General features: G+C 49.2%; 16 protein-coding genes and 4 long non-coding RNA genes across 25 annotated transcripts; 10 read left to right on the top strand and 10 right to left on the bottom strand.

Annotated features, from left to right (window-relative positions):
• Positions 1-25,435: 25,435 nt before the first annotated feature.
• On the bottom strand, positions 25,436-49,896 carry TMEM132E (transmembrane protein 132E; the record flags this gene model as incomplete). The annotated part of the gene is made up of 9 exons (XM_084273264.1): positions 25,436-26,464; positions 26,972-27,163; positions 27,245-27,524; positions 28,105-28,310; positions 32,151-32,294; positions 32,529-32,721; positions 34,890-35,030; positions 36,149-37,046; positions 49,824-49,896. 9 exons carry the CDS (start codon positions 49,894-49,896, stop codon positions 25,436-25,438), a joined length of 3,156 nt encoding a protein of 1,051 aa, XP_084129390.1.
• A 21,642-nt stretch (positions 49,897-71,538) lies between these two features.
• Positions 71,539-72,661, top strand: LOC311199206 (C-C motif chemokine 3-like). The gene is made up of 3 exons (XM_084273273.1): positions 71,539-71,646; positions 71,810-71,924; positions 72,134-72,661. Exons 1-3 carry the CDS (start codon positions 71,574-71,576, stop codon positions 72,237-72,239), a joined length of 294 nt encoding a protein of 97 aa, XP_084129399.1. The 5' UTR covers positions 71,539-71,573; the 3' UTR covers positions 72,240-72,661.
• A 2,636-nt stretch (positions 72,662-75,297) lies between these two features.
• Positions 75,298-76,293, bottom strand: LOC311199135 (C-C motif chemokine 3-like). Its single transcript, XM_084273180.1, has 3 exons — positions 76,210-76,293; positions 75,799-75,907; positions 75,298-75,625 (listed from the first exon to the last, which is right to left on the bottom strand). The coding sequence occupies exons 1-3, from the start codon at positions 76,280-76,282 to the stop codon at positions 75,532-75,534; spliced, it is 276 nt and encodes a 91-aa protein (XP_084129306.1). The 5' UTR covers positions 76,283-76,293; the 3' UTR covers positions 75,298-75,531.
• An 11,776-nt stretch (positions 76,294-88,069) lies between these two features.
• Positions 88,070-105,291, bottom strand: LOC311199167 (merlin-like; the record flags this gene model as incomplete). The annotated part of the gene is made up of 17 exons (XM_084273219.1): positions 88,070-88,105; positions 89,095-89,304; positions 89,980-90,130; positions 90,709-90,836; positions 91,517-91,619; positions 92,480-92,697; positions 93,585-93,707; positions 94,136-94,249; positions 94,993-95,067; positions 96,791-96,928; positions 97,369-97,444; positions 98,661-98,743; positions 98,957-99,025; positions 99,766-99,849; positions 102,902-103,024; positions 103,377-103,502; positions 105,202-105,291. The coding sequence occupies 17 exons, from the start codon at positions 105,289-105,291 to the stop codon at positions 88,070-88,072; spliced, it is 1,947 nt and encodes a 648-aa protein (XP_084129345.1).
• Positions 105,292-111,570: 6,279 nt separating this feature from the next.
• On the top strand, positions 111,571-115,604 carry MRPS17 (mitochondrial ribosomal protein S17). The gene is made up of 3 exons (XM_084272890.1): positions 111,571-111,617; positions 112,911-113,057; positions 114,278-115,604. The coding sequence occupies exons 2-3, from the start codon at positions 112,935-112,937 to the stop codon at positions 114,566-114,568; spliced, it is 414 nt and encodes a 137-aa protein (XP_084129016.1). The 5' UTR covers positions 111,571-111,617; positions 112,911-112,934; the 3' UTR covers positions 114,569-115,604.
• A 1,411-nt stretch (positions 115,605-117,015) lies between these two features.
• NIPSNAP2 (nipsnap homolog 2) lies at positions 117,016-131,625 on the top strand. The gene is made up of 10 exons (XM_084272889.1): positions 117,016-117,133; positions 121,157-121,296; positions 121,375-121,420; positions 124,257-124,351; positions 126,308-126,378; positions 126,772-126,912; positions 127,329-127,360; positions 128,608-128,702; positions 129,545-129,628; positions 130,404-131,625. Exons 1-10 carry the CDS (start codon positions 117,048-117,050, stop codon positions 130,466-130,468), a joined length of 855 nt encoding a protein of 284 aa, XP_084129015.1. The 5' UTR covers positions 117,016-117,047; the 3' UTR covers positions 130,469-131,625.
• A 3,912-nt stretch (positions 131,626-135,537) lies between these two features.
• On the bottom strand, positions 135,538-140,582 carry PSPH (phosphoserine phosphatase). Its single transcript, XM_084273033.1, has 5 exons — positions 140,315-140,582; positions 139,557-139,691; positions 137,889-138,034; positions 137,009-137,157; positions 135,538-135,718 (listed from the first exon to the last, which is right to left on the bottom strand). The coding sequence occupies exons 1-5, from the start codon at positions 140,533-140,535 to the stop codon at positions 135,608-135,610; spliced, it is 762 nt and encodes a 253-aa protein (XP_084129159.1). The 5' UTR covers positions 140,536-140,582; the 3' UTR covers positions 135,538-135,607.
• A 9,703-nt stretch (positions 140,583-150,285) lies between these two features.
• On the top strand, positions 150,286-157,799 carry LOC311198886 (T-complex protein 1 subunit zeta). Its single transcript, XM_084272909.1, has 14 exons — positions 150,286-150,433; positions 150,721-150,784; positions 152,243-152,377; positions 152,964-153,137; positions 153,295-153,398; positions 154,092-154,202; positions 154,744-154,903; positions 155,131-155,213; positions 155,620-155,716; positions 156,120-156,267; positions 156,553-156,686; positions 156,794-156,896; positions 157,196-157,268; positions 157,445-157,799. The coding sequence occupies exons 1-14, from the start codon at positions 150,300-150,302 to the stop codon at positions 157,515-157,517; spliced, it is 1,593 nt and encodes a 530-aa protein (XP_084129035.1). The 5' UTR covers positions 150,286-150,299; the 3' UTR covers positions 157,518-157,799.
• Positions 151,366-158,378, bottom strand: LOC311198889. Its single transcript, XR_014617723.1, has 3 exons — positions 158,334-158,378; positions 155,896-155,956; positions 151,366-151,410 (listed from the first exon to the last, which is right to left on the bottom strand). It is a non-coding gene; the product is annotated as an uncharacterized lncRNA (long non-coding RNA).
• A 137-nt stretch (positions 158,379-158,515) lies between these two features.
• Positions 158,516-163,960, top strand: SUMF2 (sulfatase modifying factor 2). Its single transcript, XM_084272911.1, has 9 exons — positions 158,516-158,562; positions 158,922-159,078; positions 159,982-160,096; positions 160,667-160,711; positions 160,879-161,029; positions 161,939-161,994; positions 162,436-162,520; positions 163,233-163,398; positions 163,746-163,960. The coding sequence occupies exons 2-9, from the start codon at positions 158,942-158,944 to the stop codon at positions 163,849-163,851; spliced, it is 861 nt and encodes a 286-aa protein (XP_084129037.1). The 5' UTR covers positions 158,516-158,562; positions 158,922-158,941; the 3' UTR covers positions 163,852-163,960.
• Positions 163,961-164,676: 716 nt separating this feature from the next.
• Positions 164,677-171,928, bottom strand: PHKG1 (phosphorylase kinase catalytic subunit gamma 1). Of its 3 annotated transcripts, none has more exons than XM_084272967.1 (10): positions 171,689-171,928; positions 169,262-169,395; positions 168,827-169,002; positions 168,465-168,519; positions 167,888-167,953; positions 167,503-167,756; positions 166,846-166,936; positions 165,786-165,939; positions 165,575-165,700; positions 164,677-164,988 (listed from the first exon to the last, which is right to left on the bottom strand). In XM_084272967.1, exons 2-10 carry the CDS (start codon positions 169,342-169,344, stop codon positions 164,737-164,739), a joined length of 1,257 nt encoding a protein of 418 aa, XP_084129093.1. In that variant the 5' UTR covers positions 169,345-169,395; positions 171,689-171,928; the 3' UTR covers positions 164,677-164,736. The 3 variants fall into 3 exon arrangements, with proteins under 3 accessions (XP_084129093.1, XP_084129095.1, XP_084129094.1); XM_084272969.1 differs by having other exon boundaries at positions 167,503-167,666; positions 171,689-171,918; XM_084272968.1 differs by lacking the exon at positions 171,689-171,928 and adding an exon at positions 171,560-171,634.
• A 1,146-nt stretch (positions 171,929-173,074) lies between these two features.
• CHCHD2 (coiled-coil-helix-coiled-coil-helix domain containing 2) lies at positions 173,075-175,486 on the bottom strand. Its single transcript, XM_084272924.1, has 4 exons — positions 175,332-175,486; positions 174,567-174,813; positions 173,862-174,021; positions 173,075-173,395 (listed from the first exon to the last, which is right to left on the bottom strand). Exons 1-4 carry the CDS (start codon positions 175,379-175,381, stop codon positions 173,385-173,387), a joined length of 468 nt encoding a protein of 155 aa, XP_084129050.1. The 5' UTR covers positions 175,382-175,486; the 3' UTR covers positions 173,075-173,384.
• A 3,178-nt stretch (positions 175,487-178,664) lies between these two features.
• VKORC1L1 (vitamin K epoxide reductase complex subunit 1 like 1) lies at positions 178,665-195,230 on the top strand (the record flags this gene model as incomplete). Of its 2 annotated transcripts, XR_014617733.1 has the most annotated exons (4): positions 178,665-178,858; positions 190,262-190,371; positions 191,076-192,397; positions 194,372-195,230. XR_014617733.1 is itself a non-coding variant. In XM_084273216.1 (3 exons), the coding sequence occupies 3 exons, from the start codon at positions 178,665-178,667 to the stop codon at positions 191,300-191,302; spliced, it is 531 nt and encodes a 176-aa protein (XP_084129342.1). In that variant the 3' UTR covers positions 191,303-195,230. The 2 variants fall into 2 exon arrangements, 1 of the variants encoding a protein (XP_084129342.1); XM_084273216.1 differs by having other exon boundaries at positions 191,076-195,230.
• Positions 195,231-197,106: 1,876 nt separating this feature from the next.
• GUSB (glucuronidase beta) lies at positions 197,107-209,807 on the bottom strand (the record flags this gene model as incomplete). 2 transcript variants are annotated; one of them, XM_084273212.1, is made up of 12 exons in its annotated part: positions 197,107-197,486; positions 198,728-198,863; positions 199,483-199,659; positions 201,246-201,330; positions 202,255-202,401; positions 202,794-202,972; positions 204,590-204,742; positions 205,653-205,840; positions 206,352-206,494; positions 207,015-207,196; positions 207,672-207,860; positions 209,571-209,807. In XM_084273212.1, the coding sequence occupies 12 exons, from the start codon at positions 209,805-209,807 to the stop codon at positions 197,329-197,331; spliced, it is 1,974 nt and encodes a 657-aa protein (XP_084129338.1). In that variant the 3' UTR covers positions 197,107-197,328. The 2 variants fall into 2 exon arrangements, 1 of the variants encoding a protein (XP_084129338.1); XR_014617732.1 differs by having other exon boundaries at positions 197,266-197,486; positions 198,728-198,888; positions 209,571-209,775.
• Positions 202,336-219,618, top strand: LOC311199164. Its single transcript, XR_014617734.1, has 6 exons — positions 202,336-202,433; positions 210,008-210,143; positions 215,411-215,504; positions 216,028-216,166; positions 216,805-216,941; positions 219,550-219,618. It is a non-coding gene; the product is annotated as an uncharacterized lncRNA (long non-coding RNA).
• Positions 211,693-220,591, bottom strand: LOC311199161 (argininosuccinate lyase). Of its 2 annotated transcripts, XM_084273213.1 has the most exons (17): positions 220,489-220,591; positions 220,305-220,367; positions 218,084-218,278; positions 217,164-217,247; positions 216,782-216,838; positions 216,126-216,223; positions 215,693-215,770; positions 215,367-215,444; positions 215,172-215,224; positions 214,709-214,771; positions 214,376-214,490; positions 213,648-213,732; positions 213,417-213,476; positions 213,105-213,188; positions 212,759-212,839; positions 212,431-212,537; positions 211,693-211,926 (listed from the first exon to the last, which is right to left on the bottom strand). In XM_084273213.1, the coding sequence occupies exons 2-17, from the start codon at positions 220,314-220,316 to the stop codon at positions 211,782-211,784; spliced, it is 1,395 nt and encodes a 464-aa protein (XP_084129339.1). In that variant the 5' UTR covers positions 220,317-220,367; positions 220,489-220,591; the 3' UTR covers positions 211,693-211,781. The 2 variants fall into 2 exon arrangements, with proteins under 2 accessions (XP_084129339.1, XP_084129340.1); XM_084273214.1 differs by lacking the exon at positions 217,164-217,247.
• Positions 220,592-225,503: 4,912 nt separating this feature from the next.
• LOC311199005 (argininosuccinate lyase-like) lies at positions 225,504-233,870 on the bottom strand (the record flags this gene model as incomplete). Its single annotated transcript, XM_084273049.1, has 17 exons — positions 225,504-225,737; positions 226,242-226,348; positions 226,570-226,650; positions 226,916-226,999; positions 227,237-227,296; positions 227,468-227,552; positions 228,196-228,310; positions 228,529-228,591; positions 228,992-229,044; positions 229,187-229,264; positions 229,513-229,590; positions 229,946-230,043; positions 230,602-230,658; positions 230,984-231,067; positions 231,904-232,098; positions 232,425-232,479; positions 233,482-233,870. 17 exons carry the CDS (start codon positions 233,868-233,870, stop codon positions 225,593-225,595), a joined length of 1,827 nt encoding a protein of 608 aa, XP_084129175.1. The 3' UTR covers positions 225,504-225,592.
• Positions 233,871-238,607: 4,737 nt separating this feature from the next.
• CRCP (CGRP receptor component) lies at positions 238,608-257,194 on the top strand. Its single transcript, XM_084272886.1, has 6 exons — positions 238,608-238,740; positions 241,919-241,955; positions 243,415-243,513; positions 246,412-246,506; positions 252,129-252,186; positions 256,894-257,194. The coding sequence occupies exons 1-6, from the start codon at positions 238,733-238,735 to the stop codon at positions 257,047-257,049; spliced, it is 453 nt and encodes a 150-aa protein (XP_084129012.1). The 5' UTR covers positions 238,608-238,732; the 3' UTR covers positions 257,050-257,194.
• A 4,032-nt stretch (positions 257,195-261,226) lies between these two features.
• Positions 261,227-264,513, top strand: LOC311198866. The gene is made up of 4 exons (XR_014617722.1): positions 261,227-261,372; positions 261,478-261,554; positions 263,407-263,644; positions 264,416-264,513. It is a non-coding gene; the product is annotated as an uncharacterized lncRNA (long non-coding RNA).
• Positions 264,514-269,172: 4,659 nt separating this feature from the next.
• On the top strand, positions 269,173-273,714 carry LOC311198932. Its single transcript, XR_014617725.1, has 5 exons — positions 269,173-269,440; positions 269,546-269,622; positions 271,473-271,710; positions 272,479-272,575; positions 273,426-273,714. It is a non-coding gene; the product is annotated as an uncharacterized lncRNA (long non-coding RNA).
• The last annotated feature ends 3,563 nt before the right edge of the window (positions 273,715-277,277 follow it).

Below are 277,277 nucleotides of genomic sequence, written 5' to 3'. Positions count from 1 at the left end.
ATTCAATTCTAACTTCCTCTTTCTTAATTTAATTCCATCATTCCTCCATTTCACCCCCTGGGAGGCGGTATCACATCCTGATATCCAGAGAGAATTTGCTTTGCCGTCTTTAATTTGGCTCTGCTATTAAAAGAAAGGCAACACTCCAGCCTGTCTGGTGGGATCTTGGTTACCCTGTCTCATTTCACCCCTCTTCCCTGCTTCCCACAGCCCTGAGTCCATGCTGGCAGCAGATGTAGGAGCTCCTGGTGCCGAGCTGGGGCAGGATGCAGCCCTGTACCCTGGTCCCCAGCACAGGGTCAGCCCCTCCATCAGTTAATCCCTTAATGCTCCTGCCAGCTCCCGTTTCCCGAGTGTTTCTCTTCTCCCTGGAGCTATTTTTATGAGGCCTTTGTTACTTCCTAATTGTCCAAACCACTTTTCCACATTTCTCTTGATAAAGGCAGATTTCTAAAAGCAGTTCAGCATCTCAGCCATTTTAGTCATCATTTGCCTCATCCCTTTTATTGTTTAGCAAATGGCCTACTTTTGCCTGAACATTTTTATTTCCCCCCCTCAAGAGAGGGTTGATTTTTTCCCCCTTTTTTTAACAGCTTTCTTCTGCCTCTTAAATAATTCCTCTTACATTGACTCTTCCTGCCTTTATTTTATGATTTTATTCCCACCCATTCCTCTGCTGGGCCAGCCTCTGCAGGCTCTGCCTCTCTCCCAGTGCTGGGATTTGGGTTTATTTGATTTCCTTTTCCCTGCAAACCTCTCGAGTTTGGGGGTTCGCTGTGTTTATTGAAGGAAGGGAAGTGCTGGGGCTGCATTTCATCCACCCACGGGGCTGTGCCGGGGGGCACTGTGGGGTGTTTGGCATTACACTGGCCATACTGAGTGGGGCTTTCTCACATTTCCAAGCCTTTTTTAGCCAAAAACTGTCATGTGTATCCACTGTTCACACACAGCTTCAGCTCTTCTCAGGTGTTTCCTCAAGGAGTCAGGTGCTGGAGGAAAATCCTGATTGTCCCTTGGTCCTTTACCCCAGTAAAGGGGCTGTTTGGAGCCCAAACATCCTTTGAAGCTGCCAGAGGATTGCCGTCAGCTTTGGGAAATCATTTTCTATCAGAAGGACGAGAACAGAGACAAAAGATGTTGCTGCAAACCAGGTTTGTTTCCAGCTATTGCACTAAGGGGCAGGAAAGGAAAGGGAACTTTTAATTGTGGAGGCAAACAAACCCTTTCTGATGCAGGTGAGGTTGCAGGAGGGAATGCTTTTTACCTCCTCACCAGCCCCCTGTGCCCCTGGACAGCCTCCTCCAGTTTGTAAGGATAGAGAGCACCAAAAATCCCCCGTGGGAGGTGATGCTGAATCCCACCCTGGTCCATCCGAGCCCTGGATGGGTGATGGGGGGGGGAGGAACCTGCTTTGCTGTAACCTTGACAGAAACAGCAACTTTTGCATGTGCTGTTGAAGACAATTTGTTTCTGTAAGGAAGGGCAGGGGGAAGTCAGGCAGATGAAGGCTGAGCCGTCCTGTTAAACCTCCTGGGGATTCACATCGGTGTTCCCGTCCCGAGGCTGGAGCGGAGCCCTCGGCCCCGGCCGGATTCCAGGCGCAACAAGTGGTACCTTAAGATTAAAGATGTGTACAGTGCATCCCTGTGCCTGCACAGGGCTAAGTGGAGATGGCAGGACAAGCACGTCAGTCCTCCAAGCACATGTAGATGGGCTCAGTGCTGGGGAAATGTAGGGCAGCACGTACTGCGATGCCTGGGCAGGGTGAGGATGGAGGGAAGGACCCAGCTGGTGAGGACCATGTGTGCCCCTGGGCTCCTCATGTCTGGCTCAAGCTTCTCCTGCCTCCCAGTGTCCCAGCCATGAGCATGGGACAGGAGGTGGGTGGATGGGTGAGAAGGCACAACCATGTAGTAGACACCAGAGAATCCCCACAGGACAGCAGCAGCAGCAGCATGTCCCAAACAGAGGAAAGCGTTCTCTGCCAGACTTGCTCCAGCACATCCTAGAGTACCTGCTGCCAGCTGCAGTTTCCTTACTGGTGGCTTCTCTGCTGGCTGATGCGAGGGCTGACCGAGGCTTTCTCCCTGGGCACTGCTCTGAACTGCCTGTGGATTCCCTGATGTCTAGGAAGGGGAACACTCACAGCATGGTCTTTTCCTCTCTGGGCCTATTAATTATACCTTTCACTTCTCTGCCAGGCTGCAGATCCTCACTGAGCCTGTCAGCACATAATTCTTTTCAGATTCCTATTATTACTGTCAAACCTGGTTCAAATCTCCTGGTAAGGTGTGAAATGATGAGGGAAGATGCGCTGGCTGTCTCAGGCACAGGGAATACGATTGCATAAACCTCTCTTCCTCGGGAAACAAGGCTTACAGTAACCAAACTACCCCTTTTTGTTGTTGTTCTTTGTTTCTCTGGAGCTCATCCTGGCATCGCTGGGGGATGGCAGTGACGCAGCTGCCGTGGCAGCTCTCTGGCAGGCAGCAGCATCCAGGGACTGCTCCCTCCCGGGATGCTCGCCCATGGTCTTGGAGCGCTGCTGAAAACCCCTCCCAGCAGAAGCCTGTGATGAATGACCTGTCCTTGAGGCACAGGAAAAGCTCCTGGCCAAGCCCAGCCCTCATGAGCATCATGGTGGGAGATGCCTTCTGCCTTGGGATTTCACACTGGGGGAGTTAAATGGGATTTTTAGTTACAGGATAAATTCCTTTTTCCCCCACAAATAACCTCTGTGGGGTGCAGAGCTTGGTGCAGAAGCACCTTTATTTTGAGAGTTCACGAACTAGTTAATGGGAAGTCTCCATCCCTTCCCTGGGGCGCACAGATGTCCCCACTCGTGCAGTTTGGCACTTGCCATCTGCAGGTGGGGGACATAATGGACCCCAGAAGAAAACTTGTTCTGTGAGGTTAAGGCCAGGGGAAAAGCACCCATCCTTTGTCACCTTCCTGTCTCTGTAAGCAAGTGCTGGGGAGGGCAGGAGTGGCTGTCCAGGGCTGGAGGAGGGATCCTCATCATCTCAACTCTGCAACAAACTAGAATAAAAGATTAAATGTTTTCTCTCCCTTTTTAGCGTGCCTTATGCCTTATTTATGACTCTCATTGAAGGCAGGGAACGAGCACAGGGACGTGGACAGAATAATGTGCTGGCTGAAGTGGGGGGAGAGGAATTACAGGTGAGAATAACTTTGTGCAGCAAAGCCAGTGCTGTGCTGGGGAAGCAGAGTGGGGACAGGGACCTGTGCTGGCTGGGCAGCATCAGGCTTGGTGTGAAGTGTGGCTTGGGAGTTAGAAATGTTTGAAAACAGGGATCTGGTGAGGGCGGAGAGCTGGGTGCAGCCAGGGAGGCAGGGCAGGACCCCAGGGGGGAGCTGAGCTGACATGTCTTGATCAGGCTGTGCCTGGGGACGCCAGCACGAGCTGCAGTGACCTGTGTGGTACCAGGGCACCCAGTGGGACGGTGAAGGGTGAGGACCAATGTGTGCTTACCTGTCCAGGAGGACACCTTCTACAAGGCTGGTCAGACCCTGCAGAGGGGCGTGGAGGCTCTGCTGTTCTCAGCCCACCCTTGCTGCCTGGGTTGGAAGGCTGTGGCTGAGCAAAAGAAGGGAGATGGTTGGGCTGAAGGTGCTGAGCTCCCCTCTGTTGCTGGAGGACCCAGCCTTGAACCCAGTGTGCAGTTCATCTAAACTCCAGAAGGCATTTCAGGGGAAAAAAATGAGGAGTATCTCTGCCTTGTGGAGCAGTTCACAGCTTGCAGAGTTGTGCTGCTTCCCCTTCCCCCGACACGGAAAGGCAGGCATGCAAACATGAGTCCTCACTTCCTCCGGTGAAACCTCCCTCTCCCTGGGAAGGAAAGCAAAGAAATTAAATCAACATCCTCCACAAAACACCAGAATGCCCAAACCAGCCAAGATCCAGCTCAAAAATAGATCGTCAGGGTGTTAGGTGGTCTGGTGTTGGTGTGTGTGCTGTGCATGGGGGAAGGCATGGCGAGCTCGCTTTGTGTGCCCAGGTACTTGGATGTGCCCTTGGTAACTGTGGGTCAGCGTTGGGCTTACCAGAAACTCGTGGTAAGGAGCCACTCTGCTTTAATGTGGCAAGAGACTGGGAATCCAGAGAGGCTGGAAATCGGGCGACCAAGGTGCAGTTTGTGCAGCTGCTCTGTGCCAAAGCCTTGCAGATGGAGCACGGTGCCTCTGAGCAGATGTTGTTCATCTTGCTACTCCAGTGCTCACCTGCTTTGCAGATGTCCCTGCTTAATGAGGAGCTATTTTGTTCTTTTTCTGTTGGTGCTGTGGGTCATCCCAGGTCTGGATATAGCCCCGTGGCACCAGGAGGCGCTGGTCTGGGGAACCTTATAAAGTCCCTGTTAAACCTGGGATGAAGCTGCATGGTATATCCTTCACTTTTCCTCCAGCAAACTCCACTTAAAGGCTGTGTGAGCTGGGGCTGTTCAGCCTTGAGAAAAGAAGCCTGAGAGGGGATCTAATAGATGGTTATCAATATCTGAAGGGTGGGACACAGGGGGCCATGGGCAGCCTCTTCTCAGTGTCTGTGGGGAAAGGACAAGGGGCAATAGGCTCAAGTTGGAGCACAGGTTGTTCCCCCCCAATGTGGGGAAGAACTTCTTGCCGGTGAGGGTGAGGGAGCCCTGGGACAGGCTGCCCAGGGGGTGTGGAGTCTCCTTCTTTGGAGAGATTCCAGCCCTGTCTGGACACCGCCCTGTGTGCCCTGTCCTGGGGACCCTGCTTTGGCAGATATCTATTGAGGACCCTGAGGAACTATTGAGGTCCCTTCCAACTCCTATGGTTCTGTGAGTCTCTGATCTCGGGCCTTTGGTTGCTGCATCCACAAGATTCACCCACCACAGTGGAGGATCCATGCAGGAGGTGGTCTGAGAGCCCCCAAGCTCTTTGCACACAGGATGCCTGGGTGCCAAACACTGGCCTCTTTCAGATGAGGGGCTTTGGAAGGGAATGAGCATCCTGCCTCTGACATCTCCACTGAGCCGTATTATTAGTTCTGGCGACTCAATAGGAGCCCGTTTCAGGTGACAATGCTGTAAAATAAGTAGGTACCAGAGCCGGCGTCGTGAAAATAAGGCAGGAGAACAGAGCTCGGGCAGCACACATAATCCGTGGGGAAATAAGTGTGTGAATAATGAATGTGCACTGGAAAAATAAAATACATTCTTGTGGTAAAGGTAAGTCTATTAAAGTCTTGCTGCAGAGCCTGCCCTGGGATGCCAGAGAGATTAGAGTTCTCCACCTCGGGGGGCAGAGCTCTGCCCAGCCTCCCTGAGCATCCACCTGTCCCCAGACACCCCTGTCTCGCCTGGCATGGACACCTGGGACCTTCCTGGCTGCTTTTCCCGCTCCTCATAAGTGCCCTGCAGCAGCTGTTAGCTGAGTTCACAGGAATCACCCACCAAGGTGGGAGTTGGGTGCAGCCAGGAGTGCTGGACCCCAGGTGCCCCCCCCGCCCCAGCGCTGCAGAACTCGGTCGCTGAGCATGGGTGCAGGCTGCAGGCTCTACACCCACCCATGCTCAGCCCCCTGGCATGGGGACAGGTTTGCACCAGCTTTGCTTTTGAAGGAAAAGCTTTCTGCTTGCCAAATTCAGCTCCCATGCTCAGCTGTGGGAGGCGATGGCCCTGCCAAGACTTGGCCATCACCACACCATCTCTGTGAGCTGACACCCTCTCTTTTTTTTCCCTCCTTGCATCATTCATTCCATCTTCATCCAGGGCTGAGATGCCCTGAGCCCTGCAAGCAGAGGTGATGAGGACTTGGGAGTCCCAGGGGCTTCATCCCTTTGTCACCCTCCTCCACATCAGGGTAAGGAGACCCCAGGGAAGACACTTGTGTCCCATGGGATGCCCAGAACTGGTTCATGTGCTGCACCATGTCAATCCCTTCTTGCAGAGACACCCTGGTATTTCCACACCACATCAGCCCTGTGTCTGCTGGCAAGGGGGAAGACGTGTCTGTCTGTCCTGCCTGGACATGGGTTGTGCTGTCACTGCGGCTCTGGCAGATAACTGTAACACCCTGCTCGCTCTGCTGGGCTCGCCTCAAGCTTCAGAGGTACCCAAGCTGAGCAGGTGGGGTGACCTGGGTAGTAAATGCCGTTTCTCTGCTCTGTCACCCCCCAAATCAGCATCAGCCAAGGCCTCAGCAGGCCTGGACCTCGTGGATGGCACGTGTGGGCAGGGCTGGGTGTGACACCTCGGGGTGGACAAGCAGCCAGCGCAGCCACAGGCCCATGCTCAGCCTGCAGCATGCTGAGCCTGGCTCTGCAGCCCAGCCAGGCTGCCCTAATTAAAACCACCCAAATGAATTGCTGTGGTGCTTTTCCATCACGGCCTCTGTGTTGTTCTGCAGTGACCTGAAACGGCTGGCGGTCAGCTCGGCTGTGGCAGGGCAGAGTGTCTGCTCCCATTACAGCTTTCCCTGCTGAGCTGAGCCTGGTCTCCTGTTGGTTTCCCAAAGAAAAGGGGTTTTGTTTGTCCTTCTCCTTCAGCAGGAAGAAATTTCCAAAGGAGCAGTCACTTTGAATCAAACTCTTTCCCCTCTGAACCGGCCGGTGTGGTCTGGGGAGATCTCACCCATTCCTCTCCTTAACTTCTCCAGGATTTGGGTGGGATGGGGAGGGGGCCCTCCCCTGAGTGCCCTCCCACTGTGGCAGCTGGGACCCCTGGGGGAGGGCTTTGGGGAAAATATGTTCCTCTGTTTGATGTTCAAAGTGCAAGAATTGCTTTTTTTCCTGTCTTTTAACCCAAACACCTTCTCTAGGCAGTGAAAACCTGAGGATTCATCACCTCACCTTGCCCAAGCTCAAGGAGGACACCAGTGCTGAAGCCAATCCAAGGGAGACCTGGACCTGAAGCTCCGTGGTCACTTCAGTCTTGGAAAACTACTTCAAATCTTGGTTCATGATGGAGAGCTCAGCCCCCACGTTAGTCCCACAACTCCATCACCCACCGAGAGAGGGGTGGTGAAGGCTCCAGGAGGAAGAGGGGGCTGCACTCACCACCAAAGCTCCCCAAGCTGTTTTATGGCTGTGTGCATGAGCTGGCAACGAGCCTGTGCTGGCAAGAGAAGCTCTGCTTTTGTAGGCATTGCCAGTGTATGAGGGGGGGTGGAAAAACCCAGGATGGTGGGGGAATAAGTATGAATTATACACAGAACTTCACAGGAAAGACAAAGTATAAGGATTTACTGGAGGGAGTGGAAAGATGCCCTTGATGCCTTAAGCTTTGAAGGTGGGATTGGAGACTTGAAGGTTTGTTAGATGGGTTAATTTTGCTTTGTCTTGTTTTTTCATATTGATGGGGGTTTTTTTTCTTCTTTTGGCAGGATATTTTTAACCTTCATCCTCTCTCTCTAAGCAGGAGGTAGCTGAGAACTTTCTTTTTTGGTCTTTAAAGCATTTTTGAGGAAAAGGACAGGAAGGCAGTGCCTGGGGCTGCTCTGACACTGAGGATGCCAGCTTGGATGGGTGGGTGTGTCTGAACTTCCTGAAGAGCCTGCTGGTGAAATCTAGGTAGCTGGGCTCCTGAAAGCCAGATGCAGGAAGGTGGGTAGAGATTTCCAAGCAGAAAAACCCATCCCTCTGCCTCTTCCTGTAGAGTTATGAATTTCCTCTCTCATTTCCTCCTCCTGTTGTCATTCTGTGTGGCTGGGTTCTGGTGGAGAAGGGGGGGCTGCAGGGGTGGCTGCTGCAAGAAGCAGCCAGAAGCTCTCTGCAGGCCCCAGAGGGTGAACTTGGGCAACTCAAGGCCAGAGTCGCTGCTGACCAAGGCTGAGCCCATCAGTGATGGTCACGGTGCCTCTGGGAATCACAGTGAGGAGAAAAAAACCCCACAAGCAGCTGCTTTTTTCACCAGAGAAGGGAGTGAGAAGATGTGAGGAGCTGTGCAGGCACCAAGGCCAGGGAAGGAGGAGAGAGGGGGGAATGAGGTGCTCCAGTTGCTGGAGAGAGATTCCCCTGCAGCCCCTGGAGGATGAGACACCACACCTCCCCAGCCTCTACATTAAGCAAATGCCCATAAAACCCTTGACATTTTGGAAAAAAGTCCCAGACCTGGTTGCCTCTGCCACCAGAGCCCACCAGCTCACTGCTGCTGGCATCCCCATCCCACCCGGGCGGCACATCGCTCCGCAGCATCCTGCCCAGGTAGCATCACCCACGGTGAGCCCAGCTGGGGGTTGGGGTTGTCCCTTTGCATTTGTCCCCTCCAGCCCTTCTCCCCAGCACTGAACTTGCTCCCTAGAAGAAATGCAGATGGTTTTCCCAGTGCTGCTGCTTCCTGCCAGGAATAGGTGTGAGGACTCCTGGCCTGACCCCTCTTGAGCTTTGCTCTGTGGGACAGCAGGGGCAGATGGGAGGGGCAAACTGCTGCATGAGGATGATGCCCCATTGATGTGACACATCAAGGGAAGCAGCTTTGGGATCTTTTTCCCCACACTTCAGTCTGGAGTTGGGACAGCTCAGGCTCTGGCTGAGCATTTATCACAGCAAACAAGACAGCAGGAGTCAGGAGGCTCTTTATGAGGCTCGGTGCTGGGCTTTGATGGGGAGACTGGGAGGACCACAGCACCAAAGCTTCAGCAAGGCGCTGCAACACTGCAGCTAAACTGGGCTACTGCAATCAATAAATGCATGGAAATGTGTGCTGAGAAGGAGCTGTGAGCAGCTCAGGGAAATCCTGCCCCATCTCAGCCACATGCCTGCTGGGGTGGCTGCACAGGAGGGCTGTCAGCTGGGAGATGCAGAGCACACGTCTGCTTTGATGGTGAAAGGAGTGGGAAAACATGTTCGAGAGGGAAATCTTTCAGGTTGGGATGTGCAGCTAGCTGCCCACCTCTAGAAAAGCACCATGTACCTATCCCCATATGTGCTTCCTGGCCTCCTCCAGACAAACAACCATCCCTCTGTCCATCCAGCCACTCTCACAGGGAATGGGGCTGGTCAATAGGGCACAAACCAACACTGTGCAGAGGTGGGATCTCAGCCTGATCCTGGGACTGTCACTGTCCCTGCGGTGTTTCTTGTGGGAAACTGCACCCATGCTCAGCTCTGCACCAGAGGTGTTCAGGGATGTTGCTTCAAGGCAGTCGGGGGTACAGCAGCTGAGCCAGCACCCGGTGCTGTGCAGGGGCCAGCCCGGCTTTGCACCATTCCCCAGGTGATGCTCATGGCCTCAGTGGCAGAGACATCCTTGAGCTGCCGCCCTCCAGGGAAGGCGCTGGGAAGGTTTCTCAGCAGAGAGGAAGCACCAGCCCCTGTTTGGTGATTGAGGAGTTGTGTGATGTGGGGAACTGCGGCGGGGGGGCTGGTGGAGGAAATGGCAGCTAGGAGTATTGGGGGTAAAACAACATCAATAATGAGAAGAGAGCAAGAAGGAAATCAGCCAGGGCTGCCCTCAGCTCGCTGATTTAAGATTCACTTTGAAAACCTATTCCCCTTCAGGGGAAACACGTGCCAGCCCCGTCGACAGCCGACCGCGGCACGCGGCGCTGCGAGGCAGCATCCCGCTCCCTGGAGGAGGCATTTGGGCAGGGAAGTGATTTCAGGAGCTGCTGGTGTGTTCACAGCAAAGCGGAGTTTTGCAGCCCAGAATTGTTCAGGGGAGGAGCTGGGCTGGCAACTCCCGTGCCGGCAGCCCCACTGCACCCTGAGCAAACGGCGTGTGGGGCCGCAGGGCGCTCGGGGCGTTGTGCTCGGAGCCAGGAGCACGGCCAAGGCCTCGGTTCGGGGTGGTCACAGGGAGTCCTGGGGTGAGGACCAGCTTCTGTGTGGGAATCCAGGTGCAGCTCCCTGGGAAGCGCTTCAAAGGCTCTCCCTCCTTAAATACCTCTCCTCCTTACAGTCTCTGCTTTGCATTTTCATTTTTCAAACACCTCGTAATCACACTAATTAATACATTCTGGGATCGTTCTTCCTGGCTTCCATCAAATTTAAATCAGCATCTATTAGCATACTGCCATGTCTGTGGTGCTTGTTAAAGTCCAGCGGCCGCTCGTGCTTCATCACGCAGCCAGGAACTCTCAGAAACGAGCTGCAGGAGCAGGGAGCTGCCATCAGGACACCTGCATTTAGTTCCTTCCCAGATTATTACAGCCTTTCTAGGTACCACGGGAGCATCTTGCTAGCACCATGTCCACAGTGAAACTCAACAGCAGCCAGCCATATCACAGCCTGTATTTGTGTGTGTGTCCCCAGGCATCCAGGCAAAGCTGAATCACGATGCTGGGGCCAGTGCAGTCTCCTGCATCTGGGGGACCCCTCCAGCTCTCCCTGGGGCTGCTTTGCACTGTCTCCCAGTGTGAGTGGGTCACAGTGTTCTCCCACCCTTGTGCCAAGCCCAGGCTCCCCTTCACTAGCCACTTCCTTCATCCTGGAATGCAACACCATCAGATGAGCAGAAATTGGCTGATGCTGGTTTAAGTCCTTCCTTGCTGCCAAGAGAGGTGGTTTTGCCCTTAGCCTGCCTGCCTCTGCTCTCTTCTTGCCCTCCCTTCCTTCCCCTCATGCCAGCAGGAGTGATGGGGCAGGCTGGGGATGGAATGGGACAGGCCCTTGGGCAGTTTTTATTCCCCAAGCCCATCTATCAGAGCCAAGCACAAAGCAGCTCAAACCCTGGGGATGAGGAGGGTCTCGGGGAGTCGGGCTGTAGCAGACCCTGCCCTGGGGAAGGGGTTTGGCATGTGAGTCCCTCTAGCGAGGGATGTGAGGCTGCATCCCGGCCACCCCCCCGCCTGCCGTGTCTGGCAGGGGGAAAGTAGATGTTTAGTCCCTTTGACAGCCAGATTTCTGTGGCCAGGGGGACAGGAGGGTTTGGAGGCTTTACCGACACAAATCACTCAAGATTTTGGCCTTTAGGCTTCGGGGTCAAAAGTCACCCCCTGCCCCATCCCCTCCCTCCCACCCTTTGGCGAGCCCAGAGAAGGTGCAAAGGGGGTAATTGGAGAGGCTTTTCGGCACACTTACTCACGTTCCCCAGGGAGGTTCCCAGTGCAGAGCACAGCCAGCCCTGCCTCCCCTCCCCTCCCCGAGCTCTCCCTTTGCCGCTCCCGGCGGTCGCAACCGTGTGATCGATTCCTGGTGTCAGCGCCGGCCCCGCTCGCCGGGGCAGGTCAGGCGGCCGCGCCCCCAGCGCCGGCCGGGGTGCGGAGCAGAGTCCGCCAGATAACCGTCACAGCCATCAATCGTAATCAGAGGTGCCAGGGCGGGTCAGAGCAAGTACACCCGTCTCCTCTCGGCTGTTGGAGGGAGGTCCCGCAGGGCTGAGCCCCTCCCTGCCCCAGGTCGGGCGGCTCTCTGCAGGCTGGGGCTGGGGGAACGTGATGGAGCCCCCTGGGAAGGGGCAGAGAGGAGGCAGGGAGGCTGGAAATTAATGGGGAGGAGGAGGTGTGCAGCAGTCTGTCATTATTTTTTCAAATAACACGTATATTCCAGTCATGCCCTTGGTGGGACAGTCACTGTCTCCCTCTCCCTTTCTGTCCCAACAGCATCAGCTCCAGAACCACCATCACCTTTCACAAACTGATGCAGAAGCCCCTGAATAGGCCAGAAAATAAATCACAGGTTGTATATCACACATCACACCGAGTTTAATGCTGTCCCTGTTATTCCCCAAGCAGTGGTTGTTTGCATGGAAGATCTCGGAGACTTTTGCCTCTGGCTAATGCATCCCCCCCATTGCTGCACTCTCCTCCTGAAAATATTCCCCAAATATTCGTGGGGCCATTTTCCATCTGTCTGGCTGGTTAGAAGGGCAAAAAAAATGATCAAAATCCACCGGCTGCTCGGTGCAAGAGCACTCTGCTGCTGCTTTAGCTGTATCAGCTTGGAAAACGGATCCTTCAATCAGTTTAAGCCCCTAGGCTTGATGTAATTTTACCTCTGCCTTCTCTCTCTAAGGTACTTTTATGACTGCTATCTCTAAGTATTTACAGGTGGGGAGAGCAGCAAAGTGAGAAGAGATTTGGCTCAGTTTCCCCCCTGACATGGGCAGCAGCTCAAGAGTTGGCTGACGGGGCTTTTCCCCTTGTGATTCGGAGGCATCCAGGGATGAGCAGGGACCCTCTCCTGCTCACTGGCACAGGCAAGGAGCCCTGTTTCAAAACCAGCAACGCCTCCAGCTTTGGCAGGAACCACAGCGTCTGCTGGGCCTGGGATCTTCCTTTGAGGTGGGAACTGAAATTGCTGTAGGTGCAGCACCTCGCAAGGGTGGAGATCGGGCAGAGCTCCACCGCCCCTTCAGTGCTTCCAGACCCCTCACTAAGGTCCAGCATCAGGTTCTTGGGGGGGGGGGGGGGGGGGGGGAGGGGGGAGAAACACCCCAGAGACACCCAGAACTGCACACCAGGTTGTGGTGCTGTGTGAGGAGGCATATGTGTGCCATCGCTGAGCTCTCCACTTGCTGCTGTCCCATGAAAACAGCAGAGCTGGCAGCGTTCTAGGATCAGTCTGTGACTGAGGTAGATTTTGCCTCCATCTCTGTTAATAAAAGTTATTCCTGGACAGGTCACAGAATCACAGAACTGTCTCCCACATATTGACAACCACTGATCAGATCCCCTCTCAGTCTCTTCTCTCCAGGCTGAACAGCCCCAGCTCACTCAGCCTTTCCTCATCCCCTCTGTACCCTCTGCTGGACTCTCTCCAGGAGATCCCTGTCTTTTCTTATCCCAGGGAGCCCAGCACTGGACACAACACTCCAGGTGGGGCGTGACCAGGGCAAAGCAGAGGAGGAGGATCATCTCCTCTGACCTCTGGCCACACTCCTTTTAATGCCCCCCAGGATCCCATTGGCCTTCTCAGCCCCAGGGCACGCTGCTGGCTCATGGCCAGCCTGTCGCCCCCCAGGTCCTTCTCTGCCGAGCTCCCCTCCAACAGCTCACCGCCCAGCCTGTACCGATACATATGGTTATTCCTTCCCAGTGCAAGACTCTACACTCCCTTCTATTAAAGCTCATCTGGTTTCTCCCTGCCCAGCTCTCCAGCCTGTCCAGGTCTCCTGTCAGCCACTCCTCCCAGCTCTGTATCATCGGGTACTTGATGAGGGTGGATGCTATTCCCTCATCAAGGTCATCAATGAAGATGTTAAACTTCAGGTCTCTCAGTTTAAGCTGCCAGCAGTGCTATGTTGGGTTTTGAAATAAACCTGTCAACGACTCAAGTGCAGAACAAGCAGCAGTCAGGTGTATGTTCATCGGGAGTCAGTGAGACCAAAGGAGCTGCTTAAAGTCAAGCATGCGCCTAGCTGCTCTTTGAGGCAGGCCAGGTTTGCTGGATCCAGCCCTGCAGAGAGCATTTAAATGGAGCTAATTGCACATTGTGTGTAATGGGCAAGTTCTCCCCTCCAACATAACCAACAATTAATGATTAGCAAGGTTCTTTAGCAGCCACACAATGGACACCGAGAGGCCCTGTGGCGCTGCCTGTTCCGGCTGCATTTGCAGGGCCGGTGGCATTTTGCTCACTACAGGTCACACGTGCTCTGGTAAGGGGTGGGGGGGGAGTGGGGGGTGTTTTACACACCCTGTTTGCAGTGGGGCTGAGCCATCTCTCACTGGGGTCTGTCACAGTGGGACCCACACAGAAGCTGGAAACCCAAAGCAGACAGGAGCAGGAGGGAAGAAGTGATGGGACCCTCACCAGGAGCTGCAGCCTGCAGCTCTCCCTGCTTTCCTGCACCCTACAGACAAGGTGGTTTCTGCGCCCTTTCTGCTTCCCTGCTGCTGCTCCCTAGGTGCAGCTCATGCATGGGGGGATGAGCCCTGCTCTGTGTGCACCCCAGCAGAAGCGTTGCAGCCCTCTCCTCCATCACTTCTCAGCGCTCCTGGGCACGTGGGTTGGTAACTCCAGCACTGTCCCGTGTCTGAGGACAGTGTTATAGCTGTGTTTGGGGATGCTCAGGCAGGAGGGCTGTAGCAGACTCAAAGTGTCCCATGTGAGGGCCACAATGACAGTCTCAGCCTTGACTCCTGGGGACATTCATCCCCACGTGTTTGTAACCTGAACCCCATGAAACAGCTCATCCCAGAGCCAAGGGGCCTGAACTCCATCTGGCTTCTCTTTCCTTGGGTGAAACCCATCCCAAACCCTCCCCATACCCATGCAAGACTCTGCCTCTCTGAGTGCTTTTTACAAGCTACTTTTCAACTCACCCTGCAACTAATTGCAGTTAATTTACCCACATGGCCCCAGAGCTACCAGTGACCCTCTCCAGAGCTTGCTCTTGGTTTTGACATGACACACCCAACTCTCCCTATTCCAGTCATCTTACAGTGACCTTGTATGGACTGAAAAGCTCCATGTTTAGAGTGGCAGAGGTAGGAAATGACCATGGACAGCATCAGAAAAACATCCTGTCATTTTGTAGATCTCCTTTCATCCCATCCCTGAAAGATGTCCACCAAAGTGATGTGTTTTCTTCTAGGTGGGACACTGAGCAGCACCATGCATACAGAAAGCTCATCTGTCCATCTCTCTGTCCATCCCTTCATCCACTGCATCTCTGTCTACTTGGCCTGTGCTGAGGGAGGGTCACTGCTTGCCTTGGAAGTCCTAAGGAAAGTGTGGTTGTTAATGCAGTAAATGAAATTCATTAATCAAGGGGGAGGTAAAAGCCCAAAGGGAAGAGGATTGGTGCTTACTGACATGCCTAATGTCTTTTGTTTGCCTGCATCCCCCTTTCTGTCCTGCCTCTCAGCACACACGCAGGAATGTCAGGACTGAGCCGAACTCCCAGCAGAAGACAGACAGACAGACAGACAGACAGACATCCCCCGTCACCACCTCCTTCCCATCCCCAAACTGGGGAGGTTGCTAAGTGACAGGATTCCTGCTCACACCAACACACTGCGAGAACCTGAGCACTTAAAAGCAAGAGAATGGCTGTTTAAGGACATGGTAACTCCTGTTCTTCCGTGGCGACCGACAAGGTGTTTGTGCTGAGAGGACTGGGCATCTTTTCACCGAGAAATTACACCTGGAGGGGGTGAGTTACGGCTTCAGTGGGAACTTGGGCTTGTCTACACCCTGTCTTCAAAGACACGCCAGGACATGGACCCATCACAGGGACCCACACGTACATGTGGGAGGGATCTCAGCCCCCTTTGCAGCAGTGGAGCCTAAGGAGCAGAGCCCAGGCGGTCCACACACCCGTGCCTCAGTTTCCCTGCCTTGTGCAAGGACGATCAGGAGCTTGCTGTAGGGACAGTTGCATGCCATGCCTGGGAGTCCAGCCGCATGGATCCTGTCCCAGGAACAATGCTGAAGGCATGATCTCAATTTTAATTGCAACCCATGAGACAAAGGAGCAAGGGGAGCTTGCTCAGACCTTTGCAAGCACAGGCCTTGCTTGGCTTTCCCTGGGCAACTTTCCAGGTGGGTCACCTAGATCCCATCTCCCATACCCCACACCAGCACCACCAGCAGCCATCAGCCTGCCTGCTGCACCTCTCCCAGTCTGGCTCCATTTCCTGTTTGCGTTCTGCTGTTGCTGGGATTGCTGTTCCGTGACCCCGGCTAAAATCATTGATTTACCACAGAGGCCTCAATAAGCAATTTGGAGCAATTGAAGCTGTTATCTTGCTATAGATCACATGGTGCTGGGGGAGGGGGTTGGGGGGAGGGGGGGACAGGAAAGAGGGAAGGAAAGGAAAAAATAAAAAAGAAAAAGGTCTGGAGCTCCCCACAGGCAGCTGGGGTCTGTCCCTGCACTGTGCACCTCTGAGCCCGTGGAGGTGCAGCAGTGGTTTGTGTCCAGGGCACAGCAGAGGCTCTTTTCTCCCATTATTGGGATTTAAGCCCGATTTTTAGGTGCAGAGTGCACGAGCTCAGGTGGGGACCTGAGGGCTTTGCAGGGTGGGCAGGCGGGATGGGGGAGCCCCCAAGGGGAGTCCCAAGGATCGGGGAGAGTGAAGGAGCTGGATCTTCCCACCACTGATCAGCAACGAGCCCAATTGCAGACACAGGGACGTGTGGGAAGTGCAGGGCAGCCCTGTGTACCACCAGCATCCTGTTGTTTCTGGCTTGGTTGGGGAGGAAGGTTTGTAGCCTGGGATGGCACCACCACCCCTCCTGACTGCCTTCCAAGACCCCCAAAGGCCTGGTTTTCTTCTGGGGGGAAGAGAGAGACCTCAACAGTAGTGTCAGCATTCCATGAGCTGGGGCAGGCAGCTTTTCCTGTGCTGCAGGACCTGCTGCCTTTCCTTTCTGCTGAGCCAGGAGGTGAGACCAAATCCATGATGTCTCCCCCAAAAGTGATTATTCCATGCTGGAGGGTCTCATTTTGCCTTTGGCGATGCTCCTCCATCACTTGCTCTGTCAAGCACGCTGCAGTCCTGCTCCCACACCCTCCCCAGAGCCCCTCCAGCTTTTGTCAGAGGCATTTCAGCATCTCTGGCTGTTGGTAGGGCTGAGCCAAGGCCAAACACACACCTCACCCCCCTCCTCAAGACCTCCACAAGTTCAGTATCTTCTCAGCTGTGCCAACAACAGATTTATTTGGGGCTTTTCTTATTCCCAGTTCTGGAGCAGTTCAGGGGAGAAAAAAAAACAAAAATCACTTTCCAAAGACATCATCTGTGCTCCTGCTCTGTTCCAGTCAAAATCTAAAGAGCTTGGGTTGATTTCCAGCTTTTTAAGGCAAAAAATAAATAAATGCAATCAAAGGACATGTCAAGGGGAAAGAAACTTCAGATCAAAAGATCGAAGCAGCTTATTGGAAGCCAAGAAAACATGTCAAAAGGAAATATATATTTTTAAACGTGTTTTTTCTGTCCTTTTTCTCCCAGAGTGTCTTGGTGTTTCAGCCACGAGTGATCAGGTAAAGCAGGGACAAACCACAGCAACTTGGAGCAAACTTCTGCTTTGCTCCTGAAACAGCCAAGAAGATGCTTTTCCCAGCAACATCTCCACTGCCTGTTCACCTGATGCTGCAAGACGTGTCCTGTGAAGCTGACCTCACACAGCAGGCTGGAAGCACTGCTGAAAAGCCTCCCCACAGCTGGTGATTTGGACAGGACAGGCTCAGCCTCAACCCCCTGTGCTGAGCCTTGACACCCAGGGTGACACCACCCTGATGTCCCCCATCCCTTTCCCCCGCACCAGGGAGCATTCATTTGGGAAGCCTTAGGCTCTGTGCACCTCCTGACTGGTTTTGCACACCCCTGTCTCCATTTGGAAGCAGTCGCCTTTTTGGGGTTGGGTATCACTAAGGCAAGCAGCACCCAGCAGCATCCCTTGCTCAGGGGTGGCAAGGACCCCTTCCCAGGCTGCAGAAGGACTCCCAAGCCACTGGGATCAAGGACCTGGCTGGAGCAGGTGTGTCTCCCACCATCACCTCTGCCTGCACTTGCACTTTGGGTGGGTTTTGGTGGTGTTGGGTTGGTTTTCTCCCTGCTTGTTTACCTGGCAGCATTCTCTGGGCCTGATCCCAAGCAGCAGCAGTGTTCAGCAGGTCTGGGGTGTCTGGGGTGGGGAGAGGTAGTTTAGGAGAACATACTGATTCCCCATGGAGCTTCCTCAGCTTTTAGATGTTTCTGAACCTCCTACTCAGTGCCCAGAGTGACAGGGAGGAATTAGGCTCAGTGATACGGGGAGGAGGGGGATGTGTGGGCACACAACCCTTAGTAGCCACTGGAGAATCCATGCTGGGACTCGGACCTGCTCATGCACCTTACAGATGTGCTGATGGGTGCAGGTGACCTGGGGTCAGCTTGTGCTGGGTGCTTCTCTGTGTCTCCCAGCTCATGTTCCCTCTCTTCAGCTCCCCAGAGGACTTTGGCTTCATAAACCAGTTGTTGGATTACACTAAGCTAGAAACAGCATTTCTTCCCCTCCACTACAGACACAACTCAGAGACTCCTCCTTGTTCCCTCAGTAGTCCCAGAACCATCCAATACCAACCAACAGCACGATGTGAGCTGCAAGTATCCCTCCTTTCGTTTAACGGGGTGTGCAGGAGACCCTACATCATCCTCCCCAGCCCTAAACCAGGGAGATGTTTATTAATCTGCTCAGCAGGGTCCTGCCAGGCAAAATGTATTTCACTGCTGCAGCAGAAAGAAATGGGCTCCCAAGAACAAGTGATACTATTTACATGTCATTGATCAGTGCAGAACTGCTGGCTCAGCAGTTTGAACCCTTGGTTTTCATCAGCAGAGTGCTTAACCCTTGGCTAATTGGATTTGCCGTTGTTAGTGCGATCTATGCTGCCTCAATTACTCTTTGCACAGCCCCAGCTGTGGGATGGGGAGCCAAAAGACCTGAACCCCCTGCAAGGTCAGGGAGGGCAAAAGCATCCTGGGACCTTGGGGCATCAGCTCCCTGGGCAACAACGCTGACAAAGCTGGAGCTGGACGTTTGGGCCAGGGAAGGATCTCATTCACCCTCAGGTGGGCTGTAGTCTTACCTGTCCTAAATGTCCTCTTGCCAAGGAGAGTTAGGGCCTGTAGATCCAGGGAGGGGGACAGATGGGGTGTGAAAATTGGCTGTGATTAGTTACTTCACAGTGAATTAGGCTGCATCTGAGGCAGCAGCCCTGAGCCAGCAGGGTAAGGGTATCATAGTGCCAAGGCAAACTGAGGCACGGAGGGGTGAAGCCATTTCCCAGGGCCACCCAGGGGAGTGTTGAAGGGCTGGGGCTCTGTGTCCTGTCCCCGTCGTGTGAGATCGTGATATGCTGTTTCCTTCCCCAGTCTTCCGAGTTGCATCCCAGTTTAAGCCATTTTTCCCTCAAGTCTGAGCTGGTTTCTCCCACCATGGAAGTCCCTATCCTGTGGAGCAGATTCCTGATGACAAAACAGAATGACAACAACAAAAAAACCAGCTAATCTGCAAGGAATGAGGAGCTGTGCTTTCCTGCATGGCCCAAAGACTTTGTTTTCCCTGGACTGGCACAAAAAACCCACAAAAATAGTCAGTGTTTTGGGCCCAGAAGTGGATGCCCCATATCCCTCAGAAGCCAAATGCTTGGAGATGCTCTCTCCCACAGCAGGTAGCGTCCTCCCCAGCCATGTGCAAGCCCGTGCTGCCTTGTTTCCAGTCATGGCCAGGAAAACCCATTAATGGGCCATAATGTAGAGCTTCAACAGCCGGGTAATTGGGCGCTGTTCTCTGAGCCATGTCACAAGGGGTCAGACAAGATGCTCTTTCGTGACCTTTAAATCCCCAAGCTAATGGGATCGGGGCCTTTCTTTGGCTGCGCTGCCAGGACCACCAGCAGCATCTGCTGCCTGCCCTGGGCTGGCTCTGCCACGCAGGCAGGGACTGGCCAGGAATTTAGCACAGCACCAGCTGGGCTCTCGCTGCACCCATCTGCAGGGAGCAACCCCCTCCCATCACCATGGGTGAGTGCGCCTCCGTCTGCTCCATAGCATCCCAGACTGGGCTGGGCTGGGAGGGGCCCCAAGGGTCCCAGAGCTCCAACCCCCTGCCACAGGCAGGGACACCAACCTCCAGGCCTGGAGCTACACAAGGTTGCCCAGGGTCCCATTCAACCTGGCCTTGAACACCCCCAGAGATGGGGGACCGACCCCCTCTCTGGGCAGCCCGTTCCAGCACCTTACCCCAGTGCCAAGGCAGCCCACTTCTCTGGGTTGGACTGGGGATGTGGCCCACTGGCCTTGGTGATCCCAGACAGCCATGCCAGCAGTGCCCATGGCATCGGCTGGAGTCAGACCCCCACGAGGACAAGCCCTGGGTCACCCTGCCAGTGCTGCCCCGGGCAGGGTCCCACTGGCAGGGCAGGAGCAAACTGCAGGAGACTATTCCCATCAGTGCCGAGTCAGGGAAATGGAAATGAGCCCGTCCCCTTACGGGAAGCAGAGCAGCTTATTTAAAATGCAACGGTGGTTAAAAGGGATCAGGCTCCCCTAATGCCATCTCCATCGTGTATTTACTGAGGCACCTGAATACAAACCCAGAGCAGGTTTGGGGGAGAAGCTGCGTCTGCTGGGAACCCCACTGAATATGGGGCTGTGGGACCCACCCACGATAGAGCACCCCCCCCCCCCCCCCCCCCCCCACTGCTCACTGGCTCCATCCTTGAACTCCATCCTCCCACCGCCCAAGGGTGCTTTGATTTTAGTTATGGGGAGTTTCTGGACATGAAGCAGTTGCATGATGTCAGCTAAGGCAGAGCATCCCACAGCTGCTCACCACAACCTTCAAGAGGTGGCTGGTGCCTTGGGAACACAGGCAGCTGGGGAAACTGAGGCACTCATTGAAAAAAATCACACCCTCTTTTCCCATTGTGGCCCAGATGCTGTGGAGTTTTTGAAACTCTACTGACCCAGCTTTTGATTCACTGAAACTGTTATGCAAGTTGTGCAGCCAAGGGGTTGGAAAACAGCTCTGGACCCTGGAGTTTAGGAGAAGCTAGTGGAAATTCCTGGCAAGGGCAGAGAAACCCCAGAAAGGTGCTGGAGATTCCAGCAAGCCAAGGAGAGTCCTGGAGAGCAGCAAAACCTCCCAGCAAACCTGAAAACCTCCCCAGTGGGCTCTAGTCCCATCATCCCTGGAAAGTGCTGGGAAATTCCTAGAAAACTATAGGAATAACAGGGTCCTAAAACCTTGTGAAGACTGCCTGGTGCTCCTCTCCTGCATGGGCAGCCCTTGGCAGGGGAAAACTTTGGCAGCACGGAGGGACACACAGTTGGCAGGAGGCGAACAGCATCCCGGAGCAGAGGAGCCCCGATGGACTTTACCTGGAGCCACTGGGGAAGCCCGTCCTCAGGTCTGGCTGGTCCTCCTCTTTCCCTGTCAGATATTTTTCCTGAGCCAGAGAAAAACATCACCGAGAGCCCCCAGAAATAATTGCCCAATTACCAAAGTAATTATCCTGGCTGCTGTGCAGATACTGCCCAGTTAATGTCAACAGTGAGGGGGAGGGCGGGGGCAGCACACCGGTCCTGCCTTAATTAAACTTCCCACAGCTGTGGCTGGAGAGAAGCTCTTGTTATCACCTGTATTCCTGGAGAATAAATCTCTCCTGCTGTTAGGAAGATCCCTCCATGCCCTGTGATGCAGGGCAGCTCCATGCACAGGACCACGGTGGTGGAGGCAGCATCATGGGGCCAGAGCAGGGAAGGAAACGCAGCGGGTGCTCCACAGCCCCTTGGGGTCTGTGGTGCCTGTCCCATCACAGGAGATGGTCTGTGGGGACAGGACAAGGGGTGATGGGCTCAAGCCCTGGGACAGGCTGCCCAGGGGGTGTGGAGTCTCCTTCTCTGGAGAGATTCCAGCCCCTGTCCTAGGGACCCTGCTTTGGCAGGGGGTGGGACCCCATGGGCTCTGGGGTCCCTTCCAACCCCGACAGCTCTGTGAGTCTGTGATTCTGAGATGGGACTTGTGCCCCCTGCACGTGGAGGGGATGTGGCTGGAGGCCTATCAGGACAAGCTCAGCAGGTGCTGGGGTGGGACTAGGGAAGAGGCGTCCTGAGAGCAGTTCCTGGTCGAGAGAAAACCCAAGGTGAGAGAAAATGTTGGGGGAGGATGGCTGGATGGATGGATGGATGGATGGATGGATGGATGGATGGATGGATGGATGGATGGATGGATGGGAAAGGGAGGGGGGATAGGGCTTGGCTGGGGCTGACCTCAGCGGAGGGAATTCTTACATTTCCCCCTCACTCTGCTCAGCCTCTGCTGTGTGAAGGGGTTGGATGGATGCTTCGTGAAGGATGGTTTTATTTTCTTCAAGAGCATACTATTGTTGAAGGGGAATGTTAGGTTCTTGGGAAGGTGGCAGGATTGGGATGGGGCCAAGCATCCATGGGGGTGCTGAGGTGCTGGTGCCCAGCTCTGCCCCCTCCTGACAGGTGGTTTGTGCAGCCTCACAACGCTGCATTAAGATGCAAATGTGTCCCTGTCTGCTGGGAGCAGATAGTAAAACGCTGAACAGGAAAGAGGCAGCGGAGAATAAACAGGGCAGCGCCAGGGGAGCTGCAATAGAGGCTTCTTTTTAATTATTTCTCCTCTTTCTTTTTCCCTCAGAGAGATGTGGCTGTTTGTTGGGGGAGCAGGGGTGGTACTTCTGGGATCTGAAGCAATGGGAGGAGGGGAAAAGGTGCTGGTTTCGGACCAACTGGGTGCTGGGGTTGCAGGTCTGTGGTGTCCCAGCGAATGCTCCCCAGCCCCACGCGAAAGGGTGCAGCTTAAACCGCACCGTTTCCAACTGCTGCTCATTCCAGGATCACAGGAGGAATGAAGAGGATCAGCTGGGGAAGGGACCAGGCACGGCCAGACCCCACCAGAGCCTTCACAGCGTTCCCGTGTCCCTTGGGTTTGCCCCCAGACTTTTGCCCTCTGTGCATTCACCAACAGGGTTCAGGAGCCCAAATAAACTGCTGGCGAGCTGCTTCCCCCCGCCCCTAATGCTTGGGGTGGGGGTTGAGGGCTGGGGTGGTGGGTGATGCTCAGGGACACGTGTGTGTGTTTACAGACAGATGGCTGTGTATACATGCACACGTGCACCCTCGTGCCTTTGGCATCAATCCTACAGGAACTACACACATACGTACTTTTATACATATATATGTAAAAATATATCACTATATATGCAGACACATATTATGTGTGCATATATATACATATGTATAAAGTATAAATATATACATATGTATGAAGTATAAATATATACATATTTATAGGTCAATAACTAGATAGCTGTGTCATATAGAAGGGTTTGCTCTCTTCTTTCAATAGCAAAGCCACCCTGCAGGGTCCCTCCTTCCCCACTGCCCCTTGCCTGGCACCACACTGTCCCCACCAGCTGCGGGGAGGCAGGGATGCTGGCAGGGCAAAGATGCTGGGTGGCCAGAGCCACTGGCAGGATGTGAGCTGGGAGGTGTGTGGGCCCGAGATCGTCACCCCCCCCAAACAGCCAGGGCTGCCCTGGGCCTTGCATGGGCGCTGCCTCCCCGGGGGCTCCCGCAGCCCTGCGCCAGCTCCATCAGCCGGATGGGGAGCGATGGCCTGGAAAAGCGCTGCTGATGCTTGGTGTCAGACCTTGGGCCTGGCACCAGCCACCGAGCGCTGGGGGAGCAGCCAGCGCTGCTGCTGGGGGTGGGGGTGGTGGGCAGGCAGAACCTGGAGGAAGCTCAGCCACAGGGACACCCCACGCTGAGCCCAACCAAGCCACCTCATCCTTGACATGAGGGTCTGTGCCTCCACCCCCACCTTCCCAGCCCCCAGGACATGCTCACAGACAGGAGTCGGGTGCTGCCATGTCTAATCACAATTATCAAATGTTCTTATAGACTTCTCTTACCTTCCCCTCTCCTTTGCTTCCCTTTTTTTCTTTTTCTTCTTCCCCAAACAAATATTCATGTATGTTAATTTAGCAGGAGGTTTGGCAGTTTCAAGCAGGGAAGTCGGCTGTATTAATTTTACTGCTCGGAGCTGCTATCAGCTCGTGGCTCGTTCAGCCAGACCTGTGTCCTTTAGATAACAGGGCGCGGTAAAGCCCAACTGCATCAGCTGCAGCTGAGCACAACTCAATTCCCCTCTTAAAAGAGGCTTTCAAACCACCATACACAGCCACAGGCTGCTGCCTGCCTGCCAGGGAAACTGAGGCACAGGGGCCAGCGAGGATGGGGCTGCCACATCTCATGGCTCCTGGCCACCGGGCTTTGATCAGGCTGCCCAAGAGGGGGGGCTTTTGGAGGGGGATAGAGGGGGAAGTCCTAAATTCACACCTTTGACCCCCAAAGTGCTCAGAGCTTAGGTGGGGATCAAAGCTGAGCCATGTGCCCAGGACCACAGCAGTGTGTCCTCCCCAGCAGACCCTGTGCCCACCGGGTCCGATCTCCAGACTGCTGGGAGCACCTGTCCTGGGTACCACAGCAGAGATGCAGCTCGTCACAGTGCTCCAGTGCATTTTGGGTTTGGCTTTTGTTCCGGTTTTTGTTTGGTTTTTTCTGGTCTTTTATTTAAGAAAGAAAAAAAAAAAAAAAAAAAAAAAAAGAGAGACACAGTGGTGGGTAACTTTCCATCCAGAAATAATCCACTGCCAGCCTCAGCACCCCCTGCACCTGGGAATGCCAGGGGTCCCCATCCCCACGCGCTCAGTGCCCACAGATATGACTGTGCAGCCAAGGACCCCCCAGGACACCAGTCCTGGTACCCAGGTTTAACCTGGCTGAGGATGCATCGGGGAGATGGGGTGGTCCTGGGGTAGGGGAGCCTCTCAGGTGAGCCAGAGGGGTTGGGAGCTGCCACCAGCACAGAGGGACCAGACAGGCATTGGGTTATGGCGGTCAGAAGGCACCATGGAGGCTGAGCCTGGCTCTGGGCATCCCTGCTGTGCTGGCACCGGGACTCAGGCCAGGTATGGTTGTGGGTGTCCCCATCCAGGCTTGCATCCCCCATGGGAGCAGGAAGCTCCCACAGCACCTCCCAGTCCCAGAGTCATGTCCCAGCACGGGACAGAATCCAGGGGCTGGCCCCAGCGCTCCCAGTAGGACTATTGGGTGGAAAGGGCTCAGCCCTGGCCCCATGGCTGGAAACAGAGGGAGGTGCAGGGGCAGGAGAGCTCCCAGGCAGCCAGCTTGCTGGCCAGCCCCTGAGTGCCCCTGCCTGGGGACCACCGCCCTTCCCAGGCAGCAAGAGGTAGGGCAGAGGCAGCCGCCCGCAGCCCCCCAGGGATGCCAGTGTGGCAAACACTACTGTCAGCAAACCCCAGGGCCCACGCTGAAGGGAACAGACTGAGCTGGGCTCCGTTTGGGGCTGGGACATAGCAGGTGATGGGGGCAGCAGTGCTCCAGACCCATGGCTATGGGGCTCCAGCCCTCTGGCAGCCGCCCTCCCCTCCTGCCTCATCCGGGATCACCAGCAGTGTGAGGCAGCACAGCTGGGGAACCCCAACACCCCAACAGCCTTGGGGCAGCAAATCCCTGAACCAGCACTCACTTCCCAAATTGTGCAACCAAGTGCAGCAGAGGCAGTGGGGGGGGGTGCCCTCGGGAAGCCGCTACCTGCCCCCACCCCACTGGGATCCTGGGGGGGGGGGGGACATGGGACATCTCCCCTCTTCCACCCCCTGCACAGCAGGAACCTGCAGAACCATCCCACCCCATGCACATCTGCTGAGGCTTTGACCCCATCCACCTCTGCCCCCTGTTTGCCTCCCTTGCTGCCCCCTTGCCATGGGCCAGTGGGGTGGGGGCTGCACGTGCGCGGCTGCCTTCCTGGGAAAGCCAGCTGGGAAAGGGCAAGGAAATGAAAGGGTGCCTTCCAAGGGGTGAGGAGGACGTGAGATGTGCAAAGAGGGATCACACAAGAGAGTGCCAGATTTGGGTCTCCAGCCCCAGGGAAGCAGCCGGCGTGGTGTGGCATGGTATGGCGTGGCGCAGCGTGACGTGGCAGCCCCCTCCCTCCCTACCGCCCCATCCCCTCTGCCCTGCGCTAAGCGATCTCCTTGATTCTGCGGATGTAGTTGTGAAGTTCTTCGGGGTCTTGCAGCCCCATGTCCTGGCAGACCCACTCCAAGTCCTCCTCATCAGCGATGGGGATGGAGTTGTAGGCCAGCTCGTCAGAGGGCAGTGTGGCAAAGGTGGTGAACTTCACCCGCTTCCGTTTGGAGGTGGGTGAGTTGAGGGGGTCCTCGCTCTGGTCCCGGGTGGAACCCCCTGAGGAACCATCCCCACGGCCATGGACCTGGCTCTGCACGCTCGTCTGCGAGCTCCCGCTGCTGTGGTGGTCCCCATGGCAGCAGGTCTGGACATTTTCCAGGGGGTTCCCAGGGCTCTCAGGCTGGGGGGAAAGGTCATTGTGAGCCCGCAAAGGTTGCCCATTGCCCAAGAAGACCCAATGGTGGGAATGGTCCATGTTGGTCTGGCCTTCAGGTGGGATGCGTTTGTGCCGGTACTTCAGCACAAAGACAATGCAGTTGATGAGAAAGACCAAGATGGCCAGGCAGAAGACACCCAGGAGGGCGTACATGCCTATCTCCAGGTCCGTCAGCCCCCTGGTCACCTGGATGAAGCCAGTGGGGATGGTGGGGAAGTCCTCGGTGGGGTGAGATGCACTGGACATCCTACTGTCCTCACTCGGCTCCGCTTTCCTCTCCACCTCTGCCCGCAGGGTGGTGCTCGGCCCCGTCTCCGCCAGCCCCGGCTTGCTGGGCACGTGATCATAGTCATAGGTGGGGTCCTCCTCAGACCCAAAATGGACCCGCACGCTGGCCAGGGCTGTGAAGAGCACGCTCTTGCGCTTGGTCTTCTGGCAGCTCTCGCAGATGACCAGCTCGGCCCGCAGCAGCTCCCCTGCACCTTCACTCTCTGCCACCACCAAAGGGAAAGCCCGGTCCTGGGTCACTGAGACCACCTTCTCATCCAGGCTGCTCACCACCAGGTTGTAGTCCTTGGGGTCGTAGAGGGAGAGTGGGGCCGTGGTGCCATCGCTGTAGGAAATCCACAGGCTCAGGAGCGCTTCCTGTGGGACCAACACAGGCACCGGTTGCCCAGCACGATGCCAGTCCCACCTGCATCCATCCACTCATCCCTCCTCCTTTGCATCCTTCTCTCCATCCACCCATTACCCTTCCATCTTGCTCCTTCCACCCACCAGCTAGCTTTACCCTTTTGCCTGTCCTTCCCTCCATGCTCCCCATGCTTGCCCAGGCTCACCCCAAACCCCAGCCTGAGGTGCCACATGTGGTTCCCAGAGTTGGGATGGGAACTGCATAGGCTTCTTCCAGACCCCTTTGTCCCCATGGCTGTCTCCTGTCCCCAGGCTAGGCATGGCTGGTTCATGGGTGTGCATAAAGGTTTCTGGAGTGCTTTGGGGGTCACCAGGGTTTCTGGAAGACAGCAGCTGCTGTGGGTGCCTGGAATGACTGTGGGCAGGATGTGGGAGATGGTGTTTGCAGACAGGGCCCTCACCCCACCTCAAGTCCCTCACTGAGCTCTCTCAAGCCCAAACGCATCCCCCCGGCCTCACCTGCTTGAAAAAGCTGAGGGTCTGCTGCACGGACGTCCGGGCAATGATGGTGTGGCTATTGCCAGGGCTGGGGTGGAGGGACAGCGAGAGGCTGGAGACCACCTGGGCCTTCAGGTCCGTGATGCTGACCTTCTCCTCTGCCACCGTCACCAGCGTCTCCCCCAGCACCACCTCCATAAGCGGGGACACAACCTGCGGGGAACAAGGGCGCCCGTCACCACCTGCCACCCCCAGCCAAGCTGGCAGAGATGGGGAAAGGTGACCGGGGGATACCTTGAAGAGTGTTGTCCCAGGCTCCCTCCCAGCCAGCGTGAAGCTGTCCACCATGTGGGCCACCCGTGGGTCATCCACATGCATGAAGTCGCTGACCAGGTCGGTGACTTCCACCAGCCAGTCGGGCCCCAGCATGGTGACCACCTGCCCTGTGCCCTCCGCTGCCGTGGTGTGGAACTGGGTGAAGACCTGCAAGGTGGCGTGCTGGTACTGCAGGGCACAGCCCCGGCTCTGCTTCCGCTCCTCTTCATCCTCCTCATGCTCGCTGTCCCGCACCAACCTGTGGGATGGGGCAGTGGGTGGACAGTGCTACCAAGCTCTCTGCTGCCACGGCTCTTCAACACCCACAGAGAGAGGGGTGACCAGGCAGGGAGAAATGCAAGGTCACCAAAAATATGGTGGCTCCTGGCCAAAAGATTCCTGTTGCCCCTGAGGTCTCTGAGCAGCACGTGGTAACAGGGTCACCAGCATTGTTGCCCCTTAACCGAGAGGGCAAGGTAACTCAGGTTGGGATGGACACCTGGAGGTCTCTAAACCTCAAAGCAGTGCTAACTTTGGAGCTTAGTGGCTCTTGGCCTCACCCATGGAAGTTTTAACCATTGCCAAGGATGGATGTTCCCCACCAGCTCCAGCGTTTCACCACCCAACCTCATTGTGAAAATCTCCTCCTTCCATACAAACGTGCAACCCATGTTCGTGATCTCTCACCTTTTTACAAGGAGCCCTCAGATGACTCTGGCTCCATCATCTTCAAAACCCCCTCAAGCAACCGAACAAGGCAATTAGACCACTACCACCACCTTTACCTTGCCGTCTCCAGACTGGACAGACCCCAAGCACAGCAGCTGCACAGCACCCACCTCCTGTCCGGCAGGATGGGCACCCTCCAGCCCTTCACTTGGCTCAGTCGGGTGTCTGAGAGCTCGATGTGCAGCGGCAGCTTGGGCACCCACACCGTCATCTCCAGCGGGGCAGAGAGGTGCTCGTAGGTGAAGGTGACCCGGGCGCTCATGGAGCCCTGCGACTCCTTCCCGCTGACAAAGACGTAGTCACAGCTGCTGGAGACCTGGGGGGAAGGAGAATGGGGGGTTGCAATGTCCTCACAGAAACACCGGAGATCCTGGCAGGATCTCATCTGGAGGATGAGACATGGCAGAGGAGCAGAGTATCACCCAGCACGTACCAGGTTAAAGGCAGCCCAGGAATGGGGATGCCCCCTGATCCCCCCCCCCGCCCCTGAAGTGCCTCCTCAGAGGTGTGGACCCACACACGACTGTGACATGCCTTTCCCTGGTCTAGCTCCACTGTCAGCCCTCACAGGCACCTTCCTTTGGTGCTTCAGCTTCCTTGGTCCCCTCACTGAAGCACACCCAGTTACTGCACCCCAGCTGGCATCACCACAGGTACTTCACAGAGGTTGTAAATCGCTCATCCTCAACGTTTTTCCCAAAAATCTCCTCCACCCTTGCCCAGAGGCACCGGCAGTGAGCAGGAACCAGCTTTGTGCCTCTGTGCCTGTACCCACCAGTGCCTTGTCCCCATCCCTCCTGCTAACCCCAGGAAGAGCTTCCCAGAGTCCATCTGAAACCTGAGGTTCATTTCTCCTGTTCTCTTTTTTAATTCCAGTTTATGCAAATGCCCATAGTTAAATTTGCTATAGAACAAATACATTCTGCAGGGGCCACTTATTACCAACCAATCTGAGGCAATTAAGGAGCTAAGAGGATGCCACCGCAGCATCACCTCTGCTTCAGCTTAGGCCATCAGAGTCAACAGCACCTTCTCCTTCCCAGCAAAGGGAGGCTCCAACCTCCTCTCTGCAGTGGCCCTGCAGCCCATCCATGACCCCCTTCCCCACCATGTCCCCCCTCCCTTCCTCCACCACACCATCAGGAATTGCATCAGAGCTATTTGCTGCTGGGGAAAGATAAAACCTGTTTACTCAGCAGGCAGCACTGTCGCTCTCTGGGTTGTACCAAGTGTCTCAACAGCACAGAACAGCTTCCCAGCTGCTATCCCCTGTGGATTCTCTGATGGGTGACAAGGGGCTGAGTCCAGCAGCTGACAGCCACGCTGAGAGCATCTCCCCGCCATATCTTTGGGCACCTGTGATCATTCAGCTGCAGGTACTTTGTATTTCCAAGCCCACAAGCAGGGCTTGACTTCTACCAGAGCTCCATGGTTTGGCTGCAGGAACCCACGGCAAGGTGCCCGTGGTCAATGGGACCAGTGGAAGAGGCAGTGCCCGGGCCCTGGGCTCATTGGGAAGTCCCTGCTGCTCAGGCACATGAGAGAAGTGCTGCAGGAGGGTTTGTTCTTCATCTTTGTATCAGAGACACCAGCTCAGCACATCTGAAAAGACAATCTCATCTCTGGTGGGGCGGTGTCTGAATAAAGATGAGCTCCTGGGCAAATCCTCCAGCAATGGATTGCTCTGGATATTGTGCCATTCATCACAATAAACATGATGGGCTGCTGCTTGCATTACCTTAGCTAATAAATCCCCCCAGCGTCTTCTTCTGGGGGCCACTTGCTTTGCAACTGGGAGCGGGGGGGAACTATAACAACAAAAACTCCCAGCACATCAGGCCTGTCCTGATGATGGAGTGACTGCAGATTAGCTTTTAAATGAAGTGCATGCTTGTTCAGAGACAATTCCCGGATCTGCAGCGAGGCACTGGGCAGCAGAGGCTGAGGTCTGCCTGGGCTCCAAGCCAGGGCACCACCAGCTCTGCTTCTCGGCCAGGAACTCCCCTCTCTGCGCAGCCTCAAGCACGGGATCAAGAGAACACATCTTTTCCAGACCCCAAGGACAGGGAAAAGCCGCCACAGATGGTGGGACCCCATGTTGGCCAGGCAGGGGTCCCAGTGGTGGGTGACCAGGGTCCTCAGCCCCACGGAGCTGACTCGCCCCTGCCAGGTCATCCAGCAGACGTGGATGGTGGGCTCCTGAGAAAGGCTCACACAGCAGGTGACACTGAGCATTTCACAAATGACTGATGGCAGAGGTGGCCCTTCCCCTCCCCACACATCCCTCAACACGCATGCAGCCCCTGAGGCCACACTGCAGGCAGGGAAGTGGATTACGAGTCTGCTACCTTGAGCGATGAGGTCCTCCTCTCTGGGCTGAGCACTGGCAGCCACCCTGTGTCACCACAGAAGGGGATGAAGGGGTCGACTCACACCCATGCTCTCCCACCTGGCACTAGCACCTTCCCAGCCGGGTTTTCTCCCCTCCGTGTTCCACATGAGATCAACCACCACCCAGCCCCAGGCAGCACGGGGAGCAGCAGCTCCCCAGCCCTCCCTCACCTTAAATTATTTACAGTAACAGACAGCGCATCCCACTATGTGAGCTTTGATTTATGTAACGGGTTTATAGCCCTGACACCATCATCATACTCCCCAATCTCAGCAGGTAACTGAGAGCTCCCTCAGAAACGAAGCTCCAGCACAAACACAAAATAACTCTGCAAGAAATTGCACGGGGCTCGAGCAGCGACCGGGATGCGAGCGGGAGGTGAACCGGGGCCGGAGGGCTGCTCCATGCATTATTCATCCCAGCTTGTGTGCATGTGTCTGCTTCCCCCAGGTCTGGGGACAGCGTGTAAATAGATTTATGAGTAGAAAGGCAGCACATTAAACAGTTTAAGTGTCTTGGAGTCCATCCTGAAGTGTATTATTGCTCCAGTGTTTTATCACGCTGCGGAGGACCAGTCTCCATAAATTAGACCTGGTGCTGTAAATCCCACAGATAGAGGAGTTTTAGTCAGGAACTTGGGTAAACAGTTTGTGATGCTGGCTGTCACCCACCCACAGACCCCCGGGGACTGCAAGTCTCAAGGGGGACAGGGCACAGGCCAGCAGGGCTGGAGTTTCACCCATCATCCCTGGCTTGGCTGGGAGAGCAGCCAGTAGCTGGGGGGCATGGGAGAGCCCCAACCCCCAGCATGGCTCCCCCCATCTGCCCGATGCAGAGGGCACAAGGAGAGCATAGGCTGGCAAGGTGTGTGCAGGGGTGGGAGGTGTTTGGGAGAAGGTAATGATATCTAGGAGTAGATGGATGGATGGAAATGGTGATAGAATAATAGGGGCAGATGGATTTCCTGTGTGATTTAGCCTGGGTGATCCTGCTCTGGCAGGGGGTTGGACTAGATGAGCTTTTGAGGTCCCCTCCAACTCCTGACTTGTGTGATGCTGTGATAGGTGGGTGCATACAGCAATAGAAAACCGTCTATGGATGAAGGGGTCTGGTGATAGAAAAATCACGGCTAAATTTGAGGACCAGTTGCTGCCTCAGTGGCTGGGGTGGATGCATGGGCAACTGCTGCTGCTGCAACAGTAACCCCGTTGCATTCACCTTACAGGGATCAGTCCTGCACTGATCCCTGTCCCATCTTGCTCCTCTCCCTCAGTCCACCTCTTCCCTCCATCGTCCCAGCTGCTCAGTTTGTCCCCCACCCCTTAGCTGGGGTCAGCCCACAGCCTGAGGTCTGCCCAGCATCTGATCTGAACAGGAGATAAATGTCACCCAGAGGCACAAGGGAAGCTGCTGATGGAAATGTGCAGCTTACACCGTGAGGTGACAGTATTTCACCTTATCAGCACTAAGTACCATGATAACCCGTAGTTATTTCTGCTGCCTGGTGCCAGCCTGTGCAGTGCTGGAACATCCTACAGCCTCTCCGAGGACAGTGACAGAGTGCCTCATCCTTCTCCTAACAGATCTCAGGGAGAGGCACATGTGGACTGAAGCTACTGAGGGGGATGATGCTCAGGATGGGGTAGGCTTCTGCAGCACATCAGCTCAGCCACCAGCCCCAGCCTGCACCGCGATTGGGACCAGCACCCCTGGGGGAAGCTCAACCCCTCACTAGGGCCACAAGAGGCCCCTCCCTCCACCCACCTTGATGATGTCTTCATTGTTGGACTTGCACTCAACCATAGCTGAGACATCCACGATGACACCACTCAGCTCGATGGCGATGACTTTCACAGGGATGGCCACCGTCCGCCCCGTCAGGATGGCTGTGTTGATGATTTCCGTGTCCTGGGCATGGGGCACAAAGGGGACCATCGTGTTAGAGTGCAGCCAGTGCCCCCAGGGACAGATTCTGGCTGGCCTCTCTCCTTCTCCAGCCCCGGGGCAGAGAGGGCCTGTGAGTGGAATTATGGACTATAGGTGCTGTGGGGTGGATGGGTTGGTGAGAGGTCCCTCGGGGGACCCAACCCATCCCCAACATCAAACCAGGTAAGCTAAGCAGAAGGCAGGGAACCTGCTCACCATGGCCAGGGGCACAATGGCCCGGATATCCCTCTGGATGACCGTCAGCTCTGTCACCACCTTCTCCAGGTCGGGCGGGGGGTTGCGGCCCCGGTAGTCGATGTGCCACATGATGCGGCGCGTCACCGACTGGCTGGTGAAGTTCTCCATCTCGAAATCCAGCTGCATGATCTCAGAGGAGGAGTCCCCATCCCTAGGCAAGGGGACAGGAGGGGGACGCGGTGAGTTGGGCACCCCGGGATCAGTGATCCCCTCTAGTGATGCTCAGCATCCCTTCCTGGGGTACCCGTGCCTGTCGGTCAAACTGTGCTGTGGGTGCCACTACTATGCTTGCTCCCAAACACAGCAGTCCTGTTCCCCTGCCTGCCAGGGGTTGCTCCAATGGGAACCTGCAGATTCCCATGGGAATCTCCCCCGTGGGAGAGAGAAATGTATTTCACTGCCTCTCCCCAGTGGAGAAAAACCTTGGCAGCTGAAGCAGGTGTTCTTCCAAGGCTGCAGGTGATATATTATCACAGGGCATGCAGGTGGCTATGGTCCCAGGGGACTTCCAGTGGCTGCAGATGCTGTCCTCAGCTCCATCTTCCCGGCAGTACAGCTGGATTTACCAGCCCCAGCTCCTCCAAGAGCCCTCAGAGCCCAGGCAAAGCCAACTCCTCTGGCTGCACAGCCTGGAGGGCAACACGGCTTTGAGTCATTCATACTTTCCATTCCGTTAATATTTGATGGAGTTGTTTGTCTAAGAGGTGATTGTAATCACTCTAAATTCATCCTCCGTCTCTAACCTTTCCAGGCTGATTTGAAGCCGCAGCAGCAGATGAGGAGAAGGGAAGGGGAAGAGGAGAGGATCTGTCTGCTGGCAGGTCTGGCAGCTGCATGCCGGGGTGCTGGGGTGACCGTGCAAGAGGATGGGTTGGGGGTGGTGGCCCTGGGGACACCCCAGTGTCAGCCCAGTGCTGTGGGCTGGGATGCTGCGGTTGTGTTTCGCATCTGGAAGCAATGGTGTGGGGGTAAAGGAATGGTGGGGGTGCAGGAACATCCACCCCCTTTGGGGGGGTTTCTGCAGACAGGTTTTGAGCTCCTGTTCAAAATGCTCTGAGCTGAGGATCTCCTTTCTCCCTGAGCTCACCCCATTTCACTCAGTTTCGGGGTGGAGGGCAGAGATACAGGGAGATTTCCAACACCGAGCACAGGAACAGCTCAAGTGCATCAACTCACCTTAACCCAGCTCTGGGAGATATTTGCCTCCCTGTCCCCAAAGACACAGTGACTGAGGTGCCAGAGCCAGGGGACAACTGTGTTCCAACACTTCAAAGTCTTGTCTGTTAGTGATTTTGAGCCTGCCCATCCCTGCCCATCCCCAGACCTCGCTCACCGTGTCCTGCCCACATGGATGGATGCACAGCACAAGGCTGCCCTTGCCCCTGCAGCCTCCAGCGTGCTCACAGGACAGTCCCACATCTCCTCATCTCCAGGCTGAGCACCCTCTGGGCTTTCAATTTGGCTTTGTGTGTCCTTGCCCCTTCAGATCATTCTCATTTTTATTCCCCAGCCTCCCCTCAACTGACTGGAGGCTCTTCCAGCGCCCCAGGAACGGGCATCGTCTTTGTGTCAAGCAGGACAGAACTGGCTCTGCCCATCTCAGGTGCTGCCTCGGTTGGTGCTCCCCACCTGACACTCATCCATCACCTTGGGGACCAGACAGGACCTTGCCTGGGGATTGCTTCCCTTCCTTCCCAGAGGAGATGCCAGGATATTCATCAAAGAGCTGCTGCCACTCATAACAAAACTCCTGAATCTGAAACATTTCCACCCCAAACTGGGAGATACCCCACAGCTTTACAGCCCCAGCACTCACTACAGGTGCCCAACGGCAGCTGACATGGCCAGGCAATCCCAGCTCAGATCCAGGGATGCAGCTGCAAAATCACGCAGAGCACATTGCTTGAGCCCATCTTAGTCACCTGAACACAGCCCCTCACACAGCCACCGGGCAGCCGCCTGCCTGCCCACCTCGAGCCACAAACCTCACCCTCGCCTGCCCTTCAGCAGCTGCATCAGCCAAGGTTAAATCCACCCAGAAAATTCCGTCCCTTCCTGCCTCAGTCCAGGACCTGCCCCAGCCTCAGCTGGACTGAGTGTTTGACACCAAAATTGCTCAGCCCCCTTTGGTGCCTTCAAGTCCCGGAGTCTGGGCTGTGCATTACCGTGCCTCAGTTTCCCCTGCCAGCACTCACGCAGCACTGCCGCCAACCAGACAACCTGGGTAGGGACAAAGGGAGACCCACTTTGGGCCAAACCCCAGCAATTTCCCTACTCCTCCTGGTGCTGGGGGATGGGGCAAAAGGGGGGGTCCCTTACCTGGGTCCAGTGCTATCCACCTTGGCCACGTCAACGGTGGCCGTGGAGTGCTTGCCACCCGTCAGGAGCTCCGAGCTCACCAGCCACTGCCCACTCCTCGACTTGGTGCTGAGCAGGTTGACACCTTTCTTGGCCTTCACCCTGCAGAGAGCAACAATCAGGGCCAGGCCCTTACCCCGGACGCCCTTGCACCCCCCCCAAGACACCCCGCCATGGATGCAGGGGTATTTATTTGCCCCAAATCCCTCCAGCCTGTCAGAAACACAACCCAGGCTGGCAGCCACAGACACAGGGCTGAGTATGCCCCAGTCCCTCTTTCTCACAGGGCTCTGTCCCCCCACATCACCCCTCTAGCAGGGGTTTTGTCCCCCAGCCCCAGTGCTGCCTCTCCAGGACAGCGACACCTCTGTGGGGCTGGACAGCCCCAGGGGAAGGACATGAGAGCCTCAAGTGCCATGGTGCCTGTGCCAGGGGCTGGCCTCTGGTCCAGTGGCCAGAGAGACACTTGTCACTGTCCTTCAGAGGGATGCGGCCACAGCTTGCTCCCCCATCCTTAGGAACATGCAGCAAGGGGGATCCCCCAACACAGCTCTCAGTGCCGAAATGCTCAGCACCTCCTGCCCACCACTCCATCCCCATCCCACCCTGGGTCTGGGGGAAAAGCGGGGAGCCCCCTTTGCTCCCCAGTAGCCCCCATGACCATACCACAACTTGTCCCCAGAGTGGCTGTGAACAACACACATCTGCCAGCAAGGCCCAAATCCCAGTACAACTGGGAGCACTGGGAGGGTGAAGGCAGCAGTCCACAGTGGCAATGCAGAGATGGGGACAACTTGGATGGATAGCCCTGCCCTTCCCTCCAAGATGTTCCCACTACAAAGCTCCAAAATGCTGCAAAACCACACGCTGGCTGCTCCTCTGGCCTCTCATCTTCCTAAAGTCCTGCCAGACCCAGTCCAGCCCTTGAAGGTCCCATAAATGCAATATGCCCTCCCTATCCTTCCTGTGCTGTCACAGCTGACTCACAGAGCTGTCGGGGTTGGAAGGGACCCCCAGAGCCCATGGGGTCCTGCCCCCTGCCACAGCAGGGTCCCTGGGACAGGGCACACAGGGCGGCGTCCAGACGGGGCTGGAATCTCTCCAGAGAAGGAGACTCCACACCCCCTGGGCAGCCTGTCCCAGGGCTCAACCAAGCAATACAACCCCCCCACCCTCAAAAGGCCGCTGATCCCAGCATGGGGGCAGCCCATGGACCGTACCTGAGTGTGAAGTGCTCCACCGTAGAGTTGGACATCAGGTAGAGGAGGATGCTCAGCACCTCACCTGGCTTGAGGGGTTTGTCAGGCAGGCGGATGAAGACATTGCCATCCAACCGATGTTCCTGCATGGGCTGCCCGGGGATGGGCTGCAGGAGGCTGACGCTGCCGATGCGCAGCAGCGGGTGCTGAGTGGGACCCTCGGTCCTGGCCCCCCCAGCCCCACGGCGGGGGGCCGTCTCCCCAAGGCACTGGCCGGCCCCGTCAGGGGCGTGCAGGGTGTAGTACAGCTCGGCTTGCTGGCTCTCGCCCGACACCTCCAGGCTCTCAGGGCTCTTCCGCCTGCCCAGGGGCACAGCCGGGGGCCCGAACCAGGCGTGGGGCAGCTCTGCCTGCACGAGGCATGTGGCCAGGCTGCCCCGCAGGCGACATGAGCTCTTGATCTCACGGGCATCGCGAAAAGCGTGGAGCCGCACGCAGGGCAGCCGGTCCGTGACATCGAAGTCATCCCAATCCCGGCCAGCTACGTAGAAGAGCACTTGGACCACGGGCTGGTTAGCCACCAGCCGGGGCTGGATGATGAAGGCGCGCACCTTCCAGTTGACGGTGAGGCGGTCGGGGACCTCGAGGGTGCTGGAGGGCTGCAGCTGCTCCTTGGGCAGCACCAGTCCCGTGCTGAAGGGCCCCAGGGTGACGTTCAGGACAGGCAGCTCCTTGGTCTGGAAGACAACGAAGGGCTCGGCACGTTGCAGCGGGGCGCTGCCGTTGCCCGCCGGGCTGGCTCCCACCTCCTTGAGGAAGAAGGCCAAGCGGGTGTTCGACAGGCGGTAGCTCACAGGCAGCGTGATGGCACCCGGGGGCTCGGCAGGCTCAGGGCTGGGGGCTGGCCCCTTGGTGTGGGCTGCAAAGGGGAATAGAGAGCACTTGTTAGTGCGGGGCATCTTCCCCCAGAGCACATCCCAAGCCCCAGAGCTGGGAAAGCAGACCGAGGTGGGAGCGGTCCAGGAAGGACAAGAGTTGTGCTTCGGCCTCTGGACCCTTCGCAAGGGCAGCAAGAGGCAGGCTGGGTTTCTCTCCTGCAAATACCACTTGTGAAAGACCTCCCCAGGGACAGCAGGTATCACTGTGCATCCTGGTGGGTGGTTCCAGCCTCACCAAACCTGCCCTCAGCATGGGACAGGACATAAGGTGAGGAGGGATACTCAGGAGTTGCCCAAGGCTGGATGCATTGGAGCCACATCCAACCTTGTTACTGTCCCTCCCTAGGGAGCCCAAAGTGCTGGTCACCCACCCTGGCACCCACACCAAGGCACAGGCTGAAACAGCACAGGCACACTCATGGAAATAGGGCTGCTGCATCTCTGCTTCCAAACATGCAGAGAAAAGGATGCTGAGCTTCTCCAGAGACTCATTACCAAAAATTAGGCAGGTCCAGGCTAATTTTTGGCTGGCAGATCCCACCACGTACCTATGATCAAGGCTCTCCCCCTGCCTTTAGCTCCCAGATCTCAAGGAGATGGTGACTAATTGACTTCTCCACCCCCGACCCACTACATCCCCATGGGCTGCCTGTAAGGGTGGTGTCGCCACCTGTCCGTCACCCATCACCCACCCAGGGGTGTCACCCATGTAGCACTGTCCCTGTGCATTAAAACTGGCCCAGCCTCAATTTTTCCAGGCACAGACATGGCCCCTTGGAATAGTGATGCAGGTTACAGTGGTGCCACCTTGTGCAAACCCCAGGGTGACCAGGTCTCACAGCCCTCAGGAAATCCCTTTTTTGCTTCATTTTGACTGTTTTGCCTTTAAAAACAAATAGTAATAATAAATGCTGTACAGAGCAGAGCGGGCAGCCCTGCACAGGCAGCGTGCAGAGCCTCCCGGACACGCGTCCCGGGGGCCGGAGCTGCACGAGCCCCTCAGGGGGAACCAGCTGCCCCAGCAGAAGAACCCCTGGAAATCTTTTCGCTGCTGCAGATGCTGGGAAAGGCAGTCGGTGTGGAAAGGCAGGGGGCATGGAGCCGGGCCGATGGCACGCGCTGCGCCGTCAGCTGCAGGAGCCTGGAAGACATCTCAAGGTCTTTGCATACGCCAGCAGCTGCCAGCGACTCCCAGGAGATCTGAGTCCCTGTCCCCCCCTTCCTCGACTCTCTGCCAGCCCCCTGCACCCCCGTTCCCAGCGCTGATTACAGCCGCTCCCAAGCGGCTCCCAAGCAGGAGAGCCCAAATTACCCACATCAAGCGGCAGGGAAAGGTGAGGATGTGACAGCTCAGCTCCTGGCAGCGTCTCCATCTCCTCCCCAGCGGGGGCTTCAGAACATGCTGGGACCTTAGGGCTTTTTCCAGCTGGGATCATGGCCTTGGGCAGGTCCCCTGGGGCTGAAGGGGAAGCAGGATCCCAAAGCCCACATGGGGAACTCTCTGCTGCAGGGTACAGGGGAGTTAAGCTGCTTAGAGAGCTCATAAAGGGATTAGGACTTGGTATGGGACAGGCAGCACCCACAGCTACGCTGCCTTGGGATGAAATTTATCCAAGAGCCAGGTAGCAAATTCCCCAAGCTGGGCAGACACCAGGGACATGCTGCTGGCATTGCCGGTGAGGCCACCACACTGGCACTGCCACGGGTACAGCTCCAGTGCTTCCCAAACTAACCCTGCTCACCATCAGGTGCCGGACCCATCCTACTCACCCACTCTGTTTTCCCACCTCACAGGGAGACAAGAGACACTCAGAAAGCACCCACAGGTGCCTCACTCAGCAACAGCCACCAGCAAGGGGTGTTTGTGCTCCTCCAGCTCGTGGAAGCTGCTTCCCAACACAAAGCGTGATGGTCTGCACTCTCCCTGCATCCCAGTTAACGTGGCCACTGCTGCTCCTGCCATCCCCAGTCATCAGAAAAGGGATATTTTTTAATTATTTTTTTTCCCCAAGGCATGAAATGACTTGTGGGAAAGCAGAGCTGTGGAAGGATGCACCACACTCAGTGACACCAGCCTGACCGTCCAAGTGAGGTACCGGCAGGCTGCAAGGAAAGAAGCTACATTTAACTTGGACTCACTGGCACAGCACCAGTTTTTATCCCTTAATCTCAGGTTTGTGTAAGGATCAGGTCATTTAACAAAGGAAACCCACCCAAATAACACCTGATTCAACACCCAGCAAAGCCCCGAGTGAAACCTCCCCTCAGGATGATGCACAATGCCTGGTGTTTCCCCCATCCCTGTGGCAGGGGAATGAGAGACCCTCTGTGCTGCCCCAGTGAGCGCCCAGCCTGCACTGGGAGGGCACTGGCCACCCACTGGAGCCACCGCACTGGGAGGGCAAAAGCAGCCAGGTTTTTAGCCCCAGAGCTTGTGGCAGAGACCCCAAGCCCCCAGCAGCCAGCTCCTTCCTCCTCACCACAGGGGTCTGTCTGATGGCAAATACGGGTTGTGTGCTGGGGGGAGAAGACAGCCCCTCTCCTCTCCCCCCCTGAGCAGGGCTCTCAGATGCATGCCAGGGTCCCTGTGCCACTCAGATAAGGCACCTGCTGTGCTGGGGACACCCAAGGGGGCCACAGCTCCAAGCCCACGCTCAGACCCGCTCCCCAGCCACGCCGGATGGGAGAAGGGAGCAGGAACGAGCCGGGATGGAGATTAATGTGACGGTCACGATTAGTGCAGAGCAGGAGGATTGCTGGCACCCAGAGAAGCTATTTCCTTCCACAGACAAAATGCATTTAAATGATGCTATAATCTGTCGCCGGGAGGGGGACGGGACCGGCGCCTCCATTCCTTGGCCATAAACTAATCCTGCCAGGGAGGCTCTATCCCAGCCACGTCCAGCCCAGGGCGGGTGCCAGGAGGGTGGGTCACAGCCCAGCCCAAGCCACTGCGCTGTGGAGAGCGGAGGGTGGGGAGGGAAGGAAGAGCAGGAAAGGAGATGCATGGCTCTATGGGTACATGGCTGCTGGCCAGGCAGCAAAGAAGAAAGGGTGGATAAGGATAGATGAACCAGCAGGGGGAATGGAGGATGCAAAGATGGACCAGAAGTGGCTGGACAGCAAGAGACTAGGAAGGGGAAGAGAGGCATCGGATGGAAGGAAGTGCAGCACAGTGGCTTGGGAGAAAGAAGGAAGGAAGAACGAAACAAGGACAGTGCAACAGCTCAGGAGATGGAAGGAAGATGGATGGAAGGAGAAAGGATGGATGGAAACAGGGACAGACAAGGAAAGCAGCTCAGGAGACTCCAGTCCCCACACCACCAGCCCCTGCCCTGGTTTCTATCAGCCCTCAGGAGGGACAGCAGCTCCTGTGCCCTCACATCTGGCTGAGTTTGAGGGGACAGAAGGGTTAAGCCCTGGTCACTGGCTCTGTTCTGTAGCCTGCTGTGGTCAATGGGATTTGCAGCACCTGACCTGCATTCCTGGGTTTATTAGGCCAGTGCAGAGGGGACCATATGGTCCTTCCGCCCTCACAGCTCAGCACTGCGAGCAAAACCAGCAGATCTTTGTGTCTGGCTGGGCTCCAACTGCCCTGGGGGCTGCCTGGGTGCCCCATGGGCTGAGGAGCCGACCCAGCCCCACAGCGGGATGGGACAGGAGTCCCCTGTGTCCCCTGCATCCCACCCACAGCAGCCTGTGGAGAGCCAAGCTGACCTGCAATCCATGTCAGGGAAACAAGGGGAAGAAAGAAATGGAAACTCACAACTGCCAAAGATCCCCTTGCTGAACCCCCACATCTGCCTGGCCAGATGTGCCCCACGCTGGCCACAGCCACACAGCCAGATGGGCTGAGCTGCCCCCCTCCCCCCCCCCCGCCCCCACTACGAGGGCACACAGGGACAGCAGCATCACCTTCCAGCTCTGCCTTAAAATCAAGATTCCCCCCAGGCAAAGGGGTCCCTCTGGTGCAGAAAACAGCATGAGAAATCCCTGCCCATCCCCACCTTGGTGAGGGCCCCACCACAGCGTTTTGGTCACCACCAGCCACCCTCCTGCTCCATCCTCTCTGCTTGGGGTTGCTGGGGCCAGACAGACTGATGGACACATGGGAAAAAAGAGGCTGAGAGACAGATTGGATGAAGCTATGGCTTGCAGGAGATACTGGCTTGTTCACCTTCCCTTCTTGCCCCAAATCCCCAGCAAACAGGGCACAGGGGGGAGCGCGACTTGGCCCATCTATCCGGCCCCTCCTGCAAGTGTCTCCAGCCCCATCCCTGCTCCCACCTGCCATCCCGAGGCCAAAGAGCTGCTGCCTCCTCCTCATCATCCCCTTACCCAGCACCAATAGTCAGCACTGAGCTGCAGCTTAGCGCCAGCCGTCTGCTATAGGGATCACTTTAGCCACATTCCTTCCAGGGGGGATCTTTATCCTGGCTTATCCCATGGGATGCAGCAGAGGGCTCCCAGCACATATATCCCCACTTAGCAGGGGAAGACCATATAGAAAAAGCACTGGAGAAGGGGGGAGGTCTGCAGTCACGCGAGGAGCCTTAAAACTTCTCGTGATGTTAAACTGGCATCACTGGGGGCTTGGTGCATCAACAGCCCAAATACAGCTCCGAGGGAGATGCCAAAGTACCAGTGAAAGGAGACAGCAGCCCCAGCTGCCTGGTCTTCTATCAGGCCACCACCACATGCCAGGGCTGTAGCCCGTGCCAGCCCATCGCAGTGCCTGTGGTGGTCCTGCCTCAGAGCAGGATGAGAAAGTCATCCATGAAGCAATGACTTGAGCTGACATGAGGACAGAACCCTTACTAAATACAAGGGAAGGGCTGCAGGGAGAGGTGGTGGAGCATGACAGGGAGCTGTGCATAGCAAAGGGCTTCATGCTGGCTTCAAGCCCAATTTGGGACCCCTTTGGAGGGCTCCCAGTGGTTACTGGCACTAGGATTCAGCCTGACCTCAGGATGGAAAGACCTCGGGGATTCAACAGTGGTCTAAGACCCCAAACATGGGTCCTGGGATCCTGTAAACTGCAGCAGCCCAATGCACCACTATTGTCTTCAGCTCTCTGCCAACACAAGCAGCGGATGTTTCTCCCTGCTGCACAGCAACGTCCCCCCCGATGTACTGCTGGGACCACCAGTGATGCTGAGACTGCTGGTGATGCTCTGCCCCAGATCCCACCCCATAGCCAGACCAAATCAGGGAGGCAAGGGCAAGACACTGCCTCAGTTTTCCCCCGTGCGTCAGTGTCCAGATAAGGCAACAGGGTCACGGGTCCACCCAAAACACAGAGAGCCAGGGGATCACAGCAAAACCCCGCAGCCCCCAGGGAAGATCTCCCACCCAGTGGGGATGTCCCAACCTGCACTTCATTTCAAGCCAGCATAAAGCCACCCCACTCCTCTGAGCATCCCACAGGATCCCTGGCAGAGGCTTCAGAGTTCCAAACCCTGGTGCTCCACGTTATGTTTCCACAGCCATCAGGGCCAAGCACAAAGCAGAAGCACAGACAGATAGCAAGGGTTCCAAATACCGGGGATGTCCCACACCTGGAGGTCCCACAGCTGGATGTCACAACAGCTGGATGCTTCAGTTAGAGATGGTCCTGGCTCCCAGGGAGGGCGAGGCTCACACACCATCTCCCCACCTCTCCTGGGAACGGGCATTGCACCCATCCCTTTCCCTCCCCACCCCATAGCATGGATGCCCACCACGTTATACTCCCACCCAAGTGGGGTCAGCGCCTCGAAACACACTGAAAACCACCGAAAAGGGGGAAAGGCACCCTCCACACCTCTGCCCAAAACTCAGCCAGCCTCAACAAGAGCCCCCTCCACCCAACGCTTTTCTCCTGGCCAGAGAGGGGAAAAAAAATTACCCAGTAATAAACCAGAAGCCAAAATTAGAAAACAGAAGCAGGCCCCTGGTGGAAACCTCTGAGACGCTTCCCAGCAGCCAGAGCCTTGAAAATTGTTTTCGGTGACATAAAAGACAACAAGCTCTCCCTTCCCTCCAACGCACAGAGAGCCTCAATCTCCAGTCCCAGCTAATTGGAACTCAATTAAGTGAATAATTGTTACAAATGTAAAATTACCTTCCCCAGGCGCCTGATGGTAAGACGCCCCAGCTGTGGCTGTGGGGAAGGGAGGGACAGGGGATGCTCCCAGCCCCCAACCCTGCCCATGGCCACAGCAGCAGCAGAGCAATGGGGCTGGGAAGCCCTGTGGTACCACAAGGACCACGATGCTCAGCTCAGGAGGTTAAACTGGTCCTGGCTTCCCAAAGCCAGCCCTGGATATGAACTGAGTGGGTGGTGGCCAGGAAAAGTGAGTCAAGCCCTCCCATGTGCACCAGCACTAGCACTGTGTGGATTCTCTAGTGTCTAATACAGGGTTGTGCTTACGCTGGCTGGGCACAGCGATATTCTCCTTTCTTTTAGGCCCTTGAGATTTCTCCCCCTCCAGAAGGCCCAGCCCAGCTTCATGGGAAGCAATAAAACAAGCAATGCTGGTGGGACTCGGCCCCGGGCCAGCACACAGCCTGTGTTTCAGGAGCACCACAGAACAGGGAGCCATCCCAGCGCCACACCGGGCTGCGGTGCTGAGCTCTGCATTTCCCACAGGAAATTATTAAAGGAGGGGGGTGGGGGTGCAGGGGGGGGGCACAGAAAGGAACCTAAAGGAATAAATAAATACAGCCTAAATGGGATGTGCCGTGCACAGGCGCAGCCTGCCATAAATTCCCAGAGCCAGCCAGGCTTTTATGCAGCAGCTACTTTAGAGCAATATCCACAAATCACAGCAGGGGACAGGGCAGGGGACAGGGAAGAGGCAGCCTTTACAGAGCAGGAAGAAAAATGAAGAAATTAATTAAAAGAGGGGTAAAAATAAAAGGATGAGGAAGTACCCGACCGTGAATGTCCACAGGGATGGCCAGGGGCTCCAAAAGGCAGGGGGATGGAGCAGCCCCAGGTAAAGCTGGCAGCCCCTCTGCCCCCAGCACACATTGGGCTGGGTGCCCAGCTGGGTGTCCCCCACCTTGACAGGTTCTCCCTGTGCCAGGTCCTGGAAGCAGCCACCCTGGCTGCCTGTAGCAGCAGGTGAGCACAAATGGCTTCCCCAAATAACCTCCCCTGGGCAGCCAGAATTTGGGAGACAGGGAGTGGGGAAGAGCCCAGCAGGGTGGCTGTCGGCCCCTGGGGAAGAAGGGACAGCAGCTCTCAAGGAAGAAGCCCCCAGTGTTGGGGCGGAGGTGATGCAATGGCCCCCCCAAGAGCCGTGTGTTCTGCACAGATCCCCCCTGTCCCCTTCTCCTGCCGTGGCCGGGAACAGGAACATCCTCCTAGATCCCTCCAAATTTGAACACCAACTGGGCTGCGTGTGCCCCCCCACCACAGCCACCCCCAGCTCGGGCTGTGCTGAGTGACACGTTTCAGACTGATTAGACGCCGATTAATTTCTCCCCCGGTGACGTGTGTCAGGCTGCGTTCAGAGCCAGAGTGGGATTCAGTTCCAAAGGCATCCAAGGAGCCTCAGATAAACCCAGTCCATACCTGGCCCTGGGGTCCAGGATCAGCCCCAGAGCCCACTCAGTGGCCCCAAAAGCAGGGTAAAGGACAGGCACTGGGCTGGGGTCTTCAGCAGCTCAGCACCTTGCCACCCAGAGAAGCAGTCTCAGCACCAAACACGTACAGCTCAAACACATCCCTCTCCTTTCCCAGTGTAGCTGGTACCCAGAGAGAAGCGCATCCAGCAGCCGCACCGAGCTGGCAGCAGCAGGTATTGCATTTTCTGCCTTATTTATCTTCAAGAGGGAAAACACAGCTTTTCCTTAATAAATTAATAAATAAATAAATAGGAAAGAATGAATTCTCAATTTTTATCAGTCTGGGACAGAGCCCAGCCTGGCCCATTTAATCCCAGCAAAACCTGCCCTATTAACTCTTGCAGGGCCCCGGAGGTGGCGGTGCCTGCAAGCAGGGGCAAACCCACACCAGCAGCATCCACTTGGGCTTTCAGCAGAGCTATCGAGAAATCAAGCACGGCAAATATTGTCCAAGCGATGGGAAAATGCTCGCCGGCAGGAGACAACGGCCTCATCAGAAGATTGCCAATTGCCTTGATTACAGTATCCTCCTGGGAGGCAAGAGCAGCGAGCGAGGGGCTCAGCACCCAGCCGCAGCCAGGGATGCGAGCCCAGCGGGGAGCAGCAACAGGTCGGGCAACAGCTGAAGATAAAGGGAAGAACCGATCCCCAGGAGAGCCACGTCTCCAGGAACAGCCTCTGCCTCCCAAAGCAGGGGCATCTGCATCCCAAAGCAGGGGCATCTGGGGGAGAACTGACAGCCCATAAATGTCCCAGCCCAGCTGATAGGGTGGGGATCACGGGGCCACCATCAAGCGTGGCTGGAAGACCCTGTTTCCCTCCAGTTTTCAGGGAAATGGTGAGCTCCAGCCTCCTCTCCCCTCTGCAAGGAGCACCAGGACCCACCTCGCTTTGCACCATTTCTCTTCCTGGTGCCACTCATGAACCCCCCAGGAGGGACCCCTGGCAAGGCACTGCTGCGTTCCCCAGCCCCATCACAGGGTGTCCCAACCCAGGAGCAGCCACTTTGGTAACAAGCAGCCCCCCGGGGAGGGAACAGAGTCGTGTATTTAATAACAAAAGTCTCTGATTAGATTAGTGAGAATGACCTTTTGCAGATGGATGGGACGCGCGTACGACAGCGGCGACAAGCGCCGCGCGGGTGGGGAGCACCCTGGCAGCTCCCGATCCCTCCACACACCCACTGCAGGCTGTTTCAGCCAGGCCATCACAGGAACAACAACAAAAAACCCACAACAACCAGGTTATACCACACAAGCACCCCTTCCCTCACCCATCATCTCCTCTGGATCTCCCAGGTTGAGGCCATGTCCTGCTGCTCATCTCCCTGTTAGAGCCTGGGGGGTTACAGGAGGGGGTGAAACTGGGATGTGCTGATGCCACATCCAGGATGCTCTACAGGGACCTGGCTGGGTTGGGTTTTCCTTTTCTTCTCTTTTTAGGATGCAGAGAATTTGGGTGAGGAAGGTCCTCAACAGCCAGTCACGGTGGGGTGAATTAAATAGTAGCACTTAAAATATATATATAATATATATCCAGGTTTCTAAAAAAACAGTCAATGACAGCAAGGGTCTTGCTGCCACATGATGCCCTGCCTCAGTTTCCCTCAGTGATGCCGCTGGGCTGAGCCCAGGGTGCAGCACCATCCACAGACACATGCACACAGAAGAGGATGGTTCTGGCCAAGGGTATTGAGGTACCTAACACATCTCAAAATGCCCAGGGGCAAACCCTGCGACTGATGCTCACCAAAACCATGACTCAGATTTCCATCACAGCAGCATCCCTCATCCTTTTCTCTTTCCTCCACAACACGAAGATGACAAGAGCTAGAAGAAAAGGCAATTTCCCAGTGGGATGTCCAACTTTACACCCCTGTGTCCCAGCACAAGCATCCTGCTGGGATTTCAGATATTGGAGTTCGAGGTGGAGTGGGCCCTGGGATCACACAAGGGCACCCCAGAGCCCCAAGGCTCTTGGCTTTCAGTTCCAGGGTGTCCAGCATAATTCCCTTTCCTACAGCTCTGAAGATAAAACCTGTGCCAGGTTTAGCCTGTCCTCCCACCTGCCTGCCAGGGCCATGAGAGATCCTATTGCCCGTCCTCTGCCCCCGGCTGGAGCTCAGGATGCTCAGCCGCTCCAGCCCCATCGGCACGAGCGGGATGGGGGCTGTCCAAGGAGCAAACGCCGGGTGCACGTTGCTGGTTCGGCGTTAAATGAGCAGACACCGGGCGTGCGTTCCCGGTTCAGCCATTAAATGAGCAACCGCCGGGTGTGCGTTGGGCTCGGCAGCGAGTTATTGCACATCTCCACCTGCTGGCCTGAAATTTCCCAGGCTGGGAGACGCTCTGAGCTGAAACTGGGGGGGAGGGGGGAGGGACGGACACGGACATGTCCCCCCCTCACTAGGTTTAGGGTGTTCTGGATGGAGCCCCCATCAAGGATATAGCCACAGGCCACAGCATCATGCAGCACCCCCAGCACCACGCCTGGGACTCACCCGTGCTGGGAATAACCGTGGGGAGATACAGGGGGAGCAGCACAGCCCCATCCCCACCAGCAGTGCGATGGAAGCACCACGACTTTAGGATCCAGCACAGGACCCCAAGCCTGCCTTGCATGTGGGGACAGGTGAATAAACGCAGCAGCCCCTGACTGCAGCCTCTGGTGAGCATCGCCTCCAGAACCGAGGCAAGCTGCTCAGAGAAGGCACAGGAGTCCAGGCTCAGCCCCACAGACAGACAGCACGCAGCGTGCCGCAAGCCGGTGGGTAAATCCCCCTCGTGCCTCATCCCAACAGGTCCCTTGCAGCCTCCCGAGCCCGCGCCACCTGCACCCGCACTGCACCACAGCCCAGGGGTCAGGCCGTCCCTCCCACAGACCCTGGGGCCACCCCATTTTTGGCAGTGCCAAAAATCCCTTCCTGGGAGCCCTTGATCCCAAGGCTGGCAGCAGCCAAGCAGCTCCCGGGGCAGGAGAGCGCACCGGGAATGAGACTGGTGCTGAGGGTTGTTCTTCAATAAAAACGAAATAAGAAGAGAAGAGACTAACCCCCCAGGCAGGAGATTTGGGTGCTGCTTTGCTGCCGGCTGACCCCTGCAGCCAGCCCGAGCAGTTTGTAAGGAGGACTGGGAGTATCAGGAGCTCTCAGCCTCTCTTTCTGGCTCCCTCCGAGACCTTTATTTGTCCAGGAAAGGCCAAAGCAGCAGAGAAGGCAGCTGCGCATCCTGAAATGAGCCTAAAAACTCCTGGCAGAGGCTTCTCTCCCTGCACAGGCATCCTCCCACGGCAGCACGGCCAGCCCCAGTCCTGCAGCTGGCATAGGCCACCATCACCATCCCCATGCTGGCATTGCTGCCACGGGACCCCCCAACAAGGAGGGGGCCACCCAGGGGCCAGATCCTGCCCTAAGATAAACCTGAGGCCTGACACTGGGCGGTTGGTGTCCTGGCAGCAATAGGGGAGGCTTAGAAATGCTCAGGAAGGGATGGGGAGTGGGGACTGCATCCAGCACCAGCGGCGATTCCCGATGGATTCCTTCCACAGGGATATTTCCCATCACCTGCCAGGAAAGCCAGCAGCCGCCTTGGAGAGTGCATCAGCCATGGGGAAGCACCGACCCAGATGGCTGAATCTCCTCCAGACAAACTGAGGAGCAGGAGGTTGTGCTTCCCCCCACGGCTGCCAACCCCCTGCCCACAAACTCCCTGACCTGGTGGGCCCAAAGAGGAGACCTCTGCCCAGCAAACCTTGCCTGGGAAGCACCCCAGTCTGGAGGTACAAGGAGACGGCATCTGTCACCCCAAAGGATGCTACATAAAGTTGTGGTGCTTGCCAGCTTGGACCACCTCTGCTCCTGTCTTGGGGTCAGAGTTTTTCAGGGGGGGAACCTCCTGCCAGCCCCACACAATGCTCCCAACATCCCCCCACCTCCCTATTTCACCACTGTGGGTGAGCAGCTCCCCACACTTCTCAGAGAACCCCAGGGGGATGCAGATGCCTGAAGAAGCTTTGCCTGAGCCCTAAAAGTATCTTGGCCACAGGCTGCCTGTGTGAAATGGACCTGGGCATGGTCTGGAGACCCCTCCAGCTCCTGAGGGGGTTTTGTTTGAAACAAAACAGTCCTCAGGACACGCTGTGTCCAGAGCCAGGCTGGCAGGAGGGGTCCGGGTGGCTCCCCCCAAACCTGTAAGCAGCCCTCTGCTTTCCATTCATCCAAAAGGGCTGCCAGGGAAAGCAGCTCTGGCTGAGGTATCTGTGGGGCTTGGTTTTACACCAAAATCATCTGTAAAAAAACCCCTCAGAAATCAGCCCCAGGTCCCCCAGGGTGTGTGACCCCACTTCAGCATCGCTCACAAAAAAAGAGAGAGCCCCCAGCAGCAGGTGCTGGTGCCCCCAGCGCTGTCACCGGGGCAGAGAGACACATCCCTGCAGCTGGGCCAGGGCAAGGCAGTGATTTGGATGCAACTCAGGGCAGCGGGGCTCCCCACCCGGCCCCCCTTGGCCAGGCCGCAGGCAGGGGAGACGCCAGCCCTAAAACCCTTGCCCCAAAATTCATAGAGGAGAAATCAGAAAAACAAAACCCAACAGAGGGATGTCAGGAGCTGGACACCCCCATCCCCACCCCCCAAAATGATGCCACCTCGGCAGCACTCGCCCCGAAACTCGGCACACGCTGGGAAAGTGCCTGGGTGCAGGTCTGGGGGATAAGCAAGTGGATAATAGCAGATAAAGCCCCTGATCCTCCTGCTAAAGCAGCTCTGCATTAAAACAACAAGGGGCCGGGGGGACTAGGAGGGGGGAACTGAAGCCCCCACACCCCATCTACCCCCCTGCCACCCTGCTCCCCGCCTGGGGAAACAGCCTGCTGCAAGCGCTGGCAAGCACAAGCTGTCATTTTATTAAACCGGGAATAAACTCTAATCTGTACCCGTTTGCGGGGGGGGGGGGAGTGGGGCAGTCACAGAAGACCAGAGGAGGTGGCAGCTGCGGGGGGGATGATGTCCCAGCCGGGCACAGTGAGGAGAGGCTGCCCCTGGGGGAGATGGGTGCAAACCCCCCCCCCCCGATGCAGACACACACATACCATAGCTGCCCCCCCGCTCGCTTGCCCCCCGCCCCAAGCCGGTGCCAGAAACACTTACCGGGAAGCAGCAGGGAGCAGAGGCAGCAGAGCAGAGCGGCCGGCCCGGGGTGCATCTTCTCCGGAGAGGCCATTGCAAAGGGGGGGCTGGGGGCAGCCAGCAAGCCGGGCGCACCCCCGGCCACAAAAATAAACAAATAGAAGGAATCCAAACCGAGCACCAAAAACCCGCAGAAATCCCCTAAATCCAACCACGTGCGAGCCGGGAGCAGCAGCCAACGGCGGAATTTGGGGAGGGGGGGGAGACCCGGCTCAGCTTAGGGGGGGTTCGGCTTTGCGAGCCAACCCCCCCCCCCGCCAGCTTACGGAGCGGAACACTCCATTCTGCGGCCCCCCACCCCTCCCCAACCCTCACCCCAAACCTGCCGCAACAACCCCCCTTCCTTCTCCCCCCCCCTCCCCAGTGCCTGCAAGGCGACCGGGGGAGCACCCAGTCGGCGGGGGCGGGTCCCCCTCCTCTTCCTCTTCCTCCTCAGAAGCCGGGGGGGTGGGGGGGAGGGTGTGGAGAAGAGCACGTGTAACCCCCTCCCGGAAAAAAAAAAATAAAATCAAAATAAAGCTGTGCTGATGAAGGATGCTGCTGCAGGGCTCGCAGCCCCCCCCGCGCACAGGAATAAAAATAAGCTCTCCAAGCACTGTTCTTCAAAGCCAAAAAAGCTGAATTAAAGCGCTCCCCCCGGGGAAAGGGAAAAAAATCAACGGTAAAAGAAACCCACAACCCAAAGCAGGCGGGTGAATAATTAATCCCAGGCAGATGCAATTAATCAGCGGCGGGAGCAGCTCGGCGGCGGAGTCCCCGCATCCGAAGGCAAAGTTTGGGGGGAGCGGAGCCGGGGAGCGGCCGCCCCGCAGCCGGAGGGAGGGGGGCTGGGCTTACCCGCTGCCCCCCTGCGAGGGCTGGAAGCGGGGGGACCCGGCCATGGGCACGCAAAGGAGGGGGGTGGCGTCCCCACCCTCCTTTGCCCCCCCCGCCGGTTAACAACGGGGGTGCACCCCCTCCTGCTCGCAAATAAAATTAAAGAGTGGATGTAGCAGCCCTGGGGAAAGCGGCAAGTTTGGGGGGGGTTCTGTCCCTTGGCCCCCTCCGCGCCCCCCCGCCGCCCGCAGCCGGGGCCGGCCGGGCCGTGCCCACTGCCGGGGGGGCCCCGCCGATGGGCGCTCCCGTGGCCGCTCGCCCGGCCGGAGCCGCATCGGGCTCCAGTGGGTGCCAGCGAGGGGAGGGCGGCAGGGGGAGGCGCCTTCCTCCTCCTCCTCCTCCTCCTCCTCCTCCCCCCTCCTCTTCGAGCGAGGAGGTGGAAGCCGAGCGGAGCCCCGCTCCCCGCCGGTGCAGTGCAAAGCGATGCGGTTAGATGCCAGGCGAGGCGATGCAGCCCCCCCGCCCCCCGTTTCTCGACCCCCCCGTCCCCAGCAAGTTCGCAACTGGACCCCACCCCAGCATCCCGGGGTGCGGCAAAGGCGGGGGGGGGGGGGGGGGTGGTACTTCACGGCCGGCCCTGCGCTCCCTGCCGTGCTCTGCCACCGCTACGGTGTAAGCGGGTGATAATAAATAATGGGGTTTGGGGACCCCCCGCTAGGGCGGGGGATGAGCAGAGAGGTGCGGAGCGCCGGGCAGCACGCGTGATGTCACCTCTTGGATGGAGAGGCACACATGGGGTTTGTCCCTTCTCCACACCCTGGGGAGGGGAGGGGGTTGTCCCTTCCCCATCGCTGCTGTGGCCGGCCCCCTCTGCCAGTGCCACCCAGGGAAGACCAACCTTGTCGCCCAGTTCCCTGCAGCATGCGCATGACTACAGGTGGCTGGGGACCCCCCGGGCCCCTCTGAGGATGGGGGATCAACCACCGCCTCACCCCAATCCCTCATAGGCTGCCTGGTCCCCTCCACACCACACGCCCAGGGACCCTCTCCCGCAGATGCTCACCCCAAGATGCTCACGGTGTGGCTGGGGGTGGGGATTCCCCTCATCCCAGCTCGGCGCTGCCAGTATGGAGCCACAGGAGACAGAGAGGTTTTCGGGGAGCATCACCACCTTCACACCTTGGGCATGCCATGCTCCCTCCCCTCAGCCCCACAGTGCTGTCAGGGGTGCCAGCATTTGGGGTCCAGGTCACCATCACAGCCCTTTCCTGCACGGTTCATACATCCCCTCCCCGTGCACGCACCACATGCCACCCCAGCCCAAGGGTGGGTCTCCCTGCCTCCACCAGCCCAGTACCATCCCAGGTGCCTTTGCCCTCCCTCCCCGCAGCCGTGTATTTCCCCCTCTCCCTTCACCAGGAAATACTGGCTGGTGCATTCCTCCTGGCAGGCTCATTTACAGTGGAAGTGCATCAGACATCTCCATTAATGCCAAAATAATTCACGGCAATTAATGGCATTGACCTTGAGCAGTGACAGAAGCTGAAGATGCCCCCAAGAAGCAGCAGCCTGACAGTGCCAAGGGGAGAGGACAGCTGCTAGGCCAAGCCCCTGCGCACCCCTGGCGCCTTTGGGTGCTGCTGGGAGGTCTTTGCAAACAATGCAGAGGGTCACTGGAGCAACAAAGGCAAAGATGGGGGGGGGGAATGTGGGTTTGTCCTGAAACCCACCACCCAGAGCCCCGTGGGACGGGCAGAGCATTGTTTCTGGTGACTGACAAAGACCCAGCTGCTGCGGTGAGTGGTCCCATGCCACCACCCAGGCAACCACCAGTTGTTTTCATAAAAACCCCTTGATTTATACACCAATCTCTCAAATGCTTTGGGGAGGGGAGGGCTGACTCATGGGCCTGAATCCCTGGTGATGGCAAAGTGGCAGACAGAAAAAAAAGCAGAGGCTGGGCCATGATTCATCCCCCCCCACCTACCCATAGGGTGACGGGGCAGAGCCTCAGTTTCCCCACTCCAAAATGGGTCCCAGGCCAGGGAACCGGAGGTGCTGAATGATGTGACCATGCTGCATCCTGGCCCATCATGTGAACCTTTTCCTGCTTTAAAGCACGGTGTTTGGGTGCCATCCCTCCCTGGGGTGCTTTTGGCAGGTTCTTGGCGCTGCCGCTGGGATATTTTTCAACCGTTACAGAAATCAGCACTTTTACCCCAGTTGGATTTTACTTCTGGCTCTGGCTTTGGCAGGCTGGGGTGGGCAAGAGTGGCAGCTCTGATCTCTCTTTCCCAAGCAAGGACCCAAGCCAAGGTTGCCACTTGTACTGGGGGGATGCCAGGGATAAATCTTGTCATTTTAGCAGAAGCCGAGGGATGGAAGGTCACAGTGTGACTCCAGTGCAGGGTCCTGTCTGCCTCTGTGAGGACCCACCTGAGCATCTCCTGCTTTTTCTGACAGGTGGTGCCCTGGAAAGCCTGAAGATGGATTTCCCAGTGAGTTACCCAAAAAAAGAGGGATGGATGTCCAGGCAGGGCTGGGGGGGCTTCCCACATCACCCCCACGCAGCCTGGGGACAGCAGCACTGGTGACCTCCCACCACGTGTCCTCCCCGCCCTGGTGGCATTGGCTTTGCTTCTGGTGATACTGCATCTCTCCCACCTGCAACAGCCCCTCGAGCCCCGCATGGGGAAGGATTTTTGAGGTGCAAATTCTATGGGCCGGAGGCACCAACGTCCATGTGGATAAATCATGGTCGTGGGAGGAAACCCCAAGGAAGAGTGCCTGTGCTGAGCTGGGCAGAAAGCATCCACAGTGCCCACAGGTCCTCTCCCCAGTAATCCCTGGCCTGCATTTCACCTGCCTGTAATCCTGGGACAGCACTAATCGCTGGGATCAACAGTGCCCAGGAGGCATTAACTGCCAATCCAACCCTAATCCCTGTGGGAGCCACTGCAAAGGTGTTGAGGCGGAGCTGAGCTGCCGGGCAGGCAGTGGGTGGAGGAGCTGCTGCCAAGGACCACTGGGTGATGGGCAAGGGGTCTGGTGGGGATGCACCTTTCCCTTTGCTCGGGGAAACTGAGGCACGCACAGGGATGATCCCCCCAAGGCATACCTGAGCCTTACTGGCTCCACTGGCAATGCAAGAACAGGGCTATGAAAGACACGAAGCAGCAGCAGTGGGGAGGGCCCAAGGGGTGTGAATTTACACAGTGGCACAGGCAAACTTGATACCAAACATCACTTCTGGGGGGAGCTTTAACCAAAAAGCCAAGAGCCAGTGCCAAGGGTTTACACCAAGGGGGACACCCTGGGTTGTTATTTTTCATACTGTGACCCCAAAGACTCTCCAAAGCCAATAAATCACCCACAAATCAGAAAGAAATGTCATCAATAAATAAATAAATAAATAGATGTAAGAGGCCGAGGGCACACCCTGGGCCAGCCAAACCCTCAGCCCCAGCCCCCAGCTTCCCATCGTTCTCTGATTAATGCCAGCAGGGAATCTCCTCGCCCGCCCCCAGCCTTGCTAGCAGCTGGAGCACTCACACCCCAGCCCAACAGCTCTTCCTGGAATGGCTGGTCCTGGAACGTGATTAAAAATATCCATCAATCCCTTCCCCTTCAGAGCAGCGCCCGGAACGTCTTTATATCACCCACTGTCCCTCAGACAGGTCTGATAACGACACAAAGGGAGAAAATCCCCTAATTGCCATAAATGAATTTTATGTTATTATTTCTAAGGCGAGGGAGGAGCTTTTATTGTAATTAACTGTCCAGCTGGTTTCTTCATGGGGTCTGTGGCTCCTTACCTGGGGCTGTAGCTCTGTCCTGTTCCTTCCTCTGTCTCTGCCTGCTCGGGGCCTGTCCACCTCACTTGTCCCCAGGGCCATCACACGGGGCTCCTTCCTTCCAGGGTGACACTGGCAGGGGGAAAACAGGTGGGAGAAGAAAGGGGATGAGGTGCTTCACCACCGAGATGCTTCAGGTGCTGGACACACCTCACGGGACCCGCGGCCAGCAAATTGTTCAGACTTTGGGGTGCCCCAAACAGGGTAACAGCACATTAGACACCCAATGCGATATTGATACTATTAAAATTAATATTTTAATAGTGCATAAAAGTAACAGGAGGGCAACTCAGAGCCGCAGCGCCGACCCCCTTCCTTCCTGAGAGATAAAAACATTTCATTTCAGTTCTGCTGTTTGGAGTCGTATTTGCCTCAACTTTTACATTCTATTAAAATATTAATTTCAAGCTGTACCACAGGCTTGAATATTTTATCTGATGTAACAAGTCAACATTCCCAAAGTTGTTGGGGCTCAGCACAGGGGAGGGGGGGGATGAAACGGCCCCGTGAGCAGGAAGCCCTGCAGACTTGGTGGTTCGAAGGGGAAAGCCTCAATCCCTCAGCAGTGGTTATTTTTTCCCCACCTTTCTTTCCAAAAAAATTCTACCCCTTGAGGAAATTTCTCCATTTCCTTTTTTTTTTTTTTTTGTTTTTGTATTTCGAAGGAATAAAGGATGCAAGTGCTGAATCCTGGGCTCCAGGGCAGGATGGGTGGTGTCAGTCCCTGCAGCCGGCTACCACGCTGTGCTTCACGTGTCCAGGAGAGCATCCTTCCCAGGCTGAAACACCCTGGATTAAAACGAAGCATCCCGGCAGGCATCCTCACAGAGAATTGATGAACACCGTGTTTCTCCAGCACTGGGGATTCAAGGCACCTAATTACAGCAGCTCGTTAGGAGGGGGCGGTTATCTTGGCAGCCAGGGAGGCCAGCAATAGTGTTTCTTTTATTGCCTTGCTATTTGCTTTAATTTTTTCTCTTCCCCCCTCTCCCCCTCCTCCCCCCCAAAAAAAGCCCTGTGGAGATTCGGGGGAGGATTTAGCCACTTGTATGAGTTCAAAAGCAGCCCCTGTGAAATCAAGGGTGGGCTGATGGCAGCACTGAGGCCACAAGCACCTGGCACTGGGTGCTGTTAGATGCAAGGAGCAGCCCATGTTATTCTGTAGTTATTCTGGAGGGGTTGAGGGCATTTGCAGCACCTAAATGAAATATCAAGACCTTTGATGGACAGGAGGTGAGTGAGGCATCGGCAGATGCCAGGAAATCAAAGGCAACGGGTTCTGCCTTAAGCAAAACAGATTTTGCACCCAAACCTGTGGTGGGATTTTATCAACAGCTGGATCCTGACCTGCTGAAGCAGGAGGTGGTGCAGGAGGGCTGAAAGAAAAACCCAGAGTGTGGGGGGATTCAGTGCCCGAGACACACAGCCCCTATGGATACACAGCTGCCCAGAGCAGGGTGCCTGGCAGGACAGGCAGGAGCAGGCAGGGTGAGCCTTGCTCCCAGCCTGGCTCCCTCCCACAAGGCTGAAGAGTTTGCATCTGGTTTCCCCTATGAGCCCGAAGGGATGCTGGGGGTCTCATGGGGTGAGGAAAGATGCTCTTCATCCCCAAACAGCTCTGGAGCTGCAAACATATTTCTAGACTTTGAGCGGGCTGCAGGGCAGGGAGGAGGCAGGGAGGGTGTCCACAAGTCCCCAGCTGCAAAGGCACCCTGCTTTCAAGGGAGTTACAGCCACCATAGACTCAGACCTCATAAATATAAATACATATACATATATAAATACAAAAACCAACCTTCCAACCTCCCCTCCCATGCTGTGCTATTCAGGACTTTGCAGGGGGGCAGGAAAGCAGGGGGTGGCCGTGTCCCCAGGGTGGTTCCCCATCAGCATCCCCACACTCTCAGCAAGGAACTCCTGACCACCCCGACTTGCCTTTCCATCCCTGTGTCTCCCTCCTTTCCCACCTCTCTTGCCAAGACGGAAAGACAGACAGGGAAAAGCACTTAAGAGGAGGAGAAAAGCCCATTTGCTTTGGTTTCCCAGTCGCCCCCTCGCTTGGCTTGGCTCAGGCAGTTTGATTTTCAGAGGCTTTTAGGCTTCCCCCGGTCCCTAATCAGATAAGGGGCTGTGGGGGCGGAGGGAGGGGGAAGGATTCAAGCCCGGGCAGCCCTTAATGGTGCTGCAGAGATGAGCTCACCACGGGGCACAGCCTTCTCACAACCCCAGCATGGCCATGGTGTCCCCTCCGTCCTGCCAAACAGCTCCTGGACAAGTCCCCTCCAGTCCATGTGTGGGGGAGGAAACAATTCGCTTTCTCCCTCCACTTCCATCTCCCCAGCTGGTGTCCTCTGGGCTTGAGCTGATCCTGGGCAATTTGCAGGCAATGGAGAGGTTAGGTTCGATTGGCAGTATGAAGGGTAGGGCAGGGAAACATCCTGGGTGCCAATCAGGCAAGGTGTATTCAGGAGCTGCGGGAGGCGGGGCAGAGGTTAGGCCATCTCCAAGGTGGATTCAGCTGGGAAATGCATGAAAAAGGCTGTTTGGCCAGTCCCCCCCGCTCCCAGGATGCTGAGCCTTGTGTCCACTGCATCCCCCCTCCTGCAGCAAGCAGGGCCTCCCTTTCCCCTTCGCTGGACCTGTCACAACGGCACTCATCGGGACAGAGATGGCAGAGGGGGGTGGTGCCGGGAGAAGGGCTGAGACCGGCTGAGCATCCCACAGCCTGCCTTGTTTTTCAGAGGCACCGCAGTGCGTTGGGCTGAGTTTGCTCCTGGGCACAGGGTGGTGGCACCTCAGGGTCCCACCACAGCAAACATCTCCTACAGAACACCCACTACAGAGTGGCCCCAAGCTGAGCACCCTGCTGCACCCCAGAAAGCACCCAGTCTTCTCTAAAATGCCAGGGCCCAGCAGCAGGAGGGAGGCCTCCCCCATGTCCCCTCCTCCCTCAGGACATGGTTCAACACCAGCAGATAACTACGGGGGAGGGGGGGCCAGCGGGGGACACATCCCTCCAGGGCTGGTAACTGAGTGCTGGAGCAGCTAATTGCAAGCAAAGAGTCATCAGACACATCAAACCCGGCCCAAATTCTCCCCAGAGGCTCCCAAGTGTCTGCTGATGCTCTGCTGCTGGCGGGTGGGCACCTGCGCACCCCAGCAAGCGGAACCCCCCTGCCCGCTGGCCTCGGGAGGCAAAACCAGAGCCCGACCTTATCCCGGAGTCCAGAGCCACAGCCCCAGCGCCTCCCGGCTGGCGTGGCCAGCGGGGCAACAAGGGAGCAGCTGCTAATTCATCTGGGCCAGCCTCAGTGCTGCCTAATGGCCACCCGGTAACAGCCCGGGCGTCCCGGGGGCGTGGGGTCCCATCTGGAGGGGGGCGCAGCACAGCCCTTTCTGTCCTGCCATTAGCTGCTCCCAGATGGGACTTCCCACCCCTTTCAGGGCAGGGGGAGAACCCCCTCGAAGACCATTTAGGCCCATGAATTTTTCAGGAGCTCATTTAGCACACGTTTTACACAAAGCGGATTAACCCCTTCAGCAGCCCCAGGGAGGATGGAGGAGGCAGACCCAAGAGGGCTGCCGTGATTTTGGAGGGGAGAGTGCAGGGAGAAGGCAGAGATAGGAGCAGAAGGCTCATTGCATTGCTCTCCAGGGCCATCAGCAACCTGCTGCCTGCACCAGAAGGACCCATGTGGCAGCCAGTACAGCCTTGAGCTGGCAGGGAGTGGGCAGTGGCAGTCCCGGAGGCAGCAGAAATTGAGTCTCACCCAAAACAAGCCTGAACCTAACAGAAACCCCTTCATTTTGCACCTGGGAAATCACAGGATGCTAAAACCTGCTGGGAAACCCATGCAAAGGGGTTTGCCTGCATCCCCCATCACCTGAGCTGAGCCTGCAGGACTGCAGGTAATCCCTTACCTGATGGAAAGGAGCTGCCAGCCAGGGCTGGGAGGCATTGGGGAAAACAGCATTTGAACCATGCACATGGCTGGAGTCTGGAATACTTATAGCACTGGGGTCAAAACAGTCTCCTTCATCATCATCATTTTTCTGCTCAACATGCAGCAGCCATGTAAGATAAAATCAAGTCCCTGGGAAGTCCAGACATGGAAGAGAAGGATGGGGAATGGTCAGGGGAGAGGGAGGACTTTTCAGCAGGCTGTCTCCAGGGCAGACAGGGAAAGGCTCATGATTTTTCTGGGAAAAAAAAAAAAAGTTGGTGTTTAAGACTTCTATAGCAGCAATTTTTATCAGAGCTCATGGGTTCTTTGAAATAAATGCTCTTGACCTTGATGGTGTCTGGCCAAGGATGATTCAGTATTTGGCTACAGGTGGTCACATCTCAATTAAAGCCCCTGACGTCTGCAGTGATGTGGTTCATGCACCCTTTACACCAACCCTGCTAGAGGGGCTGAGCATGGGGATGGCTCTTCTAACACCTGCAGTCCTTCTGGGACCGTCTTGAGGGGGGCCTGATGGACAACCACATCCTTCCTCAGCCTCATCTTCCTCTCCCAGAACCGCGTGGGGAGGGAGAGGGTCCCCATTTCAGCTGAGGGTTGCCAAGCTGCTTTACCCCCCGCCTGAGGCCCCACGTCTCCCAGCAGCAGTCAGCGGCAGCCCCGGGTGGCTGCTGGTTCTGGGCCCGCGGCTCGGCTTCCTGCCGCGGGAGCCCCGGCAGCGCCGCTGTCTCCCGTCTCCCCACAGCTCTCCAGAAACCGCGCCGGCGCCGGCGTTATCAGTCCGGCTGCAAGCCAGGTCTGCCAGAGCGTTAGTGCCAGCCCAGGAGCCCGCAGTCTATTTTTAATCCCTCTAAAAAGCAGGCAATTTGTCACTTGAGTCTCCATCTCGGACTCCCACTTACGCTGGCTGGAAGTGAGTGTTGGCTCCGGCAGCATCCCCTGCACGAGCAGCCCCAAAACCTGGCTGCTGGAGGATGCTTTCCTGGTCAGGGTGGTCCTGCTCCATGGGGCTGGGATTGGAGCCTGGGGCTCCTTATTCCATACTCCTTATGCCTTATTCCTCCATGTTTCCACCTGACCACAATTTGGGGAGGGGGAGATGCCAGTTTGCAGCAACCCCAAAGAAGATTCCTCCTCTGTCCCTTCTAAAGCTGATGGAAACTGAGGAAAGAAAATCCCATTGCCACTCTCTACTGGAAGCCCAACTGAGGGGTGCAGCATGCCCCCAAAAGCTGATGCTCTTTGCAACAGCTCTCAAACCCCGGGGCCCTGCCCTTCATCTGCTGTCAGATGATTTTTCTACCAATAAAATATCCATATTTAAAGGGGGGGGGGGGGGAGTTGGGGAGGGGTGGTCCAACTCACACCTTTGAGCATCACCCGTATGTCCCTGTCCATCCCCTTTGTGTGGATCCTTTGCATCCCAGCAGGATCCAACAGCCAAAATCAAAACCCTGCAAATTAGAAATCACATCCCCCCCCCACCCACCCCCTACAAATGGCAAACCCAATCTGCTCACAAGGCAGCCCACCCAAATGGGTGATGGCAGATAGGGCCTGGTGCTGCAGTCAAGGGACAGCTCTCCAGAAGGAATATTAAAACTCATGGCAGATGGATTGGAGGTTTATCAGCAGCTTTTGACGGTAATAGATTTTTGTAATAACCTGACTTTATTACTGGAAACAATGTGAGGATGCAAAGTGGCTTTGAGGCTCGTTGAAAGCATTTTCCAGCCACTTCAACTCCCTTCTCCATCACTGGCACTTCACCCGGGGATGCCAAAACGTCTGGGCAGGGGATGGGGAGGTGAAGAAATCGTGGGCCAGCCCAATAAAATCACTGCTTTGGCAGAGGGGGATGTACTGGTGAAGTCATGTCCCGGAGTAGCAGTCAGACATCTGGGTGGCACAGGGATGGGCTGGGCACATCCCACTGGGGCAGGCTGCAGACCCTGCCCTCACCAGCCACGCTGAGTGACAGGGAAGATACTCTGACAAATAATTGAATTCCCTTTCCTCTCAACCAAATCCCAGGTTACAAGTCTGACAGGTGATATCTGTATCTTTTTTAGTGAGTAAACCGCAGTGCTCACATTAAATCAACATCTTGGATCAGCCCTCCAGCCACTCCTTGGTGGATGCTCCATCCCGCAGCACCCTCAGACCCTCCTCATCCTCATGAAGGAGAGGGGCACGTGGAGAGTCAAGGGCTGCACTGCAGAGTGGGGCAATAACCAAAATGCTGCAAACTGGGGATGGGGCTAGAAAAAGAGTCATAAAAATCAGGCAAGGGCCAAGCTGGAGCCATGGGGAGCAGTGAGCATGGGGATGGCAGGGTCCCCAGCCCTGTGTTTCTCCATGGCTGGGGCCAGCTTTTGGCTCTGGGTTTGGGCAAAGAGGCAAAAGAAAATTCCCCTCCAGGCCCACAAGGTTGGATGCTCTGAAGCACCCGCATGGGGTTATTCTGGTCTTTGGCCAAAGCTGCTAGAGCCTGACCTTGAACCAGTGTCTCATTTCCCTCTGCCAAACCCAAACCACTATTTTTACAGAAAACAACAGTAGTAGCCAGATGAGCACTGCTCTGAAGGCACTGGCACTGAAGGCAGCTTTACTAGCACCCCAAAGCACCCCGACAAGCTTCCACGGCCCCACCACCACCACAGGGTGACAGCTGGATGGGGGAAGGAGGTTGTGGTGTCTTATTTGGAGGTGCCATTTGGGGGCACCCACAGCTGGCTGGGGACACGCAGGAGAGGCAGATGGGGGAACCTGGGGAAGAAAGCGAAGCACCCAGACCTCTCCCATCACCACTGGTCTCCCAGATCCGTCCCTTTCATGCTTCTGACACCCTGTTTGAAGCATAATCAGGGTGGTGAGGAATCAAGGATGCCCATTGGTGAACCCCAGGCAGCTCCCTGTGCGGGGGGAGACATGGCCCAAGCCCAGCTCTGACACAGCAGCATCCCATAAATAATACCTCATTATTTCGCCCTGGTTTCTGGGAACTGCCAGTTAAGGCTTTCAGACTGCACACACTGGCAGCTCCTAATCTTATTCACCTGCCATTTACCCTGGCAGCAGCACTCAAAGCTGCCAGCCTTTCCGGGGGACACAGACACGGGGTCCTACGCTGTTAATGAGAGGGAATAATTAACATTAATCAAATTGCACACCAGGGCACCTCAGGCAGGCAGAGCTGGGGTGCAGCAAAAGGAAAACTCTACACCCCAAAATAGCTCATGGGAGGAAAAGGAAGGGTGGCAGAAGCCAAGCTTTGCTGTGCACGGGGATTTATCTGCTGCCTGGCTTATAAACATCATTCCCCAGATACCCATCTCAGCACCCAAACTCCTGCCTGGTATTTGTGTCTCCAAGGAGGTAACGCTGGGCATGAAAAGTTATCCCCTTCCCCAGGATTTCTGGGCCTGAAAAACAGATCTGGTGACACCAAAAACATTTACAAACTTGATTGAACTTTGCCAAGCTGGTCATAAAAGTAAATAATAGGTGAGGAAATCTGAAGGCTTAGGTTTTGCATCAGCAGAGATGCTCTGCAATCACTTCATCTCTCTCAAGTAGCCTTCAGGGGTGCTAGAAATACCCTGAAATCCAAGCAAGCCCCACTGAAAGATTTCCTTTCAGCCCCCCAAAAGTTACCATTTCATTCAATCCAGAGTGATTACAGCCCAAGACAGGAGTATCTTTTTTTTTTTGAAGCCTTCCTATTAAAAAGGAATCCCACAGGCTGTGGGAGCTGGATGTTCCCCACTGGGTTTCAGGGAGAACAGAGATGAAGCAGCATCAGGGGTAGATGTGGTACCCAGGCAGGCATCATCTCTGGAGGGCAACCATGGAGGGGTCTGCAAACAAAATTCTCTTTGCCATATCACACATTTTGTTAAATTTCAATTAGTTTTTGTCTGGAAGATTGGGGGTTTTTTAAAAAGACCCAGGTCTTATCACACCCATCCATCTTCCCCCCAATGGGGTGGGTGACCCTCTGTGAGCAGAGGCCCTCTCATGCTGCTGGACAAAAATTGTGGGGAGGGTGCTGACACCTGCTTCACAACTTCTCATGGCCTCAGTGCCTTTTTTTTCCCTATTGATATGATTTTTTTTCCTGGCTCATTTCAAGCCTCAGTTCCCCAGACACTCCCTGACATCTGCTAATATGCCTGAAACTGGAGCCTGAAGGGGATGGGAGGCTTTGAAACCACAAACGATGTTATTTTCAGGCCATGATGTGATCAGGAGGGGTTTTCCCCACCCTGGACTTGATGTCTTGCTGTGGGATCCTCAAAGCAGCCCTGATGGATCCAGGGCATCCCCCAGGTGAGTTTTCCACTGGCTTTGTTGCACAGAGACAGTATGACCCCATCACGGGCTGTGGCTTGGGGCGGGCAGGACCCTCACCAAACCATGGTGCGTGCAGCTGCTGAACCAGGATTTGCATTTACAGGAGGAGAAACTCCTGAAAGAGGGGATGTGGGTGAAACCCTAATTGCCCCAAATGGCAGGGCTGGCCCATTCCAGAGGGGACCAGCAGCCAGGTCTCTCCATGCCCCGGGAGCCGCAGCCGCCGGGCGGAAGGCGAGGAGGCATCTGGCACATCTCACCGTGCACAGCCCACAGTCCTGCCACCTTCTCCCTTGCCTTCCCTCCCTGCTAATTCCAATCTCAGAAAACTCCATCTGGGTAAAAGAGAAAGGCAGCATTTATTGTTCCCCCCTTTCTTTTTTTCCATTTTCCCCCTATTTTTTCTCTTTTTTGTGCATATTGAGTGTGCAGTGGATGCAAACTGCCTTATCTGGATGGCTTGCTGGCTTAGCACAGCCTCCCTTTTACCATACTAATGACTTTTTACACTCCAGGTAAAATCGGAACAAGACAAGAAGGTTTTAGAAAGCTCGTTCTGACAAATTCCTCACTGTAATTACTGGAGCAGAAAGAACTCATCAGCAGTACATGCCGTTGCTCCGGGCGCTAAAAGTCTCGAGTGGTGAATGGCCCAGATATGGAAACTGCAGCCGCCGCCGCGCCACACGGCACAGGGCCCGGCAGGTCTCCGTGCCCAAGCAGCCAGTGGAGCCCATCGTGGCTTCTCCTGCCCGATGGGCTCCTCAAGAGGCGAGGAACAATTTTACACAAGAGTGATCTGGCATAATCCCCATCCTCCTGAGGCCAGGGGCTGCCGCGGGGCGACAGCAGGGCTGCGCAGGGGTGTTGAGTCCCATGCCAACTGGGCTCGGCCTTTTTTGGTGATTAAAGACACAAGGCTGGGCTTTGGGAGGCTGGTTTAATTCTCCTATTACCCCTTCAGCTCTGTCTTGCCAGTGCGGATGGAGAGTGGGGACCCCCATGCCTGCCCCCAGCCCAGCTCGCTCCCACTGCCTGCCCAGGCTCCAGCGCTGCCCCCGCCGCTGCAGCGGGGACAAAATGCATCGAGGGCTTTTGCTTCAAAAACAAGAGGGGAAAATACCTCCATCCCCCCTCCAACCCCGGCTGATGGGCAAGCATCTGGCCAAGCGATTTACCAGCTGCCAGCAGCCAGCATGAAGCACCCCTTGTTTGGCAGTACCCGCAGCCCAGGACTAGGCTGGCCACGAACCCCTGGCTCTGGGAGAGGAAAGCCATCAGGATGTCCCTGTCTGGAAGACGTGACACCATGGCTCATCAGCCTCATCAGCCGACTGGCGTGGGCTGTAGGAACCAGTTTTGGGATGGAGAGAGGGGACGAGGCAGTGCAGGGGGTCCCCCAACGCTGCCCCAAAGCCAGCCCCTAGCTGTGAGTGGTGGGCTCTGAGACCTGGTGCAGACCTGGATCCAGACACCCTCACAGTTGCGCCCACGAAGCGGTTCACTTGCAGAAGCCAGAGTCTGGCTCCGAGGGGGCTGGGAAGAGCTCCTGGGGCGAAGCCCCAACACGGCTGAGCTTTTGCCGCCCTCTCCAGCCCCGCTCCCGCTAAGGCAGCTCCAGGGGAGGGAAATACCTTTGAAGCGTGCGGGAGGGAGGTCCCAAAGCTCAGAGCTGACCTATCGTGGACCCCCCCCCCAGCTCTTCCCGCAGACCCAAGGATGGCCAAAATGCGCCCTCCCCATACTCGATCCCCTTCCAGCGCCCACCCCCGTTCCAGGGACAGCTGTGACCCAGAGCAAACCCCCCACCAAGGGTGGGAGCCGTGTGGTTGGGCTGGAGGCTGGGGGCTGCTGAGATATCCCCCGACACAGGGGGCACAGGGGGACAGCCAAGGATGGGACCGCAGTGGCACACGGAGCGCCCAGCCCCTCCCCTCCCGCCGCTCCCCAGCCACCGCTGTCACCCGAACCCATCAGTCACCAGGGATTAGCGTGGCTCAGACACTCGGGCACATACGGTTCGCACACCGAGGGCGAAGCATTAGCACGCAGCCCAGCAGCATGGGCAGGCAGCGGCAGCTTGGGGAGCAGACAGGCACCCTTTGCCCCTCTGCCTGCAGCCAAGGGGGTTTCACAGGCATCAGGAGGGGGGTTTCAAGGCTGGAGGAAGGCAAGCATGGACCAAAAGCTAGATGGACACAGAAGGGGCAGGGGGAGAAGCTGCCTCCAGCATCCCCTCCTGGGGCCAACTCCTACGCCCTGGCCCCACAGAGCACCCCAGACAGCCCTGCATCACCTGAAAGCTGCCCCCATCGTGGCCCTTTGCATCCCTGGGGAATCTCAGATCCTGACATGCTCTCTGCAGAGTATCCTGAGCTCTGTCTGCCGCCCTTGGTGGCCAATTCATTCTAATGAGGGGGAGGCCACAGTGCTGGTGGGAAAAGATGCCCTTTTTTGAGCAACCTGAATCTCCTAAAAGACTTTTTTGCAGAGTTTTTTTTGGATGACTGTTTTGGAGATGCAACACCTGGGTCATGTATGAGTTATCCTTCCCCTCTCCCACCCACCCCTCAGAAGGGGAAAGTAGTCATTCCTTTTGAGAGGCTCCTTCCCTTTCCTTGGGGTCCCTGCACCCCAATTGTGGCACTGAGCCCAGCTGCAGGCGGTGCTGTGACCCCTGCTACTGCCACAAGCCCCCACGTGCCCACAGAGCAGGGCTGGAGCAAATGCAGAGGATGGATCCCTTTGCTCTTAATCTCTATCTGCTAATTAAATATTGATGGTAGTTAAATATTCATAGAACATTTTGGCTTAGAGTTTTTATCTGTCTTCAGGCATATGCGAGGTCTTTGATGTGTTATTTTTCTGGTCACCCAAGGTCCCAGAAGCCTCAAGACTTGTCAACACTCTTTTGAGGTTTTTCCCCCCACTTTCCATGTGTGCCTGGTAGAGGGTTTCAGTTTTTCCATTCCCAGCTTCTTTTTCCTCTGTATCCTCTTTTGTTCCCCACCCCTAGAACATCTCATCTCCTCCCAAGGAATGCCAACCCCTGGGAGAGCTGCTCTCCATCCCCTGCACACCACAGAGAAGAGGAGGATGGCAAGCAGCAGTGATGGCAGTGTCCTAGAATATGTGGGTGGGGCTGATCCCCCCTCCAAGCTCCTAGATTTCTTCTCAGGTGATTCCCATGGGGCTGGGTGGGGGGATGGTGTTGGTCTCAGAGCCTTGTGGTGTCTCCAAAGGAGAAGGACCTGAGGCCACGGGGCTGGCTGAGACCTGCTGCTCTCAGTGCATCTCCACCAGTCTGGAGAAGCCCCTTTGCCTCCTTGCGGGCGGGGACGGGGACGAGGACGGGGGTGGCGGTGCATGTCCGGGCTCTGGGAGCACCCGGGCAGCATCCCAGGCTGGGGACCCGATGGAGAAGGAGCACCGCGGCCCAGCCAGGCCACGTGGCGGGGCTGCACCAGCGGCCGTTCCTTGGGCAGCACTGACATCTTGTGCCAAACGGGGGGAAGACACCAGCCAGGGCTCGGAGGGACGCAGGAACCCCGCCGCTGAGGCTGCACCACAGCCCGAAACTCCAAACACCGCTCTTCCACCACCACCCTCCGCCCAGCCCGGCAGAGCCAGAGCAGCTGCCCAGCAGGTCCAAAAGCTCACCCGGCTCACGGTCCAACGCCGGGGAACCAAAACCAGCAAGGGCTGGCAGGACGCAGCCCTCACCCCAGCCCCACAGAGTCGGTGCTCATCCCCATCACCTGCACCACATCCAACGCACCAGCTTCTCACCTCTCCTTTTCCCTGCAGCAAACTCCACAGGACGGGGGGGAGGAAAGTCCTTCCCGTGGCTGACCCAGGAAACGCAGGCACAGGCATTTTAGGGGCATTTCCAAGAGTGACTCATGCCAAGGGGAAAGGGCAGCTGCGTGCCCACGCTGGGTCCGGCTCCCCCAGTTTGGAGTGGTGCCAGGGGAAGGATGCTCAGGGAAAACACCCCAGGGTGGTCCCAAGAGAAATGAGCTCATCTTCCACTCAGTGTCTTTCCCTCCCTGGGCAGGTGGTTTCAGAAAACAGATGTGAAAATTAACAGTCACTAATGCTGCAAAAGCAGATTGCAGCTGCTGATAGCTGCAGCCTGTGGTTTTTTACACCCCAGGGACCTGGGACCAGGTTACAGGGAGATTCAGGGCGGTGCAGCACAGCCTCCACATGTCCCAGTGATGCTGAACCCTACTGCCTATCACCTCCTTCCCGCATCCCACTGCTGCACCCTTAGATCCTGTGCCTGGAGAAGATCCCAGCAGTTCCCTAGTGTGATTTTTTTATTATTAATTATTTTTGTCCCTAGCTCCTGGGTGCAGTGGGTCTCATGAGCATCTTACTTGCTCGTTTGAGGTTTCCTCTTTTTTTTTTTTTCCACCCTGAAATGCTGCTTCTTACCTTTGGGGTGTCTGTGTCGCCGTGAGGGCTGCGCAACCTGCAGATCAGGAGCCAGATAGGGCTTTGGGTCTATTTTAGTTTTAAACTCTGGGTTTTCAAAGGCCAATGCTGGGGAGTAAGGGGGAAGCAAGCAGCCCAGCCCCGATCATAATCTCGAGCAGAGGAGTTTGGTGTGAAATCAGCCTTTCAGCCAGGGCCAGTTCCCCATGCGGAGGCAGCCAGGATGCTGGGGGCCAAAGGACACGGGAAATGAGTCAGGCAGCACACAGAGGGGAACACCAGGGAAGCGGAAACCTTCAGCGCAGGACTGCTGAGAGAGGATGAAACTCTGGGGGACAAGCTGCCTGAACAGCACAACATGGGTACCGCAAAGCCCCTTCCCCTGGTGATGCAGAAAGGGACCATCATCCCAGAGGAAAACCTTTCACCTTTGGGATCAGCTCTGCCATGGGCACCCCGAGCCCCTCACCCACCACTTTGGGTTGAAAACCTTTTCCCTTTGAGGCTGCATTCCCCATTATGGGGCCAGAGGGACACAGCACAACCCACATTCCCCGACTGGCACTGGCAGCCAGGAGAAAGGGGGCTGCCCTGGCACAGACACCCTTCAGGAGCAGGGCACGGACTCCAAAGTCAAGAGAGGGCTCCAAAAGCCCACAGATCTACATCAAAGCCACACAATGCCATTCATTTTGGTGGGTTCCCAGCTTTTGCAGTTGGGGCCATCACTGCCAGCCTTTTCCCATGCCTGGGTTAGGCAAGCAAGGGCAAGACGGGCTGGTCCATAGCTGAAGCTTCTTCCAGCAGCACCTTCAGTGTGTTCAACAGTGGTCCCTCATGATTAATGTGTCTGAAACCGAGTCTTGACCATGACTACTTGGTGAATTATCCCCTGGACAAGGATGGTTCTGTCTTGTTTCTCTACCTGCATCTTCTGACAGCAGGAGATGGGCCCATTCCCACAGCCTTAGGGCTGCTGGGTACTGGATGATGTCTCAGAGTCTACACAACCCCCTTGAACCCCTGTGAGGAGCTTCAGGGGTAAGATGCAGATCCCCAAGGGGTTTTCCAGCCTTGGACAAAAGAAGACCTCCTCTGCTTTTGAGGAAAGTGATTGGAGACATCACCTGCAGAGCGCAGGGATGTGGGTGATGGGGGCGGGGACTATGAGCCATCTCTTCCTGGGGACAGGCGAGGGTGGACCAGTCTCAGTAAAAACCATCTCCGCAACTGGGGAAGTCCCGGGTGGCCAGGACCAGGCAAGGACCTTAAAAAAGGAAATAGCACATGTGGAGTGTGGTTATCTTACTATCAGCCCCAAGAAGGTAATGGAAAAGCTGATCCGACCAAGACAGACATTTACAGGAGAGAAGAATTAAACAAGTGAACTCTTGAGAGAAGACAGACCTAACCTGGCAAAGCTGCTTCCATCACATCCACGACTTGGGCTGCCCCAGCAGCCATCCTGTCCCACAGGCACTGCACTTGGATCTTCCTCCCCCAGGGTTATTGACTGGCTGAAAGGAGAAGTGCCGCAGCATCTGCAAACATGGCTGGAAAAGTACCTCTCCCCCAGGGGCGAGTGGCATTTCCAAAGGGACTGTGCCACCAAGCAGGTGTCCTGGTGTGCCTGGCAGTGCCTATCCAGCCCTGGAAGATCTCTCCAGCAGCCCTAGCAATGTAATGCTTGGTGAGATGAGCCTGGGGCTGGTTCTGAGCACAGAGGATGGCTAAGCACCAACACGCTCCCACAGAGGAAGTGGTTTCCCTAGGAGCTGCTTGCTGGGGGGGGGGATGCAGAAAAGCCGTGGGGAGCAACACCCACATGTATCCGGTGGGATGGGAACATCCTCATCCCCTCCAGCAGTGGGGGATGAGAGCTCAGGCCCCAGCAGGGTCTCAAACACCAGATCTGCCACTTCCCCTGTGCTTCTTGGCAGCCAGAGCAGGATTGGTGCCGTTTGTTTTGCAGGCGCCAACAATTCCCACCTTCCCCATGGAGCTCAGCTGTATCTCCCCCACCCCTTCCGAATTCTCCCACCACCCCTGGCATGGGGTGAGAACAACCACACCACGGTAGTGGGAGGGATGTGGGGATGAGGTGGCATTTCCTGGGATCCCTGCCTGTCTCCCCTGCATTTCACAGAGGTATTTCCCCAGCAAGGGTGGTAAGAGTCACAGGGCCAGCAGAGCCCCAGGACCCCACACCACAGTCCTGGGAGAGAGGGCAGGCAGAGGTGGAGGCTGATGGCCTGTCCCCAGCATCTCTGCTCCTTGCCATGATCTGAAGACGTGTTCACACACACGCACACAAGGAGGAAAATGGTGTTTCTCGGCCCAGACCACATGTAGGACCAGGGGACTCACAGTGCTACCCTAAAGCAGAGACTGGATATGCTCATCACAGCAACAGGTCTGCCCAAGTCCCATGCCCCTCTCTGCATCAAATATGGGGGGACTGATGAGCTGGAGCAGATGAAGGCCAGTTTCTCCTAAATTCATCAAGTCTCAGGAGAACCTGGTTTTGCCTCTGCTCCCTCTGAGCCCCCATGGACATCCCTGGCTCCAGCACCAGGCCTGTGCAAGCCCAGTGAAGTCCAGTCCTGACTGATGTGGAAAGGGGAAAGGGGAAAGTTCCTCCTGAGATGCAGGTGAGCCCCACGGACTAAGCGTTGCTCAAGGACACCCAGTTCCACGGGCCAAGCTGGGGCTGAAGGTCCCCCATGTGCCAAAACCCCTTGAGGCAGACGTCAGCACTGGGGCTTGGGACAGAGGGACACTGCAGGTGCAGGGAATGTCATCCCTGGAATTCCCTGGCCAGATGTATCCCAACATTTTTATGGGCATCTTTAAAAGGGGGATTTCCAAGTGCAGTAAACCCTCCTCTTTTCCTGGTGCTTCTGTTTCGTTTTCTTATTGCAGGGAACATTTTCTACCCTGAGGAGGCCACATATACCCCAGCTGGGCCAGGAGGTCATCGGTGCGTGGGAGTAAGGGGGAGAAGAGGGAAAAGATGGATTCAGGAAGGGAAAGGCGAGCCAGGCAGCTGTGCTGGACCAGGACCAGAGTCATCTGCTTTCCTCTGCTCCCCAGGGGTTTCCCTGAAGAGAGATTAAATGGGAGTAGGGGTGATGACAGGAAGGTGCTCTGCTCCACCACCCAAGAAGGGAAACGTGAACCCCCACCATGTCCACACTTGCCAACCCTGGGGCACTTCCCAGCCCCTCACCTGCACATGTGCCCTCAAAAACATGGGGCCAATTTCTGGGAAATGGCTTTGGAGAAAAGCAAATGGAAGGACACGTGCACTGTGGAGGTGGTCCCTGTTCCCCTGCCTGGGCCAGCACCCCATGCCCTCCCCAGCTGGGTGTCTATGACAGGGCTGCACTGCAGCCAAGGGTGGCCAAAACACTGGCAGGGCACCATCGGTGTCCCCAGTCCGACATGGTGGGACGTGGCTGCCTGCACAGCCACCCTGGCAGGGATGTGCATCTGCATGTCTCCTCTGCTTCCTCCCACCCGACAGCTGAGGACAGCTGCGATGCACACCCGGGATTTGCCAGGGCTGGGGGTAGAGGAGCCTTTTTCAACAGCTGCAGACAGGCAAAATCCACTGGGAAAGCCCCAAACTGGCCTCTGCCTTTCCCAGCTCAGCACGGCCAAGAGCACGTGGTGCTGCTTTGGTGCTTGGCAGAGGGAAGAAGCACCATCTGTTTGGCCTCTCCCAGCCCTGATGCACCCCAATCGCCCCCCAAACCAGCACAGAGCTATGTATATGCCTGGTGCAACCAAACAGAAGCTCTTTCTCTATGACCTTTTTTTGAAGGTAAGGGGGAAATTGGCCATTTGTCCCCTGAGCCAGGATGTAAAGCAACAGGAAGCAAAACTTTGCCGTGCAAGGTGCTGAGCCTGGTCCTGGTCTCATCTGAGGGAGATTCACAGACCCTCTCGCCCGCCGTGGGGGTCCTGCCATGGGGATGGTGTGTGGAGCCAAACACTGGGAGCAACCTGGCCACTAGCCCTACTGCTGGCGGCAGGAGCTTGGGAAAGATCCCACACCCATCAGGGCTCAAAACACAGTCCAGGAGCAGGTTTTTCCCATCCTGGGGCTGGAGGCGATGATTACTGCTCACCATCTGTGCTTTGGGATATGGCAAGAGACCAGGTCCTCCTCCTTCTCACACTACTGCTGCTCCCCCATAAAAGCAGCCCAGCAGCCCTGACCCCAGCAAACAGCAGCTCTGCCCTTGCGCTGTCAAGCAGCCCTTCCGCAGCTCAGCATGGCGCAGGCAGCCGGACTGGCCTTCGCCCTCCTCCTCCTTGCCACGCTGTGCTGCCAGAGCCTGTCCCAGAGTGAGTGCTGCCGCCTGCTCTGTCCCCGTTCACCCCAATGGGGACAGTGCCCAGGGCCATGGGTGCAGGGGGACTCCCCAAAGAGCCAGCATGCTGGCGGCAGGAGGGCCGAGGTGAGAGGTGGGGGTCTCCAGGCTGAGCCAAGCTTGTGATGTCTCCCCAGGAGCACCAACTGTGCCGAAGAAGTGCTGCTTCAACTTCCAGATGAGAAGGATCATGAGAGACAACATCGCCACCAGTTACCTCACCAGCCCCGAGTGCTCACACCAGGCTGTGATGTGAGTATGCTGAACCCAGCCTGGATCTGGAAGGGGGGGCGGGGGCGGGCAGGCGGGCGCGGGGGTTAAGATCCTCTAGACCCTGCCAGACACTGTGCTTTGCTTTGGTGGGTCCAATCCTGATGCTCTGTGCCTCCAAGCCCCTTGGAAACTCAGTGCCAGGGTACCCATACCACCACGCTGCTAATCCCATCCTTTCTCTGCCCCAGCTTCAGACTGAGGAACGGGAAGGAGGTCTGTGCCCCACCAAACAGGGCCTGGGTGAAGAAGTACCAGCAGAGGCTTCAGTTCAGCTCCTTCTCCATCCCCAGCTAGTGGAGTGGCCAGAGGTCACCCCACTCCACTCCCTGTGGATGGCACTCCACAGGGACACAGCAAAGGAGATCCCTTTGCAGACACAGCTGTGGCAACACCGCATCTGGATCTAGCAGCATGTCAGAGACATCCACCCCATCGCTCTGCAATGACCCTCACCACCTCCCTGAAGGCAAAGGGCCTTTCCCATCCCTGGCATCTCACAGGCATGGGTTGGCCAGCCCTGTGGGGCGCTGGGCTCCATACCTGCTGCCAGCCCCCATACTCTCAGCCCTGCTTTGCCTGCACCCCTCACAGCCAGCAGCAGCATGTCGGTGAGGCTGTGCTCCCCAGCCTAGCAGCAGTGCAGGAGTTAAGAGGGATCAGCTCCATGGTTATTCTTTGTACTTGACACTGAGCAGAATTAAACATGACTTCATGCATACAAACATCTGTCTGTGCACGTCTTGAGAGGGGGCAGATCCTGCTGCCAGCTTTCCTACCTGGGTGTTAAACTGCATCTGTAATTGCTGTAAACTGCATTGTAATTGGGGTCAGTAAGGAGCTGGGAAGAGCTGAAGTCCTGGCCATAAAGCCCTGCAAGGGGGCCTGGGGTGTGCATGGGGCCAAACTGTGTACATATGGGCTTTGGAAAGCTGTCAGTGAGAGGGGCAGACATGGACTATGAGGAGGGGGCTTCCCACGGCCCTCATCAGCCATCCAGTTGAGTGGAGACCCCTGATCCAAATCTGATCAGAGCTGCCCTTTAGGGATGCCTGGTCAGGCCTCACTGACAACCCACACTCCTGGGACGCCACGAGGAGATGGGATGGGTGCTGCCACCGTGACGGCCACTGTGAAGGGCACAGCCACATGATAGGCAGCAAGCAATGGATCTCAGGATGGGCTGGGGTGAGCTCAGCCACTGGCAAGCCATTCACCCCGGTGCAAAACTAGAAAAGAGGGATCACAGCCAGACTGACAAGGGGTGTTTTTTAAAATAAACTCACCCAGGGCTCTGGTGAGCACAAGCATCATCCTGTGTGGTTTGCTGGCAGCAACAACCAAACCCAAAATAGACTATCAGCCCTAGCGCATCACCAGTGGTGCAGAGCTGCCGGCTACTCACCACACTTTCCAGCAGCCCTTAGGTACCACAGTAGCCAGGAGAAGGAATTTCCATTCATCAGTTGCCCTTTATCGCTATCTCTGTGCGGGTCTTTCCCGGGGAGAGTCCAGAGCTGTCATGGAAAGCCTGGCCGGGGGGTATATCATGACAAGGTGCAGGCAGGAGAGGCAGGTAGCTCCTGGTGGCCACAAGTCAGCAAGAGCTGCTGGTGCTGTGCCCTGGGCTGAACATGAAGGTCTCCTCTGTGGCCCTGCTCACCCTGCTGCTGCTGGCTCTCTGGACTGGAAGCCAAAGCCTCTCCTGTAAGTACTGACACCGAGACCTTCCCCACAGCTGTCCTGGCACCATCCATGTCTCCTCCACTGACAGGGTTTTGGGGGGTTAGGAAGGGGGGGGACAAGAGCTTCAATTCCTGTCTCTGCCATGGGTTTGGGGGGCATCTCCAGCTGCCTAAGGACGGGAGTGTCCTGGCCTTACTCAAAACTAGCTAAAAATAGGCTTGGGAATGGCTTCAGCCCCAGCGCCCCAAACAGGATCTCACTAACAAGCCCCAGCAGGCAGGACCATGAGGGGCTCCCCCCATGGGGTTGAGAGGGGACCCTCATGGAGGGTGGGAGCAGAAGCAGCCCCAGAGGAGCACTCCCACCTCTTGAGGGAGCACCCGAGGTGTGGGAGAGCTCTAACCCCTCTCACTTCTCAGTCCGCAGGCCCCCTGGCCCATGCTGCTACCAGGAGATGTTTGTCTCAAGGCAAATCCCTGACCGCCTCATCAGGAGCTACCAGCAGACGCCTTCCCACTGCTCCCGCAAGGCCGTGCGGTGAGTAACCCCAGCCTCAAGCCAGGCATCCTTCCTTCCTGGCACCCAACTCTTCACTCCGAGTGGTCCACTTTCCCCACTGGTTATTCTCCCTTTGAGGATCCCCCAAAATAGGCCCCTTGGAAAGGGGGGCCCTGGCTCTCTGTGTGTACCTCCCTCCTCAACTGCTTTATCCCAAATAGCCCCCAAATCCCCCACTGCAGCAGCCAGCCAGAAAAGGGAGAAGAAAGCTGAGGTTTCAGAGATTGCTGAAAGCTTGGGATTTTGGGGGATGCAGGGGTGGCACTGCTGGATCCTAAACCCCCAGCTAATGCGGCCCCTCTCTCCCTGCCAGTGTGGAGCTGATGAGGGGGAAGAAGCTCTGCGTGGACCCGGAGGAAAGCTGGTTCCAGCAGTACCAGAGGAAGAAGGAGTCAACCAGAACCACACCATGAAGTTGCTTTTGATATAAGCTGCTTATTCACTTACCTATGTGTCTATTTTCATAGCATTAAGTTATTTATTTCATCACCTCTGTCCCCTCCCGCTGTCAGCACCTCTACGCTCCTGTATAGCTTGTTTCAATAAAACACCTCGTGCTGACCTGCAGCTGGACTAAGATGATGTAAATCCTGCAAGAGAAAACAGATCACACTTGTGGACTTAACATCCCTGCAGTGAGCCAGGGATGGTGCAGCAAGCCCCTGGGAAGGATATAAACCCCAAAGGGACAATGCTGACAGCCCCAGGTGCCCCAAAAGAGGAAAGAGCTGTGACCAGCTATGCCACAACGGGGGGGAAGAAGGGAGCAAAGTCATGACTAAAGTGCAGTTTGCTAAGAAGGGAGGGGCAGGGGAGAAAGCTGCAATGCTGATTGCAGAATGATCTCTCCCCTGTCCTTATCCCCACTCCTCAGCCTCTCAATATCTATTTTCTCTCCTGTCCTGCTGAAAGGGGAGTGATAGAGCAGCTTTGGTGGGCATCTGGCCTCCAGCGAGGGCCAAACCACCACAAACCCAAGGTGTGGGGAGGGCAGGGACATCCTGGTGGGTCCCTTCTCCCTAATGGCCAGGCAACAGCATGGACTTCAGGGACACCAAAGGAGTTGATGGCACAAACAACTTTATTTAGGAGTCAGAACTCCTGACTCTTCCTTAACAGGCACATTGAAACAGTTTAAATCACTGAGGCTTAAATTAATATATTTATAAAGATAAGAAAAGTGAAAATACAAAAAACCCTTAGGAAAAAATACTTATTTTAACTTAAATAAGTTAAATAGAATAATGCTCCTGTTGAAGAATGTTACAGTCCTTGAGGGCCTGGGCTGGAAGCCCAGCCTGCCACCGGGACACTGAAGGGCCACTGCAGGTGGCAGCGGGATGGGTCAGTTCTTCGGGGTCTGGAAGTGCTTCAGGTGCGCCTGCACCCAGGGTGCCTGCGGGTCTGCACACAGCTCCTTCTTCTTCTTGGTGACCAAGCTGCAAGGAGAAAACCCATGCTGGAGTGCTCAGCCAGAGCAGGGGGTGCCTGCCGTGGGTCTCACTAGCAGCACCCAGATTCCCCTGGCCATGTGTCCATTCCCCTCCCAGCCAGCCTCAGGACACAGCCCTGGCCATCGCACCCAAAGCCCCCAGCAGCAGTGGGTACTCACATCACTCCTGGCTGGGTGCAGCTGCTGCTGGTGATGTAGGCAGAGGCAATGAGGCTCCGTGGGACAGGACGTTGCTGGTAGCTGAAGCAGCAGGCAGTAGGAACGCCATCTGTGAGGGCAGCAAGACAGAGAGCCCTGGTGAGATCCCAGGCAGCAGCACAGGCTCTGACCCCACTAGTACTTGGGGTAGGTGCCCTAGGGATTTGCCATGACCCATCGCCACCCTTGTGTCCTAGGGCCCTTCAGCCCCAAGCCTGACCCCCAGCATCCGCAGGGGTCTGCTCCTCCCAGCCCTCCCCACAGCCATGAGGGACCCTGCTGACAGGGATGGTCCCATCTAGCTGCCCCAGCAGCTTCTGTGGAGCAACAGTACTGCAGGTTCCAGGGAGGACGCAGCAATTCCACACTCACCAAGATGGGCCTTGGATGGGGAGCAAGAAGCTGCAAGGACGAGTGCGACCAGAGCAACTGTGGAGACCTTCATGGTGCTGCAAGGCTGAGGGATCCGCAAGCAGGGCTGGAGCTGTGGGGGGCTGCAAGGCTCTCCTCTGCACGATGCTTGGCTGCTGTGGGGATGCCTCCCTTTTATCCCCGGCGCTGGGTGGGTCCACGTTTCAAGGAAAATAAAATGAGTGCATCATACCAGGGAAATTATGTCAGGATCACCCCGTTTTGCTGAGCTGGAGAAGACAAGAAAACCACAAGAGGGGAAGTGCCCGCCACTGGACTGCAAGTTTCAGATTCCATTTGGGTACCTGGCAGGAACTGGCTCCAGCACAGACCCCCACGACACTCAGCCCTGCCCCTGCTGCGAGGGTCCCACCGGCTGCGAGCCAGGCTGGGGCTCGGAGCCGCATGGCCAGCGCCCCGACGGCAGCGCCACGCAGGCAGCCATGAGGCAACGCCAGCAAGTTCCAGGCAGAGACTTGTGTTGCAACAGCCCCAGAAGTGTCACTGCCTTGGGGGGCAGAGAAGCTGCTCTGTGTAGATAGACAGCCCAGCTCAGGTGCTGTGACACAGACACCCCCAGCCATTATTGCTGGCAGAAAGCCACTGCCAGGCGTCATGTCCCAGCTTAGCCCCAGCTTGGCCACAAACACCACCTCTCCATACCCTGCTCCAGCCCTTGTGGTAGGGATGCACCGTGAGCTCCATAACGATGTATCACGTCTTCCTTTCTACCAGTAGCACTGAGCTTTTGTTTGACATGCAGGGAAGACTTTGTGTTGAGTTGGAAGTCAATGGAGGAAGAGGGGAGGGTCTCACTTTCTGCTGATAATTCAGTGAACATCTGTATTCTTGTGCTGGAAAGGTGGTGGAGACATGGAGGACTGGATGGCCTGTAGAGATGGGACCCTTGCCCTGGTCCAGGGTTGGAGCAGTGCACCTGGGCTGCAGCCTAGCCAGCCACCTTCCCCGTCAGCAGGGTGAAGAGCAGATTTACACCTCTCTAAGGACTTTAGTTTTGGCTGCATTCTGCCTGCTGACTTCTTCCCAAGAAGGAAGAGTTTAAGCACTCTCTACTGCCTTAGTCCCAAGAAAGCAAATACATCTGTGCCAAGAGATAGGCCATAAAAGTCAGAGCTGGAGGGAGAAGGTTCTGCTCGTGCCCACTAAGATCAGCTCGCCACTGCCTCGCAGATGAAGCCTCAAGGAGATGTCTGTGCAACTGAAAAGGGACACTGTGTGCAGTCCCCAAAGGTAACTCCCAAACACCCCCACCAGTATGGAGCCGGAAAGAAAGATTGAGCTGCCAACCTTGCTACTTCATCTTTTTTCTGGCCAGATGCTGCCACATAGTGCCACAAAAGCTTTGCCACCCGGCTCCAAGACAAACCCCCAGCCTCCAACCACCTGCCTCTTGACCCTTGCTCTGGCATGACTAATTCCTGCCACCCTGATTCAAAGGAAGAGTCTAACTCACCAAGATGCTGAGCAAGGGCTGTGCCTGTCCTCCCATCCCCACCGCAACCTCATGGTGGGCACAGTGACCATTTGCCTAGAAGTCCTTCTTGTGCAAACAGGTCCCAGTCTGAAGGATGCATCTCTCCAAGCTAGCACTTGTTCAAGAGGAGGTGCAGGAGTAGAGGAGAAGGTCATTATTGTTTCTTTTAGAAAAAGATGGGACAGAGGTGAGAACATCACGGTGTAGATCATCTCAGAGACCTTCAGAAGGAGCGAGGCAGCACTGCTCTGGCCTCAGGGCTGTGGCACAAACAGAAGCCACCTCTCCAATCCCCAGGTTCCAGCTATTTCTGATAATGCTGCTCTGTGCCTAGGGTATGAATGAATAAATCCTTTGTAACGAATGGTGACCAAGGTCACAATCTGGGGCATTTGAGGAGGACTTGGAAAAGAGTTACTACCTGCTGTAAATGCTCATGCTTGTCAAATGCCACTGGATATGCAAAAGCAAAAGGAAAAGGATTGATTCCTCAGAAAACTGGAGATCTGCATGGCTTTATCTGTTAATGCCATTGTCAAGTCTCTAAGAGGTTTCTCTTTACCCCAAAGCATCCCCTGTGTGCCAAGGAATCTCAAGTGCAGGGGTCACCTGGCAAAAGCCAGTGTTTTTGTGAACTTCTCCCCCTTGTGTCTTCCACCAGAACGGCCCTGGACCTCTGCCCTCCAACCACCCCATTCCAACATCTCTCCTGCCCTTACCAGAGCCAGCTTTGCTTTTGCTTAACAAGCGTGAAGGAGGATAACGGCAGGCAACAGGCTGTTACAATGAAGGCAACCAGCTATTGTTGTCAGCTATATGAACAAAATAGAATCATCAAGACCTTCAAGATCATCAAGTCCAATCACCAGCCCTACACCACTAGACCATCATCCAAAGTGCCACATTTACCCATTTTTTAAACACCCCAGTCATGGTGACTCCACACAGGCAGCCTGTTCCAACCCTTCACCACTCATTCACTGAGTAATTTTTTCCTAATATCTGATCTGAACCTACCCTGGCACAACTTGAGAGCATTTCTCCTTGTCCTGTCACTAGTCACTAGGGAGAAGAGGCCAACCCCCACCTCACTATACCCTCCTGTCAGGTAGCTGTAGAGAGTGATAAGGTCAGCCTCCTCTTCTCCAGGCTGAGCAGTCCCAGCTGAGCTACCTGAACCCCAGGGTGGGATACTTCAGGGGAGAGCAGCCCTGAGCCAGAGTTGAGCTTGGCTTGGGCAGGAGAACCAAGTCACAGGGTCCACAGCCAGGGACAGACAACTGCAGTGGGCAACATTGGCTTGCCAGGGTCACCTCTGCCTGCCCAAGCAGAGAGAAAAGGAGTGAAATAGGTACGAGAATAGCAGCAGCAAACAATGAAATGCCAGGATGCTAGTAAAGAATATCCCCCACCCAGCAAGTATCAGAAACAGGGATGATCACAATCGATGAGAAACAGGAGCATGATGATTCGTGGGCTTTGGCTTTTGCAGCAACCAGAGGAAAGCCTGCCATCCGGTAGGAACCACAGAGAATCTCACAATGGCAAAGATTATTTCTGATGGAAATGGCGAAAATATTTCCTCTTTGCTGCAGAAAGCTTTCGGTTCCTCATTTAGATGAGAGCTGGATGGGACTTCTTAGTGGATGCTGATGAAATACTTTCCATTCTAACTGGAATTGAGAATATTTCAACGAATTGCACAAAATTGCAGCTCAGCAAATTAGATAGTTTAAGCGTGTTTGAAGAATAAAATACAAGGAACTGATATAAAGGGAGAGTGAAGAAATGACTTATGGTTTTGTTTCTTCTGTCATAGAAGACCTCTGTAAGCATATGGCTTTCTAATCCAGCAGAGAAACAAGAAAAACTTGCAGGGGGTAGCAGGACACTACACAAGAGCCCAGAAAACCCAGCTTTACAAATTCATATCTGCAAAACCAAAGAAAGTCAAAGCCCATTAGTTAGGAAGGGAGCAAGAAGCCAAAGGTGTCACCTCTCCTTGGCTGATCTTTGCATAAACAAGTTATGGTCAGGTACTTAACACAAACAACCTTATCACTCACAGGTGAGAAAGGGGAAAGGAGAATAAGTAAGGAAGAGACAGATGAGGCAGGTGTCCTCAAACAAAAAAGGCCCCGAAGAGTTCCCTAGCATCCTCCCTAACTGGGCTGTGGCCACATTTGAGTCACTGATGATTATCAGGGCAAACTCATATGGAGTGGGAGAAGCACCAGAAAGCCACTGATCAGCAAACATGACATGAGTCTTGCATTACTGGATGGTTCTAGCACTGCCTTGTGTGCATCGATTTCAGAAAATGTGGGAACTCAAGTCTAAAAAGCACAGTACCCTCCCCTGGGGCTGTGAGCAGGGTTAAAAGAGCAGAGGGACCATCATCGGGGCAGGGGGTGAGTCCCGGCACAGCAACATGCGAGAGCAGCCAGCAGCAGCAGGGACAGCACACAGAGCAGCCCAATGGCTCAGTTACTGGGGTGAATGCTGCTGGAGAGGAGCTTGCCCCTTAGGGCCTTGCATTTCAAGAAATTAGGGGTAGCAGAGCAAGAAAAGAGCAGCAAGAAAGTTCCCTGTCCAGATGGGGCAGCCAGACAATGTCTTGGGATTCATTTAGACTAGAAGAGAAGTTGAGGGATGTTCTTGGTCACTGTAAGAGCACAGCATCACTTCGGGTCCCTACCTGCTAAGGAAAGCTGAGACAACTGCTGCAGCCTGCAGCCCACTTTAGGAAGACCCCTGCAGAGGGTTTACCTGGGGAACAGATCCTTGCTAGCTGGCAGAGCAGCCTGTACATCTGACCCCATCAGGGCAGAGGGGTGCTGTCTGCATCTCTTTTAGGAGAGGCTGCCAGACACGTGGGGCCCTGCACTTGACAGCACTGAATGGACCACGGCAGCACTTCTGCCTTACATGAGACAAAGAAATGAAAGAAACTGCCAACACTGTGATCCCATGCAAGCACAGAGGGAAAACCACATGACATTATGCAACATCCATCTAGGAAGTGACACTCATCATTGATAAAAATTATGCAAAGGAGTCTCGTGGCTAGAGGTTGCATGGAGAACACAGATCAGCCATCAGTCTTACCCTGCAGTGAGGCTGTCACTGACCCTTGCATAAGTTGTTTTGAGAGTAAATCACAGAGTCACAAGGCTGGAAAACACCTTTGAGATCATCGAGTCCAACCATACCTGTCCACTACTAAACCATATCCCAGAGCACCTCAAATTCCAATTCAACGGTCAGAGCAGAATTCCTGAGCCAGTCCCCACTGGTATGTTTTTAATTCGAATGCCCAAACATCTTTCCCCTCAGAGGATCCTGTGCTATGCCCTGCCTAAAGGCCTACAACTGAGCTCAGGGATTTTTTTTGCAGTCCTGGATCAACAATAGACCCATTGAGTGACTTTGACAGTAGACCAAAAGGAAAGAGTGACTTGCACCTGTGGCCCTGTGCTCAGGTGGAAGAAAGACCTGGGGCTAACTCTTAGTGGGGCTGTTTCTAGTTTTAGAGGGACACACAGACTCTGTTCTCTCAGCTGGACTGACCTACAGCTCTTCAGTGTGGAGCCAGTGACTCTTGGCTACTGCCTCTGCAGAGCTCTGCACCTGCCTGTGTGAATGCAGCATTGGGACTGGAGAAAGAAGTTGTCTGAGGGCAAAAAGTGATTGCAAAAAGTGATTTCTGTTTTGAGTTTGCAGACACCGGCTATCATTACCTCCTGCACCCAGACAGCAGATTGCACAAGCCCCATTTCCACAAAACCAGGCTAAAAATAAAATTAAAAACAAAAGTTTACATAGCTGGAGTTCTCAAAGGAATTGCTGCTTTCTTCTCCACTTAGTGCCCTTGATGAGGCCTTCTGGCAGAGAGTTTCAGGTTAGCTGTGCCTTACACCATGTGTCAAAATATTTCTCTTTAGTACATGTTTTCTCTCTTTAAATGGTTACAGCCATGTCCCTTTCTTCTTCTGCATGAAAGGGTAAGAAATCAATATTGAATGCTTATTTTTTTTAACCTCCCTTCATCTGTTTGCCCCACTCTTTTCAGTCTTTCATCTCTAAGTCGTTAAATGCTTTCATCACCTGGCTCAAAGTCTTCTGGTTTGGTGCTATCCATCTCAGAGTCAAAATGATCAGAGCTGAGTGCAGCTTTCAGAGAGCATCCTGCTGGCTTCTACAACCACATGACGGCATTTAGAGAACTAGTTTCTGCCCCATCCTTCATGCACTCCAATATTCTGCTGAAGCCTTGGATTTGGAGCACCAAAAATCAACTCTAGAAAGTAAGATGTTCAGTCTCATTTTCTAAAGAAAATGGCATTTAGGGAACCGGAATGTCACTGAAGGGGAACAGAACAGAAACTTCTAAGTCACACAGGCCAAATACTCAGGACCCAAATATCTTTAAAACCTGGCCATAAACTCCAAAACATTACCACAGGCCTCCTTCTTCCCCAGTAGCTGCAGTTCACTTGACCTCAGAAACAGAAATTACTATTTCAAATTACTCCCGAGCAAGTGTAACCTGCTGGCATGTCACTCCAACTGACTCCATTAAACCACAGTCTTCCCTCCCCCAGATTAATGCAAATCATCTTGCATTTCTCAGACATATGCCTCCCACTGAACTCTCCTCTCTAGATCCTCAGGCATTGAACGAGATACAGAATCATAGGGCTGGAAAAGACCTTTAAGACCATCGAGTCAAACCATTCCTGTCCTGCGCTAAGCCAGATCCCTGAGCACCTCCTCTTCTGTGATTCTTCCAGTTTGGGAGGCTGTCAGCTGGAAGTGCCCAGGCAGGGAAAGACCCGTGCTACGGATCACAAGACTGTGACAAGAGCCGGGTGTTACAGGACATGAGAAAAGTCAATGCAAGGAGCTTGAGTCAAGGGGTTTGGAAAACAAGGGACTGATGTGTGTGAGTGCATCAGTCGACACCAGGGGAGGGAAAGAGCTGCAGTGGATAAGGACATAAGGCACTGGGATAAGGAAAGTGGATCTGGGATAAGGGCATATGGCTAGAATCTGCCTAGGAATACAAAGAACTGGGAAGTGAGATCCCACATAAAACCAGTAAGTTTTGCAGGCAGGTTTGACCCAAGCAGGACAAGTAAAAACCAACCACCATTCAGATGGTTCTCAGCCCTGCTGTGCAACCAGCATGCAGCAGAAGCCATCCAGGCTGTAGCTGTGATCTTCCTTCTGAATTTGAACCCACCTGTTCATAGCAGTATTTGAGAGTCCCATTTTGAAAGGTGTCACTAACCACAGTTATTTTGGAATCAGGTGTTGTACAAGGCTGTACAAATGCCACCAGGCCAGGCAGAAAGCAGCTGCTTGCTCTCCCACTCCCAGGACAAGCGCTAAATTCACTTGTTCCCCTCCAGGCCTGGAGGTGGTTTCAGCGGTTGTGGGGTTTTGGTGTGTGATTAACTGCTTCACTCTGAAACCTCTCTAGCCTGCTGAGCTCAACCATTCGGTCTGGAATCGCTGACTAATAGTGCTTCTTACAGATTTCCTCCAGAGTACCCTTTCTGGATGGTCTCATTTCTAACAGCTCCTCTTTTTCTCTGCCCTGGAGGAGCAGGGCTGAGGCAGAGTGCGGACACCCCCATCTCCTAAACTCCTTCTGCTCCCCAGAAGCGAGTTCAGTTTTGCCATGGTCTTTTACTCATCACATTCCCTGTATTTACCCATCCCAGCTCACTGTCTTTGCTGTCACATCCCCAAGAACACAGGCACCTTCACTGCAGTACTAAGGACACAATCTCTTTCGGGATCACCAATGGTTTCTATTTCTCTCTTTTCTGTTTCTTCTGCACGCTTAACTCTGATCATCCTCTCCAGTCCCTCAGAGCTTCCTGAGCTACCTCTGATGAGTCAAAAGTTTTTTATAACACTATTTTAAATTTTCAGGCTTTTTCTATTGACTTCCTCTTTCTCTGGAATCTCCCTTTCAAATTTACTGGCACAAGACCATTTCCGGGGTCAGCTCACATCCCTTTGCCCTTGCTCCTTTCAGCCACAGCACATGGGACAGAATCACACTGCAGGCAGGATTATTTAATGGTCCCTCCAGGTATCTCATTGCTATCCCCCCCCCAGCCTGCAAACCCCAGCACGCACAGCATACCCGCACTCCCATGGCCCAGCAACCAAGGTGGCTCTTTAGAAAGTCTCTTCCACTTTTCAGCTGCAGTGGGACTGCTTTTTCCTTCTGTGAATTCCTCAGTGAAAGCACAGAGGTTTATGGCCTCACAGGTAACCTCACATCTTGGCTTTGCTTTTAGGACCAAGCCTGGAGTAATAGCAAACATTAGCTCTTTACTATCCTTTTAGAAGACAGCTCCTTCCTGAAGGCTCCTCCTCCTAACCATGCTGGGTGTAATTCAGCATGACAAAGCCCTCTCCTCCCTGGAGAGGTATTGCTCCTGGTTCAAAGTGGTCTTTGGTGTGAAAACTACTTTCTACCCCAGTCTAAATAACTCAGTGCAGTGCCAGCCACTGTGCCCAGAGCAGACCCTGCAAGCCCCTCAAAACACCCTGCTGAGACTTATATCTGGGCCTTTCGCTCACAGAGCTGTGCAAAAAGCTTCACTTCGGATTTTTGCCACCAGAGACTCATCACAGCTGTCCCCATGCCAGGATTGTGTCCCCACCATACTCCCCATCACCAAGAGCAGCAGGCTGGGAGTACTAGAAAAGAAATTAACTCTATCCTAGCCAAAACCAGGACAGTGTGACAGTGGCAAATGAGGGGTGCTAGACTACTAGCCCCCGCCCCGCCTCCACTCCAGCTTTGAGTGCAAGTGCCAGGGATGCTCTGGGAGAGCCACCAGACAGTTGGCATCTGCCCCCCAGCAGAGAAGAAATGCCTTGGGCACAAGAGACAACTGACCTCACTGGCTCAGAGTGCACCAGGCTAGAAGCAGGGTAGCGACACAGCAAGATGCAGGGATGACAGCCTGTTTGCAAGAAGCAGCTTGCTTGAGCATAATTCCGCAACAGCAGTTCATAAAAGCAGGATGTGAAATCACCAGGTCACTGGTGACTCACTTCTCAACAGCAGCATTATGGGGGAAAAGGTCAAGAGCAGATGACTTGAGGGTCAGCCATACACACTGTAGTGCCCATCTTCCAGGGCCAGGTTAACCCTGGATCCAGGCTAGGTGAATAGAATTGGCTGGTCCCTGGAGAGGACATGCTGTCTCACCAGCATTTGCTGGCTCCCACAGCTCAGATCAGGAGCACCTCGCTGAGCAGGAATATGTAGTTTCCCATCTAAGGTTTTTATGAGGGCAGGGAAAGCCCCTTGGGGTTAGTGCAAGTAGTTTTTCAGAGAGATACAGGAATGAGGGCTGAGGAGAGTCATCTTCTACAGAGATCACTGTTCACTGTGTCACTGCAGGAACAGATTGCCTTACTCTCCAGGTGATCTACTACCACTCCCTCACTACCTGCAATATTTTTCTCTTCAAGTTTTTGCTGATCTCAAAAGACCAGCACATTGTGTCTTACCCAGAGTGAAACCAAAGGATGAATGTGCTCCTTCTGCTCTCAGGCCTCACCTCCTCACGCTGCACACCACAACTCATCCATGCTCTGCAAAGGTAACAGGTCTTTGTTTGCTTCAAATAGCAATAATGAAAATGCCACAGTGCTGAGCCTGTGGGGTCCCACATGCTTCTGGCAGTCACAGATAAAACCTACAGAGGGTAGGTCAGAAATTTTAGGGGATTTTTCTGTGATCGGGGGAGCCAGCTCATGGTCACGGCCCTGAACCCCTTCTCAGAGGATAGCACTTGCACATTTGGAACCCCCACCAAAAATTATGCCAAGTTCAACTCCAGGAAGGGAATATAAACAAGTTCAGGCTAGTGTGAGATCCTACAGATTGGCAGAGATCCCCAAGGAGCAAGGCAGGGGTTCCGAGCCAGACCTTTGAGCTGCATGAGCGGCAGCGTGGCAATGCAGCACCACCTGCTGACTGCAGGGCCACGGGGCTCCACCACAGTCGGATCTGTGTCAGGCTTCAATATTCAAAGATGCTGACAGCACCATCAGATAAATACCTCAGTCTTTAGAGTGACAAAACTTGCCATTTCTGATAACAAGTGTTATCAGGTAACAACTTTGTGTTCCCTTTCCTGCTTTGGGGGAAAACAGGGCTCATTTCTCATACCTTCTTCAATCAAAAGCCAGTCTCACATCTTCAACACATCTGTAGCTGCCTGTAATATCGCAAGTGAGTGTGAGCACCACAAGCACCAACACGCCAAGTTTAATTGCTGCAAATATTTGTTTATGTTTTAAGCAAACTAACACCCGGGTGGCACTTCTCTTTGCAGTGCCATTCCAGCACCAGCCCATTACATCAGCCATCATCTGTGGTTGTGCAAGCTTTTCTCCAGCAGATTCCAGCTCATCTAATCTTTCAGAGACCCAGACAAGTACGCAGGAATACAGCGCTGCACATGAGCAAAGCAGAGCAATAATACCTGTGAGCCAGCATGCTGGGAACAGCTTGTGCACATAGGCTCCATATTTAAGCCAGCAGCTATGTGACCCTGTCCTTTTCCTTCACGGTGATACACAAGACCAAGCCCAAAGAAATCAGCCAATCACACATGTGGAACAGTTCTCTATGCCCTGTACCACGATGCATCTGAGATACAACAGCAAGAGGGTACAAGCTTAGTTATTGGTGGCAAGATACAAGTGAAGAACTAGGGAAACCCTGTCTCTCCTCCCTCCCCCTGAATCCAGGAATGTCATGTTCAGACCTGTTTTATACCGCTTTGCTCTAGGACCATTTCCTACCTCACCACCAGCCAATGCTACCTCACAACCTTGGGACCTTGACAGCATCTGCCTCTTCAGTCTGACAGCTCAGGCAGCTTCTGCATCACACCCCAGGCCTCTCCCAGAGGGGTCAGAAGTGATGTACATAATAGCCAGTAGTCTGCAAGTATCTCCTGTCAGACACCTGGGAAGAGAATTAATACACCCCACACCACTGCCAAACAAAGGCAGCAATTACTCTCAGACTGAGGAAACAGACAACAGGACAGCACTGCAGATCACTGCCCTGTGCATCTTGCCACAGAGCTGGCTACAGATGCTGTCCCCCACTGTGCTCTCAGCCTGTTGCAGAGGTGTAGATATATGCGTGTTGGTTCTTAGAACTCACCTTGTTAAAGTTGTAATATTGACACAACATGCAGTTCAAAGCTGTTACTAGAAAGTAGAAACTGAAGCTTTTTATTGAATATATTTTAGTCTTAGCTTTTAGAACAAGATATTTAAACAACATTAACATTCATTTTTACATATCACCCGTTCAAGTGTGCTGCTACTTTAGCTACAGCTGCATTATTGTCTGCTTCCCCAGAAGTCCTCAGACTGAAGATTTATGGGGAAACAGACACTTAAACACACACATAGAAAATGCAAGTAGGTTTTACTAATGAGGCAGACATTTTGCTGCGTGCGCCTCTCCATCAGAAACAGGTCCAGCTTTAGCAGACACTGATAGTGTCTTTTGTCTCTGTCTAATTCAGAAGCTGTGTTGCACAGAACTAAAACAAGTTAATGTATGCAAAGTTTGCTGGAGTGGCAAAAGCACCTGAAAGTGCTTGATCTAGTGAGAAATGGTAAAAAGAACAGAAGCTTTGCATTCCAAACAGAATTCCCCCAGAAATGAGAGGTATTTGAAGATGTCCACTTCTATGTCTGAGAAAGCTGAGACTTCTCACAGAGAAACACAAATCAATGAAGTGAACCAAGAAATGTTTGGGGTAAAGGAAGTATTGTGGCAAACACTTAAAACATTGAGCAGCTCTGTGGGAGTAATGTCTCATGGACCAAACCAATTGCGTAGGTAAACACTGAGCTCATGCACAATTTTCCTCATCCCAAACATCTCCTACACACTGGCTGCTCAGCATCCTTTCTACAAAAGTAGAGTACCATATTGGTAAGTCCGTGTGTAAAAACACCTGGGGAAGGAAGTTTTAGCAAAGTATAAAGTGTTTCTTCAAAAGTGCATAAGTAGTAAACACTCCTCTGGGTTTATATATGTTTACCATTGTACCCAGAGACACTAGCCATTTTACAGGGGCGTATGTAGTGCTCCTGGCTTATGTTACCTGCTTGGAAGCTGAAGGGCACCACACTATCTATAGTACCATGTCTCTTATGTCAATGCCTGTCAGCAGACAGAGCTGTGCAAGCGTCCTCATGTAGGTGCCAAAAGGATGGTCACCACGTTCTACCACACTGGTAAGGAAACAGGAGGCTTCAGATGTAGATCACATCCGAGTCATGCTGCTGAACCTGGAGGCAAACAAACAGGAAACATTAGTTTCACCCTCAACACCTAACTCCTTTTGGTCCAGTTCTTCCTTTACCTCTGACTTTGTAGCCTTTTGCAAGATGCTCTGCAATAGCTTTTTCTTCCTTAAAAAAAAAACCATATTTGCCTCACCCTAGCTGTTGGAATTAGGTTACTGTTAAAAGCTGCTTCTGTTACTTGCATTAGAAAGAGCTGCTCCCTCATCTGTTCTGTTCCTTCCAGTTCTAAGCACACAACCCAGAAAGTTCAGTTATTGAATGTTATATACTAGAGCTTCTAACTGATCCTCAAACCTCCCAGTTTTGTTCATATAAAACAGCAGTAGATACATGTGTCTGTCTTTATTTCCTATACCTTGCACACTTAGCATGGCCTAGAGAAAGCTCATTTCCTTCCCACTATTCAAGACTGCATGCCCTTGAATGCATACTAGATTCTCCATTCCAGTGAAATGTAAAAAGCAGGTTTTTCATAAGACCCAACTTGTTAGCATTTCAGGACTCTTCCACAGGGAGGGAATGCATTGGAAGAGAACTGAACTGTTGGAAGTCTAGGCATTTATTGGTATCTTATGCCCTGCCCCTTCAAACCACAAGACAGGCACAGGATGTTTTAAGCTTTCTAAACCTGGGAGCAAAGTCTCACAAGTGTGGCTGATACAAATAAAATTTAACAGAGATCCTCCTACTGCACATGTGCACCTCATTTATCAAGGCTTGTAGTTCTATATTCTTGTATGGATCCTGGGTGAGAAAAAGCAGGTGGCTTCAAGTTATAAACAGTCCCAAACAGTGCATCAGTGCAGGGTCTCCAAACTCATGCACCAGTCATGTGCTGATTCATCATGTGTGAGGCTGGGACAGAGCTGGACAAAACAGGTCCCTAAAGCCAGACATTCTTTACCCCTCTGATCTTTTAGTTCTCTGAGCTTTTAGTCAATGTTTGGGGATTTACTTAGAAATCTGATTACCTTTATAATCTGTTTTCTAGTTCCTGTGCCCACACTGTTAGCAACCAAGGAATCTGCTTGAAACGATGACTTTTCCACTGGCACTGCATGTTGAACTTTGTTGGTACAAGGCCAGCTGCTTGTAGTATTTAACGAGTAAGCAGGGAAAGGTCTTTGATGATTTATATCCAATGAATCTCCAGTTTCAGAGATTTTCATCCACGATGGAGTCTAAAAGAAAGAGACACATGGAAACTTAATGCCCTCTCCATATAAACACTCATTAGGCCAAAAAGAACGAGATGCACAGTCAGAAAATAAAGGCCATCTTCCATCATAATTTTTCCAAGCCTCCCTTCCCTCTCTAAAACCATGTACTTGGCAATTTTTTCTACATGTGGAACAACCTGGAAAGACAAAGCCAGTCCTATTCTTGCACTGGTTCAAGAGGCTGGAGTGTTTCTGTAAAAAACAAAAACTTCTGACAAAACTGGGTTTAGTTCCTCGCTGCCTTAAAAAAAGGGGCAAACTTTTAGGACTTTTAGCAACCACAAAGCATGTGAATGAGAATGTGATGCAAACTGTGAGGAACCACATTGAAATGTGTTTTTAAGTTACAACAATTTAGTTTGCTCCAAGACCTTAAACCCTTACTGTGGCTTCATCATCTGTAAAATAAGATGATTATTTTTTGCTTATGGTACTAGTATTCTACTGAAGAAAAACTTCGTAGATTTTATTTTGACATGAGTTTTCCTTGTCTGTGTTCATGCTTTTAATGCTTTACAGTCAAGGGTACTAAGGCACATGCTGTGAACTGAAATACAGCAACTACCTTTGGCACAGCCACACTATTCTCTTCTACAGCTCGTGCTGGAAAGAGTGGCAGGTATTTAGGGTACATACATTTCCTAAGGAGCGATCCAAGGATCCCAGTACTACATTCCAACGAGAATAAAGCCCAGACTGTTTTTCTTCTAGCTTCAAAGCATGAATTTCAGACTTGAGCTCCTTCAGCCGATCCTCGAATTTTCTGCTCTTTTCTAAGTAGTCTAGCCTGTAGTCCACACAATGGAGACAAAAAACTCATTGGCATGACACAGCTCAAGAACAGGCGCATGTGAAGGAGAGTGGAAGTTTTGTTTCACTTTGGGTTTTTTTGATGAGCAAAATGAAGTCTGGCATACGTCAGCCTCACTGCCCTGATCCAGGTAGAAGGGGGTTCGCTTCCACCCTTCAGCATTCACATGCTAACTTGAACAGGCATTTCCTTCCAGACCGAGACAGGAAAACCCCCGTGTATTATATCAAAGCAATACCATATTTCAACACTAGAGGGAAACTTCTGTCCTCCAACGTGCTCTAATTCCGGCAAAGTACTCTACCTCTGATATTTTTGTTCTCCAGGACAGAAGAGTTCTGGATTTGTCATGGTTTCATGTCACCAGGACGCTCTTCCTCTGTCCAAATAACTCATCTTACACAGACATAATTCACACCAGCTTAATATAAGACCTCCTGCTGTATGCAAAAGTAGCAGGCCATCCTGAGCTGTTAGAAGGATGAATCTTAACACAGATTATTGCTGTACATGATTAACATTCTCATTTCTTTACACCATGAGCACACTGATACCTCTCTCTCTCTATCTCAATGGACAGTCTCTTGAGGTCAATGTCCTTCAAATCCAGCTTTATAGATCCTTTGTCAAAGGTGGCATCTCTGGTGTCAGCAGGCAAGTATTGTGGGTACTTGACCATGTGCTAAAAGAAGCAACATAAACACTGTCAGTAAGGTCTGACTTATTTTGGATTTCTCCCCCCAGCTTCTGCAATAATACTGCACTGAGCCATTTCCTAAGTCACACAGGGATTCTGAGACACATAGATGTTCCTGCAGCCCTTCATCTCCGAATGGCCCCAGCTGAACTGCTCAAGTCCACAATCCACAGATCCAAGTGGCCAGAGAAGTATCCTGGCTACAACATTCCTATCTATTTCAGCAGCAAATGGAAATCCATTCTTGGTAAGACTGGAGCAGAAGAGGGAGTTGGGACACACAGCCTTTGTGCTGTCTTCTTGCTCAAGACAGCTTCATCTGCTTTGCCTAAAGACACTCACGGGCAATTCACATGCCAGGGCAACACAGCTGGCTCAGTACGTCCACAAAGATGAGATGTCAGTATTAGGCATGAATTCAGGCAAGAGTCTCTGCTCCCTTGGTGCCAATACCAGCCCTGTTTTTAACTTTTCTCTTGCCTTTGACTGCCATGAAGAAATACAAGTTCCACCCTAGCTACACTGTTTAAGCACCGGTTGGTCCTATGGGTGTTTGTTCCTCATCTGGATGACAACATACCACTAACTCAACTTGATGGGGGCTATAAAAATTCAACCAACATCTCTGAAGATGAGGTGGTGCCCAACAGAGCAGAAAAACTTACAGGATAATTAAGCCTGGTTATTTCTAAGAGTTTCTGCTTTGCTTTCTGTTCAGCCTCTCTGGCTTCATGCAGATCTTGTTTCAGATGCTCTGCTTCCTTGGCTCTGTAAGACAAATATCCTTATGTGAATTGTTGATGATTTTCAGTATCTTCATAGCTATGCACCTCACTAGCCGCCAGAAAACAACATCCATTACTGCGATTCCTTTACCCAAAGACACTTGCGGTAGGACAGTGACATGGAGAACTAACTGAGCACAGCATGGTACATGCCTTCAAAGACAATCCTGCACAAACTGACTGAATTTTTAGGCTGATTTTCCTATTCCTAATTTCCATGGGCTCAGTTATGACCTATTGTTATATATTCTGCAAGCTGAGATCCTCCCTGAGGTGGGGAGAGGTACAACATATCTGCTCTTTATTTTGGCAAGCTTTTTGGCAGTATCCTGAAACAAGAAAGCCCTCAATAGCAAGGTTAAACATCCTCTGTAACACTGGTCTACTCTGTATCTTCAACCAGCGTTTTGCTATGAAACATGCAGAGTTGTTTATATTCCATATTGAGTTTACCTCGTTTACACTTCTCAATCTGAAAAGCATATGACTGACCATCACTTGGTATTAACAAATGAAACCAGCCTCATAACTCAGAGTATACAGACCGGCAAATTCAGAAAGCTAGGCAGCCAGTGCTCTTTTGATAATGCTAAATAGAAAGTGTTTGACTTCTGGATCCTTAACACAACACATCTCAAGCCTTGCATTTGATCCTCTGTGAACTTGACTTGAATTGCAGCCGCTTGTACCAGGTGGAACAAACAAGACCCAAGAAGGCTTAGTCACTGTGAATTGTTGCTTTGGGAACAATCCTTCCCTCCCAGGCTTAGCACTGAAAAAGCAGCACCTTTTCCACCCAGGCATCCCAGCAGAGATGACAACCCCAACTCAAGCAAATCTAACCTCCGGTCAGACTCCTTCACCAACTTCACTGCTATCAGCTCTGCCTCCCGCATCTTTTGCTCCATCAGACGTTTCTCCTCTTTAGTTTTCAGAGCTGTGATCTCCAGCCTCTGTCGCTCTTGCTCAGCTTCTGCAGCATTCTGGGCCAGCAGCTTTGCCTCCTCTTCTGCAATCTGAGCTTTCTCAGCCAGCAACTCTGCTGCTTCCTGGGATCGGAGCTAAGATGAAACAATTTTTCTTAGTTATCCTTTCTAGCATCTACAAGATCACCCCTGCAGACAGGCAGGAACAGAGCAGCTTTTCCCAAGAGATCACATGATCAAATATTATTCCTTAAAATTGAAAGTATAGTAAATTGCAGGTTCTGGTGTTCCCCCTCCACTCCGTACAAGGGCAAATAGACAGGACTATCTACTAAAGTAATGGCTTTAAACTAATAGAAGGTAGATTTAGATTAGGTATTAGGAAAAAAATTCCTCACTCTGAGGGGGTGACACTGACACAGGTTGCCCAGAGCAGCTGTGGATGCTCCCTCCCTGGATACATTCAAGGCCAGGTTGGAGGGGGTTTTGGGTAGCCTAGGCTAGTGGAGTGTGTCCCTGCTCACAGCAGGGGAACTAGATGGTCTGTGAAGTCCTTTCCAATCCAAACCAGTCTGGGATTCTATGAATTGCCTAACTTCCTCCCAGCTCTACAAAGCAAGATGACACATTTGCTTAGACTTGGACAAAGACATCAACCAAAAATTGAAGTTGGCCTCTTCAGTTGCCAGTGCACCATGCCCCTTTCTCCCAATTTCAGCTCCAAGGTTCCCGCCCTTCTTCCACCTTTGCCTGAAGAAAGCACAGCAAGCCAAAGAGGGAGTGAATGGCTCAGAGCAAATGAGATCACAGCAGATCGAAGCTTTCCCAGGTATTCCAGTATGCTCTCTCTACCAGCAGACAGAAACTTTCAAGTCCTGTCTGAGCCATAACTCCTTGTCTCTCACAGGAGCCAGAAGAAAACAAAACAAAACACCACCTAACAAAACCCCAAAAACTTCTTCCAAACCAAGAAAGCAAAAGCCCATTAAGCACAAGAATATTCAGACTAGCGTGCTACTCACCAGGGCCTCGTTGGCCTGCCTGGCTTCATCTTCCAGCTGGAAGAGACGCCTTTCCAGCTCTTCTTTGGCTCGCTCAGCCTCTTCTCGGAGCTGCTTCTCCCTGGCAAGCCTTTGATTCTCCATCTGGAAACAAAGTGAGCAATGCCACATTTGTGGATTTGCAGCAGAGGATCACCTGTGCCTGAGGCAGCGCAGCCAATGAGTCTAATGAAGAACCGACAGCTCTCTAGTTGGTGGGCTGATATTAACCAGAGATACAATGGAGTTGGTTAACTTCACAGCACTGAACTCCTCTAACAGGCAACACTGGTTATTTCAGGCTGCTGAAAGAGCACTTGGACCATTACGTACCCCAGGTTTTTGCGATCACCTATTCAGTGTCACAAACATCACTTACATCCCCAGATACTGCACACACATTAGAGCTGTTCCACATTCACTCCTGCTGTACTCTCACCTCCTACACATACTGGTGCAGTGCATGGACAGCAAGGGCACCAGCTGCAATAGTAATCAGTGTTTTCAACAATAGAGGAGCAAAAGGAATTTACCTTTTTTCTAGCTTTTTCTTCCCTGGCTTGTGCTTTCATTTGTTGGATCTCTATTGAGTCCACTTTTCTTCTCCTCATAAACAGGTCATGGTTTCCAATGCATAACTGCAAAATCTGAGTAGGAAAAGCAAAGCAAATGTAATTTTGATGTACTTATGCTGCAGCCAGAGGGACAGAAAACCCCACACAGGCCTAAGGGGACAGAAGCTGACAATTCCAACTTCTGCACAAGCACAGGTAGTTGCTTCCCTTCCAAGAAAACCAGCACATGGGTTAGGCTCATATCCAGGTATATCACAGGGCAGAACAGTTCGTAGCAGGATTAGGGAGGGGGTTCCTTCTGTCCTTCATGCCCCTGGTTACATTTTCCTGAATAAGAACAGGCAATAGATCTAGGCCAAGAGTACACAAGCTACAGCTGTGGGAATGGTCACCTGTGATGGTCCTCACCAAGAAGTGACCCAGCCCCTGCAGTCAGCAATGATACAATTAGCCAACCAATTAGGTCCCTTCCTTGTTGCTTCTCCCAAAAAAGAGGCAATAATTGATCAAGAACCCACAGCAGCCAGATGCATCAGTGTCTTTGCACCTTTCCATACGCAATATTCTCACCTTACAGCATCTGAGTTGCCCACTGTGATTTGGGCTTTCTTCCACATCTCACTTTACACAAGTCATCTCCCCTTCCCAGAGAGGACAAACTTATGCACCTTGACTGTTCAGACAGAACAATGCTCAGGAAAACACATGCTGAAGCTCAGTGTCCCTGGCCTCTCCACAGGTTTTACAAACAATACCCTGAGGTATCAGTTAGTAATACCAGGATTGGTTTTAAAGGAGGAAAACAGGACACTTACCAATTTGTTCACTTTGAGTTGAGAGGAAAAGAACTTGAAGACTTCTGCTTTTTTGTCAAGAGGTTTAATAGTTAACTGTGCAGGCAAAAGAGAAAATGAAACACAGTGAGAAGGAAGAAAAACAAAGCTGAAACTATTAATACCAATGCAAACTTTATCCTATCTCCACTTCTCTCCAGGGAAGCAGTGATTTATGCCACAAACATGGGGAGAGCAAAGCAAAAATATTTTGCTCAAAAGAATCAGAACCAGGGCTGCTATTAGACAGGTTCCACATCTACTCCTGTAGCAGGCTGTCAGAAAATAAACCCTGTCACTGACCCACACCAGTGCCAGTTTGGGTGGTGGTTTTTATAGTAATACCACCTCTGTATTGCAAGTTAACCTAAAAGCACTGGAACAAGCAGGTTGTCAGGAAAGCAATGCATTTGCATTACTAATCCCCAGAAATAGTCATATTCTTAAAGTCAGGGAGATGTCAAACACCTCCCTGAATACCAACCACTGCAGGTGTAAACAAAAATGTATCTAGGGCCTGAACGACTTGTTCTGACCATCAGATAACAGTCCCAGGGCTCCTGCTTTCTCACATTTTCAGTCCAATCTCCCAGGCTGTTTCCAGAGGATGTGAAGGGTTTTCATGGTGTCAGGTCAGTCCACACATGTTGTGCTCAGTTTGGCTGTGTAACAAAATATGGCCCCATTCTCTAAGATCCTGTCTTCTGTGACTCATGGGTTATCTAGCACTCTATTCCTATAATTCATTTGCAATCCGCTGTATAATTTCAGGCCATTTGAGTCACCAAGATCATAATGTCCTACAGCTCGTTTCACCCCGTAGGTAACACATGGTTGAATGTGTAGCCTTATGAGGAGCAGGGCTGTGAACATGTTGAGGTACTGCAGCTTTGATACAGGGCTGCCTAATTTCCCAACAATAGAGAGTTAAAGGAGTTTATTCATAGACCATAGTTTAATGTCATGCAAGGACCAAAAACTTCTTGGAGGCAAAACTCCTGCAGGCTGCCCTGATTTAATGTACATATGACTAGCTCTGGACAGCATATCTCATCCTTAATGTTTTTCAAAAAGCCCACAGAGAATGGAACAGGCTGTGCTGTCCTTTGGCTGATAAATTCCATGTATTCCAGTACCAATGCAGTTCTGGATTTGTTTTTCTGACTACAGTCTTTCTATGTAGCTACACAATTTGTAATTAGACACTAAATTTCAGCCACTCCCCACTGCCCTTCCTGTAAGTAAAAGACAGGCTCTGAAATCTCAGTGAAATGACAAAGGCAGGGTTGTGCTGAAGACTAGAATCGTGCACTGACAAAACAGCAGAATTCAGGTACATCTCCCTGCATGTCTCCTCTTGCCAGAGTGCTCCAAACCTCAGCTGCAAGGACAGCTTCTGCACATGAAAATGGCATTAAGTCTTTAGAGATCATCTAGTTCCTGCTGAGATAACTGAAGCAGTTAGTCACGGTGGCATTCAAATCTCTTTTTTCAGAGATCAACACGCTTGTTTCGCAAAGGACAAGCAGCAGGGAAGGAACCAGAACAGCAGCCTACACAAGGCTGGAGAGCTCAGAGCAGCCTCTGGCTCCCAGGGGAACTGAGGCTACACAGCACATCTGAAAGGCAGGTCTGTTATTTTTAGTTTTGTAACAAAGCTCCCTAGGATTTCCCCTTCTCCCCCAAATTATTTAAACAGAGACAGCTTTCAGGCTGTTCCAAGAATCCCAGTCCACACCCATGCCCATATAAAAAGAATAATATATCAAAGGCATCATACCTCTTTCTCACTATAGGAAATGTTTCTGATAGCACTCCATTCGAACGACTTATTTGGAGAAAACCTGTTGTTAATGCTGTAGATATGAATACCTTTGGCATCAACCCCAAGCAGGAGATCTGTATGGTTTTTATTTTGCTAAAAAACAACAGACATCAGTAAAAGCCATTTTGTGGTGACGTTAAACAACCACAGACAAGAATCACTCTTAACACAGACATTTATATGTATTTTTAGGAAATTGGTATTTCCACAACATCTCACAGATGTTGTCACTCCTAGCTAATAAACCCAGTCCTCTAGCTTGACCACAGCAATCAAACTTCTAGTTTATTTTCTTTCCTATTACATACCCAGAGCTAGCCAAGAACTCTGCCAGATTACAAAACAATAATCCTAATTGGTTTATTCCCCTACTCATTTAGCAGGCAAATCAACCAAGTCAGGCAATCACTATGCAGCCCACCACTGAGAGAAAAACAGAAGCCAGGAGTTCCAGTTCCAAACTCTGCAGAGGATTTTAGAAGGACAATATGATCATCTACAGCAATTGAAAACTGCTAAACTAAAGCACTTACAGCAATTGGAAAATAATTGACACCGTACATTTCCAGGTCTTGGGCAATTTTCAGGTAGTTCATTTCAGCTTCATCCCTAGAGAATAAGGCCATGATTATACTTGGAGATTCCTTTCCAACCTTTCTGTCCTAACTCACTCTACATTTCCCACTTAGAAAATAGGCAATCTGGTTCTTTGTACTTCATTTAATTTCACCATCTTACTCTCAACAATAGAAAAAGGCTAATGAAAACAGCATCTCTACAGAATAAAGACAGTAAAGCCATACCTATTTTGAAGCACGCAGAGTGAAATCTTTATTAAAATTCAAGTCCAGTCTTATTGTTGTGTAAGTTCTGCCACTCCATCAGTATTGTCTTGGAGACCTACCCTACCATTGTTTTCCATGACATGTGGATATTTCCTTTAGAAAATAGAGTTAATGGAGAAGTAAGGCCTGAACAAATTCTAAATAGAGCTCTGGGTAGAGGCCAAAGAAAGGTGAGAACCTCTCCACTGGCTGTTCTTCTCCCGTCAGGGCAAATCAGTAAGTCTTGAGGAAAACATTCAGTAAAAATAGTGCTAAGAAGCATCTAGAACAGCCAAAGAGAAATTTAATCAAAATATTAGCAAAGATCACCTCTGGGTGCCAGCAGCTCCTACTTGTTTAACTGAATTTCCAGGCATACTGACTATGTTAGAAGTAGCTAAATATCCACATGGACTGACAACAAAACTCAGTCCTAGAACTAAGATGTCATGTCTTCACTGTTTTGGTTTCCTGTGAAGTATGCTGACAGCCATGATTTTCACAAGATATAAAATATCAGATTCATTCTTTTGTTTTAGGGGAAGATTGGTGTGATACAGCTCCAGAAAATAAGTAGCCACACAGCGTGGGCACACCAGCAACTCCAGGTAACTAATGAAGAGATTAATCTCCCAGGGCTAACTGCAAATTCAACACAGCTACAACTTTCTGCAGGAACTTCTCTGCTGGCATACATGGACTCAGACTCTTAATATAAGACAAAACTTAAATTTTAGATATGTTAGGTCATAAAATGCTGCAAGACCCTTCAGCTTCTCTGCAGGCTTCAAATCAAGTCCATTTAATAATCACTTGGAGCCCTACACAAGGCACTTTTTACCCCAGATGAGTGGGTGGTTTTATCCTTAAATTGACCTATTAACATCACAAGTTGGAAAACAGTATTTCTTGCTCAATCAACAAAAGCCAAATTTCACTGAAAGCAGCAAATAACCAGGTACTGAAATGTATGGGATTTCCAAAGAATGAAATTTCAATACCTGGCAATACCCCTGTGCTCAGCATACCAAGCAGTAATCTTTTCTTCCCACATCTCTGCTGTCAGCTGATACTGCCTGAGGACCTAGAGAAAGGAAGGAGTTTGGTTTCCTTTGAATATACAAACACATGTGCTCTCCCAAGCAAGGTGAACACAGCCATGCAGTTCACAGCTCTGTCATTTTGCCAAATTGAGAGCCAAGGCAAAGTGTTTCTAATGTTCTGGTTAATCCCACAGCAGCATCCATGTTGCAAATGTAGATCAAAAGATTTGGTTTTACACCAAATAAAGACTTACCCTTTTGGGTAAAAGTTCATCATGGGCTAGAAAGCCTGGCTCATGAAAATTGGGGTCATAATCACCATACTGTCCCAAGAGAAGAAAAGATATTTAAGTTTGTTTGATGCAGAGTAGTGAGGAATTTGTTGCTTGTGTAGTCTGATGCAATTGCTTGAAAAAGATTTTGGTTTGGTTCTCCTCTGTACAGGGTAACAATAAACAGGCTCCTCTCATCTGAGCTGTCCATGGAAGTTCCAGATTGTGCTATGCATGTGGCTCCATAAAGCCACTCAGCTGGACTTCAGTTCTAGCCTGGAGCCCTCAGTAACTGCAGATATGAAGCAATCTCTCACAATTCCATACCCTCCTCTGAACAGCAGCCTACATTCAGGAATATCAACTCCCCTACGTCTATAGCCAACTGCATAGGGCTGGGCTGCTGCAGTGGGTCAGCCCTGCAAAGTATTTCCATTTGCCTCCTGCAATACGTAAGTTTGGTTCTTGGTGGCATGAACTGAATTATGTTCTGAGAGATACTGCAAAGCATCATGTTCTTTGATTGTGAGCTCTGTATCCATGGACATTTTTTCAAACACCAGGAACTAATTCTACCTGGGTCCAAAAAAATGCCCTAAGTTGCAAGAGCATAGTATGCAATACCAAAATCCTTGGAAGTTCTACCTGATGCTTATTTTTCTAGCTGTGCCTCCTTAGTAGGATCTACTTTACTAGCCAATGTTAACACTACTATGTTTTACATACCACTGTGTATATTTACTAAAAAACCCAAACCATCAAGAAAATAAAAAGCACCTTTGTGCACAAACCTTGGCCTGAACAGCATATGAAGCCAATAATACTGTTGCTTCTGGAGAACAATAGATTTCCTCATCCAGTATTTGTTTCTTAACCTAAATCAAGAGGAAAAGGGAGCAAGGTGAAGGAGCCTACAATCAGAACTTATGTCAGGCTTCAAATGAAACTAGACATGTCCAGACTGTAACTTGGCACCAAACATCACCATTATGAGTTAATACAGCAACAATAAAAATGGCATTCAGAAACACAGGAAGCCTTTACTTAGTATCACATTTAATAAGAATAAACCACATTACCTTTGAAATTATCTTAAGTCTTAATTCATAGAAATGACAGTCCGGTATCTCCACACATTTATATAAGGAGTCTTGAAAACAAGCCTATTATAAAATGATTTTGTCTGCACTTCAATCATTTTAACAATTTCTTCTTCCAACTTTGGAAAAGTTTGTTTTACAACACAAAGCATCAAATTTTAGGGTGGATGGGACCTCTGGAGGTCAGCTAGTCAAAGCAGGTCCAACTAGACCATACTGCTCAGGGCTGTCCATCTGACTAATACTGCTGAGGACAGAGACATGCTGAAAACCATAATAGTATGTTCTCAAGCTTTCCAGAGTGAGACAATAAAGGATACTCTACAAAGGGAAGCTGACTAACAGAACATTTTAATTTATTTAATTACAGTGGTCTAAGCACAACAAAACCACAGGGGCTTAACAAAAAAGTATAAATGGTAGATACTTTTAACATTCTTTTCATTTTAAAAATCGATGGTGCTACCAAGATCAGAGGTGTAATAGTTTGTAAGGTGTTGTTTGATTCCAAATTGTCTGGATAACTTTTACTTGAAAACCTGAAGAAGGAAAGGGAAATTCATCTTCATAGATCCTCCTCTCAGGTGTAATGTGTTTAGTCCACTAACAAGCACAAGACAAGAAAATTCTGCATAATTCACATTGCTGAACATTTCCAATATGAAAAATTACTTGATAGTGCTGAGCTATCTTTAAAAATGCACCTTGGCACCATAGGTATTTTGAACTGGAATGAACTATCAAGAAAGTTTTTCTTTCAGTCTCTTGTGAGCACAATATATGAACCTGAGTTATAGCACAGGGAAAATTCTTTTTAAGTTGTTAAAATGGAAAGAATGAAAAGACTGAAAAAAGCTTTTCATCCAAACTGGAAAGCTCCAGCTGTCATACTCAGAATTTAGAACAACTTAAGATAAATCCCCCAAGATAAATGTCTGGGTTCCTTGGTTTTTTTCTGATCAGTTCTTACATTGACACTGTTATACTTTATAAAGAAGCAAATTACCTAACCTTTAAACAGACAATATTTAGCTTTAGTATTTTACTTTTATTCACACATTCTGCAAAAAGCTGTTATGCTGCATTAATCTGTAAAGGTCTCAGTAGTCAGTGAAGCTGAAATCTGTAGGCATCCGGATGTCCATACATGTTTTTCCTATTAGCATCCAGGTGTAATCTTAAATTCTTATAGTCAGGAAACTTTGCAAGTTCAAATTTGTTTCAGCCTTGTTTTTCTACTTTGGAATGAGAAGAATTTGCTAATTGCATATCTGCTAGTCAAGGCAGGTTCAAGGAGAAAAGAAAGAAGTGAAAAAAAAATCAGGATTAAAAGACTAGGAAAAGAGTTCTGCCCCTCTCATTCCTTTCCAAAATTAGGTTATGAAACCAACTGCCAAGTGGTTAAGGGTTCTGGATGAAGTTCTAGTTAGTATATTAACCCTTGGAACAACAGTATTTCCCCATTTCTTCATTAATGCATTCTCCTCAGGGAACAAGAGTATTTAGATATGCAGAATGAATTTATTCCATACACCCAATCTACTTGCACAGACACACTGCTGAAAGCTGCCAGAATAAAAACAGCAGACCACAAGGCTGTCGCAGAGGAATCCACAGCAACTCAGGAGAGAAGCTGGATGTCAGAGACACTGGAAAGAACAGCTTACCAACAGGTAGCCATCCCAAACTCCATTCTTATATACCTGTTGCTATAGATATGGTGCCACAGCATAGCTTTTCCTGGTTGATGCATCTTTATTTCGGTAAGGAAGCATTGTACTGCAAGAACTTGTTCCTTCATCTACTTTATAATGGAGCTAAGGGAGCCCTAACAATTTCTGGGACAAAAGAAAACCAATCTTCCCATATGAAGATTTAAGGAAGTCAGGTTAGGGAGATCTTGTTTTCTAGTGTTGTGCCTTCTACATTTAGACACAACAAGATCTCCCAGTAAGCACCTGGACTATTTTTAGGAACTCACAAGTTGTCATTTCAGGCACAGGACTTCTATCTGCAGCTTGTATTGGTGAAAAAAACCTACTGTCCCCAGCTGCTTACCACCATTCCTTCCTCCTTCTCCACCTTCACAACTGTCACCACAATTGCTTTGTGTGGACACTCCCACACACAGTATGTATATTTAATAACAGGTTTCCTCTAATTCTGCTCATTTTGAATGAACTAGATTAGGAAATGGTTACACAAGAGGTTACACCAGCACATCTCAGAACAGTAACAAGAAGCTGTTGAGACTCTCTTCATCCAATCCAGCTGCACCCAGAGTAGACCAGCAGACAGTCACCAAGTTAACATTCCGATAAAAGTTCTGATAAACAATGGCTTCTCTTTATATTTCTCAACACTGACTAGGCTGGGCAAAAGCCTCAGTTCTTCAAGCAGTACCAGCCTTTTCTTGCATAGATTTATTTTTAATAACCCATACTATAGGAGCAAAACAAATTCAGAATATCTAGATACGGAACTATCACACAAACTGTGAGGTGTAAAAGTCATTTTACATTAAATTAGAGGTCTGAGCAATTTAAATCTAATGGTCTCCAATTCCTAGCACAAACAGTAAGAGAAGCCATCAAGAGAACAAAAACCTGCAGAAGACAAACAACATTCAGCATACCAGCACACAAACCCACAGCAGTCGGGACAGAAGTATGCATTTCATAAAAAAACATGTATCTTTAAAGAGACACCAATACAGCTGAAGCCAGCAGATTCATTCTGAGACTAACAGTTGCCCACAAGATCAAAGACAATACAAAGGGACTGGGGTAAATACAGAAAGAATTAATGGTTAAAAACCGTTCCTGACCTGAAGGAAGAATAAATGCTGGGTAATTTCCTGCAATAGCTCCTCTTCTACCTTCTCTGGGTAGAATTTAGCCAAAAAATGAAAGCTAACAGGATCATCTTTGGGGATTTCTTGATCTAAAACCTGTTTACAGATAAAATCAGCAAAAATAGCATATAAGTCTCTCAAAATAATACTCCAGAGAAAAATCAGAAACCGGCTGATTATCCACTTAAAGCAGCCTTTCCATATTTTAGAAGGGCAATGCTGATATTGAATCTAATAGCAATCAGTACATTTAGCAGTGATTAGTGTCTGATACTTCAGGCCAAGTGATAGAAGCAATCAGCCAAATAACACAACAAACTAGACTTAAAAAATTGATACCACCTAAAACAATGAGTTGTCCTCTCACACATTCCTTTACCTCCTGTATTAGAAAAGCAAATATTTCTGTATGTAGAAAGTTGCCACACTTATCTTTTGTTTCCTATACCTTTTTGTCCATCTTTAACCAGGTGCACATTCCTTTCACTGTGTACTGCAAGCCAAAGAACCAAGTCTCCCTTAAACCAAGTGCTCGGCACACCAGGTCAAACAAGTCCTTTCCCTTCCATTTCATCTAAAAAAAGGAAAAATAAGAAAAACACACGTGTCTTAAAATGAATTTGCTCCATTTTATTCAAGCAAACAGGGCTATCATTTTCCTTTCTCCTATGAAATCTTACTTCACCTTTAGCTTTCCAATGAAATATGCCTATTGCTGTCTGCAACAGAGGTGCAGTAGTTACAATGCTCTACACCTCCTCTTCCTCTCCAGAGAAACAGGGCTGCTGCAGTGATACAACCACAGCATCAAGCACTTTATGAGCACAGGGAATGAGAATTGCACTATTGATTTCCTTGGACACAGCATGTCTTCATTAATATTTGTAAAAAATCTTACTAGTTTATATAAACTGGAAAGACTGTTAGAATGCCATGGAAATCAAAGGAGTATTATGGCACAACACAGAAATGCCAATGAAAGCAAATCCATCTTTCACACTCCTCAGCTATTCCAGTGGCACCAAGCTCAGCCTTTATGCTACTCAGATTTAGAAGAACAAGAGCCTGTCTTCCAGAGTAACTTAGTAGCCTGGCTCCATAGCAAGCAAAATCTACACACATACCATTTTTTCACTGCTTTTTTTCATCTGCTGCTTCACAATAAAAAGATGATTTTGTCTAATGGCCTGGGTCAGCCACTAAAAAACATAGTGGCAAAACCAGAACTTTTAAGCAATATTTGGATGGAAAGCAGGAAATCATCCCAGCAAAAGAACACTATTTGGGGAGAAAGGAGAGGTGGCAAAGGAGGAATACATCAAGTTGGATTTGTTAACAAGGACTCCAATGTCTCAAATTTTCCAAATCCTTTATTTTCACAACTCTGCCTGGAAGTATTCTAGATCAGTAAGTCAGAGCAGTGAACTGCTTGTGACTATATTCTGTCTCTGAGGAATGTAGTAAATGAAATACTAAATGCCCCCACAAGATAGTCAAGTCTCTCATTAGAGCTGCCAGTCCCACTGGCAATCAGTTTTCTAACTCCTAAAGAGTAACTGCATATCTTTTTGCTTTTGCTGCATGATTAGGAATTAATCAGGCACAGTTCTGTCTCCACAACAGGGCAGCCCAATTAATTTAGCAACTGATCACTTACAATATTGGCTTTCTTCCCTGTTTTCCTGCAGTCATGATTTCTCTACCCAATTTACTAGACAGCTGTAGCTAATAGAAGAAAAGCTAGCTTTTTCATTGGATCATTTTTTCCCTTCTGCCCAGAGATACTAACCAGTCATTGCAGTTAAAGAAACTGGAGTTTACAAATGGCAATTTGGAAGAGAACGTCCCAGATCCACTGAGCACAAAAGTACCATTTTATAAGTGTTTTTATGAGTAACTTCTTAGGACTAGCTCTGACCAGATTTCTTTAGCTAAGCCAGCAGTGTCTTAGAGAGGTGTCTCACACATTAAAAAAGGATTTTGTGTCAAAGTAGGTGTACTTACAAACAAGCTTGGCATCATGTGCAGGAATGTTTATGAAGAAAGCATGCTAACTGCTAACTTGGCTGTCAGTCAAGTGGATTTCACTGAAACAGCTTTAAATTCTGAACAGAGTTGTTTAACAAAAGCATACATCTAAGTAATCCAATGTTTGCAGAAACAGATCTGTTTTAAGACCACTCGCGAACTGATAATCTGAACTTTTCAAACTGATGTCTTGCCAATGCAAAGATAAGCTTCTAACTTCCTAGGATTCTGCTGAGGACTCTTACCTCACAGCTGAATTCCATTTCAGCATCCACTGTTACAATTTTCACTTTAAAAGTCTTTGGTTGTTTCTTCTTCAGGCCTCGGATGGACATATTTTTTAGCTTATGAGGATAGCCACACCTGAAATTAAACATGCATTACATTTAGGGCTGAAAATTCAGTAACATTTTCTTGGCTGGATTCTTAAGTAGGATGTGTCCAAACTTGCAGAATAAAGCCACCTTTGAACATGCAATTTTGTGTTCAAGACAATAAGAAAGGGCAGGGAGGGAGGGGACGGTTTGACCATTTGACCTTTAAATTTAGATTGTTCCTTACAAAAAATTGCTCCAAAAGGTCATTCCTGTCTTTCCTCAGACCTTGGCTGACACTGGGTTCCTACAGTACTAGAAAGAACATCACTCAGACCTTACATTGCAAGATCCAGGGGTGTGCCTCTCACTATGGCTGAGGACATCTAGGGGAGCTCCAGTCCAGCCCTTTTGCTCCAATCACCCATGTCCATGCAGTTCAGCAGTCTCTTGCAACAAAACTCTGCAATGGATGAATGCTTAAAGTTGCATAAAATACCTGACTTTTTAATAATGCCAACAGAAATATGACATTCCTCATCCCTTTTACACATCCGAGCAAAATTCCCCAGCATGTACCAACACCAAATGCATCAGGGGAAGCTCTGCTCATAAAACAGAGTAGAGCACTACATCACAGCAAAACCTCATGATATCAAATCCAGTTCAATTGTTTTCCAGCAGTTATGGCTCCTTGAGCAAGAAACCTATTGAGTTTCTTTACAGCATGACATCTGAACTCCCCAAAATAATACAAATGCCAAGAATATGTGCAGTGAAAATAAACTGAACTTACCGTGATCTCTTGGGCATACTAACTCGCAATGATGAAAGTTAGAGCAGAAATTATCCCAGGGGAACTCTTGTGAAATTGATTTGATTTTGCAGAAGCCTGCAGAAAATTCCTTCACAGATTTTCTACGCTAAATGCAAATAATTGCATGTCATCAAGAAAATTGAGGAAACACACCATTTCCACAGCCACAAGGGTTTTGTGGATACCACTCAAACCAAATGCTGAAAGCTGGGGTTAAATGATAGTGTGCACCTGCACTACACAGTACTCAGGTGTTTACTTTGAGCACAGGAACTCAGCCTGTAAAGTTTTATTCTTCTTTTTACTTTATCAAATTAACAAGTCAGACTTGCACAACCTAATTAGTGTCTGTGAATTATATAGGTCAAGAAGAGACTGAGGCATTCTTGGTTTCCTACACTAAGACTATTGCAGTATGGCAGACTTCCAATCTCTCCTTAAGGAATTCCAAAATAAAGTTCTAGTTTAAACTAAAAAGTTCCATTTCTCTGTACCTTCCAGGATTTTATAAAACATCTTGTCCCCTTATTTGCTTCTGCTGAGCTCTAAACTGGCTTGCAAGTGTACTGATCATTTTTCACTTACTTTGTACATGCCTCTCATACAAAACTTTCAAGTAGGTAAAATGTATATAGAAGTTTTTCCTTTCAAGTTGTAGGGTAGTTTAGGCAGAGAACAGACAAGTTAGTTACCAGGTCATATGGACATCAGCAGCAGAGACAAGTATTGGAGACAACTCAGAGCAGAGAAGAAAAGTTCAGGAGGAAATTAATCTTTCTGACACTTTGAGACTGTTCCTCTCCCCCCAGTTGGCTGTGGTGAAACTTCTACTGAAGTCGTCCTTTGGTTTGAGGCAGCACACCTCAGGAAGGATAAAGGCCCAACTGGAAGGAATCCAAAGGCTAGAAAATAATCTGTGGTAAAGTGAAAGTACTAGTTAGTACAGAGACAGCATAAGCACATTGAGAAATTCTAATGTCTGCTCTTCCTGGCCACAATGGTTGGGACAAGTGGTAACAGGTTTAATTAAATTGCAGACAGGTTGCACACTGAGAAAGATCCACTAACAGTACAAATATTATGGTGCTGGAAGAGCCCAAGATGGAATTTCAACTTTTCTGAACTTCTACCCAAACCAGTGCGACGGTATCTGCTCCCTCCTCAAGGCTGGGAGAACTACATGCCCTCAAAGCAATCTCCCCAAGCTGGGCTTTCTGGTGCCTAGAAGAGGCCAGGTCACACCAGCAAGAATCAGAGCAAGCCAGGTTGCTTCAAAGATAGGCATATCCAGAGCCCAAATCCCACGACCCCCAGGGTACCCCCTTGTCCTCCAAAAATATTTTTAATAGGGGTGAATAGATCTTGTCAGAGTGCATTTCCTCTCCAATTTGGGCAACATCTCAGTGTGCACTACTGAGCACAGCTCAGGTCCTTTTAATTTAGCATAGAAATATGTTTTCAATTAAAAGGAAAGGAATGTTTAAAAACCAGAGTGACCATGGTGGTATGTGACCACAGTAATACTGACAGGAAGAGCATCATATGAAAGTGGTGACTATTTCAGTAATTTTTTGGTCTCTAATCTGCAAGCTGCAACACAGCTAATAGAAAAATTCCATTTTAACCCGTTACATTCCAAAGGTCTTTCCTGTCCAGTTTTCTTCCAAACCAGAGGTTTGCTGTTAATAATTGTACTATCTGATACAGCAGTTAAAGCAGGAAAACTACAAACTACTATATAATAATGAAAACAACCTTTCTTCTATTAGTTCTAGAAGAAGCATTTAACTTGAAACGGCCGATTGAATTGAACAGGAACTCAGAGTTAAGGCCAGCACAGAACATTCTCAGATTTTCATATGGAAAATGCTGAACAGATAAAATTGAACAACTGCAGAAGAATGTACTAATTTTTCCTCAAAATATGACTAGAAACACCACAGCCCTTCATTCTGACTTTTAAGTTCTTTCCTTTTTTTATATAACTTGGTTGAAATGACAATATGATTTATTCAACATTTCCAACAGCTTTTTTTTCTTTCCCAAACATTTTATTCCATGGAAAAGTACATTCTGACTCACAGTGAAAAGACATTTTTGAATATCAAATTTTCCTGAGAAATGTAAACTGCATTTTAATAAATAGCACTGCTAAAGAAACAGAAAAGGTTTTCACAGTGAATAGCTTAAAGCAATGTCAGATACTGACAACATAAGCAAAAGCACTTAACAGTCAAGTTCAGAAAAATAACTTTTTCAAATAAGACAAATCTTGCTGAATAAGACAGCCTGGGTTGGTTTGCAATCTTTGGTTTAAACGCACAAGCAATCCACTGTCTAGATGCCTGATAACTTTTAGCTGTGAATCCTGTGCAACTTGCTTCCAGATCGTTTCTGTCACCCAGCTCCAGTGATTTACTTCTGCAGTTGCCACATGGACCTTAGCTCAAGACCCAGATGCAGAAAAATGCAATAGATCAGAGGATTTCATAACCTTACCAAGTAACACATTAATCCAAACTAGGGTGGGGTGATAAAAAAATTCCTGTCCGACTATCATCTGGGAACAGATAGCTCGGAAGCTGTGAATGTCTACAGCTTCTCCTGCACCTCATGAAAGCCAACAGAAAGATGAAAGCTTTGCTTAATGAGGCAAACAGAAGTGCAGTGATGAGGAATATAATTTGCAGGTACTAAACTGTCCTGACTGCCTTTTAGTGCGTTCATGTCCCAGATGAAAGAACTGACATCCACCAGCTCTGACTGGATTGTAGTCATCTTCCTTCTCGACAGTGAGAAACCAGTGCCCAAGCAAAATGTGGGGGTGCAAGGGAAACTGGGAACAGCAAGCAACAGCAAGAACTGGCAAGGCAACTATTGCAAGAACTGATGCTTATCTGTATCACAGCTCTGGATAGGCAGTCATTTTACCCCACTGCACACTATCAAAATGGGAAATAATCCACACATCAGATACCACTTACAGTATTAACTGAAAATTACAAAGAGAAAGAAAATTAAATCAGCATCCCCCCTTCTCCCCAAAAAAACCCTCAATAAACCCACCAGAACAGTACATTAGAGAATGACACAGAGAAATAACTCAATAAACAAGCTGTAATTAACCTCCCCAGAGGTATAATTTACTTTCAGTTTAGCATTTCCAAGGTGAATGGATGGTTTGAGAGCTCTCCATAGGATATGAGGATTTCCCTTCACATGGCACTTGCTCTCAGTGAAAACTGTGCATGAGCTATTGCCATCCAGTCACACTTTGGTCAGCCACACTGAAGTGAAAAAGCATCTGTTTTCACACACAAAAAGCCAGCAGGACTTTTTAAGGTAAGAGCTCCCTGGTCTCACCTGTAGACAGCCTAGGAATTAATGGAGATTATGAGAGTCCCCTTTTACACCCCCAAAAGCAGTCTGCCCTTAAGGAGCAGCACATGCACAGGGCAATAACTGTATCATCTGCTTGGGAAGTCCTTTAACAAACTGGGCATACAAAACCCTTGAGAGTGCAGTGTGGTTTGGAGAAATAAGATTTGGAAAGTACTTTAAGAGCCCTCAGAAGATCCTTGAAGCATCAACTGCAAAAGTACATCAACATAGATACTACTGCAATTTGAAAGTGTCCTGTCATTACTGAAACATTTATTGCAACTCTTAATTGTAAACTCCTTTTACTCATTATGTTTCTCATTTCCTGAATTTCTATGCTTAAGCTCAAAAATTAATGCAAGCAATTTGAATGCAGACAATACAGGAAAGCCTTGTGGGCTTTTTACAGTTGTTGACTCACACTTCTGCCTGTGCTCCCTGCCCAAGTAACAATTCAAGCAAAGAATTCACTGCTCTAAAATAGGTCAGCAATATAAAGGTTTTTCTTACCTTTCAACCTAAAAAGAAGTTAACTAAAGTCACCATCTGCAATCAAGACTTACCTCACAGATCATATTCTTAATGAGGATAAGAAGAAAAAAATCTCTTTAATCCAAAATCACATCTTTTTCAACAGACATCAATATCCAGCCCTCACAAGTTCTGCCACTGAAAATAAAATCCAAGAATAACTTTTATACTTGATCCCCTTTCCTTTGTTTCCAATGAACTGCAGCATGTTAGCGCCCTCCGAAAAATCAAAGAATTGCTTTCCCAGGTGATATGAAAGGCTCTTAACCATTTCCTGTCTGTGCCAGCAAGACTCCTCCCAACTTCTCTCCACTGTAATTCAAGCAGTAAGGCACTAAAATAAGGGAAACCTGGAAATCTTGACTTGGATATCTGTAAGAACTGATAGCAAACTTCCAAATAACTCACTTGATAACATTTGATCAACCAGTATCAACAGTGTCTCCAGCCATACAAAGAATAGCTTGTTCCCATCATATCTATCCACCTTAAAAAGGGAAGCTGCAGAGTGTTGTCCTGTTCAGTAAATACATTCCCTACCTGCCCTCTTCCTGTGGTGAGAGATGATGTGACAGTAATGCCTAAGGGGAACAAGCCTGAAAAGTGGGCAGCAGCCAAAGATTTGCCAGTGGAAAAAAGATAAATGAACACATTTAAATAAAAGAGAAGGGGGGGGAGGGGGGGAGGAAAGGGGGTAGGCAGCCTCAGCCTTAAGTCACAGGAGCACATCACCTCAAAAGAATAGCAAACTGAGGACTTCTTTTGCCATTATTTAGTGCACATGGCTGGATTCTCTCCAACCCCTCATTTTCAATACAGATGTACTGAAACTGAATTTCTACCAGGGTACAGATAAACAAGCAATAGGCTAGCTCTCACTGCCTGCATACTACAGCTATTCCAGATTCACATAGAAAAACTTGAAGATTTGGCTCATTCATGTAACTTCACAGCAGGTGGAAGCACACAGAATTTACTTTCTGGAACACAGTCCTCAGTTCCCAGGCAGAGAGGCTGGACTGGGAGGCAGCTTTATGCCCTGAAATTCAGCCCACAAAGTGCAAACACAACATGTAGTGCATTGATATTTATAAGTGTAAAAGCTCCTCAGCCTTCACACCTCTGCCTCCTCACCTTCCACCACCTCCAGACCAAGGCCTGCCCAGCCCCACAGCACAATGCATGACTGCTGGATGTGGCACCCAGACCAGGTGTTCATACCAAATACCAGGCTGTGTGAGCCCACAGAAGTAGGGCAGGCTGCCCCGCTGGCAGGGCCCCCTATCAGGGAGGCCGCCAAGGCCCAAACCCAGCATCCGTTCCCAAATCTCCCAGGGCTGCATACCCAGGCAGGGCCGCCAGGAGAGGGGAGAAAAAACCCACTAACTTCCCTCAGCTTTACTACCTTCCTGCGCGCTGAGGCGAGCCCCGGAGCGGCCACAACAGACACCCTCACCCCTCTGAGGCGCCCACCTGCCTCAGGGCGCCTTTAAACCCTTCCCGCCCATCCCCGCCGCTGGGCCCGCCCCGCTGCCGGGAGGCTCTTCCGCCTTTGGCTCCGCCCGTTCCGTCTCGGTTTCCTTAAGGCCTCTGAGGCGCCGCGGCGGACGCGTTGGTGGTGAGGGTGGCTGGGCTGGGTTTTGGGGGGCGCCTCGGGCTGGAGCCTTTCTCTGGGAGGTGGCTGTGGGGCAGGGAAGTCTCTCCCTCGGCTCTGCCGGCGGGGCGGCTGCTGAAGCTGGGCCTGATGCGGAGCGCTGGGGAGCACAGGGGGGAGGCTCCCCATCTGTTCGAGCTCGCCTCTTTATCTCCCTCAGCTGTCTGGCTCCCAGCTTCCTGGCAGGCCCCTTGTGGGGGGTGTTTCCTTTGTACACGTTTGCCTCTGCCCGCCCAGCACCTCTGGCGGTGGGTGGCTAGCCGTCTTGGGGCAGGGAGGGCCTTTCACCCCGAGGCCCTCCTCCAGCCCTGTGGGTCACCCAGCTGAATGAGGGGTGGTAAAAGCAACCCCGAGTATGGCTGCTTCAGGCGTTTCGTCCTAGGGACGTCTCCGTGGTGCTAAACTCTTGTTCTGGTGTGGTGTAAAAGCAAGTGTCACTTACAGAACAGGTGGAGAATTTGGTCGATGTCAGTCGTGCTTAATGGTGTGCAGCTGGGTGGGAGGGGGAAGAGGTCTGAGCCTTCATCAGTTCTAATGCTGCGTCAAGTCTGGCAGTGTTCAGGTACTGTATTTTGCCTGGTCCTCTTGCAAGAAGAGTATAGAAACCTCTCACTAACAAAATAAATACGGCAATGGAGTGTGATTAGTTACAGAGAAAACCTAGCTCAAAAGTCATTGTGCTTACTGCAGCTCAGGTAACTCTTTGATATATCACTTCAGCATTGGGAAGCTTATTACCTTTTATGAGGTTTCACCTGCTTAGCTAATAATGAGATGTGTGGAAGCAAACGACTTTCTGAATAAAAGTTGCAGGCTGTTCCCTGTTTGGGTTAATTCTGGTCATAAACAGGCTTGATCAACAGGCCTCCAGCAAAAGCTGCTTACTGAGTTAAATTCATAATGACTGCCACAGCCATACATTTCTGAATGACGTAGATGACAATTTATATGGTTCAGAGGTGTCTTGTGGCCCTTGGGGTAAGGTCTCATCTTTGCACTGTTACAACTGTATTTACTGCCCTCCTGAAGTAACTTTCCCTGGTAATGGGGACATCTGCATATCCCTTCCTGTATTGTAAAACATGGCTGAGGTGATGCAGTATATGGAGTTTTGATCTGCTTGTAGCTACTCTGTTTTTCCAACAACGTGACTTAAGATGTTCGTCTAAAATGGAAATTGTAACTTTGGTATGGATCAGAAACTGGTTATGATTTTTTTTTTTTGTTACAATAACATGTCCCTTTGCTCGTTGCCAGGCACTGGATGACCATACCTAAACAATGTCTGTACCACGTGGAGCTGTTCATGCAAAATGGATAGTAGGGAAAGTAATAGGAACCAAAATGCAGAAAACTGCCAAAGTGAGAGTGACAAGGCTTGTGCTAGATCCATACTTACTAAAGGTAAGAGCTGGTTAACTTGTGTTGCACAGAAACATCTGCACTGTGGGGAAGAATGTTTTATTGATTTGATTCTTAGAATTTTTGATAGCTCTTTACGATACAAACCCCATGAGGAATTTGCTTACTGATTTGGTTGTGGGGGTGACTGCAATGGATAAAAAAGGCTGTGGACACTTCCTTACAAATTATCTGCTACATGTATTTCTGGGAAGGGCTTTGTTAATGACCTTCATTTGATCTTAGTTTAGAAGGTAAGTTTTTCTGGTTTCATGCATAAATACAAATTTTTGTATTGTTTTGGATTAAGCCTTATTTTTGAAACTTGACATTGTATTTAGTCACTTTTACAATAAATTTTGTAGCAGCTTTTCTGTGGGTATGACTGTAGCAAATGCAGTATTTGAATCTGTACTGTGGTATGCCATATGAGCTTTGAGGTTATCACTCCTCGTCAGTGCATTTCAAACAGGGAGGTTAAAATTTGTATTTTCTCCATTTTTAGATAGAATTGTGATACTTACAGGTGGGATAACTTGATTTTGGTGACCAGAAGGTTACATATTAGATAGTTGGTCTTGTGGATTCCAGTTCAATACTTCATCCAGTGGAACCACCTGTTTGTTTCTTGAAAAATTATTCTGAGCTCTGCTGCTTAAATAAGAGTACTGAGTTTTTATACTAAAGAAAGTAAGTAGGCAAGAAAATTCTTAATTTACGAACTTCAGAATACTTACATCAGGGAGAATGAGCCTTAGACATGTTAATGTAAATGAGAATTAGTTCTTGAAGCGTGGACTGCACAGGAAAGCTCTTTGGATTGGAACAGCAAAGTCTTACTGAAACGGTGTTGATGAAGCATCCGAAAGAGAGGAAAGGCTTACACAGCAGAGCTAGAACAGAGAGACGCCAGTGAAAAGTGATGCTGGGACAGGGGATCTGTGTTAAGTGAAGAGCTTATTTTTACTTGTATCCACAGGTTTTCTATAAACAGGTATTTTTTTTGGCAACAACATCCTCACTAGACAGATTGTCAAGGGGGAGTAGTGTGGTGTTTTCCTTAGAACAGCAGAGTGCACAGTTGCATTTATCTTCATGATCCAAACAATTTCATTAAATATATATATGACTTTATACTTGGTTTGCTTTATATATTAACTACATATTTTCCAATTGCTTCCTTCTCAAATCTAATGCCACCTTTTCCTTTTTTTCTTCTACAGTTCTTTAACAAACGGAAAACCTATTTTGCCCATGATCCACTGCAGCAGTGTGTTGTTGGTGACATTGTTCTTCTCAAGGCTTTGCCTGAGCGAAGGAGCAAACATGTGAAACATGAACTGGCTGAAATTGTTTTCAAGGTTGGAAATGTCATAGATCCAATAACAGGAAAGCCCTGTGCAGGAACCAGATTCCTTGAAAACCTGTCAGATTCAGAAAATCTGACAGAGGCGGATACTACCTATCTAAGTGAAAAACTTCAGGAACTTAAAGTTTGTTCAACAGAGAAATAGCAGGGAGGATATTTAAGCAGAGGGCTTTTCAGCTTGTCTCTGTCAGGGTTGTTTGGGGCCCTGCTGTTGTATGTTAAATGTTTTGGTGAAATCTGTAGTCAAATATTAAACATTGCTTATAAGAACAGATGTTACAGATTGATAGGCACCTCAAGTCTTTAAATCAAAATACAGAGAAAATTAGTTTAGTGTTAACACTTTTTGTTGCATGTAGTTTTGCCCAAAGCCTTGACAGTTCCAAAAGCCAGCTGCTCACTTGAATGACTCTTCTGTTTTGAGAAAGACAAGGATATAACTGTAATGTTTAAGCTTGGTGGGAGGGTCATTATATTTGATTATTCTGTTTCAGACAGTTTTCTGTGGTCTGTAGTACTACTTCAGATAATGCTATTAAACCTTTTGAAAGGAAGTGTAGAACTTTAAAACCGGCTACCTGCATGTTTCTTTATTTCCTCTTAAGAATTGCTCATACCACACTGCAGTATCTTCTAACTTCCAAAATCTCTAACAAACACAGCCACTTGCCTTTATAAAGGCAGTAAGATGAGAATAAAAAATTTAGGTAGCTTAAGCTGGGTAGCTTTAACCTGTCCCAAGGAAGAATTTTGTTCTTGGAAAAATGGATGTCTTTGCACTGCTAGGAGGAAAAAAAGCTGATGAGAACAGAGTCAAAAAAGTAGATCTGAGGGTTGTTAGATTTAGTCTCATCAGCAAAGCTAACTGAAAGAGTGTATATTGAGAAATATAAGTTCTGATTTGTGGCACACTTTATATGAAACTAGAAGGCCATAGCTGTTAAGGATTAAAGATTGCTTCATCTTGCTACAGCTCTGGGGATTTTCTTGTCTTTCAGGACATAAAGGAAACCACGAGCATGCAGCTGTTGGAGCAGCCTTGTGTTGCTGGTTTGTCATTCAGATCTAAAGGGGAGAAGCTAAACAAAGTATGTCTGACCAAAAAGATACTACTTTGAGAAACTGAGCCAGCTGCACTAGAAAAGTATCAGTTGTGTTCTCTTCCGTTGGTGTAAATTATTTGGCCTTTGGTTTTGTGCAGGTGAAGGAAGTTAATTTCTGCTGCTTGCAAGCTGCTAAGTAAGTACAATTGCGCTCAGGAAATTATTTGGGCCAGTAAGAATGAGAAATTTAGCTTCTTCAGTGCTTCAAAACAAAAAATAACTCTTCCTCACATGCTAGTCCTCAAGTACCGTCCAGCATGTCAGATCAATAAGCTGAGATGTCAAGACACCTTGATTCACTTGTATCTCTAAATCAGTACTGTGAGAGTAGTCTCTGCCTTTGAGGAGGTGTCTTAAGCATACGGCAGTAGATTATTCCCATTGATGTGTAAGTGGTTTAGGTTTATGTAAATTACTTTGTAAGTGTAACTGGCTGATTAATTCCCTTATCAAAGTGGCAGAGAACCTGGGTGTTGACTCCTGCTCGAGTGAATGTAAAATGTGAAACTTCATCCCTAGCAGACATTAAGAGAAATCAGACCCAGGCTAGAAAGTGGCCCTGGGCTGTACGAAATACACTGAAGTTGTATCCAAGCGGGCAGCAAAGGATTTTGACCCTGAGTACTTGGCTAGCTGTTAGAACACTTATAGCCCATGCAGTGGTCATAAACAGAATGCTTCCTGTTTGGTTAATGAAAAGTTGCACCTCCATCTAATTGTGGCAGTAAATGTTTCCTTGTATTTCCTGTGATTGTTCTTGAGCAGCTATGAAAATGGCATTTCTTCCGAGGTTAACTCCTCGCAGAAGCTTGTCGGCTTTTTTCAGTTTGCAGGTAGGCCCCTTTGCACTGTCAGTGGGAAGCATGATTGAGCACACATAATCAGAAGAGCAGCTTTTTAAAAGGCATGATGGCACCTATAACTTTTTAAGAGACTCTACAAGCGTTGTACTTCACTGATGCTGAAGCACCTTGTGCGCCTGGCACTGGTTTGGTGTCACACAGCGACACGATAACCTCTGTGTGCTACCTGCAAACACGAGGTTCACTCATTAATTTGCTTTCTGTGCTTGTTGGCTAGTTGGTCTTAGAACTGCCCTTTATTTGCCTAATTCAGGTAACTTAAGGATGTGATGCCAGGGTGCAACATCCCTTCACCCAAATTAAATCCTGCTGGGATGGGGCATGAGAGCGTTTCATCTTTGGGCGGGTGAAGACTGTTACTTGGCCGATAAGACGCGATTAAAAACCCAATTAAAAACCGCTTGGGCTGCTCCTTGCTGTTCGGCAGGCCAGGCCCTGCAGGGCTCTACTTCCCGCCCTCCGCCCTGAGGAGCGGGGTGGGCGGGGGACTCCAGCCTGGGTCTTCCGCGCATGCGCGGCTGTGGCTGTCCGAGGGGCGTGGCCGCAGGCCCTCGCCCCCTTCCCCGCGGCAGTGCGCCCCTCGCGTCTGGCGGGGGCGCTGCAGCGACCCGCGCGCGCCCCCCTACTCCGGGCCCAGGAGGGAGGCGGCCGGAGCAAGATGGCGGCGCGAGTGCTGCTGCGGCGGAGCCTGGCGGGAGCCAGCGCCGTGCCGCTTCTCTCGCCCGGCGGCGGCCTGGCCCTCAGGTGAGCCCTGAGGGGGTGAGGCGGGCGGGAGAGGGCCGTAGAGGGAGGCTGGAGACGGAGCCGACGCCGCCCGTGCCTCCCCTCGCCCCGCCGCGTAGACTCTTCCCCCGCCCCCCCACCCCGACTGGAAATGGCGCACCGCTCGCCGGGGCAGGCAGCGGGCAGGGCCTGCGGCCCTCCCGTGGGGCGGGGATTGCGACCCCGTCAGGGTGTCCTTGAAGGTCATGGGTCCCAAGACCGGCCCCCCTGCCCCCCGCCCAGCCCGGGTGGGGGCGATGGCCGCCGCGGTGCCCTGTCGCGTTGCACCCCGGCCCGCCCGCCCGGGTGCCCGCCAGCCCCTGCCGCCTGTCCCCCGGGCTCAGGGAGCAGCGCGCACGGGCACCCCACGGCTGCACAGGCGCCCTTCAGCATCGGGTGCACGGCTGCTCACTGTCACAGTTCCACCAGCCAGCGGGGTGCACGGCCACTGCCTCTCGTGTCTTGTGTTGGGGTGCGTGGCTGCACACGCAGCAGCACCCCGGGGTGTCAGGACGCACAAGCGCCCCGTGCTCACGGTGCCAGGTTGCAGCCCTGCCCAAGGGCCACATTTCCCCCGCTGACACGGTGCATGGCTGCACACAACAGCCGCTTCCTGACTTCATGATTCACCTACACATGGACCCCAGCATGCATGTGCAGCCTTCGCGTGTCAGGGCAGGTATATACATCCTCAGGAGCTGGGATGTGTGTACACACATACACCACCCCCAGATTTCAGGGTGCACGTGCAGACACGTGCAGCAGTGTTGGAGTTCTGACATTCGCATGCTCAGATGTGTGATGTGTAAAGGGTGAGACACCTCCTGGGTGGCAGGGGTGCACAGACACACACAGCTTTCTGGTGACTGAGCACAGATGTGCACACATGTGTCTTAGTATAGGAAGCAGACACATGTGCTCTACTGGTGCTGGAAACATGCAGCCAAGCTGGGATGGATCTACACACACATTTTTTCCTCCCTTTCTTTGAAACAGGGAAAGCTGCTGTCTCAAGCCTCGGAATGGGCAGCAAGTCCCTGTGCAAGCAAAGGCTTCACTGCAAACCGCTGTTTAAAACAGGGGGGTTGTGGAGGCTGTGTTAGTTTGAAATAAACTTTGACATCTGTTTATACCACAGATCAAAAACTTACCAATTACAGCCAAATTGTTTTTCTTTCTCTTTCAGGCAGACATGGGTTTCTACAAAATCTTAAATACTTGACCTGGTATCTTGCAGCCAGTTCATATTTTGTGCTAAACCACCAGTTTTGGCCATCAGTTTTAATCTAAGAAAGCCATTCAGTGCTATCCTTCTGTTACCCTATTACACAGCCCAATCTTTGCAGCAAGAAAGCTAAGCCTGTTAAGGTAGCATTTGTAGGCTAAGAACATGCTAGCGAAGTCCAGCAGTGCATGAAAGACTGCATGAAAACTTTCTAGTTTGGAAGTACTGTTCCCAGAAAATAAAAACTAGTTGTGTGATGAGAATTCCATATAGTGTGTCTACACTCATTCTACACACATACTCACATTTCCATTAGCGATATTCGGGTCTTGGAACAATTTGGATCCAGTATCTGTCTTTCTTGGAGCATGTAGTGTAATACTGTGGGGCATAATAACAAGTTAGATAAAAGATCTTTTGGGTGATGGATTAATTTTGAACTAATTTGCAGTTGATGCTCACAACTGGCAGTCCAAAGACATGGAATTAGTCCCAGGTTTACCAGAGTATGTATTGCCCACACAAGCAAAGCAGTTGGCAGTTCAGGGCTTCTTCATTTCTCAGTGTCTGGAATGACGCCAGCGATGTAGAACATCTCTAAGGATGTGGATTAAAAATAAGGCCTTATCCTCTCAGATCAGGTGCACTGACTGTTTTAATAAACTTCAGCTGCTGCCATCCTTTATTGTAAGTAAAGCATATGTTTAGATGGATGGTCACGATTTGTTAGTCATTGTTCATGAGAAACTTCACAATTGCTGGATAAAAGATTTTACATAAATGTAAAGTATTACTCATTGTACTGAAAACTAACTATACCTGCCTTTTTAGGTGCAGTTTACCATTCAGGTTATGTAATTTTAACAGCAAAGGAATTTGCTTTTCAGTATTATTCCGTACCTGTTTTGCTGCTGATAAAGCTGTTTCACAAAAAGAGCAACTGATGACTTGCCTTTCTCATTTTCAAAGTTTGCTGCAACCAATAAACCTCACAAAGAGGGTTCTCAATATTACTCTGTTAATTCCATTTGATAAAGGGGAAGAAATGGCAAAAGTTTGCAGATCCAAGTTGCAAAAATGAACACCACATGGCTGGGACTACTTGCTGTCCAGACAGCATCAGTGCCTATTTAAGAGAACTTTTTAAAACAACTTGGACTTATTAGATGTGGTTTACCCCCCATCATCTGGGGTGGGTTGGGTTCCTGTGACACCTGATGTAGGGGTGATAATGCAACTGTGGTCACCTGTGCCTTGACTGCTGCAGCTGAGGTCAGAGATGCCTCTATTTAGGGAGGTGCATACTCTCTGTTCTAGCAACAGCCTTGTAGTGAAATGCCCTTTGGAATGGTTGTGCTTGGGGATGGCTGCTTACCTCTCAGCACAGCGACGTGTTTTGTGGGCTAAAGGAGGCACCGTTTTCAATAAATGCACCAGTGAGGCATTTACCAGTTATTTCTTAACCTTGGTGGTGATCTCAGCTGCAGTTGTTCTCTTGGCTGTTGGTGTTTCTCTGCAGTGAAATGCTTTGCTTTTCCTCTGTGCTTCCACAAGGTAAACCAGTTCATTTTGTTATTTTCAGATTTTGGGGCTGAAAGGTTGATTATTGTTGGACTCCACCAGTTTGGGCGAACTGCTTTTGTGCAGTATGGACAGGCAGCTTTGGGAAGCTATTTTTTAGCAAAGAAAGTTGAGATTTTCTTCCCGGAATGATTGTCATAGATTTTTGATATCTGGAAGACAGCTTTATAGCTGCAAATTGATAGCTGTCTTATAGACCTGGGCAGTAATTAAGGGTAAAAAGTTAACTTCTGAGGCAGGAAATGGTTTATATTTCCAGCTGTGATGCCACGTTTTTGTACATTAGAGAAATATTTTAGTATTGAGTAGAAACCCCATACTAAGAAGAGGCAAATTGAAGGAAGTGCTTCTTGTGAGAAAGAAGAAAAAGTGTTAGATCTTGAGGCCTTCTGATACACCTTGTAGAGAAGCAGTTAAATACATCACCTTTCTAGTACTTCTGCGCATTTTTTGGTGATTGAGGGGTCTTCTCTTACCTGAAGGAGGGAAGAAGAGTTCCTTTAACATGTCATTTTATAAAAGCACAGTTGCCAGTTGCAATTTTTGAGGACCCTGTGGTATAAAGGGAAGTGATGTTATGTTGGAAGTTACTTGCAGAAACAGTATAAAGATTAGATTAAAAAGGACAGTGAAATTCTCCTGATTCGAAGAAAGGGAAATGGTGAATGTCGTAAAGAAATGTGGGTGTGTATCTTTACTTAGTACAGTTGCCAGTTTTTGGAATTGAAATTTTTGCAGGCTGTTTGCTTCTTGCCACTCAGAATTATTTTTAAATTATTTTTTTTTTCAAAATTAGGCTTTCGTTCTATTTTTTCCTCTTGAAAGACACGCCATTTAATTTCCCCTTTTTTTCAGAACTGTATTTAAGCAACACAGGAACATATGGCAGTTACTTTCCTATTCACACTGCACGTATTTTTCCTTACACACACTGCCTTTTTGCTCTTTTTCACTCTTGCCTGTGTACAGCAGGACAAACCCAGCCTTTCCCAGCAAAGACACTGACAAAAAAAAAAAAGGAGATAAGTGCCTTTGCCCTGCTAGTAAGTGGCTCAGCTGAAAGTTTTAGTAACAGACTTGTATCTTTACTGTGTGTTACGGTACTGTTTGCATTCAGCTTGATTTTGCCTGTTTCCCCTGCGTTGTGGGCATTTTCAGGACGTGCTCAGTGACAGTGTGATGTCCTTGTTGACATGTAGGGGGCTGGTTTCTTCAGCTAGCAGACCTCGTGAAGACAGTTGGTTAAAATCGCTATTTGTTCGCAAAGTCGATCCAAGGAAAGATGCTCACTCCAACCTTCTAGCCAAAAGAGAGACCAGCAGTCTGTATAAACTACAGAGTGAGTGATATTTTTCTACTTAACATTGCCATTTCTTTACTCTGTTCCTGCATTTCTCACGGGGTGTTGTTGTTTCAGTTCACAATGTAAAACCGGAGTGTCTGGAGGCCTACAACAAGCTTTGGTAAGTGTGCAAGTCGTGTTTTCACATGTTAGATGTGTTGACTTGATCACAAGTTGTTCTGAAAATTGGCAAATACAATTGTTTAGAAGCAAGATGGGCAAATTCTGATTTTGCTTTCAGGTTGCAGTGTTGAACGGGTTGTATTATTCGTGGAGGGAGATGACAGTAGATACTTTTCTCAGCTCAGCCCCTGTCTGCCCTCTTGGAGGGGTCGTTTTCCTAAGCTGCAACAGAGCTGCTGCTCTGAACTTCCCTTCTTCCTCTCCCTAAATGAAATATGAACAGGTTAATTCCTTACTCTGTGTCAAATCAGAACAAGGATGTTTCTGAAAACATTGGTGACGTCTGTTGGAACAGCTCTCCCCCTTCCCTTAGTTGTCTTACACTTGCTGGTCCCTGGGGGTAGATCCTGGTATGCTTACATGTCCCACTCCAGCTGCCCTGTAGGAATGCGTTGAGGGAGGTTATTGCCTGCAAACAGGAAGGGTATGAGGACAGCACCAGTGTGCAAAACTCCCTGCCAATATTAAATTTAAAGTATAGCTTTGAGGAGACTTGGAAAGTCCAGGAGTTGACTTTCTCTCAGTTATCTATAGCTGACTTCTGACAGGATCTTTGCACTGCAGTGATATCCTGCAAGGGAGTGAGACTGCTATGGATTTTCCAAAAGGTTTTGGCTTTATAAAATCTGTGAATAGTAGCATTCAGAATTTACCAGTTTAAGGATGAAATTGCAGATATGTTAGTCCTGTTCTGCCTGCGTGACCACACCTCCAGAGCCAGAACTACTGCCTGTTCAAGAACCAGATGTTTAAATTTGGAAAGGTTGTGAGCCTCACGTGTTTCAAAACAGCAGGGCTTTCTCACTGCCCCTGAACCATGTTGTCAGTTAAATGAAGTGTTTTTAACATAGTGGTACCCTACTGCAACAAGTGCAGTGTACTGGTGAGAGTACCAGCTGGGCTGGAGGGTGGCAGAGTTCTCGACTCCCAGTTCATGTCCTGGGTTCTGTTACTGGTTCATTATACAGATGAGCAAGTCATCTAAGATCTCTCTACCTTCATGTGTTCAGCTGTAAAATGGGGCTAGATAACCCAAAACTGCATAAAAACCCAAACTTGCATAGAAACATAGAAATCCACTACAATAGCAGTAAGAGATGTTTAACTTTTTTGTTTTAAAACAAAAAACTGTATATGCAGGGAAGCACAGTTAACATTCAACCAAAGCTTAATATAAATATGTCCAAATACACAAGACAGGGAACCACTTGTCTGCCTTATCTCATGAGCTACCTAAACGTGGAGTGAAAGCAGAGGCTTGTTTTAATCCCAGGAAAGAGACAGTAGCAAAGAAGAAACTGCTGAGACCCATCAGTTGAAGTATGCGTGGTTAGATTTATTCTTTCCAAACCAAAGTCAGCTTTAAGTATTTCAGGGAAAGAGAAAACTTAAGAATAGAATAATAAAAGAAATCCAAGACACTCTAAACTTCCCCTCTTCATCTCCTAAATTAAATAGGAACAGGTTGATTCCTTACTCTGTATCAAATCAGAATAAGCGCGAGTCATCATGTATTAATAAAGAACTAATATAAAGAAGACAATTATAAGACTTATTTATGAGTCACTGTGCTCAAAAACCCCTTATGAAGAATGAGGAAGACTAATTTTAAAATGGAAAATATGGTGTTTGTGTCTATGAATGATAAGGTATTTCCTGTGTGTGGGTTTCTATAATTTGCAACAAAATATATTTTATGATTGTTGTAGTAATAATTTAACATTCCCACTTAAAGCTGATTTTCTAGAATTTCAGTATGCTTTGGAAAAAAATTAGCTGGTGGTGAAACATCCTTGGAGAATTATTCTATCGTATTATTTGCACTATCTGGTGAAATACTGTGGGGCACAAATGGGTAATGACATTTTCTCAAAATTGTCTAAAAAGTCGGGCAGAATCAAGAGGAAAACTTGCATCTAATGACTCTCAGCCCAAGACTGTTCTTTCTGTTATGTGATATTGTACAGAGACTCGTTGCCTATGAGCCAAACTGAGTAAAAGGGGTAATTGTTCAGGGAAAAATACTAAAAGGCAAAGTTCAAATAGACTAATTGACTTACTCATCAAAGTACAGAGCAATGAAAGCTGTCTTAGTCAAGTCAGCAGTTGGTACAACTTACTTGCCAGTGGTGATGTAGTCCACCTTTAAAGCTTGAAAAAGATATTAGAATTAGTCAAGTAGAAGTTCTGTGGTGATATTATTTTTAAGGCAGCTTCACTGTATGCTTTAATGGGTAAGTTACCTCAAACTACAACTGCTTTCTGAAATGACAGAAAGCAGTAAGGCTGCATGCTATGAAACAGTCATCGTTTGTTCTATTCAGGATTTGGTTTTATTCATGCAGCTTAACAGAATTAATAGCATGGTAACTGGTAGAGAAGACTGTCCTTTCCTGTTTTGGGGAATTCTGATGCCATTGATAAAGAGAGACTTCTCCTACAGCATGTAGTAAGGGTGCATTTTCTGAGAGACATATTTATTTTCCTGTTAACTTCTTAGGTGATAGACATAACTTACTGCATCGCAAGAATTCTGCTATGCTGTGTATGTGTCATGCAGTCCAAGGAATGGTAACGCTTACCTGGGTTTTTCATGAGGTTGTAGCTGTCTTTCCCCTGTGTAGCAGATGTTGGTATTTCAGCTTTCTCTTCTGAAAAGTAGAGCTTGTGAATTTTCATACCGTAATGCTAAACGTGTGGTGATTTGTTATACATATCAACTGTAGCCTCCCTAAAGGAAATGCAACACAGTGTCTGTATTCCTTGTTTTCAAGTCAAGAGGTGCTGCCAAAGATTCATGAAGAAAAACACTACCCATGTGCACTGGTGGGGACTTGGAACACGTGGTACGGAGAGCAAGATCAGGCTGGTAGGAGATAGAAGTACAACAGAATGTAAAACCATACAAGTGAAACGTGTGCTTGGCAGGTTTCTTCTCTTTAAATCATCTCTGTTGACAGTAAACTTTCAGCAATGTATACAGCAAGGGTGTGTGTGCATCGATTGTCAGTAGTCATATTAACATTTACAGTGCTTGCTTTTTGTCTTGTTGGGCTTGACAGTGAAGCATTAATTCCTAAAACCTGTCCTACCGTTAATACGCTTTCATGTCTTCCAAGGAGGAGATTTAACACTTTGGGGAAACGCTTGTAAAATGTGGGCCTGTAGTACTTTGGGGGCTGAGATCACATTTGTGAATATTTAGGGCAAAGGCTTGCAAAGAGAGTTTATCTTGCATTGGCCGGTATAAAAGCTTTACTCTACCTTTCATACTTAATTGCTGTATGATAATGGAATGCAAATCATTCCTGCCATCTGAAAAAAAATGATTGCCTAGTAAACCCAACAATAAGCTAGGCCTTTACTGGAGGAAAGTAAAATTATTTCTGTTGATGTTCATGTAAGGGTACTACCTAATCATGCAGACTGAAAATATACTGGGACTGGAAATCACTGAGGGAGCTACAGAGAGTCCAGTGTAGAGAGAAAACCTAAACGATTTCCTGCACTCTGGGAACTGGAAGGAATGGGAAGCCACAAACACAGTGTGGTGTACTGATACTTGTTTTGTAGTTTGTGATTTAGCTCCATTGTTAGAGCTCTACTAGTATCAATGTCATTGCTTTGTTATACTCCTGTACATACCAGTTTTTCCTGCGCTCACAGCATATTGCAATACTGACAATGAACAGAGGGAAAGAAATATCAGTACATAAACCAGACACTGTCTGAGAAACAGTTCCAAAAGTTGAAGGGAAATCGGGGAATGAAGACAATTGAAATGAGAATATGTTGGCCAAGTCTCATTCGATGCTCTCGTAGTGCGTTAACACAGACCATGTCTGTAATTGCATCCATAGCCTGCCTTGGAAATGTTATTGCAGCAGTTCCAGCAGTGTAATAAATTAGACTATGGAGTTTTCACTTGTTCAGTACTTGTGCCCAGACTGTTTTAATATTACCTGGATATATCAAATATGCCCTGGGGGATAAGATAGCAGAAGCAGGAGCGCTGGATGAATCTGCTATCATAGTTAAGGGCCTTACATTAGTCTCCAGTTTGTTCTCCTGGAAGAGGCACAGGACTGCTTTAGAGGAGAGTAAATAGCTTTTGTGAGTCTTCGAGGTGAAATATTGTTGCCTTGCTATATTAAGTGCTTGTAAATACATCTTGCTATGATTTATTAAAGGAATTTATTATCATTTATTAAAGAGAATGTTTTGAAAAACCTCAAATGCAGGTACCTGTTCTGAAATTTGTTTTATGGGGAAAATCCTAGCAAAGGTAACAACTCTAGCATGTTCAGGTACCTTTTGCTTTTTTTAAAATGTAACATTTGCCTCAAAAATAACATTTCTCATGTCTTGCAGATAGTGTGTTGCTCTCTGTGCTTGAGTAATTTACTCAACTACAAAGTCTACCCCTACTCTCTTGCTCTTCAATGAAATTGGTACAAGCCACGTTTTTAATGAAGACAACCTCTTAAATAGAATTTTGACTTCAACTACAGCGATGTAAAGTCATCACATCTTACTAGCATGGCAACAAAAAGTCCTTTCAGAAATTTCTCTGTTATCTTCAGAGTAGATTTTCTTGCAAAATTTTCCAAAAGAACCCTTTTCAAAAAGCAGATTATTCTGTTATTCTTAAAATATTCAAGTGTGTGGTGCTTTGTTTATTGAAAATCGATTTTTAAACCTGTTACCTGATTTCTAGTTTTTGTATAATAATGTAGCATGAAGAGCATTTTATACTGTGATACTCCATAAGGTTTAGTACTGGTCTTTGACATCCCTGAAAAAGCTGCTTTTTTTTCTGTTTCAGTTCATCTGTGGAGATATGAGGGGGGCTATCCAGCTCTCAATGAAGTCATGAGTAAACTCCGTCAGAATAAGGTAAAATGCACTGATTTTGGTAGAATTGGTTATTTTCCTTAGAAGATAACAAAGAATTGTCAGAGCAAAAACCAGCATTTTTGGATACCTGCTTTCACTTCAGTATCTCCTTGTACAAACTTAGAAAGCCCTTTAGAAAAGGGTTCATCCTCATACTCAGAGATACTGAGGTTTAGTACCTGAATACTTTATGAAACACACTTGGTGCTGTGTAAATCTGACAGTCGACAATTTCAGACACACCAGGGGAGTTTAGATAGATGAAGGGCTTTCAATGTCCCCAGACCCCAGAATAGCATTGAAGAAATCTAAAATCCAAACCACCATGTGCTCTAGTACTCTTTGCTGTGGTAACACGATGCAGAATTTGACAGAGATGGTGTTGTTTTCCAGGAGTTCACAGAGTTTCGCAAAGAAAGGGGTAACATGCTTCTCTCGCGCAAGAACCAGTTACTCCTGGAGTTCAGTTTCTGGAATGAACCTGTTCCCAGAGAGGGGCCTAATATTTATGAACTGAGATCCTATCAACTTAGGGTAAGTTTAATTTTTTTATTTTTTAAGCTCATTGCTGTTGTAAAATGTTCAAAGGGTGTTTATACGACAGAGATGGAACACAGTCCTCATCTTAAAACCTGGTTGTTACCAAAGCTGATGTCTGAGTCATTGTTGCTCTCTAAGTGTGGGGTACAAAGTCAAGGCAGGCTCCATCAAGATACTGATACCTGCAGGGCTGAAAGCCCTGTGTTGTCATTTGAAGGAAACTTCAGGCAAATGATGAAGTAGTAGTACGGTAAGTAAACAGAGTAATTAAGGGTGATTATAATATGCTTATCACTTGAAGTCATTTTCTTTAATAAATGGTGTTTTCCATATGTAAAAGTTGTGAAAACTGTCCAGATACTCCATTTTGCTTTAAACAATGGTTTTAACAGTCTGTTTTGTTTTTGTAGCCTGGAACAATGATTGAGTGGGGGAATTACTGGTAAGTGTTGCTTTAGCATTTGTGCTCTCCTATTTGAGATGTATGTTGAAAAATAATGAAGAGGAGGTGGCAGAACAGTATCAGAGCATTTCAGTCACCCACTTAATGGCCTGCTTCTGTTCTTGTGTGACTTGTAAGATAGTTCTTTGACCTTTCACTTACCCTTTGAGGAAAGAAAAAAGAATTCTGCCTGCAAACAATATTGTGGGATCTGTAGTTTGGCTTTCCTTCACATAACCCTTTCAGTTTGATGTAATACAGCACAAATGCTTAATTTTCAGCAGAAAACACTGTTCAGTGAAGGGCAGCGATTAACTCCTTGAGACCATGTTGATCTTTCACAACTTCCACAAGACCACTAAAAGCTGAATTGCTTTCAGTTTAAATGGCCTATGTCTTGGCTCTTTTAATCTTGAGAAGTCAAGTTTATGCTTGAAAACCTATTGAGCAGCACATTTGTATTTCAGTATATGGGTTGAAAGCATTTGAGCCAATATTGAGTATATGTTTCTGAATTTGTCTTATTTAAAACCAGTGTTAAGGTTCTTTCAGTTTACATTTACTAAGTCTGTGCAGCTCTAATGGTAATTAGTTAAATAATTTTGGAGTATTTTCAATTACCATGACAAAGGTGAGAAACTGGATTGTTATATGTGCAGTTGCCATTGATAGAATTTACTTAATTACAGTATTTTGAATAAATGGAATTTAGATTTTTTTTTTATAAAAAGGGCATATCTGTTGTACTAGCCAATCTTTTAGAAACTGAAACAGATTTTTTACTTGAGAGAGCTAATAATCTTATTTACACAACCAGCCATGGAGTGTTGCACAGGATAGCTGCAAAGCAAAAGCTGTATTCCACTAACAAAAAATCTATGGTAAGTGAGTGGTGGTGATGTGACCAAAACTCAAGAATTTTGTTTCAGAAGAACCTGCTACAGCAATGTCCTGCTGCCTTGCACTGTTCCAGCAGTTAAGAGTTATACTGGATCTAATCTTGAAGACAAAGAATGATTAATGCACAATCTAGTGCAACTGTAAGCCTCCGATTTTAAATTCTAACAAGATACGTAGGTACATTTGAATTAATTACTGTATTGCAGATTGTTTTCTCATTTTTAATTACTGAAGTGTGCTGCAAATGCTGTTTAACATTTGGGCTTCCTTTCATCTCTGTTTTCCTTTCAGTTATCACTTATTTCCTACCCAGATCTGTTGTTAAAGGCTGCTTTGCTCTTTTGCAGGGCTCGTGCAATTCGTTTCCGACAGGATAATGATGAAGCAGTTGGAGGATTTTTCTCACAAATTGGACAGCTGTACATGGTTCATCACCTCTGGGGTAAACTAGTTTGTGTTCTCTGTTTGCCTTTCTCACTGACACAGCCCCTAACTGCAGACTTTGCCCAGGGGACAAGTTTTTTACAGAAAGCAAAGGAATGTCTTAAGTGGCTTTGCTTGTTTGTTTTACATCAACAATGTTGATTTTCTTAACTTTTGTGTAGGTAACTGTTTCAAACGAGGAGGCAGAAGCAAACATGTCATGTTTTGTTCTGTTTCAATCAGGTTTCTCATGGCATGCTCCGTACAAGGGGCTACTTGTTTGCTTTCAGTAACCTAGTCATGGCAAGCCCTGTCCTTCTATCTCTTCCCTGCATCCCCATTCATGCTGAAGTCAGGGTTTTACAGTTTAGTTTCAAGCATCACATACACCACACCTACAGAAAGGAAAGCGAAGCATTTATTTATGTTACTACAGCACAGTGTTTGGGCTGGCTCCAGGTGTTAGTCTCCATAAATGCTTAACTATTTCTCAGGTTAGGATTGTTTCAACTTGCAGAAATTCCTCCTCTAATAGTTATTTTAGACAACATGCAGTATTACATTCAGATCTTGACAGTTCAGAATATTATATTCCAGCATTAGAATTCTGACAGCACTCACGTAGAGCTGTACTCTGTGGCAGTATCTGTCTTACCTTTGTCTAAGACACTCTGTCTCTCTTCCCCAGTTCCTTCTGTTTGCGTTGGTTTGGGAGCTTTTCCTTTTTGTGGAGAAAAATAACTTGCTTTTTCCTTCCCAGTGCTCACATCCACCTACTTACGCACTGGAATACTTTTAAGGGGGCTATAGAAGGAAAAGAGGTTGCTCTTAAGCTTTGTGCTTGTTCTTTTCCCTCAACAGCTTACAAAGATCTCCAAACCAGAGAAGATATAAGGAACGCTGCATGGCATAAACCTGGCTGGGATGAACTAGTCTATTACACAGGTAACCTATTAACTTTGTTGGAATGCTGGAGGGACGCTTTTGTGCATGTCCTCAGTTTTGTTCTTCAGGACGTTGCACACTGATGAAGAGTTTTGTGTCTCTGGTGTGTGTGTCAGTTTTCCTGCTGCAAAGGAGAGGAGGGATGTTCCACTAAGCTGTAAAGTCAATTTTGCAATTGATTGGGAAAGCTGCCTAATTGCTAAAAAACTGTTCCATTAATAGCAATTTTTTATACAGGCACCTCTCCAGTAGAAGGACAGATTTGTGCAAGTGCTTAAGTTTGCATCCAAAACTTTATGGAGCCAACAGTGAAATTTGTATTAAATTATTACCTCTAATATTTCATGAAATACAGGAGCCTTGTTAAATGCATTCCTTTGAAAAAAGAATTCAGACTTTGGAACTAGAAGCCAGGTGTTTTTAAGATCAAAGATAGCTTTCATAACAAAACTCATAAAAGTATGCTAAGCATGTCAGGTTCTGGTTGCATAGGGTATGTTTCAAAGGAAGTACAGCAGAAAAAATGAGAGAACTTTCATTCTGGTGAAAAGGAATAGGAATGTGTATCTTCAAAGCAGCAGACAGATTATATTAGAAATCACTTGTTCTCAACACCATGGTGCTTCAGTTACAGGAATGTTGGTGGTTAATGATGACTTGGCGTGCACTAACTAGGAGATTAATTTGAAGACAATAATAATCTGTTCAAACTGAGTGTGCAGAGCAGCTCATGATCTCTGTTAGTGAAATTAAACCCTCTCTCAATTTTTTTCAGTGCCCCTTATTCAGGAAATGGAGTCCAGAATCATGATACCATTGAAGATTTCTCCACTTCAGTAAAGTCACTGATTTACTTGTGCCTACATAGATAAAGTGACAAGTATTTGTCTTAAATTAATTTATGGTATACATTGTATATCATAGTCTGAAATACACAAGTACTGTATTGAGCTTATAAAAAAAGACCTCTTTTCTTCAGAACCTAATGACTTTTGCTCTGAGGATTGTATCAAGAAAAAAGGAAATACAGACCTGTAATTAAAAGGTTGGTTAATTGTAAACAAGTACAAAGGCATGCATGAGTTCCTCTGTGAGACAGCTCCGCAGATTAAGTATGGTGTTCAGTATTTAATATCTTCTGCTACGTAGACAATGCCCAGTGTTCAGTAACAGCACCAGAATATGGAGTGTTACTGTTGCTGTGGCCTTTGTGTAGCATTGTAACGACTGCAGATTTTAAAAACAAAGGTGGGAGTTGTGAAATGAGAAGGTCTGAAGCCCTCAGGCAGCGCTGACACACACCTGGCTGCTCTAGCAGGCCTGAAATCAGTAAATAGCTCTAAGGTTACAAATAGGCACTCATTACTTGAGGATAGTACGGTTTGTGAGGTGACAGCTTATGGTCAGAGAACAGGGCTTTCTGTTTTGCAAGGACTCTGAAGCCTGTTGAAACGAGTGGCACGTTGGTGCAGATGTCTGCACCTGAAACTGAAAACCATAGGTCATACTTCAGAGAATTAGAGACACTGACAAGACATGGTTGTCTGAACATTCTGCAGGGATTCCAGTTCAGTTAAATCCATCTATCTCCACAGCTAACTTGGAAGTCTAGGAAAAGGGGTTTAATTTAATAAGCAATCTTGACTTCAGACATATGCTTGGTCGGGTGTTTCACTAATTGTACAGTAGGTACTTAGGATTTATTGTGTGAAACTGGCGCATGTTGAGTCAATAGGATTGGGATAAAATGGTGTACCATTATGTCCAGTTCTATTTTGGTTTCACTTTTAGACTAGAATATATCAACACTTTTGGTGTCTGCAATGATGTGAACATCCTGTGAGTGAAAAAAACTATTCTGTCTTTCAAGTGGCTACAGGAATTGGTGTAGCACACAGAATGTACAAATCAGTTACTGAATGTTCAGTTTGTACATTTCAATGAGTTTTCAGGAAGAACCTATCAGTCAATAAAATCCTTTTAATTTTCACATCTCACTGGCACCTTATATGTATTGCACCACCTGTGTTTTCTCTTTCTCCCATCTTGCAGTGTTTATTATGGAAACTTTGAATAACTGTGTAGGATATTTCAGCTTGCTTAGCCAATCTTGCAGCTCTGTGCGAGGGATGGCTTTCCCAGTATTCTGCTCTCCTTCTCCAAAATAAATTTACAGTATCTCCATCACATCCCATTTTGCTAAGCATTCTAGAGCTCAGAGTGCTGTGGTTGTACATGCAAAGTATTTTTCCCTTTTGGTTTTCTCCACAAATTAGGCATAGTTTTTCAGGTCTGATTTCTTCTTTCCTCCCCCTGTGACACTCTTGCCTTTGCTTGAATTTCACCCTGAACAAAGTTGGTATTTGGTCTCATTCTCCTCTGTTTTCATATTTTCCTCCAGTTGTCAACTGATGGAGGATGTTACCGAGTAAAGTCTGTACTGTGTTAGCTTTGAGTTCTTGGCTCGGCTTACTCAGTGGGCCAAGTACATCATTATGGCTGTTTCTTCTTCTAAAGGAAGATGGGACTGTCATTTTTCCAGACTTTTGGGACTCCTGTTCAGGAGAGGGAGGGGGAAAAAAAAGGATGCCAATATCAGCTTCCAGCCTTTGTCATTTCCCCCAGTATCCCCCGTATGTTGTGTTCCTGGAGAACTGTCCTAGGAGCTTACAGTGCTGATGATAACCAGCAGCCTCGGAAGCAAAGAATGAAAAACAGCTTTTGGAGTCACAGCATTTTGTGGGTTTCTGTTTCTTCCCTTCAGCTGGGAGCTCTAGGAATTAAATTCAGTCAGTGCTCCTGCTTAGGGACCTTGGTGCTTTGCATGAATACAACCTAAGGAATGACTGGATCTTTGGCAGGGTGACACTATCCAGTTTGGAGTCTCTGCGGACAGCTGAGACTGAGAGATCTGAAACCTCACTGGTGGTGTCATGGATTATGAATGTGCCTCCTGTCAGTCTGAGCTTCAAACTTGTGCTGTGACTGTCATCAGAGAGATTAGTTCCTGTTATTTTAGTTCCACATAACTATGTAAACTCACTGAACATACCAGAGTAGATAAGGAAGTAATGCCAGTCACTTCTTGCTTCCCTTTGCCTGAACCCTCTCTGAAGCTGTTTTTTCCCTGAGAGTTGTGAACACTGTTGTGATTTTTTCCCTTTTAATTCCATGGCCAAGTCTGCCTTCTTCCTTTGACTACTGGTACTTCAGCATTTCTTAGAGTGTAGTTTGCAGGGTTCAGAACTGAAGTCATTCTGCAGTGGTTGGAAAGTGGGGTACTGTGCCTGGAAGGGTCTCTGGTCACTATCAGTTCTTGTTCTACTGAATGAAGACACGATTAAAACTCATTTAGTTGTGCTGTAGTCCTCCTAGTAAGGCCTGTGAAGTCCCCTCGTGCAAACTGAATAGCTTCAAGCACTTCTGCCTCGGCGAGTAACCTCACTGAACTAGAAGGCTTTCTGAGAAGCAGCGTGCCGCCCCGTGCCCCTAACCAGGAGACCCACCTGAAGGCCAGATACTACTTGCCCAACTCAGAAACACTGAGGTATGTGGGGAGCTCACCTGTAAAAGCAAAGCTGCTCTCATGCTGCTTTATTCCTTCCAGTTTTTTCCCCCAGTATTTTACAGGCAAAATAGCTTGGACACCCACTAACCTAAGTAATCCTCCTGCCTCCTGGGCTAGAGGTCAGGCTTGATGTTTGCCCAGTGGGAGGGGGTGTGTTTTGTGGGGGGTTGTTTTGGTTTTTTTCAAACCAGCCAGACTTAAAGAGCTCTTGTGAAACTGCTGGCACAAGGCCATGTTTCCATGGCACTCAGACTGGCAGAAGATACTGCTGTGAATGTTAACAGCTCGGTGGCCCAGGGGCCTCCTGTGCGCTCTCACTGCGGCCTTAGGGAAATTACGTACAGTTGAAGTGAAACATGGCAGACCAGGGCCTGGAGCTAGAGCTGATCAGTGGGATGTTAGATTGTTTTTCTTTTGGTGGCCTTTTAATTCAATCAGCAAACAGAAAACACTTCTCTTCTGGTGCATAACTAGAATTGCAGAACACAATGAGCACAGAAAGAGTTTATACTTGTTCTACTCATGCAGTCCTGCCTAAACAAAAGCATGATTGTACATGAGCTGTCCTTGGAGCCAGCTGAGATTTTTCTCAGGAAGAATTTAAAAGAGATCATGTTTTAATTCTCCCAGAAGAGCTCTGGTGAGCTGCCTGCCAACTACTGCCTGTCTTGGCTTTCATAAGGTTTATAAACTCCATATGCAGATACTCACTGTAGCTGTGTATATGCCTGCCTTCCTCTGAAAAGCCCTCAGAAGTTTGTTTCTGGATTTGGTTTCTGTTAACCACGTTGTTTCACTAGTATTAACATGCTGTTGTAACTTCAAGCAATTATTGCCTCAGGTTCTTGGCAGAAACATGAGATGGCATCACCCAGAGCTGCCATTCATCGCTCCCTGGGGCTTTATTAACGCCCCATTCTCCCGTTCCCTTTCTGATGGTGGCACAGGGTGGACAGGGTTAGTGTTTGATTGTCAATGATGGTTAAACAATTGGGCAGGAGCTCTCTCACTGCACCGTGATTTTATCTTACTAAATTTATTGCAAGTTGTGAAAAACCTGTGATTGTCTTGTGTCAGGAGTGTCAGGTTTTGGAAGGTGGGCATGTCCCTGGGACTGTTTGTAAGCACCCAGAAAATAAGAGCCTGCATGGATTATTTGTTTTCCAGGACAAATCATGTCATATCAACCTGTCTTGCTCCTGTGATGGTATTACATGGATGGAAGGAAGATATGATATTTATTTTATCATTATTAAAGCTTTCTGTATGACCAGAAGTGAGATTCTGGTAAGTCAGGGGAATTAGAAGTACCATGGTATGCTTGCAGCGCTGGTTAAAGACCTATGCAGAGGAGTTGTCATGAACTTGCTGACAAGAAGGCAGCATTTATCAAGCGTGTTCTCTATAAGGACCCTCTTGGATCAGATACTGCAGGCACAAAAGACAAATCCTTAAGAAACGGGGGTTTGTTAGCTGAAGCTCAGAGGAATACTTCCTTAGAACAGGTTAGACTTATTCTGGCACAGAGTTTAGGTTGATCCACACTTGGGACAGAGGAAGAGACTAGGTAAGTATCATGGTACTTTATTAATCAGTAGACCTTTTTTTCTGAAGGCTGATGAATTAGCTTCCACCCAGTTACAGGTTGATGGGAGAGATTGTTAGATAAATAAAACAGCTTGACCATTTTACAAAATGACTGGTTTGGGGGTTAGTTTGGAGTGTTTCAGTGAGGTTTGGGAACTATAATCCCTCACCTTAGATAATGTGCTTCTTGGACACTGATGAATATTGTGTATATCTCAGATTTGCATGTCTCAGACTACAGGTGATGTTGAGCAACAGATGACATCTCAGGTTCTCCTGTAGCCATGCTTTAATGAAGTCAGAGGTACTTAGCAGTGTTTCCTACCTACCTGTTCACTGCTTAACCTAGTTCTGGGGGTTGTTGGAATGGAAAATACTTAGCATACTGTTTACCTTTTCTGAGTATATTGTTGTTGTTGTTGTTGTTTATTTCTTATTGATTAGACAAACTCCTGATTTGTTGCAACCCGAAATAGAGGCATTATCTTTAATGATTCTGAAACCGTAGGTATGTAGTATTGACCAGGGGCCAGTCCATTAAGGGGTTTTTAATTTGTTGATAATTTCCTATGTTTAGTCTTCACTTGTGAGTGAATAATCAAGGGACTTCTTACACCTTGAAAAAGATGTTTAAAAAATCTCATAATTTTTGTTACGAAATATTTGAGTAGATTGGTGCCATTTGCAATGGGAGTTTCAGGCCAGAGAGGAAAGTTCCCAATATCCAGAATGATTAGAAAATCCAGAACACAGCTTTGCAAACAAATATATGTTTATTGTATAATTGATTTATAGTTGTTAAATATATTATTTTACTGTATAACTTATCGTTCTTCCAGTTCCTTTAGCAGCTCATCAAAATGAGTAATGTACCATTTGGCTTTCTCCTTCACTTGCTTTCTGATGACGTTTCCTCCGAATCCGATGAAGCAGTCCTGGCCAAACAGAGCCAAGGGGCACACACATTACTGCAGCCCCACCTCAGGAATGGAGCTTCTGAGCAATTAAGTTTGTTTTGGAAAGTTATGGCATTCCTTCCTGCCTCTTCCCCTATTTTACTTTGCAAGTTCAATTTTAAAAAAAAAACCCTATTAACACGAACTGCACAAACATTTGATTTTGCACTAGTTCGGTTATTTGTTCCAATAGGAAGGTTGTCTCTCAGTGCCTCCTAACTTCAAGATTATTCAGATCTGAGATTTTACTGGAAATCTGATGCAAATGACGCAACATAAATCCCTGCTATTGAAGAATGAGTTAACAATGGAACATGCATCATCTCACAATTAGGCCTATACTATTTCTTAACTCTGTTTACCTCATTTGATAGATACCAAAAGCAAACATTAACCACCTCGTCAGTCATTAACCAGGAACAATCATCATTTCTACATCTTAGACAACCATGTGCAGTGAAAGTGCAGTGTTTAAAATTTCCACTGCTGCTTTTCTGCCTTCAGGTAGAAAGTATTCAGCAAATAGTAAGCTGCTTTGGTCATGCACATATTTAACAGTAAGGGACCTGCTGCTGTGACTCGCTTCAGCAGTAGCTCTCAGAATTTGTTCCTCTGCATTTCCCCCACTGTTCCCCAACACTGGCCAAGAAGGGGCACTGGTGTACCTGGTTGTAGAGAAGGGTGCTAAAGGGGACATGGAATTTAAGATAGCTCCTCTGTGAAATGACTGTTTATGACAGTTGTCTTTCTATTCATTCTTTTATTTTCACCCTGCCAGGGCTGGTATCTTCAGAGGTGTCATCACTGTTCAGTGAGATGCACTCTCCTGCAGGGTCAGTAGCAGGTAATGTGCACCAGATCTGTGTCAGACCTCCATGCTCAGCACCATTAATCAGGGTGCAGAACCAGGGTCTTGGTAGGGTAATACCTCTGCACAGAAGCAAGCACTGGTATAGAGGGGAAAGGCAAACGTCTTAATGCCAGCGTGTTTTGAGACATGTTACTAGACCTGCTAGACCCTGCTGGCACCCTGGCTTAAGAGAGTGACACCCTTACTGAGATCATCTGAACTGAGAGAAATCAACCACTCCATGATTAAGGCTTTCTACAGGAAAACTACCTACACAGATCTCTTAGGCTGTGGGAAGAACTAAAAATCTCCCCTGAAGTCCTGTAAAGAATTCAAACCACACTTCTTTATTTCTTTTCTTTGCCTCCCCAGAGGATTTGCTCAAAAGGAATTCAGCATCCCAGTTCTGTAATACTTACACCAGGGGGACAGGCTTCCATGTCTGTAGCTCCATCTCCAATCATAACTACTTTCTTGAAGTGGAACTGTTCCTTCAGATGAGCAATAACCTTTCCTTTTCCCCCAGATTCAGCTGTTGGTTGTGTTTCATCAAATCCTGCGTATTCTCCTAGAACACAGTGGAAGGACAAGGTAGACACACGGCATATTTTTCTTGAAAATTAAGAGTGGTTTTTGCTTCATACAACAGCTTGTTACATGCAGTGCCGTTAGGTTCACATTATCAGCATCCCAAAAATGTAATTAGAAGTGTGAAAACTAGGATTTAACCCAAGTTTCAGTGTTGGTATTTTCAAAGAGCTGAAATTCTAAGTCAGAAGTAGAAACCCTGTATGAGTAGTGTTACAAATCCGTTCCTAGTTCCTCTGGTCCAGTTACTCTGGTGTCAATGCTTCAAAAGCAGCATCCAGTATGAGGTACAGATAGTACAAGATAGTGTAAGAAACAACCTCACCAGCTTAGAGTCCAGAGCAGCTCTACTAAAGTACATCAGTCTCTGTATGTACCTTAGAGTCATGCAAAGTGGAGTGTACCTCTGAAAGCAGGTAAGTATGATAAACTCTCTTAACTTAAAGAGCAAGAGAAAATGAAATTCTGCTCTTGGTGCCTGTAACATGTTTTACCTGTGACACACCTCACAATTAAGAAGTAACTGCAGTTCTGTTTCATCTCTGGGAAAATGGCCTTGTGTGTTTGATAAGGCCTTGCAATTTTCCTGCTTGGAGCTAAATGGACTGGTAATGAGGTGGTGTAGGCTGGACAGTAGATGTAGCCCAGTAGTGGACACTTTGAACCCCACGAGTGGCATTAATTAGCAAAGAGAGCTTAACGGAATCTCACCGTTAAAGTAAAACTTCAGCCTGTTTGCAAAGACATTTGCTGTTGGAATGTTCAGCTGCAAGGCCACGTGCTCCACGATGCTCTGAAATCCCCCGGAGACCAAGAAGACCTGGACCCCTCGTTGATGAAGCCTGCTTACCAGCTCCCTGGGAAGAAAGAGCAGTCACCAACAGTGAGTGCCTCGCAACATCTAGGGATAACAAAGTTAAAACAGATCTTTCTTAAACAAGGCTGCCCGTATTTTGTGTTTTTCAGTTTAGTGGGGATGAGTGCTGCTTCCCAGCTCCATCTGTCTCCACTGCCCAAAGCTTTTCATTTTTCCCTTGCATACACCTTGCTTGGAAAGAGCTGAACAAACCCATCACGTCTAGAGGCAAACAGGTATTTCATTGCTCAGAAACAAGCACTCCCTAGAAGAGTTTTATTTACACTTTGATGCTGTTGGCATTAGTTCCCTTGAACAAATGAGGGCAGATCCAGTTTGGATGTTTTCTGAAGTAAAACAAATGGCAAGAAAACAAATCTATAATGCAGAAAAAAATATGGAATGTGGGGGAGAGGAAACTGCACCAAAATGCAGAAGTGGGCTGAGAAGAGGAAAGGAAGAACAGTTTCTATCTCTTGTTTGGTTCCCCAGGCACTGGGCAGTGATACCATCTTTAGAAGAGGGCACCAGCTACAGGAAGGGAATTTTTAAAAGTAGAAGTTGTCGGACCCAGTTAGTGTCAGGGGTGCTTGAGGGCAGCCAGAAGTTTAACGGGATTTGGCTCTACAGGCAGGGAGATCAGCACACGAGATGCTAAGCAGTAGAGGCAGCAGGGACAGTAGAAATGCTGAGTACTAAAAAGCAAAGTGGAGGCTTAAAGCAAGCTACCCAGAAAAGGAGGAAGAAAGGGAAGGGGTGAAAAGGAAAATCACGTGATTCTAAACAGGGAAACAATGTTCTCTTTGTAGTTCGATCTGTGCCTTCTACAAAAACGATGAGCGTGTGCTTCATTTCAAGGAGAAAATGCAAGCACTGTATCATCTAGAACTAGTGTATGTGCTGAAAATAGTTTAGACTTTGAGCTATGGCTAGATTTTGTAGTAAAGAAATTTATTTTCAATTTGTTTGAAACAATGTGAGTAGGGGAAACAACTTTTCAGTTTAAATAGTTAATGTTTGTTTCAAATCCAGAGATGACTCAATGCACACTTGTATATGTATTTCCCCTTAATTATTTGTTAATACTTTGTTACAGAATGGGTAGCTCTCAACAATGGATCCCCAAAATAAGATTCATGGGGTGTGACTGTGTGCACAAGTCTGAGAGAGTTAATGTAACTGCAGAATAGACCCAAACCAATAGTCCATCCTGGATATTAAATCTCCTCCCAGTTCCACCACCCATGAGAATGCAGATAGGACAGAACTGATTATTTTCCATGCCCGTTTAATCCTCAAGTCAGAATTTGAACTTGCCAGACAAAATGCCAGTTAGTACCTAAGACTGTTAGTAGAGGGATGCTTAGCCACTTGACATGGACATAAGGTCCTACTACAAGCTTTGTACGCAAACAATGTGGAAATGGAGTAAGCAGGCAATCTAAACCAGCTCTGTGGCCTTAAAGCCTTGCTAATGTCACAGTATTTTGGACTTCTGCCATTGCATTGTCTGGAATTCTCACCTTATTCCTGGTGTTAGCTGAGGTGGGTTGTCAGATATTAGTTTTTGCACTTGCTCGTAGGAAGGACGTATGAGACCTAGTCGTGCCGTTAAAGCTGCTTTGAATGTCACAGTGCCACCCATAGCTCTGCGGGTCCTAAATTGGGATCCAAAGAAAACAAATCAGTGAGAGGGCATTGAGGCTTCTCCCAAGAACAGGTAGCTAAGGAAAAATGACAAGGAACAAGGTAAGAGTCCATAGGTTCTAGGCTGTACCATGTCTGTGTTGGAAAGGAGAAGACTGTGGCCCTGAAAAGATGGGTAATGACCACTGGAATGAGATCTCTGTCGATCAGAGTTCTTGTTTCGTTCTGTCTGTGAGTGCATCAGAGCCACTGGGACCAGAACTCCTGAACTGCAGCCCGGGTGCCTCCTCTGAAAGTGATGGAACTTTTGCTACAAGCTCTAGTGAAACATCAGGCTTAGAGAAAAGCCGTCCCCTCTCCTCTCCATCACACATTAAGGTTTGCTAGTGCTTGGCCAAGTTTAATGATGAGGCCTGATCTCAGTCTATAGAAGACATTTACAATAGAGAATTGATGTCAGTATAGTTTGGGCTTCCAAAAGAAGTCACTTCATTTAAAAAACCTTTTTAAAGCATAATAATCTCCTATGACAGAGTTGAATTAATCCCTGTTGTAAATTCATTGTCACAGATTAACTTTATCCATGCTTATCTTTTACTACTATTCCTACAATGTAAGCAGCAAATATACATACATCTCTGCGACGGCATCTCCGACTCCACAGAACTTCGCGAGCTCATCAATGCCTTCTTCCCTGATGACTGTACTGTCCACGTCAAAGCACACTGCGTCAGCGCTGCGGAAGATCTCTTTCATCTCCAAGAGGGATGCCATCCTTTTAGGAACCTTCTTACTGTGAGGGGACAAGATAAAGTCTTTCTCTGAGTGACAGTACTGCACTCCGTCTTGAGCCATTGGTGCAACTGATCTGGTTCTTGTGAGTAGGGACGAGCGCAGCCAGGAAGCAGCTTTTATCAAAGAGCAGGAGCAGTGGTGGAGGTCCAGCTCGGCTGGTGATTTGTTCTCTCCTGTTCCTGCCTACTGATGTTAAATTTACGTTACAGGTGGGCCGTGGAGCTTTGGTCAGCTGCTGATTTGCTCTCTGCAGGCTCGGCCCATTGATGTTCACATGGGGTTCAAGGTTGTAATAGTTGGCGTTTGCTGAACCATCAGACTGCCAACTGCTGTGTGGGACTTTAAGTTCTCTGTCTCATCTTGCCCTCACTGCTCAAACGGATCTGTATTTCTCATCAGACCCATCTAGAGTGTCAAATTAGTTCCAGGAGATAGTAAAAAACACCCAGCTCTTAAGGATTTGCTTGGTCTCAATAGAACTGTCTTAAACCTATCACGGAACTGTTGTCCCTAAATCATGAAGGTTCAGATTCTCTTCTATGCCCTGACTAATATAAGCTAAATATTATCATCTGTGGATGCATAGAGGACCTGGCCATTTTAAAAAACCCAATTGAAGTCTTGTGCTTTGGGAGTGCCACTCAGTGCCTTAAAACGTCACGACACAACTCTGTCTATTGCAATGTCTGACAGAGGTTTATTTTCTTCCCTTTTATACCTGTCCACTTAAAACTGCTGGTGAGCATGACTTCTGCTGACCAGAAGCACAAGGTGTGTTAATCAGGTATTTTCTTACTCTACCCTACTCATCTGGGGCTTCACTCTTTCCTAAGGCAGTTGAGCATGGATTCTGCTCTTTACCAATCTGTGTGTTCAGACACAAATACCATTTTCTACCTATACCATTTCCCAGGGTCTCGTAAAAGCTTTTTGTTGTTGTCTCTTCTCATCTCCTAGACTTCCCTCAGGACACCTTGTGTAATTGATCTGGGTAGCAGGTTCTCTCTTTCTCTGGGATAGGAGAGAAATATCATCAAACACCATGTTATGTACATTCAGCATGTATGCCTTTATCCTTTGTTTTCCTCCTACAAAGCTAATTTATTTTTCTCCTGCTTATCATGGGAATTTTGATGGTGAGAGGTCTTACACCAGTTCCCACAAAACATTTTTTCCCCTTTTTGGATAAACTTTGCACCCCCAGGAACCTCCTAGATGGGGAAGATGATCACTATGTACCTTGCAGGTACAGGAACCTTTGGGTTTATTCCCAAAACTAGCAACCATATGGTGAGTATTAGGGTACATTTACGAAAAATTAGCATAGTCACTGAAAAAACCCTATAAAACAGACTCATCTTATATCTGTGGATATAGAATAAAAGAGAATTCTCCAGTCCCTCATTGAGAGATGAAAGTCTTTAGGACTGAAGCCACCAAACCTATGGGGTGAAAACCAGCTTGTGAGAGACATCTCTGTTAACAAACAGGTAGATAGGAAATACCAGGAAACAGAGAGTGCAAGTCACATGAAAGCACAGCTCTCCAACAGCAGCCATGAAACTCCTGCTTGAGAGTTTTTTGGTGGGAACATGCAACTGTAGTAACCAAAGGGGGCTCTGGCTTTTGGGCAAGGCCAAGGTGACACAGTAGCCTCCTCAGTGCTCATCACAGGTGAGAAGTGGGAGAGAAGGTATCACTCAGCCCACACTTCCCTCCTGTACGTTTGCTTTAGGTGTGGGAAGGCAGGAGAAAGCTGGGGTTCATCCTCCCCAGTGTGCCAGGCAGCAGAGGTGAGTAGGTGCATGGTAAAGAGATCTTCCAGGAAAGGGCTTTTCCCAACTTCACCTCTGGGACTCAGAAACAAGGACTGAGCCATAGCTTGGCAGGTCTCTGCTCTTGGTGCCTCAGAGCTGTTCTGCACACAGACATCCTGTAAAACTCCGGTCTAGCCTGGGAAGCATCACTAACGAATTACCTCCTGCAGACACCACCTGCTCCTTTATGTTGCTCTATAAAGAGTTCACTGTATATATAAGAAATGCAGTCACATGCCATGAGCACGACACAAGAGAAAGCGCTTGTTCTCCTGTGTGGCCACAGCCATGAAAACTTCCTCTGCTTCTGAGCCAAGACTTGGCAGTGGGGCGACAGGTGACACGTGAATTCCGAGTTTACTCTGCGTTAGCCTTGACTTGACATTGCTCTGCAGCACTGTGTTTGTATTTTCAGTGGAAGATTTTGATTTCTTGAGCAGGAGGGCTTTGACTTTAGGCCAGGCCTTGACAGCCACTTGCTAGATATATTTGTGCAACATCCTATCAAGTCCACCAAAACTTCAGCCATGGGTTTGGTGCCAATTTTAAAGATTTGCTCTACTGGGCAAACCTGTTGCATCACTGTGGCGTGATCCTTGCGTCACGGTGTTCCAGCACTGATTCCTTATGCAAAATCATCACATTGCCTCATGCTAACCTGGGGCTGCACTGCAACATTACCACATTATGATGCAATGTCACTGCATGGGGATCACATCACTGTGATGTGGTTTCCTGGTGAGAACCTGAAATACATTTCTGGATACATGTCTTCAAAATTTTAATCTGAGAAAAATGTTATCACTAGAAACAGACATTAGGAGCAGGAAGGGAGACCTTAACTTGCCCTTCTTTCTGGTAGCCACGTTTCCTACTTCCCACCTGGAAGATCCTTATGATGATGAAACCATCACTGTGGTGGACTTTGCACTTTGATGGACAAATAGGTAAGTTAGAGGAAGAATTAACAGATAGTACTTGTGGAGCCATGGCTAGAATTAACCCTGTCCTCTCTTTGTTCCATGAAATAACTTTTGAAAGGGTTTCAAGCTGTGGTTTATAGTGCCTAAAAATGACAACTTGGAATGAAAGAATTGCATTCTGAAATGTAGAAACCATCAGCTGTTCCTGATCTCCCTCAGCCTGTGACCTGCTAATTTCTTTCCAGTTTCTTCTTTATCCAGGCACTGAGTCCTGGAAAATGCAGACCTGGTTTTGGCTAATGTATGTATGGAGAACTTGTCATGAACTGTAAAGTAGGGGAGCTCATGCAGAAGCAAAGAGGAAAACCTAGGAAGGAAGATTCAGCTAGTGCAGGGAATCTTGCTGGTGAGAAAAGCAAATTTTAGGAGTTAAAGGTGAGTTATTTCACTTGGAATGAAATCAGGTTCTTAAGTCCCTGTTGGTGGAGCTTCACGGGTCACCATCAGCCCCAGAGCTGGCAAATGCCATTCTAAATGGTAATGTGACAATTCAGTACCTTGTGATTTGTTTTTTTTCCTCAGCCCTAAACAAGGATGAGAGCACAAGGCAAGGTATTAGTGATTGAGTAATGGGCAACAGGAGTGGGGGAAAGCACAAGCAGGAGAGGTTCTTCTCCTTCCCTTGCTTCAAAAATGTCAAAATTGAAGCTATGTAAAACCTTTCTATGGACAGAACTCTAACAGCTGTAGTAAGGGTGGTGTATGCCTCTACAGTCGGCAGAGATTAATTACTAGAAACACAGGTCATCGGCTGAAACGAGTCGATGTTTTAATGAGATGGTAAGCAAAAAGGAATTCCCACAAATAACGAGTTCTGTCTCCATATGAGAAATTTGGGTAGAAAATCTCTGATCCTTCTGCCACTGAATTTCAGACATGCAATCTATTCCTATCCTCTTATTTGCACGCTGGAAAACCATCCAAGCTGCAAACATCTCAGCAGGTCTGATAATGAACTGTTGTGAGGAAAGCATGAAAAGAAGAACACGGGGCAAGAGAAGAAAGGGGCAAGGAAGTAACTAGAGATGGTATCAGAGGGAGAGGGGGTGAAAGGAGAAAAAGGAATCACAGGTAGAATTCCCATGAGATCTCATTGCCCCCAGATTGTGAAGTACTTCAGTAGGTCATTTGGAAAAAAACCTGGCATTTCCACAATAAACAGATCTGTTTTGTAACAGAGAGGGTGGAGTCACAGAAGCAAGTACAGGAATTAGGTAAGGCCACATGTCAAAGGAAAACAGCTTTTCTGTTTGCTGACCCTCCAAAGAAGGGCATTTGCCACACTGAAAACCTGAAACATCCACAGTATCTGCTACATGGAACGCAAAAGGAACAAGTGAATGGTGCTCAGAACTCCAGGTGTTCTGGGACTGGTGTATTTTGATGAGATCTTGACGAGATCTCAAAATCCTCATTGTGACTAGATCTGTTACCGTATTTCAGCTCTCAGAAGTGCTTCCATGCTACTACTGTGCATTATGTTCACATTTATTGCTGTGAAAAAAATGAAGGTTAAGTGAATCTTAGTGAAATACTACCTAAAATACCTTTTTTAACAGCTCACTTAGGAATATCCTAGTTTGCAAACAGTTTCTGGAGTTTCTGATTCTCAATAGCTTTCTCATCTAGACGGTGAGAGCGAGCACTTCACTGAGATCCACTTTGAGATGCAACCCTACAGCAGAACATCTTGCTGAACACACAATGAAATTAACAGTAAGGAAACAGTGTTGAACCATTTTCTGTTGTACTGCAGGGAAAATGCTGCTTAGAGTAGAGGATTTGGTAAAAACAGTTCTTGAATTTTTTCTCAGGACCTGTTCCCACTACAGGAGTGGTCCTGCTTGCAAGAATGTTCACAGGGATTAATTTAAGCAAACCACTTAATCCTCATTGTTTCTAGTCCTGTGTCTGTAAGAGGGGGGTAAGGTAGCAGTACAGTTTTTCTATGCTGAGGGTTAATTCTCAGCATTAGCAGTACGTTTTGAAAGCTCTAGAGGAAAGAGGACACATTTAAGCAGAGTAGTCATATTGAATAAAACTGCACCTAGAATTTGTATCCCTTCAAGTACTACTTTGTAAAAGTTCAACCTGTCCATCCGTAATTGTGAGTGTCTGTGGTTTTCAGTGTGAGAATAGAAAGATTCAGTCCTTAACCTCACTACACTTGCTTCACACGGCTTCATTTTCTGTTCAGTTTTTAAAGGTAGCATTACAAACCTGTATGCAAGTCAGGAGCTGAACTGTCTGCAGTTATATGCTAAAACCTGACAGCAGTGCTTAATTCAAAAGTAGCTGAACATGGGTAGAGGAAACCTGATGAATGTTGACATACACCTCCCAGCTCTCCAATCCCCTCTTGCCTGTCCTGACAAAACGATGATGCTTCCCCCCTGCACGATTGCATCATTCATTCATGCTGCTGTTATAAAACAGGCAACACACTGTTGCTGCATCTTGCAGGGCAGCACAGTCACAGCCCCAGAAGAAGAAACTCTTCATTTTCTATGCTAGAATAATATGGTAAGTGTTATGGATCTGATACGCCAAACGCCAACCCCTTCCAAGCTGAGAGAAAAAAATGTTCCCAGTGACTTACAGGATTGTACTGGCCGTGGCTGTTGCTGCTGCTGCAAACCTCTTGGCTGCACAAGAAAAGAAGGGATCAGCTGAGACCTTCAGTCACATAAATACAACGGCACGGGCTGATCTGGAAGAAAGCCGCATTTTCTAAATCACTCTTTTATAATCTGCTGAGTAAGCCAGCCTGGGTGTTTTTTTTAAATGGTTGCACACATGTAACCAGAGAAGTCCAGCTGTTCGCTGACAGGCGTAGGGAAGAGAGGTGTAACCTTGCCTACGTCGGGGGAGGAGCTGCTCGGGCCCCGTTTGGGGCGCTCCCAGCTTGGGTAGGCACGGCTTGGCGGGGAGCAGACCCTGCACGAGATGATGGGGAGCTTGCTCGCCCACCAGCCAGCCTGTGCCACAGGCATGGAGCACAAGATGGGTTGTGGCAAACTCACCTCGGGAGCGCAGGAGGGTGAGGGATGAGAGGCGAGGAGTGGCTCGGACAGGCAGCAGTCCGGAGGTTCCCTGGTGTGGAATCAGAGGCGAGGTGGGGACGCTGTTTGCTCTCCCTGTGGGTGAGATGAAAGGTTTCGTGAATTCAGATCCCAGCCTTGGATTCTGGCTGAAGCTGTGACTCGGGGCATCAGATCATGCCATGTCACAATGAAAAAACCACATGGGGATTCAGCAGAAGCTTTGGAGGCAGAATCACAGCTTCTGCGGAGGAAAAGGCTCTGCTTTGTCTCCCCTAGTGCAGGGTTGTCAGAAGCAACGGGGAAACTGCAAAACCTGCCTGTGCTCGTGTTCTGGCATCCCACAGAAAAGCTCCCCTCAGACACAACTGTTAAGAAATGGGTGGCTGCCAACACAGAACTATGAAGCTGGTAGTTTGGTTCAAGGTCAAGAAAGCCAGATTTAGCTGATTTAGCTTCTTTCATTCGCTTGTGATAGGAGTCTTATGACTGCTGCCCATCTTGAAAGCCTGTTCCGTGCCACTGGGTGCACCAGTCACATTCCATGCATGATCTCTTTTACCATTCTGGCAGTATTGCCCCTCAAAATTACACACACAAATTAAAATCCATAACCTTCCGTGCCTCTCCTCATGTCTTCCTTTATGGTTTTTTTTTCAGAACTTCTCACCACATGAGCATTTGTCAACAGGAGCATCTTATTAGTAACTTCTCGTGTCAGAAGAAGCTGGTATGGAGCTCCTCTGCTGCAAAACTGGTGCGGTGGTTCACTGCTCAGTCTGGCCCTGTTTGTTAGCTTTGTTGTTAGAGGACAGTATGTTTTCTAAAACAGATTCAGAAATAATTTCTATGAATAATGTTAAATGAAAACAGATTGGGGTGGAGATGAAAGAAAACTGCCTGTACTGAGAATCTCAGAGGGGGTTTTGCCAAGATAAGCAGTGCATGATTTGACTAAGAGAATTGCTGCTGAATATTTTATGAAGGATATTCTCTTTATTTGGCTTAGTTTAACAGACACATTGTGGTTGTAATTCAGTTAACTATTTTGATTCTAATCTGGTGCAATTTGTTGGAAGTCCATTGATTTCAAAGGACAATTTAGGTCTAGTAAGCATCTGCCCTGTATTTTTACTATGCAACAAAAACAAATACACACAACAGCTCACCAACTACAGCTAGAAAAATGCAGAAAAGCCTGTCCAGATGTCTGGAAAATGTGGAATTAATGGAAAATGCTAATGATAAACGCTACTATAACATAAAATAACTAACCTCAGACATGGGATCCAACAAAGAAGCACTAGATTTCTGCCTGGAAGCTTTAGGAAGGTGTTGCATAGCGAAAAGCACAGCTCACGTGGATGTGACTATTGACACAAGCACAGCAGCTAACTCTTGTACGTGACTGTGGAACCTCTCCATTTGTACAAACAGCAGAGACCACATACATGGACGAGAATATCTTTGAAAATTACTTTCCTTTTTTTTTTTTTTCCTTCCAAAGAAATCCCATCTTAAAGTTCAAATTAAATTTTCCCTGAACAACTACTTTGCTTTCCTACAGTAATAATTCCCCTGCTTGGGGAGTATCACCGCCGGCAGCCAGCCCCAGCCACTCTAGGTGTTTAGGACGAACAAGTCCCTCTTTTCCGTGGGACATCACCCACACGTGTGACACAACAGCAACAAGGAAAACAGAAAACGACAGGTGCCTGCTGGTATGCGGATGGGTTTGACAAGGCTGCCCTCTGCTGAGAAAAGCCGCGAGGGAAGATCGAGGCAAAAAAACCATCAAAAACCAGAGAAGCAAGAACACCAAAATATTTGCTTGTGACCCTCAGAATCCAGGGCAGAGCTGGAGGTTCGGGTGTTTTAACCAGGCGTTACCTCTAGGCACCTCAGATACCAGCACCGCAGCCTCTGGGGGCTGGGTTGGCACGTTTTGGTTTGGTTTGTTACGGTTTCAGCAGGCCAGCAGCATCCCAACACAAGTGAAGACTCAGTATTAACAGAAGAGTTCCAGAGCCAATTGTGAAACGCTGCTTGTAATTTCCCCCATTTTGCAATGTTTAATGTTTATTTCTAATGATTACATTAACAGAACAGAAAGCCCAGCCACTATAGGAAAGTCTCAGCACTGAAGTATTTCACAAGACAAAGGCACTGCCTAGCTCCAAACTTGTGGTGGATTATGATCAAACACCAGCTTCATCAAAACATCTGAAGACCAGAAACCCAAGTGTATTACCAGCTGTGCCCTCCAGACCTGCCAAGTCAAGTCAGACTGACTTGCCAGGCATGGGAGCTCTGCACAGTGCGGTGCTTTGCTCGGAAACCTGAGATCCTCACCCAAAGCAGCAAAGCAGATTCCCAGCAGGTGCCGTAGCCCACAGCCCAAACCAGACAGGCTGATGAGTCTGCCCTGACACTTCACACTCATTTTTCAATCAAGTTCCCTCTTGCACATATCTGTGCAACAAAATTGTACCAAACATGTTTGGCTCATTGCATTGCTGCTCAGCACCCCTACAGTGGGTTCCCAAAGCCCAAGATCCAGGGCTGCATCCAGACCTCTCTGCTGCAAAAGGTGGGATAGAATGGGGGAGATTTACCCAGTGCCACCCTTGTACCTATTGGACGATTGTTGGGGAAGGCTGTCTTTCATTTCTGTACCAAATACTGACAAAGTGCTGGCCTCAGGGCCAACTGTCCCTGCTTGTAAGGATTACAACCTCTAGAGAATAGCAAAAACCACTTGGCCCGGATCTCCCTGGTACACCTCTGCAGCCACAGGCTGGGATTGTTCTGGGAGCGTATACCTTCCTTACGAAAGCTCCGAAGTAACAAGAGGGTTGTGTCACACCTGATGTTGCCAGCTGCTCAGATTGTAGCAGGTGGGTACTTGGGGGATAGATGTCTGGATGGGGCAATGTTGGAGCCGGGTTTGGTGCAATCTGTGCCTGCGGAGTCTTTAAGGAACCATGGCATGAGCTCTCAAGGTCTTCCCAAGGGAAAACTGTAGGTTGACCTCCATTTCAGAGCCCAACGCCAGATTCACACAGAATCACAGGGGTTGGAAGTGACCTCAAAAGATCATCTAGTCCAACCCCCTGCCAGAGCAGCCTCACAGAGAGGTCACATGGGAATACATCCAAATGTTCAACCGCCTCCATGACTGGGCCCTGGCAGGCCAGGTAGGCCAATCAAGCACCCACCAAGGCTGGTTTCAGCAGTATTTCTGGTTTTCTTCCACAAGAAAGAACCTGTGTGCAGCCTTGGAGGAGATCATCGCTGTCCCACGGCGCTTTGATCGCCTTGTTAAGGGTTGAGGCCCAGGAGAGGCCCGGGCACGCCAGCCCGTGCTGCGGTGGCTGTGCAGGCCCCGGCAGCCCAAGCAGCAGCTTCTGTACTTAAGGGAATGCGAGTTGTGATTAACCTCGGCTCTGGATTTTTACCAAGAACCACTTTGATTATTAATCCCGCCCGCTTAACTATTAATTCCATCGACCTAATGTGAAACCGCCGGGTTTAATTATTTATTCTCCCGGTTCTGCGAAGCTGCCGGGGGCGCCTGTCACATGAGGGGGTGCGAGTAACGACCCAGTGACCCTGCCCGTTCAAAGGCCTCGCTCCCACACGCACCCCTGACCGCGCTGAGGGGCGGTCGGCCCCCGTGCCCCCCCCCCCGTCCCCGCCCGCTCCCCCGCAGGTGCCGCGCTCGCCGTCACCGCCCACCCCCGCCAGCCCCTTCCGACCTCCGCGCTCCAACGGCGGCGAGGCGGGAGCCGTCCGCCGGAACGACGGGCGCCGTAGCCAATGGAAACGCAGCTGGCGCGGCCGCCGGCCAATAGAGTCACTCGCGCCCCGGAGTGTTCTAGAAGGGGCGGGCGGGGGAGCGCGGCCTGCTCTGTTCCCGCCCCTCGGCGCGCTGCTCCCGCCGCCCCGCCTCTCCCGGCCTGGCCCAGCGCGGAGCAGCAGCAATGGCGGTGAAGGCCCTCAACCCCAAGGCAGAGGTGGCCCGTGCCCAGGCGGCGCTGGCGGTGAACATCAGCGCGGCCCGCGGGCTTCAGGACGTGCTGAGGACTAACCTGGGCCCCAAGGGCACCATGAAGATGTGAGGGGACCTCCTGAGCCTCGGGTCCGGGGGGGGGGGGGGGGGCGGGCAGGCGCCTGGCCGCGCGGGTGGGTATTAGGCCTGAGGGGGGAAGCGTGAGGGGAGAGGCGGGGGGAGGCTCGCGGGAGGCCGGGACGCCGTTCTCGCCGCCGCCATGCGGAGGGGAACAAAGGCGGAAACCGCCGGGCCGGGTGGGGCTGAATGAATGGGGAGGGAGTGATGCGGGCCGGGCGCGTGTGGCGGTGCCGGGGAGGGGCGGCTGCTCACCCGCTTCGTGTCGCCTGCAGGCTGGTGTCGGGGGCTGGAGACATTAAGCTGACCAAAGATGGCAACGTGCTGCTGCAGGAAATGGTGAGCTGGGTTCCTGCCCGCCTGGGAACTTCTGGGAACCGGGAGAAGGGGGGCCTCTAGCAGGGTCCTGCTTGTGCGCGCTGAGTACCCGTAGCTGAGGGAAGGGCACGTCCCCAGCTTTCCCTGCCCTGCGTTTCTGTGGTATTTAGCCCAGTGCTTTATGGGGCAAATGCTCCTTATGAGGAAAGTAAGTAAGTGCCTCGTGGTAGACGTTGGATTAAATTTTTGTGATAATTTTGCAATTAAAGGGGAAGTATGACCCATTCGAATAGTGATGCTGGCACTTAGGTACGTACGTCGCCTTCTGCGTTGCTTATGGAAAGCATGCTTCTGCTGCGCTTGAGCAGGTCTAGGACAGTAGAGTTCACCAGGGGTGCGTGGCTTGGAAAGGGTGTAAATCCATGTGATGGTGGCTTTCCTGTCGGGGTTTGTATTGTAGCCTCTCCGCCAGAGGAGTGAAGGTTACACGAGGGGTGGTGCTTGCCCCCCAGGGGTTCTTAAGTGGCTGGACCCAGGGCTGTCGCGCACCCATTGCCTGGGGGAACACGGCCTGCCAGGGCGTGCGGGGCATCACACACTGGCTGGCTGTTGTGATTCAGTGTTAACAGCTGAATATACACTGTGATCTGGCAGAGAAGAAAAAAAAAAGTACTTGCATGGGTTCTTCCACACGAGCGATAGTACTGTGAATAAAATAATGACGCAAAGCTGAGCTACAGTATAAACACTCGCATTGGATCTTAGTTTAGTACAGTTACTAAACACCTGTCTTTTCAAATGCAGATGCTGTTCTGTAGGTTCATAGGCATCAACCTGTGTTAACATACTTTTCAGTCGGTCACTGGAGATGCTAATTGAATTAAAAGACTGGCTGCAGGAAGTAGTGTAAGGTCATGTGTGGTGGCTGTCAGGTTTGGCCAGACAGACACGATGCCCATAGCTGGAACACATTTAAAATGTGCTGCTTAGCAGAAGAACAGGAGAGAAACAAGATGACTGAATATTCTTTAGTTTAATTAGAACAAGTAGACTAAACTGCCAAAGGAGTAGTAGCATATCGATTGGGGTATGTACAGCACTGATCATTAAGAGATTCCTAAATGATAGCTAAACATGCAGGGTTTAGTATCAGCAGCAGCCCAGTTGTGATGGTGCATCCTTTGCCTAAAGGAGAAAAGGGCTCTGTCAAGCTCATGATGAGTTGAGGACTAGTTTGGCTCTTGGTACTCAACATCTTCGTGTATAAATGCATAACCTGAGGTGGGAAATACTGTTAGATGGAGTAATTCAATCATCTTCTTGTCAAACTGGTAGTTGTTACTTTTTAGGCCTCATGAGTTGATGTGAATCGTGAAAACATCAACTAGTCCTTAAATACTTTGTTTAGCTGATTTCAGATTGCTTTCTTACTGTACCACTGCAGTCAGACTTACTGCTCAGCATCTTATTTCTGTTCAGCAAATACAACACCCCACAGCCTCCTTGATAGCAAAAGTAGCAACGGCCCAGGATGACATCACTGGAGATGGTACCACATCAAATGTCTTGATCATCGGAGAACTCCTAAAGCAGGCAGACCTCTATATATCCGAGGTGTGTATGCAGTATGTCTTGAATAAGTGGACAAGTAAATAGCTTCATCTGAGACCATTTGAATTGTTCTGTGTTTAAAGCATATTTCTGCTTAAAATGAGTATGTCACAGAACTTGTAAAGAGGGCTTGAGACTCGCTCAAAACCACTTAATGTGGGCACTGTATCTTCTAATACGGTTTTGATTGATACCTACTACTACTACTGTATGTTTTGTGTGAGTGAAAATTCTCCTTTTACTTGTATGTTAACAAGGGGATCCTCCCTGGTGGTAGGTATTCGGATAGTGTAAGTTGTTATGGACTATAGAACAGGCATTCATATTGCACAGTGAACACCCAAGTGTGCTTTGTAGTTCCCTTGGTTTTAATTCTGTGCTAGAATAATCTGTGCTTCCCTCTGCATTGGAAGGATTTGTATTCCTTTTACATGTATTCAGAAGGACAGTACATGTTCTTGCCTTTGTAGCACACGTGTTCCTTGAGTTTTAACGGTTTGTAGAGTGTTGAAACCATAGGTTCTGCTTGTGGGAAAAAGAACTATTTTGTCTTCTGTTGCCTCATTGTTCCCTTCTCTTCTTGCATTAGGGTTTGCACCCTAGAATAGTAGCAGAAGGATTTGAGATCGCAAAGGAAAAAGCACTTGAAGTTCTGGAGCAGGTCAAAGTAACCAAGGAAATGGACAGGGAGACCCTTATAGATGTTGCCCGAACATCCCTCCGTACTAAAGTTCATACTGAGCTTGCTGACATCCTAACAGAGGTAAGATGCCTTTAATGCCCTGTTTTGTGTGAAGAGGTCCAGTTTTTAAATGTCTGTGATTACTACTTGAGCGGATGGGAAGGTGGGAACTTGCACTTCGGAAGACTGATGGTCCTTCTGGTGTTTTGGTTTTTTTCCCCCCTCCCCTCTATTCCAGGCTGTAGTAGATTCTGTTCTGACAGTCAGAAAACCAGGTGAGGCTATTGACCTCCACATGATAGAGATTATGGAGATGAAGCACAAATCGGAAACTGACACAACGTAAGTAATGAGTACCCTTGAGCTTCAGTTTAATGGTGTCCTGACATGGAATCATAGACTGGTCTGGGTTGGAAGGGACACCAAGGATCAGAGAGTTCCAACTACCTGTCACAGGCAGGGCCACCAACCTTCAGGCATGATCTAGACAGGGTTGCCCGGGGCCCCAGCCAACCTGGCCATGAGTTTCCCAGTCACCAAATTTGATTCCCTGACAAGAGATTATTGAATAGCAGAGAGTAACACTGGCTTAGACTTCAGATAACAGCGTTGAATATGTACGTTTTTCTTAGTGACTGAGGGTTGCTTATACTTTAAGCTTGTATTTGCTCAGTGCCAGTACAGAATAGCACTTGATAAAGAGAACCTGGCTTGTGGCCATCCAGTTGGATATTCCATAGGCTCTTAGATTTATCTCAGTGGCATGGACGAATTCTGCACTGGCTTTCCTCCGTAGCTAATGCAGTCAGACACTATGCCAGAATAAATTCCTATTTCACACTCTGATTGGTGTGCTTTATATGTGAGAACGGGCATGCCTTTGGAAGTGGGATACACTATCATCATTTACTCCCAACACAAGGGGGGTTGAGTTTGACAGTTAACATGGTCAGTTCTCCAAGTAGCCTACCCTTCCATGAAGTGTCTCATCTTCTGCATGAATGCTGACAGACAAAATGCTTTTTAATCTCCCAGGCTGATTAGGGGGCTGGTTTTGGATCATGGAGCTCGTCACCCTGACATGAAGAAGAGAGTGGAAGATGCTTATGTTCTTACTTGCAATGTATCTCTAGAGTATGAGAAAACGTAAGTACACACTTAGAAGGTGAGGAGCAGAAAGTGTTCTTGTCTTAAAAAACATTTAAGATGTGCTTGAATAAGAACAGAGTGTACTGCATAGACTGTTGCAGAGCAAAGCAAGTAGTGCAAAAAGTGGGATGGAAGAGGTGACGTTCCCTCTGCAGTCCTCCTTTTTGGAAAAGGGAATCTGGGTGCTGAAAAAATATCTTTGAGAGGCAGAATTTCGTAGTTTACATTAAAGAAAGGGAACAAGACCTTACATGGGCATAATGTAATATTCTGGAGCAAACATCTAAATATACTTGAACGTTCACTGGGCTTCAAATAGGAAAACTGAACTAGGGAGCAGGAACAGCGATGTAAGCTGTGTGGTGCATGCTGGGCTTGAGGGGTTTCGGGTTTGTTCTGTTTTGAGGGGGTTTATGTGGGGTCTGTTTGGGTTTGGTTTGTTGTTGGGTTTTTTTTTTAATGTAGCTGGAATTTGTTTCTACAGCACAGACGATAATTGTCTCACTGTTTTTTTTTTTCTTGTTTTTTTTTCCTCCAGAGAGGTGAGCTCTGGATTCTTCTATAAAAGTGCAGAAGAGAGAGAGAAACTAGTGAAAGCAGAAAGAAAGTTCATTGAAGACAGAGTGAACAAAATCATAGACTTAAAAAGAAGAGTCTGTGGCGATTCAGATAAAGGATTTGTTGTGATCAACCAGAAGGTGAGGTGAAGGGTGTAACTAGAAAAATAAATTTGAAATGATGGCTGTCTTGGCAAACCACATGCTGTTTGACTCATTTTGTAGTTTTCAGACCAAAACCAGCTAAATTTAGCCTGATAGAGGTCCTACTTGAGATCTTTGAGCCTTGAGAAAGAATTTACTCTCAGACGGTGAGTGGGTGTTTTTTAGCTTTCTATGTATCCTGATGGTCACTTCTTTGTTTTCAGGGAATTGACCCATTTTCCTTGGATGCACTTGCAAAAGAAGGAATTGTTGCTTTGCGGAGAGCTAAAAGGAGGAACATGGAAAGGTGAGTTCCTGGGCAGAGACTCAAATTACTTGTTCTTCCAAACTTGAACAACGACTCAAGTCTGGCTTAAGTGCACTTTTAAGTACTTGCATTAAGACAACCGCTTCTATCTGTCCAGCTCTTAACTGGTGTAAGTGGGGTGGTTTGTCCAGACCATGGAAGAGTCAGGTCAGTGCTCTGGGTGATGTAGGAATTTATCTATCAGTGTACTTAAAATGTAGACACCTGTAGAGGAGACTTAATTTGGCAAACTGATTTTTGTGAAGAGCTCTTGCATGAACAGAACTAAACTGTTCCAACCCTGGGAAGCATTGTGTTCTGTGTGCTGAAATGCTATTGTTACTTTAGTGACTTCAGATTTTGCTTAATATAAAGCAAGTGCTAAGCCATGTGTGTTCCCTTTAAGGCTGACCCTTGCCTGTGGCGGTACTGCCATGAACTCTGTGGAGGATCTCACCCCTGACTGCCTGGGACACGCAGGGCTGGTCTATGAGTATACGTTGGTAAGTACAACTGACTTTGTGGCTGGAGGCAGGTTAAATATGCCTTATTTGATACCAGCTCTTCTTCTGTCTTCATAAGCCCATGCTTGGATCCTAACTGTTTTAAGAACCGCTTTATTCAGCGTGAATAAAGGCTGATGGCATTTCACATCCCAGTGTCTGCTTGCCTGTGAACATACCTGGATATTTGTTCTTGCCACTGTGTATTTTCCTGTTATTTCCGTATTGTGCTTGTAATATCTGTAGAATTGAGAAAAGGAAATCAGGTTGTGCTGCTTCTCATCACCTACTGAAGCACTGTCAGTGCAGAACTGAATCTGAAAGCATTCCTTTGTTTTTATTACATGAATATGTCGATGAAGCAAGTGCATGATAGAAATGCATAACCTGGGTTTTTTTACAGGGTGAAGAGAAATACACCTTCATTGAGAAATGCAACAACCCCCGCTCTGTCACCCTATTGATCAGGGGACCGAATAAGCATACGCTCACTCAAATAAAGGATGCAGTAAGAGATGGTCTGCGTGCAGTCAAAAATGCTATTGAGGATGGTAAGTCTCTGCAACCACTCAACGATGCTAAGGCTCTTATGCTGAAACTCACCTCAGAACGAGTTCATTTTGTGCACAGCCCCTTGATACCTGCTGCAGTCAGACACCAGGCTGAGCATATTCCGTGCGAAGTGCTCTTAACTAATGTTGGTACACCTCGTGCTTCATCAGATGCTAGCTATCTCTATAAGGATGAGGGAAGAGATCCAACTATGCTAAAAACTAACTTTATGTGGGAGTAGGTGCTTCTTGCAAGGTCTCCAGACTGAGTTTTTTCCCTTGCAGGTTGTGTGGTTCCTGGAGCAGGTGCACTAGAAGTAGCAGTAGCTAACGCTCTTGTTAAGCATAAACCTAACGTAAAAGGAAGAGCCCAGCTTGGAGTTCAAGCTTTTGCTGATGCTCTGCTCATCATTCCAAAGGTAAAAGGAAACAATAAAGTGACTTCAAAGCACCTTAAGACCTGTTGCTTTTTCAGCTGGAGGTCTCTGTTAATGAACAATGTGAAATAATGTCTCTTCTCTCAAAGGTTCTGGCTCAGAACTCTGGCTACGATCCCCAGGAAACACTAGTCAAGGTTCAGACGGAGCATGCAGAATCAGGGCAACTCACTGGGGTCGATCTGAACACTGGTGAGGACTTGCAAAAGAAGGGAATGATGCCCTAGAAAGAAACTGTTGTGGCTCAGCTCTGTGAGGAACAAAGCTGCTGTGAATGCAGAGAGCTCTGCCGTTCTTGATAAAAAGCTACGCAGAATGCCTTGGCTGGGTGTCCTGTTGCTATAGTCAGCCTTGGCACGCTGTAGTTCAGCTCTTGTGAAGATCAAGCAAACAGCAGAGCTGTGTTTTATGTAGCAAGTAATACTGGGTGTCAGACAGGGGAAAGTCTTTGAATTATGTGAACCTGGTTACTGAAAGACTGTTTTCCGTAGGTGAGCCAATGGTAGCTGCAGCAGCTGGAATCTGGGATAATTACAATGTCAAAAAGCAACTGCTTCATTCATGGTAAATGTTACGGTATTTCACTTGAAATGGGTGTTTGATCGTTCACATTGATAAAATAACAGGGACTTGTGGGATCCAGCATAGAGGAAGGTGTCTTGAAAGGCATAAATGAAGCTGAGTTGTCTTTGAGCTATATCAAAATGGCTATTCTAACAATATCTTTTTAATATTTCTAGCACGGTGATCGCCAGCAACATTCTCTTGGTGGATGAAATTATGCGAGCTGGCATGTCCTCCCTTAAAGGCTGAGCTGGATCTGCTCTCCTTGAGGTGCTCAGCTCCTGTAGAGCCCCATGGAGTGTCTTAAGCAACCCACCCAGAGGCGCCTTTTTCTTAGTCTGGTGGGTTTTCCCAGCACCAGAGATGACTTTGCTGTGACGAGCAGCCCCTTTGATAAACACGGCCACTCAAAATGTTAGCAACTCTCCCTATATTTGGCTCTAAAAACCAGTTATTTATTTTTTATTTCACTGACGTGTACAACTGAAGTTGCTTTCCTTTTTACCCAATAAAGTCTTCTGTTCAGTGCTGTGTTGTGTTGGTTATTTAAAACTTCACCTTCCTGGGGCCAAGGTCTTGAGCATTCCACTTACAGGCCTGTGTCTGATACTTGCTGGGTCAGGGTGTTCCTGCATTTGGGGGCTATGAAATAACAGCTCAAGGCTGTGCTGCTGGAGCAGGGGCCTTGAGCCCTGGAACTTGCTGTCACAAGGCTGGATTAAACCTGTCCCTTCACGCTTTTGTACGTGCTCACAGATAAAGCTGAGTTGATGTGCTGAAGGGTGTTGAAAAGCTTGTTGGCTGTTGTGTGGGTTACACAATTTTTTTTGTTAGTCTTATTAGTGTTCTGTTCAAGTATTTCTGGCCAGGCAGCACTGTACCAGCTGCAGGCAGAACCGGGGCCTGGCCCGGAGCAGGGACTCTTAGATGACTTTCCCTACCCCTAGTTGTACTGCAGCAGCAGCAACCTTCCAGCCCCAGGAGAGCCCCCTTGCGCCTGTGCCTCGGAACGGGGTGTGGGTGCCCCGGGAGCAGGACTGAAACGCTTTTCTGCCCTACACGTACCTGCGGTGTGACCCCAGCGCCCCATCCCCGGTACCTGAGCCCCGCCACGGGGACCCTGCGGGCGCGGAGGGGAGGGGGGGGCGGCCCCGGAAACACTTCCCCGAGCTCGCAGCTCTTCTGGGTCAGAGGCCTCGGGTCCCGCGGTGGTTGTGCCGCGCTCTTCCCGCTGGCATGGCTCCTCGGCTGGTGCTGCTGGCCGGGTGCTGGGCGCTGGGCGCTGCGCTGCGGGGTGAGTGCGTGAGCTGCGGGCTGCTGCTGCCCGGCCTTGTGTCGCGGGGAAGCTGTCATGAAAATGGCTTTGTTTCTGCCTGCGTGACTTCCCGTTCTAGTGCAGAGAGTCAGTGCAGTGCTTGCAGCGAAGGGTTAACTTAAAGGAGCCGCTTTGCAGATTGGAGCCGTTGCTTTCCCAAGAGAGACACTGAAAACGTGACTCACAATGTCTTGAGCTTATGACCAGAAAAACGCAGACCCGTAGGGGTGCTGATCGCAGTCACTGACTCTATTGCACCCTGTCTCCAGTATGCAGAGGGGCTTTCTGGCAAATAATTCGTGCTGTCCTGTTCTCATACTGTTTTTCTTCGATTTTAGTGTTTGTAAAGGATGAAAACATGGTGCAGCTGCCTGGAGGGAGGTTCCAGATGGGATCCGGTTCCGCGGAGAAGATGAATGAAGAGGGGCCTGTCAGGGAGGTGATGGTGAAGCCATTCTCTGTTGACAAATACCCTGTGACGAACAGGGACTTCAGGTAAGAGTGGAGGTTTGCATCTGCTCGGCTTGCAGGCTCTCAGCAGCCCCGGCAGCCATGGGGAGGGTGCAGGGGGTGTTGGTGCTGGGTCTTACGGGGCTGGCTTCTGGTGCCTGAAAATTTGGCTGCTGCTGGCACTGTCTTTAGAACCAAAAACTGTGTCTGTTAGTAATAAATCACCTCTGTGGGTGCAAGCTGAAGCATCCTGCCCATGAAGCTTGCAGACCTGCTTCCTTTCCCCCCACTTTCTCTTCCCCTCCCTTACTCGCAGGGCTCTGAACTGCTCCTGGTTTCAGGTTCCTATAGGGTAAATAGGTACCTGTAAATACGGGACTGCTCCTCTCTATTTTATAGGAGCCCTTTTATGGCAGCATTAAAATATACATGGGGAAAATGCTTTTATTTGCCTGGAAGAACCCATGTTGGTTACAAAGAGTCGTCATTTCCATGCACCAGCAACACACAGTAATGACAATTATTGCGACTTAGGCAATGGGGAAGCAAACGGGACAGAAGCAGGGTGTAGATTATTCAGCAGCATGTGATATTTGCTGCATTTCGGGGATATTTAACTAACAGTGGCTCTTGCCTTTAGTGGCTTTAAGGGTTTATTGTTCTGTGCAGTTGCTTTATTTTATGGAAGACCAGGGTGCAGGATGAATTTACCTGTGTGAATAGCATAAAACTTGACTATCAGATCCATGGACAAATCAAACTATTTTATCTCTTAAATCTGTACCAAATCGAGTGGAGCCGTGCTGGGGAGGGGCTGGGACTCTCTGCACACGGGGTGTCTGTAGCTTGTGTATGTTTTGCCTTGCTCTGAACTTGTTGCGTGTGCAGATCGCTGTATTTGGTGGTGCAGCTCTTGAAGAATGCCTGAGCATGTTGTATTTATGCCAGGGAGTTTGTTAGAGAAAAGAAATACAAAACAGAAGCGGAAGTATTTGGCTGGAGCTTTGTCTTTGAGGATTTCGTATCCGAAGAGCTGAAAAAAAAAGTCACCCAAAAACTGGAGGTAAATCTAAATCCCAAGGCGATGAGTTTCGGCAGTGCTGATGGAGATGGCATTTCTCATCACACTCCTGTCTGACCTCTCTGTTTTAAATAAAAACTGAAAAAAAAAGAGAGGACACCCTTTCTGGCATTGCTTTCCTGCTGGGTACAGCTGCCTCTCAGTGCAGTCAGGCCCTTCTCTGGGTTTTTTTAGTCTTGGGTTGTTTTGCTCTCAGCAGTGTTGATTTGGGTTGATTTGTGCTGCTTCTGTTTCCACCTCTGCAGATTCTGTCCGACTGCACTCAGGAGATGGTCCAGTGAGCTCGGGGACAGCAAAGCACCTTTCAAAGTACTTTATTAATCAAGTCTGAAAACAGAAAAGCGAAGCAGTGTGGGCTTCTTGATCTGTTTTCACTTTTAAAAGAAGGCACTTTTGCTCTGATGGAAAGCAATGTCAAAATGCCCATGATAACCCAGCTCAACCATTTCTAGACTAACAAGCTCCTGTCTTCACACATGCTACTTCGAGACGGGGGTAGTCTTGCCCATTAAGACCAGTTCAGTTTTAATCTGGTGCCATTTCTTTTCCCAGTCTGCACCTTGGTGGCTGCCCATCGAGAAGGCTTTTTGGCGACAGGTGAGTGAAAGCACGGTGTGGTGAGTCCTCACCATGCTGGGAACGTGTTAGCATGTGTTGGACCTTAGTAGGAGGTTTCCTGCCTTCACCCGTTCTGTCCTTTATTCCCCTTTTAGTTGAAAAGTTTATAAAATCAAGTAAAATCTGTTGGATGCTGTTCTTCCTAGCCCTCAGGTCCTGGCTCCAGCATAAAAGACAGGCTGGATTACCCGGTGCTGCACGTGAGCTGGAATGACGCGCAGGCGTTCTGCACCTGGAAAGGGAAGAGGCTCCCAGCAGAGGAGGAGTGGGAATTTGCTGCCAGGGGAGGACTGGAGCGTATGTACCTCTTTTGGCCTGGGAGTTGAAATAGTAGTAATAATAATAATAATATCAGAAGTGGCTTATCTGTGGTCTTAACGTATTTTCACTCACCATTAGAAGGACATCGAGATCCTCGAGTGTGTTCAGAGAAGGGCAACCAGGCTGGGGAAGGGGCTGGAGGGCAAATCCTCTGAGGAGCAGCTGAGGGAGCTGGGGGTATTGAGCCTGGAGAAGAGGAGGCTGAGGGGAGCCCTTCTCCCCACCTCCCCTGCCCTGCCAGGAGGGTGCAGAGAGGTGGGCAATGGTCTCTTCAGCCAGGGGACAGGAGATGGGACAAGGGGCAATGGCCTCAAGCTGTGGCAGGGCAGGGTCAGCTCAGCTGGGAGGGAAAAGTTCTTCCCTGGCAGAGTTGTGGGGCTGTGGCACAGGCTGCCCAGGGAGGGGTCTGAGTCACCATCCCTGGGTGTGTTTAACAGACAGGTAGATGAGGTGCTCAGGGATATGGTTTAGCACAGGACAGGAATGGTTGGGCTCGATCTTAAAGGTCTTTTCCAACCTAGGGATGCTGTGATTCCTAAACAAAGCATTTCTGCCACCTGAAAATACCTTTTCTTGGGCTTGGGGCAATGGGAGACCCACCTGTCCCCAACCAGTGATGGTGACATAAAGCCACTGAGATCACTGAGGGGACCGTGGGACTCCCTGGTGCCATCGATGGCTTGTGAATGGGACGCTGTTGCTGATTCCCTCTCCTCACCAACTTGGCAGCACCTGCAGGGATTAGAGTAACTGTCCCCATTGACGTAAGTGCTCTTGCTGTCCCAAGCAGAACAGAGAAGGACAGTCAATAAAGCCTGGTTAAAAATAGGGAACTGCAGAGGCTGGACTCACACGGGGGTAATGGTGTCTCTTCCTCTTTGGCAGAAAGGGTGTATCCCTGGGGAAACAAGTTTCTTGTGAACCGTACAAATCTGTGGCAGGTAAGATCTTTAAAAATCATCCCATCACACTGAGCAGCTCTGCTGACGTTTAACACAGCGTGTGTGTGGCTGCCAGAGCAGGCTGCGTGGTCCCGGAAAGCAATGCAGACTTACCAGCAAGATACCAAAATCAGCTCCTGGTGGGCTGTCCCTCAGAGGGAGCAAACTCAGCCCAGCTTTCCTGGGAAACTGGGATTCTGGTGCTTCCAAAAATTCATACAGAACCAAAAATTGATTTTTAAATTTGCCTGAAAAGGAGGTTGTCTTGGGAGAACTTTGGCTGGTCGAGGTCTATCTCCTTCCTTGGTCAGAAGTGCTGCATAGAGTTCATTTGTGATGGAGTAATTTCCATTACTCTAGTGTAACACAGTCCTGTGAAGAGCAGGACTTGATGCCATCTCCACAGTGGGACCTTTCTTGGGGGGATCTTTGTTCCTACAGGGCAATTTCCCAAGGGTCGACACGGCAGAAGACGGTTATCATGGCGTCTCACCAGTGGCAGCGTTCCCTCCTCAGAACAACTACGGTACGGAGCAGGCATCCCCACCCTGTTTTTGGGGATGGTCTCTGCTCTCTCATACCCATTCAATGCTAATTATAAAATACTGTAATTGTAGCCAGGTCTCAGATATGACATAGGGTCACGTCAGCATCTTGATAGAGTAACTGAGCCCAGCAGAAGGGAGTCGGGTGACGTGCACCCAGTGCACTTCAGTGCACCAACCCTTCCCCTGCTTTTCATTAGCAGTCGGTTACTTGGCACTTCAGTGTGATTTACTGGAACCCCACATGTGTTGTTCTGAGGGCAGGGGAGGCTGTGCCTTCACCCAGGTGGGGAACAGCATGACACGTTTAAATGAGAGATTTATTGAAGGCTGAGCTGTAAACAGGGACCAGTTTGCAATACAGTGAAGAGGTGCTGGTTCCCAGTCTCACCATTCAGCCACATTCTTGCAGTGATGCTTTGAACATTGCAGCTCACAGACTCACAGAATAGTTGGGGAAGGAAGGGATCTCCAGAGCCCATGGGGTCCAACCCCCTGCCAAAGCAGGGTCCCCAGGACAGGGCACACAGGGCGGTGTCCAGACAGGGCTGGAATCTCTCCAGAGAAGGAGACTTCACACCCCCTGGGCAGCCTGTCCCAAGGCTCTGTCACCCATTCCCATATACTGAAGTGCTTTCTCAGCCCTTGCAAACGTGCTCTCACAATCCTGATGCAAAACCCTCTGCCTCTCAGGACTCTATGACCTGCTGGGCAACACCTGGGAGTGGACCGCGTCCGAGTACCTGACTCCAGGGCTCTCGGCGAGGCAGCGCGCTCAGAACATGCGGGTCCTGAGAGGAGCCTCGTGGATTGACACAGCAGATGGGTCTGCAAATCATAAAGCTCGTGTTACTACCAGGTAGGTCGGGGCAGTGCCCAGGCACTGTATCGCGGTGGTTTCTTCGGGCTTGGTTTTATTTGGAAGGGGAAATGATTTTTTATAGTACATCTGTTTGCCCCCACTCATTTATTCTGAGCGGCAGTTAGGAAAGTTTACTATAACCACTGCTAAGCATTCCCCTGTACAAATACATTCCTCATTGCTTCTCAAGTAACATCCATTTTCCATCAAGTATTTAAATTCTTTTATTGAAATGATTCAATGGAAGTGGAAGCTGTTTCTAGTCTGTTACAGAGGGTCATGTCAAAGGATGTAAACACTAAGTAGGCAGGATCCCTAACTTTGGGTGTCTCTCCCCTGGTCAGAATGGGGAACACGCCAGACTCAGCCTCTGACAACCTCAGCTTCCGCTGCGCTGCTGACATCCCGCACGTCACAGCCGAGAAGAGCCGGACCAAACCCGAGCTCTGAAGAGGTTGCATGGGCACACCTGAAGGAATTTTCTCCTGTGGAGACGAGCATCAACCCCCAGCAGTCATCCTCATCCAGACAGTTTAAGTAACTAAGAATAAATACTTTCAGCTGGAACCCGTTTCTGCCCTGGGGGGTCTGGTCAGGAGCAGTGACTGGGTGTTTTGTCTGATGTCCCCTAGGCGTAGGAGATGGCACAGCTCTCCTTCCAGTGTCTCTCTTAAATATGCAGAGGGGTGTGGGGATGGAGACTGGGCCAGGGCTGCGCTGTCTGGAGGTCAGAGCGGGTGGACATCTACAGTCTGAGGCTGCCTTGAGGGGCATCTGCGGGGGGGAAACCATGTGGGCACATTCCTGGAAGAGGGCCTTGTGCATCAGTCCCTCCCTTCTTGGGAAATCCAGCTTCGTGCCAGGCTCCAAGCCTTTCCAGAAGGGACACAAGGTGCCTTCATTGACCCTTAAATGGTGACAAAACCACACGTCGTGTCATTTCTAAGTGCACAGATGAGACAGACCAGTGACCCACCTCTCCCAGGTGTAACTGACAGCGTAAAGGCTGCAAATCAGCCGTGTTCCACCTCTGCCACCAACACCCCGAGCACACCTGTGGGCAAGAACACCCTCCATGCACCTCCCATCCCCAGAGGGCTGAGCCTTCCCCAAGCAGATCTGCGCAGATCTCTTCGAGGCAGTTTATCCAAGCCCTTCCCTTACAGCAGGACATATCCCAGGGACAAACGGTGGCTGTCTGATGGTTTTGCATTTGCACCTGATCTGAGGCAAACATACCTCTAAAAAAAAACACCAAGCAAAAGAAGTCTCGGGGTGGTTTTCAAAGATTTTACTCGCTTAACTGAGCAAAGTCATTGGCTGAGGCAGCGGCGATCAGAACAGCCCTTCCTCGGCTGCCAGGGTCAGCAAAATGGCCTTGCAGGTGTTCTCAAAGAGGGCAGCTCTGTTCTGCGCCTCCCCCTTCTTCACCCAGTGCCGGTAGGTCCTGAAGGCGCAGGCGTCGATCAGCTTGCGGATGGGCTTCAGGGCGTACGGGTCCCGCACCACCAGCTCCCGGGTGACCGACTTGACCAGCCGGTACTGGTAGTAAATACGGACTGACGCCAGGACGGTCAGACAGATCACCTGCAGCACAGGGGGAACAGCATGGAATTTGTGGCCAGTCCCACAACACGTCCCAGCTATCCTTGTGGAGCTGGGAGGAAGCCCCGCTCCCAGCACAGGTATTTAGTCCTGTGTGAGCAGTACAGGCTCTGTCCACATGCTCCCTTAATGTCAAAACTGCACATGGGTTCTAAAGGTGTCTCCTAACGCCACTTTGGGACTCTGAGCTGGCCCCATGGCTACAGGGAAGGGAAAGGTTTCCTGTGTTTCACCAGCTTTTGCATCACTTGCTGCCCCCATGTGATGTCAGGCTCATCCAGTCCCCCACAGAAAGTGATTTTTTTTTTTTTTCAATGGTTTCCAGGCTTTTCTCTTACTTAATCATCTTCTGTGAAAAGGCCCTTAGGAAGTACCAGACAGTAAGTAAAACAATGCTTGGAGAAAGATCTCCACCCAGGCTGCCACATCTTGCCAAAGCCTAGTTCCATCAGCCTTCTTGAGCTCCCAGTTTCTCCCAGCTCAGGTGGGAAATCCATCCCATCACTCAGCTCCTGCAGGTCCTGGGCTCAGGGTCGGGGTGCTGCAGCACTCCTGTACCCAACCTCACCTTGAACTTCCGGAAGGGGCTGAAGTGCCGCACCTCCTCCACGTCATACTGCTGGAAGAAGGGATGGGCCAGCGCCTCGCCTGCCGTGTACCGCTGCCGTGGATCCACCACCAGGAACCGGGAGATCTGCATGAGGGCCCCAAATCAACCTGGCGTGTCCCAGGTGTCTGCAAACCTCCCTCCAAAGGTCTTCCCATCCCCGAGTGCCTACCAGGTCCTTGACGGTGTCCGAGCGGTCATCCCACTCTGGGGAACCAAACTGGTAGTCCCCATTCATGATCATCCGCAGCATCAGCATCTGCTTGCGGTGCCAGAAGGGAGGCGAGCCGGCCAGCAAGGTGTACATGATCACCCCAGTGCTCCACCTGTGGGCAGCCCAGCGGGACCCTCCAGCTTCAGGCAGCACCCCAGGGGCACTCTGTTGGATCTGTGCCCCTGGGGTGGCTCAGTGCCTGCCCCCCATGCAAGGCATGCTGAGCTTTGCCACCCTGGAAATCTAGGAGACTGCTGCTCTACGTGGAGTGTGATGAGGGAGGCTGAGCTGGCTGGGGCTCGTTAGCCCTGATGGTTAATAAGGAGCAGGAGCTGCCCTGCTGCTGCTGCTCTGGAGGGGTTTGGAGTTGTTTCTTTCCTGGGTGTTGCAGGAGCAAGCTGTGAGTTGGAGGCATTTGCCTTAATTTTTCTTGGGTTTTTTGGGGGGTGGAGAGGATGTGGGAGGGTGGGATATGGTGGTGTTGGTGAGGCTGGATGCTCTGGGCCTGTCTGAGTTCAGGCCGTGGTGTGTCCTGGTGTGGGACTTGGTGTGTATAGTTAAAGAGGGCTGGGATGGCTTGGTGTGGCTCAGGTGGGTGGCTGCAGCTCTGAGTGCTGCAGACCTCAGACTAAAGGTACTGGAGATGGTGGCAAAGTCCTTGCAGGGCTCAGCCTGGCCTCTGATGGGCTTTCCTGAGCTGCCTGCTCTCTTGGAGCCTGTGCTGGACTCCTGTGTTCCTATGGGGTGTGTTTAAAAAGCCTCATGTCTTGGAGCCTGGCCCTGAGGTGATTTTTTTATGAATGGAACGTGATGCATTCCCTCCTCCCTGACAGGGTAAAGCAAGGAGATGGCCTTTTCCTTGGGCTGCTTCTGTGCTGGGTCACCAGGACAGCCCCTTGTGGCCCTGAAGGCATCTTCCAGCCCAAACACTCAAACCGGTGCCTATCAGCACAGCTCCTGCTGTGCCTCCAACCACACGTGTTTGGGGGTGAGGTAGGAAGGCAGACATCTCACTCACATATCGACCTCCTTCCCGTAGCCTTGGTGCTCGTCATCCATGGAGCACTGCAGGATCTCAGGGGCCAGGTAGCCAGGTGTGCCGCAGATCTCTGCAAAGATGGGGCAGAGCATCCCCCTGAGCCACGTGGGAGGGTCTGTGCCATCCCCACCCACCCCTGAGCAGTCCATGAGGGGGTCTGGATCCCAGGTGGGATTTCTGTGGCAATGGTGCTCGCAGGGAGTTCAGTGTGACCCGTGTGTATCCTGCTGGTGACTTCTCTTGGTGGATTGTAATGGCTAAAATGTGATGAAGATAGCAGTGGGGGGTAAGGGGGATGCTTCTTGTTGGGTATGTGCAGTTGGGGAAAAAGTTTAATGTTGGGTAGTAAATGGATGGTGTAATGTGGAGCAACCGCAGGAAAACAACGGGAAGGATCAGGATGCTTTTCCTAAGGGGCAGCAACTTCCCCATGGCACAGAGTGGGGCAGAGGCCAGGCCACAGGCAGAACTGGGCGTGTGTGCAAGCAGGAGGGGCAGCCCCAAGCTGACAGGCACAAATCAGCCCCTGCAGCAGCGAGATTGGCCCCAGGGAGACACCGGGGCTTCCCTGTGGGCTCCGCAGCACTGGGGTGGCCACAGGTCACCTGCACCGTCCCCACCTCACCATCCTCCTACCTTTGAGCTTCTCGTTCTCGCGCAGCTGGCAGGAGAAGCCGAAGTCCGTCAGCTTAATGTTCATGTCGTCATCCAGGAGGATGTTCTCCGGCTTCAGGTCCCGGTGCACAATGTTGATGGAGTGGAGGTACTGGATCACTTCCAGCAGCGCACGCATGATCTTCCTGGGGATGGGTGACAGCACCTCCTCTAGCCTGCACCCCACTGGCGCCACGCTCCCGGGGACAGGGACAAGGAACCACACAGCTCGGCCCCTGGGTGCGGGGACACAGCCCACCCAGGGTGCAGTTTGGCCCGTGGGTGCCGTGCTGTCTGCAAGATCATCCTTCGAACCCCCGATCTGCTTTTGCAATATGATTTTTCAGCCATTTGCCTCTGGCCTTACCTGGTTTCCTTCTCACTCAAGGTGACTTTTTCAGTAAGGTAGTCGAAGAGCTCCCCTCTCTTCATCCTGTGCACGGGAGGGACAATGGAGGCAAGCAGCAGCCGAGCTGTGGCAGCACGCCAGCCCCAAGCCCTTGGGGAGGATCACCTGGGCATCACTGCCCCTAACAGCCCCCACTGCACAAAATGACAAGCCAACTTATGGATAAAAAGGGGTAAAAATGACCATATGTTGCTGCAAAACATCAGGTGAGAGGAGGAAAGGCTGTCCCTGGAGAGGGCAGGTTTGGATGGGACAGGGCCAGGGCTCTCCCAATGTCATCCCCCTCCGCTGATGTCCATCGCGCTGCCCCGGCACCAGGAGTTGCAGCGTCATACGCTCCCCCCAGTCCTGCTGGGCATATAAATAACCCGCAGGGACACATGCCGGCTCCCACCAAAGGTTATGGGGAAACCTGAGCAGTGCCGAGCTGCTGACGGAGGGAAAACGCTGCCAGCAGCGAGGCTGTTGGGGGAGAGGAAAGGGAAAGGGCTGGGGGAGATGGCAGCGCTGGGGTGACAGCCAAGCTGGTACTTACAGGTCAAACACCAAGAAGAAGAAGGTGCTGGATTCGTAGCTGTCCTTCAGCTGGACTGCAATAAAAGATGGGGGCTGTGAGCACAGTGCGTTCCTGTCCATGAACACACTAAAGATCAGCTGATCTAACTAAAGCTGAGCTGATCTTCATCAGTGTTTCGCCTGGGAGACAACCTGGGCAGCGTCAGCACCCCTGGTGTGTGTGTAGGCAGAGCAAACGATGCTCTGAGCAAGGTGCCCTGCATTGCATTAGCACCATCACAGATCTGACCCTCCAGGGATTTCACCCTAAAAACCCCTCCTGGGAACACCCTGGAGAACAAACAGGGCAGAAACCCCACTGATGCGCAGAGCTTGACTTACTGACGTTGGGGTGGCCCGAGACCTTCCGGAGAATGTCGATCTCTTTGGTGGTGGCTTCTCGCAGCTCCTGCACCTCCTTGGGGGATATGTTACCTGCCGTGATGTCGATAATCTTCACAGCGTACTCCTGCCGGGTGGTTTTGTGAATGCACCGACGCACAATGCTGCTCACCCCCCTGCCAGGGACAACACAGACAAGATGGGGGTGCCCATTCCTCCCTGTCCACCCCAGGTTCATATTTTCATGTCTGAGTGGGTTTTGCTCTGTTACCCTGTTGGTGGGACTCGAGTTTTTTGGCTGATGGAAAGTGTTTCTTCATGCTAGTTTTACCCCCATTCTACTACAGACCCTGTTTGTATCAGATTCCCAGGGGATGCTGTTCCTGTTGGGTACTGGAGTAGGTTGAATCACTGTTTGCCAAAAACAAGCTTTACCTGCCCAAAATTTCCTTCGGTTCATATTTTTCATAAAACTCCTTGGATGAGTTCCAGTCTGGCAGGTCTTCTTCCTTGGTCATCTCTGGCTCCTGCGTGGCAGCACGCTGTGCTGCTCTGCTGGCAGAAAGGGGCTGCAGAAGAAAGGAGCGAGGATGGATGCATGCTGCACCCAGGGCAGGAGCAGGGACCTGCCCCCTCCCTGATCTCCCTCAGAGGGGAAAGTACTGAGCTGGAAGAGAAGAAGGATCCTGGACCACAGACCAAAGTTGGAAAAGCAAAGCCATGCCCTCGGGCTCCTGTGGAGATCCCATTGAGAAAAGGGGAAATCCCGCTGGAGCTGTGCAGCCTGGCTGTCCCCAGGGACAGGAGGAGCCTGGCTGGGGCCAAATCTGTGGTTGGACTTGATGATCTTAAGGGTCTCTTCCAGCCCAGGTGATTCTATGGTTCTACGGCTTTGGAAGGGGCTGCAGCACCTCAAAATCTTGTCCCTTCCTCCAGAGCCCCTGTGCCCAGCTCACACAGCATTGTCTCTGGCTCCTACCATGAAGCTATGCCTCACTTTTGGTTCCTCCTCTCTGGGAAAGCAATTTAATTGCTTATTTTGCAGCCAGTCCCGAAACATCACCCCATTCTGACACCAACAAAGACCCCCACAAAATGCTGAACTCTGCCTTGCCTCAGTTGTCCTGAGTGTTTTGGCTCAGGAGTGTTTAAAGTGAAAAGGGCTAAGAAGGAAAAGCAAGGTGGTAAGGGCCAGTGAAGCACCTTTGGGTGGGTAAGGGGGCTCTGTGGATCAGGGTGCCTGGGGACAGCCAGCACTGGGGTCAGCCGGGGCTGAGCCAGCCTGAGGACAGCAGCTGAGCGAGCTTCCGCACCCACACGTACAGCTGCCAGCAGCCTCCCGAGCTCCTGAAAGGCTTTTGTCCCTCTTTTTTTTTTTTTTAGTTTGTTTTGGGGCTGTTTTTTTCTTTTCTTTTCTTTTCTTTTTGCCAGTACTTAGACTGTGGGGGGAATAGCCAGTAGTCCTGATCCCCAACTTCCACCAGCATTCCCCGTTAAGCCCTGGGACTTGGATGTCCTCAGCTTGTTCCTGCACCCAGGGTTGCTAAAATCCCAACTGCCCAAGTCCAGCTGCTCTGCAAACTTCCACCACGAGCAAGCAGCTAGTGGGGAAAGCGGCTCTGAGAAGTTTGGGGAGCAAAGCTTTCACTTTGGGTGATGGCTTGCTGGTGGCAGGGGTGGGGAGTAGGTGGGCTGCAGAGCCCCAGCACTGCGGGTTTTCCTTTGCCTTTCTCTCCGGGGTGGCGATAACTCTGCTGGGAGGCAGGTTTGCGTCTCCAAGTATGTTTAAATCTTATTATGAAACCATGTCTGTCCTGACCTGGTTATAAGGAGCGATGTTATGTTTTAGCTGCCTGTCTGCTGCTGCTGGGAGGGATGTCTAACGAGGGCTGGAGCACTTCTAATCACCCATGAGTTTAATTTATAGGACTTTAGCTCTTAGAATTATTGTGAGTAATGGAAAAGCAAGTCAGGGCTGAAAGTATAAATGAGAAGCATGCTGAGCGGATAGGGGAAGGGAAATATCCCTGAGGTGGGGGATAACCAACAACTTCGGGGTGTTGAGGGGTTTTTTAAGCTGAAAAATCAAAGTCCTGGGGTTGGTGGTGTAGGGAAGGGCTGGAGCTTGGGAGCATCCGCGGAGTGATGCCTGGAGAAGCCTGGTGTCTGTAAGGAAAGAGCTCAGGAGTTCGTTTAAACACCCCGATGGTACCTGGGCAACAGGTGCTGAGCAGGATAAGGGATAAACTGGGTTTACTATGGGTTTGGGGGGAAGGGGCTGTGCAGGTTTCTGTCCCGAGCCAGAGACGGAGAAATACTAACGGGACCGGTGCTGGGCATCGCCAGCCGGCGGGTGCCCCCCCAGCCCCCTCCCCCCGGCTGTGAGACGACCTTTCAGTGCTTGCCGGGGTAAATATGCCATAACATGCAGATATGTATTGAGATACATCCCGCAAGCCCACGCTAAAGTCAGCTTTTAGGCCAGCCCGGGCGTGCTTCCTCCCTCCCGCCCCTCGCCTCGCCCCGGCCCCCAGCCCCGCGGCAGCACCCTCGGTCCCCCCCGCCCGCCCCGGGGGTTCTGCTCCGAAACCTCCCGCTTCGGGAGGGCAAGCGAGCCAGGAGCCGATGCTGGGCGCACCGGGGATGTTTCCCCAGGACCTGCAACTAAGGTAAGGGGGGGGGGGGGGGGGGGGGGAACGGGAAGGAAAGAAAAAAAGCCTAAAATCCTCCTGCCTGCAGGCGCTGCGGGGCAGGTAACCCCCCACCGGCTCCGCCGTCCTCCCCGCCCCTTAAGCACCGTCTCCCGAAGCCGGCTGCTTCCCAAACCGGGCTCCGGGCAGAGCGGCTCGCCGCCGGCCTCACCTCGCTGCAGGCAGCCTGGGTCCGCCGCCGGCAATTCAATTCCCGCCCCCGTCCCCGGCGCTGGGGCGGGCGAAGGGCAGAGGCCGGTGGGAGGAGGGTCCGGGCGCTGCGGAGCCGCCGCCGGCCGCTCGCTCAGGGCGGCCCGACGCCGCCCGGCCAAAAATAAAAGCGCGACGCGAGTTGGCAGCCGCGGCCGGCGGGCGGGCATGTCCGGCCGCGGCTCGAAGCGAGGCGCCCCCGGCTGCGGGGGATGGGGGGAGCCCGCGCTGCCCCAGCCCAGCTCCTGCGGAGGGCGCCTGGCGGGGCGCCGGGGCCGCTGGCGTCCGCGCAGCGGAAGAGGCGCGCGGCGGAGCGGCGGTTTGGGAACTTCCTCCGCCAGCCTTAACCCTTCCGTGCGCGGGGCCGGGCCTGGCCCCGGAGCTCAGCCGGCTGCTTGAGTCGCGTCTGAGCCGCTCCGGAGCGAGATGCCGCGGGGGAACCGGGGCTCGCCCGCACCTCCCGACTTTCCCGCGAGGGTCGTCGCTTTCCAACCCCCGCGAGTTGCGAACCGCTTTAGCGGCCGCGCTGCGCTCCCCCCGAAGTCCAAATGCGACCCCCTGCTCGCGGAGCGTTGGGGGATGGCTGCTGCACCAGCCCAGTGCAGGTGTTCCTGGCCCAAACTGGGTTTCTTTCTTTTCACCGGGACACAGAGGCAGGAGCTGCAGCAGCGGGAGCAAGGCTCATCGTGTCACCGGGGAAGGTAGCTATGTCCTTGGCCCCTAGGGCTGAGGTAACCCCAGCTTGAATGCCGATTCTTTTCCCATCCAGGAACTGCAGAGACAGGGGCTCTTGGGAACAGGCAAACACCCAACAGTACAAATGCAGTTGGGGACAAACAGGTAACACTACGAAATAATTTTTGTCAGGAATCCCACGTTTCAGTCAAGATTTTTCTCCCCTTGCCCCGGGGAATACACCTTCCCTCCTCCCACCTTCGCATGGTTCAGTCCAAACCTTCACCCTTAAGAAGGAAAAACCCAGCAAGCTTGTGCTTGTTATTGGGACCCGGGGGGTCTGCAACACCTCAGAAGCACCCAGCAGCAGTAATGGCCCACCAGGGATCCTCTCTGAACTGAGGGTGTGTATTTCTCAGAACCTGTTTGAATGCAAGTAGAGAGCTTGTTTTTAAAGGGAGGAGGATGCCACTGGGCAAGCAAGACCCACTGCCGCCAGAGCAGCGCAGAGTGAGACGCAGGCCACCTCCTTGCTCCACGTCTCCACCGGCAGCAGGGGTCCCCAAGGCTTGAGCAACCACTGAGCTCTGACCCCACTGTCCACAGGCAGATAGGAACCTGTCAGAATCAGCTCTCACCCTCCAGCCTCAACTTCAGAATCCACCACAGCAGGGTAATTCAGAGAGTTTATTTGTATGCCACATCACTTACATTCAACAGAACAATCAGCAAACCACCTAACCCCAACTGGCTCATTCTGCTTTATTGTTCATTCTCCCATCTTGTGCTAATTAATTTGCTGCTATAGGCTGTATCACACCTGTAGTGGCTATGGCAGGAATCACACCACGAGGAGGACAAGAGTGCGAGCATGTGAACTAGTGAGCTATGAGACAGCATTAGACTCTATTAATAAAGCTCTTTATCTTTCATTCATAGGTCAGTTCTTGTAAGATGGTCTGCAGCAACCTTGTTCCGAAGGCTTAGGCTAAACCTGCAAGGTAAGAAGGTACCAGTTAACAGCAGCAGGTTTTGAATCCCTCCATAGCAGCTGGTCTCCCTTGCTATAAAGCTGATTCTGTGTTCCCTCTGCTCTGATCTGTGTTCTGGGATGAACACCCTGATGCTGGCGTTGGGCAGTCCAAACAGGCACTTGCTACAGGCCAACGGTGCCATGCTGGATGTCCAAGCCTGCTGCCATCGCTCGCCCAAAACCGTGGCTTCAGTCCGTGCACCAGCACAAAAGCTTCAGGAATTCATCCTCTTCCCACCCCACCACCTCCCCATACCTGTACAAACCAGGACACCAAACAGAACATCAGCTTGCTTTAATGGACTGCTGTGTATCTGTATGAATCCCCAGTCCTTACTGGATGGATTGAGAAAACACCCAGGCTGTTCCCACGGCAATTTTACCCATTAGCTCATTTAGTAGTTGCCTGGTAGCACTGCCTACTTACCATTAGCAAACCTGCACTGCTTCAGTACTTCACTGAAGCCCTCGCACAGCTTGAGGTCAGTCTGGTTCTGCGCACACTCCAGGAATTGTTTCATTTCATACTGGCAAGGAGCAAACTGCGACTGCTGCTGCTGGTAGGCAGGCTGAGCTGCCTGCGGCTCCTGAAACAGCAGACACCTCCCTAAGGACCCTTCCACAGCTCCAGCCTACGAAACCGTCCCAGTACTCCTCACTCCAAATTTCTTCCTTGCCTTCTAGTCAACATGCTGTGTTACTTTTTTAATGGGAAATAAATAATGGGCTGAAGTACAAGGTAAGTTTGCAGCAGTAGTATCATGTTCTGAACAGTTTTGAAAGCTACAGACACTTCGGTAACCCCAGATACACTTTGGTAACTCCGGATAGCATCTGGGCAAGGTAAGCTTAATGTGTGTGCAGCACAAAAAGGGCTTGCAATAGACCTTTCTGACATCATACCTGTAACACAGAAGTCCTGTCTGAATCAGAGGGGTACTACAGCAGAAACCATCCCCACCACCCTGCTGCTAGCATGCATCACTTTGAACTACTTTTAAGACACTCACGGTGACTGTGATATATGCCATAGAGATTGAGTCTTTTATGTCTACAGCAATTACCTATGTATTACTGATCTATCAAGTTAACTGCACTTCATTAGCTGGTGCCCAGTAATACTTTCTCTTACCTGGTAAGTAATATCAGGCCTTGCAGCTTCAGAGCTGCTTCCTCCACCAAATCCTCCTGTAAGTGCGTGACCTATGGTATGGCCTACAGCAGAGCCTACAGCAACTCCAGCAGCAGTTGTAGCCATCTGTGCCATCAGACCAGGCTGCTTCGGTGCAGGAGCAGCCACAGCAGAAGCTGGAGCTGCTGCTGGGACAGGGGCCCGAGCAGCAGGCGCTGGTGACGCAGCTCTCATTTGTGGTGCCCGACTGCAAGGACACAAAGAGAAACTTCACATCATCACCCCAAACTCACAGCAGGCAGAGACCATCCGGTAGCGGGGAGTGTGCATTCGCAGTTCCTTTGCCACTGCCTGCACCCCGATGGCAGCAACGCAATGTTCTGGCGAGCAGCTTGCAGCAGGAGGGTAAGGTTTACAAGCTTCCTTTCTCCGCGGTTTAAAGACTGGCCGCACCCCAAGGGACCGCGTTGTTTTGCGGGAAAGGAGATGTAGCCTAGAAGGGGCCGATGAAGTAAGGCCTTAACACTTAGGCAGCGAACGGCCGGGCCCTGCCGCCCAGCGAGCGCTGACGCGATCCACCTCAGCTCCCGCCAAGCGCCCACCCTGCTACAACCGAGCCCAGAGCGGCCGGGCCGGGCCGGGCCAACCCACCCCCCTCCCGCGCGGCACACCGCCCAACCCCAGCATGGCGGAAAGGCCTCTGCCGCCTGCGGCCTACACGGGGCCGGGAAGAAGGGGGAAGGGACGGTGCCCAGCGGCCCTCACCTGGCGGGGGGCGCCACGCGGGACGTGCGGCTCCGGCCGCCCCTCGGCATCGCGGCGGACAAGGCTGGCTGAGGCGAAGCGAGAAGAGAGAGCGCGGCCCCACGCCGAGCGCCAGCCGCCGCCTCTGAAGGTCACCCGACACCCGTGCGCGCCTGCGTCACTGGCGTAACGCTGCGCGGGGGAAGGGGCGGGGCTTGCGCCGGGTCCGCCTCAGGGGCGGGAAGCGGAGCTCTGAGGTACCCGTGGCGGCGGGTCAGGGCCTGAATGGGCGCCCGCCCGCCCCGGCAGAGTCGCGCTCTCTGGAGAAGCCCAGCGGCGGCACGCGAGGCACCGCGAGGGAGCCTCTAGAAGCCCTTTAGCCTTTCGCAGCATAGCTGAGTCCATCTCAGAGGGCTGGGATTTACCGCCACCTGCCCCAGAATGAAGCCAGGGCTCCTCCTGTCCCCTCAGTCCCCGTTGTAGGGCATCTGCACGGGCTGGCATGAGCGCTAAGGGAGTGTGGTTTTGGAGTTACTGGATTTCGAGGCATGACTTCTGTAAATCCTAGAATCTCCTGAGCTGAAAGCAACCCGTAAGGACCATCGAGTCCAACTCCTGGCTCCACGCGGGACCAGCTATGCCAGAGCATGGGACTGAGGGCATCGTCCAGATGCTTCTTGTCCTCAGCCCAGCTCGATGCTGTGACCCCTTCCCTGGGGAGCCTGTGCCAGCTCCTGACCCCTCTCTCAGTACAGAACCTCTTCCTAACAGCCAACCTAAACTTCCCCTGGTGTAGCTTCATGCGGTTCCCTCAGGTGCTATCCCTGGGCCCCAAAGAGAGGAGATCAGCGCCTGCCCCTTTGCTCCTCCTCCTCAGGAAGCCCCACACCGCCATGAGGTCTTGCCTCAGCCTCCTTTTCTTCAGGCAGGCTGAACAAACTGAGTGACTTCAGCCTCTCCTCATGAGCCTTCCCCTCCAGACCCTTCCCCATCCATCCTTGCTGCCCTCCTCTGGACACTCTCCAATATTTTTCTGCCCCTCTTGTCCTGTGGCACCCAAAGCCACCCCCAGGACTTGAGGTCCCTAGAGTTTGCTACCCAAGGCCAGACATAGGTAAAACTGTTCTGCTGCAATCCGATCCTTCCTCAGTTAACATAGCACACCAGTTGTTTGTTTTGCTTCGTGATCTAAACACGATTAAAAAGAGTCCAGAAGATTAACACAGAATGGATTTGGCCTAGTGAGGTAATGAAGTCTCAATTAATCTCAACAGAAAATGAAATTTCACGCAACTCCATTTCCCATTGCAAACTCTTGTCCTCAGAGTAGTTATACACACATTTATCCCCAAAATGTGACCGCCACCCTGCAACGTTATCACTTCATTATAAAGCCATTACTGTGATAAAATACCTCTTGTTCACAACTTCCTCAGTTGTAAGTAAGGTAGCTGCGTAAGACCAGTCATTTCAACACCTTGTATGAGAGGGGATGTAACTTGTCTGACAAAGAAAGCATGAATATTGGGAGTTTATACAGTATCTGTAATCTGAAAGCAAAGTTTGGGTCGGATGTACAGTTGCTGATAATGTAAAAACTGTTAGGAGATAAATATAAACAACATATTCAGAACAGTGGAGCAGCATCCATCTAAGTTCAGACTGACTGCTGGCGTTACTGCAGGAGCTCAGCCGTGCACACTTATCCTTGGTTCTTTCGCTCTTGGCCTCGCTCCATTTTGGCTTCTTCCTCAGCAGCTCAGGGTTTGGGGTTTTGTCAAATGCCTGCGAAGCGTTATGACTTTTGCGCTCCAGACAGACAGTAATTCATTCACTTCAGATTTGGCAGTTGGCTGGGTGAACAGCTCCCAGAGTTAGGCAGGACTGCTCAGAGGCGGGCAGGGCAAGGGAAGGGCTCCCCCATTCCCTGCTGCCCAGACTGAGCGATGGATGCTTCCAGGGCCCAACATCCCACAGTGTCTGACAAAAAAAACAAAATTTTGACTAAAACTCATCTTATTTAGGGGCTGAGCTCTAAATGATTTCTTAATAAATGGTTTTCTCAACTCTTTTTAATAAACAGTTTTCCTTTTTTTTTTTTTCCTGGCAGATTCCTTGTTGTCACTGAAGTAATTTTGTGCCACATTGCTCTTTGAATTCATTTTGTTTTGCAGAACAATGGAGGCACGGCTTGCATAGCCAGCGCTGTGAATGCTGCCATTGTGTTTTGTCATCCTGCCTGCCTTGGGGAAAACTTGCAGAGCTTCCTTCTGTACTGACTCGCTCGCCCATCTGCTAATGCCCAGCAATGGTGTGCATACAAGGAAACAGGGAAGGGAAGGAGAACAAGTTGCCAGCAGCCATCCTCAAAATAAAGCACTAACGGTTGTTACGGTGGGTGTTTACTGTGCGCAAGGATTATTTTATCTGCAGGCTAGGCGTCTTCTGTGTCGGCAGACCAGAGGTGTTGGCTAGTTCCTCAAACTACGGGCAGATATTGACGCTGCTTTGATAGAAACCAGACACGCGCAAAAGAAAGAAGATCCAGCCCCGGTTCCCTTCGCTTGTATCCATCTAATTCTGAGCAGCGCTATTGACTCGCAGGTCTGCCAGCTATTTTTAGAGGTGTGATGCGAATGTGATCCTAGATCTGTGAAACAGATGACGAAATCCCCATTGCTTAAGTGCGAAGCGTGTTCTTCCAAAGATTTGGAAGCTGAGCAAGGCTTGGGGAAACCCATCGAGAGCTGCTCCGGAGCTGGGCGGGGCACTGGGCTATGGTGTGTGCTAGGACAAAAAAAAAACTTTTCATGAGGGTTTGGGGTTTTTTTACACAGCACTTGTCCAAAATTACACCTCCCGAAAAGGTAAACTGTGGGAACGTGATGGGCGCTCGGCAAGGTGCCTCGGCAAAGGTGGCACCGGGAGGGCTTTGCGTGGCTGCAGGCTGCGGCGGTTTGGCTCCTTCTCTCCAGAATCATGGAATAAACTCGGTGCAGTCACCACAGCGCCCGTCTGAGAGACCCGCAGCGGCCCCGAGAGTCCCGTCAGCGCGGCCCGGGTCTGGGGAACGACGGGAGCCTTTTCCCGCGGAAAGGGGGCAGCGGGGGCACCGCTCCTTGATGCCCGCCAGGCGGCGCCATAACCGCGCGCCGCGCCGCGCCCCCCGCCGCGCCGCGCCCCCCGCGCCCCGGCCTGACGTGACGTCGTCGCGGAGCGCCACGTCCGGCGCGATGGATGTGGGCGGGGCGGGAGGGGCGCGCCCGCCCGGCGAGCCAATGGGGTGTGGGTGCGCGTGCGTTACTCGTTGGCGCCGGGTGCGCGTCGCGGCCTGAGGCGGAGGGAGGGGGTAAGATGGCGGCGCCCGTCCTGCTGCGAGTGTCGGTGCCGCGCTGGGAACGGGTGGCCCGCTCCGTGGTGTGCGCGGCCGGCATCCTGCTCTCCCTCTACGCCTGCCACCTGGAGAGGGAGAAGGGCCGCGACATCCACTACCAGGCCCTGTGCGACCTCAGCGAGCGGGTCCGCTGCTCCGCCGCCATCACCTCCAGGTGAGGCGGGGATGGGATCCGCCGCCGCCTCAGGCCGCCGCGGGGTGGGGGGAAGGGACTGAGGGGCGCGGGAAGCGGCGGGGTCCGGCCAGGCGGGAACGGTGCTTCAGGTGCTGCGGGACCGAAGGCGGGGGCTGCTGGGGGTCCGTGTCGGTTCTCTTGAGGACGACGGCGGGAGGGCTTGGCCGAGCGTGCCGGCGGCGGGCGGCTGCGGCTGCGGGCCGGGGCTCGTCCCGGGGAGGGCTTGTCTGGGGCGCGGAGGGGGCTGGGCAGCTGGGCCTGCGCTGGGGCCCGCAGGGCCGGCAAGCCGAGGAGAGGGGTGTCAGGGCTCCCGGTTGAGGCAGCGCCTTTGCTGGAGGGCTGCTGTGGGAACAGCTTGCTTTTCTGTATCGCGACGGGCTGAAGGGTGAGGCTCCCGCAGTTTCTGTGTTGTAATCAATGGCAATTAGCTAGAGTGACAGGCATTTTCATGGCAAATGCGCGTTGAAGTGAGGTGATCTAGGTGTGACTAGTGGTTGAGGCTAATGTAGGTGTGTACCATTGTAGATTATTTGCTTTAGGTTGTTTTAATTGAAGTATCTGAATTGCTTTTTCATGTAATGTTACCTGGCGGTGCAGAAGATTGCCTTCGTGGTGCAGAGGAAGTACTTAATTTGAGAGAGATTTGTATGCCTCAGCAGTTAGAGCCTAGTCCAAATCTTGATTTATTTTATGGATTTCCTGTCAGTAATTACTTTTGCAGTTGCTTTCTGAAGGTCAGTGGTTCTTATTTCTCTTAGGGGAGTCAATGTATAAATTTTAATATGCTGCTGGCTTGATGTGTTGTCAGGTAACTAGTTGATTGAATTTCAACAATGAAGAGCCTTAATCTCCTGTAATTGTTATACGTGCTACCAGCATAAGTATGCCACAGGAAATACTTTTGGGTGTAACTTGGCTAAGAAACTCCTCTAGAAACGTCTCTTAGGTGTTTCAACTAAAGAGATAATATGAATTGTCCAGCTATCTCAAAACTGCTCTGTGCACACGTACACATATAGGTATATGCAGAGGTATCCGCTTGTAAGGAGCTGGGAAGGGTTTGGTTCTTAAGCAAATGTGGGTATTAAAAGCTCCCTTTTTTTAATGAGAATTTGGTTGTTAATGTGTTAGTGCCTTCAGTTGAATGAGTATGTGAGATTATTCCCCCTCCCCGCCTCAGCGTAACCTGCATCAAAGCTGTCAGTTTCTGTAAGGTATTTGTTGTGTTATCATAACAAGCCAATGGGCAGCAATAGGTCTGTACCCTGCAAAGTGGAAGCTGGTTAAGTTGTTTAGGCAAAACATACAAGGAAGTCTTATTCCTAAAACCACCTCACTGGTAACAGGAGTGGGATTGTTTTACATTGCGGAGAGATGTGTATTTACAGAGTTTGGAAGTAGGCTCTTGTGATTGAAAGAGGGCTTTAACTCTGCTTCTGTCTATGGGATAATCTTTAGTTTGTGAAGGTGCTTGTTCGTGTCGCTATTTGAGAACTGTCGTGAAATGAGAAGCTTCGACCTAAACAGGAAGAAGACTTCATGAAGCTTGCCACATAAGGTCTAAATTAAAATTATGAATAGGCTACTGAGATAAAATCATGTCAGTGTTGTCAGTAATCTACATTTTACCAGTTACACAGGTAAAAAGAGAGCATCAGGGATTTAAGCACTTAAGAAGCCTCAGTAGTAGTCTGTTCTGGTATAGAATTGGTCCTTCGTTAGCTCTTTATTATTGCAAGTGCTGCTGTTGAGACAGGGAATTTGAAATAATAGTTTTAATGAGTGTTTACTAAATGCTTTGAAGAAGTAAGATAATTTCAATTATATCTTCAGGTATTTCTAACTATAGAATAATGCCTGGTAATTACAGTGTTCTTTAGTAATGCCGCAGCACGGTTGACTCTGCCATGGTAAAGACCTGAAAATACTTCAGTAATTCTATGTAATAATATGAACAGTTAGAGATAAAATCAACTAAAATTGTGCTAGCAGTTGCTAGGAGAATCTGACTGAAGTATTGCAAATGTCAGGATAGCTCATGATAATTAGAGCAGGTGGTAAAAGGAGTTTGTGGAAAAGGAGTGTGCAAGTTCTGTTCAGTCAAACCGTATTTGGAGAAGAACGTGCTTTCAGCTCTGTACAGGACACAGACAAAAAAGGAGTATTGCTTTAAAACTATGACAAGATGGCCAGCTGTTAAACTTTGAAGTAAGAATAACACTGAAAGAAATTAATGTTATTTTCTGTGTTGCCACAGCTCCCCATCCATCAGTCAGTCATTCTCTCCAGTTGAATGTTCCTCGTTTGCTGCATCACCAAAGTTCCTCTGAAACTTGGTTTCTGAAAGGAACTTTTGATTACAATTTAGATTTCACTGGGATGGTAGAGTTGCAGTGTTTTCTCATGTAATGCTGATTTAACTTTTGTATGTTTCTTATGTCATTAAGCTATTACCCTGGCAATCACAAATTATTTAATTACTTGATTAGAAGAGTTAACTCTACAGAGTTAAATGGGTGACAGGCTTGTACTTTGTGCCTTCTGCTGGCTTCCAGAGTGTTCATTCAGTTATGTGACTTTCTATTACAGCTACATTCGTGGATGGAACTTGGATCTTCTCACTTTGAGTGTTGATGCCAACAGTGGACTAAACTTTAAAAAGCAGATCAGGGTGTTGGGATTAATTTTAAATGTACAGAAAAAATAGAATAAATTAGTGTATTCCTCCCTGAGCTGAGTTACTCTGAACTAAGTTCTGGTCTTCAGGCAGGGCTTCTTTCACTAATAAGCTGTTAGTATGTCCTAGTTTTGCTTTTAAGCCAAATCTGGTTTTAGCACAACAATGGGAACAGGAATGCTGTAAAGCATGCAGAGGGAGGAGTATAGAAAGTCTTGTATCAGAGACTGACTCATCCAGTAGATGATGTTGGAGAGACACCTTCCTAGTTTCCCTTATTCGAAATATTAATGGTCAGCATATTTCAGGCTTGTATCATGGGGAAAGTTCATTAAATAGTTCAAAAAGAAATACTGCTAAGGACAGTATGATAAGGGAAGATATTAGGGAAATACATACCGTTTTCATTTGGCAATTGCTGTAGATGTTTTAAGTGAATTGCTGTCTTACGTTTGTGAATAATTAAGTGTCAAGAATGGCTTCACTTACAATGGAACTGGCTAATAGCAGTTCCTGAAAAATATTTTTTTTTTTTTGTCTTGCTGCTACAGTAGTTTCACAGAGGGGATTAAACTAAATAGTTTCAAGTAATATGGATAGTAGTATGGCTTGAAATAAAATGTGACATTTCAGTAGTAATGCAGAGACACAGAGGCTTTTGCTTTGTTCTTTTATGTGCCCTGGGAGACTTCTGGGTCTTCTAATATATTTCTGCTTTCTGTCTTGATTAATTTGAGGTTCCTGCAGAGTAGATTAGCAGATGGCTTTTTTGAAGGAAGCTCTGTAGCCTGTTATGTGTGAATGCTGTAACAACTTTAATACAGACTTAAGATAGCTGGTGTGAATGACCAAAGGGCACATGTCGCCGTGTGTCTTTAGCAATATTTGCAGCTGCGTAAGTGATGAGGTTTGGAAATAGTCAATATTGATCTAGGCTAACATCTTCAGCTAACTTACTGAAGAAGCTCTAGCACCAAGATAGAGTTTTAAGTATGTATATTAATATGGATATAATTTAACAGATTACATGTTTTAGGGATTCCCTGTTCTGAACTTGATGCTAATGTGCAAGGTCTTGGGTTGTCATCTTGTATTTGAGCCACTCTGAAGTGCCAATTCTGAAAAAGTCTTAGTATGTGTGTCTGCCTTATGTCTTCAAGTGGATACACCAAATAGTCATCTGGTAGTTCCTAGAAATACCGATCTGTAAAGTTTTTCCCTGTGTTGTGGACAGATCTGTGCAGATGTGCAGTTGTTTTGCTGGATTTGCTGAACGTGGCCTGTGACAACCAGAGTATTACTGTACTGTTCTGTTCAGCCTCATAAATAATTCCTATGGTGAATTTTAGACCTGTGTAAATGTTATGTTTGAATTGCTTAGTCTTGTGACATAGCACTTCAGCGCTATGTTGTGTGAGTATAATTATGCTGGTGTAGAGCTTATTCTGTGGAGCATGCAGTTATGCTGTCAGCTACCGCAGTTAAAATTTGACCAGTGCTGTTTTTTCAGTGAAGCACACCTTGCTAGAAGTATTGTTCTGTCACATCATTATGGAGTGTAGACTGTAACAGAGATCAGGTTGGCAAGAGCACCCCATTATATAAGGAAATGGGACATGGAAGAAAACTCTGACCTCCTTCCTAACTGGATGTTTATTCTGCAGGTTCCCACTTTGTTGTTGGGTAGTTCCTGTAAACTTGATGTCTTGTCAAGTTTGCTTGATTCCAGGTTACTAATATTATATAGCATTTATCTTTCATAGTAATGGTAAGTTCTCCATGTCCCAGCACTTCTTTTTTTTTTTTTTTTTTTACTGGGGTAAACAAACATTTGGGTGTGTTTGAGGCTGACAGCTGCAATTGCTAGAGACCCATGTCAGGTGGGAAATGTAAAGGTAGCTCTATGCAGGTAGTTTAAAAGGGGAAGCTTCTTTAGTCCGTTCTTGTGAACCAGCATAAGAAAATGAGGCCTATGTGCTTTTTTAAAATGTTTACTAGTTTTGCAAGTCTTTGCTAGTCAGGAGTTTCCTTAACCTGAGCCAAGTCACTTTTTGTTGGGCATCTAATTCTGTGTAGGAAAAAGGAGTTTGAAACTGCTGAAGGGCAGTACGTGAAGCAGCTGGCAGTCATTCCACAGGAATTGTATTTGTGGTTCTTGGGCTACTGAAGTAGTTTATATGAAAGTATTGTCTCCTGAGACTCGGCTGTAATCTGTCTGTAATTCATAGTTGGTTGTTGCTCTCTTCTGAGGATTGCAGATAGTTTGATAGCAAGTGCAATGGTGCTGCTCCAGCTATTCTGTAGCAAGGGTTTGCTGTCTGAGGGGAAGGTCTGAAGATCTTGAGCTTGTTGATTGGGCAGAGGGAAATCGGTGTAGACAGAATTTGTCTATCACTGGGATTTGGAGCGTTGCAGGTTCAGTGTGGGGGGTGAGTTGGCATAGCTGTAGCTAGACGATTATGATACAAGTGTTACAGCGAAGGCTACTGAGCAAAAAAAAAAACACAACGTGAGGCCAAGACAGGTTGTGTTATTTTGCTATTTCAGCCTGGTTTTTAGAGAAGATTTTGCTTCTTTGTGGTGTGTATTACTAATTTCTTTTACAATTTTTCTTTTTCGTAATGGCAAAGTGTAACAAAGGATATGAGTTACTAAAGTGTAAGCTATGGTTCTCTTGCAGGCAGGTGGGTGTGTGCAAATAAGACCCAGCCAGAGGTGATCAATAATGGGCTTGGTTGGGGAGACAGGGGCTGGAGGTTATTCCGTGTGCTTGGGGAGGAAGGAAACAGCTTCAGTAGTTCTGAAGCCAGTTGTTCCCAAAGCAGCAGAAGCTTCAAGTGAATTTTTGGTCCATACTTTTAAAAGAAAACTGATGACTGAATACTTCAGACTGATACAATGTGTAGTTACTGAGGCACATCTCTTGTAAAATAAAGCAGTACCCTAGCTACACGAGTTGGTTTGGATACACCAAATCCAAAGGTGGGCTTCCCCCCTCTTCCCCTTGCAGTGTGTGCGTGAACACATGGGGGTTTTTTGTTCTTCCTAAATACGTTATTTCTAGCTTTACTGGAATTTGCAGTAGTTCTGAGAATTATTTTGCTTGATGCAAAGTAAATTTAACAAAATGCCTACAGTTGAAATTCAGGCTTCGTTTAGGATAGCTTAATAGAAGAGATTATGTAGAAGGAACACAATGCTGTTGGCTTGTAGCTTGAATAACTAGTATTTCTGTAAAGACTGCTCTGCCATAATGAACACTGTCTGCTTGAGACTTTGCTGACCTAGAGAATAAGGGCTTTTTTCGGACTGTTTCTGAGGTAGAGCTGGAAGATATAGAACAAAATCCCAGTTGTTTATGGTAAATACTGCTAATAGATTTAAACATAAAATTAAGAGTATCAAAATTTTTGAGTACTCTTGGCAAGCTTACAAATGGGAATTAGTAATTTTTTTCTCTCTTGTGGCTTCTAATTGAAGGCTTCATTTATTAAAGCTGTTAGTGTGGCCTAAGCAACCTTGCAACTATGAACTAGCTTTAATCCAAAAATCCCTTTTGTGAAGCTATAAAGAAGCTGCAGCTACAGTTTCCTAACTTTGCTAAGTATTAATGTGCTCCAGATCCTTTGACCTTTACATGAGCTTTCCTGAAGGGGATGTGGGAGGCATGGGCCAACTTTACTGCCCTCCTGAGAACTTAAATTCTGCACTGTAACTTAGAAGTCAGGTGACAAGGAAATGGGCATATCACTTACTGAATCTAAGCTGTTTTGTTTTTAGAAAATTATATTCGTTGCTTCCTCAGGGTTACAAAGTGGTAAATGATGCTTGCTGTTGATAATAGAATAATGCGTATGTGATGAAAAATAATCCTGAAACGAGAGGCTTTAAGTAATCTACTGCTACTCAGAAAGCAAAACTTAAGTTCTTTACTTAGTTCTCTGAAAAATAAGATCTTATTTAGTGTTTGCCCTTTTCATTGCAGCAAACCTAGAAATTGAGAGAGAGAGAAATGTGCGGGAAAACATGCTGCTGCACAGACGCAGAGCGTTCTCAGATTTTTCATCATACTTGGCCATTTAATAGTCTGGTCTCCTAAAGAATTGGTAGCATTTTCAGCTAGATGTTTAGGAGACCAGAATGTGAACTGGGAGGGATGGTGAGTGATTCGTTCAAGGCATCTGCTACTCGCTGATGGCAGGGACATGGTGCAGGGACTTGCTGCAGGCTAGTTGGGCTTGACCTGATCTAGTACGGCTATTTTCATGTTAAAATAACGATGCAGCAGTTGTTGCCTTGACATGAGAGCTAAGGATTGCCAAATGAAACTGAGGTGACATGATTCTGGAATTCATCACTGGGGGATGTTGAGGAGGTCAAAAGCATGTGTTCAGAAAGCATCTGGGTACATTCAGGAAAGCTTCAAGGTAGGCTGAGCGTCTTGATGCAGGTAAAACTACAGTACAGAAGTTTAAGAGCTGATTCTTAATGATAATTAAGGTCAAAGAGAGGATGCTGGGGAACAGTGTTTTTGTAAAAGCTCTTAAAAACATCTTCTGCAGGTACTGTCAGAATTGGGGTGCTTGGCTAGAAAAAGCAGTATTTCTTACAGAGTGAATAAGATGATAATCTGACCTCTGGCTGCTACTGGTTTGATTGTTTGATTTGCTGTGTTTGGCAGGCTTGGAATTCTGTCGCTTTTTGAGCTAATACTGATAACTCTTACAGCTTTTAACTTGTTAAACATGGAGGTTGTTTGCTTGTGCTTTAAAATGACTGAGCTACAGGTTCACTTGGCTGCCTTTGTCAGTGGTATCTGTCAAATCATGCTAAAATGCTTAGAATTAAAGCGTACTCCTGTCATGTGCTGTTGTGGAACATAGAGAATGTTCATACTTGTGAAAGAGGTAAGGATTTAATAATAATAGAGTCTATTGGAGACACGTCACTAGTGGATCAAAATTACCTCAGTTGTTCTTGTCTTCTGTTAAGAAGTATCAAGTGCATGCAAATACAGCTTTAAACTTCTACAAGTCGGACACTTCTGAGCTTTGCTAAATATCACAGACCTAAAGGTATGCTGCCTAGAGGGTGAGTGGTAATTTTTTTATCAATTTTTTTTTTTATCAAAAGGACATTGGACTGAAAGTCACAGCAGTGCTCAATTTTAGATGGTAGTAAATTACATGAACAGTTCTAAACACTTTGTCCTGGATTTCTTGAATCACTGTTCTGGAAATTTTTTCAAGACCATTCAGAGTTATACCTGCAAATGAGAAGTGAGGCAGACTGTCATATTGAACAGAGAGGGAATTTGAATTACTTAAAACATACAGGAAGATGTCTTAAAGATTTGTTTTAAAACTTCCTTGAAGTTAGGTCAGATTGCCTTTTCCTTTTAATAGGAGTGAAACTTGGGTGTGGCAAAAGCCGTCTTGCCACAGGTTTGTCATACTTCTCTGAATCACACAGGGTGACTTCAGCACCATGTGCAGAACAAAATGCCTGACTGCTTCAGGGATGGGGAGCCACAAGTCAGCACCAGGAAAAAGTTGATGCTGGATTATGCTTTTATCTTGCTGTGCAAGCAGCTCTTTAATTAGTGCAGTTCATCTTACTTACTATTCTTTATCCAAAAAATTGATCGAGTTAACAGTAGCTCTTGTAAATTATGTTCTGCGTAAGAAAGGCAAGTTCCATTACACAATTCTGAGCAGTTTATAGTGCTTTTTACTTTTGTCTTATTTCTTGAAGTTTATTCCCATGTTAGGACTGCAGTCTTGCTTCTTGCTGTTCACTTGCCGTGTTTTTAGACTTTCAAACTCAGGTGTGATTTGCATTAGCTCAGTGTGAGAGAGATTTTTATCATACAAAAAACTTTCTCCAGTTGCCTGCAAAAGTACATTGTGCATTTTAGCGGGGTTTGGGAGCTCTTTGATAGTATTAGGAGATTAGCATCTTCAGTGGAAAAAAAGGATAGAAATATGGAGTCTAAGCTTTTTGCTTTTCAGTTTGATGCAAAAAGCTTCTTCACACTTCATACCTTATAAGGCTGGGAAAAGTGCTTCATGTCTTAAACTACTGCCTCGAAGTGTGTGGAATAAGATGCGAGATTAGAGCTGTACTCCACAGACTGACATTTAATACTGGATGTCCTTAAAGCTGCTACAAGGCCAACAAGATACTCAATGAACTTTTGCATGTGGAAAAAGCTCTCACCATGCTCTGACCTTCTTGCAACTGTGAACAGATCACTTGGGGACGCTGACTGTCAGGAAGGGCTTGAACTTGATATTTTTCCATTAACGACATTTTATTCACTTTCAGAATAACTGTAGGGTCAGATTTTGTAGTTTAAAGTTTCCGGTGTTTTAAGCTTGAGTTTGGTCTCAAATATGATAGGATCTCACAAGCATCAGAGGATGGGAGAACGTAGAGCTGGGGCAGGCAGAGGGTAGGAATTCAGCATCTCAGGAGTTACGTTGAGTAAGGGCAATGTTGAACCAGGGACCTAGGCACACTTTGAGTTAGGCTGTTCAGTCTCAGTAAGGAAAATCCTGAATGTGTTCAAATTGAGTTTAATGTCACCCTGCAAAGAGTTCTCTCTTGGAGACTAGATGGCTAAATATCACCTGTGGACAGTAAGCTGCAAGATCTGTAAATGTGGTAATACAGAAAAATAACCATAGGCTGTTAAATGCAGAATGATAATATCTGACTCTGGAATACTGCATTTGGGGAGACAGTTGCTAAATGTGCTGTTACCACCTTATCGAAGCAAGGCTGGAAAATAAACTTCTCACTTGAAGTCCAGATACCATTCAGTGCATGGGAAGAAAGTCTCATCATAGCTGAGATGCTTGGGAACTTGCAGTATTTCTTTACAATGTTTGCTTATCTCTTGTGGCAAGGTGTTCTTTTTTTAAATCCCTCCCTCTTGGAAGTGCAGCTCCCTTAGCTGTGAAGTGCTGCGCTTGCATCTCCACAGCTGCTCTTCTAGATCTTTGCCATCCATACTCAATACTACTTTGCTTACAAACTGTGCTGTACATTAACTGTGTCTGCTGGCATTGATGTGCTGCAGGGAGGGTGTGTTAACCAGTGAGACAGCCTTGTCCCCTACGGTTTGCATATCCCCAAATTTGCACCCAGATGACCAAGAGAAGCGAGACTGTTGTATTGCGCTGCTCCCCTGCACAGTTAACTTCACATCTTTCTAACCCTTTGCAGCTCTGGGATGTGAGGTTGGTCCTGTGGTAAAGCAAGTGTTGGTCTTTCTTGTGCTGGCTTGAAGCTTTATGTTTGCAGGTAAATTTAACTTCAGTCGTTTATTAGATTTAAGGCAACTAGTTGAAAATACGTTTTTTACTGGTTATTTAGTAAACATGCTTCCTAGGAATTGGGACCTAGTTCTCTGCTCAGTTTCTTGGAGAGAAGATGACTTGAGTATCATAGTTAGTGGTAGACAGCGACTAAGTTTGAATTAGAGTGATGAATTCAAATATATATTGAAAATATTGCCAAAATGGCTGGGAGATTGTCAAGTATCTTACTGTGGCACTTTTCTTGTGTGAGGAAATTGCTTGTAATGTAGTAGTAGACTTTCACTGGTCTCGGATGTATGGTGAAGTATACTGTCAGTAATCCTGTAGTGTGCCAAGAGCAAACCTCTGCTGTGTCTTTTCTTTAGCAGAACCATTGTCCCCAGCACAAGCTGCTCGGAAGCTGCACGTCTGGCATAAACACACTGGTGTTTTCGGCTGCACTGCTTTGTACCTAATTACCTGACAGTTAACCTGATCATGTGAAGCTAGCCTTACATGCTTCAGAGACATGCTGTCAGATATCCTAATGTTCTCTTTTAGGTTAAGTTGCATGCTGAAGTAGTGTTAACTTATTTTCGTGCTTTCAAGTGACATGAATAAGTATGGTCTTCACTTTTTTATAAATAACGGCGCAATCTGCCTTAGGGCATCAAATTAATGGTTTCTAGCACAAATATATTTGCTAATTTAGTCGTCTTTCTCCTTATTGCACCAGCAGTTTTGTAGGGCTTGCGCCACTTTCTACCTTATCAGGGAAAAGTTGAAAGTCACTTTGTGGTTTAGGTGCTAGTTCAAAATGGCACATGGTGCGAGGGATCTAACAAAGTGTAAGTCTCTTTATGGTACTAAACCCAGATTGTTTGCTTGATGGATTTGCATTCCTCCTAAGATCTTAAACTGATCAGGAGTAGCTGGAGTACAAACATATGTTCTGATCTGCTTGCTGTGGTGCCAGCAAGGTAACAGCTGATAACAGCTAGTTACCAAGTTGTACCATTTTCCCTCAGCTAGTTAGTAAGCGTGTGTCCAACTGCTGTGGTGGAGAGAACTGCTTAAGCTATCATTAGAGGAAGGAAATATTTATTTGATAAAAGAGCATTGAACTACAACTCTAGGAAGCAGACATGGTATTTGGTGAAGTTGCAGTTGTGTTTGTGCTGTGTCAAATTACATATATCAGGAGTATGTGGGATAAAGGTGCACCTCGTACACCCCCTGGTGCAAGCTGCTTCGTTTGTCCAGGATACCCCTGGACTTCGTTTAGGACTGCAGTGGTCATCTCAGTGTGTGTTTGTTTTTTCCCATCAGTGATGGATTTAAAAATCTAATGTAAAGCAGTAGGTACCCAAATGCAAGTTAACTAGTTCCATTGTTTTACAGATGGGGTCGAGGATTCGGTCTGTTGGGTTCCATCTTTGGAAAGGACAGTGCAATAAATCAGTCAAACAGTGTTTTTGGACTCGTGTTTTATATACTACAAATGCTACTTGGTAAGTATTAATTCGGTTTAGACCCTAAAATATAGAACAGGACTGTGGTTATGAGGAGTGCATTACACATTGAGCAATTTGAAAGAGACCAGATAAATGCATGTGATTTCTTTACCTCATTTTTTAGCACCAGTCTAATGACACATCTGGTCCAAAGGGCTTAAAAAAAAAAAAGCAACTTATAATGAGCAATTGCATTTTTCTGCTGCTACGCTGCTAATATAACTGTCGAGACGGTTGCTACCCAGGTATTTTCCCTTCTATATGTTTAGCATTGGATTGCATGATAAAAAGGAGAAATAAAAAAATGGAAGTAACAAGTTTGCAGGAGTATACAGAGAGGAAAAAAAACAGTGTGTGAAATGTAATGTATACTCTTTCTTCATAACTCTATGATCTGCTATAAAGCTATTAGTATTGAAAGACACAACTTAACAGCGTGTAACTTTCCCATAACTCAGGCATACAGAAGATGGCTAATGCTACACATGCATCTTATCAAAGGACTGTCGTACAGAACCTAGAAGCTCCCCTCCAAGTAGTGATTTGTTCTCCATCTTGAACTCGTGGTATTTTAAACAGACTTTTCTGTAATGCAAACTTGCCGAGTAGCCTGCAGTTTGAATTAGAGTGCTTAGGCTTTTTGTTTTGTGTGGAAGGGGGAAATGAGAACAGCCATAGTAACTTTCTCTCTCTTGTTGCAGGTATGACAGCAAGTGCAGTAGCAGCTCTAATCCTCATGACATCCTCCATAGTGTCTGTAGTAGGCTCATTGTACTTGGCATACATTCTGTACTTTGTGCTGAAGGAATTTTGCATTGTCTGCGTCATCACATATTTGCTGAACTTCATTCTCTTTATCATCAACTACAAACGACTAGTTTATTTGAACGAGGCCTGGAAACGGCAACTCCAACCCAAACAGGAATAACGCCTGTTTGAACTTTTGACTGACAGTCTGAAGACCCAACTTCCATTAAGTTTATTTTGCAGTAATTTTTTTATTCTCCATATCAGACACTTTCCCTGAGAATCATAACTGAATTTTTAATTATAAAATTGAAGGGGCCCTAGATAATTTTTTTTGTGCTAATCTTCAACTTAATGTGGTTATGAAAGAAAGCTCTAATACAATCAAAGACAAGCTTTAACTTTACTTTGAAGGAGTTTTAGCCACAGCAAAACCTAGACTCACTCTCTTCCCCCTCCACCTGTGAAGTGGGTAACACTTGCTATAAAATATCCTGTACATAAATTCAGGTATAACAAGATGTGGTCATGACATTAAATATTCTAGACTAGCATTACCATATTTAATGTTGCCATGTTTACAGTATGTGTATTACTTTTTTTTTTGTTTTTAAGATGATGGACTTAGATTTGACTAGGACTTAAACTGTAAATAAAATTAGACGTATTGGTTTCATCCCCGGAGAACTCACTGTACAATCAGTTTCATTAGCCTAGGAGCTGTCAGAGTGTTCAGCTAACAGTCGACTGAGATGATGGAAGAAGTGACCTCTGTAGAGAACACCGCGTTGCTGCACTCGCTGCTAGTGCTTTCACAAGAACAATGGTTGGGGTTTGTTCTTTTTTTATCTCCAATACTGAAAAAAATGGAATTTAAGCTGAAACCTGAAGTATGTTCATTAAACCACAACTTCATTAATTTCTGTACAGAATGAAATTAGCTTAATGTGGTCAAGAGAGAGCTGCCACCGGGATATGATATGCATATTGGGGGGTGATGTATCAGAGGACTTAATTTCTGTGCAGAGCTGTTTCATTTTTAAACTGCGGTCAGCCAGCCAGTGTTACCAGTGTTTGATGTTACACGAATGCTGCAGTATAAAATTGCAATTTGCAGTGGAAACCACTGACTTAGTGGTATAACCCAGCAGTGTGCTGAAGAAGCAGTTACTTAATTGATCTTCGTCAGGATCTTTGGTTTGTGCTATATATGGAAATGAACTTTAGGCCTGACACACATAAGATCCCTCGGAAGGGCAACCTCTTAATGGAGTAAGTAAGTAAATGTGCACTTGAAAACGAAATGTGATATACTGCTATCATTGCTCTTTCTAATAACTAATTGGGGAAAAAAAAGAAATTAAAATGCAGATCTAAACAAAGGAACAAAATTGTAAACGTTCTTTCTGCACTCAGTGTTCTAAGGCTGAATGTTAAAAGTGCCTTCTGTCTTAAAATCTCAAACCAAATACTTTGTGTTGAACTTGGCAGGCAGAAGTGTCCTTGCTTTAAAAATGAGCAGACAAACAAAATTTCTGGCAAACTTGCTGGAGATAGAAAAGTATTAAGAGATCTATTTTAGTTTTTAGACTGAGAAGTGGTAGCAATATTGTTTCAGTTAGCTTAAGTCAATGCGATAGAGGGTTGATGATACGATTTGGAAAAGTAAAATATTTGCTTCAGACTCTGTGACACCAAAATGTATAGGTTCAGCTTTTCTCTGTAATTGGTGCTGTGCTGCTTTTTGCCCTTGTCAGCTTCTAAATATGAAGAATTCCAGCTGCATACCCATTTATTTAAAGAATTAGATAAACGAATTTTAGGATTCTTGTTCTTAAACTTGAATGTCAGAGAGACATGTTGTATGGCTAAGTGGATTATAAACACTAAGTTGCTGAGGATAAACTTGACTGTGAAACATGCAGTGTTCCTTAGAGAAAATAGAAATTATAGATTGAATTCACAAAAATAGTATTTAAATTACTACTGAAGTAATTTTCTGGTTTGTATCAAGGATGTAGGTGGAAACTGCTTTTATGTATAGAGTTCTGTGGTATGAGTAACATTTGTTGCATGTAACACTAAATTACTTGTCACTCTTGTCTGTTTCAGACAATTCATTAAATGCGTTTTGTATTGACCAGAGTATAGTTAAAGCTTGTCTTGATGTTTAGTTCTGTCTCTCAAATGCCTTGAACTTTCACATGAGGGGAGTGAATGATGTTAACCTGGTCCTTCAAGGCTTTACTTTGTTCTCTTAGGAGCCTTGAGGCATTATCGCTGTTTAATGTGTCGTATAGATTTGTTTCGATGCATTCCTGTGATCTGTGCTAAGGCATCTTTTCATCCAGGGAAGAGGCGAACACGTGCTGCCCGCTATGGTTAGATGCAGCACTAATATCTCGGAACAAGCAGCAACGGAGACAAGTTGTGATTACTTGGTCCAATTTATGGGTGTAGTGCACATCAAAAAAAACAAAGAAAAGGAAAAAAGCCCCATCAACTGAAAGTATCAATGTTGACTAATTTCACTGCGTCTTGTGCTTGTCTGTGTGGGCATAGTCTGTTCCTTCAGTTTCAGTAAAATTGTTTAGGGCCAGATTTCCAGCAGTTGTGTCTGCAGTCCTTGTCTGTGCACACAGAGGGATCAGGTGGAAACTGAGTTTGGTCTCTGGAAGAATTTGCAGCTACACTGTGCACGAACTGGCAAGTCTGATCCTTAATTGTGAACTCTCTTGTCTTGTGTGCTTTTCTTGCAGTTACTTTCTACTGGAAGTGATTTGCTAGCAATGGCCCTAACTGTTCTACTTTCTGTCTCGTGCTTCAGAAATGCAGTTGGCCTGAACAACGGGCGAAATAATATTAGCAGTAGAAATCTGGACTGTTTTGCTTCCAGTTCTTGGACTCTTTCCTCATTGCTCCCAATGATAGAAACAGCATATTTCTTCCAGTGAAATGGCCCAGGTTACAGTTATGGGATGGAAATCTGATGAGTGCTCATACAACTGCCCCACCCAAAAGAGATGGTGTGGCAGGTGCATGGTGGAGATGAATTTGAGCCTTACAAATCTGAAGGCAAATTCTGAGAAATCTTGGAGATCCAGGAGCATGGTGAAAGGAGCAATACCTGGTCTGGCAGAGGGATGGGGCAGCAGCATTGCACAGATTCTGATTGTGGTTTTCACATGGAGGGGAGGATGAAATTCATCTACACACTGGTTCTGAATTGGGGCTTTCCTCCCTCTCTCAGTTCTCAGAACTTCCACAGGAGAGATGGGAAAGGCGAAAGAACTTCATCCCAAGACCTGCTTAGGAACGAAACATTCCTGAAATCCTCTTACTGTAAGGTACTTGCTGCTCTTAAGGCCTATGAAGCATTCGAGTCTTGTTTAAGAAATGAATGTTCTTGGAAGCTTCTTACTGTAAAGTGTTTGCAGTGCAAAGGCCAGTGAAACAATCCCTCCCACCTTTGATACTTAAAGTGACACCAGATCTCTCTTACGAGGAGGTTTCTGCACGCTGTAGTACACATTAGTCTCCTGCTGTACAGAGTCTCTTGATTGCTCAGATTGGTGAGGTGCTTCAGGCAGCACTTGATGCTCCTAATTTCTATGGGCTAAAGTCAAAGAGAGGTCGAATAGCTTTGGTTCTGCCAACATTTAAACATGATCAAGACAAAACTGGTCCAGGAAAAGATGAAGTATTCTGTTACCATAAAACTGTGTTAAGCATGGCCTAAATATTAGGTGTTTGCTCTGTATAGTATGTTCCATCGACTATTTATTACTAGTGCTCTAAGCTCCATGAATTAACCATCCACTTAAATAGTCATTGGGCAGATGTTCCTTTTATCAGCATAGGTTGAGAGATACTCTATTGGAGGTTTAGGATACAATTTTGCTAACAGGTAAAACAATGTAAATATGTATGAATTCTATTTGTTGCACATAACTTTTTTTGGTATAAAAAATAAATGTAGAAATTACCTGTGGATGTCTTGCTGTAATTATTCTTATGCTGCATTCATGCAGTCCAGACGTAAGAGCTTGAATGAACCCAATCAGAGGCCTTTTTGGACTCAGTCTGAGCCTTAGAAACAGTTTTTAAAGTCAGTACTGTAACTTTGGGTTTCGAAATGTACTAATTTGTGATTATTTTTTTAAAAGATATTGTGTGTTAGCAGTAGGAGGGTTAAGGCACTTGGATCCCCAGAGATACCAGTTTGTAGAACTTCTGCAGCTTCCTGGTGTCACGTTGAATGTTGTTTGCTCATGGGTGTGTAAAGGTTGAGCAGTGTTGATGCTTTTAACTGTTTACACTTTAAGCAACATGCAAAACAAGAAAGTTCCATGTGTTATTTTGATCACTTCCCACTTTCCTTGGTTCTGTAGGTCTGCTTTATCTCCGCTCCGACAAGATCACACAGCATTTAGAAACTGCTGTATGTTTTCCTGTTTAGGGGAGGAGGGAGGGGTTGGATGGGTGGGTTGGGTTTACAGTGGCACCGAGCTGTTAAAAACAAGCAGCAACTGCATGTGGGTATTAAACTTTCCATCTGTTTTGTTGGGACTGGATGAAAGGAATAGATTTCTCTTCTGCAACCACAAGTCCAGTGTGGTGTCCTAGGGGTCTGAGCCCTGGTTTGTAATGTGTTAACAATGTCAAAACTTTACCTGTATTTTGCTGTGGCAGCTGTTGGTATGTCATGACTGTTGAAATGGGGAAGAAAATGGTTTTAAAAAAATTGTTTATAGATTGAGAATTTGAAATGACTTTCAACTCTGGTAGTGGGCTTAAATATGGTACTCTTACAGCATGGTACATCGAGTAGACTTACATTCTGGGGTTTTAGTTGTATAGAACACCTGTAAACCTAACATGGTGTAACTTTGAGGAATGTTGATAGTATGTTTCTTCTCTTAAGAAAAATTGTTTTGAAGTCTGCAGTAAACATCTATGTCCTCATTCTGCATGTGGCAGTGTGGAAGTGTTGGTTTCTCATGTATTGTGTCTAAAGGAATGAGAATTTGGCCAGCACACAAGAGCAAGTATTTTCCTTATAGTGGCAGATGTTTGGTCACTGGTACTGGCAGAAGAACCAGCTGCTGAAAAAGTCGTATCACGAGTCTCACACAGTATCTGTGAATCAGAATAATGAAACTACTTCACTGTGCCAAGTTCCAAACCTCAGCAGGCAGCCCCCAGCCCTGTGGCTGTCTGACAGGTGATGGATGCTGCTGCTTTGGGACAGCTCTGGGTGTTGGAAGGAGCAGCTTGCACACTAAGCATTCTGAGCTCTTTTGAGCATTGGCATAAGTGACTGGAGTCTAAACGTTGGCCTCGAGTTCCCTCAGACTGGTGTGCAGCCTGAAAGGGATGTTACAGTCTCAAGCAGCATGTGCACATTAATGTACACATTGCCCTATCCCAGAATGCTTCGAGCCAGTATCAAAAAAGCTTAGATCAAATTCACCCTCTAGACTACTTTACTGTAGTCCACAGTGACCCTTTAGTATGAAAGAAGCCCTTCCATGCTGGAAGGTAAATCTACATCTAATAGGAGCAGCTCTGGTACCGTGGTCAAATGAAAGAGTTTTAAAAATAGTTTAATGTTCCATATTCCACCTTACTGCTGAAGTATGAATTCCATACTCTGGTGGAGTATGTTTGGAACCCTTATAGTAGTAGTGGCTCATTCACTCCTGAAAGCTCCGAACTCTCAGTGTTTCTCAGCCTGCCACATGTTCTGTCCAGACAGAGAAGCTATATAAACTGCACTCCTCAGGAATCCTGTGGACAACTTACTGTGATCAGAGTAGTGCAACTGTTAGGGGAGTGTAACTGGAAAACCTCACTTCCATTGGAGGGATGTGATGGTCATTTAGAGTAACTTGGAGTTTTTTAAGTCTTAAGCATTGATTTGTGTCGTGTAACTATTTTTTTCCACAAACAGATACCTCAGTCAGGATCTCTAACTTCAGCTCGTTAAAACTGAATATTAATTTTAATACTGGGAAACAGGAAGCCTACAGCTGTGGCGAAGCATAGAAAACTGCTGTTTCTGATTTGCTTTGTATCACAGAAACTACTTCAGGTGGACTAGAAACTGCATCAGACTTGCAACACTCAAGTCAGCCATAAATCTTACTTAAACAGAAATTTAATGAACAAGTTCAGCATAGTACCCATCCCCTATACCTTTTGGTTTCATTTTAGAAAGAGGGTATGTGACTTTATTATTGGAGGAAGACAGCTTGATTCATTTGCAATCTTCCAGTATCTTTCTCTGAGAACAAATGCAGCTGATTTGGGCTGTCGTTGGCGTGTAAATATTCCTTTCTTGTTCCCCAAAACACGTGTGGTCCCTGTAGAGAAGTTATAAAATAAAGCAAGTAAATGTAAAATGCTCTTTTTCCCCTGCTGTGAACTGCTACAGTGGATGTGCTAAATCAGGTGAGGTGGAAGAGACCTATGCACTTTCTTCTACACATAATCAGGTACAACAGGGAACTTGGCAGATGTAATTTACGTCAACCTAGAAAGATTAATTGATGTAATTGAGCAATATGGCTGTAATTCATTGTCACTGACTTACCAGTGACAATGGTAAATTGTAATACAGTTAATTCAGGCGTGCCCATTAATTTGATCAGTATTCTATTTACAGCAGATGTTCCTTCTGCCATTATTGAAACTTGATGATGATGTTACTGTTTGACTGCACTGTCCTTTAGTGGTGTCCATGTCCTTTTTGTCTATTTTAGTTTTCACAGGAAACTAGAAACGTGTAGATAAACTGGAACTGCATCTGTGTGTGTGAACTCGTCTGCCTTTTCTCCATCCTCCTATCTGAAGCTAGTATTACTCTCCTGACTGCTTTTCTGTGATGGCTTAGCTTTCTAATACCTACATTGGTGCTCTACAGGTTATTCTTAATGGTGTTTCTCTGCCTGAAGTTAACACTGGCTGTTCCCCACCCTAGCTCACTGCAGGTGGCGTATGCATAACCGGTTCCTTACTGGGTCTCCTTCTGAAGTGTAGTAGTTTAATTTCAGTGTGACTGTTGGCACTGTACATTAAGTAATGCTGCAAACTTTGCTAATGCACTTTGAGTGTCACAATAGACAGTTGCTGTTAGCATGGCATCTGGTCCTCTCTCGGTAAAGCTCTATGCCAAGTTAATATTACATTACTTAAGGTGCTCTGTAACCAAGGGCAGTTGCAGATGAAATATGAAGCAAGTGAGATGCGTCCCTAACAGCTGACAAGCTCTGAGTTGGCGACAGCCAAGTCCAATCTGGGTCTGCTCATGAGCTTCCCTTGCATTCTGCCCTAGCGCATAGTGCCGTGTTCTGGGTAGCACCTCTGCAGGTGGGACATCTAGGACCTCGGGCTGGAGAGAGAGAGGGTGCATTAAGTATAGGCAGGACCTTCCCTCTTGGCTCTGGTCACACTGGACTTTGTCAGAGAGTACCGCAGTGCTCCATCTTGGTAAGCAGAGGGCCCTTTTGTCCTGCCCTACAGCACAGTATTCTTTGTGTGTCATAAACGATTTTAAACTTGCAGGGAGGATGGAGAGTTGTTTAGAATATGAAGAACAGCCTACCTTGATTAGTCATGAAATCTGCAAAGTTCCATATGAGCTCCCCAATCACATATTCTTTCCTCTTTTTGTCAAAAATGGAGTGGTACTCCCTTAGCAGAGCTTTCTGGTACTCCTCGCTGAACATAAGAGGTGGATCCTACAGCCAGGAAAAAGAGGTGGCCCTGAACAAAGGTGACAGTTGATCTCAGCAGAGGCTCTATCTGTGAACTGCCTATTTGCTGGGGACCTGCTTCCTCATGACAAACTCTACGGCGGCTGGGGCTGCATTAACAATGGCTGTTTCGTGACCAGGTACTGAAATTACAAGGGGAAACTTTGCACATAGAATACAAACATGGTGCCATGTATACTTGGTGGGGGTGTGGTTTTCCTTGGCAATGGTGCTTTATCATGATAGGTACAGGAGTGTCCCCCCATTCTGTGCAGGACAGCATTGGGAACTGAATGGCCGGGCTCAGTGTCCCATCTTCTGATTAAGCGTTTCCTACAAATGCCAAAGTTCAGGTTTCGGAGTGCTCGGTGCTTTCGCTCAAAGCTAACAACTTCCCCTTAGGTAGAATCTAATGTTAGTTAGTGGCAAAGCTGATTGATTTCAGTGGAGCAGGATTCCATCCTGGAGTCTTTTGGATGTTTACAAGCTAATGCATCTCACAATTAAGTAGGCAGGCTCAGTGGTACCCAACTCTTCCTAATTAAGTTTGACCCTGTCAAAGCAGCAGTGCTTTTCTCCACCTAGGGCATCTTACAGCACTTACACTGTGAAGTCCAGGGACTGAGTCTGCTCCGTATTCACTCTGGATAATGGGTTTTTGGTAGGTTTTATACCAGTTCTCAAACTGTGTAGTGAGTTGTAGTGGAATAACTTCCAGGTGGCCTGGGTCGTGATACCAGGAGAAGTAGCTGTTTACACAAATTACATCCACGTAAGGAGCCTACAGAAAACAACGGAGAGTGTTTTGTCACGGGTCAAAGCAAACCTTCATTCCTTAAAGCTAAATCCTCTTGGTTCACTTCATGGAATCAAGTTTCATTACATGTAGAATTAAAGTCTTTTCCCTCCCTTCACGCAGGCCCTCCCAACATCTTTCCCAGGAAAAAAAAAAGCAGGGTAAATGTAATAAGATGATAGCATATTAATTTGGGATTTTTCTTACAGACTTAGGAAGTCCCAGAAAAGAGTTAGACAAGATGAACCCATTTCATCCTCAGGTTTGTTAGAAGTTTTTGAGTTTCCAAGATGTCTCTGGCTTGCTGGTACATCTATATGTACTTTTTGAGTATTGGAATGTGATTATCAAGTTAGTGGTCACATATTTTGACTAGCAACTAAATTTGTGCATCAATGGTGCAATACTAAGACTAAGCATTCTGCAAGTTATATGCCATTTCTACCACATGGACAGTATGATAAAAGGGCACAAAGCCCACTAAAGATAAAGTGATGTTGTATGTAACTTGTTCAATGTTCTCTTAACATGTTTTGTAATAAAAGAAAAAAGTTCTAATCTCACTCTGGTGTGTGACATATCTTCTTTGGTTTTTTTTTTTTCCATGTCTCCTCAAACTAGCTGGGACATGCTGGTGGGGAACGGATCTTGAAGTGTGTAAGTGTGTAAGTGTGTGTGTGTGTGTGTGTGTGTGTGTGTGTGTGTGTCTGATGCAAGGGAAGTATGCCAGAGTAGGACCCTCCTGGGTTCCTTCCAAATTATGGCCACGAGTTTGGGGTGGGTTTTTTTTTGGTGTTTTTTTTTTTTTGCTTTGTGTGGGGGGGAACGTGTTACAAAGGCAGAACAGCTTGAAACACCAGGTGTAACCCGTAGGGGGGACACATATCATGTACCCACAAACTGACCTGCTAGATGTCTTTATTTTATAGCAGTCACAAGTAGTATAAAGCCATCTTGAAACATTAAAAATTATATAGGAACTATCCTGGAAACAAATTTGTATGTTTGATCTGTGCTATGGCCAGTTTAAGACCTAGACAGCCAAGGAAAGTACGGTCTGGCTATTCAAATAGCTCTAGACCCTTAATTATAAAGCTGGAAGAGCTTTCAGATTATTCAACGCTAACAGACATCTGCCAGAGACCCAGAGCAATTTAAAGCAGGAATTAAATAGAAGCTTCTGTCCTTTAAACTTCCACAAGGGCTGTTAGCATCTTAAAGAGGTTTAAGCTTTGGTTTAATTGCCAGTGAAAAGCCTGAGCATTAGTAAACACAACCAATGGGATGGCAAAGCCTTATAATGTTAATAAAGCCAGGGGCCTGATCCTGCATACTTCACACTCAAGACAAAGAACTCTTCCTCTCTCTTGCAGGTACTTTTTTTTCGGCTGGACTGCAACTACAGGAAAAGGGACTTTCTACTAGAAACAAAACTGTAAGTTTTCTTCTGCCTCTCCCTGTTAAACACCTCCAGTACATGCAGGGAGGAGGGGGGGAAACACCGTAAAACAAATGACTGGAAGTGGAAAGTTAATGTAGGAATTAAAAACTAGAAAATAAAGTAAACTTACACCATGATCGAGAGCATAATTAGCATCTGTCACAAAGGTTACTGGTCTGGAGGGATCGAGAGCTTTAGTGTGAGCTATCACTGTCCTGTTTGCAAACAGTAAAGCAAGAGTTCAACAACAGCATAAAGAAGCACAGCCCCCTTTCTGCAAGTTCTGTCCTTGCCCCCCCTCCCGATCTGCTTTTGATTTAGCAGAGTATTTTTAATTAAGTTGGAGAAGGGATGGTGGGTTTGAAGACAAAAATTAAGAAGGGTAATGGGAAGTTTCTGAACAACTCTTGGGTTGTGTTCCTGCCACAGCATAAGACTGCAGCAGGCAGAGCAGTCACAAGCTTGGCTGCTTTTGAGAAAACCCTGGGAGATGAGACACAGAATGGGAGGGTCAAGCTCTGCTGCTACCCTGATGTTGCAGGAGGGTGGTGGATCATTCTGAAGAATGAAAATTCACAGTTACCTCTTAACGCACCTGCAGCTACTCAGACAGACTGCCACCCCATTACAGAGAGGACTCCTGGCTATCCAAAGCTTAAATCTCTTTAAAATTAAAACTTGGGACTCGATGCAGTGGCTTAGAAGTGAAGTATCACAACCCCGTGCAAAACAACTAACTTAGCACTAACTGAAGGAGCTTGTCTTCAGATTAGAGGCCAATTATTTTACAGCTTTGCTGTCATTCTCAAAGAATTCAGCACTCATCTTCCATTGGTAACAAGGACCATCCTGTTCCCATCAGGCCTTAGCTCAAGAGAGGCTCAGACCAAATGGAATCCTAGTAATTTTGCAGAGCCTTGCTGGTTCAGAAACAACAGGTTGAGACTTGTGCGATTCTGAGCATCAATTCAACGCATGAAGCAGTTAAACTTTTAATTTACATCTGAGGGTATTGTTTCAGGGTTCCAAAAAAAATGTTTGCCTTCTCTTCCCCACTTCTCTGTGCCATCCCAAAGGAAAAAGATGCACCATCTCCCAAGATTCAAGCCTCAGCTCTGCATACAAGCAGACGCACTTACTTAAAGTAGTAAGCTGCTGGGGGCAGCTCCGATGCTGGCTCGTTGGCTACCGACCACATCACGACTGACGGCCTGTTCTTATCCCGGCGGATCAGCTCCTCCATCACAACAAGATGATGCTGCAAGGACTTGTTCCCAAAGCTTTCGCTGGATGACAGAAGGAAGCAAGACCCAGTGAGGTGAGGGTATAAAATCCATCCCCTTTGCCTGTGAAAACTCAAGCCTCTGGGGTGTAAAAGCACAGCTGAGTCCCAGCACTAAATATAGCTTCTGCCCTATTTCCCCAAAGCCTGCTGCACAGTTCAGGGCCGTGTTTTGGGCTGGTTAATCAAGCTGGACCAAATGACACAATGGCCATGTCGCAAAAACACCCTCTGGTTGCCCAACCTCACTCGGCACACTTGGCGCAACAGGCTGATTTCTAAATGGAGCAAAGTACTACCGTTATCAGGACAATGGGTGCTGTGGGAGGGGAGGGGGACACTGCGGCAGGGATGAATACAGAAAGCAGGGGAAGAGTCCTTTGAGCAATCGCTTACGGCATTTTAATCCCCACTCCCGGGCACTCATCGATCACCACGATGCCATAGGCATCACACAGGTCCATGATCTCCTCAGCATAGGGGTAGTGGCTGGTGCGGAAAGAGTTCGCCCCCAGCCAGCGCAGCAGGTTGAAGTCCTTCATGATCAGGGGCCAGTCGAGGCCTTTGCCACGGATCTGGAGGGGAAAGAGACACCAGACCCCATCACGCTGCCAGGCCAGGCCAGGGCTTCTCTTCCCATCAACTGGGCACCACGCTTCCCTGCTCGCTCCCTGGGCGCCATTTCCAGCTGAACACCTTGTCTCTCTGTGCAATATTTGCCTTTCAGGGGGCACCGCTGGTGGTCTGGACAACCCACAAGGATGGTGGATGCAGTCAGGCTGCTGGGGTTACCGTTGCCCTCTCCCTCCCCTCCACAGGTGTTAGCCATGAGGCAGGCTGGGGAGGGCAGGGTGAAGGAGCACCCCGGACCGGTGGGGCTCTGTGTCTCCCGCTGAGCACAGCCCTCCTCCCGGTACCGCGGAGTGTTTGTTCCCCTGAGGTGAGCGGCCCGGCGGGGCGGTGTGGCTCTGGCACTGCCCGGCCGGGGTGGCTCTGGCGCGGCCGCGGGGCCTCCCTGTGGCCGGGCCGCGCCTCGCAGCTCCAGCACCCCGCCCGAGACTTTGTCCCCGGCATTTCCCGGGCCGGGGAGCCGCTATTTCACAGAGCTGTCGGGGTTGGAAGGGATCCCCAGAGCCCATGGGGTCCCACCCCCTACCAAAGCAGGGGCCCCAAGACAGGGCACACAGGGCGGCGTCCAGACGGGGCTGGAATCTCTCCAGAGAAGGAGACTCCACACCCCCTGGGCAGCCTGTCCCAGGGCTCCCTCACCCTCACCGGCAAGAAGTTCTTCCCCACATTGGGGGGGAACTCCCTGTGCTCCAACTTGAGCCCATCGCCCCTTGTCCTGTCCCCACAGACACTGAGCAGAGGCTGCCCATGGCCCCCTGTGTCCCACCCTTCAGCTATTGATGACCACTGATCAGATCCCCTCTCAGTCTCCTCTCTCCAGGCTGAACAGCCCCAGCTCACTCAGCCTTTCCTCATCCCCTCTGTACCCTCTGCTGGACTCTCTCCAGGAGATCCCTGTCTTTTCTTATCCCAGGGAGCCCAGCACTGGACACAACACTCCAGGTGGGGCGTGACCAGGGCAAAGCAGAGGAGGAGGATCATCTCCTCTGACCTCTGGCCACACTCCTTTTAATGCCCCCCAGGATCCCATTGGCCTTCTCAGCCCCAGGGCACGCTGCTGGCTCATGGCCAGCCTGTCGCCCACCAGGACCCCCAGGTCCTTCTCTGCCGAGCTCCTCTCCAACAGCTCACCGCCCAGCCTGTACCGATACATATGGTTATTCCTTCCCAGTGCAAGACTCTACACTCCCTTCTATTAAAGCTCATCTGGTTTCTCCCTGCCCAGCTCTCCAGCCTGTCCAGGTCTCACTGGATAGCAGCACAGTATTTCTGTGGGTCAGCCACGCGTCCCAGCTTTGTATCATTGGTAAACCATGGCTGGGAGGTAGTTTAGCTCCTCTGCCAGCACAGCCAGGTTGTGGCCGAGAGGGATGTTACAAGTCTGGCAGGACTGGGCGTGGTGTCCCCTAAATGCTGGTGAAATTCCAGGCTGGTGGCTCCTAGAGGGGAAAAACAGTGTGAGGAAACAGCCCCCCCGAGCAGAAAGGGAAGAGCTGGCACTACCTCAGTGATGCAAAGGGAGATGCCATTATGTGTCCCCACCATGGGTGTCACACACTTACATCTGCATCTTCATGCTTGTTGACGCCATGGAAGTAGAAGGGCTTGCCATTGATGAGGAACTGCGAGCTTGTGACATGGACAGTGCGGATGCCAACCGGGAGTGTATAAACGTCCTCCAGCAATGCCCCATTCACCTGTGCCTCCATTTTCACCTGGATTTCCAAAAAGGAGACAAAAGTCACGTGCTGGGCTTTGCAAGGACACCCTGTCCTCCCTGTCCCGTGTCCATAAGGGCTATCCTGACCGCCTGTCTGTTCCCCAGCCCTGCCTTGGCACGCCGTCTGCTCCTCACCACTGCTTCAGAGGACTCTTGTGGTTCTCCAGGAAAGAGCAAGATCTCACTAAACAGAAAATAGACATCCAAGCTGGGGAAGTTGAAGGATGAAGACTGAGGCCTGGATGACCCTTCTGGGGCTTGTTCATCCCAAGAGCTTCAGTTTCTTTTCCCCTTACTCATCCAGGCCATTTCATCCCCCAGGCAAGGCAGCAGTACACCTCTTCCACTCTGCACCTTGGCACAAGGCAATGACTGAAGAGTCATCTGCTCAGAGAGATACAAACCTGAGCCCCTGGAGGCTCACAGCACCTCATCTGCCTTATTTTCTACATCTAAACTTCACTACTCATCCTGAACTTCCAGGCTCATGCTACTGAAGCTGAACTCTCGTTTTGCAGAGTGGGAAGCTCGTTGCATGGCAAAGCACAGGGAAGACGAGGTCAGCAGCCTGCTGCTCAGAAACCCTCCGTTTTGGCTTTATCTCCTCCCCTGTACTGCATCAAACAGTCCTTTTGCAAGGGATGGATCGGGCCCTGAATGCATCTGAGAGTACATGTGCGCACTTCAGGGATGACCCCCTCTTCTCATCAACAGATCTTTCAGTTCAGCATCCAGGAAGCTGTAAAACCTTGATTTGATTATTGCATAATTAGCAATGCCACTCTGGCCACGTGAACAGGATCCATGGAAGAAGACAAGTATGGAAGATGGGCCCCATATGGCAGTTTCTTAACCCTATTAAGTCAGAAAGAACACACACACAGAGGAAGGAACGTCACTGTTACCTCTAAGGAGTAGCGGTATCCAGGGTTCTCATGCATCAGGTAAGGCCACCAAAGATTTGGGTTCAGGACTTTTAGCTGTCCAGACGGCCCATCACCTGTAGCAACCACCTTCCCCTCTTGGTCACGTAAACTCAGGGCCAAGGAATAAAGCGTGCTGCCAACAACCGACACCTGGTATTTCACCATTGCTGGTTCAAAGGAAACAAAAGACAATCAGAGACTGGCAGGAGAGGAAAAAGGCAGGCATCAAGTATTGGAAGGGTTTTCACACAGAGCAGCATTAAAAAATGAGGGCGATGTAGAACAATGACAGAGTGGCATGAATTGAGTATAAGAAGCATGACCTGACTGTCTTGAGGTCCAGAAGTTTCCAGCAAGATTTGAGTATCACACAACTTTGTTACTTGGAGATGACCCTGCTTTAAGTGGCAGGAAGACTGCTGCTACTGAGAAACTCTACTTTGAGAAACACCTGATCATCCTTTCACTTCAACAGTTCTCTCTTTCACTTATTTTTTTCTCATTGCTTCTGAACTCTTTACCATATTCTTACAGCTGCTGAGCTGTTAGACCAGCTCAGGTTCAAGAGAATGGAACTATGAAACAAATTGAATCAGACTTTTACAGGATATTTTCTCTGCTGCCCTTGTCATCTCCATTTGGAGCCTGAGGTAGCTGCTGTGAGTGTTCTGGACCTACCAAGGCTCTCTGATGAAGTAGTTGTCACTGTAATATCATCTATGTAGACAGAAGGAGTGGTATAAAGCACAACCGGGCGATGGATTCCAGCATAATTAAAGAAATCAAACCTGATGTTCTGTACAAAGTAGTTCTTGGGGTACCTGAGTGAGCAAGACAGGAGAAATGGCTACATTATGTTTCATTACAGGAGAACTGAAGGCAGCACATATGAGCACTAGCATTCTAAAACAATAATGTAAGAACACATGCTAGCTGGTAAAATTATCTTTACAGCAGGCTGGATCTATCTCCCAGTATTGCTGCTGCTGCTGCACTGAAGGGAACTGCCAGTTAACATCTAACTCACCAAAGAGGTTTGATCCTTCAGGACAGCCAGGACTTGCCGCTTCCAGCTGAACTCAAGCTTCTCTAATCTGCCACTGATTCAGCTTGGCAAATAGCTTCTTAGTTTCCCGTGTATAAAACAGATGCAAGAACTCAGTGCAAATTCCACATAACACTGAAACTTAAACTCAACCCTGACAAACTGATTACTTTTGGCATATATACAACCTGTGCTTTTGTAAGTTGTGCAGAGGCTCTTATGAACCAGCAGCCGAAAAAATTCCCACTCTCTCATCCCTGGGATAAACTCTGCAGTTCAGCACTTTACCAACTCACCTCGTTTTGTCATTCATGTACTGAATCGACCCCGGAGGCAGAGTATGGGGTGTCAGTGTGTTGTTAAGTGCAACAGTGATGCGGCAGGGGATCCCTGGGCTGCCCTGGACGATGCTGCTTATATCTGCTTCAAAAGGGAGGTGGCCCCCTTCGTGCTTCACAACTTGCACTCCGTTGACCCACTGTGGAGAAGACACCCATGAGCCCAAGAGGCAAGGTTATTGGGTTTTGTGGTGAGCACAGCAGGGAGAAGGGAAGAGGCCAGGCAAAGGGCTGTCGGGATTCCAGTTGACACCGAACTTTGTTCTGGGCTCTTACTCCCTGAGGGATTAATCTAGCAGACCTTTCTTTACTAGGACCTAGGTCTGGGTCACGTACAAACAAATGTCAATGAGACACACTGCTCTGGGCAGATCCTGAAGCAAAGAAATGTTTTAGTTACATTGATATTGGAGGATATTCTCCTGATGCTGGAGGATGGGAAAAAAGACTTGGGAAACATGGACAATTTTTTAGCTGGAGGAAAACAGCCAAGAATTAAGAAAACAGCAAATTAATATAAAAATCCAGGCAGATACATTTGCTGAAGAAGTGATAGCACAGATTTTAGTGCAGTGTGATTTTGGAAACACATGGACAATTTCCCATGCAACGTACCACAATGGAGTAGTAATGGGCACTACCGAAACGGAGTACCACTCTGGTGCTGAGGTCATCCTGAAGCCAGCGGAGAGGAAGCAGCACCTCCTTCTCATACCAAACCCAGCCAATGTAGTTCTCCAAGCTGGGGTCTTGAGTGATGTCATTGAAGCTGGCAGGCACTGGCATGTCAATCACAGGACCAGTCTGGCAGGAATTGGACAGAAAAGGAAGGAAGAGATCATTTGAAAAAAGAAATTTTACTGTCTTGACTGTCCAACTTGTACTGTTGGAGGTGTCCCCTTCCCCTAACAGCCTTACAATCCCTTTGCCAAGTGGAAATACTTGGGAAAATCCTGTTTAGACAAAGCAGGTGCAGTCTGTCACAGTTCCTATACGAGTCCTCCCTGATACCAGACCCAGGAGGAGCCTGCCTGTTCCTATGGGAAGAAGGTGCTTGTCTCTTTTTCCCCTCCTGATTTATGATAGGGAAATGCTTTCATTATTGGCACAGGTACTGCAGGGTCAGAGAAGCGAGGGAGGAGAAAAAATAATTGCCCAGGTGGTTGTTTTGAGCCTGGGACTTTCCATAAACCGTAATTTCTCCTGTGCAGCTCTCACTGTCTGGTGTGCAGTGCTGGTGTTGTTCACTGCTATGGGGTGCTGCTTGTCAGGGTAAGAGCTGCAATAGAAAGGTAGCAAGGCTATCAGGTGTTTTGGGCCAGATCCCCCAAAGAAGGTCCCCAGAGACGGGGGACGCCCAGCCTTTGTCAGTCCCTAAAAGCAACACAGATTCCTTAGGATTACAAGAGAGTCAATTCACTTATTTTTAATAAAAGGGTTATGGGCAGACAGCACTGTACGGCATTTAACACTGAGGTAACCGGATGCTATTGTAAAATCCAGCCGTTCAGTTTTAGCACCTACTGCCCTTTTCATGTTCCACAAACAAGCATTGCAGCAGCACGCAGCGGGAGCACTTCCCCTTTCCATGGAAAGCAGAACAAGGAAGGTCTGGTAGCCCAGGGGTGAGCATCATGTGCACAGCTGACTCAGCATTGAACCACACCAGCACTGTGGCGAAACTCAGCACCCTTCTTAGACACCGGAAAATCCTAGCAGGAAAATCCTTGGATGGCGAAGTGTTTTTTCTCGTATCTGATAAAGGATGAGCTTTGACTGGGATGGCCACAATGTCTGTCTCCTTCAGGGAGATTCTGTGATGTCCGAAGTAGGAGAGTAGCCTTCCTTTGGGGGGCACAGTCCAGATTCTCTCCTCTGGCCACCTCTTTTTGCAACATTTTGTGGCAACATCGTGTCATTCCGCTCCTCTCTCCTTCTGCAATTTGGCAAACAACTGCCTAAAGGGCTAAAATAGAAATGACAAAGGGCTTGCACATTTCACACACAGAATACCCGACTTCTTCCCTTTACATAATGGTGTTAATTTCCTCATGGATTTCAGCGACTCCAGAACTTGTTTGCCTGCACTTGGCTGCTTTGGAATAAATAATCCCAGGGTGCCCTTTCCTGGCCGGTTTTTGGGTGACCGCAGGTAAACGTTGAGCAAGGCCAGCCTTGCTTTTGCATCACGGGGCTTTCTACAACAGCTCAAAGGTGGCTGCGGTTTATTCGGATGCTTTCTGGCTTCTAAGCACAGCCGGGATAATCAGAGACCGCCAATTAGAGGGCCTCTTAAAAAGAGCCTCTGCGCAGAGACGAGGCACTGCGCAGGGGCAAGGAGCGGCTGCCCGCAAGCCCGGCGGGGTAGGAAGGGGGAAACCGGTGTTCTTGGGAGGGGAAAGAAGCCTGGTTTGCAGGGGAGCTCTCCCCGGGAGGAGAGCATCCCACACCGCCCTGCACCGCCCCGGGGAAGGGGCAGCCCCTGCCCGCGCCCCGCTCCCGGCCCCGCGGTACCTGCCGGAGCGGCTGCCGGTACCAGGACTGCACGAAGCCGGCGTCCCTACCGGGCGAGAAATCGGCGCGGAAGCTCCAGAGGCCGCCGAGCTCCTTTCGCTCCCGAGAGGGGGTTTCCCGGGGGTAGAGCATACCGCCCCGCGGGGCCGCCGCCCGCCCCGGCGCCAGCAGCAGGAGCAGGCAGCAGCCGCCCGCCAGAGCCAGGCTCAGCACGCCGCCTGACGCTCGCGCCGCCATCTTGGGGCGGTCCCCACCGCGGCGGGACCTCCCCCGGCCCGGGCAGGGGACGATGCGGGAGGACGAGACGACAAGCCCTTCCCGCCGATGGCATCGGTAGCTTGGCGTAAAGACGCTTGCAGGCGGTGGGCTGTGCCCAGGGTTGCCGGGCTGTGGGAGTTTTTTTAATTATTTACTTGCTGTCCTCTATTTATTTTTAGAGTGACTCGTCGAAGTGGAAGAGCAAGAGCTTATTGGAGGTGCCAAAGAGCACTGATGGTCAGATGGCGTCTTGTGTCACGCAGGAGGATGGCCTCTGTGTTACAACCACCGCTCTGGGCCCGCCGGTGAAGCACGGTAACGTTTCCTTGTCAGGCAGTGTCCCTCCGAGATGTGACAGGGCAAGTACAAACGGCCTTAAGTTGCACCAAGGGACGTTTAGGTTGGATTTCAGGAAAGAAATTCTTTTCTGAAAGGGTTGTTAGATATTGGAACAGGCTGCCCAGGGAGGTGGTTGAGACACCATCCCTGGAGGTGTTTAAAACAGGGGTATATGTTGTATTTGGTGACATGGTCCAGTGTGGGACCTAGTAGGGCTGGATAGGTGGTTGGACTCGATGATGTTGAAAGTCTTTTCCAACTGTAACCATTCTATGATTCGATAAAGCAGGATGGAGGAAGGTATCACAGGGGCAAAGGAGGAAGGAAGTGCTCTCAGATTGATTTTAATGTCATAGTTCTTGTATTTGTCGCCTATGTTTGTTTCCTGGATGAGCATATCTACCTCCATGTGCAATAAGCAGCTGTCAGTCATGCTGTATCTGACTGCAGATCAATAAAAGGCTTGGTGACCCCTAAGAATATCAGAAAGGTGGATGCTCACATGGGGAACACCAGTGATTATGAAATATATTTATTTAAGCAAGAGACTGAAAAATTATAATCTGCTAAAACAACCCTCCACATTACTTAGTGCCAACCCCCAAGATGCTGAATAGTGCAGGCTGGGAACAAGCTGACGTCTAGTCAGCTGAGACATATAAAGGTACTGTCCAGGAATGAGAAAACTGAGAGAAAACTTACGTGGGGAAAGAAAAGGATTGTGAGCTGGGGAGGAGAAAATCCCTTCTTCGGAGTCAGCTGGTGTTGGCTGATGCTGTCACCTCTACACCTGAATTAAGAGTATATAATTAAGTTTCCTGCCACAGCTAACTTAGCTGGAAGGTGAGACACGGTTGCTGAAACAGAGATCCATGGCAGTAAGAGCAAGGAGCTGAGGATATTCCTGGCCCTTCGTTCATCAAGTAAGACTTTTCCTGGTCTTTATGCTGATTTTTCTTCGATAAGGACAAAGGGAAGATAAGTGGTTTGTGGAAGAGACAAGCAATACAATGCTAGGGATGTATTTAATTTTTTTTAAGTTTTGGGGGTAAATCAGGGTAAATTCCTCATGCAAAGGAACAATGCAACCCTGTGCTTCAGTGTAAACCAGAGCAAAGGTAGTTTTGTGATGTGCTGAGGAGACTGTGGGGGTGACCTGCTGGTTGAGACGTGCCCAAGCCAAAGTGATTTCCGCTGCCAGGTAATGGTGAGGTGGACCTTCATTCCAGGAGGCAGCCAGGAAAACACAGTGCTAGGAGGAGGGCAGTGATAGGTGGAGCTGTGACAGGTGTTGTCTGTGTTCCACCAAGTATCTCTCTTTGTGGATACACACAAGCCTGCTCAACTCACGCGCTAATGCTCTTGCAGCTTTCTACCTGCTGGCTCGATGGAACTTCATACCCGATGACACATCTTCTCTGCCACATTCCCACACCAGTGAACATTTCCCAGGCCTCACAAGGACTAAGGAAGCCCAGCTCAATCTTGCCCCAAAGAGGAAAGACACAAGACAGGAGTTTCAGTGAACTACATACACCCCAGTGTTTATTAACTCCACATTAGTGTGATAGGCACAACGCTGCATCTATGGGACCTCTCCCCACACTCTTAAGCTTATTCCTTCAGCTTCTTCAGCAGCTCCCTCAGCTGCTCGATCTGGGCAGTCACGCTGCTCTTGGCGGTACCACCCATGGCCGTGTACTGCTCCACACTGTTGACGACATTGAAGACCTGGGAGACGTCACTGCCAAACAGGGGGCTGGGGAGGCAAAGAGAAGAGGTGTCAGCAGAGAGTGCTGGGTGCTCTTGCCTGCCTTTACTTGCTCACTGCCTGCAGAGGTGGGGAGGGAGAGGAGACGGAGCCTTTTTCCAAGGGCAAAGCCTTCCCGCAGCCCTGTTTCTGTGCTTGCAGAGCCTGTCAGGAGCGGCTTGCGGCAGACCAAAGACTCAGCTCCAAGGGGAGACCAAGGAAGTCTGGAGCCAAGCCCATCAGGAGGGCTGGTGCCTCCTGCCCAGGGCATAAGTTTGTTCCAGTCCCTCCCAAAAGCTGCTGCCCTCGCCCTGCTGGGGCTGAGCGCAGTGATGTCGACCCTTCAGTGTTTTCAGACCCATCAGTATCAGCACTGATGTTCAAGCCAAGTGGATGCGGGGGTGCTGGGTGGGCCAGGCCTTTTGGGGAAGGGCACCATAAGGAGCCCCCTGCAAGGGGAGGCTGATACCTGCCTGTTGAGGGGAGTCACAGGGAAGTACCAGTGATACAGACCTGATGCTCTTCAGGTCGTCCAGGCTGAGATTATTGATGGTCGTGCCTTTAGACTCTGCGAGGTGGACGGCCTTCCCAGAGGCAATGTGGGCTTGTCTGAATGGCATCTGCAGGGAGAAGCAGAGGCCAGAGTCAGTGACCAGGAAACTGGGATGCAACCTCAGAGGAAAGAATGGATGTGCTCTCTTTTTTGGTTGGCTTATTTTCACTTAGGGCAATGCAATCTGAATCTGGGTTTGTTGTCCCGGTGTTGATGATCACTTGGGAACAAAACAGAATATTCTGCATCCAAAGAAATCACAGCTTTGTGTCACCCTCTGATACTTACTCCTTTACGAACCAGGTAGAGAGCGAGGTCAGTAGCTAGCATCTCAGGGCTCAGTGCCTTCTCCATGTTCTCCTTGTTGATCTGCAGAAAGGAGAGTCAGAGGGAGACATTACCATCATAAGCTCCTTGGGGACATGTTAGTGGTCACAGCTTCATCTAGAAGGGACCTGGCTCTAAAAGGCCTCTCCGACACCCTGAGCAGCTGACAGTGGGGGGGACATAGTGAGCACAAGGGCTGAGCCACTGAAAAGCCTTCATCTTCACAGCAGTCTAGAGCCCTTTTACTTCTGTTACTCACAGAATGTGCACCCCAACCATGTTCAATAGTGAGAGGCTGAAGCCTTACCTGGAGGGTAGAAATCACTCCGGTGGCAACCTGGAGCACGGCATTCAGGGTGTCCACCACATCAAAGACAGCCTCCTTGTCCTCCTGCATGAGAACAGGGATGGAAACTGCTGTAAGTCAACCTGATGCAGCCCAAGAGCCCAGCCATCCCCAGGGCTCCTGCTACGGCTGGGGTGTCTGCTGCATCACGTTGTGCCTCAGCCTCTTGCTCAGCACTCTGCACACAAGCAGTGTCTTTGTAGGGGAATGTGCTCAAGAGGAAAGAGCTGTCTGTGCTCAGAGCAATGGTCTGAACGCTAACATCTGGTTTACCTGCAGGTCCTTGTTGTAGGTGCTTGGAAGCCCTTTGAGAACCATGAGAATAGCAGCCAACTGCAGAGAGAAGTAGGTGAGGCAGTTAGTTGGGGAAAGAGAAGCGTGTTGCCCCAGCTGAGGTGAGGCCCCTTGGCTGGGCCCGTGTCCTCACACAGCGGCGAGGAGAAAGAATGTTCTCCAGCCCCAGTAGCAGAGGTCCCACCCCGCTTCTTTCTTTAGCGGGCTCACCCGTCCAAACACCCGTCCAGCTTTGCTGCGGATCAGTTCCAGGCTGTCAGGATTCTTCTTCTGAGGCATCAGGCTGCTGCCAGTGCTGAAAGAAGAGTGTTTGGCATGTCATGCTGAGCCAGCCCCAGTCCCTGCAGCCACAGAGCGTGCAGCATGTTGGCCCAGGCGTCCAGAAGTGCCACATAGCCCTCACCCCATCCCGAGACAGCTTTCTGAGGTGTAGGAGAGCAGTGAAGTGGGTGTGCCGAGTTTGTCATGTTTCCCACAGCACAGCCTTTGTTTTTGCAGGTGTGTTTGCAGCGACCATGCTGTAATTCTCAAGGAGGAAGCAGAAAGGAGGCTTCCTCCCAGGCCCCTCCAGAGGAGGCATCAGCAGCTCAGCTTAAGAGCTGCTGTGACCTCAGAGTGGGAGAGCTGCAGTCATTTTGCTCGGAGAGACAGGAAATCTGTCAGGGGGGCAGGCCTGGCTAGTGCGGGGAGGGCTTTGGCAGGCATTCCCAGCAGCGGAGGAAGTTGTGTCTGCCAATAGTTGCTAGGGAGGGGTGTCTGTTGAATGCAGGCTTGGTTGAGCAGAGAGAAGGGGTTGTTACAGAGCAATGTTCTCCCTGAGGCTGCGTTCTGCCAAACTATAATGTTCTGTCAGCCTTGTACAGCAGGGAGACCCCAAACAATGTCTCATTCCCTCAGAAGGGCATAGCTGAGGGAAAGCTCTCTGCTCAGAGGCCTACCTGTAAGCATCAGAAAGGGTCAGAAATCCAAACTCGCTGGTACTGTAGATGATGAGATCTTCAGCCATCTTGCTAAGGTGGATCATCAGCAGAGTGGCAACAGAGAGGAATTCCACTGCAGAGAAGGCACAAAACCAGGAGGTGAAAAACGTGCTTGGGTGCTTGTCAAGCCAGAGGGGCTCGGACTGGAGTTTAAATATGAGCTGAGGGATTTTTGCATAAGTACTTCCTAGTGAGGGCTTCCAATCCTCCTGCTGAGGGAGGTGAGCTGGGAAGGTCTGTGAAGCCTGTTTCTAAAACAGTGGGGGCAAGAAGCGATCAGGTTGTGCTTACCCACAAAGTCTCTCTCGCTGATGGCATCCATGCTGTTCAGGCTGATGGAAGCAAAGTCCAGCTCTGTAGGGAAGGTGATGGACAGAGGAGGTCAGGTTTGCATGACTAGAGCTTGAAGGCCTCAGGTTGCCCCAGCATGAAGGTGGCTGTGAGCCATTGAGCAGTCCCCAGAACACAGCTGTGCTCAGTGGGGTCTTTGTTAAGAGCCCAGGCAGTCAGTGTGCAGCAGAGGAGGTTACACTGAATGGGGACTTTGTTGTTAACCTCAGGCAGGGAGAGTGCTGTAGAGGTGTCTCTTCCTACTCCAACCTCTTTGCCTGTCTTGTGGTAGTGAAAAGCCTTATGAAAGAAAGGCTTTTGGTCCGGGACATTACGGTGCCATTGGGATCCATGTATAGATTCCTCCCTCCCTCTGAGATATTATAAGTAGACCTGTGCCTCTCAGTCATAAGGAGACATTTACCACTGCGCAGAAGCTCTCTATCAATTTCCAGTGGGTTGCCAGCCAGAGCGCCGCTGCCAGGGAAGAAAGGAACAGAAGTCATGTGAGAGACCCTGTACATTCCAACCAAAACTGAGCTCTAGGAAGTGAGGAGACACCTCGGCAGTCTTTGCAGAGCAAAGCAAGGCCTAGTCATTGTTAGTCAGTGGGCCTTACCTTCCCAAAGGCAAGACGTTGATCCTCTTCTTGATCTCTCCCAGGCGCTCAGAGTCACGAGTCAGAGCAACGGCGTGGCTAGGAAAGGACATGAGAGGGGAAGCACCTGGAGTCAGAAAATGTCACAGGACCCCAGAGGTAAGAGTGGCCGAAGGCTGGAGCGTACAAGCTCATGGCCTCCATTGCCCACTCAGTGCTTGGGCTTCCCAGACAGAGCCACCCAGGAACCTGGGGAGATCCTGTTCCAATCTGCAGGATCACCTCTGGGTTGTCAGGGCCCCAAGGGTGGAGAAGGCTTTCTCCAGCCAAGTGTGAGAGGGGGTTACCTGAGCAAGAACTGGCTCCATCTGATGGGCTGAGCTTTCTGCAGGTGAGTGTAGCCAGGCAAGATAACATCAATTTCTCTGCATGTGAAAGGAGAGCAAGAGCTGTCAGGACAGAGGGCAGTGGCAGCTCCACCCCAGGGTTTTCTAGCAAGGTCACAAAGAAAGAAGCCTTCTTTTGCCTGCCCTGAGCTGAAGCTACTTGGTGTCTTCCTCTCCCTTTCACCTTTCAGCCTAAGCACACAGGGTTAAGAGCTCCCGATCTCACAGCGTGGTGTGTCTGCCCTAAGCCTTTCCCTGTGCTATCACACACTGCCTTCCTGTACCTTCCTCTGCAGAAGACCCTGCAGCTGCTGCCCTGCTTGGCGTCCAAGAGGAAGCCTGGAAGTCTCCTGCCCCAGGAAGGCCAAGGCCCTGGCCATGGAAAAGGACTTACATGGCAGCGCGTTCCACCAAGGTCCTGATGAGCTGCAGGAGGTGAGTGGAGATGACAGAGAGGGAATTCTTCATCATCAGCTTCAAGTCAGTCACAACCTGTATGAGATCAGCCGCAGTCAGTCAAGGCAAAATGTGAGGGACTTAGTGACCAGATAGTGTTTGGCAGAAAGCTTTGGAATAGTTTTCCCTTCCCGTCACCCAGAACAATGAGGGGATATCTCTTCCTTTAATGAATGCATGCCTGGTTACTGATTTGTGAAAACTGCTGTATCTTGCTTTCCATGAAGAGGACCAAAGTCCATTCTTTAGAGTGGACTTCTCAGGTACTGTCAACTTTGGATCAGAAAATCTCCCACTGACACTAGATGTTCATCATTAGAATGACTGATCCTGAAAGATGCATAATACCCAGCCAGTAAACAAATGGTTTCTGTAAGCTTTCAAAGGAGTATCAGTGGAAGTTTCTGGCCTTTTAAAACCAGGATGCAATGCTGCAGAGCCCATTCCTCTGTGTGGGGCAGTCTCAGTAGTGTCACTGCCCTAGGGATGCTGGAGTGTCAGGCCTTGTGAAAGATGGCATAAATACATTTGATTAAGGATCTGAGGTGGGGGAGGAATATGGAAGGAGGGAAAAACAACCAGCTATATAAATACCTGATCATTCCTGCTTCTCCCAGTGTGCAGCTTTCCAGCTATATCTCCAATCAGCTCCTGGGGACAAGAGGAGAATTTCTATCAACACCTTTGTGGTCCGAGGAGGAGACTCTACATGAACAGATCCCCCCGCCTGGAAGGGACTCAGCAGTAGGAATCTGTGAGTAGCCGCAGGATCCCTTCTGGGGAAGGGCAAGTTTGTGCTCTGTGCTGTACGGTGGCTTTTCCACAAAAAGGGGTCCTGGAGACACTTGGTTGTGTGCCTGGGGTTTCAGTGCTACAATGTCCAGTGGAAATTCACAGAGGGACAGGGGCACAGGCACTTTGTGTCAGGCTGATCTTGCTACAGAGGAATGGGGGCAAGAGGTCAGAGGAGCCAAACCTTTAGTCTGCGTTCATTGGCAGTGTGGATATCTTCATCGCTTTGGGTCACCACAAAGACACCTTTAGACCACTCCTCAGAGATCTACAAACATCAGCAGAAACATCAGTCAGCTCTTACTGCCACCTGCTGCACATGGGGGCTGGAAGTGTCCCCAGCAAATACCGACCTCTGTCACCCCAAGGGAAATCAAAGTGTTAAGTCTCACACAAGCGCTGACGTTCCTGTTCTTTCAGGCCAAGGCTGTCCGCTTGCTCTATCCTGACATTCCCTACTGCACTTGGTGGGGTTCACCTCTCTGCCTGTGGCAGTCCTGCAGCCTTATGGCCACAGGAGGATTTAAGCACTGCAGGGAGAGAGGGAGCTGCAATGCCAGTGGTTGCTCTAGCATTGTCCACAAAGACTTTCCTATACAAACATTGTATAGAGTTACCCTTGTCCATGGCGGGTGAGCAACAACAATGGATTTTTGAAAAAAGTGCTTAGCTGTGGCCTTCTCTTGCCCCTATACAATGCTATGCATTGCCTCTGCCCGCTCAGGCAGCCAGACTCAAAGGGATCCCCAGTGCCAGCAGAAAAAAGTATTCCTATTTCATACTGGAACAATTCCTGGTGCATGCTCAGTCTGAAGAGGATGGGTGGTCAGGTCACCCTGAGTAAATCTCCCCAAAGCACCGGGACTGGCATCATGAGCACTGACAATGTGCTCATCGGGGCTGCAGGCTGTCACTGGGGTTTGTCAGCTGGTTCACATCCTACTGCTGGGCTTTGGTGCCTTTAGTGGGAAGAATCTGAGCATCAATCCCCTGCCCAGAAGCCTCCAAGTGAAGTGAGGCCAACTCCAGGAGGCTACTAGAGATGCTGTCAGAAAACTAGCATTTGTTTCAGCCTGCATGACAGTTTGTGAAGGAAAGAAATACCTTCTCCAGGCCACTCAGGATCTTCTCCAGCTCACTTTTAGATAGGATCCCAGCCTTCTCCAAGGCTTTGGCATAAGCCATGCTTCCCTGGATATCAACTTCGGACAGTCTCTGATCAAAGGTAATGGAAGCGTTGAGCATCTCCATGACTGGATCTGTGCTTCCACTGAATCTTCCTCCCCAAAGTTTATGCCCCTGAGAGAAAGGACAAAGCAAATTAAAGACGCCTGGTAATTTCAGCAAAGACCCTATGCGCTATGTAATGCTCAATGATCTATTTATCCAGTATAAAAGCCATGCTCAGTTGTGGCCTTTCAGTGTGGCAGCACTGACTAGAAAGGCCCCTGGACTTTGGGGTCTTTGGCAAGTAGTTGTAGTTAAAGAACATGTCACGGTTGCTAACGTTTAGCCCTTGAGCTCTGACTTCTCCCTCAGAAATCCTCCAAAATACTTTACCTCTGCAGGAGATCTTTGAAATGAATATCAGGGAATATGCTGCAAGACCAGCACAGATTTCTCTCTTGAGGCAGCTGCAGGTCAACAACCCTTTGACAGCCTTTTAAAGGGCGGGGGAAATTAAAGTGGACAGTAAGGAAAGTTAGTATCCTCTAAGTCCTTTTTGTGCTGTTTTGCTAACAGAGAGATTTTTCTTTGATGGACAAAGAGCTGTGGGCCAGCAGAAGCCACAATATGAATTATTTCATGTTGCCGTGTGAAGCATCTCCAGAATCCATGATGTGCTTGCAAGCTTTAGCATTAAATTAGCATAAAACTGGTTAAGGTGCAGACTCTAGAAAGGGATGCCTGGCTACCTTTCAGCATCAGGAATGCTCAGAAAAATAAATCAAGAAAAAGATTTTAAAACACACAGAAACAAAGGTTGTTTTTCCACCCAAACTCCAGTGCGTATAGTAACCTCGCACACTTGCATGTGTCATTTACATAACTACTTCACTGGGTGACCCAACACAGGGACGCAATTCCAGCTATGCCTCGCAGCAGGGGGGGTGTGTGTTTGTATATATATATATATATATAAAAGCTTTTTTCACCTGTGATTCAGCAACTGAATGGATTCACTAGGTAATAGCTATGTCTGTCACTTGATCAGAAGCTTTTTGCTTGCCCAGGTGAAGCCCTAGCTGATAAACTCACACTGAGATACAGTTATTTTACTACTGCAAAGACCTTTAAAACTTATGCAAGATTTCAAAAGCAAATTTCCAGCACTAGCAGGCACAAAAAGAAGGAACTGGAGGACATCTAAAGGAAGGGCCATTGCAGGGTGGATAATAATTACTAATCTTGATCTCTTTTAAGCACTTCTGTCAAGTCTTCTCATGCTCTACACTGTAACTACCATGGACAGCAAGAAGGTGGCAGAACAGTTCACTCTAATCTGTGCCAGGGCTTTATCAGTCAGTCAAAGCACTGTTGAGTAGTAACCTTAGAAACTTTTTCCCTAGTGACTGTCTCCACACCTTTGCCAATCCCTGCTGAAGCAAGTGCCTGAGAGGACAGCAGGAGAGACCCAATGGACACGAGAGTGTAGGTATGTTGTTTTTTGGTATCTTTAAGGCAGCTTTTCCTGAAAGCTGAGGGAAGGCAGAGGGGGAATCAGAACTGAAAGAGTGTTAGAGGTCCTTAGTGTGCATCTGGTGCCAACAGGAGCATGGCATAAGGGATGCTAAAGTAAAGGCCAATACCAGAGGCTAGGTGCTTGAATGGGAGCAGGGAACAGTTACAGGCATCTAGGTATATCTTCAGTATTATGGGTTTCCACCAAAGTAAGCAGTGGGTCAGAAATCAAACCTGAAAGATTAACTTTAGCTAGCTACAGGATTCTGGTTAGAGAAGTGGCTCTCATAGCCTGATAGCTGCCAGACACTTGTCTGTAACCCAGAGCAGGGAAAGCCAAAGCTGTAGTAGCCATTTGGAAGGCAGAAAGCATGACTCGCTGAGATGACTCGTCACGTCTTGCCTACCGGGCATGGAAACTGAAAACACAGCTTTCCTACCCAGAAGTGCTTACACAAGCTGCCGCCTGAAAACAATCCACCAGGAACGAACCGCACGGGTTATGAGCCTCTCCCAGGTAGGGGAAGAACCTGAGGGCAATGGCAGGGCGCTAGGCTGGGGACTTAGATTTTAACGCAGTTGAGTCTGCGTTTGCCAGAGCACCCCGAGACCACCCCACCGGAGAAGCAAAGTTCCCCCTCACCTCGGCTGCCATTTCGGAAGACGTTTTGCTCGTTTGCGCGGCGATCTCGGCAACTGGTGCAACCTGCGGGACGGGGAGGTGACGGGAGGTGAGGTGAGGTGAGGCTCGGCTCTGCCCTGCCGCCCGCCCCGGCGCCGGCCCGGCTGCGGGACGGGGTCCCCGATCCCCGCCCGGCCCCGCTCACCTGCTCCGTAGCGCAGCCCCGGCTGGTCGCTCGCTGCTGCCCGGCCCCGCCGTCCCGCTTTTACACACCTCGTCGGGGGCTGGCGGCTCGTCCCGCCCCGGCGGGGCGGGGTGTCCCCGGGGCCGGCCCAGTTCCGGTCACCCAGCTTCCCTCGTACCGCCCCGCTGCACAGCGGTGTTTCTGCTTTGCTGAGGGACTCTCCTACCACGGCCTGGTTTTTTTCCTCAGCGCTCTGCCAGAGGCCCTTGAGGAAGTTCAATAAGTGCATCCCGGTTTTCTTGTCCCCTTTGGGGATTTTCTGACCTCTAACCAGCCCTGTTGTCATCGGCCTGTAGGGTAATTCCCGTAGGAAGGGATCTAGTTCAGCCTTCTTTGCCATGTTCTTTTCTGCCCTCCTAATCATCCGGTTTCTGTGTTGAAGTCTCAGGTGCAGTGGGATTGCATGATGAAGATCTTCCGCCTTCTCTTGTGGAGAGGACACAGGCAGAGTGGCATGGCTAGCATCAGCCTGCCTCTGGCTGCCCAGCCTGAATGAGCAAGTACCTTTTGCAGTTGGGTTTCTAACATGCTGTTTCAGTATCGGTCCAGAACAAGGCTCAAACTCTATGCCTGGATTCATAGTCCACTATCAATTTACTGCTTCTGAAAAATTTCCCCTTATGATAATTCTTTTTCTAGGGTCATGTCCTTGTTCCCTTTCAGACTTCCAGCTTGCAAATGCACAGAGCATCATGCTGTCTGCCCCGATGTCGTGGTTTTACCCCGTCTGAGAGCCGAGATCCATGCAGCTGCCTGCTCCTTAAAGGAAAAGAGGAGGGGGAGAAGGGGGGGCGGAGGGGGTGAGAGGCAAGGGAAGGGAAAAGGAAGGGGCAAATAACAACCCCAAACCCAAGAAACTAAGAGGCCTGTGGGTTGGGATAAGGATAGTTTACTAAGATAACAGAAAGATAAAATATAACAATGCTAACAGGACTTTAGAGCAAAAAATCTATGAAGCCGTTGATACCCAATGCAGTGTCTCACCGAACCCACACCTCAGGCTGTGCCACCCAGAGCCATCCCGGAACCCGACTGTCCCCCAAAACCCACGCGTTCCGGAGCCGCCCTCGGCCTTCCTCCCGTCAGCCCCCCGATATCCTGGGCAGGACGGAATTGGCGTGGAATACTCTCTTTGGTCAGTTGGGTCACCTGTCCTGGCTTCGCCCCTCCTTTCTCATGAATAGAGAAATATGAAGAGCTGAGAAAGTCCTTGACTGTCTGACAGCAACTAAAACCATCAGGGTGTTATCAGCACTGCTCTCATTTTAACTCTCAAACACAGCATTCCATCCGCTGCTACAAAAGAAGTTAACTCCATCCTGACCAAAGCCAGGACACCTGAGAGAACCTCTCTGAACCTTTTTTTGCTAGGATTCTTTCTTTTCTGAAGTCCCTCATTTTTAATGCTTCTCCTGTGCTCAACTTTTTTATGAATCTCTCTGTCCTTATTCTGGGCTTTGACAGGAGGTTGCTGAGGATTTGGAAAAATAGTAATCACTAGATTTACATCCAGAATGAACTCTGTACAGGAAGTGGCTTTACATGGGGGTGTTTGTGACAGGGGCTCGAGACTGGCTGTGTGGAACATGCACAACCCATTCGAAGACTGGTCTGGTCTCCCTCAGAGACCAGTTGTGATCCACAGAAAATGGGAGATGGGATCTCTGTGGCACTTTCAGAGTTGCCCTCTATCTACTTTGCTATTGGTGTTTTCACATCTTTAACCCTATGTGTGTGTGATAGAGGACAGCTTTGATTTCTAAATATTAGGTGTATTTAAACAGCTACATGGTTAAATACACCAGTGAAAGCTCCTGTTTCTGTTCCATTAGTTCCAGGCCTATCTGTAATTTTTCTTTCTTACTTGTATGTGCATCTCTCTGCAGGGTGAGGAATACAAATGGTGAAGAATCACAGTGAAGTTGGTTTGTGTTTCCCCTGGCAAAGAGGAGTCCAGTCTAGGCCCCATTTGGCTATTGCTGTCTCACATTCCTCCGCGGTGCCTGCAGGGGACGTTGCAGACGTGCCATGCGTCTGTTCTCACAGCTTTCTTGTGGTGGCAGAGAAATGTTATTAGCTCAGCTTATTCAATAGTGAGCATGGGGACAAAAACACCAGGCATGGAAATTTGTTTAGGAGGCAAAAATATTCTGCAGGATTTTTCCAGAGTGTTAAGGTAGCTTAGAGATCTTAAAGAAGAGTTTATGACCTTTTGTAATGTTTCAAGAGACTTTCTGTATGTTTATCTGCTTGGAAGTCAGATCAGAGTTATACAGCCACCTGCTGAGAGTTTATTTCATGATCAGTCTACAGGATTTCCTGGCTTAAGTCCCTTCTTGCAGTCAGTAATGGAGCAAGGATTTAAGACTAAGTTTGGAGTAGTGTCCAAGTCACTGATCCTTCTGTCTCTACAGATCTTCCTGTGGTAAGGGACAGGGCTTTAAAAACTCAAATCACGAGTTGTAGTAAAGTGATGCTGAAAGTCTGAAGGTACTGTGGACCACACACTCCTCTATGTCTGTGGAGCTTCAGAGACCTCCACAGGTCCCTCCCAATCTAAATAATTTCATAATTTGAACAGAAGAGTGGATGGGTGGGAAATACCAGTAATTATGAACTACTTGTTTAAGTAGGAGACTGAGATGTGATAATCTGCTAAGACCTCCCTTTTCCTTTCAGTTTGCAGGGCCCTGTGTCACGCAGCACTGGCTGCAAGGAACAATGCTGGACACTTGTTGCTGGGAGCGAGAAAAAAATCTGTTCATCTGAGGCCTCTGAAGGTACTGAACAGGAGCTAGAAGATACAAATAGGAAAAAGGGGTGAGTGGCACAGATTGAGAAAGTTTATGGAACAGAAAAGAACTGTGAGGTGGAGATGAGATGTCCTTTCTCCTGGCACGGTAGGTGCTGGGTATTGGTGTCACTTCTCCCTTTGTACTTTTCCCTACCAGCTAAGTGTGCCCAAGTGATTTCTTGGCCACAGCTACCTTAACTGGAGAGCGAGACACAAGTGTGAAAGCAGAAACACAGCAGGAAGTAACAGAGCAAACAAAAGGAGGTTTGTGGAGCGGTGATTGAAACGGGCTGTTCTTTAAATGCCAGGAGAACAGATAGGGTTTAGGGCCAGAATAATGGGAGACTGAGTCTGGGGAGAAGTGTTGAAGGAAGGGAAGTTTTCTGTTACTGGTTCTTTCCCAATGTGTTTAAAGCACTAATGCTGTGAAGGTAGGATGAAAGCACTTTGTGACTCCTGGGGTACTTGGTTAAGGGCAGATGTAGCTCATGGCAGTTTGTACTGTCTGTACTGTTTGTACTGTACAGGCCTTAACCTAAACATGATGAGGCAGGGCTTGCGCTACTGCCATTATCCCGTGTGTGTGTTACAGAGTCCTGCAGTACTGAGTCAGAAATGTGTTGCTGCATCAGCAGGCAGATCAGGGTGCTGAGCAAAGCACCACCTTTACATGCTGTGAAGGAAAAGAAATTGTCTGAGGCAAAACTAGTGCTGCTGTGCCCTGGGTGCCAAGTTCAAGCTGGTTTATTGTTTGCTGAAAATTACGTCACCTTCCCTGTAGACCACTGTTCTTCCTCTACCTCTAGAATCAAATAGCAGGCATATTCTGTTCAGAGATCACTGCAGAACAATAGTGGGGAATAATGTTTCAAGTGTTTGTTTAATCAGATGTTTTCACCCCATGAAAGACACAAGGTTGCTGCATTCTCACTCCCCAAGCAAGGCTTTTCCTGGTCTTTGTTCTGATTATATTTTTGTAAGGACAGAAGGAAGATGGGACAAGATTTGTAAGAGGCAGCTGGCCATGCCAGTCTGTTTTCAAGCAGTTTGCCCCAGCTAGCTTGGCTTGTCACAGAGGGCAATGCTTGACCTAGAACCATTCAACCTCTGTGCTTTGGAGGAAACCAGAGCCAAAGGTGGTTTTGTGATGGGCTAGAATGACCTGGGAGCTTACCTGCTGGCAAAGGCCTGCCTAAGACTATACAGGTTTCAGTACCAGGTGGTGAGGAGACTTCTTTTGGCCACTTAATCCCCCCTGCCAGAAGGCAGGCAGCCAAGCTTCCTCCTATGAGGAGAGCAGTGTTATGTCTTGCAGATGTGGTACCAGGTACACCTTGTGAACACCCACAAGTCTCCCTCAACACATTGAGTAGCCTGCTCAGGCACTGCTGGATCCAGCCTTGTGCTGCAGAGAATCATAGTATCTTTTAGGCTAGAAAAGACCTTTAAAGTCATCAAGTCTAACTTAACCCAGCAATGCCAACTACCACTAAACCATGTTCCTGCCAAACATCTTTTAAATCTCTCCAGAGATGGGGACTCCACCATTTCTGTGTGCATCCTGTTTCAGTGATTTGCAACCCTTTTGAGGAAGACATTTTTCCTAATATCCAATGTAAACCTCCCCTGGTGCAAGCTGGGGCCATTTCCTCTTGTGCTATTACTTGTTACCTGGGAGAAGAAACCAACCACCACCTGGCTACAACCTCCTTTCAAGGAGTTATAGAGTGTGATAAGGTCTCCCCTCAGCCTCCTCTTATTGAGGCTAAATAACCACAGTTCCCTCAGTTGCTCTTCTTAAAATTTGTTCTCTAGACCCTTCACCAGCTTCATTGTTCTTCTTTGGACACACTCTGGTACCTCGATGTTGTGCTTGTAGTGAGAGGCCCAAAACTGAACACAGTATTCAGTGTGAAACCTCACTGGGGCTGAATACAAGTGGATGATCACTGCCCTAGCCTACCACCCTCCTCTCCAACAGATAAATGTTCAGGCCTCTTGTTATAGACAGACACTCCTGATGCTCTCTGCCTTCAACCCCCCCAAGGGCTTGAACACCCCATTACCCATCTTCTCTGCCACGTTCCCACACCAGTGAACATTTCCCAGGCCTCACAAGGACTAAGGAAGCCCAGCTCAATCTTGCCCCAAAGAGGAAAGACACAAGACAGGAGTTTCAGTGAACTACATACACCCCAGTGTTTATTAACTCCACATTAGTGTGATAGGCACAACGCTGCATCTATGGGACCTCTCCCCACACTCTTAAGCTTATTCCTTCAGCTTCTTCAGCAGCTCCCTCAGCTGCTCGATCTGGGCAGTCACGCTGCTCTTGGCAGTACCACCCATGGCCGTGTACTGCTCCACACTGTTGACGACATTGAAGACCTGGGAGACGTCACTGCCAAACAGGGGGCTGGGGAGGCAAAGAGAAGAGGTGTCAGCAGAGAGTGCTGGGTGCTCTTGCCTGCCTTTACTTGCTCACTGCCTGCAGAGGTGGGGAGGGAGAGGAGACGGAGCCTTTTTCCAAGGGCAAAGCCTTCCCGCAGCCCTGTTTCTGTGCTTGCAGAGCCTGTCAGGAGCGGCTTGCGGCAGACCAAAGACTCAGCTCCAAGGGGAGACCAAGGAAGTCTGGAGCCAAACCCATCAGGAGGGCTGGTGCCTCCTGCCCAGGGCATAAGTTTGTTCCAGTCCCTCCCAAAAGCTGCTGCCCTCGCCCTGCTGGGGCTGAGCGCAGTGATGTCGACCCTTCAGTGTTTTCAGACCCATCAGTATCAGCACTGATGTTCAAGCCAAGTGGATGCGGGGGTGCTGGGTGGGCCAGGCCTTTTGGGGAAGGGCACCATAAGGAGCCCCCTGCAAGGGGAGGCTGATACCTGCCTGTTGAGGGGAGTCACAGGGAAGTACCAGTGATACAGACCTGATGCTCTTCAGGTCGTCCAGGCTGAGATTATTGATGGTCGTGCCTTTAGACTCTGCGAGGTGGACGGCCTTCCCAGAGGCAATGTGGGCTTGTCTGAATGGCATCTGCAGGGAGAAGCAGAGGCCAGAGTCAGTGACCAGGAAACTGGGATGCAACCTCAGAGGAAAGAATGGATGTGCTCTCTTTTTTGGTTGGCTTATTTTCACTTAGGGCAATGCAATCTGAATCTGGGTTTGTTGCCCCGGTGTTGATGATCACTTGGGAACAAAACAGAATATTCTGCATCCAAAGAAATCACAGCTTTGTGTCACCCTCTGATACTTACTCCTTTGTGAACCAGGTAGAGAGCCAGGTCAGATGACAGGATCTCAGGGCTCAGTGCCTTCTCCATGTTCTCCTTGTTGATCTGCAGAAAGGAGAGTCAGAGGGAGACATTACCATCATAAGCTCCTTGGGGACATGTTAGTGGTCACAGCTTCATCTAGAAGGGACCTGGCTCTAAAAGGCCTCTCCGACACCCTGAGCAGCTGACAGTGGGGGGGACATAGTGAGCACAAGGGCTGAGCCACTGAAAAGCCTTCATCTTCACAGCAGTCTAGAGCCCTTTTACTTCTGTTACTCACAGAATGTGCACCCCAACCATGTTCAATAGTGAGAGGCTGAAGCCTTACCTGGAGGGTAGAAATCACTCCGGTGGCAACCTGGAGCACGGCATTCAGGGTGTCCACCACATCAAAGACAGCCTCCTTGTCCTCCTGCATGAGAACAGGGATGGAAACTGCTGTAAGTCAACCTGATGCAGCCCAAGAGCCCAAAGAGCCCAGCCATCCCCAGGGCTCCTGCTACGGCTGGGGTGTCTGCTGCATCACGTTGTGCCTCAGCCTCTTGCTCAGCACTCTGCACACAAGCAGTGTCTTTGTAGGGGAATGTGCTCAAGAGGAAAGAGCTGTCTGTGCTCAGAGCAATGGTCTGAACGCTAACATCTGGTTTACCTGCAGGTCCTTGTTGTAGGTGCTTGGAAGCCCTTTGAGAACCATGAGAATAGCAGCCAACTGCAGAGAGAAGTAGGTGAGGCAGTTAGTTGGGGAAAGAGAAGCGTGTTGCCCCAGCTGAGGTGAGGCCCCTTGGCTGGGCCCGTGTCCTCACACAGCGGCGAGGAGAAAGAATGTTCTCCAGCCCCAGTAGCAGAGGTCCCACCCCGCTTCTTTCTTTAGCGGGCTCACCCGTCCAAACACCCGTCCAGCTTTGCTGCGGATCAGTTCCAGGCTGTCAGGATTCTTCTTCTGAGGCATCAGGCTGCTGCCAGTGCTGAAAGAAGAGTGTTTGGCATGTCATGCTGAGCCAGCCCCAGTCCCTGCAGCCACAGAGCGTGCAGCATGTTGGCCCAGGCGTCCAGAAGTGCCACATAGCCCTCACCCCATCCCGAGACAGCTTTCTGAGGTGTAGGAGAGCAGTGAAGTGGGTGTGCCGAGTTTGTCATGTTTCCCACAGCACAGCCTTTGTTTTTGCAGGTGTGTTTGCAGCGACCATGCTGTAATTCTCAAGGAGGAAGCAGAAAGGAGGCTTCCTCCCAGGCCCCTCCAGAGGAGGCATCAGCAGCTCAGCTTAAGAGCTGCTGTGACCTCAGAGTGGGAGAGCTGCAGTCATTTTGCTCGGAGAGACAGGAAATCTGTCAGGGGGGCAGGCCTGGCTAGTGCAGGGAGGGCTTTGGCAGGCATTCCCAGCAGCGGAGGAAGTTGTGTCTGCCAATAGTTGCTAGGGAGGGGTGTCTGTTGAATGCAGGCTTGGTTGAGCAGAGAGAAGGGGTTGTTACAGAGCAATGTTCTCCCTGAGGCTGCGTTCTGCCAAACTATAATGTTCTGTCAGCCTTGTACAGCAGGGAGACCCCAAACAATGTCTCATTCCCTCAGAAGGGCATAGCTGAGGGAAAGCTCTCTGCTCAGAGGCCTACCTGTAAGCATCAGAAAGGGTCAGAAATCCAAACTCGCTGGTACTGTAGATGATGAGATCTTCAGCCATCTTGCTAAGGTGGATCATCAGCAGAGTGGCAACAGAGAGGAATTCCACTGCAGAGAAGGCACAAAACCAGGAGGTGAAAAACGTGCTTGGGTGCTTGTCAAGCCAGAGGGGCTCGGACTGGAGTTTAAATATGAGCTGAGGGATTTTTGCATAAGTACTTCCTAGTGAGGGCTTCCAATCCTCCTGCTGAGGGAGGTGAGCTGGGAAGGTCTGTGAAGCCTGTTTCTAAAACAGTGGGGGCAAGAAGCGATCAGGTTGTGCTTACCCACAAAGTCTCTCTCGCTGATGGCATCCATGCTGTTCAGGCTGATGGAAGCAAAGTCCAGCTCTGTAGGGAAGGTGATGGACAGAGGAGGTCAGGTTTGCATGACTAGAGCTTGAAGGCCTCAGGTTGCCCCAGCATGAAGGTGGCTGTGAGCCATTGAGCAGTCCCCAGAACACAGCTGTGCTCAGTGGGGTCTTTGTTAAGAGCCCAGGCAGTCAGTGTGCAGCAGAGGAGGTTACACTGAATGGGGACTTTGTTGTTAACCTCAGGCAGGGAGAGTGCTGTAGAGGTGTCTCTTCCTACTCCAACCTCTTTGCCTGTCTTGTGGTAGTGAAAAGCCTTATGAAAGAAAGGCTTTTGGTCCGGGACATTACGGTGCCATTGGGATCCATGTATAGATTCCTCCCTCCCTCTGAGATATTATAAGTAGACCTGTGCCTCTCAGTCATAAGGAGACATTTACCACTGCGCAGAAGCTCTCTATCAATTTCCAGTGGGTTGCCAGCCAGAGCGCCGCTGCCAGGGAAGAAAGGAACAGAAGTCATGTGAGAGACCCTGTACATTCCAACCAAAACTGAGCTCTAGGAAGTGAGGAGACACCTCGGCAGTCTTTGCAGAGCAAAGCAAGGCCTAGTCATTGTTAGTCAGTGGGCCTTACCTTCCCAAAGGCAAGACGTTGATCCTCTTCTTGATCTCTCCCAGGCGCTCAGAGTCACGAGTCAGAGCAACGGCGTGGCTAGGAAAGGACATGAGAGGGGAAGCACCTGGAGTCAGAAAATGTCACAGGACCCCAGAGGTAAGAGTGGCCGAAGGCTGGAGCGTACAAGCTCATGGCCTCCATTGCCCACTCAGTGCTTGGGCTTCCCAGACAGAGCCACCCAGGAACCTGGGGAGATCCTGTTCCAATCTGCAGGATCACCTCTGGGTTGTCAGGGCCCCAAGGGTGGAGAAGGCTTTCTCCAGCCAAGTGTGAGAGGGGGTTACCTGAGCAAGAACTGGCTCCATCTGATGGGCTGAGCTTTCTGCAGGTGAGTGTAGCCAGGCAAGATAACATCAATTTCTCTGCATGTGAAAGGAGAGCAAGAGCTGTCAGGACAGAGGGCAGTGGCAGCTCCACCCCAGGGTTTTCTAGCAAGGTCACAAAGAAAGAAGCCTTCTTTTGCCTGCCCTGAGCTGAAGCTACTTGGTGTCTTCCTCTCCCTTTCACCTTTCAGCCTAAGCACACAGGGTTAAGAGCTCCCGATCTCACAGCGTGGTGTGTCTGCCCTAAGCCTTTCCCTGTGCTATCACACACTGCCTTCCTGTACCTTCCTCTGCAGAAGACCCTGCAGCTGCTGCCCTGCTTGGCGTCCAAGAGGAAGCCTGGAAGTCTCCTGCCCCAGGAAGGCCAAGGCCCTGGCCATGGAAAAGGACTTACATGGCAGCGCGTTCCACCAAGGTCCTGATGAGCTGCAGGAGGTGAGTGGAGATGACAGAGAGGGAATTCTTCATCATCAGCTTCAAGTCAGTCACAACCTGTATGAGATCAGCCGCAGTCAGTCAAGGCAAAATGTGAGGGACTTAGTGACCAGATAGTGTTTGGCAGAAAGCTTTGGAATAGTTTTCCCTTCCCGTCACCCAGAACAATGAGGGGATATCTCTTCCTTTAATGAATGCATGCCTGGTTACTGATTTGTGAAAACTGCTGTATCTTGCTTTCCATGAAGAGGACCAAAGTCCATTCTTTAGAGTGGACTTCTCAGGTACTGTCAACTTTGGATCAGAAAATCTCCCACTGACACTAGATGTTCATCATTAGAATGACTGATCCTGAAAGATGCATAATACCCAGCCAGTAAACAAATGGTTTCTGTAAGCTTTCAAAGGAGTATCAGTGGAAGTTTCTGGCCTTTTAAAACCAGGATGCAATGCTGCAGAGCCCATTCCTCTGTGTGGGGCAGTCTCAGTAGTGTCACTGCCCTAGGGATGCTGGAGTGTCAGGCCTTGTGAAAGATGGCATAAATACATTTGATTAAGGATCTGAGGTGGGGGAGGAATATGGAAGGAGGGAAAAACAACCAGCTATATAAATACCTGATCATTCCTGCTTCTCCCAGTGTGCAGCTTTCCAGCTATATCTCCAATCAGCTCCTGGGGACAAGAGGAGAATTTCTATCAACACCTTTGTGGTCCGAGGAGGAGACTCTACATGAACAGATCCCCCCGCCTGGAAGGGACTCAGCAGTAGGAATCTGTGAGTAGCCGCAGGATCCCTTCTGGGGAAGGGCAAGTTTGTGCTCTGTGCTGTACGGTGGCTTTTCCACAAAAAGGGGTCCTGGAGACACTTGGTTGTGTGCCTGGGGTTTCAGTGCTACAATGTCCAGTGGAAATTCACAGAGGGACAGGGGCACAGGCACTTTGTGTCAGGCTGATCTTGCTACAGAGGAATGGGGGCAAGAGGTCAGAGGAGCCAAACCTTTAGTCTGCGTTCATTGGCAGTGTGGATATCTTCATCGCTTTGGGTCACCACAAAGACACCTTTAGACCACTCCTCAGAGATCTACAAACATCAGCAGAAACATCAGTCAGCTCTTACTGCCACCTGCTGCACATGGGGGCTGGAAGTGTCCCCAGCAAATACCGACCTCTGTCACCCCAAGGGAAATCAAAGTGTTAAGTCTCACACAAGCGCTGACGTTCCTGTTCTTTCAGGCCAAGGCTGTCCGCTTGCTCTATCCTGACATTCCCTACTGCACTTGGTGGGGTTCACCTCTCTGCCTGTGGCAGTCCTGCAGCCTTATGGCCACAGGAGGATTTAAGCACTGCAGGGAGAGAGGGAGCTGCAATGCCAGTGGTTGCTCTAGCATTGTCCACAAAGACTTTCCTATACAAACATTGTATAGAGTTACCCTTGTCCATGGCGGGTGAGCAACAACAATGGATTTTTGAAAAAAGTGCTTAGCTGTGGCCTTCTCTTGCCCCTATACAATGCTATGCATTGCCTCTGCCCGCTCAGGCAGCCAGACTCAAAGGGATCCCCAGTGCCAGCAGAAAAAAGTATTCCTATTTCATACTGGAACAATTCCTGGTGCATGCTCAGTCTGAAGAGGATGGGTGGTCAGGTCACCCTGAGTAAATCTCCCCAAAGCACCGGGACTGGCATCATGAGCACTGACAATGTGCTCATCGGGGCTGCAGGCTGTCACTGGGGTTTGTCAGCTGGTTCACATCCTACTGCTGGGCTTTGGTGCCTTTAGTGGGAAGAATCTGAGCATCAATCCCCTGCCCAGAAGCCTCCAAGTGAAGTGAGGCCAACTCCAGGAGGCTACTAGAGATGCTGTCAGAAAACTAGCATTTGTTTCAGCCTGCATGACAGTTTGTGAAGGAAAGAAATACCTTCTCCAGGCCACTCAGGATCTTCTCCAGCTCACTTTTAGATAGGATCCCAGCCTTCTCCAAGGCTTTGGCATAAGCCATGCTTCCCTGGATATCAACTTCGGACAGTCTCTGATCAAAGGTAATGGAAGCGTTGAGCATCTCCATGACTGGATCTGTGCTTCCAACAAACCTTCCTCCCATCATTTTATCCCCCTGCAAGTAATGAAGTTAAGAGGCATGTTCAAAAGACTTACTGATATATTCCCTAAAATTCAATTAATGTCCATCATACTCTGTATGCAAGTAAAACTGAGGACATACTCAGGAATGTTTTTTCAATGCTGTACTACTGAGCCGAATTTTAAGAGCTTTGGCAAATGCTTTTGATAGCGGTGGAGAACTTTTACCTCTCAGTTTAATTTAGTCCTTGAGGTGTTGGATCTGGCTTAGGAATCTTCCAGGATACTTTACTCCTGCCAGAGTGTGAAAGGAGTATGTCCTGTCCTTGAAAATTAATGTCGGGGTATGTGGTGCAAGACCAGCATGGATCTCTGTTTTTTAGTCAGCTGCTGATCGCTGACCCTTTGATTGCTCCTTGGTAGGGAGAAAAGCAAGAGAGTCGGGGATATAGGGAAAGTTAGTATCTACTGTTACTTGAAATAATAATTAAAAAACCCACAACCCAGCAGCCTTTCAGGAAGACTATAAGAGAATATTTGGTTGAGAAAGAGCAGTGGGCCAGCACAGACCACATCTAAAACACTCCTGGAGCTATAAAGCATTTGAAGTTAGTGCTTGAAGCAGCCCTAGGGTGCATGATGTGCTTGCAAGCTTTGGCATAAATTTAGCATAACGTTGGTTAAGCTCAGACTGCAGAAAAGTTCGTTGGGTCCTTTTCAGCATTACAAATATTCGGGTAAAATGAAAAGGAAAGAACACCCCCTCTCGCCCCCCGCCCCTCGGCCCCAAACTAGCCCCCAGAAGGGCTTCGAGGCAGCGCGGCGCCGGGCTGCCCGCCCAGCTACCATGGACAGCGGGCGGCGCCGGCGCTGGGACCGGTGACACGAGTGACCCTGTCCTCAGCTGTCTGAACCGGTGTGCCAGAGAGGAGAGCAGGACCGAGCCTGCGGAGGTCAGGCTACGGGCTACAGGCACGGGGTGATGGGAGGGCTATTTTCGAAGCAGGTTTGTCAGTAGGAGCTGCGGGGGGACGGGACGGGACGGGGGTGTAAGTAAGTCCCAGCTGAAAAAATGAAGTTTTGCAGCTCCTGTCTGGGAAACCAGACCCCGGGTCGAGTGGCTGAGGGGCCGGGGCATGAGAGATCAGTGCTGGGAACCAGCATTTGGGTAGGAAGGGGGTACCTAAGGCACCTTCACTACCATGGGTTTGCACCGGAATCAGAGGTCACTTGTCAGAAATAGCGCAGCAAATACGTTTGCTGTCCCCTTCTCCATTAAAACCCCGGGAAAACAAGTAAAAGAGAAGCACCCGAACGAGCACGGGAGGCTGCAGGGCTGGGGTAATCACGCAGTTGAGTCTGCGTTTGCCAGAGCACCCCGAGACCACCCCACCGGAGAAGCAAAGTTCCCCCTCACCTCGGCTGCCATTTCGGAAGACGTTTTGCTCGTTTGCGCGGCGATCTCGGCAACTGGTGCAACCTGCGGGACGGGGAGGTGACGGGAGGTGAGGTGAGGTGAGGCTCGGCTCTGCCCTGCCGCCCGCCCCGGCGCCGGCCCGGCTGCGGGACGGGGTCCCCGATCCCCGCCCGGCCCCGCTCACCTGCTCCGTAGCGCAGCCCCGGCTGGTCGCTCGCTGCTGCCCGGCCCCGCCGTCCCGCTTTTACACACCTCGTCGGGGGCTGGCGGCTCGTCCCGCCCCGGCGGGGCGGGGTGTCCCCGGGGCCGGCCCCGTTCCGGTCACCCCCCTGGCCCCCTTCGCCCTTCTCACCCCAATCCTGCCTCCGGCCCCTGGTCGACCGGCGCATGATTAGAAAGTTTGGGAGAGAAGTTTCGTAGGAGGCAGGATTGCTGCAAGGCGGGGGCTTGGGAGAGATGCTCGTTAGTGCCGTTGTTGCTGCAGCTTTAGGCAGAGCTGCAGTGCCAGGGGGTCTTCTGTGTGGTTTCACCGAGTGGTGAGCTCCTTCTCTGGCGATACCCATGTACTGAAGGAGTCGTATCACTCTGTGTTCCTCTCTAGTGAGTAGTTATCGGTATGAATTTACTTGGTGTGATGGTTGGATCATTGCCACTCCAGCAACCATACAAGAATAAAATAGATGGGAAATAGTTTCTTTCACCTGTTTCTGTGTGGATGAGACTTTCCACCCAAATTGTAAGGATGCTGCAGCTCCAGCTTTGTGGCCAGTTGCCAAGAGGCTCCTGTGAGCCTCAGACTGTGGTTGTGGGGTGGCAGGTTGTGCCCTGCAGCCGTGGCAAATAGCCCATATCTTAAACTCATCAAACTAAATACCGTGGTTGTAAAGAACTGATCCAAAATATGGGAGAGCTTTGGCAACAACTCACAAAGCTTCTCCTCAGCACCAACTTCTCATTACCTCCCTAGACATGGGGCACTTTCCTGCAGCCACTCCACAGACAGCTGATTGCTTGCCGCTTCACCTTCCCAAGTGTCCTATTTCAGTATAATGTTTTCCCATCTGCATGGTTCAAACCTTTCTCAGAGCTCAGGAAACATATTCCAGCTTTCTCATCCGCATTTTGTTGGGTTATTTTTTTCCCTCTTGTCCTTTCCTACTGTCTTCTCACTTCTGCCACTGACCTCCTTTTCACACTAGGACATGCACACTAAGAAACAGTGCTTGATAATTTCGTGCTCGTGTTCCTTCCTGCTCCAAGATCTCATTTTTACCATTTTTCTTGTCTTGTTCACCCTTTAGGAGCATCCTTGTTCTTATTCTGGGCTTTAACAGGAGATTGTTGATGTGTTGGGAAAATAGTAAGCACTGAATTTATAGCCAGAGTAAATCTATGTCAGTAAGATCTTACTGATCCATGCCTGATATTACATGTGGCAAAGACATGTGCTCTCACATGGAATCTGTCAGCACTATCACGGTGTGTTTAGCAAACTTCATAGGGATTAGTTTGCTTACAGTGCGCTGCTTAACTCCTTTCCCAGGTTTATATAGGAGATGATTAATTCTTTTCACCCATTTTTAGATAAAACAGGCAGTAACTATCCTTCCTGTATAATAAGTAATGTAGAGTTTAGAGTAATATCTTTATAATTAAAAATGGAATTGAAACTGTATATCCAAGCAGAAGTCATTAATGCAAAGATGAACATTGAAGAAAAAGGATTTCTTAAATATGCTTACAGCTGGAGAGTTGAACCTTTTTGGAGGGGAAAACAGTGAAATAGCTTTGTAAAATAGGTTTTCTAATTCACCATGAAATATGGTCTCATTATTATCTTCTTGATTTGTTCTGGTTTTGACGGCTCTCCCCTTCCTATCATCTTCTATCAGTGTTTTATTTGCTTAGTAAAATAGGGAGATTAGCCCCCAAAATCCCTGTCCCACAGTTAAATACCAAGGAAGGCCTAAGAAAGGTCTATGTCTTTTATCTTCTAGCACAGAGTCTCCTTCTCTGGAGATATTCAAGACCCATTTGGACTCCGACCTGTGCAATATGAGCTGGGGACCCTGCTTTGGCAGGGGGGTCGGACTGGATGATCTCTTGAGGTCCCTTCCAACCCCTACAATTCTGTGATTCTGTGATTAATATGCCCAGCTACACCCTTTCCGAAGCTGACGTACAGTGAGTTAGCACTAGAGACTAAATTGCCCATTTTGCAGCATGGAGAGGTTTAATTAAATATATTTAAATGTTCTTAAAGATTTGAACTTTATTTGTACTTGCTTTTGTAATCAGTCACAGCCTTGCTATTTCTTTTAGAGAGCGTTTCTGTGAGAAGAGTGCGATACTCGGGGCCTGCAGCTCTGAAGGAGTGCTTTAGTGGTTTCTAGAAATATGCTTTTCATAATAGGACTAATTTTCATAGCTGAGACCAGTGGAGACAAAACGGTTACAGTGTACCTTCTTTAAACACATTCTCTTTTTTTTATATACTGACATTTTGGTTTAGAAAAAGAAAAAAAGCTCCATGGGCTGAAAGTGCTGGTCACACGCCCTGTCAGCTAGAGTGATGTGAAGCTGTGCTGACATTTTTTGTTAAAAAAAAAAAACAACTTTAATGAATTTTGAATGTAAAAGAAAAAAAGACACTATAGGGTGATCAGCGAAATGCTGAATACAGTAAACATCTTTCATGACAAAGAATACAAATACCCTGCAGATCTGCTTTCAATAGCAATTACTAGGCCCCCTGCTTTCAATAGTTAATACCGAGGCCCCTCTCTCACCAAGCCTTAGTGGTAACAATCACAAGCCAATGCTTAAAATGTTGACATGCTAAGCACATTTAGAAAAACCTATGTCTGCATTCCCTATGGATGGTGTAGCATAACTGTCTAACACCTACAGTGCAGCAGTTAAAAACAAAGTGAACTGAGCTAATCACCCCATCTCTGCTAAAAAGCTGTGTGTAAGAGTAAAGAGTTCTCTCTTAGAGATTCCACACCACCTGACATCACTGCTCCATAAGAGGGGCTGGTTGGGGAGGGGTGCTCCTGGGTGCTTTCAAGGGCAGTCCCAGTGCAGCTGGGGTATTGGGTCAGTCCTTGGGTTTGTCCTCAGTTCAGTTATGCAGCACTCTGTGGTATCATCAGGTTGATAAGGTAGTCTGTTTTATCACCAGGTGTAAGTGAAATTTGCCACAGGCAACTGTTCCCCTTTCACGATGCTTTTGTCAGCGAACTGTCCTTGTCCCAACCCTCAGAAGCACTCTCTGTTACTCCTCTGGGAGTGAGCAAGAGGTATGTGGTGCTCAGCCACCACAGCCACCACATCCATTTATGTACTTACACGCTAACAGGCCATATGTTGCCACTGGAAAATATTTAAGAAGAATATCTCTATTATGGGGGAAAAAAAAGGAAAGTTGTTGAGAGGTATTTGTATTGTGCTCGTTTATCCCAGCTGCTGGGATCAGGCATCATCATCACAGGTTGTAAAAAAGTGCATCAAGAAAGGCCTGTAATTAAAATTTTGGAGAAAATGTGAAAATAAAGATGCTAATTTGGTGTTGGGGGAGAGATATAAAGAGGAGAAATAACATAAATATGCTGAAGATTTTGAACGTATATCTAAAGAGAGCGATGAGAGGCATGCAAGGATTGCTAGATTTTTGCAACAAAACTCTGAAATCTAATAGTCTGGAAACACCACATTCTCAAATGAAAGGTGCCACCTTCACTCTTCTTATCTTCCCTATAGCCTGGCTGGGAACTGGGGTATACGCACTTTCACGTGCAGGTTTTGGAACATGGCAGAGAAGTCACAGAGCATTTGCTGTGCTGGTTTTGGCCAATTTACAAGGTCAATTAATCCTGACATGAAAAAGGACAGCATCCATTACATCCTGTCGCTGAGTCAGACCAATGGTTTTCCATCTACAGTTTGGAGACCTTTCTCCTGCCCCATTTCCTAAGGACTTTGTGACAAATTGTGGAGTATAAATTCATTTCCATCTGTGCTACAATCTGTACGTGATGGGATCCACACGTCTAAAGAAACTTTTTTTAGGGGTCTGCAGCTGAAAAGGGCTGAAAAAGCTTTGCAGTAGGTGTTTTAACTCTGCCAAGCACTTAGGTACCTGGTGATGATGGTTTCTGGAGGGCCGGGAGCTGCTTGTTCCCACTGTCCTGGTGCTGAAGACTGTTCCTGAAGTGCTGTAGTTCGCTCATGTTATCCAGAATTGGTTGAAGATTTGCAATGCCCCAAGGAGAAGTCCCAAAGTGAGAGTGGAGTTTCTTTTGGCTGGATTCTGGAGAGAAAAGTGCCTGGTGGATTTTTATGCTGGTGCTGCAAGGTGGAGGTTGTGGGCACAAGAAGAGTCAGACATTTGGTTGCCAAGATCGCCCTTACAGCCCTGCTGCAGACAAGGGAGTGTATGTGATTCCTTAGTGAGTCCGTGGTGGTGTGTTTGCATATAAACTTCTGCCTGAGAGATGATGGCAAAATAATCTCACTAATGCTTGCCTGGCTCTCGGTCTCTGAGCCAGACAACTTTCATTGCTGGAGCAAATAGGATTTTCAGCTATTTGCACTCAGCGAAGTGTCTTCGACTTTCTCAAGAATGAAAAGGGCTCTTGCACAATTTAATGGCACACAGATTAAATGGGAAAGAGTGATGGTAGGAACACGTGATGTGGCTGAGCCTGGGGAGATGCCAAGTACAGGTGCTGTGACAGACGGTGGGAGTAGTACACAACACGTTCAGCCTCACAATATCTGTTTGCACGTAGCTGGCGGTATTATTTGTAAGGACCTCTAAAATGCCGTGTTTCTCCTGTCACTGGACTCCGCAGTGGCCGGCTGTCACTGCCGAACAGGTGTTGAGCAGTGATTGTGTCAGGTGACGTGGGGTGCCCGCAGTACTTACAAGGAAGGGGGCGGGGAAAGGATGTTCACCACGGGCATTGGTGGTTCAGTGGTAGAATTCTCGCCTGCCACGCGGGAGGCCCGGGTTCGATTCCCGGCCAATGCAGTTGGTTTGGGTTTTGTGGGTTTTTTTTTTTCTTCCTTCCTTCCCCCTCCCTCCTTATTTCTCCTTCCGTTTCCGCTTCCGTCCTGGCCGCCAAAATCTCCTTTAGCTCAACTCCGGCCTGTCCCCCGCGCTCTCGTCGTTGGGCGTTCGCCTGTGAGGGGAAGTTCCGCGGCGAGGCGGCGGCCTCAGCGCACGGGCGTGCCCCGGCCGGACAAGATGGAGGTGTAAGGAGCGGCGGGGAGAGCGCGGGGACCGGCCGCTGCCGCCTCACCCTCAGGGGTGACCTTCCCTGGCGTCAGCGAGAGCTCCAGGGTCGGGGTGGGGGAGGGAGGTATATCCGCTTGCAATGTTTGTACGACCTGCCTCTGGGAGTGGCGTGTGGGGCGTGTATGTATGGGCTTATCTCTGTGTGTGGGGGGAATATACCTATATGGGCTTATCTGCGTGTGGGGGGCAATATTACCTATATGGGCTTGTCTCTGTGTGTATGGGATATATCTGTATGGGCTTGGCTCTGTGTGTGTGTATTTGTGGGCTTGTCTGTGTGTGGGGGGGTATCTCTATACGGGCTTCTCTGTGTGTGTGTGTCTATCTGTATGGGCCTACCTCTGGTGGGGGGTGTGTGTATATGCAGGCCTGCCTCTGGGGTGGGTGTTGTGTGTGTGAGGGGTATATCTTCAGGGGCCTCCCCACAGTCTTTGTGTGTATCTATGGGCCCGCCAGTGGTGTCTGGTGGGTATATTGGGCCCTTAATGCCCAATAAATGTGTGGTTTCTGTCTTGTTGGCATCATCTGGACACAAAACAGTAAGATTTGACCTGAGTTTAGGTGTAGAACTTGACTCTTGTGATTTCTGTGGAGCCCGTTACATTGACTGATTATATATGTGTACATGGTGCTGGTTTCTAATGAATGGGGGCACGGAGGGTCTTACATCATCATGCACCAAAGTCAGCTGAGCTACTGCAGTTCATGTTGTTAATGGATGCTTTATTGTCATTACATTTATACTATTAGTATAACTAGATCTTCTATGCGTAAAATTCAAAAGTAGATAGTAAATAAGAAACATCCATTGAAATACAGATTTGTATTCTGTTAGCCTTAACATGAGGAACAGCCTGCAGGGAAATGACCGGTTCTTGCTGCTATATACCAAAAAAATACTCTGAAACACATAAACAGGCTCAAAGGCCCTGTTGCATATGAGGAAGGGTAAGATTTGCCCTGTTGAGAAAGATGCTTTTGATACCATTACTAGTAAGGTCTGTTATGCTGCTTGTACACCCACTGTTTTTTGATTTTTATTACCTCAGGTAGCCCAACTTAATTTACTGATACTCTTTAAGTACCAATAGGAAGGTCCATCAGAGGCAGAAGAACTGGGGGCTGTCTGAGCTGTTGAGATGCTGCTTGCATTGGAATGGAACAATTCAGTCCATTCTGCACTTGAATTGATTTTGGAAATAAACCTTCCTAATTTTTGCCTCTTGCCTGATGGCCTTTCTGGAAGGAAGCTCTGTGACTGGGAGAACCTCTCCTAAGTTATTACCTGTCAGAAGTATCTGATACCAGAGAAAATTGCCATCCAGGAAATGGTGTGGCTTAACTATGCAACATATTTTAAGTAGTAGATTTAAAACCACGAAGGGTCAGTGATATTTTTAGAGGTGTGATGCCTTATGCCATGATATTTTTTTGATACATGCAGAAGACTGTCTCAATTGAATTTTCATTTGTGCACTGCCTATTTAAAGATTATAAAAAGTGTTGATACACTGGGTCTTAACATGACTTTTTTTTTTTTTCCTTTCTGCATAAATCTTAACCTCATAAAACTTAAGCATACTTCTAGCTGATAAAAATGAAAATTTGAATTCATAATTTAAAAGCATAGTTGTTTTCTGAATGTGAAATTGCCAGTTGCTTCATGAGAGTTAGGACTGAAGCTTTTTAAGTTTTGCAAGAACTTTTGAAGCTGGTCTTATGTATCAGTTGGTAATTCTGCTATTTCATCACAGCAAAAATTGTTGAGGATTTGAGACTGACTCATTTGCTGTCCATTGTTAGAAGAAAAAAATATTTTTTTAATGACAAAGTGTTTTAGAATTCAAAAAGGAGCAATTGTCTTAATTCAACGTCAGATAGATTTTACAGACTCATTTGCATAGTAATGTATTTACTCTATATGACCCTTTCATATATTTAACAGAATAATTCCCTATATAACTCTTCTATAGCATTATTATTTCTAACAAAGAATGTCTTTGATCCATAGGGATTTCTGTAGCGATAGCCTGAATGCAGACATTCTGAAGGATTGCATTTACCTAGCAACAAAAGCTATATGGTTTGTAAAACATGAATGAAAAGTAACGCGTGTGTGAGTTCACTTGCTGAAGTTTCACTCCAGTCAGCGAAATGGAACTTGAAGTTCATCTCAGCGTATTTTAGAAGGTCCTTTTCATTTAAAAACAATGATAGAACCTGTGGAAGTTTGTGGACACATTTAACTCATTTGATAGTGATGAACCTGACAGTTCTATTCAGGCAGTGGATGGTGCTTAACAATACATTGTACCTTTTTTTTTTTTCTTTCAATGTTTTTATAAGCTACAGACCTGAGAAAAGCCTTTTTTTCCTTTTGTATGGAAACTTTCTGTTGTTGTGGCTGCTGACTGCTCAGCAGAATGTGTTGTTCAGGGAATATAGGATGTTCTGCGTCAGTTTTTCTCCCCTTAAAAAAAAATTTAAATTATCAAATTACAATATCCAGTAGTATTAGAGGTGTGATTAATCTAAATATGCACTTGTCTCTAAGAGTTCTCTCAGCCTGTGAGTGGTGGGTGAAGATTTGTGCTTAATCGGGACAGAATGTACAGTATGTGTAAATATAGTGCCATATCTGTGTGTATTCACACAGATACGCATGTGGCAGTAAAAGTCATCGTATTTTCTTTTTCCATGCTCTTGACTAATATATAAATAGTGTGTAATCTGAGTTATTTTCCCCATCAGCTTTTATTCAAATAAAACTGGAGACTTGGTTTCATGAGGAAGAGGCAAGGCAATTTGGTTTTAGTTTGTAAAATTGGGTGAGTGAATAAAATAGGGTAGCTGAGTAAAATAATTACATTGTACAGGTGTATTATGATTTATGGGGCAACTTGTGCAAAATATACCGTATATTTATGTAGTAATTCCATGAACAACATGGAAAAATCATTTCTAGAGGTGGCAATGGCTTGATCATTGTAGAGTCACCAAAAATAGATTTCTTGGGCTTTTTTTTTTTTAACTTTATGAAAATAGTCTGTTCTTTTAGTCTGATTGACTCAGTAAAGAAAAACTTTAAAGAGTTTCATTTGGAACACAGATAATCATTTTCATTTCTCCTTTTAGGAAAGATGCCAATGCTGCATTGCTCAGTAACTTTGAGGTGAGTTTATCTGCATCCTGGTTTTAAACCAGCAGTTTAAAGCTGTAATCAGCCACTTGTCTACTTCTTGGGAAGCGGAAAGTTGCCAGTGCAGTACAGCAGGATCTGTGTGTGATTTCAGTGCTTTGTTTAGGAATGTAACTTTTTGAATGTGTTTTAATAACCCAGATGCTTTGTTTATATTGTTATATTGCTGAAGCTTGAAAGTTACACAGCTGTTTCATTCCATTGTGAAATCTTGATATGTTTTAGCTTGAGCTGCATCTGTCTGTGCACAACAGAGCAACCATCTGGTGACGGTGAGAAGAGTTTTGATTGAGGGACTTTGAAGGAATGTCGTGTCTAAGAAATAGATGATGATAGTGTGAAGGATAGGTTTGTTACAAATGTACTATTGCAGTACAGAAAAAAGCAAGGATTGCAGAACTTATTGCGAATTCATCTCTGCTTCCTCCTTCTTTTGCTGGGATATTTGTTGGCAGCTGTGTGTTTCTGCCTTATAAAAGCCTGAAGTAAAACATTTGAAGAAATTTCAACCGAACGTGATTTAATGTGGCACCAAGGGAGTAGTTGTGATGCTGTCTGAAGGTTTTTCTGCACATCTAGCTACGATGAATAAAGATGTTGTGTTGTAACAGATTGGACAAAGCACAGTTTCCGAAGTCCAAACGACCTCCTTGCCTTTGGACTTGCTCTCGGATCTCGCTCCTGCATTAATGTTCACCGCATTGTCAACATTGTTTTCAGCAATGTCTGCTTGTATTACGTTGTTGTGATGAAATAGGGAGCTAATTTAATCTTTGTGGTTTAACATACCATAACACCATGCTGGCCACTGTAACATTTACTATTTTGAATAACTCCACTGGAATTTACTATAGGAACACCAAGCTCAGGAGCATCTGTAGGTCAAGCCTTTATTTAGTTGGTTCTGGGCAGTGTGACAGCTGTAGAGTTTGCTGGGGTTTTTACAATAATTTAAATTGCCTTTCTGTGAGACACAATATATATCTATGTTAATATTATGGGTACATCTGTCATAACAAATCAAGTAGGGCCGTAAACTTGTGTGACATTTTGCTTCAAGCATCACTCGTATTTAAATGGGAGCTCAGTGCCAGTACATTAGGGTATGGCCCAACTCTGTTCAGGGCATGAGATAAGATAAACAAGTGGGAGAGATTCATCCTGGCAGCTTCTTCTTTGGGGCTCCTGGATAGCATTTAGAAAGCGCTGAAAATCTGTTTAAAATAGTTGCAATTTAAAAAAAAGAAAAAAACCCCAAACAATTTATATACCTATTCATCATTCTAGTGCTGGTATGTTCACCAAAGCAGCCATGGCTTTTTTTGTTTGTTCAGTTAATAAGATTTTGCATTGTTCTTTTGTTTTTCTGTTTTAATATTTTTAGCTAAAATACTCTCAAATGGTCCAAAACATGGTATTTTTTTCCCCCCAGGTGTATCAGTTACTTACTGATCTTAAGCAGCAGCGCAAAGAGAGTGGAAAAAACAAGCAGAGCTCTGGGCAGCAGAATCTGAATACAATCATGTATGAAGTGAGTAACACTGTGAAATTCCTTTGCAAATTAGCCCAGGCTGGAGTCCTTCACATTCTTAGGTCTGTATGTTAATAATTTGGTATCAGATTTCCCCTATGAAAAATAACACAGTAAAATATATATTTTTTCCTGTGGCTGGTTTATTCAGGTTGTAGGCTAACTGTGCTGTAAGGGCAGAGGCACGCAGCTCTTACTAAAATCCATCACAAAAAGAACAACTACCATCCTGTATCTTAACTGTGTAGTTTTCTGTGTGGTGTGTTTTTTGTTTTTTTTTTTTTTTTAATTCCAAATATTCTATCCTTTTAAAACTCAGGGCAGAACTTGCTATCATCTGATGAGTTGATGATACCACCTAATCATGGTTTCAAAACTGAGGCACATGTATTTTGTTATTAACTGAATCAAACTAATTATTTCTCACTAAAATAACTTTGTAGTTTGTGTGTGTCAAGATAGCAAGATGCAAACCACCTGAAACAAAACCACATGGACAGTTAGCAACTCCAGCTGGGTGCCAGGCTGGTAATAAATGTTTAATCTATTTCTAGGAAGAACTTTTAAAATCATGTAATACAAACATATGCATTTAAAATATCTCAGATTAGCTCCTTCATAACAGACTTCAGCGTGACCTGTTGTGTCCGTATCAGAGAACTGCATGAATAGCACCACGACTGTCAGTGTGTTGAAAGCAGTTTGCCTTACTTGTGTGAGTAATCCCATTGAGCAGTGAAGCTACTCATGTGAATAAGATTTGGCCTAGGCTTGTTTTTGTTTTAGTTCTGGCTTTGTTAGAAAAGGTATAGAGTTGTAATGCCTAAGCCTCATATTCAACAGAATAGGGGCTTACAAAAAAATTAAGTCTTTATGGCGACTGACAGTCTCTTCCTGTACCTCTCTGAAACAGCTGAGAAAGATCCAGTAAGTGTATTTTGTTAGAATGCATCTTAAACCTTTAATTGTCGTATGGCATTGTTACATGTTAAAAAAGGTGCTTGCTTTTGTGCATGGAGTGAAGCTGGTGTAAACGCTGGGTAGATTTTCTCTGTATTTAACTGAAAGAAAGCCAGAATTTGATTTTACATGCCTGGTTGCTCATGCTGAGTATGTCTTCATGGCCTCTCTGTAGGCTTGTACCGAAATAACCAGTTGCAGCTGGCTGAACTGGAGTTATATTTTGCTGTTTGTCTGGCATTTTAATTGATTTGAAATTGCCAAAAAAGACTGAAGTGGAAAAAAAAATACTCCTATTAAATAATTTTACTACATGACAATATGGTGGGTTTGTTTCAGTCATTATTGGTGAATATCAGCTGCATTTTATTTGAAAAGGTCAGAAAGGACTTAGAGGAGAGAGGGTTCACTAACGCTGTACTGTGCTTTTAAATGTATTTCCCAATAGTCCAGTGGAACCAGTCAGTAAGAATACCACTGATTCACATTCCATCAACTCTGTCCACCAAGTAGGATGAATTATCCTGTGTTGCTAAAGTCTGGTTTCCTTTACTTAACAGTTTTAAATGATAACAGATTTTAATGGTAATACATTTGCTGATCTTCTTTAATGCCAGTCTTGTAGCTCATTTTTCCCCAGTATCTGTTGTTTTCTGCTCTGTGAATACTGATTCAGCTTTCTTGGCTTCAGAGTTTTCAAATAAATATTCACAGTAAAGATTTTTCTGAGAATAATTCCCTGTGTAGAAGGAAACTCAGAAATACACAGAATTTTATGGTTAATTATTGCAGACCATCTGTGCGTGTGGTATCCTACCATAAATGTCTCTTTGTATTTGCAGTCCAGTTAGAGCATCATGAGTCAGTTGTAGTGATGTATAGATAGCTCTGCAGTACCAACAGATTAGGATTTTTCTTCCTTAACTCAAAACAAGCATTGACAATACTCTTAAAGGCTTCAGTTGCTGATGTGCACGGTGCAGATAATGCAAGAATTTCCTTGAATTTTCCATCAATGCTCATGTTTTCCAACTCTGTTTTGTATTGTTGTGTCTCAAATACAGCAGATATAACATCTGCTGTGACACTCAGCTGAGATTGGTAGGCGTTATGTAGAAGAAATGGAAAGTAAATGGTCTCGATTAGATAAGTGTTTCTAATGCTGTAGTATTTGTGAAGATTCTCATGGTGGCCCACCTAATCTGTTTCCATGAACTTTAAGAAAGCATTGCCAAATGTTCATATAAGGATGAAAACAACCACAGGTTGGAGACCTTAATGAGTTACGTATGGGTCGGCTGTGAGAGCATCCCTGCCATTGGGCAGATGAAAACTTGGTAGAAGGAAACATGATTTTAAGGGTGAATAGCATTCAACTTTTCTGAAGTGTTAGTGCTTTTAAAAACCAAAACCCAAACAAACAAAAAACCCACAACAACAAAAAAAATCCCAAACCTAACCCCCCCACCCCCCCTTTTTTTTTTTTTTTTGGTACCTTTTAAGCTAGCTGTAAACATTTGTTGGTTTGAAAAGGAAAAGTAAATCTGACTGACACTGTTCAGCAGAATTGTAAGTACGGCTTGATCACAGTCTTGGCATCACCTGAGATTATTTCAAACCAAGAAAAGCAAATGTCTTTCACAAACGGTGAGTGCATTTACCTTTTTTTAGTAGACAGTGCTAAAACTTGCTCCTGTTCTGTGCTCTTCAACTTGTGACTTTGGGCTTTGAACAGATACCCAGGACATCAGGCAAGGGAAGGTAGTGAAGAACCTCAAAGGTCAAGGCAGTCATTTGCCCCAAGTCATTGTGTGTAATGAGATTTACAGAATAAACTCGCTTGGGCTTTCTGAATCAGTACTAATGTAGTTTCATACACGACTCATAGAGCAAATAGTAACTGTGAAATAATTTATGTTTTCCTCCTATCCCTCACAGACACTGAAGTACATTTCAAAAACACCCTGTAGATACCAGAGTCCTGAGACTGTGCGAGATTTCCTCATTGCAATGAAAGGCCATAAGCTGACCAAGTAAGTGGAGATGTGACTCTGAATAAAAATGTGAGCTCATGGAAATGTTGGAATGTAACAATATGATCATTTGTCTGTATGTTATTAATGTATTCTAAGTATTTTCTGCTATTATTTAAGTACTCATCCAGACATCTTTCCCTTTACTCATTAACGCCTACATGGATGAGTATTTTCCTTAAGTGGGCCTGTGTTTGCCCACTGAGTAGTTCTTCAACAGATTGTTGTCAGTATTTTGTTTTTTAGCGTGATCTCACATGGTCCAAGTGCAAAGCAGAGCTCATAAAATGTTTTCTGAGGAGGAAGCTGGAAGTTGTAAAAGGGTTTTGAACACAAAAAGAGAACGGTGGGAAAAAATTCCAACCTTGGTTCATTGTCAGTTGTGTTTTTATGGACTTGCTTAAGCAATAATGCATTCATTCCTAAGAGGTGAAAAAGGTGTCTGTATTCCAGGGAGGTAATAAGGAAATAAAATCCTAATATAGATGCATGGGAAAGGATGTTGTCCTCAAGTTTTATGTGAAAATGTGAACCCTGACTGCTACAGCTTACCTCTCAGGGTTATACTCTCTAATTGCTGTTTAGCAATTAAAAGAGGTTTGTCGTCTCTTTTTGTGCTGTTTGTCTGCTGATATTTATGTCCACTTGGATTTCTGAGACGTATGTGTCGGTTACCTAAATGTTGTGGCAATCAACCTTCCCTCCCCCACCCCATTTTTAGTGAAGCTGAACATACAGTTCAATCTTCTTATTTTGTTAAGTTCTGCGTAGAAAATACAAGATTTTGTTCACAGTTACAGGACTCAAAGGGCATTTTTCCTCTTTGACAGCGGTGCGAGTGTCTGTCCCCAGCCCTTGAAACACGTAATCCTCTTGAAGCTCTGTCCAGAGTGTGAGCGACTCAAGAAATTGAGTCAGTGGCTGCTGGCTTGGATAGCTTGAAACAGTCATTTTTCAAGCAGAAAGAACAAAGATGTAGTTGCTTCTGAATGACTCCCTCAGTTTGTGCTGTATAGACACTGTGTTTTTCTTCCCTGCTGGAAGGATTTCCAGGGAGTTTGTGCTCTGGGAAGGAGGCTCTTACTGATAATTTGGTTATGTCACAAAAAGAAATGCAAAATGAGAGCATCTGGAGAGTGCAGTGCTACAAGGCAAGTTTTTACCCTGTCCAGAGCGTAGTAAATTGAGCAGAAAGCAGATTGTCAGCTATTTAGTTGACTTTCAGTGGCCCCTCTCTGTATGTTCCCGTCCTGTATTCAGCAGCTCTGACCACACTATTGCTGCCATTGCAGACACAGGGGTGCTTAGTACTTGGGAACTTTGTCATGGGGTGTTGTAACTTTGGTTGTAGTGATTTCTTCTGTAGAATTAAAGTTGACAGGTCAGTATGCCACCGTTTAGTCCTCCTGCACCTCATTTTATATAGCAGGATACAAATTTTTGTGGTGGGCAAGGTATCTTAATTATTTTCTGATGTGGAGGTATTGCAACATAGAGAAAATACTCTGTTTATCATAAAGAGCTGAGAGTGTGGAAATGAGAGTATCTTAAAATTGTCAAGTATTTCTAGCAGTGAGCATCCTTCATTTCTGATCATGTGAGACAGTCATCCTGTTTGAAGTGATATCAGGTTGTTCAGTCTGTACAGGGCAACTGCTTAGGAAAGGACCAGAAGAATGCTGTATCACAGCAAAAAGGTCTAGGGTTGTTTTTTTTTTTGTTTGTTTGTGTCAAAGCTCATTTGTAAATGTCTTTCTGGTAGAATTTGATCAGGACCTCAGGGTCAACTCTTGCAAAAAGGCTCAGCTATCATGCTAGATAACTTGACTGCATCTGCTACCCTGTATGGGATCTCCAAGACTGAAATTCTAAGCTATGCTGGGTCATAACACAGAAAATTCCAGCTACAGGATCTCAGTCTCCCATAGTGCCTCGCTGTTTTGTGGAAGATCTACCCGAATATTCGCTATCCTATGCCTGCTTGTTCTGTGAGCTTCACTGTAGCACTGCTGCAAAGGTTGAAGGAGTTACAAGCTTTAAAACAGCTTTTTGATAACTTTATTTTTTATGGGTGCTAGGAGGTGCCTTTGGTTTTAGATCTCACCCTCTCTGTCCTTGTGCTCTGAATCAATCTGTAATGCAAGCAAGAGAATTATTCCCAAGTCACTTCCTTCTGCAGAAGGACACAAATGAAGAGCCAGCCACTAGTTTAGGTTACAAATTTACTGCATTTATGGCATATCAGAACTCAGATTGGACTGTGGTATCTTAGTTTCTTGATCATCCCATGCAACTTTTAATTTGTTAATGTCTTTATCATGTTAAAGAATCTGCCAGCTCTACATTTGCCACGTACTTTATGAAATAAGAAACAGAATGTGATCCTGGCACCACTACTCCCTTCTAATCTTTTCCATTCAGGCACTTCAAGCCAGAAGTACCAGAGCCCATCTGTCAGCCTCTTCTCACCAAAACACAGAAAGCATATGGTATGCAATTACTATATAATGCACTGTATGTTAAACTGCCTAAAATTGTAATGCCTCCAAGGAAATTTTGAACTACCCTTTGGTTCATAACCAAGATCACTTCAACACTGCTCTCTCGTTAAATTAATGAAAAACTGAAGGCTTTAATTGTTTCCATTCTGTGGGATGAAGGTGGTATTTGTACAAAATACTTCACTAGAGATTTTGTGCCAGTTAGCTGGTAGAGAGCTTTCCTCCCCTTTAAGAGGAAAGAACCTGCAATGTTTGCTCTCCAGGACCTTGCTTACATGATCTCACTGTAATGACTTTTCCTCCCTTGAAGAGTAATGAGCTCCAGAGTCTGTCTTTGCTTCTTCCGTTCTGGGTAAGGCATTCAAAGAGATGCTTTTCCTTCATCTCTTAGCTGGTCATATGCTGTCTCTGCTGGTAACGGTTTTCTGAAGGTGGCTGACTTGATCTGAGGTATGTAAGCTAGCTGGTGTCTGTTTTCAGTGAGGGCACAGCAGCATTTTCTGTTTTCTTGTTGCAAGGGGAATCTGGTTAAAAGGCATGACTAATCAAAAGCACCCCCTCATCTCAGACTGTTTCCTCTGCCGTTTAAATCCTTGTTAAGACTCTGCCTCTAATTAAGGAGGAAACAATTAAGCAGTGTGTTTGTCCTGTGAGGTAGACCCAGCAACTTCTTTTCTAACAGAAGGACTTCAGGGCTTTGAATATAAGAAGGATTTGCAGTTACATCTGAAAATCTGGTGGAGATAGGTAGGGTGATGAGCTGCGTTGCCCTGATGAGCATGTAATTGCAGCACTCGAGCACTAGGTTGTGCTAGTGTATGGGAGAATTTCTAGGTAGTGAAGACCCGACACCATCTGGAGAAACACCAGCACCCATTCTTTAAAGAATGGAGCTTTTAATCAAGTGAATTCTCATTTTTCCTAGCGTCCTTCCACACACCTGCAGTGATAACGCTGCAGCGTGCAATGCTTCTCAAGCTACACAGGGTGTCCTCAAACGTTCTGGCTTTGGTTAGAGACCTGTTAGCATCGTGCTGGCAAATGGTGCAATAAATCACCTTGATTTTTATGGTGTAAAATCACCTTGAGTCTTCTCTTTCTATTGTTATTGCTGATATTTACTACTCAAAACACCAAGTTAACAGACAAGCATATCTTTTCTGCTGACAGCCATACCTTTAATGATGGGGCCTTTGTTTCTTCATTAGTGTTACAGGCTGGTCAGGATGGAGTTAACTTCTTTTGTAGCAGCGGATGGAATGCTGTGTTTGAGAGTTAAAATGAGAGCAGTGCTGATAACACCCTGATGGTTTTAGTTGCTGTCAGACAGTCAAGGACTTTCTCAGCTCTTCATATTTCTCTATTCATGAGAAAGGAGGGGCGAAGCCAGGACAGGTGACCCAACTGACCAAAGAGAGTATTCCACGCCAATTCCGTCCTGCCCAGGATATCGGGGGGCTGACGGGAGGAAAGCCGAGGGCGGTATCAACGGCTTCATAGATTTTTTGCTCTAAAGTCCTGTTAGCATTGTTATATTTTATCTTTCTGTTATCTTAGTAAACTATCCTTATCCCAACCCACGGGCCTCTTAGTTTCTTGGGTTTGGGGTTATTTGCCCCTTCCTTTTCCCTTCCCTTGCCTCTCACCCCCCCTTCCCTCTCCCCCTGCTCTTTTCCTTTAAGGAGCAGGCAGCTGCGTGGATCTTGGCTCTCAGCCGGGGCAAAACCACAACATGGTCCTTACCACGTTTTACAAGACCCACAAATAAGTGTAAGCAGACTTGGGGAACGAACTTGATAATTGGTGCTTCTTAGCAAAAACTTTGAAACCACCATTAAAATATATTTACTTTTGGAATGTATGTAGGCATGTTTTTCTTTCATGAATAAGTTCATGGCCCTGCTTGTGAGGGCCCTGATGATGTGCAGGTAGAAACAGCTTCCTGTTCTTCAAGAAGATTAAGCTTTTAGCTGTAAGATACCCGATCGATGTGGAATCTGTCACACTTGTTGGCATTTATCTAGTTCCCAAATGTCACTTTATTGCAAGCTTTTTCTGAAAACCGAGAAGAAGCTTCTGATGTGGTTCTGTAGGAGTAGAAAAGCTGATTAAAAGGATAGGGTGATGCTCATATTTTAAATGAACATTTTGAACAGTTCTGTAGTTGATTAAAATAGTGCTTTTCCCCCCGCCCTCCTCCATGATAAAGTTCTAATTCCTTACCCCCTTCTGCAGCTCTGAAATATAGAGAGGAAAAAATTCTATATGTTTGTAAAGTAGATACAAATTCAAAGTATTGAATTGTCTGTGCTTTTAATTTTTAATGGCTAATGAGCATACAGGAGGATTTCTTGGAGCTTGCTGTTGAGAATTGTTAGTATCTAACAAATGCAGCATTTTAAAATGACAAGCTTTTCTTTTGAAGCTGAAAATCTGGATTAGTATTAATTTTTTAGTGTTTTATAAAAATGATGGTGGAACAGCTCAGGGAGTAGCTGTAGAAACACAACGCCAAGGTAGGTTTTCCTGGGAACGCAGGTGAAGATATATATTATTTCTTTTTTCCCAAAGATACATGTGTAAAAGTATGGCCTCAGCCAATTGTGTTAATGTATGAACAAATACCTTGGCTTAAACCATGTGGGCTGTCCAGAGTGCATGAGGCCCAGCAGTTTCAAGCTGGTCCTTACTGAAACTTTGCATTTGCAGTGGGTTAAAAGAGCAAACAAGTTACTGCTGTTTGGCTGATGGATTGTAACCTCTTAGGTATGAGAATTGTTCTTGTGGTCGCGTGCTCCCAGCAAGAGAGTCTGTGATCTTTGAGTAGTTTGGTATTTCTGTACAGTGTTTTACAAAGCAACAGGGCACACTAATTAATGCTTGCAGAGTAATGAGCTAAGATCCTTTGCCTTGCCACCTTAGATTAGAGGTGGCAATAGCAGTATGTCTAAACATGCAAGGAAGTACTCTAGAATAGCCAAATTATCATGGTAATTAAACCACATAGCAAACCCATTCAGAAATTAAGCTATCAGGAATGTATTTGCCTCTTACTGGTTATTTTGGGGGACCTGCAGATTGCATAGTCATGTGGATTGTTTTACACTTCGCTTTTAAACAGGGCTGAAAAGCTCCAGTTGCTTAACCACAGACCTGTGACAGCAGTTGAAATACAGCTGGTGAGTAACAATGCTCCTGACTGTTCAAAGCTTAAATGAAAGCAGCTTTAGCCTTGAAGATCAATTGAATAATTACTTTCTCATGGTCAGTGATTGAATGTATCCCTTTATGCACATCTTTACATTTGTGGTTTCAATTCCACTCTGCTCCTGCTCTGAGACCTCCTTAGAGACTTCCCTATCTTTCTCTCAGAGAGATTCTCCACTTCTGTTTGCTTCACTGACACAAATTGAAAATGCCCAATGCAGCCATTAAAGATTACTTACAGTATCGAGACTAAGTATATATTTAACCTGAGTCTTTTTGCTGCTGCTCTATAATCAAGTGCTTTGCTTTTTGACAGCCCTGATGACAAGGTTGTTTTGATGGCAGGGTTTTCTGTTATAGTAAAACCAACTGTGCTGGAAAGGAGTGAGTAATGGCTGATAACAGCATTTTAAGCAGTGTTGCAGAAGGAGAAATGGATATAAACAGACATTCTGGTGGAAAGTAGCCGTCACCAATCTGTTAAGCATAATTGTGGTGCAAAAAAGGAATTGTTGCTAAGTAGAAATAGATGGTTATATGGTCTGAAGTGTCTCCTTAGGAATACAAAATCCTGTGGTAATGAAGAGATTATTGTAATAAGGATATTATTTTAATAAAGATCTCTTAAAATAATCTGTTTACAATCTTATCCTGAAACCAAACTATGGAGTAACATGATCATATTTGATTGAAAAAAAAAAAAAAAAAGGATTACAGACGTAGCTGTAGGACTATTTTTCATTCACAGCAAGGAGCAGACATTGTAATGCTGAAGGCATCTCATAAAAGAATGCTTCTAGCTGAGGAATTAACATGGTGTTTTGTGATTTGAAAAGATCAGTGTCAGTCATCCACCCAACCAAGAGCATTAAGTCTTCATGAGTTTTGCTTAGGATGTTACTCATTAATGATGATGTAGAGCCTGTCTCATACCTTTCTTAGCTTCATGTGCTTAGACACAAGTTTATCATATTCCCATATAGACCATATATGGTCTTTTCCCCCCTTTTTTAAGTGGAATAATCTATTGCTGCTTTCAGATGACAGTCTGGTTTTGTCTATCTTGTCCATCCTCCCCTCATTATCTTACCTACTTCCTCGTTCATAAAAAATGGAAAAGTTTCTCCGGTGTCATGTTTGATGTCTGGGAGGCAAGTACAAGAAATTTGGGCCTTGATATTTGAAGTTAGGTTTCTGTAAGTGTCATACTTTAGCCAGTCCAAGATTTTTATTGTCAAAGTTAGTTAGAACTCATTGTTTAAACTTACAGAATACAGACAGGAGAGTTCAGTGTCACCCCATTATTGATACATAACCCTTCCTTAATGTTAAAAGCAATTTGTGAAAAATATCCTGCTCCTGCATCTGGGGACTAGTCTGAATTTGTATCGTCAAGGAAGTACTGATGATGCAGTTACTGCTCTTACACTGTGACATGCCTGTAATTCCCAGGGTGAGTTTCTCCAAAACTAGCATTACAGTAATTGAAGAAGACTGGATTGTTAGCGTTCTGTTAAACTAAGCCTCCCCAAAATTGCAGGCCATTTACTTTTTCATGAGAGCACATAAAAATCTTTCAAACTCAGTAACTGCTTGGAAACTGCAGGTCATTTTTGTTGTACCACCAGTTGTAAATGAGAAGACTGTGAACATCTGTTGAATCTAGAATAAGCCTCTGAGTGACCTCTCTTTCCCTTGATACTGGTTTCCTTTAGCACGGTTTAATTTCTCTTTATCTACATGTGCTTAAGTTTTGAATTCTTCCTTTTTAGCGTGCTGCTTTGTTGCGTCCTAATTGCTTCTGTTTTCCTAAGTTGCTGCTCAGGCTGTTTTTCCTTGAAGAGTGAAAAACTCCCCATGCTGCTTCTACATTCTGCTTTTGATCCTTTGAACTTTTGAACAACATCACAGCAAAATAGTGCCGAAGCATCAGTTTGGATAATAAGCTGTCCATGCAGCCCAGTGTAGGGTTTCTCTATCAATAATTCCTGATGTGAGAGCTGGCAGTGAGGATGCATGGCTCAGAGGCACCGAGAGGCGAGCTGTTGATGAGTTTGATACACAGTTTAAGGTATTACTGCTTCCCTCTGGTAGAGCCTACAGATCTGTCAACAGAAGGGAATTTGGAGCTGCTTCACCTGTTCCTCAGTGCAGTATGCAGCATCTTTCTTTAAAGATGCTTTTCTCAACAGTTTAATGAGACATCCCATACAGCACCAAAGCATCTGAAACATGAAACTATTTCCTTTCATCAACTTTCTGGTAAAGTGTTATTTCTTAAACTGCCAGAGCGATCTCCAGAGCTCATCTGCCAGCGTCTTGAGTTGTATCTGCAGCTTGTCAGTCCTGCAGGCTTCTGTGTTCAGCCAGTACAAACAACATTAACCAGTACCCAAAGGGGGGCTACAAGAAAGCTGGGGAGGGACCTTTTAGAAGGGCCTGTAGTGATAGGTTTTAAAATGGAAGGGGGTAGATTTAGACTGGATATTAGGAAAAAGTTCTTCACTGTGAGGGTGGTGAGGCACTGGCGCAGGCTGCCCGGGGATGTGGTGGATGCCCCCTCCTTGGAGGTGTTCAAGACTGGGCTGGGTGGGGCCTTGAGCAGCCTGGTCTGGTGGGACGTGTCCCTGCCCGTGGCAGGGGGGTTGGAACTTGATGATCTTAGGTTGGTCCCTTCCAACCCAAACCATTCTATGATTCTGTGATCGTTGATGTTGGGAGTTGGGCGCTACTCGTTTGACACTTGGGAGCACATAAGAAGCAGTGATTAGACACTTAAGCCTGTTCTGCCTTAAATGCAGAAGTTGAGAAGAGGTGATGCCGCTCTAGGAATTGCTCTCTCTTATCTGCCCAAGTTCTGATCAAATCCTTGTGTTTGGCTCTGGCTACGTGAAGCGAGCAGCTAAAGGAGAAAGTCTTTGGAGAAGAAAGGGAAAGGGGATGTATAGGGAGAGATACAGTTTAAATGGGGAGGAGGGGCAGACTTCAGGCCATCGAGTCAATCAAATCTCAACCAGAAAAGGTGCCGTTTTTCTGACAATCAGAGAGCAGCGGGATGGTCACGAAGGCAGGAGACACTGGCCACCAAGAGAGAAGTCGTTCTGTCTGAAGTCATACTGCCTGTCCAAAGGATGTGGCTTTGTGTATGATGGGGGATGTCACCTTTAAAGTTCAACGTAACAGTAATGAATGACACTATAATCCAGTGCAAAACCCAGGCTGATAATCCTCTAGGAAGCTTAATAGCATAGGTCACCTGTAGAGTAATGGCTTTGTTGGCAGCACTGGCAGCAAAGGGTGTATTTACGCCTGTAACGTGTAAGTTGATGTTCCAAGGTGCTTCTGTCAAGCTGCTGAGATGATCGCCTCCTAAACAGCCTGCCAGGTGGGAGTCTGGTACGGCTTCAATAGCTTCAATAGCCGAGTTACTTACTCGGAAGGGTGACACTAGGAGGAATTTTAGTGTATTTTAACTCCTAGTGCATAGTGTAGCAGCTGGCTGTAGCAAGAACCAGGGCTGTTTTTCAAGCCAGGGTCCTACAGTAATTCTTGAGCTAACCGTAGCTGGAAAGTCACTCCACAGAGCATTTCATCCTTTGGTCAGGATGGCATTTGCAAATGGATATTCACTACCTGCCTTTGCTACGGGAGTGGATTCTAGCCTGCTCGCTCACCTCCCATCAAGGATCTGTGGATAACGGCTGATGAAAGATGATCAGCTTGGGCAAAGAGGGCTCAGTGCCCATTGAAGGGCTAAAAAAAGGTTAATTGAATGCACCACTCTCCTTTTTGGAAGGCAAGATGCATCTGAATAGATGACAGTTGATAGCTAGAACTGATTAAACCTGCATTGACTTGGAACCGTAATTAATACAAATCAACGATCTTCAAAGGATGTTTTAAAGGACTGTGTGTAGAAAAGAAAAATCTCAAATCCCACAATCCTAATTGGTTTCATTTGCGTTTGAAGAGTTCATTTGGCTGGCTTTTCCAGTCCTGTGACAAGCTTTTCCTTTTAACAGCTGCCTATAAATTAGGGCAGTTATTTTTACTGGTCCCAGAGCTTCACAGTGAGAATAGGTCCCTAATTAACCTTACGGCATTTGACTGTTGGTTTGTGACAGCATGTTTGGTTGTTGCCCAGAGTTTTTATATGCTTTTACATTCAGGAATCTCACAATCTAAGTACGTTCCAGTAAAGTATGGCTACTCTAGGGTTAGATGGCTACTTTTCTGGTCCCGTTACTTACAGCCTAGGTGCTGGATAAGATCCCAAGGTTCAGGTAACCACCATCAGGTTATGCCATTTTTGTTCTCACATGAAAGCACAGGAACTTAGAAAAATAGGTTTAGAATGAGCGAAATGAAATTCCTGACCCAAGGTAATGTGTAGGCTGAGAGGCTTTAGGAGGAAAGCCTGTTCTGAGCGTGGTGTTCTCCTTGTAACAGAAGCAGGGTCTCACTGTGGCATGCCAGATGTCGTGGCTAACAAGGGAGCTTTTTTGTTTTGTGTTGTTATAAATATTACAAGAGTTCCACTTTGTAAAATGCTTTTGTGATGAGTTCAGGCTACGTCTTGCATCCATTGAAAGCAGTATTTACTGGGGCTGAGTCTTCCTGTTTGGAGCTGAGGAAGGAAGTATGGATTGAATAACAATGTATTGGTTTTTGACCTGCAGATGGTGGAAGAAAGTGAGGAAAGACTAACAGAAGAGCAGATTGAGTCACTTCTCCAGGCAGTCACCAGTATTCTTCCAGGGGATCCAGAAGAACAGCAAAGAGACTTGGCTATGTTGGCTGAAGACAAAGGTGACCAAACCTTGGAGGCATCTTAGCCCAAAGCTGGCAACGGTTTCGACAGAGGAGAATCGGCTGACAATTTTCTGGGTTATACTTGGCAGCAGTTTACTGTTGTATTGGACACTGTTGTAAAATGCCTTAGAATTTTTATTATTCAGAGGTGATGATTTCCAAGAAAGCGTGGCCAAAGCCACTGTTGTTGTGGCATCTTTCCATCGATGGGGCTGGCAGCAGCTGAGTCAGGGCGGTTGGCTCTTTTTGGGGGACTATGGGGTCTTTACAGGGTCTCTTTTTGGTGGGGTCTAGGGCTTTTGGGGGGGTTCTCAAAGGGGGGTTTGGGGTTCTTTGAGGGGATCTTTATGGGGTCTCATTTTGGGGGGGAGGTGAGGGGCTTGGGGGCGTCTTTAAGGAGTCTCAGGTTGTTTGGGGGGTGGTTAGGGTTCTTTATGGGGTCTGGGGGGCCTGGGTTTTTGGGGAGTCTCTTTGTGGGCTTTGGGGAGTTGGGGGGCCCTAAGGGCCTTTTTAGGGGATCGTGGGGGGGCTCTTTGGGGGGGGTGTCTCTGAGGGGTTCTGGGGGGGGTCTCTCTAGGGTCTATTTTTGGGGTGTTGGGGGTTCCTTCGGGGGTCTTCTAGGGGGTCAGGGGCCATGGTGGGGTTCGAGGGCTCTCAGAGGGGTCGCAGTAGGGTTGGGAGGGGGGTTGAATTCGCTGGAGGAGATGGGGGGTTGTTAATGAGCGCAGGTCAGCGGCAGACGGGTAATTAGTGGGGCAGGGGGAGCCGAAAAGGGCCGAGCAGAGGCGGAGAGATACGAGCAGAGGCGGAGAGATACGAGCAGAGGCGGAGAGATACGAGCAGAGGCGGAGAGATACGAGCACTGGCGGAAAGGCCCGAGCACTGGCGGAAAGGCCCGAGCGGGGATTCGAACACGGGGGTCCTCGGTGCTGCCGCCTTGCGGACACGCAGCGGTACTGCGCCCGGGTGGCGCAGCGCACGGAAGCCGCCGCGTTCTGCTGCCTCCGTGCACACTCGCCGCGTTCCTGCGCGGGTGCGCGCAGAGCCCGCTGCGTGCGGACTGCGGCCGGGCGGCGCAGCGCGAGCGGCAGGGCGCTTTAACGAGGGACGCCGCCATTGCGGGGCGGCCGCTCCCTCCCGGTGAGGGGGGGGTTCCGCCGCCCGTCGCGGGGTCGGCCGGGGCACTGTCAGGTCCGGGGAACCCCCGAAGGCGATGGGACTCCCTCGGGGGGGCAGATTTTGGGAGGGGGCGCGCGGGGGGGGGGGTCACTGTCATGTGCGGGGATTCGAAGACGGGGTGAGGTCGCCCATCCGGGCGCTGACCGAGCTGGTACCTGCTTAGCTTCCCGGACGGGGAAGCTGTGAGGTCACCGGACGCTCCCTCCCGGAGAGGCGCCGGTACCCCCCCCCCCACCTCGCGGGATCGCTCGGTGCTGCCGCCTTGCGGACGCGCAGCGGTACTGCGCCCGGGTGGCGCAGCGCACGGAAGCCGCAGCGTTCCGAAAGTTCCCTCCCGGTGAGGCGGGGTTTCCTTCGCCCGTCGCGGGGTCGGCCGGGGCACTGTCAGGTCCGGGGAACCCTCGAAGGTGATGGGACTCCCTCGGGGGGGCAGATTTTGGGAGGGGGCGCGCGGGGGGGGGGGGCGGGTCACTGTCATGTGCGGGGATTCGAAGACGGGGTGAGGTCGCCCATCCGGGCGCTGACCGAGCTGGTACCTGCTTAGCTTCCCGAACGGGGCAGCTGTGCTGTGTAGCCCCCCCCAAGCTCGCGCCCCCAAACGGGGGCCCGGAAGCCCCCCGGCGGCCATTTTTCCGTCGGAGCCGCACGGAGATGGGCGCCGCCATGCTCGGAAGCCCCCCGGCCGCCTTTTAACCGCCGGAGCCGCACGGAGATGGGCGCCGCCATGCCCGGAAGCCCCCCGGCGGCCATTTTTCCGCCGTAGCCGCACGGAGATGGGCGCCGCCATGCCCGGAAGCCCCCCGGCCGCCTTTTAACCGCCGGAGCCGTACGGAGATGGGCGCCGCCATGCCCGGAAGTCCTCCGGCGGCCATTTTTCCGCCGTAGCCGCACGGAGATGGGCGCCGCCATGCCCGTAAGCTCCTCGGTCGCCATTTAACCGCCGTAGCCGCACGGAGATGGGCGCCGCCATGCCCGGAAGCCCCCCGGCGGCCATTTTTCCGCCGGAGCCGCACGGAGATGGGCGCCGCCATGCCCGGAAGGCCCACCGGCCGCCTTTTAACCGGCGAAGCCGCACGGAGATGGGCGCCGCCATGCCCGGAAGCCCCCCGGCGGCCATTTTTCCGCCGTAGCCGCACGGAGGTGGGCGCCGCCATGCCCGTAAGCCCCTCGGTCGCCATTTAACCGCCGGAGCCGTACGGAGATGGGCGCCGCCATGCCCGGAAGCCCCCCGGCGGCCATTTTTCCGCCGGAGCCGCACGGAGATGGGCGCCGCCATGCCCGTAAGCCCCTCGGTCGCCATTTAACCGCCGGAGCCGCACGGAGATGGGCGCCGCCATGCCCGGAAGTCCTCCGGCGGCCATTTTTCCGCCGGAGCCGCACTGGAACGTATCCCGGCATGCCCCGCTCCCTTGCGGGGGAGTATATCCCGGCATGCCCCGCTCCTTTCCGGGGCAGTATATCCCGGCATGCCCCGCTCCTTTCCGGGCAGTATAACCGCGGAGCTGCCACGAGGAGCCTGCCCGTGCTTTCCGGGGCGATGAGGGGGCCCGTCGGGATGCCGGCGCTCCCTCCCGGTGAGGCTCCGGTTCCGCCGCCCGTCGCGGGGTCGGCCGGGGCCGGGCGGTCGGCGGGTCGCGGCGCGAGTGGTCGCGGCGGGCCGGGGGTCGGTGCGGGGCGCGCGGGCGGCGAGGCGCCGCGCCTTCCACCCCCCCCCAGCCGCGGCCGGCCTTCTGCCGGCGCCGGTCCGTGCCGGGACGTGTCTCCGCGGCGTCCGGCGGGGTGTCCGGGCCGGGAGGGGGGGCTCCGCGCCGCGCGGGCAGTGCGCGGAGGGGGTCGCGGCGGGGGCTTGGGGGTGCGGCCGGGCCAGAGCTCCCGTTCCCCGAGCAGCCGGCACGGGAGACACGGGGCACCGAAGGGGCCGGCGGGGCGGGGCGCGACTGGGCTCTTCCGGTCAGTCTGAGCGTGTCCGGGCCGCGGGGCTGGCAGGTTTGGGGGGATTTGGGGGTTTGCGTGGGTCTGTGTCTCTCTCTAGTTGCGGCTTGTGGGTTTTCTGTCTCGCGGGGCTCTTTTGGCAGAGGAGGGCTTAGGGCTTCTCTTGTGGCTGCTGTGGCGTTCAGTGGTTATCGGGGGTTCTTGTGGTGTCTGGGGTTTCCGGGTTTGCTGGTTTCTTCGGCTCGGTGGTTATTTTGCTCTGGTCTTTTGTTGGTTTTCTGGTTTGGGTTTCTTTTGTGGTTTTAATTGGGTTTTTGGGGGTTCCGTGGCTCGCAGGGTTTCTATAATTTTTTATGGTAAATGAAAATGGAGCACAGGTTCTGCTCTGCCTTTTGTTTCCTTGTCAGCCTTTGTTGCCCTTGTGAAATGTCCAAGCCCATTGGAGACATTACTGTTTGGCTTGCTATTTGAGCTTTCTTCTTGGATACCTTGTACCCATTAAGTCCCCAAAAGTTTAAGAGTTGGGTGGTTACCCATCCAGAACCTGTTGTCCTTCTTGTGAGTCTTGGTCCTTCCCAGCCCTCCACTGACCCCTGCCCTTTCTTACTACTCCTCTGATTTTTTTTTTTTTTCCCCTTGCCTGTACTTCTCTATTGTACTGTCCTGCTCCCTTTTCTTCTCTCCCTTTCTCTTTCTTCATCTCCCTCTCCCTTTTCTTTTTCTCTCTGTGCTTTTTTCCTGCTTTCTCTTCCTCCTTTTTTCGTCTTCCATCTCTGTCCTGCAGGCCACTGCAGTTACTTTCCTTTTCCATCTCTTTGTCGTGATCTGCACCTGTCTTGTTTTCTCCAAAAATTTCTCTAGCCTGTTGTCTGGTGTTCTTTTTTTTTTTTTTCATTCTATATCTCACTGTCCCAGGCAGCAAGCTGGCCCTTGAATATGCTTTATTCTCCATAAATGCAGGTGCTGTTGGCAGCAGTTCATGAAACGAGGGGCATCTCCAGCAGATCCTGTAGAAGACAGAGTTGCTGCCTGAGGAGAGCACGCCTCAAAGTGTGCATCGTCGGATTTGCGCTCGCTAGAGAGTATGGGACGAAGCTGGCATTGGCGTCCTGTCCAGCCAGTGTCAGGTGACACCCACTTTGCTGCGCACTGGTTACAGGAGGATCTAGAGTAATACAGATGTACTTCTCAGCGAAGGCAGCGAAGCAACACTTTCCTTTCAAACGGTGAGGCTGGTAAGGAAAGCGCAGTTTGTCTCTGACTGTCTCTATTCCCTTTGTCTCAGGGAGGCTGAATGAAAATGATGACTTCTTGACTGTGTTATCACACTGGGTGAGTAGGTGTGACATGCTGGAGCTGGATACTGAAGTTGAGTACGTGGTGGAATCGATGGATCTGTGTTTTCTGCATGGAGAAGGTAACCTGTCATTCGTTTATTTTTCTTAAAATGAAGCAAAGGACTAGGGAAGGTGGGTTCTTCTTCACAGCGCAGATTTTGATGACATTGTTGGAGTAGAAATCCATCCAAGGGTGGTCCTAAAGTTGGCAACATCAGTAGCATAACAAGAGAGTCTCATGGTTCCGCTGTAAAGTGGAAGTACAGAAAGCTGTTCAGCTCGCAGAGTGCAGGCCTGTGTGACCTGGGAATCTACTGATGGACTCTGCCTTATGAGGTGAGATATTTTCGATCGAGCAGGGGGAGTCATCGTGACTTAACAATGTGGTAGCTACACTTGTGATGGGCTCCTGCAGTTTTATCAGCTCTCGGACCCCGGAAGGCCTTCATCCTCCCTCCGTCTCTAGGATGAAAAGGCAAAACATGCCATATTGTGAGGATGATTGAGTACAATTTTCTGCCGCTCCATAAATAACTTTGATACTTAGTATATGTTAGGAGTGCTTGTGGGAGCTTCAGCCTCTTCTCGAAGCAGTCCCGTCTGTCTAAAGCGCGTGCTTTTAAAAACATCTGTGTGTTACATACATTAGGAACTAAAACTGCAGCTTGATTTTCCTCCTCTAGGGCTGATTTTTCATAATTGCTTCACCCCGGTAACAGAAACGGATAGGCCCTGTTTCGTCAGGGTCAGTCCTGACCTCGTTTAAATGCTGCTGCAAAGCTTCAGTGTTTCAGTTTGCAAGCTGTAAAAATACTTTGTTAAAGATAAGAGTGCTTCTTGGAACTTAAGTGGTAGAACCGCCTTCTCAATGGTAGCTTTTGCTGGCTTGCTTTTGTGCAATGTACATCTTTGCCATTGTGATTTAGCGTGCCTGATTGGTTTAGCATACAGACATTGGCACCCGCTGAGTTGATAAACAGGTCTTTCTCACTGTGCCATTTTTCCACTTCCTTTAATTGTATCTTTTTCAGTCTGTAACCACAGTTAATGTCTTTTTTTTTTTTAAAAAAAGCACACTACAGCAGCTTGCTTTGTTCATGTGTTCAAAAGATGTTTGTGGTTGCTTTTCCCCCAGTTGTTGCTTGTTTTTTTTTCCTCTTTAAATGCTTTCTGAAAGGTAGAACTGCATTTCCTTGTAGGGTGCACTTAGACTTTTTCCATGTTATCGGAGTTGTAAGAACATGTCAGTTTCAACACAGAAAAAAGGTCCAGCTTTTGCCACGAGGCTTTTGCCATTAGGGTTTAGCCTAATGTTGCCGAGGAAGCTTTCTTTCTGCTTCCCTCTAAGCCTTACTGTAAAAAAGAAAAAAAGCTGTCATGGGAAAGCCGGTTAAATCGGGCTCGGACCCCAGATTGTCACCGGTTTAATGCAATGAAAGTGTCCTGACTGGACTGAAGCACCCTAAAACACTTTGCGTGCTGCAGCATAAGAATGCAGATGGCTTATCACGCAGTAACTTGGGGATCAGCACCGTTTGCTGCCACTGGCAGAGGCTTTTTTCTTATTCCTTCTGACTGACACGGCCATAGGAGGTGCCTGTTTTGTGGCAGTAGTGCAGCAGCACCATCTCTCGACCCTGCTGCCTCAGACATTGCTTAGCCTCACTGCATTTTGTTTCCTGGTTTTGCTCGGCAGGACAAGTCCTGTTTGGCTGTAATTGCAGGGTTAGAGTGTAATATGAGGAAAGGAGGGTGTTGGCTTAGGAATTTCTGTTCCGCTTGCCACAGTTTTGCCACCAGTATTGCAGTTGGCGAGGTGGCTGTCGGGCGTGGGAATCGCGGGGGTGAGTCTCAGTGTGGGGACAGGTTTGTTGCTGACGCTTCAGCTGTTGGGGTTTTTGAGTTGCTGATGTGTGTTTTCTCATTCTACAGAACCACCTTCATGTTGCGTTCCAGGGAGTGTACTGTGGATGTACAGGAAAGATCTTTCCTGGTGAGACTGTCTATAAGCACCGAAGATGTTCGCCAGCTCTGCGCTGAGAAGTTCGAGGTGGACAAGCCGGCAGAGTGCAGCCCGTTTCTTGTTGTCGACGACACCTGGCAGCAGCTGACGGAGCATACCTGCCCTCGGGAAATGAAGGCTGAGTTGCACAGCTGTCCCCAACCCCAGGTCTTCCACTTTGTCTACAAATGTGTTAACAGAGATCTGTGTGGTGCCATTTGTCACAATGATGACTCCACGTTTTAAAAGCAGCAGCTCGTCGTTGGATTTCTGTTCCTCTTGTTAACGGCTGAAAACATCTTTGTTGGCTGGCATTCCTTAGGAGCCGAGACTGGTCTTAAACCAGGATTGCCCAGTAAAAATCCCTTAGCCACATCAGGCATAGCTTAGAAAACCCCATGTAAATCGTGCCCAGGGCCGGTTATGCAGACTATTCCACCAGCGTGTTTGAGCGAACAGCCACAAGACTCTGCTGCAGCATATCATATCGTGGCCCTCGGCAGGTTGTCTGCTGTGGTGTGCAAATGTCTTATTCTTTTTGCACCTGGCCTCTAGCCACATGTCATTTTGATTTATATATGTGTATGCTAGACAAGCATTGCAGTAAACTGGCTGGTGTTAGCTTGGGTTCGACTTGTCCCATTCAGGGCATCAGTTAACTCAGAATTACCTGGATGATTGATTGCATTCTTTCCTGGTTTGTTTTTTTTTTTGTTTGTTTGTTTTTAATTACAGAAAATTGTGGGGGTTTATTATAGACATCTTGCAGCAGTTGCAGGTAGACTGTCAGGGTCGTCTTCTAAAAATATTTTTTCAGCTGTAAAGAATTCAGTAATTATGCATGTGATTTTAACATTCAATATACAAGAATAAGTCTCTTTCGGGTTTTGGCGTATTGCATTTAAGGTCTCTATGGTTTCTCCTCTTTTCCTGTTACAGGTGAGTTCTTGGGAGCTTGTGGTACCTGTAAGAAGGTCGTAGTATTGGCGCTGGTGATTTCATTGCCTTTATCTGAACTGGATGTACTGTTACCTGGGTTAGTGTTTCTATCCATTGGTTTAGACAGCCTTGTGGGTAGGAAGAGGAAGTTGAAAGAAAAGGATGTAGAGAAGGGGCAGAGAAAGAACGCAGAGAACCGAGTTTAGGAGTAAAATGTGTTAGTCTGTCTGCTGGTGCAGGCTCCTCTCAGAAAATGAGCCAAGGAGGTTGGTAAGGTGTTTGTAGTTTTACTGATTTTTTTTTCTTTTTTCCTGGTTTTTGTGGCTATAGGGGTTGGGTGGGTTGGTTTTTTTACAGGGTCTGGGATTTGTGGGGTTAGTGTGGGCTTGTGAGGTTTTTCTGTTGGTTTGTTTTTTTTAACTGGGGTTCTAAGGGGGGGTTTTGGTTCTCTGCCTTTTGAAGGCTTTGGGGTTCTGTGGGTTGCGGGTTTGGGGGAGGGCTAGGGGCTTCTGTGGTGTTTTGAGTTCCCGCAGCTTTTCTTGTGGGGTCTGGGGTTTGTGTGTGTCTTTAATGGGGGTTTGTGGCTTCTTTGGTTTTTGGGCTTTGTGGGGGTTTCTAGTTTGTGGGAATTCTTTGGGTATTTTGGTTTGGTTTTTCTTAGGCTGAGAGGCTTTAGGAGGAAAGCCTGTTCTGAGCGTGGTGTTCTCCTTGTAACAGAAGCAGGGTCTCACTGTGGCATGCCAGCTGTCGTGGCTAACAAGGGAGCTTTTTTGTTTTGTGTTGTTATCAATATTACAAGAGTTCCACTTTGTAAAATGCTTTTGTGATGAGTTCAGGCTACGTCTTGCATCCATTGAAAGCAGTATTTACTGGGGCCGAGTCTTCCTGTTTGGAGCTGAGGAAGGAAGTATGGATTGAATAACAATGTATTGGTTTTTGACCTGCAGATGGTGGAAGAAAGTGAGGAAAGACTAACAGAAGAGCAGATTGAGTCACTTCTCCAGGCAGTCACCAGTCTTCTTCCAGGGGATCCAGAAGAACAGCCAAGAGACTTGGCAATGTTGGCTGAAGACGAAGGTGACCAAACCTTGGAGGCATCGCAGCCCAAAGCTGGCAACGGTTTCGACAGAGGAGAATCGGCTGACAATTTTCTGGGTTATACTTGGCAGCAGTTTACTGTTGTATTGGACATTGTTGTAAAATGCCTTAGAATTTTTATTATTCAGAGGTGATGAGGGAACCAGTTGTTTCCAAGAAAGCGTGGCCAAGGCCACTGTTGTTGTGGCATCTTTCCATCGATGGGGCTGGCAGCAGCTGAGTCAGGGCGGTTGGCTCTTTTTGGGGGACTATGGGGTCTTTACAGGGTCTCTTTTTGGTGGGGTCTAGGGCTTTTGGGGGGGGTTCTCTAAGGGGGGGTGTGGGGTTCTTTGAGGGGATCTTTATGGGGTCTCATTTTGGGGGGGATGTGAGGGGCTTGGGGGCGTCTTTAAGGAGTCTCAGGTTGTTTGGGGGGTGGTTAGGGTTCTTTATGGGGTCTGTTTGGGGGGTCTGGGTTTTTTGGGGGGGCTCTTTGGGGAGTTGGGGGGCCCTAAGGGCCTTTTTAGGGGATCGTGGGGGGGCTCTTTGGGGGGGGGTGTGTCTCTGAGGGGTTCTGGGGGGGTCTCTCTAGGGTCTATTTTTGGGGTGTTGGGGGTTCCTTCGGGGGCCTTCTAGGGGGTCAGGGGCCAGGGTGGGGTTCGAGGGCTCTCAGAGGGGTCGCAGTAGGGTTGGGAGGGGGGTTGAATTCGCTGGAGGAGATGGGGGGTTGTTAATGAGCGCAGGTCAGCGGCAGACGGGTAATTAGTGGGGCAGGGGGAGCCGAAAAGGGCCGAGCAGAGGCGGAGAGATACGAGCAGAGGCGGAGAGATACGAGCACTGGCGGAAAGGCCCGAGCACTGGCGGAAAGGCCCGAGCGGGGATTCGAACACGGGGGTCCTCGGTGCTGCCGCCTTGCGGACACGCAGCGGTACTGCGCCCGGAAGCCGCCGCGTTCTGCTGCCTCCGTGCACACTCGCCGCGTTCCTGCGCGGGTGCGCGCAGAGCCCGCTGCGTGCGGACTGCGGCCGGGCGGCGCAGCGCGAGCGGCAGGGCGCTTTAACGAGGGACCCCGCCATTGCGGGGCGGCCGCTCCCTCCCGGTGAGGGGGGGGTTCCGCCGCCCGTCGCGGGGTCGGCCGGGGCACTGTCAGGTCCGGGGAACCCCCGAAGGCGATGGGACTCCCTCGGGGGGGCAGATTTTGGGAGGGGGCGCGCGGGGGGGGGTGTCACTGTCATGTGCGGGGATTCGAAGACGGGGTGAGGTCGCCCATCCGGGCGCTGACCGAGCTGGTACCTGCTTAGCTTCCCGGACGGGGAAGCTGTGAGGTCACCGGACGCTCCCTCCCGGAGAGGCGCCGGTACCCCCCCCGCCCCCCCCCCTCGCGGGATCACTCGGTGCTGCCGCCTTGCGGACACGCAGCGGTACTGCGCCCGGGTGGCGCAGCGCACGGAAGCCGCAGCGTTCCGAAAGTTCCCTCCCGGTGAGGCGGGGTTTCCTTCGCCCGTCGCGGGGTCGGCCGGGGCACTGTCAGGTCCGGGGAACCCTCGAAGGTGATGGGACTCCCTCGGGGGGGGTCAGATTTTGGGAGGAGGGGCGCACGTGGCGGGGGCACTGTTAGGTGCGGGGATTCGAAGACGGGGGGAGGTCGCCCATCCGGGCGCTGACCGAACTGGTCCCTGCTTAGCTTCCCGAACGGGGCAGCTGTGCTGTGTAGCCCCCCCCCAAGCTCGCGCCCCCAAACGGGGGCCCGGAAGCCCCCCGGCGGCCATTTTTCCGTCGGAGCCGCACGGAGATGGGCGCCGCCATGCTCGGAAGCCCCCCGGCCGCCTTTTAACCGCCGGAGCCGCACGGAGATGGGCGCCGCCATGCCCGGAAGCCCCCCGGCGGCCATTTTTCCGCCGTAGCCGCACGGAGATGGGCGCCGCCATGCCCGGAAGCCCCCCGGCCGCCTTTTAACCGCCGGAGCCGCACGGAGATGGGCGCCGCCATGCCCGGAAGCCCCCCGGCGGCCATTTTTCCGCCGGAGCCGCACGGAGATGGGCGCCGCCATGCCCGTAAGCCCCTCGGTCGCCATTTAACCGCCGGAGCCGTACGGAGATGGGCGCCGCCATGCCCGGAAGTCCTCCGGCGGCCATTTTTCCGCCGGAGCCGCACGGAGATGGGCGCCGCCATGCCCCGCTCCCTTGCGGGGGAGTATATCCCGGCATGCCCCGCTCCTTTCCGGGGGAGTATATCCCGGCATGCCCCGCTCCTTTCCGGGCAGTATAACCGCGGAGCTGCCACGAGGAGCCTGCCCGTGCTTTCCGGGGCGATGAGGGGGCCCGTCGGGATGCCGGCGCTCCCTCCCGGTGAGGCTCCGGTTCCGCCGCCCGTCGCGGGGTCGGCCGGGGCCGGGCGGTCGGCGGGTCGCGGCGCGAGTGGTCGCGGCGGGCCGGGGGTCGGTGCGGGGCGCGCGGGCGGCGAGGCGCCGCGCCTTCCACCCCCCCCCCCCCCAGCCGCGGCCGGCCTTCTGCCGGCGCCGGTCCGTGCCGGGACGTGTCTCCGCGGCGTCCGGCGGGGTGTCTGGGCCGGGAGGGGGGGCTCCGCGCCGCGCGGGCAGTGCGCGGAGGGGGTCGCGGCGGGGGCTTGGGGGTGCGGCCGGGCCAGAGCTCCCGTTCCCCGAGCAGCCGGCACGGGAGACACGGGGCACCGAAGGGGCCGGCGGGGCGGGGCGCGACTGGACTCTTCCGGTCAGTCTGAGCGTGTCCGGGCCGCGGGGCTGGCAGGTTTGGGGGGATTTGGGGGTTTGCGTGGGTCTGTGTCTCTCTCTAGTTGCGGCTTGTGGGTTTTCTGTCTCGCGGGGCTGTTTTGGCAGAGGAGGGCTTAGGGCTTCTCTTGTGGCTGCTGTGGCGTTCAGTGGTTATCGGGGGTTCTTGTGGTGTCTGGGGTTTCCGGGTTTGCTGGTTTCTTCGGCTCGGTGGTTATTTTGCTCTGGTCTTTTGTTGGTTTTCTGGTTTGGGTTTCTTTTGTGGTTTTAATTGGGTTTTTGGGGGTTCCGTGGCTCGCGGGGTTTCTATAATTTTTTATGGTAAATGAAAATGGAGCACAGGTTCTGCTCTGCCTTTTGTTTCCTTGTCAGCCTTTGTTGCCCTTGTGAAATGTCCAAGCCCATTGGAGACATTACTGTTTGGCTTGCTATTTGAGCTTTCTTCTTGGATACCTTGTACCCATTAAGTCCCCAAAAGTTTAAGAGTTGGGTGGTTACCCATCCAGAACCTGTTGTCCTTCTTGTGAGTCTTGGTCCTTCCCAGCCCTCCACTGACCCCTGCCCTTTCTTACTACTCCTCTGATTTTTTTTTTTTTTCCCCTTGCCTGTACTTCTCTATTCTACTGTCCTGCTCCCTTTTCTTCTCTCCCTTTCTCTTTCTTCATCTCCCTCTCCCTTTTCTTTTTCTCTCTGTGCTTTTTTCCTGCTTTCTCTTCCTCCTTTTTTCGTCTTCCATCTCTGTCCTGCAGGCCACTGCAGTTACTTTCCTTTTCCATCTCTTTGTCGTGATCTGCACCTGTCTTGTTTTCTCCAACAATTTCTCTAGCCTGTTGTCTGGTGTTCTTTTTTTTTTTTTTTTCATTCTATATCTCACTGTCCCAGGCAGCAAGCTGGCCCTTGAATATGCTTTATTCTCCATAAATGCAGGTGCTGTTGGCAGCAGTTCATGAAACGAGGGGCATCTCCAGCAGATCCTGTAGAAGACAGAGTTGCTGCCTGAGGAGAGCACGCCTCAAAGTGTGCATCGTCGGATTTGCGCTCGCTAGAGAGTATGGGACGAAGCTGGCATTGGCGTCCTGTCCAGCCAGTGTCAGGTGACACCCACTTTGCTGCGCACTGGTTACAGGAGGATCTAGAGTAATACAGATGTACTTCTCAGCGAAGGCAGCGAAGCAACACTTTCCTTTCAAACGGTGAGGCTGGTAAGGAAAGCGCAGTTTGTCTCTGACTGTCTCTATTCCCTTTGTCTCAGGGAGGCTGAATGAAAATGATGACTTCTTGACTGTGTTATCACACTGGGTGAGTAGGTGTGACATGCTGGAGCTGGATACTGAAGTTGAGTACGTGGTGGAATCGATGGATCTGTGTTTTCTGCATGGAGAAGGTAACCTGTCATTCGTTTATTTTTCTTAAAATGAAGCAAAGGACTAGGGAAGGTGGGTTCTTCTTCACAGCGCAGATTTTGATGACATTGTTGGAGTAGAAATCCATCCAAGGGTGGTCCTAAAGTTGGCAACATCAGTAGCATAACAAGAGAGTCTCATGGTTCCGCTGTAAAGTGGAAGTACAGAAAGCTGTTCAGCTCGCAGAGTGCAGGCCTGTGTGACCTGGGAATCTACTGATGGACTCTGCCTTATGAGGTGAGATATTTTCGATCGAGCAGGGGGAGTCATCGTGACTTAACAATGTGGTAGCTACACTTGTGATGGGCTCCTGCAGTTTTATCAGCTCTCGGACCCCGGAAGGCCTTCATCCTCCCTCCGTCTCTAGGATGAAAAGGCAAAAAATGCCATATTGTGAGGATGATTGAGTACAATTTTCTGCCGCTCCATAAATAACTTTGATACTTAGTATATGTTAGGAGTGCTTGTGGGAGCTTCAGCCTCTTCTCGAAGCAGTCCCGTCTGTCTAAAGCGCGTGCTTTTAAAAACATCTGTGTGTTACATACATTAGGAACTAAAACTGCAGCTTGATTTTCCTCCTCTAGGGCTGATTTTTCATAATTGCTTCACCCCGGTAACAGAAACGGATAGGCCCTGTTTCGTCAGGGTCAGTCCTGACCTCGTTTAAATGCTGCTGCAAAGCTTCAGTGTTTCAGTTTGCAAGCTGTAAAAATACTTTGTTAAAGATAAGAGTGCTTCTTGGAACTTAAGTGGTAGAACCACCTTCTCAATGGTAGCTTTTGCTGGCTTGCTTTTGTGCAATGTACATCTTTGCCATTGTGATTTAGCGTGCCTGATTGGTTTAGCATACAGACATTGGCACCCGCTGAGTTGATAAACAGGTCTTTCTCACTGTGCCATTTTTCCACTTCCTTTAATTGTATCTTTTTCAGTCTGTAACCACAGTTAATGTCTTTTTTTTTTTAAAAAAGCACACTACAGCAGCTTGCTTTGTTCATGTGTTCAAAAGATGTTTGTGGTTGCTTTTCCCCCAGTTGTTGCTTGGTTTTTTTTCCTCTTTAAATGCTTTCTGAAAGGTAGAACTGCATTTCCTTGTAGGGTGCACTTAGACTTTTTCCATGTTATTGGAGTTGTAAGAACATGTCAGTTTCAACACAGAAAAAAGGTCCAGCTTTTGCCACGAGGCTTTTGCCATTAGGGTTTAGCCTAATGTTGCCGAGGAAGCTTTCTTTCTGCTTCCCTCTAAGCCTTACTGTAAAAAAGAAAAAAAGCTGTCATGGGAAAGCCGGTTAAATCGGGCTCGGACCCCAGATTGTCACCGGTTTAATGCAATGAAAGTGTCCTGACTGGACTGAAGCACCCTAAAACACTTTGCGTGCTGCAGCATAAGAATGCAGATGGCTTATCACGCAGTAACTTGGGGATCAGCACCGTTTGCTGCCACTGGCAGAGGCTTTTTTCTTATTCCTTCTGACTGACACGGCCATAGGAGGTGCCTGTTTTGTGGCAGTAGTGCAGCAGCACCATCTCTCGACCCTGCTGCCTCAGACATTGCTTAGCCTCACTGCATTTTGTTTCCTGGTTTTGCTCGGCAGGACAAGTCCTGTTTGGCTGTAATTGCAGGGTTAGAGTGTAATATGAGGAAAGGAGGGTGTTGGCTTAGGAATTTCTGTTCCGCTTGCCACAGTTTTGCCACCAGTATTGCAGTTGGCGAGGTGGCTGTCGGGCGTGGGAATCGCGGGGGTGAGTCTCAGTGTGGGGACAGGTTTGTTGCTGACGCTTCAGCTGTTGGGGTTTTTGAGTTGCTGATGTGTGTTTTCTCATTCTACAGAACCACCTTCATGTTGCGTTCCAGGGAGTGTACTGTGGATGTACAGGAAAGATCTTTCCTGGTGAGACTGTCTATAAGCACCGAAGATGTTCGCCAGCTCTGCGCTGAGAAGTTCGAGGTGGACAAGCCGGCAGAGTGCAGCCCGTTTCTTGTTGTCGACGACACCTGGCAGCAGCTGACGGAGCATACCTGCCCTCGGGAAATGAAGGCTGAGTTGCACAGCTGTCCCCAACCCCAGGTCTTCCACTTTGTCTACAAATGTGTTAACAGAGATCTGTGTGGTGCCATTTGTCACAATGATGACTCCACGTTTTAAAAGCAGCAGCTCGTCGTTGGATTTCTGTTCCTCTTGTTAACGGCTGAAAACATCTTTGTTGGCTGGCATTCCTTAGGAGCCGAGACTGGTCTTAAACCAGGATTGCCCAGTAAAAATCCCTTAGCCACATCAGGCATAGCTTAGAAAACCCCATGTAAATCGTGCCCAGGGCCGGTTATGCAGACTATTCCACCAGCGTGTTTGAGCGAACAGCCACAAGACTCTGCTGCAGCATATCATATCGTGGCCCTCGGCAGGTTGTCTGCTGTGGTGTGCAAATGTCTTATTTTTTTTGCACCTGGCCTCTAGCCACATGTCATTTTGATTTATATACGTGTATGCTAGACAAGCATTGCAGTAAACTGGCTGGTGTTAGCTTGGGTTCGACTTGTCCCATTCAGGGCATCAGTTAACTCAGAATTACCTGGATGATTGATTGCATTCTTTCCTGGTTTTTTTTTTGTTTTGTTTTTTTTTTAATTACAGAAAATTGTGGGGGTTTATTATAGACATCTTGCAGCAGTTGCAGGTAGACTGTCAGGGTCGTCTTCTAAAAATATGTTTTCAGCTGTAAAGAATTCAGTAATTATGCATGTGATTTTAACATTCAATATACAAGAATAAGTCTCTTTCGGGTTTTGGCGTATTGCATTTAAGGTCTCTATGGTTTCTCCTCTTTTCCTGTTACAGGTGAGTTCTTGGGAGCTTGTGGTACCTGTAAGAAGGTCGTAGTATTGGCGCTGGTGATTTCATTGCCTTTATCTGAACTGGATGTACTGTTACCTGGGTTAGTGTTTCTATCCATTGGTTTAGACAGCCTTGTGGGTAGGAAGAGGAAGTTGAAAGAAAAGGATGTAGAGAAGGGGCAGAGAAAGAACGCAGAGAACCGAGTTTAGGAGTAAAATGTGTTAGTCTGTCTGCTGGTGCAGGCTCCTCTCAGAAAATGAGCCAAGGAGGTTGGTAAGGTGTTTGTAGTTTTACTGATTTTTTTTTCTTTTTTCCTGGTTTTTGTGGCTATAGGGGTTGGGTGGGTTGGTTTTTTTACAGGGTCTGGGATTTGTGGGGTTAGTGTGGGCTTGTGAGGTTTTTCTGTTGGTTTGTTTTTTTTAACTGGGGTTCTAAGGGGGGGTTTTGGTTCTCTGCCTTTTGAAGGCTTTGGGGTTCTGTGGGTTGCGGGTTTGGGGGAGGGCTAGGGGCTTCTGTGGTGTTTTGAGTTCCCGCAGCTTTTCTTGTGGGGTCTGGGGTTTGTGTGTGTCTTTAATGGGGGTTTGTGGCTTCTTTGGTTTTTGGGCTTTGTGGGGGTTTCTAGTTTGTGGGAATTCTTTGGGTATTTTGGTTTGGTTTTTCTTAGGCTGAGAGGCTTTAGGAGGAAAGCCTGTTCTGAGCGTGGTGTTCTCCTTGTAACAGAAGCAGGGTCTCACTGTGGCATGCCAGCTGTCGTGGCTAACAAGGGAGCTTTTTTGTTTTGTGTTGTTATCAATATTACAAGAGTTCCACTTTGTAAAATGCTTTTGTGATGAGTTCAGGCTACGTCTTGCATCCATTGAAAGCAGTATTTACTGGGGCCGAGTCTTCCTGTTTGGAGCTGAGGAAGGAAGTATGGATTGAATAACAATGTATTGGTTTTTGACCTGCAGATGGTGGAAGAAAGTGAGGAAAGACTAACAGAAGAGCAGATTGAGTCACTTCTCCAGGCAGTCACCAGTCTTCTTCCAGGGGATCCAGAAGAACAGCCAAGAGACTTGGCAATGTTGGCTGAAGACGAAGGTGACCAAACCTTGGAGGCATCGCAGCCCAAAGCTGGCAACGGTTTCGACAGAGGAGAATCGGCTGACAATTTTCTGGGTTATACTTGGCAGCAGTTTACTGTTGTATTGGACATTGTTGTAAAATGCCTTAGAATTTTTATTATTCAGAGGTGATGAGGGAACCAGTTGTTTCCAAGAAAGCGTGGCCAAGGCCACTGTTGTTGTGGCATCTTTCCATCGATGGGGCTGGCAGCAGCTGAGTCAGGGCGGTTGGCTCTTTTTGGGGGACTATGGGGTCTTTACAGGGTCTCTTTTTGGTGGGGTCTAGGGCTTTTGGGGGGGGTTCTCTAAGGGGGGGTGTGGGGTTCTTTGAGGGGATCTTTATGGGGTCTCATTTTGGGGGGGATGTGAGGGGCTTGGGGGCGTCTTTAAGGAGTCTCAGGTTGTTTGGGGGGTGGTTAGGGTTCTTTATGGGGTCTGTTTGGGGGGTCTGGGTTTTTTGGGGGGGCTCTTTGGGGAGTTGGGGGGCCCTAAGGGCCTTTTTAGGGGATCGTGGGGGGGCTCTTTGGGGGGGGGTGTGTCTCTGAGGGGTTCTGGGGGGGTCTCTCTAGGGTCTATTTTTGGGGTGTTGGGGGTTCCTTCGGGGGCCTTCTAGGGGGTCAGGGGCCAGGGTGGGGTTCGAGGGCTCTCAGAGGGGTCGCAGTAGGGTTGGGAGGGGGGTTGAATTCGCTGGAGGAGATGGGGGGTTGTTAATGAGCGCAGGTCAGCGGCAGACGGGTAATTAGTGGGGCAGGGGGAGCCGAAAAGGGCCGAGCAGAGGCGGAGAGATACGAGCAGAGGCGGAGAGATACGAGCACTGGCGGAAAGGCCCGAGCACTGGCGGAAAGGCCCGAGCGGGGATTCGAACACGGGGGTCCTCGGTGCTGCCGCCTTGCGGACACGCAGCGGTACTGCGCCCGGAAGCCGCCGCGTTCTGCTGCCTCCGTGCACACTCGCCGCGTTCCTGCGCGGGTGCGCGCAGAGCCCGCTGCGTGCGGACTGCGGCCGGGCGGCGCAGCGCGAGCGGCAGGGCGCTTTAACGAGGGACCCCGCCATTGCGGGGCGGCCGCTCCCTCCCGGTGAGGGGGGGGTTCCGCCGCCCGTCGCGGGGTCGGCCGGGGCACTGTCAGGTCCGGGGAACCCCCGAAGGCGATGGGACTCCCTCGGGGGGGCAGATTTTGGGAGGGGGCGCGCGGGGGGGGGGGGTCACTGTCATGTGCGGGGATTCGAACACGGGGTGAGGTCGCCCATCCGGGCGCTGACCGAGCTGGTACCTGCTTAGCTTTCCGAACGGGGCAGCTGTGCTGTGTAGCCCCCCCAAGCTCGCGCCCCCAAACGGGGGCCCGGAAGCCCCCCGGCGGCCATTTTTCCGTCGGAGCCGCACGGAGATGGGCGCCGCCATGCTCGGAAGCCCCCCGGCCGCCTTTTAACCGCCGGAGCCGCACGGAGATGGGCGCCGCCATGCCCGGAAGCCGCCCGGCGGCCATTTTTCCGCCGTAGCCGCACGGAGATGGGCGCCGCCATGCCCGTAAGCCCCTCGGTCGCCTTTTAACCGCCGGAGCCGTACGGAGATGGGCGCCGCCATGCCCGGAAGCCCCCCGGCGGCCATTTTTCCGCCGGAGCCGCACGGAGATGGGCGCCGCCATGCCCGTAAGCCCCTCGGTCGCCACTTAACCGCCGGAGCCGCACGGAGATGGGCGCCGCCATGACCGGAAGCCCCCCGGCGGCCATTTTTCCGCCGGAGCCGCACGGAGATGGGCGCCGCCATGCCCGGAAGCCCCCCGGCGGCCATTTAACCGCCGGAGCCGTACGGAGATGGGCGCCGCCATGCCCGGAAGCCCCCCGGCGGACATTTAATCGCCGGAGCCGCACGGAGATGGGCGCCGCCATGCCCGGAAGCCCCCCGGCGGCCATTTTTCCGCCGGAGCCGCACGGAAATGGGCGCCGCCATGCCCGGAAGCCCCCCGGCGGCCATTTTTCCGCCGGAGCCGCAGGGAGATGGGCGCCGCCATGCCCGGACAGCCATTTTACCCCCGAAGTACCACAGACAACTTCATCTTTATGCTCGGAAGATGTCTGACGGCCATTTTACTGGAGAGATATCGTAGGGTTTTATGTTGTCTTACCAGCTTCTTTTTCCCAGTCATCAATTGCTCCCTCTCTGCTCTTTAGTATGTCATAGTTGTTTTGTGTGTGTGCTCGGGGACGAGGTTGAGTTGGGAGAGGTTGAATTTTTTTTTTTTTAGGTGAGTTGAGGGTTTGTGTGGAGTTTTTTTGTTGTTTGTGAGTTTTTTTTGGGGTTTGTGTGTTTATTTGCGTCTAGGGTTTGTGTAAATTTTTTGGTTTTTTTTTTTTAAATTGGTTTTTGGTTTTTGCGTTGGTGCATTGTGTGTGCTTGTGGGGTTTGGCAGTTTGTAGGGTGTCCTGGTTCAGCCCCAGGCAGCAGCTGATCTCCACATGCCGCTCGCTCCCCCCTACCACAGCAGGAATGACAGAATTACTCGGTTGGGAAAGACTTTTGAGATCATGGAGTCCAACCATACCTGTCCTCTACTAAACCAGGAGAAACACACAAAGGCGTCACGGGCTGGGATAAGGTGAGTTTACGGACACGGCACAGTGAGGGGAGCAACAACAGAGTCTGTGACCGAAAACATAGACAAACATAGAAAACATATCAGCCTCTGATAACTTAGAGTACTTCATGGATGCTGGACCACACACAGACTGTGTCAGCACCACACAGCCCCACTCCTCCTTGACCTGCCCCTTTTATGGGTGGTGTAGTGTCACGTGGTATGGAAAGCAGTCTGGGCCACCTCAGGTCAACTGTGCTGGCTCCTTGTGAAACTTAACTCTGTCCTGGCTGGAACCAGGACAGGGTTTACTTTGGTTGTGGCTATTTTTGCTTACTTGTTTTGTTCATCTCTCTCTGACTGACTGTCCCTATTTTTTAATTTTTTCCTCTACCTGTCTAAGACAGTATGGACTTTTTCCTGCCTCTCTTCCTATCTGCCTGCTGCTTCTTTCTCCGTATCTGACAAGCTCCCTGTCTCCATCTTTCTCTGGCCGTCCCCTTCCCCATGTCCTGCTTTCTTGCTACAGCCCAGCTATCACACTGGCACCACTTTTCTAACATTCTGTACTCTAGTGTTCTGCTCCTCAATTGTTGGTAGCGTCTTCCACCTTGGCATAGCAGCCCATATCTCCAGCAGCCTGCTAGGCCAGCTGTCCGTTTCCCACTGGACTGCGGAGCACAGCTCTGGGAACGAGTGCTGAGGTACCTTGGAGTGGCCTCTGGAACAAAGTGACTCCCAGGACTGGTTCCATGCTGAATAAACACCTGCAGCCTTTGACCTCCTGGCTGCATCTGCTTGTCCTTTGTCCTGGGGAAAGGGCTTTGAGGGAGGCCAGGGGATGAGCTGTTGAGGATCAGGCAGTGCCACTGGCCCCATCTGCCCTGCCCCCATCTCTTTCCCATGCTGCTGTGATTTTCTTTGCTTCCCTTTACCTTTTCTCTTCTCTCTTTTCTTCTGCCCTGCTTCCTCTTTCTCTATCCCTCTTGTACTCATTCTCCCTTTTATTTTAACCTTTATGCTTTTGCCCTGCTTTCTCTCAGCATTTTTTCCTCATCCTCTATCTCGGTCCTGTAGCTGCTCATTGTTTCTTCTTTTTCCATTTCTTTGCCCTGAACTGCATCAA

Source organism: Gallinula chloropus, assembly GCF_964237585.1.
Source record: "Gallinula chloropus genome assembly, chromosome: 19".
Taxonomy (NCBI): domain Eukaryota; kingdom Metazoa; phylum Chordata; class Aves; order Gruiformes; family Rallidae; genus Gallinula; species Gallinula chloropus.
This window is presented reverse-complemented; position numbering and strand designations above follow the sequence as displayed.

Coding starts and splice junctions, on each gene's coding strand:
- LOC311199206 (XM_084273273.1), top strand. CDS start 71,574: ATGGCGCAGGCAGCCGGACTGGCCTTCGCCCTCCTCCTCCTTGCCACG. Junction 71,647..71,809: donor CTGCCAGAGCCTGTCCCAGA/GTGAGTGCTGCC, acceptor ATGTCTCCCCAG/GAGCACCAACTGTGCCGAAG. Junction 71,925..72,133: donor TGCTCACACCAGGCTGTGAT/GTGAGTATGCTG, acceptor TCTCTGCCCCAG/CTTCAGACTGAGGAACGGGA.
- LOC311199135 (XM_084273180.1), bottom strand. CDS start 76,282: ATGAAGGTCTCCACAGTTGCTCTGGTCGCACTCGTCCTTGCAGCTTCT. Junction 75,908..76,209: donor CCCATCCAAGGCCCATCTTG/GTGAGTGTGGAA, acceptor CTGCCCTCACAG/ATGGCGTTCCTACTGCCTGC. Junction 75,626..75,798: donor TGCACCCAGCCAGGAGTGAT/GTGAGTACCCAC, acceptor TTCTCCTTGCAG/CTTGGTCACCAAGAAGAAGA.
- MRPS17 (XM_084272890.1), top strand. CDS start 112,935: ATGTCTGTACCACGTGGAGCTGTTCATGCAAAATGGATAGTAGGGAAA. Junction 113,058..114,277: donor TAGATCCATACTTACTAAAG/GTAAGAGCTGGT, acceptor TTTCTTCTACAG/TTCTTTAACAAACGGAAAAC.
- NIPSNAP2 (XM_084272889.1), top strand. CDS start 117,048: ATGGCGGCGCGAGTGCTGCTGCGGCGGAGCCTGGCGGGAGCCAGCGCC. Junction 126,379..126,771: donor GTAAACTCCGTCAGAATAAG/GTAAAATGCACT, acceptor GTTGTTTTCCAG/GAGTTCACAGAGTTTCGCAA. Junction 129,629..130,403: donor TGAACTAGTCTATTACACAG/GTAACCTATTAA, acceptor AATTTTTTTCAG/TGCCCCTTATTCAGGAAATG.
- PSPH (XM_084273033.1), bottom strand. CDS start 140,535: ATGGCTCAAGACGGAGTGCAGTACTGTCACTCAGAGAAAGACTTTATC. Junction 139,692..140,314: donor GGAGATGCCGTCGCAGAGAT/GTATGTATATTT, acceptor ATCCCAATTTAG/GACCCGCAGAGCTATGGGTG. Junction 137,158..137,888: donor GCTGAAGTTTTACTTTAACG/GTGAGATTCCGT, acceptor ACTGTGTTCTAG/GAGAATACGCAGGATTTGAT.
- LOC311198886 (XM_084272909.1), top strand. CDS start 150,300: ATGGCGGTGAAGGCCCTCAACCCCAAGGCAGAGGTGGCCCGTGCCCAG. Junction 155,214..155,619: donor AAAAGGAGGAACATGGAAAG/GTGAGTTCCTGG, acceptor GTTCCCTTTAAG/GCTGACCCTTGCCTGTGGCG. Junction 157,269..157,444: donor AAGCAACTGCTTCATTCATG/GTAAATGTTACG, acceptor TAATATTTCTAG/CACGGTGATCGCCAGCAACA.
- SUMF2 (XM_084272911.1), top strand. CDS start 158,942: ATGGTGCAGCTGCCTGGAGGGAGGTTCCAGATGGGATCCGGTTCCGCG. Junction 160,097..160,666: donor AAGTCACCCAAAAACTGGAG/GTAAATCTAAAT, acceptor TTCTTTTCCCAG/TCTGCACCTTGGTGGCTGCC. Junction 162,521..163,232: donor CCCTCCTCAGAACAACTACG/GTACGGAGCAGG, acceptor TCTGCCTCTCAG/GACTCTATGACCTGCTGGGC.
- PHKG1 (XM_084272967.1), bottom strand. CDS start 169,344: ATGACCAAGGAAGAAGACCTGCCAGACTGGAACTCATCCAAGGAGTTT. Junction 167,757..167,887: donor TTGAGTGAGAAGGAAACCAG/GTAAGGCCAGAG, acceptor CCCCGCACCCAG/GGGCCGAGCTGTGTGGTTCC. Junction 165,940..166,845: donor TACGGGAAGGAGGTCGATAT/GTGAGTGAGATG, acceptor GGCTGCCCACAG/GTGGAGCACTGGGGTGATCA.
- CHCHD2 (XM_084272924.1), bottom strand. CDS start 175,381: ATGCCGAGGGGCGGCCGGAGCCGCACGTCCCGCGTGGCGCCCCCCGCC. Junction 174,814..175,331: donor CGCGTGGCGCCCCCCGCCAG/GTGAGGGCCGCT, acceptor GTGTCCTTGCAG/TCGGGCACCACAAATGAGAG. Junction 174,022..174,566: donor GGCCTGATATTACTTACCAG/GTAAGAGAAAGT, acceptor CTGCTGTTTCAG/GAGCCGCAGGCAGCTCAGCC.
- LOC311199161 (XM_084273213.1), bottom strand. Junction 214,772..215,171: donor TAGAGAGCTTCTGCGCAGTG/GTAAATGTCTCC, acceptor CCTTCCCTACAG/AGCTGGACTTTGCTTCCATC. Junction 213,189..213,416: donor CCTACAACAAGGACCTGCAG/GTAAACCAGATG, acceptor GTTCTCATGCAG/GAGGACAAGGAGGCTGTCTT.
- CRCP (XM_084272886.1), top strand. Junction 246,507..252,128: donor AAAGGCCATAAGCTGACCAA/GTAAGTGGAGAT, acceptor GCTTTTAAACAG/GGCTGAAAAGCTCCAGTTGC. Junction 252,187..256,893: donor CAGCAGTTGAAATACAGCTG/GTGAGTAACAAT, acceptor TTTGACCTGCAG/ATGGTGGAAGAAAGTGAGGA.